General features: G+C 35.1%; 3 protein-coding genes and 3 long non-coding RNA genes across 8 annotated transcripts; 2 read left to right on the plus strand and 4 right to left on the minus strand.

The window, feature by feature from the left end:
* The first annotated feature begins 45,511 nt into the window (after positions 1-45,511).
* On the plus strand, positions 45,512-48,579 carry LOC149556099 (uncharacterized). The gene is made up of 6 exons (XM_089829698.1): positions 45,512-45,764; positions 45,870-46,208; positions 46,402-46,493; positions 46,676-46,846; positions 47,494-48,126; positions 48,220-48,579. Exons 1-6 carry the CDS (start codon positions 45,512-45,514, stop codon positions 48,577-48,579), a joined length of 1,848 nt encoding a protein of 615 aa, XP_089685824.1.
* A 4,685-nt stretch (positions 48,580-53,264) lies between these two features.
* LOC149556100 (outer envelope pore protein 16, chloroplastic-like) lies at positions 53,265-197,171 on the minus strand. Of its 2 annotated transcripts, none has more exons than XM_089830240.1 (7): positions 197,075-197,171; positions 186,661-186,787; positions 185,912-185,963; positions 156,193-156,224; positions 102,983-103,016; positions 102,740-102,807; positions 53,265-53,623 (listed from the first exon to the last, which is right to left on the minus strand). In XM_089830240.1, the coding sequence occupies exons 2-7, from the start codon at positions 186,772-186,774 to the stop codon at positions 53,480-53,482; spliced, it is 444 nt and encodes a 147-aa protein (XP_089686366.1). In that variant the 5' UTR covers positions 186,775-186,787; positions 197,075-197,171; the 3' UTR covers positions 53,265-53,479. The 2 variants fall into 2 exon arrangements, with proteins under 2 accessions (XP_089686366.1, XP_089686367.1); XM_089830241.1 differs by having other exon boundaries at positions 196,911-197,171.
* Positions 115,502-117,928, minus strand: LOC149556101 (uncharacterized). The gene is made up of 5 exons (XM_089830239.1): positions 117,697-117,928; positions 117,429-117,581; positions 116,887-117,287; positions 116,339-116,744; positions 115,502-116,204 (listed from the first exon to the last, which is right to left on the minus strand). Exons 2-5 carry the CDS (start codon positions 117,571-117,573, stop codon positions 115,624-115,626), a joined length of 1,533 nt encoding a protein of 510 aa, XP_089686365.1. The 5' UTR covers positions 117,574-117,581; positions 117,697-117,928; the 3' UTR covers positions 115,502-115,623.
* Positions 197,172-246,815: 49,644 nt separating the features above from the next.
* On the minus strand, positions 246,816-247,397 carry LOC149556102 (uncharacterized). Its single transcript, XR_016365350.1, has 3 exons — positions 247,327-247,397; positions 247,147-247,211; positions 246,816-246,995 (listed from the first exon to the last, which is right to left on the minus strand). It is a non-coding gene; the product is annotated as an uncharacterized LOC149556102 (long non-coding RNA).
* Positions 247,398-247,506: 109 nt separating this feature from the next.
* Positions 247,507-270,568, minus strand: LOC149556103 (uncharacterized). The gene is made up of 5 exons (XR_016365353.1): positions 270,292-270,568; positions 269,265-270,202; positions 268,270-268,360; positions 247,686-247,748; positions 247,507-247,592 (listed from the first exon to the last, which is right to left on the minus strand). It is a non-coding gene; the product is annotated as an uncharacterized LOC149556103 (long non-coding RNA).
* On the plus strand, positions 253,645-259,005 carry LOC149556104 (uncharacterized). Of its 2 annotated transcripts, XR_016365352.1 has the most exons (4): positions 253,661-253,851; positions 254,133-254,483; positions 258,277-258,428; positions 258,518-259,005. It is a non-coding gene; the product is annotated as an uncharacterized LOC149556104 (long non-coding RNA). The 2 variants fall into 2 exon arrangements; XR_016365351.1 differs by lacking the exons at positions 258,277-258,428; positions 258,518-259,005 and having other exon boundaries at positions 253,645-253,851; positions 254,133-256,820.
* Positions 270,569-288,358: the final 17,790 nt, after the last annotated feature.

The following is a 288,358-nucleotide window of genomic DNA, read 5'->3' on the forward strand; positions in this document are numbered from 1 at the left end:
CTCTAAAGTCACCACCTTGTTGCTCACTTTCTGCATCATAGAGAAGCTATCCTCTAGCTTCCTCTCTTGGCCCTGCAATATTTTATCCACATTCTCTATGTTCAGCATCATAGATTGCATCATCTCCTTTATTTCATCTATTCCATTTGATGATGTGGAAGCTTGAGTGACTAGAGCATGGGATTGTGACTTGGAAGTTGTGGGACAAGGAGCCATTTCTGGTTGGTGATTTGGAAGGTCAGAGAAGAAAGGCATAGGAGTCCTTGGAGCTAACTTACCTCCTTGTATTAGGATATTTTCTAACTTTATTGCTATGTAATAAGCATTAGGCAAGGTATCTCCTCCCATAGTTTGGATTGTAGTGGCAATGTCACTATTAAAAGCTCTGATGTAATACAAGAAGGCATTACTAGGGGTAGGCTTTACTGAAGTAAGTATTCTATCTCATGTCTTTTGAAATCTATAGTTGAAATCAATCATACATTCATGGGGGGTTCTTTTTATAGTAGTCAACTATTCTAAAAGTGACAAATGGTCACTTTTGTCCTCAAAGTGTTTGCACAATCCTACTCCTAATCCATCCCAATCTTCTATAGAACCATGAGCCAAACCTCTATACCATTGTAGTGCTTTTCCTTTCAAGGATAAGGCTAGAAGCCTAATTGCAACATCATCTTCTGTAATACCATGGATATTGGAGATATTTTCACCTTCTTGAATGTGTTATAAGGGAGACATAGAAGTTTCACTAGTAAATTCTAGTATACTTTTGAGTGCAGCTATTGATATGTCATGTCTTTGGGCCAATAAAAGAGGACTTCCACCATTAAAGGTGGAAAAAGCATGAGCTCTAGGCTATGCCATATAGACAAGTTATTTATTGATATGTGTTGATGGCAATCTAGGTTGAGATCTAATAGCAAGAGGAGTAGAGATGGATCTTATAGGTGTATTTGTTACTATTGCACTCCTAACTGGTGATAAAGATACTCTAGTCTTCCTTCTTCTAGGATTTGAAAATGAAAGCTCTTGGTACTGAAATTTACCTCTAGAAGATGCCCTTGTTTCATCTTTGGGCATGAATTACTACAACTTTGGTTTGGAACCAGATGTATTTGAAGCTCAGAGTCACCAAGTACTTGAAGAATGAATCCCTTGAAGGCTTGAACATCAAAGCCAGTACTATCTCCTCTGTATTAATCTTGATTTCTTCCTTTTGACACTAGTAGACTCAAAATTTTCTAAATAGAGTCCCACTGGGCATGCCAAAAATTGTTGTCACAAAATTTTGCACCCTTATCAAAAGTTTTTACCCAAGGACAACCTTGTGAAACATGGAAATAATCTCCAAGTTGTGGGACTTGAATTGTGAGGTTGAGTCTCCAGAGAAGGCCAACTTCCTTTACTATCAAGGTGCGCCTAACTACTCTTAGAGAGGAAAAGGGAGAAGGAATGCATAGAAGAAAATCTACCTATTCTAACCTAAGGGGGGTGATGCACCAAAAGTAGAGTGTTCAAACCAATCTCTACCCATACATGCACTATTGAACCATCATGACACAAAAAGATATACACATCTAGACTTGCTTTAATCTAACAATCACATGCAGATCAGAAATACCCAAATGAATGACACAAGGAAAGAGAGGATTCACTTATATACCATTCATAGGCCAAAAGATATACAGTCATGCAAGATTGCAGATATCTACAATACACCAATAAGAGGAAAATAGTTCTCACACTTCACATCAATGGCTGAAGGAGATAAGAATTTCATACAATTCAGAGGCAAAGGGGATTTACAATGAAATTGTAGAGCAATATCAGAGAAAATAGAGAAGAGTCAACCTCAACAAAATTTGCAAAAATTGCCTTTATAGCTTAGGTATAACTAAGATACTCTCTAACTGAAGTTACTCCATAACCACTTCCATTAAGTCTCTTTAGAGATCTGGAGAAAATCTAATCTGGGCACAGATTCAGATACAATGAAATTTGATATTTTGTTGAAACAGGGCCCTGACAGAAATGATGCCATTAAACCATTTTGACCAAGTAGATGGATAAACTGGGGTGGTGGAGTGTTCTCCTGCTATTTACTGGGTTCAACATTCATTCAAGAGTAGTTGGAATTGATCGTGAGGATCAAATCATGCAAGAAAACTCAATGTCCTTTATTTTTGGCTCATCAGTTAGCAAAGTCAAAAAGTCAACTGAATCCTGCAACAAAAATGGGCCACGTAGGCCAATAATTTCATTTCATTTTGTCACCCCGTAAAGTCTCCACGTGGTTGACCACATCTTCTCAATTAACTGATCCACCTTCTCAACTTAATCGTGATGTCGCATAATCGTCAGCCTTAACTATTAATGCCTTAGTCAGGCCCATAAGGACATGTGTCCTTCAAGCGCTTTTTCACATTGTTTAATTACCTTGCATCTTCATAATGAGGGAAAGTGTTGATCGTTGATCTCTATAAGATCAACGATCATGAAAGATCTTCATGATACTGCGCTTACCCTTAATACTTCATGGCCATGAACTATTCAGCATACACCTCAGCACGACTTGGCCCCACCTAGCATCACCTTGCGGCTTATGAAATCAACCTGACCTCACAAAGACACATGACAGCGAGGTGCTTGCCCACATTCCTTAACATCCTTGCATCTTCATAATGTGGGGAAGCGCCCACCGTAGATCTATTTGCATTGGACGGTGGATCTTGCTTTGAGAAGAATGGATGCATAATGTCATTATCAGCTACATGTCATGAAGGGGCGTGCTCACATTACTTAAAACTCATGCACTTTCATATTGCAGGCAAGTGTCAGCCCTTGATCTTTGCTAATCAACAATCACAATGCCTGAACTGTAAAGTATTAATATCATCAAAAGATCAACCAATGAAATTGCAGGAAATTCAAAACATGCACGAGGAACACTGACAACTCTACAACAGGTCTGACTGCTTCAAAAAACCAAGAACTTCTGTGGTGCACTGAGGTTTGAACATCAATAGGGGCTATGTGGCATAAAGGTTTTTGCTCGCATTAGGTAAAGGTAGTGCATTTTGAGAAAGCAAGAAAGCGCCCACCATAGATGACGAAAGATCTGACAGTGAGGGAAATGTGGGCAAGCAAAAACATTAAAGTGCACAATCACTTAGAAATAAGGAAATACATTAAAGTTTTATTTCATTTATTTTCTTATTTCCATGGCATTTTGAATACTTAAATATGGAAAGTGACCGTTGGGTGGGCTCAAGTATTTGAATTCAGTTTTTTGGCAGGAGGAAAATATGGTCAACAGGCCTTATAGTTGGGCATCTATGAAGATGTTTTGATGAATCAATAAAAGTATTTCGGTATGCTTCCTCCTTTGGTTGTTGTTCCTTGTGTTTGGTTTCGTTGTGTTAACTCTTGCAGGGTGGTTTGGATAGCTGGGTGAGCCTTTGGCCCTAGTTATTCACCCTTTGCCTACATCAGTTGGTATCAAAGATTGATGTTCATCCTTGTGGAGATTGGATCATGTAGAACCCTAATTTGGATTTGGTTGTAGGGTGGCAAATCTGTGGATTTGATCTACAACTTGTAGAGGGTTACAATCTTGCAAGAACCTGATTTGTAAAGATGGTTCATGGTAGAGGAAATAATGTGGATAATGTTATATTGAATCAATTGAGACAAATTGTAGCCAGATTAGATGCTATGGAGATAGCCTAGAGGAGAGGAGCACATCTTGATGATGCAAGTGATGATGAACCAGCAGCACCAAACCATAATCTAGAACTTGAAGAAGATCAAGATGAGGAGAGATTGTTGTGAGTGTTATCAAGGGAAAATTCAAAGCCTATTATAGAAGTTGTTCCTTATGATGGAAAATTGGATACCAATGTTGTGTTGGATTGGATCTCAGATATGGAGAAGTTCTTTGAGTATGAAAACACTCCTGATAATAGAAAGGTGAAGATTGCAGTAACTAGGTTGAAAGGTCATGCATCACTATGGTGGGAGCACTTGCAAATTGATAGAAAAAGGAGAGGAAAGGGGAAGATCAAAACTTGGCCAAAGATGGTGAACAAGGTAAAGAAAAAAAATTCCTCCCTACTAAGTACCAAGTTAGCTTGTTGAGAAAGATGCAAAATTTGAAACAAAAAGACATGATTGTGAAAGAATACATTGAGGAATTCTATAGATTGGACATCAGATCTAGACATGTGGATGATTATGTTGAGAAAATTACAAGGTACATAAATAGATTGAGATATGGAATACAAGATGAAATAAGTTTTGTGAAGTTTGAAAATGTGGAAGAAGCATACCAATATGCCTTGAAAGATAAGGACATCTTGACAAAGAAGCATAAACAAAGACAAAGAGGAAGAGTTGGCAAATTCCAGAGAGGCAGAGGTAGATCTTATAGTGAAGGTGGCAGATCTAAAAGTTTTGTGCAGGATAAAGGCAAATCTGAATGGAAGAATGATGACAAAGGCAAGACCAAATGGAAAAGTGGTAATTCTTACCGATGAGGCACTAGTTCTTACTAAGGAAGAGGTAATACTTATTCTTGAGGTGGATTTCATGGTAATTGTTTTAGATGTGGTAAAGAGGGACATAGATCTTTTCAATATAGATCCTTTGAAAGTAGGCAAGGTAATAGAAATGGTTTTATTCAAGGAGATGATGAGGGATCACGAAGTGGACCCAAGGTTGGAGAAAATCTGATGGTGAGTAGAACCTTATGTAATAAGGGAAGTGATGAGGAACCTATTTTAAGGAGAAGTCTTTTCAAGACAAGATGTAAGATGGCTAGAAAATGCTGCAAAGTGATCATTGATAGTGGAAGTTCTACAAATTTGGCATTAGAAGAGCTAGTTATCAAGTTACAGTTGCAAAGGCTAAAACATTCCAAACCTTATCATGTTTCATGGATCAAAGATGAGCCTAAGATATTGGTAAGTGAGCAATGCCTTGTGAAGTTCAAAATTGGACATTATTTTGATGAAGTTTTGTGTGATATTATGCCCATGGATTGTTGTCATATTTTTTTGGGTAGACCTTGGCAATAAGATAGATATGTTGTACATGATGGAAGATTGAATCAATATACTCTTTGGGTAAATGGGAAGAAAGAAACATTGCTACCTTTGATTGAAAGTCCAGATGAGGTTAATTGTACTGCTATAAAAATTTGCATGCTTAATGGGAAACAATTTGAAAAGGAAGTAAAGAAGAATCAAGTTTGTTTTGCTATAGTTTCTAGAGGACCAAGTGTTGGTAGTAATGACCAAGCAGTAGAATCTAATAATGACCGAGTGATAGCAAATAGTAATAGCCGAGTACTAGTAGAAACTACAAAATTGTTGAATGAGTATAAAGATATTATTTCTGATGATATTCCTGATGGTTTACCTCTAGTAAGAAGTATAAGTCATTATATTGATATGATTCCTGGAGCTAGTTTGCCAAACAAAGTGCCATATAGATTAACACCTGTAAAGAAAGAAGAACTTAATAGACAAGTGCATGAGTTGTTGCAGAAAGGTTTGATTAGAAAAAGCTTGAGTACGTGTGTTGTACCTACTATATTAGCACCTAAAAAGAATGGAGAATGGAGAATGTGTACTGATTCCAGGGCCATTAACAATATAATAGTGAAATATAAGTTTTCTATGCCAAGGATGGATGACATAATGGATTGTTTGAGTGGAGAAAAATATTTTACCAAGATTGATTTGAAGAGTGGTTATCATCAGATCAAAATCAGAGAAGGTGATGAATGGAAGATTTCTTTCAAGACAAAAGATAGTATGTATGAATGGTTGGTTATTCCTTTTGGTTTGACTAATGCACCTAGTACTTTCATGAGGTTGATGAATGAAGTTCTAAAAAGATTTTTGGGTAAGTTTGTGATTGTTTATTTGGATGATATTATGATATTCAATAAGACTAAGGAAGAACATCTTGAGCATATTAGACAAGTATTGCAAAGGTTGAAAGAGGGAAAATTGTTGATTAAACTAAAAAAGTGTTATTTTATGCAAGAGCAGATTGTGTATTGGGAATTTTTTATTTCAACCGATGGATTGAAGATGGATCCTAAGAAGGTTAAAGCAATTTTGGAATGGCATACACCTAAGAATGTGGGTGAGGTAAGATCATTTCATGGTTTGGCTAGTTTTTACAAAAATTTTATAAAGAATTTCAATGTTGTTTGTAATGCTATGACTGAGATGATGAGGGGAGATAAAAAGGAATTCAAGTTGACACATGGAGCTTATAAGAGTTTTGAGACTTTGAAACAAAAGGTTGTTGAATTACCTGTATTGGCTTTGCCTAATTTCAAAAAAGTATTTCAAGTTGAATGTAATGCAAGTGGTAATGCAATAGGAGCTGTATTAAGTCAAGAAGGTAAACCTATTGTTTTCTTTAGTGAAAAGTTGAATGATGCTAAAAGGAAGTATTCTATGTATGATCAAGAATTTTATGCTATTATTCAAGCATTGAAGAAGTGGAGACATTATTTGATTCCTTAGGATTTTGTAATCTATATTGATCATAAAGCTTTACAATACTTGTGAAGTCAACATAAATTGAATCAAAGACATATGAAGTGGGTTGAGTACTTGCAAAGTTTTACAATTATTATTAAGCATAAGAGTGGAGTTGTAATAGAGTTGCTGATGCATTGAGTAGAAGACATTCTTTGTTGATTGAAATGAAGATTGAAGTTCTTGGTTTTGATGAATTGATAGAGTTGTATGATGCTGATCCTAATTTTTTTGAGGTGTGGAGAGAGTGTAGAGCACCAAATCTAATAGATCACATAAGTAAGTATGATGATTATTTCATTCAAGAAGGTATGTTGTTCAAAGGCATTTAGTTGTGTATTCCTAAAAGTTCTATGAGGTTGAATCTGATTAAGGAAAAGCATAGTGGTGTATTGGTTGGACATTTTGGAATTGATAAGACAATGAGTTTGCTGAAAAAGAAGTATTATTGGCCACAAATGTATAAGGATGTTTAGAAATTTGTAAAAAGTTGTGGAGTTTGTCAAGTTGCAAAAGGGGTGAGTCAAAATACTGGTATGTATACACCTATTACTGTTCCTGAGAATCCTTGGACTGACATCAGTATGGATTTTGTTCTTGGATTACCTAACATAGTAAAGGGGTATGATTCCATATTTGTTGTAGTGGACAAATTTTCTAAAATGGCTCATTTTATACCATGTAAAAAGACATCAGATGCTAAGCATGTTGCTGAACTTTTCTTTAAAGAGATTGTGAGATTGCATGGATTACCAAGAAGCATTATTTCTAACAGAGATAGTAAGTTTGTTGGTTATTTTTGGAAGACTTTGTGTAAGAAGATGGGTACTGAGCTGAAGTTTAGTTCCACATTCTACCCATAGATAGATAGAAAGATAGAGGTTGTAAATAGAAGCTTGGGTAATTTGCTAAGATGTTCAGTTGGGAATAAGCCAAGTAATTGGGAGATGGTATTGGCACAAGCTAAATTTGCATGTAATAATTATGTGAATAGGAGTATAGGGAAGACACCTTTTGAGATTGTTACTAGAATGCATTCTAGAGGTATATCAGATTTGAGAGATGTTGTTGGTGAAGAAAAGAGAAGCACTGGAGGAGGAGAATTTGTTGATTTTACGGAATCTTTGCATAAGGAAGTGAAGTTGAGGTTGGAAAAAAGTATTCAAAAGTATAAGGAGAATGTTGATCAGTCTAGAAGACACCATGATTTTGAAGTTGGTGATGAGGTGATGGCTCATTTGAAGAAAGGAAGATTCCTAGTTCGAACATATAATAAGTTGAAGATGAAGAAATTTGGACCTTGTAAAGATCTTGAAGAATTTTGACAGTGAAAATGCTTATGAAGTTTAGTTATTTGATGACATGGATATATCTCCTATATTCAATGTTGCTGATTTATACAAGTATCATGAGTCAAATGATGAAGTTGTGTTAGAAGATTATCCTAAGAAATAGATTGAAGAGGTTGAAATGGTATTGGATCAAAAAGTTGGTATGAGCACAAGAGGGAAAGATTACTATGAGTATTTGGTGAAGTGGAAGAACAAACCTATTGAAGATGCTTCATGGTTTTCTCAATTTGAGTTGAATTTAGCTCAGGTTGTGACATCTCGATGATTTAGGAGAATCATTTCTTTCAACCTCGGTTGTCTGATGTAGGAGCATCCTGGGTTGCCTTGTTATCCTGCTCATTTTTGTCCATTCTACTAGTTGCTATCAAGTTCCAGTTGATGTCGATTTTCCAAGTTCTAGTTGTTGTCAAGTTGCTAGTTTCTAGTTGATACCAAGTTGCTAGTTTCTAGTTGATGCCAATTTTCTAGATTCCAGTTAATGCCAAGTTGCCAGTTTCCAGTTGATACTGAGTTGCTAGTTTCTAGTTGATGCCAAGTTGCCAGTTTCCAGTTGATGTTGAGTTGCTAGTTTTCAATCGATGCTAAGTTGCTAGATTCTAGTTGATGTCAAGTTGCAAGTTTCCAGTTCATGCTGATTTTCTAGTTTCCAATAGATGTCGAGTTGCCAGTTTCTAGTTGCTACCAAGTTGCCAGCTTCCAGTTGATGTCAAGTTTCCAATTTTTAGTTGATGCAAAGTTGTCAGTCTCCTTCATGTGTCAAGTTATCCAGTGTATGCTAAGTGTCAGCATTTGGATGTGATTTCTACAAGCTAACTTGTGAGATTTATTTCAATCACGACATTTATGTTAAGATCTTAGACTGTTGTTAGGTTGACCTTCCTCTTATGTAATGTTTTAAAAAAATCAGTAAGCCATTTTGAAAAGTATAAATAGAGTGCTTAGGCTTAGATTAAATGTGGAACTTAGAGAATCAAGTCGAAGATGTGAACTTGAAGTTGATTGTCTAGATTTGAATCTATTTGTATTGGTTGTAACCTAGAAGGCCTTACAATTGAGCATGTATGAAGATGTTTTTATGAATCAATAAAAATATTCCACTCTGCTTCATCCTTTGGTTGTTGTTCCTTGTGTTTTCTTCCATTGTGTTAACTCTTGCAGGGTTGTTTGGATAGTTGGGTGAGCCTTTGGTCCTAGTTATTCACCCTTTGCCTACATCAGCAACCTTAAGTAGATTATCAATGCACTATAATATCACTGTTTTAACTAATTTTTGTACTCATGTTCATATTATAACTCAACCTTTCCTCTGTGTGCTATTGTTACCTTATTTGATCAAATCCTCTTCATCAATTAAACAAATGATAGTACTTAAATCATATAAGAAATTGTCTTATCGACAAGTAGTAGGTTTGACATTAGTGACAAAAAAATGATTGAAACACATGTATCATACTTGTATCAATCTGTTTTCAACATTGAATAGTAGACAATCTAATTGCATAGATAAGAAGAAGGGTTTTGAGTATCTTTCTTAACACTTTCACATCTTCAATTGTCCCTCCAGAGGATTTGATTACACTGACACTAGCTTTGATTCTATCAACATACTTTGGTATGTGTTCATCCTCTCTCATCTTCATCTAATCAAACTTACCTCTCAAGATTTTTTCCTTGGCTCTTCTCACGTTATCATCACCTCCATAGATATCCTTTGGATTTTTACACATCTCATGCGTAGTAGCATATCCTTTGATCTCATCAAATTTGGTATAGTTAAGAGTTGATGCAATGTTAATCATCATGATATTATGATTTTTCTTTTCAGCAATGTCTTCCACGATCAATGTTCTAGTAGGAGCCTTGTACTTAGCATTCAAATATTTTAGACCTAAATCACTTATGGATGCCAAATGTAACTTCATAATTTCTTTTCATGACTTAAAGTTATCCTTGCTCAACCTAGGAATCTCTCTCCTGTAAGACATCCTGATATTTAACTTAGGTCCTTGAAACCTTCTCTGCAAGCACCAAAAACTATGATACCACTTGTTGGAAATATAAGAGGAGAAACTAAGAGGGGATGGGTGAATCAGTTACCACAAAATAAATCTCAGAATCCTTAGATGTCAATTCAAAACATAAACTCTTCTAGAACTGTTGTTACTCGGTTAACACTAATATGATGTAACTCCCCAAGCATTATAATAACAACTGTTACTTAGCAAACACACAACATGCTGATCTTAAGATATTATCTTTTGATTAATCTTAATTGACTTAGTTGCATACACATGAATGAAATAGCATGAACACAAGTGACACCAAGATTTAATGTAGAAACTCAATTTGGGAAAAACCACCAATTGCAACTAGTTACTAATTTTTACTTTTTTGAAGTGAGCCCTAATAGGAGAGAACCATGTTAAAGATTACAAAACACACTATTAGGTGTGACCCTATTAGAGAATTTAATCACCTTCTTAGGAGTTTCCTTGTTAGAGGTCTTTAGACACTTCAATCTAGAAATGCCACCTTGTTAGATGATTTGGCAAATAGTTGTTAAACCAACTTGTTTAAGAGATTTGATACACTGCTACAATGGTTAGAGAGTAAAAATGATATGACCTAATTTCTTATTCAACTATATTACTAATTTCATATCTCAGTTCTAGCTTGAACATTTGATCCTTCCTTATCAAATTAATCTTTTCTACTCAACAAGGATATTATGCTTATCCTTCCAATTCGCTTGCTCTAAGCATCTTCTTATCTTCAACACTCACTTACACTCAATCCTCAACTTGACCTTATACTTATATCATTAACATTGTCAAGTCAACTTGAATACAACTTAGAATAGTTAATATTCATCTCCTCAAGTAGCTAGAACCAACAAACAAATACATTAAAAAATCAATATGTCAAAACAATAAAATTCTTTGTTAACTGACCCTACTTGGTAGACACTAACACTAGAGAGATTTTCCTATGTTAACCGAGTGAACTTAGTTAACACTACATCTTCACAAACTTCCTTTGGTAACCAAGTGAGCTTGGTTAGCATTGGTTCCATCCAACTTTCTTTTTTTATATGAGTGAGCTTAGTTAACACTCAACTTCTACGAACTTGTCTTTGACGCCCAAGTGAACTCGGTAGACACTATCTTTTTAACTTGACAAACACTGGAATGCTTGATAGACATAGAAAACTTTCTACACCACCTAAGTGAGCTCATCATACACTGACTGCTAAAGACATGACATTTTGTGTAACATCAATGACAATATACAATTGATCAACAGGTCCAAGGTATAATATGCCCTTGATCGATAATCCTTATATCTCTTTGATATATGTGATGTTGGAATTCTCTTCATCCTCATTGTATGACCTTAAAGTGATGATCTACAATCTCACCTAAATATCATATCCTCGACATGTAAAGACTTGAGTGTATTTTTCTAATTGTCCATGTGAATTCTCTCAGTCTTTTGATGGATATAACTATATTGTTTAATTTATTGCCAATCCTTTTCTAGATCCTTCTATTAATCTAAGAAGAAGACATGACATTCCCATACTAGGATCCCCCACAAGAAACACCTTCATCAAGTAATCATATGCATCGCCCATATTCAATGGCCTAGTCTTAGACTATATATAAGTGCCATGACATGACAGAGATGTTTGTAACATTCACATTATAATTTATTTGTTGTCAATTGAAATTGGTGCTATTTATCATATGTATTTGAATAGTTTAATAGATTTTCAGTTAGCATTGATACCATGTTAACTTTCAAAGGATCATTGCAAATGTAATTGCATTTCCACTTGGGTATATGTTTTCCAATTTGCAGTAATCTCTTATTTGTACAAGGAATAAATCGAGAAGAGACATGTACTTTCATGAGATTGTCTATTCATTTTAATATAATAAAAATCTTAATTTTATATATATATTAGATCTCATAGGATTATCCTACTAAAGCTACCAAATCATCAACAAAAATAATAAAATAAGAATTAGAAATTCAAATTTTTGAATCCTAACAACTAGTTCCATTTGAGAGGCAAACTTGGTTTAAGAGTCTAAATGCATTTGTAACCAATTAAAATTGATTCGAATTGGTTAGAATAGTTGAAAGACATGAGGAAGTCATGATATGGCAAGAAGGCATTTCATGTATAGATTGTAACAAGACAAAGCAATACAATTTCATCTTTTGCATTGATGTTACAAGTTTAATTGTTTCTATTGAAGTCCTTATTCTTTGCAATGATCTATGAGTAAGTTCCAACATCTCTATCCATTGGAGCATGAATTAATAATCCATTTTATTTTGACTCCTTGTATTTACTAAAAAATTTTGAGGAAGTTTTAATTTCTTTACCAATGTTGGGTTTCCTCAAGGACCAATGATCTTTCCATGAATTTAGTGATCTGATTCTCATGGAATGATCGTGATTTAACATGTACAATATGTAACTATGCAGATTTTTCAGAGAAGTGTTTGAATTTGGTGATCACCACATGTTTTTTTGATAGAAGAAACACCAAATTTGAGGGTATGGTATGGCAGTAGACAATATACCTTTATTGTTAGAAACAATAGTCCACCAAGATCACTAGGGGGGTGAATGTGTTATTCAACAATTAAAACATTTATCTTCTTTAAACAAACTTAACCATTCAACCAAAGTAAATAGTAACCATAATAAGATGCACATAGACAATTAAACTAGATATATGAACTAGGGAAACCCTTGATTAGAGCAAAAACCCCAATGGGAATGATGCCAACAAGATGATATATTGATATATAAGTTCCTTGTTAGAGGATGGACCCTGTTAGGAGCTTGTTACAACATTTAGTACATATGAGTCCCTATTAGGAGACTTTGAACCCCTATTAGGAGTTGTACCAACCTTGTTAAGACTTGTAATACAATGTATACAAGAAGAACCCACTGCCCAAACATGCAGTTTCAACTACAAGAAGAGATCACTGCTCAAACATGTAATTTACTATTATGTTCTTTCCTTTGTTCTATCAACTAAACCAACCACTATCATACCTTTTTGACCAATTCATGAACCTTGGATCCAAATATGAAACCTTGGATCACTCAGCAAAACCTTGGCAATGAAGTTTCCTTCACTTTTGCTCTGCTTTTCTCAACTTCGCATTCTGCTCTTACTATTGCTTATAATCACTTCTCCATATTTTGTCTATATCTCATGATAAAGGAAAATGTCCTTCCTTTATACCAAGTCCATAAAATAATTTCTTGAGTTGGTTGTTAGACCTTCTCAATTAATCATTATAGGACCACATTAAGAACATGTTACACTTAGCGATAAAATTAATCTCCCACCTTGCAACTTGAATATCTTTTCGTACACATAATATCATGACGAGGGAACTTAACCACATCATCAAAAAAATGTCTTCTTCACATCCTCGACCTCAATTATCAGAATAACAACTCTGCTAAGAGATATAAAAAGTTTACCAGAACATGCCTTTATAAACTCTATTTCAAAATAGACATCACCAAAACTTACACAACTTCTTCCAAACTTATCATTTCTTCTTATGACATTAATTGCATATACTAGATACTCAAAAGTATCTTACATAACCTCGGATAGTTAGAATACTCAACTAGTCATCCATACCAACTTGATCTTTTTTTTGTTCTTCTATTAGATACCACAGAAGACCACTATGTTGGCATCAATGACAAACTCAGTCATGAATGTAACATATCATCATAGTAACATTTCTACAATACTCCCCCACAAGAATATCATTAGAATTCATGCTTCCAACAATCTCTCAACATTTATAATACCAACTTTGTATGATGGAATTAGTTAGTATGTGTTAGGAAAAAGGTGAATCAACCACTATTTTGGTTGAGATTGAATTGAGAAGGCCTACATTGATCATACCCTAGTTCTTGAGGGTTTATTAAGGGCAATTTGGGGCTTTTGCATGTGAAAATATTGTAGAGTCAAACTAGTTGCATAAACCTCTAATTGGAGTCATTTTGTAACTTTATTGAAAGAGCCAAGGTCAAAAAATAAGTATTTGATAGGGTTGCTTTAAAAAATTGGGTAATCTAACCCGTAAAACATTCACAACTGGCTAATTGGGTAAGTTGGTCCAAAACAACTAATACTAATAATTTTATATGTTGTCAAGAATCTAAATGGATCATGAAATATGTAATTTATTCTAGGAGTGACTTGGAAATGTTTTGAGAAAAGTGAGAAAAAATCCTCACTAGAGACCTAATTGGCTATTAGGCCTAGTAAGACAACATTTAGGGTTTTCCAATAAGTTGGGCATTTGAAACCTTGGAAGTTGATTTTGTTGGTTGGTTTGGGTAACTAGAGGCCCTTGGAACCCTAGTGTTTCATTTGGAAGGTTGGTTACATGAGTTGGATCACTTGGGTCACTTGTTGCACTAAGGAACATTGTGGGAAAATGGAAGTATTTTGTGCATTTGACAATATTATCAAAGAATATTGGAAAGCCCTAAATTTCTCTACATAAAAAAGGTAAAGCAATAGGATGTGGAATTATACCAAGTGCAAAAATCTGAGGAACACATTAGAACACAAAAGGTATACAAGTACTATCATATTGGAGGTAATGATTAGAATAAAAATGTCACAAATAGTAATTTTGTTTTAAAATAATGCATATTTGACCTTTCTTTTTTATGGAGTTTTTTTCTGCAAAGGTTTTCCACATAAATGTTGTGTCATGTGATGCTTTATGGTTAGTTAACACCTTATGTTGGTTTTTTTTTAACCAATTGATGTTATAAGCTCCTAGATAATGTGGCAGTATTAAGTATATTATGTTATTTGATTTTTAACATCATACAAAATCATAGTAATTTCACATTAAGATTTCCTAATTTCATATTTGTATACAAATTTTAAATTTTCATATTGTAATGGTGAAATCCTGATATTGAAAAAATTGATGTCACAATTTGAAAATAAATCTTTTAATAATTTTTTGACATCAATATAAGAGAAATATACTATCCATTTTCCAATAATTTTATCTATTGTTTTATTCTTAAGAAGATTTCTAATTTTTTAATTTTATTTCAAATCACACTAATGTCCAAACCCAAAAGAGCAAATAATATGCCATATTTGTAGATAAAAAATATTCTTCAAACAAAACCCTCAAAATATTTCCACAAAACTCTCATTAAACAAACTAGCTAGCAAGATGTTATTGGTTAGAATAAACTTGAAGGTCAAAGAAACCATGTAAATCTTATGTACCCTAGATGCACAAACTCAAATGGTTCACTCATTGACTCGCGAAATCTAGGAGACTCAAGAACACTTGTATAATTTTGGTAAAGTTTATCATATTTTCAAACCCTAAAACAAAGGCATTCCCAAAGGTACATATCCCTCAAGGCTCATTTTATAGAAAATTTTTATTTATAAATCTATATTATCATGTTTGAGAAAATCCTAACACCATGAAGGGGCTTTTTGGCTCTTGACTTAACAATGATTTTAACTACCAAGAAGATAAAACAAAATGCATCTAAGGGAGGCCAACTCGTGTGATGGACGCACTCTGATTAGAACCTAGACCAATTATAAGGCTACACTCCTACACTTCAGGCTCTGTGAAACCTAGGTGGGTAGAACTTACATTCATCCATATGACTACTGCAAAAAATATAGATTTGAAACTATACAAAGAATATTAAAACCTCAAATATTCTATACTCATGCAATAAAAAAGGTGTGAAATAGCTAATAACATTGCATATGTAGTCACAAGCTAAGTGAGGATTATCCTTTCAATTCTTCAACATAAAAGGGAAAAGAGATTTGATATTTGAAAAGGTTTTAGCTTGACCCAAATATGAAACAACAAAGTACACAATCTCTTGGCTAAGATCAGTGTCTAATCCATTGGGTATTTCACAAACAACAATATAAATCAAGATTCTTATGATCTGTCCTTCTACTTTATAGATGAGACATCATCTTTCAAAATGAAACTTCTACTTATTAGAATCCTTCTATGAAATTTGCAACCTTGTCAAAACACATCAAGCATTTACTTAATTTTTTGAATCAACAACAAAACATATTATGGAATACAACCCTAACAAGTTGTAACTAAGACACATGATCTCTATTCACACAACACAAAAGATTTGCAAAACTCAAATATAGGAGACAAGAATCAAAATGAAATTATTTCCATTGATGATTTGTATTCATTTCTTTGAAACAAACTACATTCGAGATGCATGAAATAACCCATGAAACACAAAACAGACTAGGGCTATGACTATCACTTCTTTATTTGTTCGTCATATAGAGAGAAAAGTGTTGAAGAATAGGTGGAATCACAACTAGAGGCTTTCTTAATAGACTGAACCAACCCTATACAATGAATAAGAATGAGAAGATATAGAAGAAGTAAAAAAGGGTTTGATCTGATCTGAAAATGGCATTCATCAACTTGATCCTTCATCATCTATTGAAACAAACCTTCTCTCATCTCTCTTCAATTGAAAATTGAATCAAATCTTCATCGTTTGGACAAACAAACTACAAAAATCTTTCCCCCAAATGATGAGAAACTCCTTTTGAAAGAAAACCTGATCTAGTACCAAAATCTCCACTGACAATCTGATCAAAAGGATTAGAAAGAAAAGTAACCTCACTAACAACATCATCTCCAAGTTTGGTGATGACCCATTTTATTATTTGGTCACAAACTAAATCTAAACTGAATTGCGAAGGTTAACAGAATACAGTTTGACAAATGCCCTTACAATAACAAATCTTTTAATAAATTTCATCCATTAATACCTACACTTCATCTTATGGTAAAATTGAAAAGTTTGTTCCTAGAGCTTTGTGTTGATATATGAGAAGTTTATATTTGCATTAAAAAAAATGTCATAGGCATCCACTTGAAGTTGCAGACTAAAATGAGGAACAAACATTTAAAATTTGAAAATATTTTGATGTATTACAAAGTTCAACTTTATAATAAAATCCTTTTCATCAAGATTTTTGCAAGCCTGCATTCAAGTTTCCTTTTGAATTTAATAATCCTCCTTTAATATGATTGGCTAAGTATGCCTTACATGTGGACCACACTAATCTTTATTTCATTAACCTTTGGTATTTAAACATTTCCGCTTTCCTCAATACATGTTCAACTTAGGAGACTATATTTAATCATTTTAATTGAAAGCCTTTACATTTCCTTCCAATTTTGATTTCCAGTCAAATTGGTCAACCACATGATGACAAGTGTCACTCACTGATTTCCCTCACATATCTAGTCATCACCACACCATCCTTCATTGGCATCCACCCAAGCACCTTTACCTTTCCTTCCAATTTTGATTTGTAATCAAACTAGTCAACCACATAATGACAAGTGCCACTCACTAATTTGCCTCACAGATCTAGTCATCACCACATCATCCTTTGTTGGCATCCACCCAAGCACCTTTATCATTCCTTTCAATTTTGATTTCCAGTCAAACTGGTCAACCACACAATGACAAGTGTCACTCACTAATTCACCTCATAGATCTAGTCATCATAGCATCATCCTTCGTTGGCATCCACCCAAGCACTCTCCACGCCAAAGCCATGTGACACTCTCTGATTTATTGGATGATCCACCTACAACTTGGGTGCACATGTACCACTTTTCATGCTCTCACGGTGTCGCATTTTCAAATTCATTAACTAGTGAGCAACTTTCCCAACATTGTGACAATCGTCAATTCCTTGCCACATGGAAAAATCAAATTACATTTGCCTTATGCCTAACTTGCCACATGTTGGCTTGTCACATTTTCACATGCCACATCACTACCCACCACATCATCCATGACGAAGTGACCACTTGCCACATGTCTTTTTTGCCATGTCACTTACCTTGGTAGTCATGCCACATGGAGGGCTTTGATTGGTCTATTCTACTGCCACATCATCCTTTTTGCTATGTCACTCACCTCGAGAGTTGTGCCATGTGGAGGGTTCTAATTGGTCTACTACCACATCATCCTTACCATCATGTCACTCACCTTGGTAGTCATGCCACATGTAGGGAGGGCTCTGATTGGTCTATTCTACTACCACATATCATCCTTTTCGCTATGTCACTCACCTTGGTAGTCATGCCATGTGGAGGGAGGATGATGTGGTAGTAGAATAGTCATGGCATGACTACCCACCACACCATTCATGATGAAGTGACTTGTCACATGTCTTTTTTGCCATGTCACTGACCTTGGTAGTCATGCCACCTAGAAGTCTTTGATTGGTCTATTCTACTGCCACATCATCCTTTTTCGCTATGTCACTCACCTCAGTAGTCATGCCATGTGGAGGGTTCTGATTGGTCTATTCTATTGCCACCTTGTCCTTACCATCATGTCACTCACCTTGGTAGTTGTGGCACATGGAGGGATGGCTCTAATTGGTCTATTCTACTACCACATATCATCCTTTCTACTATGTCACTCACCTCGATAGTCATGCCATGTGGAGGGAGGACTCTAATTAGTCTATTCTACTACTACATCTGTCATATCCCCTTAATTAGCCAAAATGTAATTATAAATTGTTTAAAATCATTTAATATTGGGGTGAATGCACAAAGTTGGGTCACAATTCTGTGGAAGACAAATCCGCCAAATGAGACCTCTTAGAAATGGGTACCCAATTTTTAAAAATGGGCACCCAATTTAGGCTTAGGTACCTGACCCTAAATTTAAAAAATGGGCACTGATTTTTCTAAAAATCAGGTACCCATTTTTTATTTTCAAAAAATGGGTACCTATTTCTCAAAAAATTAAAATAAAATGAATTTTTAAGAAATGGGTACCCATTTTTTACTTTTAAAAATTGGGTACCCATTTTTTAAAAATCGAGTACCCATTTTTTTAAAAGTAAAAAATGGGTACCCATTTCTTAAAAAATCAATTTTTTAAAGTTTTGGGGGGATTTTACATGCCACTTTTATTTTTTCAAAACAAGTACTCGGTTTTTGAATTTCAAATAATGGCTGCCCATTTCTTACAACAATGAGGTGGGATTTTTTTTCTTACCTCAGATCTTGGTTTGGGATAGGCTTGGTGAGACCAAGCCTATGCCTTGGCCTCTCAAGATTTGGCTAAGGTATTGAATTGATAAATTCATACCTTACCATAATTTTTAGAGGGTCTTCCCAATTAAATTTTTTTACGAAACAAAAACCCATTAGAGCTCTCACTGTCCTGATTTCAAAAATATAAATTTTATAATGTTATGATTTTATTTACTATTTTTGTATTAATTTTTAATCAAAGGTGGTACCTAAATGTAAAATAGCAACGTTCACTAAAACTTTAATAACTTTTTTATTTTATAATTTTTCTTAAATTAATTTATATGTCATCAATCTACATTCAATTCTTTTGAAGTTATAAAAAAAAAATTGAAAAAATGAAAGTTTGACTAAATTATGGTGTCCGTACAAAAGAGAATTTAAAATTTACCTTTATAGCTAATAAAAAATTAATAATAAAATAAATATTCAATAAAAAATTAAGAAAAAATCATCAATCTTTGGTGTGTTACGTAACTTCATTTAAAAGGATTTACAAAAATTTATTTATTTGTGTCAAATTATGATGTTCATACACGAGTGTGGTATGGTCCTGAAACAAGCATTTTGAAAAAGTTGTTTTTAAAGATCCATGCCAAAAAAAAAAACTATCATATGGGTACACAAATAAATTACAAATTCAAAAATTAGATTCTAAACACTACAATTTTTATTTCAAATTTTTTTTTAATATTCAATCTCTAAATGCGTCAAATTTTGACATCAATTGACAAGAAATTTCAAAAATGGGAAAAACACTTCCACTTTTTGCCCAAAAGTGAGACCCAACTTCTTGCACTTACCCATTAATACAAAAATGTATTAGTCATTTTTCTCTTATAATTATATTACAAATATTTTTCATTTAATAATTAACCCAAAATATAATTTAACTCTCACAAATAAATTATAAATACTTTTCAATTAAATATAAATCTTATAAATTACATTACAAGTATCCTTATTATATACAAATCCAATAAATATTTAACATACGTAACTAAATAAATAACACATTCAATAAAAAAAATCAATAAAACATAAACCATAGCATAAGACATGTCCCCTCACTCACATCTTTCCTAGCTGGGTAAGCGGTATTTATGAGGGTGAGAAAAGACTATGAAGGACATCATGGTTTGGCATTAAAGTGTGGAACAAAGAATCAACAGTAAACATGTACGGGGATCTCCATCAAGTTCCACATCAAGGTACTAACCGTAAGGCATCAGGTGACATTGGACATCAGCAATTATACACTTTAAGGACGTGAACCGAAAGGATAGGGATGTATCGGGTTTTGTAAGTGAAACTGATACAAATGCAAAAATTAAAACATACTCACAAAGAACGAAACATATAATATGGAAGTCACAATGATTTTGGAAGCAATTAACAGGGGTCAACTTTATAGGAAGATCGACACGAAGAGTGTGTTAAGTGGGTAAGTTGAAATGCAATTAGAAGAGAATATAATTTTAAATATCCTTTGTCTTATATAAAGTTATTATTATTATTATTATTATTATTATTATATATATTTGCATATTCTTGAAAATAAATACAAATTCCTTATATTTCCAAGATAGAACAAATACTAGGAGTCATTCATAAGACTTTAAATTGGAACTAAGAATGATTTAAAGGTCATCCAAAATGGGACATTACAAGTGGTATCAAAGCATCTTTCTTGCCAGCCTGTGGAAAGTAGTTAATGCAAAAACATCAAAGAGATCAAAGAGTGTTAGAAAGGGAAGGAAGGAAACATTCCACCAAGATGAACAACCAAATAAGAAATGAATTGAAAGCTTTCATGGAAAAAAAAAAAAAAAACGAACTACTCAAGCACTCATGGAACAAACGGAAAGAAACGCTCGAACTATAACTGAGCAAAGTGAAACAAATCGATTTCTCCTAGAAGCTATCTATAATATAAACAAAAATGGGAAGGACACAAATTCTCACCAATCTAAAAATGATAATAATTAGTTGCATACACCAGAATCATAAAATAGACCCACAAGACCCCCTTTTCTACCTAGAGAAGAACAAGAAGACGAGGACGAGTTAAATGAAGTAAATAATATAAATGACATTATAAATGAGTACTCTAAAATTGATCTTGATCTTAGAAGGGTAATACTATTTAAAGATTATTGTGATGTTCAAATGAAGTCACTATCTAATAGAAAGAGACAAATACTCCAAGAGAAGGGACTAAGAGAAGAGATAAATAAAGTGAGTCTTCCAAAATTTGATGGATCAGAAAGAACTACAGCACATTCATGGGTACAAATGTTGGAGACATATCTTTCATTAAATATTATTACAGAAAAAGGTGCTATCCAATTTGCAGTCCTTCATTTAAGAGGAGTAGCCCAAGATTGGTGGCAACATGGCCTTAGCAACCAAGGACATAAACAAATTGAGATTTATGATGAATTCACCCAGAAATACATAAAGCGATTTGATCAAATAGACTCATAATGGTACTTCAAAATATTAACCCAACTTAGACAAGAAGGATTAGTGATGGAATTTTCTAGGGAATTTGAAAGGTTATTAGCCATGGTACCTAAAATATCACAAAAGAGACTCACTTATTTATTTATAGATGGGTTGAAGGAATCAATCAAGAGCATAGTGTGAGCACATGAACCAAAAAATTTAGAAGATGCAATCCAAAAGGCATTAAAATTTGATACGCACCCAACAAAGAATAGGTCCAAGAACCATGCACCGAGCACACAATCTAGCATTGTGAAAAAGAAAGAAATCACTCCAAGGAATCCCAGAAAAATGAATTATGTTACCATTGCAAGGAACCATGGGAATGTGGCCATAAATACATAAGAGAGCTCAAAAGCTATCATGATGAAGTCAAAAGAAAAAAATTATGCTTTTACTACAAGGAAAGTTGGGAACTAGGACATTTATGTGGAAAGAGAACCCAAGTTTGAAGAATGGATGCTACACTTGATAAAGGAGAAAAGGAAAAGATGAACAAAAGAACTAAATATAATCAAGAGAGTAAGATGCGAAGGACCAACAAGAACTAGATGAGTTGCAATTTTAGTGGTGATTAAATGAAAAAAAAAAAAAATTAAGCTTTAAAAAAAAGAATAAATATGTATATAAATGTAATAAAAGGGATTATAATAATTAGTGAATCAAATTACCTCCTAAGTAGGCCACCTTGATGGATGTCAAGTGTTGCCATCAAGGTCAAGAGGGCCAATGTTTCACTCTTGAGCTTAGGTAGGATATCTAAGAAGGAAAATAATTGTCATCTAAGAGATCACCTTGATGGATGCTAAAGTGTTGCCATCAAGGCCAAAAGGGTCAAAGTTTCACTCTTGGGCTTAGACTGGGAAAAGAATGTTAAGATGGACATCCAAGTAGACCACCTTGACAGAATGATAGAATATTTCTTTTAGGGCCAGGGGGCCCAAAGTTTCTCTCTTAGACTTAGATTGGTCAAGTTAAGGAAAAATTTGACATCATGTCAACTTAATCCAGTTCAGAATCTGCCAAGTAGACCACCTCATTGGATGATTGATGTCTTCCATTGAGGCCAAGGGAGCCAAAGTTTTTCTCTTGGGCTTGGTAGGATATTGGTTTAAAACTAATTTATCATGACTCATCTTTTCTCCGAAGATATTATATAGATGTGCACGCTAACGATTACTTGTTCTTGCAAGATTCATGATCAATAAAATTTAATAGGGAAGTATATTTTGTAAATCATTCCCTTTACTTCATTTTGAGGTATAAGTTATAAAGAATCAATAAAGAATATATGATGTGTCTGCATTGTGTATGCTTCGTGTCTTCATCTGCCTACATCGTATCTGCTTCGTGTTTTCATTTATTAAAGATGCATATCTCTTAAATCTTCTAGGCCTTTTTTATGCAAATATATTTTGTGTCTATGAAAGAGCTCATGTATGAATGAATTGCTTAAGGACAAGTAATCTTGAGAGGAGATGATTGTCATATCCCCTTAATATCCCCTTAATTAGCCAAATTGTAATTATAAATTGTTTTAAATCATTTAATATTGATACAAAAATGTATTAATCATTTTTCGCTTATAATTATATTACAAATATTTTTCATTTAAAAATTAACCCAAAATATAATTTAACTCTCATAAATAAATTATAAATACTTTTCAATTAAATATAACTCTTATAAATTACATTACAAGTATCCTTATTATATGCAAATATGATATATATTTAACATACATAACTAAATAAATAACACAAACAATAAAACAAATCGATAAAACATAAACCATAGCATAAGATGCATCCCCTCACTCACATTTGTCCTAGCTGAGTCAGTGGTATTTATGAGGGTGAGAAAGGACTATGAAGGACATTATGGTTTGGAATTAAAGAGTGGAACTAAAAATCAACACTGAACATGTACGGGGATCTCCATCGAGTTCCACATCAAGGTATCAACTGCAAAGCATCAGGTGACATTGGACGTCAACAATTATACACTTTAAGGAGGTGAACCGAAAGGAAAGGGATGTATCAGGTTTTGTAAATGAAACTGATACAAATGCAAAAATTAAAACATACTCACAAAGACCAAAACATATAATATGGAAGTCACAATGATTTTGGAAGCAATTAATAGGGGTCAATTTTATAGGAAGACCGACACGAAGATAGTGTTAAGTGGGTAAGTTGAAATATAATTAGAAGAGAATCTAATTTCAAATATCCTTGTCTTATATAAAGTCATTATATATATATATATATATATATATATATATATATATATATATATATATATAACTCAAGAATTTGGATATTCTTGAAAATAAATACAAATTCTATATATTTCCAAGTATAGAACAAATACTTGGAGTCATTCATAAGACTTTAAATTGGAACTAAGAATGATTTAAAGGTCATCCAAAATGGGACATTACAACATCATCCTTACCACCATATCACTCACCTTGGTAGTTGTGCCACATAGAGGGAGGGCTCTGATTGATCTATTCTACTACCACATCATCATTTCTATTATGTCACTCACCTCAAAAGTTGTGCCAAGTCAAGGGTTCTAATTGGTCTATTTTACTACCGCATCATCCTTACATTTTGCATGTCTATTCAAATTTTAGTCCTATCGTAACCCCTTGGTGTCTATTGAGATAAGGTGACTCAACCTTACCATGATTTATTGCTTTATTTGTGCTTTCTTGAAAAGTTGCTAAGTGAAGCTAGATTCTTCCACAAGAAAAGACTTGGAGTAGAAAAATAGAAAGCTTCTATTTTTTGGTGATTTATTCTCTTATACTTTGTTTTATTCAAGGGTTGTGCATAAGGAAGTTTCTAAAATAATTTGTAGATACATTGAATGTAGACTCTTTAGAAACTATTTCCTTTTGTATGAAAACTCTATAAGTACAAAGCATTGTTGTAGAGAGTTGAGAGAGAGATGAGAAGTTATTTACATAGGGTTATGCTGTCAAATTTTTTCTAGAATGGAGCAAGATTTAAATCTCCATGTGAAGGTTGAAAATGTCTTGTAACTTGTTGTTGAATAATATATTAGCTTGATGGTTTGGAGGGTGGGGTTTTTTACCTAGAAAGGTTTCCCCCACGTATATTTGTGTTTACTATTATGTCTCATTCCTCTAGTTTCATAATTGTAGAATAATAATCTATATATCGTAATGTTGCTTAAATTTATTTAGATCGATAAATTGCAATCACTTTCCTTTAAGGTTTTAATTGTGGAAAATCAACTAGATTTGTTTCTTCTTTTATGGCATAGTAGTATGCAATTGTATTTTCTTATTAAAAGTTGTACAAGGAACTATTGTATACAAGATGTGCATACTAATCTTAGATGAATTTTTGGGGTGCTCTCATTTCCCTTCAATTGGTATCAAAGCTCAGTTTTGTGAATTGCATGTTGCTTACATGTGAGGATTCACAGAGTTTCTGGTTCGGGGTATTTCTTCTATTAAAAATTCTTAGCTTGAAGAAGTTTTTTTGAAGAAATTGGCTGATAATTAATCCTTGGATGAGTGGAAGTCTTGTAGTTGATTTAATTTTTCAAGAAATAGCGGACATTTCTTGAAAGATGGTGAAGACAGAAAATAGAGTTGGTCATGTTAAAATGACATTGATCTAGAGCTTTTTGTTGACAACAGAATAATTCTTGATGCATGGGTATTGGAAGATGTCTCTTTTGTTACCTATAATGCATAGAGGTTATGGAGTTGATCATTGGATGATCTGGAAGCTTCTGGATAACCTATCTCTCATATGTATACATGTGCTAGTAGTGGTTGTGGAATTGGTCTACAAGTGGGCCTAGAGTTCCTGTACTATGTTTTCCTCCTAGATGCTTATACATGCATGGCTTGGATTCTTGTTCGTTGGATCTAAGGAGTTTATAGATTTTCCTTACAAAAATTGATGGCGATGTTCATCTATGAAAATCCATTACTTTGGGTTTAATTATTTGGTATTTTTTTCAGACTTTTGAATCTTTTAAATGAGAAGTGGGTGTGGATGTGCATGGTGTTCATAAACACAATGTTTTTGCAAGTTTTGCATGCTGAAATAAAAAAACTTGTGGTTTTCTGTGGATCTACTGAAGAGCAATTTTTTTTTTACTCTTGTTCCTTTAGAGTGGTACAAGATGAGATAGTTGTAGTTCTACATGCATGCATTCTTTTTGCATGGTGAGAGGAAGTGTTATTCTTTCTCAGCATGGAGATGTTGAAACATGATTAGTCACTCAATATTTCTATGGTAATCCTTTGTTGTATTTATGGACTATGGTGCTTGATGTGGACATGATTGGCAAATCATATTTATGTTTGCTCTAGTGTTTGAGTCATGTTATCTACATGATTACTCTCTTTGATCTCATTTGTACATGTCACTAATGTGATAGTGGGTTTGCACATTGCAATGATTGGATCTCCAAGTTATGCAGTCAGGTGGGTAGGCAACCCATTTAATTGCACTAGGATAACTTGGATGTGGACTATCTATATCCACCATATTTGATTCAGTGTTGGTGCAAACTTGTTTGTTGGCCTTGTCTGTGGTCACTTCTGCATTTCTATGGTTGCTTTGGGATGAGAGGATGGATGATATTTGAGTACTTGGATAGTCGTTTATGGAGTCCTATAGCATGGTGAATTTTCTTAGTGTGAAGATCTTGGTTTCACTTTGTGTGATGTTTGGGCCTAGATGATTTTCAGATTTGGAGAATGGTGTGTCATATGCTTAGATAGCTCGGTATCACATTTCAGTGGGAGCTTTGGCAATGGTTATATTTTACCATCATATGGTGATGGATGATCTTCTTTAGTGTTGCAAATGTTGGAGGATGCCTTAGATCATGTTGTTGCAGAAGGCTCTTTCACATTTGTTGGTTCACTAGTTAGAGATGGTATCTTCATGTGATTGGAGATGTTGACATCTTTAGAATTCAAGGGGTCCTAGGTAGAGATGTTGTTTATGCTTTTATTTGATATGTTATCATGATGGCTTTTATGTCATGGTTTTTCTCTTTATTACCAATTTAGAGTTGTGACATGATACCGTTATTTGATATGATCACATAAAGCATGTTATCTCTTTGGACGAGATGGTTTAGATTATGATGTCATGTTTATGTTCCTAATTCCATGGTTGGAGCTTTGACATTGATCTTGGTTTAGTTTCTTGGTATTGAGTACTTTGATCATTTTCTTGATACTTCACGACAGTGCTATGTGCAGTGGAGTTTTTCATGGAGTGATTGATTACAAGTGTTTGTGGATACTTGGAGACTTAGGTGAGGCTAGAGTTCTCTTGAGATGAGATACATGTTGTTGAGATGTATAATCTTGACGAGATTTCAATAGAAATTTTGAGGAGCCTACACCTTTGTTGGATGTGAGTTCAATAGAGACCTATGAGGAGATTGTTCGTGGATAAGTCACAGGGTGACTTGCATATCTTGGAAGAGCATTCTCATTCCCTACTCTTGGTCTACTTGATAGTTTATCACTTGAGAGGTATTGCCCAATGTTACTTTTAGGTGTTTTTTTTTTCTTTCATGTTCATGGATCTTGAGTTGCAGTTAGATGGTTTTGGAGGATTCATTATAAGAGATGGATAACATGATCATCTCCTTGAGGTGTACTTTCATTTATGATGACAATAGAAGATGGTAGTGGGTTGATTTCCTAAAATGGGAATGGAGTTGTTTGATCTTCTTTGAGAGGCTTACATCCATGTAGATTTATGATATCATGTTATGTTTGATCTGTTGAGGTTGAACAGTTTTGGATGTTGTTGTGGCTTTTCTCTTGGGGTTGTGAAGGAGATCATATATACTTGGCACAGTTGACATTTAGAAGTGTTTGTAGAAAGACATTCTATATGCTTATGATTTACAATTTCTTTCTTTGGTCTTGGTTATCTTCTTGGATAATTTGGTTCACATAACATTACTTTTGAGATCTATTGGATCTATGACAATCACTCTTTTGTGGTCATTTGTTATCACTTGTCCTTCATTATTTTTATGATGAGAAGGTGGTTCATTTATCTCTTTTCTTTGTTGGATGAGGAGAACACGAGAGAGTTGTGGAGACTAGATGAGAGAGATGTTTCTTGCTACAAGATTTGCATGTCTTTATGGATGGTCCTTGGTACTACATGGTTACACTTTCTTTGTGTTGTTATCAGTAGACTCAGTATGCTGTTGATTTTTTCAAATTTGACATTACCCATGCAGTGGGAGTTCTTGTATGTGTTTGGTCATCATCAACTAGTTTGTACATAGAGCTTGAGGTTGCAGTTTATGGGTTGGTTATGTCGTTGGCATGAGTTTTTTGGTGTTCGATACCTTTGAGGTATGGATGATTGGATGGGTTAGGATTTGTTGTGGATGTTATTTTCAATCTTGTGGGTTTATCAGTTGGATTGGACTAATCAGTTTGGTTGTTGTTTTGGCTGATGTTTTATCTTATTTTCTAGAGGATGACTTCACAGTTTTGTTGGGCTAAGAAGTTGATGTTTTTGATGCTTCTGTGTAGCTCATGAGCACAATGGAGTGGTGGCAATTTGTGTAGCCTTTGTTATCACATGGATCTTATGCTTGTGTTATTTGGACAGGTGTCTAGTTCGAGCACGAGAGCATATGTTATGATTTATGTTGTTTCATGGATGGTTGTGATGATATGGTTTCATTAGTTTGAATCTTGTAAGCTCTTCATCAAGTGGGAGATTGTTGGGATAAGGTGACTCGGCCTTACCACGATTTATTGCTTTATTTGTGCTTTCTTGAAAAGTTGCTAAATGAAGTTAGATTCTTCCACAAGAAAAGGCTTGGTGTAGAAAAACATAAAGCTTCTATTTTTTGGTGATTTATTCTCTTATGCTTTGTTTTTATGTAAGGGTTGTGCATAAGGAAGTTTCTAAAATAATTTGTAGATGCGTTGAATGTAGATTCTTTAGAAATTGTTTCCTTTTGTATGAAAACTCTATAGGTGCAAAGCATAGTTGTAGAGAATTAAGAGAGAAATAAGAAGTTATTTGCACAGGGTTATACTACCGTATTTTTTCTAGAATGGAGCAAGTTGTAAATCTCCATGTGAAGGTTAAAAATGTATTGTAACTTGTTGAATAATACATATATTTGTGTTCTCTATTCTATCTCATTCTTCTAGTTTCATGATTGTAGAATAATAATCTGTATACATGATGTGCATATTGATCTCAAATGACTTTCTAGGGTGTTCTCATTGCCCTTCAGTGTCACTCACCTTGGTAGTCATGGCACATGGAGGGAGGGCTCTGATTGGTCTATATTCTACTGCCACATCATCCTTTCTGCTATGCCACTCACCTCAGAATCGTGCCATGTCGAGGGTTATGATTGGTCTATTTTACTACCACATCATCCTTACGTTTTGCGTGTCTATTCAAAATTTAGTCATGTCGTATCCAACCTGGCCACCACCTGCGAGCCCATACGAAATTGTATCTTGTGTCATAAAGCAATGTTGGTTTAGACATTTATCATATTAAGGTCTTCACTTAAAAACACTTGTACAATATAGCACCCACTCAAAGTGGGACTAAATGTCCACTAAAACCCGGTATAAACCTTGAGACAACGGCTATTCCGAACATCAATGAATCGATCTCAAACATTCTTGGCAATCATTTTTTTATGATGTCGATAATCAACAGTATCGAATATGATGTTGGCTCCCTCCCCATTTGATTTGCGTCAACAATCTTGTTAATCAATTCACATTTTCTCGCCTACGCTTTCCATGCATCTATTCGCAATTTATTTATGAGAAAAGGTGCTTCGTGGGTTAACCTTTAAGTCTCATCAATTCTTCTGTTACACAAGTATACATCATGCTAGTCGAGCCTCATACCTAACAGACTTCCTTGCAGCTGCTACAAACAATGATTACACTTTGGCGTATCAAATCCTCCCACAATGATGTCAATAACTACACATCAAGGTGAAGAAACCCGTTCATATGGGAAATAAAAAACCTCTGCATAGAACCGAATGCGATATTAGGTTAGAAAAAAGCAATCTCCACACATCATGAGCATTTACATGGAAAATATGGATTCCACATTCACTGGAGGTCACAATTTTAGTTTAAAACTGCAAGATCTGGTTACTATTTTCCTTTAATACACCCTTATACACAGTCAGCACGATATCCCTTAATACGTGATTTGAGGCTCTAAACGCTCATCCCAAGGATGGCCATCAACGTATCTTTGTTGATCATCGCGCATATCCTCCTGTGTCTACTTCCAATCTACCGACAACGGCCTCATCACATTGGGACAGGCTAATCTGATCCATAAAAAATGTACTGAAAACAAAATAAACTCAAACTACCATTTTTTCGGATTTACTAAAAGGTAGTGATTTTTTTTCAAATTTTTTGTTGTTTCCTAACACAAACTATGATCAAATGCTGAAATTTTTTTAAAAATCCATGATGTTTTCAATTTTTTGAAAATTGGTCAACTACAGTTTGTAGGGAGGATAGCCGCGTCCCATAATGTTATCCCAAAGGTTCAGATATTAAAAATTCAAATGTGGTTCCAAGAGTTTGAAAGGTATGAGCTCTCCATGCAAGCAAATCGATACCTCAAAACTCCACAACTTGCAAACACTTCCGCTTATATGGCTACATGAGCATATGGCAATTCGGTGCTAAAACAAATCACTTGTCGTCTAAGACATGTTGCAAACTAGTGGTATATGCAAACAATTGATATTCATTTTGACATATCATCTTAGCGCACTAAAAAAAAATCAAAGTCAAACACCTGACCCCTCAATCTGACCCATCTAAGCTCATTGCATTGATTAGACTTAAAATTGATCATTGATCGACCAATTAAAACTCAATTTTTACCCCCTTTTGCAAACTGTCCATTTTGCGTCAGGGGGCCTCTGATCCGACTTTAAAATTTGACAAAATCAAACAACCAGGCTCTGAAAAAAATGTATTAATGCTCTCTGGGCCACATACTTTCATCTTATAAAATCTTATCTCATGAAAACATTAGGGTCAAAATAGTTGAGTGTCAAAGTTGCTCTTCTAAAATTGATTCTATAAACAATATGTCAGAAATAGAAAAGTGCATTCGGTTTTGACTTTGAAAATGGGTCAAACAATCACCTGGAGAGATGAAACTTAGGGCATTTTCAGGCTTTCACATGTGGAGAGCATAAATTTATGATTTGAGCTAATGAAGAATAACTAGATGTGATTGGCAAGCATGCAAAATTGACTTGTGGGAATTACAAAATTGGGCAACTTGGTAAAATAGAGTTTTTGCAAATGGAATGGACCTAGGAAATTGTGTGAATGGATTAGTAAAAATTTGCAATTTGGCACATTTGGAGCATTTTCAGTGTAGAATTTAGGAGTACAATTGGTTTGGCTTCATCTATCATGGATTGAAAGTTATAACATCTCGAATATGCCTCTTGATCAATCTATACATTTGGTTACTAGTAAAATTTTAGAAAATGCATTTGAAATCATGTTCGAAATCTAGTCAAATGGATTTGTCATGAGCTCAAATTCAGAACATAACATGTCTGTGACTCCTACAATGCAACAGATAAAAAAATCTCCATTTGAGTCAACTGGGTCAAAATTATGATAAGTAAGGGCTTCCTAGATAAATTTGTCGTGTGAAGTCATGACAAAGATAAACACCAAACTTTGAGAAATTCAATACAATATCAAAACATGTTGAAACGACTTGGAAATTGAAGCATAGGTTCTTTGATATGCATAGTAGTCACTTCCAAAGTGGCGAGTCATGATACTTAATCGGGTGCAAGAAATTCAAATAAAAGCTAGGCTTCCAACCACTGTTTGAAACTTAGGCAATCATGCAAATTTGACAAATGCTCCAAAAGACACCTCACCAAATGACCCGGATGCAACTTATCATCATATGACACATGCATATTGTTGGTTCCCAAAATTGCAGATTGGAATACTATGATTCTTGCCAACTCGATGTTGAGATATCTAAACGATTATGGCCAACTTGATGGGATTGATCGATATGATCCAAATTCTCTACACTTTTGGCTCTGCAAGGCCAAGGCGAGTGCACCTGATCTTGAACAAAGTACTTAGGTCCAAGACACTTATAGCAGATTGATTAGAATGCGAATATAATAAAAGATTTCAAAATAGCAAGAATTATCGAAAACTTTAAACTTAGAAATAATGAATTAATAATAATATATGAATAAATGAATGTTTTTAAAAGTAATCATTATAGATGAATGCAACAAATAAATATATTAATTCTTCAAAGGAAAGATATGAAATAATTGCCAGCATATGGATTGTGAATTACGAAAAATATAAAGACCAATGTTGAAGGGCGATAGAGTCAGTATTATAAGTTTAAAACATAAAACTTTATAAAATTTTATGCATATAAATCATAAATAATTTAAAAATCAAAATGTGATAGATCAACTATATGGACACAATTTTAAAATAGTCTAGAATGTATTTTAACTCCTATAGTTCGGAGACAAATCAGACATAGATTTGGAAATAATTAAATATTTCTCAATATCTATGATGTTAAATTTTAAAATGCTATAATTGATCCTGTCCACTTATCTATCATAAAAATATTAAATAAAATTAAAATAATAATTATAAAGGACAAAACTATATAATATTTTAACTCTTCATGCAAATAAAATAATTCTTACTGATCATACCGGAAATAAAATTGCACTGGAGACACTCCTTACGAATGATCCATCCAATATAATTTGACTCAAAAATCACATAAGAATTTGTTCAATAATCTGAATTCACAAGCTTGGTTCAAAAAGAGCCAAGAGCCCAAAATTTTTGCCCCCATTTGAGAGAGCATGTTGGAGATTCATAATGGAATTTCCTATTCTACAAAAGTAGACCTAGCCAAAGGAATATCCTACTATATCACATAACAGAGATACATGTGTTGGCCAATTGAAGAGTATGCTACAACAATCCATGCAGTTACTATATTGTGTCATGTATCTGCTATACTGATTGACACTGCTACTATAGTAATGGAGTATTAATGAATATCAAATATATAAAATTAAGTTCCATAGACCAACATAAAGCAGCTTTCAATAATTGGATATAGTGTTCAATAAGAAAACTAAATACATATCTTCCTATGTTACAAGAATGCCTTTGGACATCACGATTGTGCTCATGTTTAATATGGTTATTCAGTTATGGAGATAACAATAAAGTCAATAATAAGTTATTGCCTGTCCAGAATCATTTTCAGTGAACATACTAGTAATTGGGATGATTGTTCTTGGGGTATAAATGCCCGAGAGTATTTACAAGATTCAAACAGTTTGACAGGTGATATATATAGAATAGGTTAAGTAAAACCAATGGGTAAAAGATGATAAGGGCAATATTGCGTTTGGCATACCAACGATCAATTATACCATGAACAGAGAGCAACTTTGATACATTGAAAAGGTTCCTCACACATTGATCTATAACATCATTTCCAAAGACAAAAAGTGGTCAAAGAATCTGAAACAATATTTAAAATTGCAGATAAATCACTAAATCACTACAAGAAGAGTGTGATGGAAAGATATTGCAACTCTTTATTTGTGCAATAGACACATCATTCATGGTTTGCATTATGAAAGGAATACACCAACAATGATAAGACAGAGATTGTAGATATGAAATAATTTCATCAGATTACATACATAGTTCAAATGCCTGCAGATGAATACAAAGAGTCATGATATATATCGGAGTTTTCAATACCTAATTCTCACGGACTACATGAGAAGGGGATTTTACTATTTGTAAATGACATCTAACTCTGTCATGTATTTTTTGCAGGAGCACCTCATGCGGATCATCTGGAGTTTACAACATTGGTATTCCCAGCAGATGTATTGAGCGTTTGGAAATGCAAATTGGGAGGAAGCGCTTGTATTGATATGGAGGGGAGGATTCTAGCTAATTCACACATGGGGCAAACTATTCAAATCATTCATGCCACGGCCTATAAATATGATTCACAAAGTTATAAAACCACCGGTTATGTAAATCAAAATTATATTAAGTCTTCAATTATTTGTTATGAAAGGGTGTGATGGTTAATATTGCCCCTTAATCCTTTATAAATAGGGGATGTAAGAGACAATTGACAATACATATTTTTCCCATACAAATTTTTACGTACCCAAGATATATATATAAATTCTTATGCAATTTCGGAGTCTAACTATATTGGATGGATCATCCGTAAGGAGTGTCTCCATTGCAATATTATTTCTAGCATGATCAGTAAGAAATATTTATTTTATTTGCATGAAGCTTTAGAGTTAATATATTATATAGTTTCGTCCTTTATAATTATTATTTTAATTTTATAAATAATTTATATGATAGATAAGTGGACAGGATCAATTATAACATTTTAAAATTGAATATCATAGATATTGAGAAATAGTTAATTGTTTATGAATCTATGTCTGGTTTGTCTGCGAACCACAGGAGTTAAAATACATTCCAGACTATTTTAAAATTGCATCCATATATTTGATCTGTCGCATCTTGATTACTAAATTGTTTATAATTTATGTGCATATAATTTTATAAAGTTGTATGTTTTAAACTTATAATACTGACTTTATCGCCCTTCGGCACTGGTCTTTATATTTTTCCATAATTCACAATCCATATGCTGGCAATTATTTCATATCTTTCTTTTGGAGAATTATTATATTCATTTTTTGCATTCATCTGTAATAATTACTTTTTAAAATATTCATATATTCATTTTTTATGATTAATTCATTATTTGCAAGTTTAAATTTTTCAATAACTCTTCCCATTTTGAAAGCTTGCATTATATTCGCATTCTAATCAATCTGCTATAAGTGTCTTGGACTTAAGAGTTTTGTTTAAGATCAACTGCACCCACCTTGGCCTTGCAGAGCTAGAAGTGCAAAGGATTTGGATCATATCGATCAATCCGATTAAGTTGGCCATAACTGATTGGATATCTCAACATCAAGTTGGCAAGACTTGTAGGATTCCAATCTACGATTTTGGGAACCAACACATATATTGAATGAAAGATGAGGAACATCTGAAATACATCATAGGCCTCAGAATGACAGTCGGACTCATATGCCTAAAAAGCATTTATAGGGGTGTTTCTAGGGAAGCTTTCAATTAGGTACTCAAAATCTTGATACAATTTTGAGTTCCAATAGAGCCCAAGCCCTTGCTTATTGTTATTATTAGCTTTGAAAAAGACTATACAACCTTTCAAGCCAAAACTTACTCACTAAACATCAATACAACCATTGATAGAGCTTAAAGTATTTAAATCCTTTGCCTATCATCACTTCTAGCTCTAAGAAAGGCCATAGGACCTTCAAAGTCAAACCTTACCAACCTAAATCTCACTCTATATCATTTGTCTTATAAAACTTTCTAAGTCAAAACTTAACTCACCCAACATTGGTGCAACCATAGATAGAGCTTAGAGTGTAGCACATCAATTTTTCTCCCAAAGATTTGTTCTCTATTTGTGCACATGTCCTTCTCTAGTTCTTGTGGGTCTTTGTGTATTGGAAATGAACAAGAAATTGCAATAACCCTAGATGACTCCCCACACTAGTTCTTGATTTTTTTTATTTGAGTAGTTGTGCATAATCACTCACACCTATAAATTTATTCTACTTGCAATTTACTAGCCAATAATTTTAATTAGTAAAATCATCACATTCATGCCACATTTATACTACACCTTAATTTTTCAGTAAACAACAAGAAGGCTAAAATTCCCAAAGAACTATAACCACAACCAACTAGACATTCTAGAAATTTGCAAAATTTGTTCAAGTTATTGCTTAAGCTCAAATTGTAAATCACAATTATATAGAAAAGAAACCTGTGAAAATTGTATTACCTGGCAATCCCTAGGGCATGTGTGATTCCAAATCTTTGAGTGTTACTTGTCCAATTTACTAGGAAACTCCTATAGTGTGAAACACCCGATCATAGCAACTGATGGGGGTGGATGGATTGGATCTACAATGATAATTAAACACAAAATACACACTATAGGCACTTATAGAATTTATAAAATCATTTCATTATCTAATTATAAAAAACCATTAAATTGTGTCTCTTTTATAGAGGTCTTTGATTATTTTTTGAAACATCTAATTAACTAGCATAAGACCAAATAAACTTTTCTAGAACTATATAAACATAATGACTTCTAGAACTTTACAAATCTAAATATTAATTTTACCTAATCCTATTTGTGAATCCAGCTAGAATTTCTAGAATCCTTTATTATGCTTTTACATTTCATTTGAGGGAGAAATTACACATTCCAACACTGCCCCCTAATTTCAACCTCAAGTGTTGTTACATACATATTCCAATGTGCCATGATTATTATTTTCTTTTGCCTATTTCTCATGTCCATGTCCAAGCCTCCAGTCATTGAAACCTCTGATCATAATGTTTGGGCTTTCAAATTCCCTTTTCTCTTGCCTGTTGTTTTCCTTTTCCTTATCATTATTGACTATTCCAATCCTTTCTTTTGCCTAATGCCAAAATGTCATTTTTGAATAATCTTTATATTTTCTAATGCATTTGTCCAACTATGACGACGGTCCTTAAAAAAAACTTAATTTAATTCTTCAAAATAATAAACTTGAACTTCCTGCAAAATCACTTTATATAGATGTCTTGCTACATAAATATTGAGATTTACTCAAACCATTTTTTATCCTCCTTGAACATTCAATCTTTGAAAGATCTCGATCATTATATACACTTGAACATTTGTACTTAAACAAATTTTTGATCGTACCTATAATCTTCTACCAACTCAACCCGTAGCTCCATCCACAATCCATTTTTATACAACCTACCATAAAATCTTTATTGCACTCTCTATTCCAACATGTCTTATCATAATGATTTTTCAAGCCACAAATATTACAAGGATGTATATCCCAACATGTATCTTTTGTATGCTCTTTCCTATTACAGTGTGAACATTGCACAATTTTTATGCTTTCAATTGATTCTCTTGAACCTTTATTCATCTTTCCACTGCCTGCATCATATCCAAGACCTCATATTTTGGCCTAATTATAGTCTCAATCGGATTCCTTAATCCCTATTCATCCTTTCCTAGACCTTTACCTTTGAAATCCATTCTTTCCATAATCTTCAAATCAATATTGTCATTATAATAGCAAGAAGTTCTGTCAATACAATTTTCATGTTCATCATTACTCATTTTTGAAAGCAACGTCAGCAAAATCACATTTCTCAATCTCATAATCACTCATATCATTTGTGTCACAAGATACATCACATACAAATGGTTTCACATTCAAACATTCTTTCTTTTGTTTCAAAGTAGACAATTCCTTCTTTAACATATTATCTTCCTCTTCTAATTTCTTCACATTATCTTCTAAAACTTTGTTCTTTTTTTCAGCTTCATCAAACAACTTTAACTTTTCTTCTAAGTCTTTATTTTTCTCTCTAAGTTTTCACATTTCCTTCACCTTCCAATTATGTACTTCTTCCACAAATTTTAGCATATCTTTTAGCTCTTCCATTCTCTCTTTATATTCACTAATTTCATTTAAAAGTCTACATTTTTCTTCTGACCTCGCATTTAGATTTTTAGACCACTGATCACATTTTGACATTATGGGCCATTATTGAGGAAGATCGCCACCACTCGACGAAAGTTTATGGTTGTTTTGTTGACTTCCACAAAGCTTTTGATTATGTTCCTCGGGCGGCTCTCTTTCAGCATCTTAGGGACATCAGGATCTGAAATATTCTTATTACAACTATTATGAGGTTATATGAACTCATTGAGGGAAGATTTAGGACTCCATAGGGCTTCTCTGATCCTATCTAGAGCACTATCAGGGTGAAACAGGGTTGTCCTCTCTCCCCCACTCTCGTCAACATCTACATCAACAAGCTTGAGGCTTTTCTCTGTGATTTCTCACTCCCTAGCGATGGTTATTATTTACATCAGTATTGATCTCTATTCTCTTATTTGTTGATGATGTGATTCTCCTAGCATCTTCTCCCGATGGTCTTCAACGACTCCTTGATGGCTTGGCCTCTTTCTATGACTCACGTGAGCTAGTTGTAAATCTGGGCAAGACTTGGGTTATGGTCTTCAATTGTTTGAGGACATCCCATGTCCATTTTTACTTCCAAGGTACCGAGATCGAGATTACATCTTCATATACTTACTTGGGGGTTAAGTTTTTTGGACTTCGATTTAGGATGAGACCAGCCATGCAGCCCAGAGTCAACAAGGGGCTTAGATCCCTTGCTATTCTTGAGCGACAGTGCTTTCGACACCGCTTCTAGGATACCATGACTAAGATGTCTCTTCTTGACTCCCTGGTCAATTCGACTGTCCTCTATGGCTCTACTGCTTGGGGCCCCTCCCTCTTGGAGTCTGACTAGGCCTTTGTTGAGAGAGTCCAAACTATTTTCCTTTGGCGCATTATTAGATGTCACTGGTTCACACCACACAACATCGTTCTGGTTGAGTATGGTGCTCACCCTTTCAAATTGTGGACCATCTCTGATTTAGTTTGGCTCCTTCACCAGCTTCGGAGCTTTGTTGATTCCTCCAACGATCATTACAAATATTCCTACTTGGCTTACTATTCCTCTATGGAGGCTGCAGGTTCAGACTCTGTTCATAGGTCTCATTGTTGGTACACCCAAGTCTCTACTCTCTTGGGCTTGATTGGTATTAGTTTGGATTATCTTCTCCCCTTCCAATTTTCTCTGGATACTCCAGCCCATCTTCTTCCGCCTCAGCGAGAGTTGAATGAGCATGTTAGACTTGACATCTACAAACAGTATGTTATCACAACCTAGAGGAATCCCCCAAGTGGGCTTCGTCCGCGCATGGCCTTCTATGCTAAGCACTTTCTTGATATCTAGGACGGGATCATCTTATGTCCCTAGTACCTCACTCATCATTGGATTCATGCTCTTCCCATCTCCTTGGGATCTTTTAGGGTGGGTTCTCACCGACTACATATTGAGACTGATCACCAGATTGGTAGGGAGGATACAATCTATCGGCTTTGTCACCTCGGGGAGGTTGAGACTGAGTCTTATAGATTCTACTATTTATTCAGAGAGTATCACTCTCTTCCCTCATTCTTCAAATATATTGAACAACACTATCTTGCACTCTATCTTCAAGAGACCATGCATCTTCACGAGCATGCTATACAGCTCCAGCCTTGCTCGACATCGACCCCTACGCAGCTCATCACCTCTTTCTTCAATCCTACAGTTTTTGCTTGAGGGTTGAAGCAGCCTCTCTACACTATCTCAGTTCACACCATATTTGTGAGACCCCGTAGAGATTACACTTGGCAACGTCCCTCTAGTAGACCTCAAAGGTGACCTTCCAAAGTTCCTAATTTCCCTAATGTCCATCTTTCCATTATGGACTACTTCTCACCTATGAGGAGTTCTTAGCTGTTGTTATTCCTTTTTCTTGGTTCTTTTATTTTTTTTGCTTTCACGTTCTTTCTGTGGACACTATTTGGTGCTCCCTCTATTGGCATTTGCCCTTTGTATTGTTTCTAGCCCCTTAGACCCTTGTTGGTCTCTTGTTGGACATTAATAAATTTATCTTATCTTACTTATCTCTAATCATTGCAAACTTTTCTATCTCTAATTTCAATATAAAAAAATTTTAAAATCCATCTCAAGAGTCAAATTTATATTTTCTTTTAACACTCTTTTACCTTGCTTTCCCATTTTAATAAACTCAAATCTATCAAATGAAAATCCAATCCCCTTCTTAAAATACAAATATGAAAACCTTTGTCAACATCAACTATTAACATCAAATTTCATGCTTACCATGATTCATATCGACACTCCTCTATCATAGCGACTGTGATCTCTTTTGATTGACTCAATGCACTCTAAAAACACTTCAATGTCTTCTTCACAACAATCTCTTTGACAAACTATGGGCTCCAAAGCAATGCTTTCTCTTTGTTCCTATTCAAACAATCATTTTATTAAATCAAACTTCTACTAGTTTTTTTTTCACAGCAACATTTATTCTTCTCCAAACTAATTTCTTCACACCAACAATTCAACACTTCTTTGTTTCAATAGATATTATCAAGTCACCATATGAACTTCACAACTTGGCTACACCAAAATATCTCTTGCTCTTTTATCACAATCAACAATTTTGTTCTTCTAGTTGTAATAACAATTTGATGGGGGTAGATGGATTCGATCCACAATGATAATTAAACACATAATACACACTATAGGCACTTATAGAATTTATAAAATCATTTAATTGTCTAATCATAAAAAACATTACTTTGTACCTCTCTTATAGAGGTCTTTGATTGTTTCTGGAAACATCTAATTAATCGACATAAGACCAAATAGGCTTTTCTAGAACTATCTAAACATAACGACTTCTAGAACTTTACAAATCTAAATATTAATTTTACCTAACCCTATTCGTGAATCCAGCTGGAATTTCTAGAATCCTCAATTATGCTTTTACATTTCATTTGAGGGAGAAATTACACATTCCAACAACAACAATCTACCAATCTTTAGGAATCACACATGAATATGTAAGGGCGAACACCTATAAATATGCAACTGCTACCTTCACAATTCATCCTCACTGGTGATGCCAATAGCAGTATCACTTAGGGCTACCTAAACCCTGTTAATGGGAGTGCACTCAATCCAAACTGTGTGGATAAACAACTCTTAGAATTCTAGACGACTAGTATGAAACTAGGGCAACATTCAATCATGTGTATCAACAAAATAATCACCTCAATTAGTATTATTTCAATCACCAAAAAACATAACTTTCCATATTAGTAAATATAGTATTGAAAGCCATTGTTTTATTCCTTAAAATAATAGATGGCCCATGCCAATCAACATATATGATCGATGCATCAGAATCAACCTTCAATCTCAATGTCTCAATGTCAAAGATGCTTCTGAGTCATAAGAAAAAATAGTAGGAAAGTCTCTCAATCGCAATTATGCAATAATCAACTACAGCAGTCAATGAAGCCTCTCCAACCATAGTAAACACAACTATGGATTGCAACCACAATTCTCACAAAATCTATTCTACTTTACTTTAGCAATAGAATCAAGAAATAAACTCAAAAAACTCACAAGAAGCAACAAAAGCAAATAAATATTCAAGGATAATTTTTTCCTTGATGAAATGAGCTCATATGTATAATTCCTTATTGATAAAAGTTTCCAAAAGAATTCAACTTTAGAAACCAAGAAATTTTCCCAAAAGAACTCAACTCTTCAAACTTTCCAACATAACATCACATTAAATATTTAATAACTAGCTTAGGCATATAATAAATGGCCCCTTCCAATGATGACTCAACCCTTAACTTAACTGCAATTACAAAGTTAAATTATAACTTTATTATAAGTGATCTAATGATTTCATAATATTTTGGCCACTAAAAATTTAATAAGTTCCAAAATACACATCATTTAAACAACCATGTCTATGCTAGCATTAAAACAACAATTTTTAAATAAATTTTAATTTAAGATACAAATTTAAAATAATTTTTAATTTAATTTTTAAAAACAATAAAATGTCAATTTGATGTTGGCATAGACATTGGCCATTTAAACATGTTGTGTGAAATAGGAGTTACACCTATTATTTCTCCATGTGACCAAATGCACTTTCCAAATATAGAAAGGGTTCATCTCAATCAACACTCAACTTACCACAAATAGTAAGTACACAAATCTAAGCCCAAATGAAGTCCAATCTAAGCGAAACAAAGACCGACCTGTAACTTAGTGAATTTTGGAGAAAAGAAGACCCTCCCAGGGCAAACTATTATCATAGAAGACCCTCTATCCATAATAATTAGCCTACGAGGATCACAATAATAAGCTAATCTGTGAAACTCTAATACTTGCAAAAATGGGGACAGTACAAAAACCAAAATCATATACATGAGACTTCCCACCTACTTTAACTAGTTTATTAATAGAATTAGAGATGTGTATGAAGAGAAATTTAAATAAGGTACTCCCTAAAGTTAATTAGTTTAAGTAGCCCATCTAACATCTAATGTCTAGAAAGTGATGAAAACACAATGTATTTCAACTTTGGACCTTTGAATTAAACCATTCAAGCTTTATTCATTCACTCATTTCTCACATTTCTCATAGATGACTTCTTTTACCACACATGAGGATACTACTCATTATATAATTATCCTTCACTTGTGATTAGTACTCTACTATATTGCTCCCTATCAAATGACTATCTCTTGAAAATGACTTTATTCCTTGGTTATATAGATAATTTATTAAGCAAGGAAGTAATGTCTTTATTAGACCTTATGACTATTCATTTTCTCAATCAAATTTTTTAAGTTCTAAAGTTTGGGAATTGTTTTGTTTTTAAATTAATTTCTGAACATTTATTCTTTTTTTCCTATTGGTTGTTTCTAATTTAGTTTGAGGTTTATTTATTTTTAAATTAATTTCTAAACATTTATAACTTTTTTCCTATTGGTTCTTTCCCATTGGAGGTTTATTTATCTTTTGAATTCAAAAATTAACCAAAAACAACTTTTAATTTTATCTGGAAGCTTCCCACAGTTCTTATTTTCGCTACAGCCTTCTCAAAGCTTCACAAAGCTCTCTCAACAACAATTTGTAGTCATCCATCACTTGATCAAGTCCATATGCTATTACTCTCAAGTACTCATCCAATCCTAGCCTCAAAAGACATCTGGTTGCATTTTCTGATTTTTTTTAAAAAAATTATTTGCATTATTTAAAGGACGTTAGTTTGTACTATTTCATGTGACATGTCAATTCATTTGTCCAACTTTTGACTCAGCATGTTGTTAATCAAGATAGTCTTTTAGAAAATAAAATACTTTACTTTCTCATATATGAAATTATGTGCAACTATAAAATGGACTATTAGTTGGATATAGTTTTCTATTTGTGAACTTTGAACTATTCTAAATGCATGTAATGTCCCCTTTTTGATAGGAACCAGCTACTTATTTTATTTTAGCCTTTATTTTTTCCAAAGACTAAAACAAAAGAAATAAGGGGGAAAATATCTATTAAATTAATTACTTATAAGATTACTAAACAATGAAATATTAAAAAGTAACTTTATATTTAATTGATTTAATATTAAAGTGACTGACATAATAAAATATCAAGTCACTTAAAAGAATAAAGTGTTGGATTCCTCTAGAAGCCTCTTGGAGTTGCTTGTGAAATCTTTATAAAGAGCCTTTGGGGAGTCATTTTACACATCTTGAGTTGCATATTCATCTATTGTGCTGAGAGCCTTAGTGCTTGCATACTTGCCCGAGGGTTTGAAGACTCTAAGGTGCCAATTTTAGTTATGAGATATCAACCCGAGCTAGGAGTGGAGGAATTGGTATTCAACCAATTTATTTGTGATTAATTGGGAGATAATATTTAGTGATTTTTGTTCAGCCCATGCATCTAAATTTTGACATCAATTGGCAAGGAGAAAGGTTTCAGTTTTCATAGCAAATCTGAAAAAGCAAAGCCGAAAAAGCAGTCTGAAAAAGAAGATCCGAAAAAGTAGTCTGAAAAAGAAAATTTGAAAAAAGCAAAGCCAAAAAGCATGTCATCTCAGCTACTTATTCTAGGTTCTTTTGGTATTTACATTTGGAAATTGTAGATGGATACATTTGACAAATAATATATATCTTTTTGTTACCAAAGTATTCAGTCATTGTAAACATTAAAGTATTGAAGGGAAATCAACTTAATTCAGCTATTCAATTTGTATGCCAAATGTTTATAAAAATGTCTCATTGCATAGTCATTCATAGGATGCATGCCAAGTGTTTGTGAAAATACCTCTTGGCTGGAGTGTGCATTTTACGTCAAAATTTCATGTACTTGCATTTGGAAAATAATAAAAAGAAGTTGCATATCACTTTGATTTCCAATTAGTTATTTTGCAATCATTTGTATTCATCAATATCATTGGCATTCAAAAATTATAGGAAAACAACAAACATCAGCAAACTGAGGCTACAAGGGAAGTGTTTGACTAAATTCCTAAGGTAGAAAAATAGGGATAAAAATTCAAAAATTGTCATGGCACTTTACAGTGGTATCAAAGCTAAAGTTCCTGCCATCCTGTACGGGTTATGAGTGAAGAGTTTCCAAATGTTCCATTCATAAATCCTTTGGATAAATTCTATAATAGGGCAAGAAAGGGCTTAAGTCCTTTAGAACTCATGGAAAAAAGCAGTACCCAACAAATGCTTAATGCTCTTACAAGAGGGCAACAGGAGTTGCGAGATGAAATGGCAAGAGGAAGAGAAGAACTGTCGCTTATCCTTGGACAGCTAATAGATAACAGAAACAATGGAAATTATAGGAATCATAACAAGACTAATGGGCATAATGGACACGATGGGGGTCAAGAAAACAATGACACAGCTCAAAGCAGTGCTAGAACAACACGTAGAGCTACTCCTAGGCTTCTTATGCCTACATTTTTGAGAGAACAGGGTGCTGCAAATCACGACCAACAAGTAAGAGAAGAGGGATATGGTGATTACTTGAGGGAGTACAACTCTTTAGGTGATGATTTCAAGACTGCCATGTCACTAGTAGAATTTTGTGGTCTTAAATTGAGAAATAGACCAAGAAACAATCAATGAGGAGTGCAAAATCAAGACTTGCAGGGTAAGGTGGGAAAACTAACCTTACCATCATTTGATGGAAGTAACAAAGGTACAGCTAGAGCTTGGGTTCAGAAGCTCGACACATATTTGCAACTCAATCCCATGTTGGAAACAGAGGCTATCCAGTATGCCACACTCCATTTGGAAGGTGAAGCACATGAATGGTGGTACCATGGACTTTTCACCTTGGGGCATGCCAACATTACTTCATATTTGGAATTCACCCATAAGCTCATTGACAGGTTTGATCGTAAGGATCCCGAACTCCACTTTAGGGAGTTAGCACAACTCAGGCAGACTAATTCAATGGATGCTTACATCACAGAGTTCTAATGGTTGGCAATTATGGTGATAGATATTTCAGAACAATGGTTGGTTATGCTCTTCATTGAGGGATTGACAAAGCCTCTTCGTGGTTGGGTTAAGGCCTTCAAACCAGATTCTCTCTAGGATGTTGTCATGAAGACTAGAGACATGGAATAGTCTACATCTAGCATTAGGGCTCCTAGCAAGCTTTTCACATCCCATAAGGATAAGGGGAAGAAGCCATTCTAGAAAAAAAGTAATAAGGAGAACTTTGATGAAGCATATAGACAGGAGTGTCGACTTAAGGGGATTTGCTATCATTGCAAGGAGAAATGGTCTAGTGGACACCGTTTCCTAGGGAAAGGCAAGGCTCATTTAACTGAGGTGATATTAGATTATGAGAGTAGTTATGAGGAAGAGGAACCTCAAAGGGAAGACAATAATGGTTCAGATCGGGAAAATCATGATGAGATCATTGTTTCTATCTCCAGTGCTCCTAAGTTCAACTCTTTCAAAGTTCGTGGGGTCCTACAAGGTCATCAAATAGCAGTATTGATTGACAGTGGAGCTACTCATAACTTCATTGATGCATCATTGGTGAACAAGCGATAAATTCCTCTAGAGGATTTTGAGGGATTCGGTGTGATGGTGGTTGATGGGCATAAGATAGCTTGTACTTAGTGAATTCCACAGTTGTCTATTATGATGGACAACCACACAATTACATATGATTTCTATGTGGTTGACTTGGGTGATATCCATGCCATACTTGGGGTCCAATGGTTGCAGTCATTAGGGAAGTACTCACAGAACTTCCAAATCATGGAACTCAAGTTCAAAGATGTTGATGGGTGTAGAGTGGTGCTTAGAGGTATGGCATCTAAAACATCTAAGATTGTTTCGGCTAGACGTATGGAGAGTATTTTCAGGCACGATGACATAGTTTGGGCAGCAAAGTGTGTGATCACTCCTAAGGAATCTACAGATTCATGACAGCCAGTCCACATTGACATCAAAGGGCTATTGGGAAAACATGACAAGGTTTTTGGTGAGATACCCTCAGGGAGGCCACTGGACAGAGGCTTCAAGCATACTATTGAGTTGGAAGAAGGGGTCAAGCCAGCGATTACTACCCCTTATCATCATCCTAAAGAATTTAAGGATGAGATCGAGAAAGCAATCAAGGAATTGCTTGATATGGGACACATTCATCCTAGCTCAAGCGCTTTCGCTTCTTTAGTGGTCCTGGTGAAGAAGAAAGATGGGATCATGAGAATGTGTATAGATTACCAAGCCCTCAATAAGAAAACAATCAAGAATAGGTACCCGATACCCATGATCGATGAGTTATTGGATGAGTTACATGGGGCAGTATATTTTTCAAAGATTGATCTTCGATCAGGTTACCATCAGATTAGAGTGAGGGAACAAGATGCGCACAAGACTACTTTCTGATGCCACTATGGGCACTATGAGTTCTTGGTGATGCCACTTGGATTAACTAACACACCTGCCACATTCCAGTCTTGTATGAATCATATCTTCAACAAACAGTTGCGTAAGTTCCTCTTGGTATTCTTTGATGATTTGCTCAGATACAATAAAACTTGGGAAGAACACTTGCAGCAACTTGATGAGATCCTTACCATCATGGAGGAGCAGTCCTTATACGCTAAGGCTTCGAAATGTGAGTTTGGCCTTAGAGAGATTCTTTATTTGGGACACATGATCAGTGCAGAGGGTGTCCAAGTGCACCAAGAGAAAATATAGGCTATTCTAGATTGGCCCACACCATGGTCACTTACAGAGCTACTGGGCTTCTTTGGACTATGCAATTACTACAGGCATTTTGTTAAGGGGTTCTCACAGTTGGGGGCACCTTTGACATATTTGACCAAGAAGGGTGCATTTTGTTGGACAACAGAGGCACAACGAGCTTTTGATAAGCTCAAGGAGGTGATGAGCAGTTGTCCAATGTTGGCACTTCCTGATTTCACACAACCTTTCATTCTAGAGTGTGATGCTTCAGGGGAAGTATTGGTGCAGTATTGATGCAAAATCGACACTCTATCACCTTTGAGATTCGTAAGTTAAGGGGAGCTGAGAGACTATACTCCATCTATGATAAGGAGATGCTCGCCATTATGCATGCCTTGGCGAAGTTCAAACAGTATCTAGTTGGGGGGAAATTTGTGGTGAGGACATATCATAATAGTCTTAGATACTTCTTAGAGTAGAAGGACTTGAACGAGAGACAACAGAAGTGGGTTAGCAGGATACAGGCATATGATTTCGACATAGAGTATGTTAAGGGGAAGAAGAACATTGGTGTAGATGCCCTCTCCAAGAGGCCTTCAGCTTGCTCACTCTTTGACATTTTGGTAGATTGGAAATCCATCTTACTGGTGGAGTACTCCAAGAATACATTTGCTTGTGAGTTGATGGATGGATTGATTTGGGATGACAGGTACAGGATAGTTGATGATGTGATTTACTACAAGGATAGGATCTACCTAGTACCAGAATCAAAATTGAAGGAGAAAATACTACAATCTTTCCATGATACACCCCTAGTAGGCCATCAGGGCTACTTCAAAACTTATAGATAGATTAGAGAGAGGTTTTCATGGAAAGGCCTCAAGGATGATGTGCTGAAGCATGTGAAGGAGTGCGTGACTTGCCAACAGAATAAGTCCAAGCATACACATCCATCTGGGTTACTTCAGCCTTTGTCCATTCCTGAGCGGAAGTGGGAGAGCATTTCGATGGACTTCATCACAGGCCTACCCAAGGTACAGGGGAGAGATAACATCTTTGTTGTGGTAGACCGGCTCACAAAATATGCACATTTCTTTGCTATTCCGACAGAGTACAGGGCTTCACAGGTGGCTGAGCTATTTTTCAGGGAGATCTTTAGATTGCATGGGCTACTTAAGAACATAGTTAGCGACAGGGATAGCATGTTTATGAGTGCTTTTTGGCAAGAGCTGTTTAGACTGACAGGTACTGAGTTGACACCCAGTACCAGTTATCACCCTCAAACTGATGGGCAAACAAAAATTGTTAATAAGTGGGTTGAGGGGTACTTGCGTAATTATGTGGTAGGACAACAGCGGGCTTGGATCAGGTGGTTGCATTTAGGAGAGTACTGTTATAATACCACACACCATATGTCCATTGGAATGAGTCCTTTCAGAGCCTTGTACAGGTATGATGCACCTTCATTCGTGGAGATGCCTTTTGGTGAGAGTAGGGCACCTAAAGCAAAAGATTGGATTCAAGAAAGCCAAGATATATTGAAGGCACTCAAGGATAATCTGGTAATGGCATAGAATCAACAAAAGACTTATGAAGATAAACACAGGGTTGAGCGCAACTTTGAGATTGGTGATATGGTATATCTACAATTGCAGCCCTATCGACAATCCTCTCTTAAAAAGAGTGGAGCAGAGAAACTAAGACCAAGGTTCTACGGTCCATACGGGGTTACCAAGAGGATTGGGGAGGTAGCATATGAGTTAGAGCTACCTGCGAGTAGCAAAATTCATAATGTATTTCATGTTTCATGCCTCAAGAAGGCATTAGGTCAACAGGTTATCTCTTCCACGGATCTTCCACCACTTGATGAGGAGGGACATTTGGTCTTGGTGCCTGAAGAGATCATTGATGTCAGAGAGAGGAAATTGCGGAATAGAGTGATTAAGGAGTACTTGGTGAGATGGAAGGATCTGCCTGCAGAGGATGCCACATGGGAGAATGAGCAAATTTTATAGCACCAGAGTTTGCAATTGCTTGAGGACAAGCAATTTCAGGAAGGGAGGACTATAATGTCCCCTTTTTGACAGGCACCAGCTACTTATTTTATTTTAGCCTTTATTTTCCCCGGAGGCTAAAAAGGAAGAAATAAGGGGGAAAAGATATATTAAATTAATTACTTATAAGGTTACTGAACAATGAAATATTAAAAAGTAACTTTATATTTAATTGATTTAATATTAAAGTGACTAACATAATAAAATATCAAAAGTCACTTAAAAAAATAAAATGTTGGATTCCTCTAGAAGCTTCTTGGAGTTGCTTGTGAAATCTTAATAAGGAGCCTTTGGGGGGTCATTTTACACATCTTGAATTGCATATTCATCTATTGTGCTAAGAGCCTTAGTGCTTGCATACTTGCTTGAGAGTTTGAAGAGTCTAAGGTGCCAATTTCGGTTGTGAGATATCAACCCTAGCTGGGAGTGGAGGAATTGGTATTCAGCCAATTCATTTGTGATTAATTGGGAGATAATATTCAGTGATTTTTGTTCAGCCTGTGCAGCTAAATTTTGACATCAATTGGCAAGGAGAAAGGTTTTAGTTTTTGCAACGGATCCAAAAAAGCAAAGCCGAAAAAGCGATCCGAAAAAGAATATTTGAAAAAGCAGTCTAAAAAAGAAAAGCAAAAAAAGCAGAGCCGAAAAAGCAATCCGAAAAAGCAAATTCGAAAAAAGAAAAGCCAAAAAGCATGTCATCTCGGCTACTTATTCCAGGTTCTTTTGGTATTTACATTTGGCAATTGTAGATGGATACATTTGACAAATAATTTTTTTTTTTTTGTTACCAAAGTATTCAGTCATTGTAAACATTGAAGTATTGAAAGGAAATCAACTTAATTCAGTTGTTCAATTTGTATGCCAAATGTTTGTAAAAACGCCTCATGGCATAGTTATTCATAGGATGCATGCCAAGTGTTTGTGAAAATACCTCTTGACTGTAGGTGTACATTTTACATCAGAATTTCATGTACTTGCATTTGGAAAATAATAAAAAGAAGTTGCATATCACTTTGATTTCTAATTAGTTATTTTGCAATCATTTGTATTCATCAATATCATTGGCATTCAAAAATCATAGCAAAACAACAAACATCAGCAAACTGAGGCTGCAAGGGAAGTGTTTGACAAAATTCCTATAGCAAAAAAACAGGGATAAAACTTCACAAATTGTCAAGGCACTTTACAATGCAAATCAAATAAGTGCCACATGGTGGGCATAGTACTTGCCTTTAGTTATGTAGTTAATTATAATTTATAAAATAATAGCAATCATAATTTTTATTTGATTATAAGATGTTAGTATTTAGAATGTGTAATTGGCAAGTAATAACAACCAATTTAAGAAAAAAAAATTAAAGATGATTTTATTGTGTGGAGATGTGACATTGGGTATGTGATTGCATATCTATAAAATTAAAATATTTTTAAAATAATAATCTATTATATAATTTATTTATTTTTGAAGACAAAAAATATATATCTTAAGATAAAATAAAATTTAAATATTATAATATCATGATAGAGAGAGAGTAATATAAAATTTAGAAGTTTATATGTTGAAAACTCCTATTATCAACACAGTAAATTCTATAAAGAAAAAGTTTATAATAAGAATAATAAAAAATTGGGAATGATAGTGTATCCCTTAAAAAACGGCCTTATAAGGCATATTCATTTCAACCAATGATACTAGAGATAAGTAACTTCTAAGAATTATTTTTTATCACATCAATGAATGAAAGAAAGATTGATACACCATGTGTCCGTCCGAAACCTTAGCTCTTTTGAAATTGTTTCCTGAGATTGTTTCATGAGATTATCATATCAATGTAACACTTTCAGCAGCTATTTTAGTGATTTGTACAATAGACTCCCAGCCCATAAAATCGTCTCATAAGTAAACCCCATCAATTTTGGGAACTAAAAATTTAAAGATCCTAATGTTTGAGGCCTATTTATTTTTAAAAAATTGCTTTTCAAAATATCAAATTTCTCATTGGGTATTGGCAATTTTCCTGGGAGATTTGCGATTTTAATAATCAAATTAAAAAGGAAAAAAAATGGAGGACAGTTTTAGATATCTACCATTCTCTACAACTCTCTATGTTCTAGCATCTTCAAATGCTCACAGTTCATAAATGGATTTGGCCAGTGCCAGTTATTTGCGTTGCTCGATACATGAACACACTAAAAAGATAGGGTTTTCAGGAACGATGACGTGATCTATTCAGTTGGACGTTCCAGTCTCAGCATTAGTTTGTATTTTTTTAACCTACCGCTCCCTTCAGCATTAGTTTGTATTTTTTCGGTAGGATTGGAGGAAATTTATCTGCTTAACGTTGGTAGGTTAACGTGACGGCCTCAAACGGAGATTAGCAAGTTAGTCATCAAATTATAAACCGCTGTGACAACCAAATAATTTTTCATCTGCTGCAACTTACATAGTTCACCCGGTCGGAATTTCAATTATAAAATTATTATATCTAGAAATACCCCTCCATTAATGTTCATCCTCACATTTAAGAGATGAAACCTTCAAATCCTGCAGAAAGTTGAATCTATCGGCAATTAGTGTTCAAAAAATTGTATAATTTTTTATTATATTGATAATAAGTTATTGATATAAAATGTCAAGTTATAAATTCTTATACATAATCTTATTTAACGTAGTATAAAAAATAAAATTCAGAAAAAAATTAACTCGTCAATTTCAATTTTAGTGTATCGTAAATTTTCAACCCGTCAATCTACCACGTATATGTGCTTGTGAAATTTCAATGATACATGTATGTAACTTCAACTTATTACAAATTACAAATTCGGTAAAATATAAAAATTAATGGAAAATCTAAAATCTATCTTCCTTCCTTCTTGGGCAGCTCGGCCAGAGCTCTTGCTCTTTAAAATTCAGAAACAATTTAACTTGTCAATTTCAATTTTAGTGTATTGTAAATTTTCAACCCTTCAATCTACCAGGTATATGTGCTTGTGAAATTTCAATGATACATGTACGTAACTTTGACTTATTACAAATTACAAATTTGGTAAAATATAAAAATTGATGGAAAATCTAAAATCTCTCTTCCTTCCTTCTTGGGCAGCTCTGGTGGGCAGCTCGACCAGAGCTCTTGTTCTTATTGTAGAATAGGACAAATATCTCACTTGACTCATTACACTCCAGACTTTTTTTTTTTTTTTTACTGTAGGAATCGGGTGCAACACAGCCCCCCTATAAACTGCAGTGCGCCGGGTAAACTTTTTAACGTGACCGGTAGTGCTGGCGCGACACGCCCACCGGTACCACGGGGACGAGGGAGACTAGAACCCATGACCAACCCCCTGCAACAGGAAAGATTTAGCCAACCGAGCTAGGGCCCTCGCCATTACACTCCAGACTTTACCTTTCAAGGTAGTTCTAGATTAAACCACCACTTAATAGCCTTAACCCATTACAAATGCATACCCACTTAATAGCCTTAACCCATGACAATGCATAGTAAGAGATGCCTCTCCAAACTCTTGAGACATTCAATAAACTGGGGTCGACACAGAGAAGATCAGCATGGCCCCCAGTGAAGTTGAATAGCTTTAAATGAGTCCACCAAGGATTTGACACATATAAAGGGAGAAATGGTCTAAATGTTTATTTATTCTTTTGTCAATGCCTTGATCCGCTAGTGGAGTTGAATAGCTCCAAATGAATCTACCAAAGATCAAGTCTTATGCAAGGATCTGACATCGTAAGGGATGAGACCCAAAAGGTTTTAACGCATAGCCTTCTGCTCCTCTATTGGATAAGTAAAAACACTTCATGGTGGCCGTCATTGGGCTGGGTTGCTCACAGACTTTGGGCCTCCACTGAGAGGCGTGCTCACAGGTTTGAACCTCCATTTAAAACTTACCAAAAAAATCCTAAGAAGGTGATTAGAGCTCAAAGTAACATAATATATCCAACAAAAATGTTCATTGAAATGTATATCACTAGATCTATGAGATTTCAACTATCCATGAATGAGTTTTAGTTTCTGGATTTGATTGTGTGTAGTCTTTTGTCATCAACGTTTCCGATCATACTACATGATCCATCATCAGGATGTCAGAGAACATGAAGAACAAAAAATGGATCATGTAGTATGATCGGAAACGTTGATGACAAAAAACTACACACAATCAAATCCAGAAACTAAAACTCGTATATATCACTATTCAAAAATAAATAAAAAATCAAAACATACATATGATAAACCTGGATTACTTTGAATCTTGGAATCATACAATGTACCATATGTTCTCTTTAATCTATAATATATATGATTAGAACTTCAACTATTCTCTACACAAAATAGGAGGACTGCAAACACACCAATCAACACAGTACACTATCTTTGCGTTTTTATAATATTGAGGGGTAGATGATGAAAATCAGAACAGTTAAAATCTGTTGTAGTATGCAAATCTTGGTTTTCCTTACAGATGCATACAAACATGCTATTCTGTGTGGAGAATAGCTGCATCCTATGATTAGAGTATAAATAGTAATACTATCTAAAATTATTCAAGCATGTGATCATAGTAAGAAGTAATCTTGATTTGGCCAAATCTAAATTTAAAGAAACACCATAGAAGATTATAAAACACCAATCTCTGGAAAGGATGAAACTCTACCTCTATTCCTTGAATATAAATTTTACACATCAAGACGAACAAGAAAACTGTCAATTTTCCACTTTGAATAGGTCCAACCCATATGCTCATTGTACATGCTAAAAATAACAATGCTTAATGACACACAACTAATTAGCTCTTATTCAGTTCATGTCATTGTATTTGTGGATTTATAGTATCAAAGACTGCAGATCTATGTGAGATATCTGATGAACTCAGAAGCAGTAGCTATAGCTCCACCCATGATGGCATTTGTTATTATTTTGTCCTTGCTAGAAGTGTTCTCGGCCAGTGTAGCAAGTGCTCCAGTCAAAGCACCTCCGAGTAATGCATTTGTCTGGCGGCATAGAAAAAAAAAATGTCACATTATGTTTTTAGCTATTTAGAAATAGACGATAAAAAAACTTCAGAACTTTAAGCAATGCAACTAAAAAATATTATTGGATCAAACAATCCACATTTCCAGAAATCCATAGTTTGAAAGTTCCCATATGCTGTCAACTACAGTTTGATGTGAGAAAAGAAATTGAGTTTCGGCAGAATGGATACATACATAAACAGAGATTATGATATGCTCAACAAACATCTTACTCCCAAGATCGTTTTGACCTTCCATAGCAATGCTCCAACAATGAACAAGGAAAGCACATTTAAGTTCATCTATTCACTTCTTGTACGTGGGCATTAATAAGCAAGTTGCAGACTCGCAGTAGCCCCAAGCTGTCCTGGCCTTCTAGGATGAGAATGGGTTAACTATGGATAATCAAAATATATAGCGACTAGTTTGAAATATAGTATATAATGAATGCTCAGTGATGGCCCTTTCAATATACTCTTCCCAGAAGGAATGAAATTATCATCTGAATAAGTATTCTCCCCAATAAGAGTTTCAAGTCTTGAGATTTTAACAAATTTGACTGAAAAATGTTTAACATTTATTTTCACATTCTACAAAGCAAAATTAAACGGTTTTCCATCTGCCACATCTCAGTTGGTGAAAATGCTCTTTTCTTTTCAGTTCCCATAATTTGAAGGGCTTAAGCAATTTTTAAAATCTCTTGCAATACATCTTTAATGTATTTGATGCAGAGGAGCATCTTGGGTTGCCTTGCTATCCTACTCATCTTTGTTCATTCTGCCTATTGGTGCCAAGTTCCAATGTTGGCCAAGCATTTCTATGTGTGTCGAGCTATTCAATGTTGGCCAAGCGTTTCTATATTTTCCGATTTGTCTAGTGTTGGCCGAGCTTTCCTTCATGCACTGAGTGAACTTGATGTTTGTTGATGCTTGGTTCCTTCTTTGATTGAGTTTGTCTGTGATTGGTTCCTAGTTTGAGCCGACTTATGGAATTAATTTGGATCATGAATTTAATGTTCGGATGTTGTTTTGGGATGTGTGCAAATCATTTTAAGGTCAACCTTTGTATTATGTAATGATCTAAAATCTTTTGTAAGTCGTTCTGACAAGTATATTAAGGGTGTTTAGGTTTAGGTTAGGGATCAATGGGGGAGCCTAGATGTGAGATCGAAGTTAAGGAGCTGGAAGCTCGAATTGAGGAACTAAGAAAATTTTACATTTGCGATTTCATGATTTTGTATTGGTCATAACCTAGAAGGCCTTACAACTGGACATGTATGCTTATAACTTGATGAATCAATAAAATGATTATTGTTCTTTATCTCCTTGGCGTTTTTCTCTATGTTGCTTGCTTCCATTGCATTACTCAGCAAGGTGATTGAATAGTTAGGTGTGCCTCGGGCCCGAGCTGTTCAGATTCTCCTTGCGTCAGGTGTTATCAGAGCTTGAGGTTTGTCCTTGAGGAGATTGGATCATGTAGAACCCTAAGTTGAATTTGGTTGTAGGGTGGCAGATTTGCAATTTTGACCTATAACTTGCAGAGGGCTACAATCTTGCAGGAACCCGTTTGTAAAGATGGTTCGAGGCAAAGGAAATGTTCACTGCTATTATGGACATGTTGAGACAAATCGCAACCAAATTAGATGTTGTGGAGACAGCCCAAAGGAGAGGAGCGCATCTTGATAATGTGAGTGATGATGAATCAATAGCACCAAATCCTAATCCGGACCCTGAGGAAGATCAGGATGAAGAAAGATTGTTGAGAGTATTGTCTAGGGTACATTCAAAGCCTTCTATGGAAGTTGTTCCTTATAATGAAAAATTGGACACCAATGTTGTGTTGGATTGGATCTCTGATATGGAGAAGTTCTTTGAGTTTGAAAGCACTCTTGATAATAGGAAAGTGAAGATTGTAGTCACTAAGTTGAATTTGGTTGTAGGGTGGCATATCTGCGTTTTGACCTATAACTTGAAGAGGGTTACGATCTTACAGGAACCCATTTGTAAAGATGGTTCGAGGCAGAGGAAATGCTCATTGCTATTATGGACATGTTGAGACAAATCACATCCAAATTAGATGTTGTGGAGACAACCCAGAGGAGAGGAGCACATCTTGATGATGTGAGTGATGATGAAGCAATAGCACCAAATCCTAATCCAGACTCTGAGGAAGATCAGGATGAGGAAAGATTGTTGAGAGTATTGTCTAGGGCACATTCAAAGCCTGCTGTGGAAATTGTTCCTTATGATGAAAAATTGGACACCAACACTATGTTAGATTGGATCTCTGATATGGAGAAGTTCTTTGATTTTGAAGGCACTCTTGATAAAGGGAAGGTGAAGATTGCAGTCACTAGGTTGAAAGGTCATGTCTCACTATGGTGGGAGCATTTGCAAACTGATAGACAGAGAAGAGGAAAGGAGAAGATCAGGACTTGGCTGAAAATGATGAACAAGGTGAAGAAGTTCCTTCCTATTAATCACCAAGTTAGCTTGTTGAGAAAGATGCAAAATTTGAAACAAAAGGACATGATTGTGAAGGAGTATACTAAGGAATCCTATTAGATTGGACAGCAGACCAAGACACGTGGATGATGAGGTTAAGAAAGTTGCGAGGTACCTAAATGGATTGAGATCTGGAATTCAAGATGACTTAAGTTTTGTGAAATTGGAAAGTGTAGAAGAAACATATCAATATGCCTTGAAAGAAAACGAGATCTTGACAAAGAAGCATGAACAAAGACAAAGAGGTAGAGCTGGTAGATTCCAGGGAGGCAAAAGTAGATATTATGGAGATGGTGGCAGATCTGACAATTCTGTGCAGGATGAGGACAAATCTGAGTGGAAAGGTGATGACAAAGGCATGACCAAAAGGTGGTAATTCTTATCGACGAAGAGGTAATTCTTATTCTAAAGGTAGTTTCCACGGTTATTGTTTCAGATGTGGAAAAGAAGGGCATAGATCCTTTGAGTGTAGACACTCTGGTGAGAATGAACAAAGTAACAAAAATGATGTGATTCAAGGAGACCTTGAAGGTTTACCAAGTGGACCCGAGGTAAGAGAAAATCTAATAGTAAGGAGAACTTTCTGTAATAAGGGAATTGATGAGGAACCTATCCTCAGGAAAAGTCTTTTCAAGACAAGATGTAAGATGGCTGAAAAATGTTGCAAAGTGATTATTGACAATGGAAGTTTAGCAAATTTAGCATCAGAGGAGCTGGTTATAAAGTTGCAATTGCAGAGATTGAGACACCCTAAACCCTATCATGTTTCATGGCTCAAGGATGAACATAAGTTGTTGGTGAGCGAATAATGTATTCTGAAGTTCAAGATTGGAAACTATTTTGATGAAGTTTTGTGTAATATTATGCCTCTAGATTGTTTCCATATTCTGTTGGGTAGACCTTGGCAGTATGATAGACATGTTGTGCATGATGGTTGATTAAATCACTATACTCTGGGCGAATGGAGAAAAGAAAATATTGTTACCTTCGATTGAGTCTCATGCTGAGATCTATTGTACTACAATGAGATTATGCATGGTTAATGGAAATCAATTTGAAAAAGAAATGAAAAGGAACCAAATCTATTTTGCTATAATTCCTAGAGGGCCAAGTTGTGGTAGTAATGACCAAGCGACAAATAGAGGCCGAGCACCAGAAGATAGTAGAGGCTGAGTGGCAACAGAATATGACAATATAAGTGTGTGCCAACTGAAATTGAAAGCTTGTTGAATGAGTATAAAGAGATTTTTGCTGAAGATATACCTGATGGTCTACCACCGATAAGAAGTATAAGTCATTGTGATGAGCTGATTCCTGGAGATTGTTTACCGAATAATGCACCATATAGATTGACACCTAATGCGAATGAAGAACTTAACAGACAAGTGCAAGAGTTGTTATAGAAAGGTTTGATCAGAGAAAGCTTTAGTCCATGTGTTGTACCTATTGTATTGGCACCTAAGAAGAATGGAGAATGGAGGATGTGTATTGATTCTAGAGCTATTAACAAGATCACAGTGAAATATAGGTTTCCTATGTCGAGGATGGATGACATAATGGATTGTTTGAGTGGAGCAAAGTATTTACTTAGACAGATTTGAAGAGTGGTTATTATCAGATTAGAATCAAAGAAGGTGATGAAGGGAAGATTGTTTTTAAGAAAAAAAGATGATTTGTATGAATGGTTGGCTATGCCTTTTGGTTTGACTAATGCACCTAGTACTTTCATGAGGTTGATGAATGAAGTTCTCAAGACATTTTTGGATAAGTTTGTGATTGTTTATTTGGATGGTATTCTAATATTCAGTAAGACTAAGGAAGAAGATCTTGAGCATTTTATCTACAAGTATTGCAGAGATCAAAGGAAAAGAAGCTACTGATTAAAATTTGAAGAAGTGTTCCTTTATGCAAGAGGAGATTGTGTATTTGGGATTTGTGATATCCGCTGATGGTTTGAGAATGGATCTTGACAAAGTTAAAGCAATTTCGGAATGGCCTACACCTAAGAAATGTGGGTGAGGTAAGATCATTTTCATGGTTTGGCTAGTTTCTACAAAAAGCTTATAAAGAATTTCAGTTATATTTATAATGCTATGACTGAGACAATGAGAGGAGATAAAAAGAATTTAAGCTGACCAGAGTTTTGAGACTTTGAAACAAAAGGTAGCTGAGTTACCTGTATTGGCTTTATCTAATTTCAATAAGGTATTTCAAGTTGAATGTGATGCAAGCGGCAGTGCAATGGGAGCTATGTAAATTAAAGAAGGTAAACTTGTTGCTTTCTTTATTGATAAGTTGAATGATGCTAAAAAGAAAAATTTTGTGTATGATCAAGAGTTTTATGCTATTGTTTATGCCTCGAAGAAGTGGAGATGTTATTTGATTCCTAAGAGTTTGTTTTGTATACTCATCATAAGGCTTTACAGTATTTGCAAAGTCAACATAAGTTAAATTAAAAACATATGAAGTGGGTTGAGTATTTGCAGAATTTCACGTTTGTCATCAAGCATTAAAGTGGAGTTACCAACCGAGTTGTTGATGGATTGAGTAGAAGACATTCTTTGTTGACCCTGATTTTTCTAAGGCGTGGAGAGAGTGCAGAGCACCAAATCTATCAAGTGGAATAAGTTTGATGAGTATTTTATTCAAGAAGGTATGTTGTTCAAAGGAATTCAGTTGTGTATACCAAGAAGTTCTATGAGAGCTAATTTGATTAAGGAAAAACATTGTGGTGGTTTGGTTGGACATTTTAGAATTGATAAGACACTGAGTTTGCTGAAGGATACGTATTATTGGCCACAGATGTATAAGGATGTTCAGAAGCTTGTAAGGAGTTGTGGAATTTGTCAAATTGCAAAAGGAGTAAGTCAAAATACTGGATTGTATACATCTATTTCTATTCCTACGAAACCTTGGAGCAACATCAGTATGGATTTTGTTCTCAGAATACCTAAGATAGCAAGAGGGTATGACTTCATATTTGTTGTTGCGGATAGATTTTCTAAAATGACACATTTCATACCATGTAAGAAGACATCAAATGTTGTGCATATTGCTGAGATTTTCTTCAAAGAGATTGTTAGATTGCATGGATTACCAAAAAGTATTATTTTTAATAGAGGTAGTAAGTTTGTTGGTTATTTTTGAAGGACTTTGTGGAAGATGGACACTGAGTTAAAGTTTAGTTCTACATTCCATCCACAGACAGATCGACAAACAAAAGTTGTAAATAGAAGCTTGGGTAATTTGTTGAGATGTTTAGTTGCAGATAAGCCGAGTAATTGGGATATTATATTGGCACAAGCTAAGTTTGCATATAATAATTTTGTGATTAAGGGTACAAGAAAAACACCTTTTGAGATTGTTCCTAGAATGCAGCCTAGAGGAGTATCACATTTGAGGGATGTTTCTAGTGAAGAGAAGAGAAGTGTTGAAGGGGAAGAATTCACCGTTTTTATAAAGTCTTTGCATGAGGAAGTGAAACTGATGTTGGAACAAAATAATTAGAAGTATAAGGAGAATGTTGATAACACTAGAAGATGTCATGTTTCTGAAGTTGGTGATGAGGTGATGGTTCATTTGAAGAAAGGCAAATTTTTTGTTGGAACATACAGTAAGCTGAAAATGGAGAAGTTTGGACCTTGTAAGATCTTGAGGAAGTTTGACAGTGGTACTACTTATGAAGTTGAGTTCCCTGATGACATGGATATATCTCCTATATTCAATGCTATTGATTTACGCAAGTATCATGAGTCAAATGATGAAGTCTATTGATTTACGCAAGTATCATGAGTCAAATGATGAAGTTGTTGTTCCAAATAATTATCCTAAGAAGCAGATTGAAGAAGTTGAACAAATATTGGATCCAAGAGTTGGTAAAAGCACAAGAGGAAAAGATTACTATGAATATTTGGTGAAGTGGAAGAATAGGCCAGTTGAAGATGCTACATGGATTTCTCAATCTGAGTTGGATTCAACTTAGGTTGTAACACTTGCACGATTTAGGAGAATCATTTCTTTCAACTCTGGCTGTCTGATGCAGGATCCTAGGTTGCCTTGCTATCCTGCTCATCTTTGTTCATTCTGTCTATTGGTGTCGAGTTCCAATGTTGGTTGAGCGTTTCTATATGTGCCAATCTATCCAGTGTTGGCAGAGCATTTCTATATGTGTCAAGTTGTCTAGTGTTGGCCAAGCATTCCTTCATGCGCCGAGTGAACTTTATGTTTGTTGATGCTCAGTTCTTTCTTTGACTGAGTTTGTCTATGATTGGTTCCTAGTTTGAGCCGACTTATGTAATTAATCTGGATAATGAATTTAATGTTTGGATCTTATCTTGGGATATATGTAGATCGTTTTAAGGTCGGCTCTTCTATTATGTAATGATCTAGAATCTTTCATAATCCGCTTTGGCAAGTATAATAAGAGTGTTCAGGTTTAGGTTAGGGATCATTGGAGGAGCTTGGATGCGAGATCAAAGTTAAGGAGCTGAAAGCCCAAATTAAGGACTTATGAAAATTCTAAGTCTAGGATTTTGTGATTTTGTATTGTCTGTAATCTAGACGGCCTTACAGCTAGGCGGCATGTATGCTAATAACTTGATGAATCAATAAAGTGATTACTGTTCTTTCTCTCCTTGGTGTTGTTCTCTATGTTGTTTGCTTCTGTTGTGTTACTCAGCAAGTTGATTGGATGGTTAGGTGTGCCTCTGGCCCTGGCTGTTCGGATTCTCCTTGCGTCAGTATTACAGTACAACATTGGAAAAGCCTTAGAACTGCAATTGCAGTTGCAATGGGAACTATCTCCCAGCAAGTTTCTAGAGTGAGTTTTTGAGGCTTCTTTACATCATAATCATTTTTCCCGGAAACAATGAGACAGCACACTATGCCAATCAAAACAAGTGGTGCCAGCCGGTTTCATTGTTGAGAAAGATGATTAACCCATAAGAAAGGCATTATCAGACACAAAATGCTATTTTGGATGCAAATTACACCATTTCATGTCATAATCAGGCCGCTGTGAAGCCATTTCATTAAAATGCTACTTTATATTTGGTTCCATTCAAATTATATTATTGTCCAAAGCATACACTTCTTGAAAGTGAAAATTACATACACTCGAACAAATTATCTGCTAACAACTGAAGAAAACAAAATCCATGTAAACAAATGGACGATTGGTGGGGCCAAACAAGGCTTTTCTCTAACTGCAGGGGACAGTGTAATGAACAGAATCTAGAACCACCATGCATGAGGCGGATTACAGCAAGAAGTTACAGAAAATTATAGGCTACTAACTGGCAGCCACATAGCCATCCCAAAATAACCAAATGTGTATGTGGGCATAGAAATCCATTCCCCCATAAAAGCTGTGCTAAAATCAAGCATTGTCATTGAATAGAATTTATGTCTCATGAATGGTTTCTCCCACCCCATGTTGTCCAACCTCTTTGCTAATGCTATGCCAACCAACCTGACCAGGGCCCCATCTTGTTTCAAGGAAAATGCCAAATGCTTGCATGACAAACTCGCTTCAAGATTTCAAAACCAACTCACTTACTAAAGATCTTGTCCAGCTCAGTTCAAAACCATTTATGTTTGAATCATTTGCCGAGGGTTAGAAATGTACTTGACCAAGGTTTTGTAGATACATTATAAGCTCTGAAAAGGGGCAAAAAAATGCAGACATTGCGCACATAGAGTAATATCATATCCAATTGGTGTTGCTCTCGTAGTTTATAAAAATGCAAGACAATGCCCACTAAATTTGCGTGTGTTTTGCGTAGCAGAAGTATATCAAATGGCAGAAACTTGTGTTTATATATGCCAGTGTGGATTCCTTCTAATGACCATGCAAAATGTTAATAGATTTTGTAGGATATTTGCACACATCAAGAAGAGGGTATCATTATTTTCTTGTTATTGTAGACCAATTTAACAAGATGTGCCTGCTCGTGACATGCATGTCAAATTGTTTCAAGGGCTAGATGCATATGGGGATGGACTCAATTCACCTTAAAATTCCCAATTAGGGTAAGGCTAGCACTTGGGAATGGCAACTCCCCAATTCCCAGTTTAACATCATCACCATGCGTTAAAATCAGAACGTAAGAAACAATTACTGATTCATAATCCATACTTAAGCCCTAATTCCTTACTACTCTAGTAATGAATAACCTTATGAAGGATGGTGGAATTAATGTGCTAGGGCATGTGAAACAATCTACAAGCACACTCCCTCAAGAATCTTACCATTCTTCGAACCTTCTCGTCATGTGACTGAATTACTCTGACGCTCCCTACACAAATATAAATATCCTAATCCACCTATCCTCTTAACAATAATTAGTGAGTGAAGAAGGAATAGACTAGGTACGTACTACTATATATATATATAAAACTGGCCTACAATACTGATATCACTCTTATATTCTAAATATTTATATTAGATATATATGCATGTGTAATTCTGTTTGTTTATTAATGTAATATGTATATCTACAATTTATAGTATACTAATTCTAATTTCATTTTTATTAGCAAGCCAATATATACATATGTGTGTGTGTGCTACAAAAGGTATTCTATAGATATACTTAGTTCATAGATATTCACCAGCATTATTGTACATCTCGGTGAATACCAATTATAAATAACAATTCTTTTTCATTCTTTAATAGACGGCTTATTTCTTATAAATATATACACTCGGATCAGCAGACCCAAATCAAAGGATATTTTTGTGATGGCTGGAGGACCAAGAAACAAAGCAAAACTATGAAGCAAAAAAAAAAGAAATATATTAGAGATACCCTTGGTATGAAGAACACTAGGGAGGTGAATCAGTGTTGTCAAGCTGATTCTTAAACCATAAACCACATGCAATAAAATGCAAAATGCAGAAGCATAAAATGACATGATCCACAACACCATAATGCTAAGAATTTTGTCATGGATTATCTTATTAGAGGAAAAACTACGGTGAGAATGGAACCCACAAATAAAAACGTTCTGGAGAAGTATTTAACCCTGTTTAAGGTTTACAAAATGGAATGCACATGCATTTAAAAACACTGACTAGAGCTCACTACTCAATTACAAAAAGACTTACTACCAATATGATGACTACAAAATCACTATGAAAACTGCATTGATGAATAGCATCTATAAATGCCAGAACAAGTCCAATTAGGCACAATAAACTTCATACTATACTTCCTCTTCTTTGCTTTGGACCCCAAATCAACATACATCGCACATCAACACATTATACATCTCGCATACCTACCAAAAAGATCGACCAAATCAATCTTATATATCTGCTACCAAGAATTCATCATCCATTGGTTGGCCTTGGCCTCAAGAACATCTCTCAAAATAATGGAACATGTTGTAACTGTCAGCCAAAGCTGCACGCAAAACATAATGTGGGCCTCAAGTAATTCCCTACACGCAATCCCATGTGTCGGATTTGTTGCAAAGTTAAGTCCACACACCACAACTGAGATGGGGGTGGGAGGGAATCAATTGTGAAGAAATATAATTAAATCCAAACTTATAAAATTGATCACCAACAATTAAAACAATGAAGGACAACAATAAGAAACCATAAACTATAACACATTGATTTTTTGTAATGTCCCTAGTATTACATTATTTTGGGACCATAATGGCTACAAGAAATTCGGTTCATAATTAAATCTATTTGAGTATTTCATATCTTTAATAAGCTATATCTCATTTGACATGATTAACATTTGTAATGAATGTTCATCAAGTTATTGAGTTGTACTTTGACATTCACAATGAATGCCCTCCACCAAGATATACTTGGATCATTCTCCATATTACGACATCCATACAAAATATGCTCCACTAGGTATAACTTGGATCATGCCATGACACTCTTAACTAATGTCCACCAAGTTTTACTTGGATCATAAAAAATATACTTAATATTCTATAAATTTATTATGATATAAAATTATATATTAATTGTTTATTCTAAAAAATTATATGAAAGAAAAACTACTAAATAAGTTTTATAACTAATAAAATAAATTAATGGCAATAGCACTAACCATTTTAATTGAAGTCCTACAATTTTGGGATTGTATCCTTATTGGGTGAATTTTGCATTTATTCACCTCTAATACATTTCCTTATCTTCCTCCTTGATAATAGGATTCATTTCATGTAAGTTAAATATCTATCCAAAGCACTACATGTATTTCACACTTTCCTAATATTATTAGCGTATTAAGAATTAATTAATATTTAATTCTATAATTGTATTTGTTCGTAGCCTCTTAACTCATATTAATATTTTCTATTTCAATCAATCAAATGTAATTGTTTTTTTTTCATTCTACTAATGTTTAAATTGTGAAACTTTTAAGTTCTTATTATAACTACATGCTTAGTTTTCAGGAGTCGAAAATTCAAATCAGCACTTCCTCATTTTGAGGGTTACCTACTAATTTTATCCACCTTTACAGTCAATAAAAGACTTACCAACTATAAACTTTTATTCCAATCTCTTTGAAACATAATGATTTAATAGTGGATCTATTTAACAAGTTGCCTACTAGTAATTCAAGGTTTTTAATTGACATTTTGAATTTAAGGTTGTAAAATATTAAAATTTCAATCCTATGATTTCGTAGGATAATGATGGTGACAAATGCAAATCTTCCAATTTTTTTGACTTGATCGTTTCAATTCAATATTTAAGTAGTATTTTGTATTTTTTAATGTAAAAATTGATAAATTAATTAATTTTTATTAATATTATTTATAAATTATTTTCATTTTTAGTTCATTTATCTTTAAATCTGTAAGTATTAAAGTTGATTCTATAAAGGAAAAATTGTCACTTGCTTTTAATATTTAATTTTTTTCAACAAGACTATTAAATTGACAATAGCAATTTGACCAAGTGAGAATATGATATGTTTGTACTTGATATTGCGAACACATTCTAGAATTAAAATTTATAAATTACACTTCAAAAATTTATAATCAAATTAGTGAAAAAATTATGGATGAAACTGGGTACTTTACTTAATATTTTTTATTTCAAACAATCAAATGCAATTATTTTTGTTTCAATTTTTTTAAACTCTTACATTTTGATCTTTTACTATTCTAGTTAATTAAACTATACAGAAAATACAAGTCTTCTTGGTAAAATACAATTTCTTATTGTGTTTATTATTAATAATAATATGTTCAATATTGTTATTAATATTAAATAAACTTGAAATATTTATATTTATTATTAATCATTAATAAAAATAAGAAAGAACAATTCATCTTGTTAAAAATATATTGTTTCTATTAATTATCAATTCAAACTATTTCATATTATCTCCCTTAAAACATATATTTTAATTATTTTACAAATGATTACTCTTTGGTATCTTTTCCTAACTATAAATATAAACATTAATATTTATTATTCATATTTTATTTTATTTTGATTATTGTTTATTATTAAATATCATAATTAGTGCTTCAAATAGGAAATATGGGTGTCCTTCCGTCTTTTAATGTGAGTAGCTATTATTACATGACTTCAATATTTTGGCCATGTCATAATGGTTCAAATAGCATGTGTTGAGATCATGTTCATTATGAGTTATTCTTTTATTTGTAGATTTGTCCAAATTATAACCTATTCATTTAAAAATATTGAGTATAGGTATGAATGTATCAAGACACAAAGCATATATGTAACACATTGTTAGATTTCTTTTTAATGAATTATTCTTTGGTCTAACTTTTTACCCTTCCGGATGACAAGATTATGCTTTGATACCACTGTAGTATTACATTAGTTCGGGACCATAGTGGCTACAAGAAATTGGTAAGTTCATAATTAATTTATTTGAGTATTTCATATCTTTAATAACCCATCTCATTTGAAATGATTAACATTTGTAATGAATGTTCTTCATCAAGTTATTGGGTTGTACTTTGACATTCACAATGAATGCCCTCCACAAGTTATGCTTGGACCACTCTCCACCAAGTGCACTATGATCATATTACAACATTCATTCAAGAAGATCCTCCACCAAACATAGTTTGGATCATGTTGTGGCATTCTTAAGGAATGTCCTTCCACTAATTCTTGTATAACTTGGATCATGCCATGACACTCTTAACAAATGTCCTCCACCAAGTTTTGCTTGGATCATTAAAAAAATTAATATTCTATAAATTTATTATAATCTAAAATAATATATTACATGTTTACTTAAAAATTAATATGAAAGAAAAACTACTTAATAAGTTCTATAGCTAATAAAATAAATAAATGTCAATACTACATACCTTTTCAGTCCAAGTCCTATAATTTTGTGATTGAATTTTTTAATTCTAATATGTTTCCTTATTTTTCTCCTTGATAATAGGATTCATTTCATTTAAGTTAATCTTTCCAAAAGGCGCATGCCCTTTCCTATTGAGAATTATTTAATATTTAATTCTATTATTGCACCGCCATGGAAATACGTCATTGAGATTTTGTCCCGTATAATTTCTTATTTGTATTAGTAAAATGGCATTAGTTTGTGAAATATAGTTTTTTCTCTTCTTGGTAAAATACAATTTCTTATTTTGTTTATAATATTATTATTAATAATATGTTCAATATTGTTATAATATTAAATAAACTTAGTAATATTTATTTTAATCATTGATAAAGATAAAGAAGAACAATTCATGTTGTAAAAAATATATTGTTTCTATTAACTCACTCTATTTGATATTATCTCCCTTAAAACACATATTTTAATTCTCCTACAAATGATTACTCTTTGATATCTTTCCCTATATTATAGGGGTATAAATAGTAAATATAAACATATAATATTTATTATTCATATTTTATTTCCTTTGATTATTGTTTATTATTAAATATCATAATTAGTGCTTCAAATAGGATATATGACATGAGGAATATTATTAATAATAATATGTTCAATATTGTTATTAATATTAAATAAACTTGTAATATATATTTTAATCATTAATAAAGATAAAGAAGAACAATTCATCTTATAAAAAATATATTGTTTGTATTAGTTATCAACTCAATCTATTGGATATTATCTCCCTTAAAACACATATTTTAATTCTTTTACAAATGATCACTCTTTGATATCTTTCCTTTATTATAGGTATAAATATAAACATATAATAATTATTATTCATATTTTATTTTCTTTTGATTATTGTTTATTATTAAATATCATAATTAGTGCTTCAAATAGGAGATATGACATTTTTGTTCTCGAGGAAAACCCCTGATCAGAGGGGAAAAAACCTAGTGGGGATGGCACTCATGAAATAGTGTACTAATACATAAGTTCCTTGTGAAAAGATGTGACCCTATTAGGAGTCAAATATAGTGCATTTAGTTCAACAATCCCTATTAAAGGATAGATCCTTGGTAGGAGACCTAGAACCCTTGTCAGAAGGTTCTAAACCTATTAAAGGTTGATAAGAACAAAAGGCACTCTACCTGAGCACACTACTCAAAGGATGAAAGGTTAATCCTTCTTTACAAATGGATAACAACTCCAAGAATATGAATTGACCGATCTACAACTTGTACTTGTCAAAATAGTTCCTTTGAGTCCATTAGGAACAATAGACTCCACTCGTACCTTTTCACAAGCATCCAAACAACTTCTCTACTCTACTCAAATAATCCAACATCAAAGCTCGCATCTACTTATCATTCCATACAATGATGAGGAAAACAACTTTCCTTAATACAAATTTGAGCGTCAAGTTTGTGAAAGTCTTCATTCAAAGACAAATCTATATTCTGCCCCTTGATCCAAGATCGTTGCATTGAAGATTTGTTCAAAATATTCTAAAATTTGTAATTGGAAGTGTCATCATTATTTGACCTTTGCATCTCACACATTAATAGAGCCAAATATCTTGCATATATCTGCTATACAACGGATTTGGCATACATAGATAACTTTCTGATATTTGGTCGAGATAGCATCTGTAAGGCAATCTCATTGTATAGATGTGTGTAGACAGGAGGAAACATAGTGGTCGTACGATTCAATATTGTCAAATAGAGGCCAAGTCATAAACTATCATATGGTAGAAAACCAACCAAATGTGGAGGAAGAAAGTGTATCTGTACACCGAGTACAAAGGTGAGAGTAGACTTTACCCAAAATTGCCTTCAGATTGAGATTGACTTTGAGCTTCAACTACCTTCGAAACAAGATCGAGATCACATTTGAGCCATCACAGAAGCATCATAGCCAAATTCCTACCAACATGTGGAATGACTACAATAATGGATTGGGTTGTCATTGAAAAAAATCAAGAACGGTTGGACTGATGGTGGATGGAAGACTAACATATCTCTAAAGAATTACATAGACATGAGGGTGAGGTAATCATCCACCAAAGGTAATAGAACTTGCAACATCAATCTCAATTAGGTGATCAACAGTGAAGTTCTTAGCAATGTGAGCCCTATAAAGAATGAAACTATGCTTGCAAACAATGAAGTTGTGTCTACACTGTTGGGTGGATATTTTGCAACCGTCAATTTTGTTTAAATCCAGTTGCAAAATAGGATGACCAGTCACAACATATGAGACAAAGTCTCTCCTACCTTAAAGGGAAGGCTCCCCCTTCTCGTCGTTCCTTGGATCAACTCAAAGTAAGCAAGAAGTCGAGAGATTTGTAAAAGGTGTTACCAATATTCTTTCCTCTTAGCTTTCAGGAAAGAATCCACTTACCCGTGGAGTGAGTAACGAGCAAAATGAAATCTCTAACTACACTTCTATCTAATAGTTGGAAGTGGTGATACTGATAAACCAACACAAACTCAAAGGATGATTCAAAGCGTACCATTTTGGCTCTAAGTCTTGTTTGTCTAATTTATATGAAAAAACACTACCATTGGGGTGCAAAGACTTCCAGAAGTAGGGGAATTCTAACTTTTTTTCATGAGTTTGAGATGGCAATACATGCTCCAGTCAAAACTTCTAGTCTATATATTACCACAACTGCTCACAGTTAAAGCTTCAACTCCAATCGCTTCTTAACTCACTAGCTCTATTATTGAACACACAATAATAACATGAATCAAAAATAATAGGCACAAATTATAGTCAAAGCTTCTAATTTGCTCTATCACAATTGCTTCCAGTCATAGCTTCGAATCCAATAGCTTTTTTAATTCACTTTTCTCCCAAATTGGTACTACACAATCAAAGTTATGCTTGCACAAGTTTGGCAGAGCTTTCTTGCATACAACAAAAGATGACCTTTACAAATGAGAGGCCACTCTTATATAGGCAAAGGAGCTGAGAGAAAACTGGAGGAAAAAGTGGGAGCAAGTCAACCAACTTCTTCCCAATCTAACTAGGCAAGAGTAATTATTGGATTACATGTCATAAGGATATGCAATCAAATTCATGTAATTACATAATTTCATGAAATTCATTCTCCTTGACTATAAACATAAAAACACTTGAAGAAAAAGAAGGAAGAAGTCGAGAGAGAGTTGAAACAATCCTAGAGATTGTTCTAAAGGGCCTTGTACTTGGTGATGCTTGCGAGATCGAGGATTCCTGTATTCTGCACCATGCATCCTCTTTGATGAATTTCTAGTTGTCATTTGAAAACTTGATGTGATCAATCTTTTTCTCGTTTGAGTTGTTGTGAATTCTCCTTTGTAGATTGACATATTCTAGACTCTCTAACACTTTGAAAACCTTCTCAATGATGTCTGAATGTAAACTTGAAACAACTTTCCATTAACACCTTTAACTCTCTTTTTTTTAAGAAAAATGCTTGGCGCAAACCCACACAAACTCGGGTTCTCGGACATCCATTGAGAAAATGGAGACCAAATGAATTATTGCTTCTTTAGATTCGAAGCACGTCTTCTTTACTACAGTATGTCTTCATTCTTTTAAAAAGTTTGAACATATCTTGAAAAGTGTGTTGTAACATGAAGATGAAAACATCTTCCAATGAGATTGGATCCACAAAAAATTTTGAATTTGAGTTACAATGACGAATCCACAAGGGATGAGTGTTCAAATTATGGATTAGATACTTATTAAACATTTATGATAGATGGAGTATTTGGGCGCAAGGTGGATTGCATGAGGGCAAAGATGGTCTTTTTCTGAGTATGGCCAAGAATGCAAGTTGGGATGCATATGGATGTGTGGAAATGGATACTTAGGTGTTTAGAGAGTGACCTTCTACCAAAGTCGGATTATTAGTGTAGAGCTATGGAAGTTAGTATGTAAAGAACATTAGATAAACATTATAAAATTCACAAAACAAACGACTAAACTCACATATAGATTAGACAAAAGAAAGTGTAAAAAGGGGATGCAAACCGAAAGGAGAGAACTCAAACAAGCCTGCTTGATTGTGTAGATGTGTCCAACGATAGGGATGTATGATTGATCGTGCTTCAAGCCTTCAATAGATGAGAGCCTTCGAAAGGTAAAACATGGTGTGGGGGATGAGTGAGGATTCATGCATGGTAATAGTGTGACTCAATGATATGTTCTCCAAAGGGGCATTATGAGTTTGCATGTAAGTTGGTTCTTAATTCTGAAGGCAGAGGGTTTCATTTATAGGCCAAGGGTGTGAGGATGGAGGGACATGATGTAAGGATAAAGGAAGCATGAGGGAGGGTTAGGATGCAAGGAAAGCAGAGCACATAGATTGTTCTTGTTCAAATCCATAGCCTTGCGACAAGTGTCACATGGGGATTCGATAGGCAAAGAGGGTCAAGATGGGTGGCCAAAGGGAGTTATGAGGGAGGAGTGTGGGAGGAGAATGTAAGAGGCTTTAAAGAGCCTTCAAGTCATGTAAAAGACTTTAAGGCTCTTGGATAGGAATGTAAGAGAGATAAGATAAAACTTTGACTTTGGTTTGGTTTAGGACTTTCTTAACCCTTGGTTAAGATTGTGCACATGCTTAAGGAAGTGATTAGGCTTAGCTTAGGAGTGAATTAGTGCGCAAGTGGCAGGATAGAGGGACACAAGTGAGCTAACGTTTATGAGGTAGGTTAATTAGTTGAATATTGTAGTCAAACCGTTGGGGAACTCATTAAACCAGAGCCAACATAAAAATCAAGACTCCTGAAAGAAGGAATTCAAAAATTTATCCGGATGGATTTTGAAGAAAAGAAAATGTCAATCATCCCAAAACTTACAATTCCTTGTAAAGACTAGAAGGTTCGGTGATTCATGATAGCAATAGTGATAGTATAGTGAGGTGATTTGGGAACACCCTCAAAAAATGGGAAGAAGAGTAACTAAACATAAGGAGAGATATGATGGTAGATTGGAGATTGTTCATCGATAGATAATAAAAAGGCCAAGTACATATGGCGCCTATTGCTAGTTTGCCACCAAAGTACCTATCCAAGGCGCTCGTATTGCAAAGTTTTCACCATTGGATGTCTTTTCTACTATATTTTTTTTTTTTAAATGGTTTGGATATGTTGATTTTTATGGTCTCTTCCTAGGACTAGTAGGATACACCGAGGATCTTAGGTATAGAATTTCATGAGGTGAATGATGTTGGTGGGATCATTCAATGTTTCTTCCTTAAGTGTTGATAACTGATACGCTACTGAGCTAAAACATGTTGTGACAACATATGGACCAAGCCATGTGGGCTCAAACTTGCTCTTGTTTTCTCGGTCTGCTTGGACCTTCATGTTTTCCTTAAGAACCATGTCACCTACTTGAAATTGTCGTGGGTGGATCTTCCTTTTGAAGTTAGACTTTAGGAAATTTTGATAAACCATGAGATGGTTATAGGCCTATTGCCTTTTTTCATCAAGTAAATCTAGCTGAGTGAGTCTAGCTACTCTATAACCCTCATCTGATATTTGCCCTCGCAAAGAAACGTGCAAGGATGGTAATTCAACCTCAATAGGAAGTACTGCTTCGACACCATAGACCAAAGAGTACGGAGTTGTGCCTATGTATGTATGGAATGAAGTGCGATAAGTCCATAGGGTGGGGTTGATTTGCAAATGCCAATCACGGCCAAAATCATTGTCAAATTTCTTGAAGATTTTTAGTAGGGTTTTGTTAGTTGCCTCAGCCTGATCGTTACCTTGTGGGAAGTAAGGGCCAGAACAATGATGGTGGATGTGAAGAGAAGTGCAGAACTCTTCCATATTGAGGTTCTCAAAGTTACCTCCATGGTCTGTGAAAACGGTAGCTGAGATACAAAAACAACAAATACTGTGATATAGGATAAATTTTGATACTTGAACTCCTGTGGTTGTGATAAATGGGATTGCTTCTACCCACTTCGTGAAATAATCAATCACAGTGATTATCCACTTGTGTCCTTCTAACGAGAGGGGTTTTATAACACCAGCAAGGTCAAACCCCAACATGCAAATGACCATGGTGGTGCAATAGGTTGAGGACTTTGAGCCAAGGCTCTGATCAAATTTGCATGTTTTTGATAGGGTAGGCACCTTTTGACAAAGTCACAAGCATCATGTTCTAGAGTGGGCCAATAATATCCAGCTCTAAGTATTTGCTTGGCTAAGTCTATACCCACTCGTGTGAGCACCGCAAAGTCTGACATGTACCTCTTTGAGAGTCATTACAACCTCGTTTTAATCTAAACATCGAGAGAGAGTATTGTGATAACCACAACGATATAAGGTGTTAGCTACAATAGTGTAGTGGGATGCTCCGCGAATGAGGTTTTGGCATTGGGTTCTTGTGAGATGGGAGATATGATACCATTTAGTAGGTAAGTGTGAATTTTGTGGTACCATGGGGATTGGGGACCAACCAAGACGCATACCCATGTTGATTCATTATTCTCATATGTGGGCTCATGTAATTGCTCGACTAAGAATTCATATTGTGTAGCCTCCTGAGGAATCTCCAAAAGTGAACCAATAGTAGCCATGGCATCTCCAACTTTTTGCAATCAAGCGCACTTGTGTGAATTGGATCTGAGTAAGTTGTTGCTTCAACTGATCTACCAATTCTTTGTAAGGCTGAAGCTTATCATCCTTAGTCTGATATTCATCCAGGACTTGCTTGATAATCAGCTATGAATCTCCAAAGACCTGTAGCTTTGTGATGTTCCACTCAACTGCTATTGTGAGTCCTGCTATAAGAGCTTCATACTCTAAGATGTTGTTGGTGCACTGGAATTGAAGTTTAAAAGACTTGGGAATGTAGTCACCTTGAGGAGTGACCAACAATATGTCGGCTCTGGAACCATGAGATGTGTAAGACCCATCAAAGTATAATTTCCAAGATGGTTGTTCCTCTATCAGGCAGAGATGTTCATCTGGGAACTCCATAAGTAGAGGGTTATCAACAACCAAGGGTGCATTGGCCAAGTGATCTGCTATAGCTTGACTAAGAACCATAACCCATTTGGCTACTCATCCTGTGAGTACTGTGCATGATAACATATATTTTAGAGGATCAATCTTGGATATTAATTGCACAGTATGACTCAACATGTAGTGACGAAGCTTCTGAGTGGTAAAGACCACAACTAAGCAAGCCTTTTCCATGGGTGTATAATTAAGCTCAATACCCAACTAGAGTGTGGCTGATGTAGTATATAGCCCTTTATTTTCCTTTATCATCAATTTGTGCGAGAAGCACGTGTAGTGTCGTAGGGGTAGTTGTGATATATAATATGAGTGGTCTTCCTGCAACTGGCGGAACCAAGATAGGTGGATTAGCCAAGTATTGCTTGATCAATACAAAGCTACACTGGCAAACTGGATCACATCTGAAATTTTGATCCTTTTTTAGCATATGTGTAAATGGTTGACACTTGTCAGCTAGTTGTGAGATGAATCTTATGACTGATTGCAGCTTCTCTTGGAGAGAGCGAAGTTGTCTGAGTGTCTTGGGAGGGGCCATATCCATGATAGCCTTGACCTTTTTAGGGTCTATCTCAATACCACGTCTCGATACAATGAACCCTAGGAGCTTTCCAGATGTGACATCGAAGACACATTTCTTGGGGTTGAGCATGAGATGGTACTTAGCCAACCGATCAAACACTTCCTCGAGGTGAGATAAGTGATCAAGGGAATTAAGAGACTTGACTAGAATATCATCCACATAATCCTCGAGTTTTGTGGATGAGGTCACAGAAGATGACCGTAATGGCTCGTTAATAGGTTGCCCCAACAATTTTCAACCCAAATGTCATCATGTTGTAACAGAAGGTTCCCTAAGGGGTGGTAAATGATGTCTCATGCTGATCTATTTCTGCTATTTGAATCTAATTGTACCCTAAAAAACCATCCATGAGTGATAAGAGCTCATGGCCTGCAGTGAGATCAATAATCATGTCTATATTGGGCAATGGGAAATCATCCTTTGGACAAGCCTTGTTGAGGTCTTTGAAGTCTGTGCAAATCCTGATATCACCATACGGCTTTGTGACAAGTACCATGTTGGAGATCCAATTTGAGTAGTCAATTGGGTGAATGATCTTTGTATCTAGCAATTTTTCTAACTCCGCTTTGACCAATAAGGCAACACTGGGATGCATCTTACGGAGTTTTTGCCTGACTGGTTTAGCCTTTGGATCTATTGCTAAGTGATGTACCACTAACTTGGGGTCCAACCCTAACATGTCTTGATATGACCATGTGAACCGACCAATATTTTCTCAAGAGTACCTCAATAAGAATTTTCGCTTGGTCTGGTGGTAGAGATGTAGCAATGTATGTTATTTTTGGTACCTTTGTTAAACTGATATTGACCCGTCTGGTTTCCTCTATTAGGATTGATGATGTTGCTGGCCTATGATTTTGCAGGGGAAGGATGAAATCTCCATCGTCAAGTGCCTCAAAAAGGTTTTACTGTCGGATACATCCTTTATTTTTATTTCATTTTTTTAGTGATTGAATGGTGCTCCAGAAGAGTTTTCACCAAGGAATACTTTTTCTTTTCTTTTTTGCATTTTGTTTTCCTTTCTTCATTCATTTTTGCAACTGGAGATTTCCTCCTCCCCAAAGTAACCTTTTGGATCCAACTTGTAGACATAAGTCGGTGGAGGTTGTTTCTTGTGTGGTGTTTCAGCTCCCATAAATCTGAGGAGTGCATGCTCTATGGAGAATTCGTCAACACAGAAACACTTGGTTGGTTCCAATCAATGAGTTTGGGATGAGCAAGTGGTAAGTCTATGAGGTTAATGGAAAGTTCACAGAGCACAAAAGCTCCCAAGATAAGTTCATGAATGAAAATATTGTCGTAGGCTTTCTTTTCAACTTCCTCAAGATTGTCTTCAACCTCAACGAGATTGTTTTAAATGTTTATGAAGGCGTGGCCGTCCTTTGTGGCGCCCCCAATTGCGGGGATTCCATGACCTAGGCCTTTCTTTTTTTCTTCTTTGTAGGCTTCTACAGGCTGTTTCCTTGAGAACCCCACTACTCGGTAGCAAGGCAATGTGGCTATGGATATTTCTTTTTGAAATAGTCAAGGAGTTCTCCACTTTTTGGAGGTGGATCTTTATATAACCATGTGCTAATATCAAGAGTTGTTTCCTCTCCATCGAGGATCCTGTTAACAACAAATGTGTTGTTCCCAAGTTTTGAGCTGAGGGATTGTCTCTAGCTTTGGCCCCTGATAGATTGGGCACCCTCCAGTATGTGGATCAAGTGGTAAAGCAGCGACAAAAAATGCATCTGAAAGGCTATATTCTCCACAACCTTGGTAATTGATCTTAAATGTGGAAAGAGTGGACACTAAAATGGTGTTCGGATCATGGCAAGTGTCAAAGAAGCTAGCCATGGTGTTGCGGATCTCAATTTCAAGACAATGGTTGGTGTATAAAGCTTCTACCACATTGCAATAAGAAAAGGGTTCAAGATCAGCGTGGATGGTTATCACAGTGCCATTATGTGGAAACTTGACGCACTGATGATATGTGGATAGAACGGCCTGCATGGTGTGAATCCATGGTCGACCGAGGAGAATGTTATAAGAAAGGTTAAGATCAACTACATGACAAATTATTTCTTGAATGGTCAAGGATAGGTAGCTGGATAGTTCCTTCAATGGTTCGTTCTAGATTGTCATATGCTTTGATAGTGATGACCTCATTAAGGATATCCACCTCAATGTATCTTGCTTGTTTGACGAATTTCAAAGTACATAAATTCAAGGCCAATCCATTATCTATCATGACCCTTTTGATAGCAAAGTCAAAAACCATGAAGGCTATGCAAAGTGGAAGTATATGTTCGGGCTCAACAGATGGGATGTCTAAAGTTTTGAAAGATAATGCACATCATGTGGATAGATGGCCTACTAGGTTGCAAAATTCACTGGCGTTGATGTCAATAGGGACGCGTGACTCATGAAGAGCACTGTCAAGGATTTCTTGATAAAGTAGGCTTGTACGTAAGAGATCTAAAATGGTGATTTGAGCTAGCATATTCCCAAGGTGTTCCAAGATGTTATACTGTGGTCCTGATGGGGGTGATCTTGATGGAAGTGGTCTTCATGGGGTAGGTACAAATGGTTTGGCTATGTTGAGTCGAGCTCTTCTAGTGGTGATTGCACACTATTTATCTAGGCCTTTGATATTGATGACATTTATAGAAGGCTCTATCTAAGAGATGCAACCAATCAGATTTCCATAGTCTAAGTAGGCCAAGGTATAGTCCTGTGATTTGTTGCGGTTATCACCTTGTTTGGCCTGATCATTGTTTGGCTTGTTGGTGACATGATTGTTTGAAGGGGCTTTACCTCTATTTTTGTTGCGCGCGGGAAGCCAAGGTTTTTCATATCAACCTACAACATCAATTGCATACCTCACACTGGGGGCACCAGGATTGGAGGCACCAGTTATGCCACCTGTAAACTCTGAATGGGAAGAGATGAAAAATGCTCTCAAAGCACTCAAGGATGGAAAAGAATCCAAAACTTCCAAGTTTGAAAATAATTGTCCATACCCATTCAACAAGACTATAATGATGATGCCTTTCCCTAAACATTTTCAAACCCCAAAATTTGATACATTTAAGGGGAAAGGTGATCCGGCCATGCATGTCAAAGAGTTTTATATGCACTGCCAAGAAGTGGCTTATAATGACATTTTCCTCATGCGGCTTTTTCCAAAAAGTCTAGGAGGCCCCACCCTTGAATGGTTCTATCGCATACCCCAGGGCACAATTAAAACTTTTGCTGATCTTTCGGAAGCCTTTGTAGTCTAGTACACTCACCTAGTTGAAAATGAATTATCCGTAGTTGACTTAGTTCACACCAAACAAAAGGGGGGAGAAAGACTTGAAGATTACTTGCAAAGATGGCAAACTCTCACAACACGGATTTCTTGCACTATCCTAAAGCATCACCTTGTTAAAATGTTCACCAACAATGCCCAAAGTTGCCTTATTGGTCAAAGCGGAGTTAGAAAAACCACTAGATGCCAAGATCATTGGCACAATTGACTACTTAGATTGGATCTCCAACATGGTACCTGTCAAAAAGCCTTCTGGTGATATCAGGATTTGCACGGACTTCAAAGACCTCAACAAGGCTTGTCCAAAGGATGATCTCCCATTGCCAAATATAGACATGATTGTTGATCTCACCACAGACCATGAGCTCTTATCGCTCATGGATGGTTTTTCAGGGAATAATCAGAGTCATATAGCAAAAGCAAATCAGCATAAGACATCATTTACCACCCCTTGGGGAAAATTCTATTACAACATGATGCCATTTGGGTTGAAAAACTAGGGGGCAACCTATCAGCGAGCCATGATGGTCATCTTCCATGACCTCATCCTCAAAATCTTGAGGATTATGTGGATGATATTCTAGTCAAGTCTCCTAATTCCCTTGATCACTTATCTCACCTTGAGGAAGTGTTTGATCGGCTGGCTAAGTATTGTCTCATGCTCAACCCCAAGAAATGTGTCTTCGGTGTCACATCTGGAAAGCTCCTAGGGTTCATTGTATCAAGACTTGGTATTGAGATTGACCCTAAAAAAGTCAAGGCTATCATGGATATGGCCTCTCCCAAGACACTAAGACAGCTTCGCTCTCTCCAAGGGAAGTTGCAACCAGTCAGAAGATTCATCACACAACTAGCTAACAAGTGTCAACCATTTACACATGCTCAAAAAGGATCAAAATTTCAAATGGGATCGAATTTGCCAGTGTAGCTTTGAACTGATCAAGTAATACTTGGGCCAATCCACCTATCCTAGTTCCGCCAGCTGCAGGAAGACCACTCATATTATACATCATAGCTACCCCTATGGCACTAGGTGCACTTCTTGCACAAATTGATGATAAAGGAAAAGAAAGGGCTATATACTACATCAGCCACAGTCAGGTATGAGCTTAATTATACACCCATGGAAAAAGCTTGCTTAATTGTGATCTTTGCCACTCAAAAGCTCTATTAGTACATGCTGAGTCATACTGTGAATTTAATATCCAAGATTGATCCTATTAAATATATGGTATCATGCACAATACTCACAAGACACCTAGCCAAATGGGTTATGCTTCTTAGTGAATTCAACATCTAGTATGTTGACAGAAAAACTATCAAAGGTCAAGTTGTAGCAGATCACTTGGTCGATGCACCCTTGGTTGTTGATCACCCTTAACTTATGGAGTTCCCAAATGAACATCTTTGCCTAATAGAGGAACAACCATCTTGGAAATTATACTTTGATGAGTCTTAAACATCTCATGGTTCCGGAGCCAACATAGGTGACTACATTCCTAAGCCTTTTAAACTTCAATTCCAGTGCACCAACAATATCTCAAAGTACGAAGCTCTTATAGCAGGACTCACAATAGCAGTTGAGTCGAACATCACAGAGCTACAAGTCTTTGTGGATTCACAGCTAATTATCAAGCAAGTCCTGGATAAATAACAGACTAAGGATGATAAGCTTCATCCATACAAAGAATTGGTAGATCAATTGAAGCAACAATTTACTCAGATCCAATTCACACAAGTGCCCAGATTACAAAACAAAAGCTGCAAATGTCGTGGCTACTATTGGTTCACTTTTGGAGATCCCTCGAGAGGTTACACAATATGAATTCTTAGTTGAGTAGCTAGACGAGCCCACATATGAGAATAATGAATCAACACGGGTATGCATCTTGGTTGGTCCCCGATCCCCATGGTACCACAAAATTCACACTTATCAGCTAAATTTTATCATATCTCCCCATCTCACAAGAACCCAATGCCAAAACCTCATTCACGAAGCATCCCGCTACACTATCGTAGCTAACACCCTATATCACTGTGGTTATCACAATACTCTCTCTCGATGTTTAGACTAAAATGAGGCTACAATGGCCCTCAAAGAGATACATACCAGACATTGTGGTGCTCACACGAATGGTATAGTCTTAGCCAAGCAAATACTTGAGTTCGATATTATTGGTCCACTCTAGAACGTGATGCTTGTGACTTTGTCAAAAGGTGCCTACCCTGTCAGCAACATGCAAATTTGATTAGAGCCTGGGCTCAAAATCTTTAACCTATTGCACCACCATGGTTGTTTGCATGTTGGGGGTTTGACCTTGTTAGTGTTATAGAACCCCTCTCTTCAGAAGGACAAAAGTGGATAATCACTGTGACTGATTATTTCATGAAGTGGGTAGAAGCAGTCCGACTTATCACAACCATACGAGTTCAAGTATCAAAATTTATTATGTATCACATTATCTGTCATTTTGGTATCCTAGCTACCATTTTCACAGACCATGGAGGTAACTTTGAGAACCTAAATCTGGAAAAGTTGTGCACTTTCCTTCACGTACACCATTGTTTTCCAGCCCTTACTTCCCACAAGGTAAAGGTCAGGCTGAGGCAACTAACAAAACCTTACTAAAAATCCTCAAGAAAGTTGTCAATGATTCTGGTTGTGATTGGCATTTGCAAATCAACCCTACGCTATGGGCTTACCACACTTCATTCCGTAAATCCACAAGCACAACTCCATACTCTTTGGTATATGGTGTGAAAGTAGTACTTCCTATTGAGGTTGAACTACCATCCTTGGGCATTTCTTTGCGAGGGAAAATATCAAATGAGGATTATAGAGTAGCTAGACTCACTTAGCTAGATTTACTTGATCAAAAAAGGCAACAGGCCTATTACCATCTCATGGTCTATCAAAATCACCTAAAGTACAACTTCAACAGGAAAGTCCACCTGCGACAATTTCAAGTAGGTGACATGGTCCTCAAGCAAAACATGAAGGTCCAAACAGACCAAGAAAACAAGGGCAAGTTTGAGCTCGCATGGCTTGGTCCATATGTTGTCACAACATCTTTTGGCTCAGGGGCATATCAGCTATCAATACTTGAGGGAGAAACACTAAATGATCCCACCAACATCATTCACCTCAAGAAGATCTATGCCGAAGATCCTTGGTGTATCCTACTAGTCCTACAAAAAGACCAAAAAAATCAAAATATCCAAACCAATTTTTATTATTTTAAAAGACAGTAGAAAAGACATCCAATGGTGAAAACTCGGCAATACGAGTGCCTTGGCTAGGTACTTTGGTGGCAAACTACTAATAGGCGCCATGTGTAATTGGCCTTTTTATTATCTATCCACGAACAATCTCCCATCTACCATCATATCTCTCCCTAACTTTAGTTACTCCTCTTCCCATTTTCCCAGGGTGTTCCCAAATCACCTCATTATACTATCACTATCGCTATCATGAATCCCCGAACCTTCTAGTCTTTACAAGGAATTGTCAGTTTTGGACGATTGACATTTTCTTTTCTTCAAAATCCATTTGGATAAATTTTTGAATTACTTCTTTCAGGAGTCTTGATTTATGTCGGCTCTGGTTTAACGAGTTCCCCAACGGTTTGATTACGATATCATCTAAGATACAATTCCTAAATATCAGAAAACAACTAAGAAAACAATCCAAAAACATGTATAAAATCTCAATAAAATCCAAAAACATCCATCTATTCCACATACTTCTTAAAACAACTATGCATCAAGTTTTGTCTCCGCTAGACATTTGAGACAATGTATAGCAAATCAAATCCACTACAAATTTTAATTCCTAAATGCGCACTGCTTACAATCTAAACAACATATGAACATTTGTTTACAAAACAACTCTACACAACGTAATAAACAACAAACACACTACAAACAACAAAACACACTGGAAACAAAGAAAACAAAAGCTCATTGAGCTCCTCCTCATGGAGGTGGAACGTTTTGGTTTCCCATAGAGGGGATTCCCTCATGCGCAACTCTAGATAATGACACCGCTGGAGTCATTGTCCCCCTGTTCTAGATCGTATCCATTGGAATCGGGATACTACCATGCCTCAAGAGAGTGTTTATTTGCTCCATGCACTATTTCTCTGAATATACGACTCCTCTCCAATTTCTAATGGGACCGCTTGATGGTGTAACCCCGTGTAGTATGCCGCCTCTCATGCAACTTTGACAGACTACTCCATCACGTCTTTCATCTCCGCTCGCAGTCTTTCTACCCCTAGAACAGTCGTTATCCTTTGTGCAATGTCACGCTCTCTTTCATATCTATTCGCTAACATCTTCATAGACTCCCTCTCATGTTTCATTGTATTCATTTGATTCTGGTACCAAGTAATGCACGCATTACTTGCATTGAACTATTCTTGTGACCTAGAGGCTAAACTGTTGGTCTACACCATTGACTCCATAATTGCTTCTACTTGTGACCGCAACAACATCAATTCATTTTGAATTATCTCCATAGCAGCTCTCTCAGTTGTCGAAGCTACCTCCATTGTCTCTGCTCGCACTCACTCTACAATTAGCATCATCTCCAAGCGCTCGGCTTCCGTCCGTGCACCGTCTTCTCGAGCTCTTTCAATCAGGCCTTGAAAGAACTATGTGTCTTTCTCTACCAAGTCGGCCCGCTCTTTTTCACCTACAAGCACTTTTTTTAGTTCTCCCATCACCATTGCCACTTCATCCGCCCGTTGTACCACAGTGTTAGACTGCCCCTCTTGGAATGATTGAAATGCAAACAACATGCGGTCCTCCATGTGTTCTTCAGGAAGCTGCGTCATACCCCCCAAGATGCTCTTTCCTTTCATCCATAGTGATGTTATTGACCTCATCATGGATCTATGTTCTGCTTCTGGTAGAGTCTTTTCTACAAGTGGATGATCATGTGCATCTACTCCCTCTGACAACACTCTTGCGCTTGGAGATTCTGTCTCTTCTACATGTTCCTTCAGTTCTGTTCTTAGCATCACACCCTCTACTAGTAGTTGCAGCACGGTAGGATTTTTTCTTCCTCATCTCTCTGATTCTGTGATGGATCGCCTTGGATAGCATCTATCGCATCTCGCTCACGCTGTCGCACACTTCGGTACGGAGACATTTCCCTCATTTGATCTTGGCTTCACTTTTCTCCCCAATTTTGTCTCCTTGGTCATTCTCCTTCCGCTTGGTTTGGCTATCCTCTTCAGTCCATCCACCCATTCCTCCTATCGACTTTGGATTTTTCTGTGTCTTCTCTTGCGATTCTGCCATTGATACTTCACACAGCTCAAATATTCTTTCCTTAAATTTCGCTTGCATTTGATACACACTCCAATGCATTGAGAGATCAATTGTTTTCACTCACGTTCTGATGGAAACCAAAAAGAACTCCATAACTTCCACTACACGCTAATAACATCTTTGGAGAGAAGTTACACTACACTTTTCCTTCCCCCATCAATATGTTGTCATTACAGTCCATTCAACAACCACCTCTGTCTTGTGAACAAATCGCATACAATGCCTTTCGACAGTTATTCCACAACATAGTTCCTTACAACCGACACTTCCTAAGCGCAATCATGCTTACCATCCCGATAATGCAAACTTTTTGCATCTAAGCAAGCACATCACATCCCCTGTATCATATCTTTGCGACTTCTCCCTTGTACCATGTCCACTTGTACTTATAGTAACACTGCATCACACCTTGTTTCGTGCTATCTTCTCATCCTGAGCTTTTCACATGCTATCTCCTTATCCTGAGCTTTTCATCCGTTATCTCCTCATCCTAAGCCTTTTTTCCACTATACTATATCATATCACTTCTGCTATCTTATGGTACTACGAGTATGAATAGTAAGACCTTTTGTAAATATTGTGTTATGTCTATTGTACATCCCCCAGAGTCGATCCCTCGCCTAGTATCATTGTATATCTCTCACCTCCCAACGTCAGTTTGTGATTGATCAAAATCTATAGTTCTCTTAGCTATGCATCTCAACAAGTCCTCATGTGAAATCCTTTGTCATCAAAGCGTTTTCCTACAATTTCAGTTTGCCTCATCACATCACCCCTCTAGATACCACCGATAGATCCTTGTCGTATACAGCTTTCCTCTCGTCTGATCTTGGCTAGTGTGTCTACCATCCTATCGATCTCTTTGGAAAAAGGTTATTTTATGCTAATTTACTCCTCCTTTCGATATTGGATTTCAATTTTGGTTCTTGATTATCTTTTCCAAGCAATTTGGTTGCTCCCTCCTCAAGGTCACCACGATCTTTTATATCATGGCATGTTGCGAATGGGGCAATCTGAAAGCAAGCTATTGATCAGGGCTTTTGTCTTTTATTTTCTGCTTGTGAGTCAGTTGGATATGACCCTTGCATATTACAAACATGTGATCACCTGTGGTTACATGGTGCACTTGAGAAATATCATTTGTTTGTGGGTTACCTAGTATCGTTTTCACTCTACTTCCTTCAAAATTCAAGTGTGATGCGGCAGCAATCCTTGCATGTATATAAGATTGGTGCAAAGGCTTTGATGTTCTTTGTAACCTTGGCATATACCCAATATTCCTATATCAAAATAAGTGCTCAACTACATGGTGGTGCTCCCCTTTGGAACACCCCACCCCCCACTCAATCTTCAATGGATTCCTTCACCCCTCCATTCCACAAAATCAACAACCATTTTCCAAACATCCTATCCAAACATACCATCAAATCAGTTCTACAGCCATGATCCAACCGCTCTATCTATCCCAACAATATCCACAGTTCCCCACCTCCTTTCCCTCTCCCGCTTCACTCCCCCCCATCCCCCACTCGAGTTCCTATCCAAGAGCCTTAATGGATTTTACATGACTTTTTAAGGCTCTTTAGAGCCTCTTACATTCTCCTTCCACACTCCTCCCTCATAACTCTGTTTGGCCACTCATCTTGACCCTCTTCCCCTATCCAATCCCCTTGTGACACTTGTCACAAGGCTATAGATTTGAACAAGCCCAATCCATGTGCTCTCCTTTCCTTGCATCCTAGCCCTCCCTCATCCTTCCTTTATCCTTACAGCTTGTGCCTCCATCTTTACACCCTTGGCCTATAAATGAAACCCTCTCCTTCACAATTAAGAACCAACTTACATGCAAACTCATAATGCCCATTTCGAGAAAAGATCATTGAATCACACTATTATCATGCAGGAATCCTCACTCATTCCCCACACCATGTTTTACCTTTCGAAGGCTTGAAGCACAATGGAGCATACATCCCTATCGTTGGACACATCTACACAATCAAGGAGGTTTGTTTGAGTACTCTCCTTTCGTTTGCATCCCCGTTTTAATTTCTTTTTCTCTAATCTATATGTGAGTTTAGTCGTTTTCTTTGTGAATGTTATAATCTTTATTTAATGTTCTTTGCATGCTAACTTCCATAGCTCTACATTTTTACACTTAGGATATAATTATATGTAATCATGACTTGATGTAAACATGTAATTAGGTTTGGAGGATGGAATCACATGTGAACGTGGCTAGAGAATGAGATTACATGTAAATGAATGAATGTATTTGTGTATATTGGAAAAATGATGTAAAGTGCTTTAGCAAGCATTAGTGGAATATGATATGATGCAATTGCATGAAAAGACGAAAAGTGGAATGGTGAAGAACGCTCTTGCATTCTTGGGGAAAGGACTTTTAGCTTTTTGGAAGAACATAATCAAGCAAGCAAACAACAAAACCAAAATAAGCACAAAACATTTAAACATACCTTTGGTTTTTTACTCAAACACGACAAATACCAAGTTACTTTCCCATGCAAAATCAAAATTAGAATTTGGGGAAATTTCATGCAATTAAAAATTAAAGTTTTTATCTTATTTAAGGAAGATTTGCAAAATACATGGCATATCTTTGGACAAATGTACAAGGATGAACCAAAATATGCAATGATATAGCAAAGGATTGAAAACTTCAACTTACTTGGCGATCAAAGAGCCAAATGTGGAAAACTAATAGGTTTGAAAGAATGTTTCTCCTCCATATCTGAATCTTCAAACTCCTTAACCTTTTCAAAACTTGCAAATCATATGCTCAAATACTTGGGAATTTTTGCATGTAGAAGACAAAATGCAAGTTAGAAAACGCATTTAATACAAGAATGTTTTGATGTAATGCATGTAGACGGACATTTTTTCCCAAAAATGTCCCTCCAAATGCACAAGTATGGGTCATTTTTTATGCCCTTGGTAAAAAAAAAAATCTTCTCCATTTGCAAACATATGGGCTGTAAGTACAAATTTCTAGGTGTTTTCAACAAAAATGTGCCCTAGAAATGCAATTACATGAAACATTTTTATTGGAAATGATGAAAAACGTGTGGTCTCTTCATGCATATACATGCATTCAAATGCCAAATCGTAACCTCCAAATGCAAATGCATGGGCTGGAAATGCAATTTTATGGGCATTTTTAACAAAAATGTGGCTCCAAAATGCATATATATATATATATATATATATATATATACTTGTGAATGCAAAAACATCTTCACCAAATCATATAACATGGATCCAAATGCAAATATGTGGCTCCAAAAAAGCAAAGATGTGGAGAAAAATCCAATTTTTTGGACATTTTTAGCAAAAACGTGGCCAAAAAATGAAGTGTTTTTGGCTTAGGAAAGCAAAAATGAGTTCTTGCATTTGCATGTGTTGGAATGCAAAATCAAGGTCGATGGATGTATTTACATATTTTAAATATTTTCATATGATGGCTGGAAGTGCAAATCACCCTCTCAAAGAGCCATTACATGTTTTAAAAATATACATTTGGAAGTTGAGATGGCAAAACACATTCACCATGCCCAAACGCATGTCTTAAATTGCATGTATTTGGCCAACAATGCAAATCACACTCTCCATGTGCTATTGCATATCTTAAAAACTTGTATATGATAGGGTAAAAGTACAAAGTTATGTCACCTTTCAAGCTGACTTATCAGAATGACTGAATTTGAGTATTTCTATGGAAATAAATTTTGTTCAAATAAATGATCTTAGAGAAATTCATTCTATCTAAGTTATATGGTCTCACACTTTTTTAATTGGAAATGTTTATTAAATGCATATTTTATACTAGTTTGTATCCAATTACCAAAGAAATAAAATTATTTCAGAAAACTAACATTACAATAACTCTTACACTTTAAAATGTATTATTTTAATAACATATAAACACCATTTTATAAAACTCAAAGTTAAGAATATTCTCATATAGAGTTTATAGTGTTTTACTTAGATATAGTATATTATAATTTAAAAATACTACAAGTACGTATTTTAACACTCGAGAAAATGTTGATTTTGAGAAAGGAAAAATAGTAAATCTTGTCAAAAAAATTTAAAAATAATATTCTTGAGGAGAGAGTCCTCTTCCAAAATGTATAATTTTTCTTTTGGTTAAAATAGATTTATTTTGAAAAATATGGTGCGAGATGAAAACTTCCAATTTTAGGTGAGTTGAGATTTGAATTGTTATAAAAAAGAAAATATAAGTCAAAAGCCATTTTTTTTTTTTGATTGATCTAGCTATATATAATATATGTCATCTATAACATAATTTGAGACCAAAGGGAAAAAGGTTTATTAGCTCCTATCGTAGGTAAGAAATTATAGCATTCAATGCACTTTTACCTTTTAATTTGTTTGTCCAACTAGAACACTTTATTATTCAATTACTTTTTGAGCTATAAAGTTTTCATATTTATTGTATTTTAAATAATTCAACATAATATATTTATTGACAATTTGAGTAGTCGTTTTGTGCTAAGTAGTCGTTTTGTGCTATAGTAGGGAGTGCAACTTTTTCTTTTATTTGTTTGTCCAATCAAAACAATTTATTATTCAATTAATTTTTGCAACTATAAAATTTTCATATATTATATTTGAAAGAACTAATAATTCATAAAAATATATTTACCTTTATTTGTTTATCCAATCAAAACAATTTATTATTCAATTTTTTTTGCAACTATAAAGTTTTCATCTATATTATATTTGAAATAATTCATAAAAATATATTTATTTACAAATTGACTTGTTTTGTAAGGCTTTTAATTATTTATACACAAAATGCAACATATTATTTTCGAGACTTTATACATTTTATTATTGCATAAAACTCATTTTTTTTTTCTATCAGCAAGAACTAGACGCTTTGCATCCTTGTTTCTATATAGTTTTGTGGTGGGAACTAGATCCCTCATTTTCAACATTTTTCAGCAACTAAAAAATCATCAAATTAAGAACATATATCAATTCTTATTCTAAATAATCATTAAAAATAATAACACTAAACTTTGTCCATTTCTACACATTTCATTAATTTACTTCATTTTCAAATTCTAAATAATAATACCAGTTTTATATCATTGAAGTTGAATAGTTACACTTTTGTTAGTCTTCCCCTTTATAAAAGGGTGATGCAAGTTTGTGCTTTTACCCGATAAAGAATGCAAATCACACTCTAAATACATGCATTTGGGCATGGAGAATGCAAATCGCACTCTCCTTGTGCTATTGCATATTTTAAAAACTTGTAATATGATAAAGAATTCAAATCACACTCTCAATCCTCTATTACATATTTTTAAAATATGTACCATATAATATATACTGGGCATGTTTAGCCTTGGAAGGCAAAACAACAAACTTGGGATGCAATTACATGTTTTAAAAAGTCAAAATTGCACTCTCCCATGGGCATTACAAATTTCCTATAACATGTAGTTTGTCATTTCCATGTAAGTTGCACTCATAGATGGTCATAACATGTTTTAAAAGCTTAGCTTTTATTTGCGTAAGTTCATAAAAGTGTCTTTATAGTGCAAATCGTACTCTAGGAAGGCATTTACATGTAAACATGTAAAAGATATGTAAGTTGAGTTTGCACAACTTAAAAGACTAATTAAGCACATGTTTAATTGATTTTTGACTTAATTGGATCTAAAATAGTATTTACACTATATAGTTCAATACATTATGGGCAAATATTATTCAAAAAACAATATTTAACTTGGATGTTTTGAAATAAACATAAAGAAACTCAAAAATAAATCAAACTATATAGGTAATAAAGTCACTTAAGTGAAAAATTAAAAAACAACTCAACATGAAAATATAACATAAAGCGCTCTATAGTCACTTAAGTGATAAACTCATGTTATATTTTTCAAAAAGCGAATGTCAACATTAAAATATAACATAATATTTTAAATATTCAATTGCATCTAGCAAGTCTAGCATTTGGGCACTTAAATGATCATATCTTTTGACTGCCAAGTTCGATTAAGCCCTAAGATATACCGAATCGGAGGGAAAACTAAAAGCAAGGGTTTGAACAAAACCAAATGATCAAAAGAAAAAAAACACAATAAAAAATGCGAGAATGCAAATCAAGCACAGGCTTAATAAAATGAAAAACAAAAAGGACTTAACAAAAGCCTTCAATAAAAGAATTCATTATACCAATTGGGGTCAATTGATTGATTAATTGGTGCCAATTAAATAATGAACTATCTCAGAGAAATGTGAAACTAAGATGATTTTTTTTTACATTGTTACCTATATTTTGTGGTGACAAAATGCAAGACAATATACACTACAACCATAGAAGGATTTGAACAAAAAAGAGTCAAAATTTGTCCTTACAAATATAATGCATCCAAATTTCCAAAAAGGTAAAGAAAATCCTTTCACAAATTTCGTCAAACTAGCACCCAACAATCAAGTTGATGGAAATGTGGGTTCTATCAATGACCCTCCACATCAGCAGGCTATGCTAGTGGTTAACAAGCGTCATGGAGATGCTAACAATAATCTCTTGCAAGAGAACTACAATTGGTTGAATATCCTTTGGTTGTAATGAAGAGTGCATGATTGCAATCTCACCATGTGAATGGCTACCTTGTGGAAACAACAAAATCTACCGGGTTGTGAGATAACACAAGATTAATGAGTGTGATCGCATGAAAGCTTGGGATCTAAGCATCAATATTTGTGAAGATTGGCTTCTATGAGATCCTAGTGGCTCTCCCCATAGCAATGTTTATATCAAAATGACACAATGGAATATTGATGGTGATTTACTCACACCTCTCCTACATCGAAGTGGGAACAAGTGACCATGATGTTGCATGGAGATTTCAATGCACATGACTACCAACGTCCACACATGGTTTGGGATCCTAGAGCTTCAAATACACAAATGGTTTGATGGCAAATTGCTTGAAGGAAAGCAATATTTGGGTGGCGAGGATTTCTGATGTCCCCAATTTCCATAAGCGACTTAGTCAAATTGTATTGTCTTAAATTAGAAGCACTTCAATTTACTGATGGTTTAGCATGTATTTAATGCGAGATCATCATCTCCTTGCATTTCTCCTCCTTTCTTATGCTTTCTTCCCCTTTCTTCTCCTTTCTCCTAGGTGGAATTAGGGTATGACCTAATTGGTCCTCTTTAAAGCTACTATTTTCATGGCATAAATCTCGAGTTAGGATCTAACCAACTAGGTCCCCCTTTCTTTCATCCAATTACTCAAAATCCAATATCCACATTGTAACGACTATATCTTGAGTTCCGCACCTAATTTTTAGAATCTGGGACCTTTTTTGGGACCGCGAAGGAATCCCATGGGTTCTAGTCCCTGATTAGCACAAACGCAGCGCACCCCTGCTTGGGCCCTATTTTGGGTTTGTTTCACGAGTCATGTGTTTAGATTGTTTTATGGTGTTAACTTTTAGGTGGGTCAGCCTGTAGGAGACTCAATAACAAGCCCTTTATAAACCCCTCTATTTGCTCCATTTTGCATCAATCAATACATCCACAATCTACAAGTTATCAAACATTCCCTCACACTCAAGCATTCAAGTTATCAAGCATTCATGTCTTCAAGCATCCTTTAAGAAAATTCTTCCATTGAAGATCAAGGATTCAAGAATTCAAGCCATTAAAGGAGTTTATCTTCAAGATCTCTATTAATCCATTCAAGGTCCTGTGTTGCATCTTTTACATCCATTCCTCTGCATTCTTGATCCAAGTCAATTGCTAAAAGAGAGAGCATTACATTCAATTGAGAGATCCTAATATTGTAAGGTGAATTTGTACATCTACTTTACGTTTTTTGCAATTCAACTACAACAATTCAAGGTTAATTCCTAAACTAGGGTTTGACCAAGGCAAACCCCATCAACAAACACAAACCCTTTTTATTGTAGTTTTCAGATCTTATATTGGCGAACAGATTGCAGATTTGGATACCCTTTCTATCATTCTGGAAATTGAGAAATCAAACTCAAGGTCAAATACAGTTGATCAGGGTCGTACTGCACCCCCGCTCTAGGACATAGTCACTGTTATGAGAAAATCGACCTTGCCAGATTGTCAAACGATTTATGGGTTTTGTAGATTTTGATAGTTTAGGTCTAGATTTGCCACTGCTCGTCAATTTGGAACAACACAAGCAGTGTAAAATCAGATCCAAAAGGTGAGTCTTTTATCCTCTTTGTGATTTCAGCATATCTACTTATTACATTTACATATATTGTCCTAGCTCTCATTATAACTACGGTTTTCAAGAACTTTTGCATTTTTTCCTTTATTCTACTCACTAAGATCTAGCTTACATTAGTGCTCCTTTCTCACTAGGCTAGCACTAACTTTCTAGATCTAATGTTTTAGAATTGGGGGATTAAATGGATCAATTTCTTTGACTCCCTCTTTGTTAGAATTGGGAGATTGAAAGGATCAATTTCCTCGACTCGCTCTTTGAGTTGCACGAAGTGTGGTTATGTGATGAACTTAAGTTTACTTTCCTTGATTCAAATTTCCCCTTAACACAAATTAATTAACTAAGCGGTTCAAAAAATTTAAGTAATATTATAAGGACCTTAAATTAATTATTAAATTAAGGGGCCCACTTGATAAAGTATTGTTGGCATGTGCATATTGTCACTTTCTAGATGCTTGGAGGCCTTTATAAAGTTATAGTTGGGCATTGCCAATCGTCATGGAATGTATCTAACTCTTTCGTATTTTCGGAAGCTGGAGGTTGAAGGTTATCTGTACACATTTTTGGAGGTGGAAAATCCTCCCTATTTTGTGATTGCAATTTTGGTGGTTCACAACCATTGTAGTCTATCATTTGAAATACCATTCCAATATTTCACATTGTGCATCAAGTTTGTGAAAGTCTTCATTTGAAGACAAATTTGTATCTGAGATTGTTGTATTGAAGATCTATTTGAAGTAATCTAAAGTTTATAATTTTAAGTGCTATCATTATATTATCTTTGCATCTCTCACGTATTAGTAGAGTAGAATATCTTGCATTTATCTTCAATATGACTAATCTAGCGCACATCTATAACTTTCTAATATTTGGTCGAGATGGCATCCATAAGACAATTTCACTACATAGAAGTGTGTGCATGTGAAAAGTGAGCAAAGTGATCGTACAAACACCAATCCATAAATTTTCATACAATAGAAGACTTACCAAACACAAAGGAAGAAAGTATGTATGTACGCCAAGTATGAGGTGAGAGTAGACTTCACCCAAAATCACCTTTGGGCTTAGGTAGCCCTTGAGCCGAGATCACCTTCAAGCCAAGATTGAGATCACCTTCAGTCCAGGATCGTCTTCAAGTCAAGATGGCCTTTAGGCTAAGATCGCCTTTGAGTCTAGATCACCTTTGTGCTAAGATTGGCTCTAGGCTGAGATTCCCTTTGGGTTGAGATTGGCTTCGAGACATTGCATACAATTTGATTTTGCACAAATGAATGAGGGTGTCTCCCTAGAATAGAGTTTTACGAACTATTAGAAGTCAAGAAAGTTATTGTATTTACTCAATTAGAGGTTTTAGTAGCTAATAATGAAAATAGTATGGTACAAGAAAAACATGGTGGTAGGTACATAAGATAGCCTTTAACATACAAGAGATCAAGAATATCCTCAATCATTATAGAGAAATACAATTGGCTAACAAATCAATCCATAGCATAATTTGACTTGGTTGAATTGCTTTCCTAATTTGATTCAAGATTGGAAGGATAAAATCATGAATCTCTTCACTCGACTCCTTAAGGTTTGCAATCATTTTGTCAATGCTAATTAATTATATGCACCTCTTTGTTATTTCAAATTAATGAGTGGTGTCTACCTACAACAGAGTTTTACGATCTATTGGAACTCAAGAAAGTTATTGTATTTTCTTAATTAAACGTTTTAGTAGCTAATAATGAAAATAGTATGGTGCAAGAAAAAATGGTGGTAGGTTCATAAGATAGCCTTCAGCAATGCAAGAGATTGAGATTATCCTCAATCATTGGAGAGAAAATACAGTTGGCTAACAAATCAATACAAAGCATGATTTGACTTACTTGAATTGCTTTCCTAATTTGATTCAAGAGTGGAAGGATAAAATCATGAATCTCCTCACTTGCCTCCTTAAGGTTTGCAATCATTTTGTTAATGCTAATTAATTCTACACACCTCTTTGTTATTTCCCATGAATGCAATATCCCCTCTTAGAGAAAACTTAGTAGAAAACTAGTAATATTAAACTAAAATAAAAATAAATAACAAACAATAACTAGTAAATAATGATTAATAATAAAATAATAAGCAATAATGATAAGATTAAAATAATAATACATAAATAGATAATAAATTAATAATAAAATATATATTAGAATATAATTACGAGCAACTAAATGAAATTGTAATATTATAGCATTATCTATTAAGCATATAAATTGACCTCAAAAGCAACCTATCACACTCAAATGAATATTGACAAAGGTAAGGAAGATTAATATTATAGTAGAGACATCAATTATATAAACAAAGACCAAAACTAGAAATCTAAATGATCATCAGAAAAGATACATCAATCATAAACCGAAACCCAAAATATCACACAAGAAAACAAAACTCAGGTGGACTCCTATCGGGGTAAGGGATGAAGCATACAATAGTAATTTAGGAAGTATGACACAAGATGAATAATATTAAGAATGTTGGGGTGCTTGAGTGTGAGCTATAGAATATAAACACAAATAAACATAAGCCATGGTTAGTAAGGGAATCGATGAAACAGAAAACTCATTGCACATGCTTGGTACCAGTCATATGATATGTTTATCATTTCAGACAGTTGTAAGGAGATTGAAGAATATGTGTAAACAAATTTAAAAAAATAGCATAATAATGTGGTTGGTTATCTACAACTATAGTGGTTTGTATGCTTTAAGCATGACAACCAAGATAAGGTGAGTTATTAAGAATTATGGAGAATACCTAGACTTCAAACATAGTCCAAATATAGAAAAGCGTCCATCAAATATAATCGCTACCCAAGAGAAGTTAAAATTAATTAGATTAGTAAAGTAAAACAATGTTGTTCAGTGATTCTCACGGCAGGCAATGATTGATCAAGAGATAACAAACGGCCATCAATTACAAAGGGTTGTGATTTATACATATTGGAATCGATCCCATTCTCAAAGGGCATCAATTTAGAACCTTTTTAAAAAAAAATATTCATTGGTTGCATAGGCAAGAGACAAAAACAGAGACAACTCCTTGTTGCGGGTATCAATCCGCCAAAGCAGCCATAGCAGTGTCTTCAACATAGCATAAGCATGTCAGCATATTAGACACAACAATCAGTGCTATACGACATAAGTGGGACCAATCATATGAAAATAAATATTTCGTGAGAAATAGCAAATTCAATCACTATAAGTGACTATAAAATCAGTCATAGCATATCCCCTGTTGCTAAATATCAAAATGATCTAATTGAAGTTAGTTGTATCAAATAGTAATAATATTGGTAGGAACAATCATCATGTAAGTGATCTAATAAACATATCTACTATCTCTATCAGTATCTTGTAAATTTCACATATAGTATCAAATCTCATAATTCATTATAAGATTAAAGAAGCCAATGGTAGTTGTTCCAAATTCTGGAGCCTTAGGAAGGGGACATTTTAATGAAAGTGCTTTTCAAATAAACGGTTATGTTTCATGGGCTGCATCAAATGTCTTGGGAAATGCTCTCATGACTTATTTGCACAAACAATTGTGTATCATCAGCCCCCACCATTTCTTAAAATGGCCCTCGAACTGTTGTCCCCGAAATGCATCCCCAACCATCTCCCCCCTCCCCCATCATCCCTAAAATGTTGTGGAACATAGGTGTTTTTTCATAGTTGTATTTTAGGTCATGCATTAGTTAGGTTTGATTCTATTGCCAATAGATAAGACATTAACCCAACTTTCCAACAGATTTTGAAGTTCTCTTATGGCCCAAATATGTTCCACGGTCCCCAAAAAGAGCCACTATTAATTGAAGTTGTCAAACTCACCATGACTCATTGAGTCTTGGCGAGTATTTAAATGAGTCAAGGTTGTTGAGTCTAATTAACACTGCCTCGGACTCGTACAAGTCAAGCATATGAATCCCCATGACTATAATGCCCCCATTTTTGGAAAGCCCCTGCTATTAATTGAGTCAATTCATTATAGCGACCCTTGTGAGCTAACAGGGTGTTTTGGGGGTCTCAATTGTAGACTTGCTATTTTTAGTAAGTCAAATTCAACTAGTAGCCATATTTGGCAGTGCAGATGGTGGCACTGGCAGTTGGTCGTCGCTTGCACTGGATGGGGATATATATTACATGGGTTCATATTTATTAATATTTATTAAAGTCTCATTATTATAATAGTTATTTATTATAATAATGTTATAAAATGATGTGTTGGTGAAGCTTCTTAAGCGAAGTTGCATTTGGGAAACTTTGTACCTATGGGAGTTATAAATATGAGCCTATTTGTTGAGAAAGGCATCTAATTCTCTTATATGCTTTTGTTGTCTTGGTGACATTTATGAGGTTCTGATTTTTGTGCCCTTGCTGAAGTATAAGGGTTTGTAGCTGATAGGCATATTGAATCATTGTTGAGGTATAGTAATTTAATTGTATTTGAAATATTGCTTGATACTCCTATGTTTTTCTCTAGCTGGGAGTTATCTATGTAGTTGAGAATTCTGGAATTGTAAATGCTCTTGTATCTGATGTTGGGGGATATTGTTGCTATCACCCCTATAGGCATTAAGACCATGCTTGCATTTGGGCATCCATTCTCTAAGGATTTACCTATGTCTATTCTGGAGAATTAAGTCTGAGATTGACAGGGAATGTCGTTAATTCCTATAGCAACAAACCGGATTTCACTTGCTCACTTGCAGCCAACATTTGAAGGCTATCGTCCATCATTTATGACCTGCGATTCGTTCTTGAGAGATCGTGTTAACTTACAAGCCTGCGTCAAGCAAAATAAAGGCCAGCAATCCTTATTTAGTGGCCTGTGAATACTTACTTGAGGTTTGTGATACACAACAGAGCCTACAAGTAATAATCAAGACCTGCAGTTACAAATTAAAGCCCTACATTTGATTAGGGAGGTTTGTTGGAGCCCACAACTTCAATATCTAAGCCTGCGAGTTAATTCTAGGGGTCAGCAAATGGGTTGTGATCGGTTGTGTGGACATTTTGCAACCGACAATTTTGGGTAAAATCCAATTGCAAAATACGAAAACCACAGACAGCGTGTGAGACACAGTCTCTCCTACCTTAAAGGGAAGGCTCCCCCTTCTCAACATTCCTTGGATCAACTCAAAGTAAGCAAGAAATTGAGAGATTTTGTAAGGAGTATTACCAATATTCTTTCCTCTTAACTTTCAAGAAAGAATCCACTTACTCGTGGAGCAAGTATGGGCAGGGTTAAATCTCTAACTACACTTCTATAAACAAGTTGAAAACGGTGATATTGATAAACCAACAATAACTCAAAGGCTGGCTGAAAATGTATTGATTTGGCTCTAAGTCCAGTTGTAATTCTTTATGAATAAGCTTTACTAATAGGGCATAAAGACTTCCAAAAGTAAAGATATCCTAACTATTTTGTGAATCAAGAAAGAGATATAAGCTAAAGACAAAGCTTCTAGTCTATATATCTATACAATTGCTCCTAGTCAAAGCTCCAGCTCCAATTGCTTCTTAACTCGTTTTATACTCAATTATCAAGAACACAAGATTACATGAATCAAAGATAACATATACAAATCACAGACAAAGCTTCTAATTCACACAAGTAACAATCTCACTCAATCAAAGTTAACTCTCAATTGCTGCTTTGTATTTACTTTTCTATCAAAATAGTACTATACAAACAAAATTTTGCTAACACAATTTCTCCAGAGCTCTTTTGTATATAATAAAAGATGATTTTACAATGAGGGGGGCACTCCTTTATATGGGAAAAGAAGTTGAGAAAAAGATGCAGGAAAAAGTGGGAGCAACTCAACCAACTTTGACCCGGTCTAACTAACAAGAGAAATTATTGGATTACATGTGATTACACATGTAAGTCGTATTACATATAATTACACATTTTCATGTAATAAATCCTCTTCAATTACACACATGAAAGAAGAAGAAGAAAGACAAGAGGAAATGAAACAATCCTAAGTATTGTTTTGAAGGGCCTTGTCCTTGGCAATGCAATCCTGGATGATCACATATCAGGAGTTCTTGGTCTTTATATCACTACATTCACCTTGATAACCATGGTGTTGTGTCTTTTGATAGCCTCTGACTCTCTTTAATGAATTGTCCATTGCTATTTGAAAACTTGATGTGATCAAATTTTTCTTGTTCGAGTGGTCGTGAATTCTCCTTTGTAGATTGACACATACTAGAATCTCTGACACTTTGAAAACCTTCTCGATGGTGTTTGGATGTAAACTCGGAACAACTTTCCAACAAGCATCTGCAAATTTATTTATTTTAGAAACAAAGTGCTTGGTGCATTTCCACACAAACTCAGGTTCTTGGACAACCATTGGGAAAATAAAGATCAAATAAATTACCGCTTCTTTGATTTGAAACATGCCTTCTTTACAGGATGTCTTCATTTTTTATAGAAATTCTAGCATATCTTGACTTGCTGCAACATGAAAGGTTCAATGTCATTAAATCCATCATTGGAAGATATGGATTTCGACTCCATGAGAATATTGGCAAAATGGATCTCTGAGGAACAATATATTCAGAATATTGATTAGATTCTCATGGAACATTATGCAATGAATTGGATGTGATATGGAAAGTACATGTGAAGGGCTAAAATAGGACTTAGGAAGATGGATGGCATGTAAATGTATATGGGAAAAGGTTGAGATTACATGTAATCGCGGATGGAGGGTGAGATTACATGTAATTGCATGTAGAACTGTAATTACATATGAAAGGAATTGGTGCAATGTGCCTTGTGATGATGAGAAAATGAGGCATAGTGAGCTCTTATAGATAAATCTGAGGAAAGGTGAATTTCAAGTACATGGAAATGTGTGCACATGACATTTTCAGACTCTTTAAAAGTAACTTTCACTCAAAAATGGGTTCTCAAGATGCAATCACATATAAAGGAATTTTCATGTAATCATGACATGCGATTGGGTGCAAAGAGTGAGATGCGTGAAAGTGGGAATGGAGAATGAGATTACATGTATGTATGGATGATGGATGGAAATACATGTAATCACATGTGAAAAATGAAATGCAATGTGCTATGAAATGGAAAGATGGAAATGGAAAGAATTGATGCTCTTGCATGAAATGGAAGGTAAAATGAAGTGAAACATGATCAGAAACATGATCAAGTTCTTGGGAAAGAACTTGCAACTTCTTCAAAATGAAGAAAAACCGAAATACAAACAAGCAAAACACAAAAACAAACTCCAAAGAAAAATATACCTTCGGCAAAAGACTCAAACATGTCAACAAACAAGCCACTTCAACATGCAAATTCAAATTTGGAATTTGGGAAAAAACCAAAAACATGAAAATGAACCATTTCATCATTTTTAAAGGAAAAATACACTTTCCATGAGATAAAAATCAATAGTGTAAAGCATCAAGCTAAAATATGTACAAAATCAGCAAGATAAGCACAAATTAATTAGTAACAAGGAAAATGTCCACTTACATGATGATTGTGTGCCAAAAATGAAGGAGAAAGGAGTTCCAATGTTGAAAAATTCCCAAACAAACTTGGATCTTCTCAAACGTTGCAAGGAGTAATTCGAATGAGTACTCAAAGAGGCGTTTTGCATGCACAATGCCAAAAATGTGCCCTAAAATCCCTCAAGCTTCCAATGTTTTTTGAAAAATGCAAGTTAATGAGACATTTTTGGGTAAAAACGTGGATTACCAAGTGCATTGCATAACTCTTTTTTCACTCTAGAATGCAAAAATGTGATCCTTAATGTCTTGGATACATCATAAAATGCCAAAATGACTTTGATTGGGCCCAAACGAGTTTGCAAAACCTTCAAATTTGGACTTTTTCATCAAAACGTGAACCAAAAATGAATTAAAACAAATTGTTTTTGACATGTATAAAGATGCCAAATGCATGGAAAATCATTCAAAAGCAAAAACGCCTCTTGAGGGAAAGATTTCAAGTCATTCCATGGAGAAATCTAGGAGAAATCACTAAAAATGGGTTCTTGGAGGCCAATGCCATGAAATTCTTCAAAAAGGGGTTTTAAAAGGACAAATGCATGTGTTTGAATGCAAAACACACCTTTTGAAGGTGTTTGCACATATTAAAACATGCAACAAAGGCCAAAATGCACTTTTTAGAGGTGTTTGCATATTTTAAACATGTAATAGCCTTTCCTTAGACAAAATGCACTTTTTAAGTGCGAATGCATGTTTTAAAAATATGCATTTTTCTTGAAAAGGGGTTTGAGAAGTGCATTTGCATCTCTTTGATGCAAAACACACCTTTTTGGTGTATATACATGTTTTAGTTACTTGCACATGCAACCCAAGACAAAAATGCACCTTTTTGGTGCATATGCATATAATATATGTAACTCAACTTTTTGATGTCATTGCACATCTAAGTTGAGTTTACATGTATTTGCATCAAAACCGCTCCTTTGGATGCTATTGCATATACGTATTTTCATTTACATGTTGCAAACAACTTAAATAATCAAATTAAGCACATGTCAATTTAATTTTGATGAAATATTACTTAAGTGGGACATAAATTATATTTAAATTATCATATTAACAATATAATATGTAAAGATCATTGAATAAGTAATATTTACTAAAGCATTTGATTTAAATATCAAAAATTAAATTGAATAATATAGTTAATATAGTCACTTAAGTAAAAAATCAAAAGATAAACTCAACTTAAAAATATAACATAAAGTGCACTAAAGTTAATTTAAATGAAAAAAATTGATGAAATATTACTTAAATGGGACATAAATTATATTTACATTATCATATTAACAATATATTATGTAAACATCATTTAATAAGTAATATTTACTAGAGCATTTGATTTAAATATCAAAAATTAAATTGAATTATATAGTTAATATAGTCACTTAAGTAAAAAATCAAAAGACAAACTCAACTTTAAAATATAACATAAAGTGCACTATAGTTACTTTAAATGGAAAAAATTGATGGAATCTTACTTAAGTGGGACATAAATTATATATACATTATCATATTAGCAATATAATATGTAAACATCATTTAATAAGTAATATTTACTAGAGCATTTGATTTAAATATCAAAAATTAAATTGAATTATATAGTTAATATAATCACTTAGGTAAAAAATTAAAAAAAAACTCAACTTAAAAATATAACATAAAGTGCACTATAGTTACTTTAAGTGAAAATTTAAATGATAAAAGTAACTTAAAAACATAACGTAAAGTGAATTTAAATTATATTTTTCAAAAAAGTGGATGTCAAATTAAAAATATAACATGATATTTCCAATTCGTGCAGTTGCATCAAAAAGGTCCACTTTGGGGCACTAAATTGGTCATATATTTTGATTGCCAACTCGGATTAAGCCCTAAGATAGATCAAATTGAAAGGGGAAACCGAAAACAATGACTTGAGCAAAATCAAAGGACTGAAAACCAAGAAACACACTCGAAAATGAAAGAAAGGATAATGAAGGCCTCAAAAATCAAGCATGGGCTCGACAGACAAAAAAAGAAAAAGACTTGACAAAAGCCTTCAGTAAAAGAATTTGTTACATGAATTGGAGTTGATTGATCGATCAACATTAAACAATTGAATAACAAACTCATCTTAGAGAAATGCGAAGCTAACATGTTACTTGTATACAATTTGAATTCAAAAATAAACTCTTACTAGCATTGCTTAATTTGCCATCAAATTAAAATTGCAGAAATAGGAATTGTACTTTCCTTTTGGAAAATGTTTGGTATTACTTTTCATATATGTTCGTTCAAAAAACATATGTATTGAAACAAAACCCGATTTGCCAAAAAAAGACAAGAATTGATACATATGAACTATAAAAGCATGAATGCCAAGTGTTTATTTCTTCCTTGTAGCCCTAAAAGGCATCTCATTTCATTGTATTGAGAAGAAGAGAGAGCTGTGAGATAGGAAGAAAAATAAGAGTCCGTAGGTTTCCAACCAGCAGGGAGGAAGAGCTAAAATCCTTCCATAAATCACATTGGGGCAGCACTATAATTGCATTTAGACTCATTATGATATCAACAGTGGCACGCCTATCACTTTTCCTTAAATCAAATTTGTAGCCTTCAATTAGGTATTAGGTTTTACTTGTGATGTTATTAAATTCAACTGCACTCCTTAATGAATTGTAAAATTGTGTTGTCCTAGTTTTGGACAAATATTCCTCCAGATTGTTTGTTTTTGCATCATGTGGAGCAAACAGTGAAAAGGATGAAGGTTTGAGGTTCCTAAACAAAAGAGTTATCCAGCATAAAATGGAAGACATGAATCCGAAACAAATTTCTCAAATTGCAAATAACGGTATAAACTCTGCAGCTTTGACAATTGACAGTCCAGCATCACGTGTGAAGGAGAAACATAAATAGTAGATATTTACGTTTAATACATACCTCAAAGATTGTTTTGATATCTTGCATATTTGTAGAGTCTCCGAGTTAAGGTTTGATAGGCCTCAAAGAGCTTTTCCTTATAGCTTCAAGAATAGTTTAACTGTACACACTTCTATTTTGTGGTCTTGAAAGTCCTGACAAATTAAAATGCTAACAAGCTTAAATGCACCTTCCAAATAAGAGATTGTGTGCCATTGCCTTTCATCATGGATATCTTGGCTGACAACAGTTTGCAGGGATCTAGAATATCACATACCATAGCATCAACTCAAGAGTAATTTGCATCCAAAATGGAGGCTCAAGCCACTAATCCTGTGGTTGGAAAATGGATTCTCCATGCCCTTTCTTTGTCCAGAACAATGATGAGTTGGAGGAGAGCTCAGAGGAGGACGAGGTGCAAACAGGAGTTGATGGTGAGCAGTTAGAGCTCTTCTGTGTTCCTCTGATCAATGTTCTTTGGTCTTTCTTCCAAACCTTTTGCAGATGTGACTATCCTTCTGTTAATCTTTCACCCTCTATAGAAATAATCTCAGTGTCATTCTCAAGAATTGAAACACAGAGACATTTTACTTTGTTAACCTCCTTTTGCTTTGTAAGATGGCATTTAGGACTGTTAAAAGGGACTTTGTTCAACTTGGTGTTATGATTGTCACAAAAGATGGTTCCATTTCTGCTCTTAGGCAGTTTTGAGATATTCATTTTTTTATAGTTTTCTTAGACTGTCTTTTAGCCTAATTATTTAATTGTTTTTCTTTTACAGGTGAAGGCTCCTACAAAACTGCAAATAATTATTAAAAAAGCAAAAATAATGGATGTCCACATAACTGTCTGTCCATGGTGCTTTGTATACACATGTCAGCAACCATATAGATTTATTGCAATCGAAAAACAGGACTTCCAATAGCCATCATCTAGCTAAGACGTCTGATAAAGCCTATGTAATAGATGTGTTGACTTCCCTATTTTTCCCTAAAGATTTGTTTCTAGTTTTAAAAAATACTGTTAGTATATGGTAGACTATTATGGGTACCCTCCCCCAGCTATTTCAAATGGAAAAGGGAAAAAAGAAAGATTTAAAATTATGTACATCATTGATAGAAGCAGAATTTCACTAACTGTAAACAGTTCTCACATATGCAATATATTTGTCACAAAATATGTAGGTTATGAAATCGACAAGTAGATGTGTACCCAATCACGCTGTCCACGAGCTCTCTCCATCCCATACTCCATCCCTATATAAACCCCACCTAAAGCTCCTGCAAAACAAATAATTGAGAAAAGCAATCCTCCATCTTTAGAATCAACCAAGGTTAAGCATTCATATGTTTTCATCTACTCTCAAGTTTTAAACCAAGAAATTCTGCAGATAGAGATTTCTATCCTCAAATTTACTTATCATTAAAAAAATCAAAATCCTTTCCAAATCCATACCCCACTGCAATCCTTCCTTCGCCATTTTTTTAGCCTACATATCATACAGTAGAATAATGTGTTAAAGATATCAATTGCACAACTCAATCTCCATGTCAGTGCTGCGAAGATCCAAAATAGTTAAAGCAATAGACTTCAAGACCAGATGCATAGAGTTGTTATTTATCTTGTCAACAGATATATAGGAAACAAAACCTGAAGTTCTAAGTTTCTAACATTGAAATAAACATGCACAAAAAAAGCAACAAACATCAATGCAACAATATTGGAAGTTGATAGACAGCAAGACATGTTATGTACTACAGATTTGCCGCCATCAAATTGAATTGTTCATTGTGTGCATTCATTGACAATGGTTTAGCCATTGCCATTAAAATTTTAAAAAAATTAAAAGGTTTACCTATACTCTAACAAAAAATTAACTTAGCAGATCACACCTCCTTATAGAAAAAGTAATCCATAGCATTATGACTGGAAAGCAGCATGTCACTCATTCAATCAGTTGATCTATCTTGCCTGAAACATAAGTTTAATCTCTCACTTCTACTCATTATCTAAAGGGCTGTGATATATCGTAGATTATTATTCTTTATTGTATATTGTTTCTATATAGATGGATATTGTTAAAGATCGGGATGCATGCACATATGTGATGAACCTTGACTAAAATCCATATTACAAGGGATAATTCCCAAGTTATAGAGAGGAATCAATACAATCTAGTAAATGGAATGGGACACAACATGAGTCAGAGATAATATTAACATTCAGCATTAAATCATTTAGCTATTAACAATGTAATCAATAAACATTTTCAGATTTAATATTTGAAAATGATTATTAAATGTTTCCATCATGTATTAATTTGTTTAAGTTACAAAAGGCAAAATATTTAATTATCTAATATTGGCAGTATAATAAAGACGTAAGCCAACAAAAGGAATGTGATTAGCATGGTCTGTTTAGTAAATACTAAAATCATATGGAAGGGGTCGATCTTTAGAGAGGAGACATGCATTTTAAGATCCCCTAAGGACATGACCCTTCAAGGGAGAAGCTATGTGAGGAGACTGGCATTGACCAAAGGAGGGGAAATCAATAAAAATAAACATATATCTTCATTAGCAGCATTCGATTTCACAGTCAGAAAAAGGAAATACCATTCTGCAGTCCATTAACATACAACAGGGAAAAGGAGGAACTAACAATTAACAGATTGATAGCAGGGATTAAGATGGCCAGGAATAGATTGATCGAACCAGAGATACAGAGAAAATTTCTCCTAAGAAGAGATTTCTTTATTTTAAAGACAAAGAACTGATGGAAATTAGTCCCCTCCATGCTTACAGATTAAACGCATGTTACATCAGATCAAGAAAAACATAGTTCTTGGCAACTAAGTGATGGTAGTGAAATAATTGTTTACATTGCTGTAAATTAAGAATAAGATTAAAGCCATTCTTGGTGAAAGAGGATCAAAAGATTAATCTCCCTGAGGATTAAATGGGAATTAGCAGTGGACACACACACACGTGCATGCTTAATCATCAAGGAACAAGACAATACTTAACATTGGAAGTGGGGACATTACAACATAACTGTTAGGAATAATAATGCACCACACATAACTGAGAGAGTGGGCAGGGGACGGGGGGCACTGTTGTGACCACATCAAAACATTAAACCATCATCACATATCAGATCTGAAAACTTAAATGCAATGCAAAGCAAATAACACCATAACACATAATACCAGAATTTTTTGTGTGGAAACCCCACAGTGGAGGTGAAACCCACTAGATGATGTACCAGCACACATAAAACCTTGTCAAAAGTACAATGGAGAATGTACATACATTCAGGCACTCGCCTAAAGCTCACTTATTTGTAACAAGGGCAACAACCCTAATTGAACAACAATCCAAATACGACAAGGGCAACAACCCAATAAGTCGATCACTGAATGACAATTCACTGTGGACAACAATCCACTAAGATGAACCAATTGAAAACATCAACCATGCCAAAACAGTTCCTTTGAAGGACAATATTACATTCCACTCATGCCTCTTCTCAATAACTCTAATCCCTCTCTGATCTAAATTCACATAATTATCTTTGCATCATATCATTCTCTCCATTAGTACATAACATCTGCGCATCCAAATTCACAAATTAATTCACTCTCTTATAGAAGCCTCAAAAACTTATTAGGTCAGCTCAATATGAGACCTAATAACAAACTAAATTACTCAATCAATGCAATTTCATAAGTGTCGACTAGAATACATATAGATTACATTACAATATCAAATAACACGCTATCATCCAATAGATAATAATAATAAGCCAAACAACACATATACAGACTGAGTCAACCAAGAAATAAATTCTCTTTCATTGTTTAAAGAACAAATTGACTTATGAGTCACCAATCCCCAAGAAAATCTGCAGATAGACATGAACTGATGTCTTCATGAAGTATCTTGAGTTGTAGACCGAAACTATGGTCTACCGAAACTCACAAAACAAAATACCAAACCACTGTCCAAAACAGTTTTCAGTCAATACTGTCAGCAACCAATCTTCTGCAAATCTGTCATAGCTTCTCCGAATCAACTCACAAACACATGCGAAGGCAAACACAGCATGTAGACTCATCAAATGTTTGCAAGCTTAGGTTCACCAAACTGTGTCTTCACTGAGACTCTCTATGCACTGATCATCAATAGGAAAACTGTGTAATAGATAGATGTGTTGCCATCAATGACAAAACATTAATGTCAAACATAACCAGTCACAATTTTAAATAGGAATCTCAACAATCCAATATCACAAGAATAACATCAAAACACAACCACCACCTGAGCTAGGTTAGTATCTTTACACAAACTTCAGAAAATTTCTAGTAAAAATTGTTTAAAATGATGGGAGATAATCACCAAACACGATCAAGAAATAGTTGTCCCAAAGTTCACTAATTTGAACTCCTCCAATCAATTTGTCTTCTCCTTCTATACCAACAAATTAGACAATTGCAATGAAATGTTGAATTTTCTATGTTTTGAATGCAAGATTCATATTCCCCAAGAGCTATCTTAATTCTCAACAATGGATTCACTTGTCCAATGACTAACCCCTTAACTAAGGCTTTACTAAAGATTGATGGCCCATGAGATACTTCAACTAAATATTTTGTAACAAATTCTCCAAAAAAATCTTGATTGTGTCTTAACCCAATAGAAAACTCAGCCAAGTCTTTATCATGTCAATGGGCCAAAAGAAAAGAAGGGCTTATCAATACTAATGGCCAATGAAAAACCTTAAGCGAGCCTTATGTTGGCTAAAAAAATTGTAAGTCACTATGACCACAACGTACACAATTGTGACTTTAGGCAACATCTCGTGAGATTTCTTTCTACTCAGCAATAGGGGAGGCTCCCTTCTTATCGTAGGTGGCTTCAACAAGACCTTAACTCAAATTACTAAAAGGGTGGTTCTCTTAATCAATTTCTATGTTTTTAGGAATGATTTGCATACCCCTGATGATTCATTTGAGGAAACTATGAGTTGTTGTGGGTCTGATATTCCTTGTCAGATGTTAGGTGATGACTCTGAGGGGTTTTTGGATGGGTCCCAAGATTGATGTTTACAGGGACTCCTTATTGAAGGGGAAGCTGAGACTTGTGAGGAGTTCAATACTGCGAGGGCTTCCACTTCTTTGGATGAGGAGTTGGAAGAGTTACCGAGTAGCTGTACCTTGATTACTAATGTGTGCGAGGACGAGAGCACACATGATGTTAGCAATCATGGGACGAGTAGTTTAGATTCAGTCTCCTATCACAGTGTAGTTAGTGAGGCAGAGAACTTGCATAAAAGTCAAGGGTTACAGAGGCATCATGTGAATAGTCAGCTAAAGGTGAGTGACACTGACATCTCTTCAACTCTTGAGCATTACTGTGTTTTTTGTTAGATGTTATCCGCATCTAATTGGGGTGCTCTTCCGTCAGATGAGCATGGTGATAGTAGTATATCTCTAGCAGAGATTCATGACCTTCGAAGCTATCAAGATCTTGAAGCATAATTATTCACAATTAGTTGCAAACAAGGATTACCATTTGGAGCGGGGTAGCACCTGTTATGAGACATTGTTAGGGAAAGAGGAGTGGTTGAGCTCACCCATGAGCTCGAGATGACTGTAGACTCTCTTCAGTTTACTCAATTGGCTCTCTAGGAATCGCAGTCACAATTGGATAAGGTGATCGTGGACTTGGAACATATTTGGTCCACACTAGCCACTGATCCAGTTTAGCTTCACATAGTAATGGTTGGTGGTGAGTTTACTTCCAAAGGTAGCGAGGAATGATGTGGTGATGAGGCAATTACATCCATCTGAGATATGAGTGCAATAGTCACAGAGGAGACGAGGGTGTCGGTGGAAGATTGTGAAGTGATTCCTATTGTGCTAAGTTCTTCATTGGTTAGCATGGCAATGGTGGATTCTGTAGAGGGTTGTGCGGCAGTTCCAAACACTACTCCCTCTCCTTCACAAGATATCACTTAACGTGGAGATGCACTCTCATAAAGATTTGTTTCCTTCTGCAAGAGAAAATCTCTTGTTTCATCTCATACAATTGATAGCATTGGATAGTAGGCAGTGCCACCATTTCAAAGGAATCAGTTGTGGCTCACAAGGGAGCAGGTTGACGCTTCATCATATAATTTCTACTGCACTGAGTCGTTCATAGAGTATTTACTTGAATGTTTGGATTTATGGAAGGATTCGTACAGAGTGTCTAAGAGTACTCTTATTTGAGACTCTCGTGGAATACAGGGATTGGTGGGAAAGATTGTAGAGACCTTGGCTACAATGCTTCCCCACAAGGATTTTGTGGTTGGTTTTGTTGAGAGAGTTTTCTAGGATCCTAGCCACCCAGTAGTTTGGAGCCAGAGATTGGAGTCATCTCGGATTTCTGATTTGGTAGTGATGAGCCACTAACAAAGATTGGGGCATTTTACTGGTATTACAAAAAGAGAAGTGCTCATTATATTTTCTTTTCACCCACAAGTAGAGGATTTGGTTTCACATTGATGTAGGTTCACTCCAATTTCATATCATCCATTCTAGGATGGGTTAGCACCATTTTTGCAGATGGGATTAGCATCTGCGAGTTAGATCACTTGCAATATCCATATACTCAGGATAGTTTGGCAGAGGTTCGAGTTGGTGGTAGTGTTTCAAATACCTATGGTTGTTACCATCTCCATAGTGCAATTAGGTGTGAGTTTCAGTTTGATGGGGACTCAAGTGTTGATATAGTTGGTGTTTTAGTCAATTGAGCTCCGATGAGTTATTTTCTCCACCAGCCCCTGCAGTTGGTTTTCCGATGATTCTATTATTGATGTCAAATATTTGGGTGTTGGTGCTACAAGCATCAATTGTGCACAACAAGGATATCACACAGTTTCACCCATGGGATCTAGGAAGACTGTGATGTTTGTTTTGCTCAAGGATTGCTTGGGGACAAGCAATCTTAGGGAGTGAGGACTGTAGTGTCCCCATCTTTAGCAGGTTCCTACAATTGGCTTGGTTAGTTCATCATCGCGGCCCTTGCGAACTAACAATGGGATTTGAGGGTCTTAGTTGTGGAGTTATTTGGCTTTCTAGTGGCCTATAGTGAGTTCTTGCTCTGTTTTGAGGGATTTACTATTTTTAGTAAGTCAACAATTGGTTCTGATGATCTCAGTTTACTTAAAGGAGTTGAGTGATGCTCTTAGCTTTTATTTTTGGCTTATGGTCTGGGCTCCAAGAATGTTGGACGAAACATCTATTTTTAGTAAGTCACCCCGTCAGGTTCATTCATCGTTTTTCTTCATCAAGATTACTCCTGTGTTGTCAAATTTTGGATCTAATGCTTCTTCAGCCATTTTTTTGCAAGATGGGTGGATTATTATTATTATTATTCAACTAAATAGGCTAAGGTTGCTATTTTTGTTGGTATTGTATGTTGGTCGCCTTAGTGTCATAGGTCGTTGGAACAAGGTTGAAAAGTTCTAAATCTTAGGCACATAAAACAATAACCTCACATGTCAAAATATAATGATATGGTTGAAAAGGTTGTTTTTGTGAACCACAAGGAAATCAATAAATTATATTATGTGCCCAAGTATAAAGCAAAAAGGCTTTTAAGTGAAAGGTGTGTAGTTGAAACTAAGTTGCACAGTGGAGATTATAAATACGACTCCCATTATGAGAATTGGTCATCCAATTGTCTATTGCTTTTGTTCCGGTCTTTGTGAGGGTTTTTTGAGTTTGGTGATTTCAATTCCCTTGCTTATTTCGGTCTTTGTGGATTAAATTCTGAGAATCATGAAGTCTAAAATTACTGAATGTCTTTCCTTTCTATTATTCTTGTTGCTTGGATGACCAATTGGTGTTGGGATATTGAGGCAATTCTTGAGAGCAATTGGGAGGTTATTTGTACTCTGATCTTCAGCACCTTATCTATTGGTTGGGCATAATATATATTCTGCTATCTCAATGTCAATCACCGATACTAGTGTTGTAAGTGGGGAGTGGAGTTCCAACTGAATTGACAGGAATTTCTTGTTAGCAGGCCATATTACAGAATTTTAGTGTTTCTTTGGGGTTCGAGTTAAATGCATACAGGTTGTCACCACTGTATAAGGCAGCGGTTTGCCTTCCACAGAGCTGCAATCACCATGGGAAAGCCTGCATTCAGAATTTAGGGGCTTATGATTTGTTTTTAGGAGTCCACATGCATGTTTGGGAGTTGTGGGCATGTCAGCCTTCAAGTCTAGATTATGTATTCCATCTACAAGTTCTTCATTCTCATTTTAAAACAATGTGTTGGCATTTATTTTGGAATTCTGAAATGCAAACTAATTATGGTTGTTGATATCTCTTGTGCAAAGCAATTAAGAAGAGGAGAAGTCATTCATTGTTGTTAATTCTGGTATTTAAATATCAGTCAAGTGGTGCTTACGAATTGTAGCTAAATTGTCCAAAAAACCAGTGCAAATGGTTATTCAGATGGCATAGGAATTCAGCTAATGTTAGTTAAATTTGTTGCTGGAATTCTTTGAATTCTGATATGATACCTAGTTAGATGTTTTGATATTGTAAGTTCCAAACCTCGAAAATTAAGAAACGCGAGACAATTCAAGTGAGAACAGTATCATCACTTAGCTTTAGTTGGAAGAGCCAGTTGGGCTCATTACATTGTGTGTTCAAAAGAAGAACAATACATGATGAAGTCCATGGTGTAATCTAGACAGACTAACGCAGGCTGTCGGTGAGAATATAAGGGGTAGTCCTCGGTGTAATCTGGACAGACTAACATGGGAACATGAGCTATTGCTTCTTTGATTTTCATGAAAGCAATGTTTCCTTTTGCACACCAAAGGAAACCGTATAACCTTTCATCATATTTGAGATATGATGCATCTTCTCAACAAATTTTGGGACAAACCTTCACAAGAAATTCACCTTTCCAAAGAAAGAGTGAATGGAAGTTTTACGAGTTGGCAGTGAAAGACTTTGAATAGAATTGACCCTCTTAGGATCAATCTATATTCCCTCTTTAGACACAATGTGTCTAAGCAACTTTCCTTTTGTAACCCCAAATATTGACTTCTTAGGATTAAGAGAAATTATGTGTTGACAACACCTCTCCAACACTTGACGCAAATGATATACAAGATCTTGCCTTTGTTTGGAGAAAACAATGAGATTGTCAAGGTAAACCACAACAATTCATCCTTGATATCTCAAAAATCCATGTCCATTGCTCGTTGGAAAGTGGTGCCTGCATTAACCAATCCAAAGGGCAATCCATTGTAAGAAAAGGCACCCCATGGAGTGGTAAATGCAGTATTAATAGATCATCTTCTTGGACCTCCATTTGATTGCAGCCAAAGAAGCCATTGAGCATAGATAACATCTGAGATCAGTCACAGTCTGTAAAACATGATTAATGATTGGCAAAGAGTAATTATCTTTCAATGATGCTTGGTTTAGATTTTGAAAATCCACACAAATGCAGATTTCACCATTCTTTTTCTGCACTGCAACGATGCTAGCTACGTAGGTAGAATGATGAATTGGAAAGATTATTTTAGCTTCTAACATCTTCTGAATTTTAGATAGAATGGTGCCTGAGATATTTGGATTGTATTGCCACTTCTTTTGCCTAAAAGGAGTTGAGTGAACTCGAAGGGAATATCATGTTGCAAAACATTGGGACAGAAAGCCTTTAGGTCATCATATTAATACACCAGGACATCCATGTTGCAAAAAGCGGCAGACTTGAGGGGAATATCATGTTGCAAAACATTGAGACCGAAAGCCTTTAGGTCATCATATGAATACACCAGGACATCCTTGTATTCATGCAAGAAATCAATGAACTGATCTTCTTTTGGTTACTATATTTGTCAATATTCACAAATCTTGGGTCAAGATCTGATCCCAAGTTAACCTTCTCAAATTCAATAGAACAAATTGATCCAGCTTCTTGTTGATTTTTGACATAATGGTCATGTTTGTCAAACAACCACTCTAAAGAAACCAAACCATGACAAATCTTATTTCATTTGAGCTATGATATCTCCCCGTCTTAGTATCCTTTTCTAAGATGACCTCTCTAGGAGGCAAACTGCTACCTTCAAAGTACAACTCATCGAATTTTTCTCTTATTTATAAGAAATTGATAAGCTGATGATCATCATTGAAAATTTGCTTGGACATTATACCAGTTGGATAGTATATTTGTCTTGCATAAAGCTATCATGCTCAGGACCAGAGGCCATTGACTCAGCTCTCCTATCTACTACTTGTATATTTGCTTCTCCTGAATTTGGTCCACTAGGATAGGGACCAAGTCCTCTTGAACAATATCACACAAGGAGTACAAAATCAAACAGATTATACGAGGCAGCTATGATAGTTGGAGGGAGCACACTTCCAATTTGTGTTATATCTCATCAAAAATAGTCTTGATCTCTTTGGGCAAGTCCAAGTTTGTTAATATCAAGAAACTTAGCCATCACCATACCTTCTTCCAACTTATGTATTGGTACTATCCCTCCTACCCTCGTTGTGCTCCCATAAAAATCATATCTACTTATCGCCTCATCCAAGATGGCACTATTTACAAACATCAGCTTTATACACCTCTATGCAATCCAGAACATCATATCATACTCCGGTAGAACATCATATAAATTGGATAGGAAAACCAATATCACCTACAAATGATATGAACTCCTTGGAGCTGCAGGCATTAATACACCTTCTCCCACAATGCATCCGATAGCCTATTCAATCTCATGTAGCATCTCTTCAAGACCACTTGGATTGGTGTCTCTGGCATGCAGTTGAAATGAGAAACTCCCATGTCAAGGTAGGAATCCAGATTCATAGATTCAACCACCTGTCAGCCGATTGGATGGTCCTGGCGGTGTTGCTGTAGCCAACGGAATGATTGTTGTTGGTGTTTTGTATTTTGTAGCCGACGGGTAAATAGTTTGTAGCGGATATAATGTTTGTGGCCGACGGACTCCTCCGGGAAGGTTCGGCGGATAGTATTTATATCCCGTCTAGGATCATTGTAAAGAATCAATCATCTTCTATCATCTACTATTACTAATATTGTGAAGCATAATGAATGTTCTGGCATATGCGAATATAATTCTGTTGTTCGTGTTCGTGTTCCATTGTCTGTATGTGTTGATTTCTTTACCAGTACGGTAAAGATTTGGCACCGTAGCCTTATGAAACTAGAAGGTGGGAGAAATGAAGATTAATGCCAAATCAACTTAACAAGGATCGGAATAAGGGCAAGAGAAAAGATGGAATCCGCATTGCGCAAGAGAATTTAATTGTGGCACAGCAAGCTGAACGCCGAAGGAGATTCCAGAAGATAGCCGACGAAAATCGGAGTGCGGAGGAATTGTTGGAGGAGACTCGGCAGCGGGTGGAATTGGTGGAAGAAGCACGAGAGGAGTTCTTGAATTTGTGTTCGCCGAGGGAAGAAAATTCAGACGGAAGAGCATCAACTCGCACGGCTCGCAGTGTCGAGAGAGCACGAGCGTGGAGTGACCTCTTCGTCCGGGATAGACTTCCGCGAGAAACAACTTCAGAAGATCCTTCTTCTTCACCAAGGTTCGCAACTGTCGACACCTCCGGTGTGGGAGTGCAGACCTCCGGTGTGGGAGTGCAGACCTCCGGTGTGGGAAAGCAGTCGGCCTGTGTGGGAGAGCAGTCCGCCGGTGTGGGAGTGCAGACCTCCGGTGTGGGAGTTCAGACCTCCGGTGTGGGAGTAAACAGCGCCAGTGTTGTAGGACCCAGTAACGCCTCTCTACAAAATTCAGTTGTGATGGCGGGACCCAAAGAAAAGCTACCGAAGTTTGAGGGCGATGGTACAGCCGACCCCATCCGACATTGTAAGACATGTGAGACGATCTGGCAGGCAAATGGAATCACAGATGCCAACGAATGGATCAGGCAATTTCCGGCAACCCTACGGGGTGTGGCAATTGATTGGTTTTCGGATACGGATCCACAAAAGCTAAATAGCTGGGATAACATTAAAAAGGAGTTCCTGGCGGAATTTAAACTCTTGCGGGATGATAATGAAATCGTAGCAGAGATTTTCAATACCAAACAGGGGAAGCACGAAACTGTTCGTGTCTACGCCAGGAGATTAAAAGACTTAATAAACAAAATGGAAAGCAAGTTGGCAGATGGATTGCAAAAGAGATGGTTCGTGGACGGTCTACACTCGAAGTTGCAGAGGAAAATGAAAATTGTGCCACCGTCGTCATATGCGGACGCGTATAACAGAGCACTGGACCTTGAAAGTGAGCAGAAAACAAAAAAGAAGAAAACTAGCTCCTCTGATTCTGATGACGACGAGCCTGCCGGAGATGATAGCAGCGACGACGAAGGTAGTAGCAAGAAGGTTCGTGCCCTACAGAAGGATATGGTTCGCATGATGAAGGAGTTTAAAAACATACAGAAGTAGCCAAAAGGCAGTGAACTGTGGTGCATGGAGTGTAAGACCGACGGTCATACTAAAGGATCGTGTCCGAAGAACCAATTTTGTGACATTTGTCAGATGATGGGCCATTCGACAAAAGAGTGCCCCTTTAACATGAAGACAAGAGGATCTCCGCAGGTGTTTCTTACATAGGAGGCTTCCCCGTCGGGCAGTAGCGGAAATACGAATAGTGCAGGTGCCACATCCGGAGGATACAGGAATAATAGCAGAGGGAAAAATAACAATACAAATAATAACAATAATAATGGGAGCCGAAGTCGAACTCAGTATGATGCAAACGGACGGCCGATTGTTCAATGCCGAGCATGTAATTTGTGGGGTCATTTTGCGCGGGATTGTACAGCGGCAAACACACCGACATTATTATGTAGATGGTGCGGACCCGGCGATCACGAAGATTCCAAGTGTCCAAAGTTTGGAGTAAACTTGATCACTGTCGGCACGGATGTAGACGAGGTTCTAGCAATTACACGGAGGCAAGCGGAGGAAAAGAGAAAATTGGGAGAAGCGCAGGCGGAAATTGCAAAGGCATCGTCAGTAGAGACATCTCAGTTGAAGGACATCAGCGGCACCTTGGCAAGGAACTTTCCAGAACAAAACATTGTACGACAGATCTTACAAACGGAGATACCGGTCAAGATAAGTGACCTTCTCACAATGCCCCAGTTACGAACGGCCATTCTGAATCATACACCATTTTTGAAAGCAACGGAGGACACAGGAAGGGACAGTAGGGAAGTAACGACAACAAACCCAATGCTCCTGGCACTCGCATCCGGACGGCATCCGACAGTCGTCGAGATGGGGATTTTGAGAAACGTTCTGACAGACACAATTGTCGACGGAGGGTCCGGCATGAATGTGTTGTCGGAGGATACTTGGAAGAAGTTGGGAAAGCCGACATTGTGGCCACCTGCATTTCAGTTGCTCACGGCAGACCAACATGAAATCAAACCGTTGGGAATCTTGAAAGCGCAACTGGTAACTATTGGAACACAACCATTTTTATTGGATTTCGTAGTCATTCCATTGAAAAGAAAAGGATATGATGCTATTCTGGGATGAACTTGGTTGGTGCAAGCAAAAGTAAAACCAAAGAAACGTGAATCGGAATCGGATCGGAATCGGCAAGGCCGAATCGAATCGTGAATCGGCAATGAATCAGCGATGAATCGGCAAATTTGAAAAAACCCTTTAAATTTAAAGATTTTAACAATTTAAAACTTATTTCATGCACCCTTTATTGAATATAACTTAAGCACACTATAACATCATCAAATAGAAGTTAAAACTTAACATACATAAACATGGAACATAAAATCCATCACATACGTAACTATGTTATCTAAAATGTAAATTGTAGGCTAGCTGAAGTAAATAGAAATCAAATGATCATAATGATTTAAATCATAGAATGTATGTAAGAGGATCCATAAGACATCAAATCATAAATTTATGTAAGAATCTAAGATGAAGATCCATGAAAGTTTGAAACATATGTCTATCAATGATTCAGTATCAATATCTGTAAACAAAATATAAAAACAAGGCTCCAGCTCAAGCCTCAGGCTCATAGTCATCATCATCCTCAACATCATCCTCAAGCTCGGCTACAGCCTCAGCCTCAGCCTCTGAGTATCTAGTCTGCCTAGTAGCAAGGCGTCTAATGTAGGTCCTAGAGGACTGTCGAGCCATATCTCCCGCATATAAGATGGGCTCACGAATGTCGCTAGGGCCTGTGTCTGTGCGTGCACGTGTGCGTCTACCAATGCCTGAAGAACGTGCTCTAGCTGCCTCAACCTCTATATCCACCTGGTCAATCCATGCACGGTCTTCCTCAGTGAAGACTGGATCTACAACCTCTGTGAGCCACTCTGATTCTGGGTCAATCTCCTCCAGAATGATCGGAGAGGAGTCAGTGCCCAAAATTTGTTTGATCCTAAGACGGAGGTTGTAATGAACGAAGACAAGATCATTCAACCTCTGCACTGTCAACCTGTTTCTCCTCTTCGAGTGGATGTGCGCGAACATGGACCAACTGCGCTCACATCCAGAAGTGCTGCTTGGCTGACTCAGAATACGAATGGCAATTTTTTGAAGTTTTGGGGTTGTGGCCCCAAACATTTGCCACCATCTATCTGAAATAAGGGAAAATAAAAATATTTAGTCTTATTTACAAATTACAAATTACAAGTTAACTCTAAAATTACATAATCAACTTTAAGTTTAGAATCTAGATTCATGAACATTGAATATATTATTTATTTTTTACCTGGCTGTATTGTTTCCCGAGCATCTATGGCTACCCTGCTAGAGAAAAGTGGCCCTTCTTTATTATTGAACTTATCAAGCTCAATAATTGCAGCACTGCTATCCTCATCAGTACTCAACCTCTGGATCACTGTATATAATCCGGTGAGAACCTCCTCATCCGCCTTGAAGTCAGGACGGAAACGAAATGCCGAATTCAAAAAGTAAGCTGCTGCATGGATGGGTCTGTGGAGCTGATTCTGCCATCTCCTATCAATGATGTCCCAAATAGGGGCATACTTCTCCTGCACTCCTGCATACTGAGCTCTAATGGCCTCCTTGGCCCTATCCATGCCCTCATATATGTAGCCCATAGAGAGCTTCTCCCCATCAGCAGTTCGTAGGAGAGATACAAGAGGCTCAGTGGCCTACATATAAAGTAAAACAAAAATTTGAGTCAAAACTTAAACATAGAATAATTCAATAATATAACTTAAGGTAAAACTAAATCACTAAACAATTAATATAGTAAACTGTAAAATATTAAATGTTAAATTGCAATAAAATTACCTTAAGGATTTCTCTAGCAGGTTTCCAAAAACCATCATCATCAAATATGCAATCCACCACATCTATCCCTGCAGTGGTCGTAGCATAGGAAGATGAAATCCACTCCCGCCCAACAAACATGCTCCTCAAATCATCCCTTGATGTCAACAAGGACTGCAAGGTGATGAAATTCGAGGCAAACCTCGTGATCCCTGGACGAGCTAACTCTTTGTCTCCTATGTACTTCCTCATTGTGCTAAGGACAAATGAATGATTATAAATAAACTTGCATATGTTTTTTGCCCTTTCCACACATGACTTGACCCACTCAAGTTTGTCAATTTCCTCCAACATGAGGTCAAGGCAGTGTGCTGCGCAAGGGGACCAAAATATGGTGGGGTGCCTCTCCATCAAAAGTTTGCCTACAACAATTTTAAGATAATTAGAAATTCAAATTTCAAACATGTTAGAACTTAGGAAACTTAGAAATTCTAAGTTAGAATTAGAAAAAGTTCAAAATTCAAATAAATTTATTTTCAAAACTTAAAAAGTTAAAAGTTTACCTGCAGCAACATAACTTGCTACATTATCCGTCACCACTTGCACCACATGTTGTTCCCCCACCTCTGCTATAACTTCCTCAATAACCTCACATAAGTATGTGGCGTTTTTTACATGAGCAGAAGCATCAATGGATTTGAGGAACATGGTATATCCTACAAGTAACAAAACAACGAATTATAATTACTATTAGCAATCAACAAATCAAAATTTGAAATAGTCAATCACGATTCAAAATTATGTATGTAGGAAAGTAGAATGATCAATCACCTCCACAGGATAAAGAAAATTGAGGAGTGTTCTTCTCCTCCTATCTGTCCAACCATCAGTCATGATGGTGCAACCCTTTTCGATCCACTCCTTTCAGTTGTCCTCAAGCTCATGCCTCATATCCTCAACCATTTCCTCCAGGAGGTATCCACTCAACTCAGCCTCAGTTGGGGCTTTAAACCCCGGACCACAAATGGTAACTGCATCTATCATGTTCTGCCAATAAGGAGTCCTGTCACAAATAGATAATGATATTGATTAGAAATTTAGATGTCAAAAACTAAAATCATAAAACAAGTAGATATAATTAAAGTTTTACTTTTACTTTTAACTTTAACTTTGAAGATAACAAAGAAAAAAGAATCAATTACCTGACTGCAATAAATGGAATGTTGCAAAGTACCAGAATTTGCAAATCTCTTTTCTGGCAGCATCATGAATCTCCTTGTTCAAACCCATGCCCTCAAGCGTGGGTTGGGAGCCAGGAGTAGTGTGGGGCACAAAGTAACTATCCATTCTGCTTTTCCGCACTCTAGGCCACAATAGGTTGGTGTTGGACTCTGTCTCAGTATGAGACCGACTACCACTAACACTCACATGAGCACTAGCACTAGGATGAAAAGGAGGCCTAGAAGAATGCTCTCCAACACAACCTACGGATGCGGAAGCTGATTCAGATGCACTTGCAGATGTAGATGCGGTTGCGGATGTGGGAGCACGGGAGCCAATACCTCTTAACCCTTCAAGTTGCATTTTCTTAGTCAACTTGTCTTGTTCATTTTTTTCTAATGCCACTAAACAAGAGCGTTTTGCCTCAGCGGTTTGTTGAGTGCAAACTGTGACATCATGGCCAGGTATGCCAGCAATGTGGTATTTCAATCTATAGATACCTCCCGAATTTATTTTTTCTTTGCAAAATATACATTTTGTTTGATATTTGGTTCTCCCAGGAAACTCTTCGTTATATTTCCAGCATTCATCTTTTTTACCCATTGTGGAAATTGGAAAATGAAAGCAAAGGGCTGCTGCAATAAAAAAATTCATGTAAAAAATCAAAGTTTGCAACTAATAAACAAAAACTACAAAACAACAAACCCTAGTTTGCAATTTAGTAAAAATAAAAAACATTCAAGATTTGCAAATGAACACTAAAAAAATTTAACAAAAAATGCATACTACACTAACATGCAAAAAAAAAACCAACACTTACCTCTTGCAAATGAGTTGAGGAGTGTTGATATTGACTCCTTAATGCTCCCAATGCAATTTATGGCCTCCCCAAATGGACTTCTGATCTCTTTGGTGCTCTTCCTTCTTGCCGGTTGGAAACCTATGGATTCTCTTTTCTCTTCTTCTCTCTCACTCTTCCTCTCTTCTACTCATACTAAGCATATAGAAGGCTCTTTAGGGTTATAACAAAGAGGAAAGTCAACTTAGAAAGCAAATAAAACATGTGTTTTTTTAAAAAAATTGAACTTTCTATCCTTGCTGCCGCGGCCGATTTCTGGAGATTCACGATGGCGATTTTGGTGATTTTTGCCATGAATCGCCGATTTTGGCGATTCAGGCGATTCACAAGAAAAAATCGCCGCCAGCGATTTCCGATTCCAAAAAAATCGGGAGCCATGAGTCTTATCGCGATTTCGGCGATTTCGGCGATTTTTGGAACTATGAGTTAAACATGATTGGAAAAGAAATACCCTATCAATGGAGGGCGGAGGCAAAAGATTCACAATTGACTTGCACACACAAATGGTCGGCGAGGAGGCAACATCGTCAGATTCAGAAAGTGACGACAAAAGTGATGATGAAGGAAAGAAGAGAATGGAACCAGACGAAGGAGGAGTATTGAGACTTGACAGAGAATCGAACGATGACGACTTGGACTCGGTGAATGACCTTTACCACTGGCAAATAGAAGACTACGAACTCTCTCCGAGTTGTAATATGATAAGGGTCGACAAAGGTGAAAAAGGAGGAAAATGAGTGTCCGGAGGAATACAGAGAAGCAGATGACACAAAGGAGGTTACGACTAAAAAAGGGAAGGACATACAGCACAGACCTAGAAAAAAGAAAGATCCCACCATTCGGTACACGGTGAACGGACCGCACAGGAGGAAAAGAACACATCACACCATAAAATTACTTGAAGGGTACCAACAACAAGGAAAGAAGTTAGATGCGCGACGACCGCAGGCACAGTGGGCGACGGAGGTAACACAGAACAGACATAAGGCGTGGCATGACAAACTCAGTAGGTTTCAGCCGGGGCAATTGGTACTCAAGTACGATGGTCGGGATGAAATGAAATAGGAAAGGTTTAAGGCAAGATGGGTTGGACCAGATCAGACCAGGGAGGTCAGCGACAATTGAGTGATAAAATTGGAGATATTGGATGAGCAAGAGGTGCCTCCGGTAGTCAACGGATTTAAATTGCAAATATATGGTGCCAGAAAGACTCCGTCGCTGTCACAAAATGGCCAGCTGACTCCGTCGTCATTGCAGAATGGCGACGCCTGGAGGCGAAATTGAGGTGCTCTCTATTTTATTTTATTTTTGTCAAAAAAAAATGATAAAAAGGAAGAAAAAAAAAAAAACCTGTCCGGGAGGTGCTCCGCGGGCACTTGTCTGGAGGTCGACGAGAGGTGTCCCGCGGGCACCTGTCCGGAGGACCGCAGGAGGTGTCCCGCGAGCACCTGTCCGGAGGTGCTCCGCGAACACCTGTCCGGAGGTCAGCGGGAGGTGTCCCGCAGGCACCTGTCCGAAGGTCCACGGGAGGTGTTCCGCAGGCACTTACTTGAAGGTGCTCCGCAGGCACCTGTCCAAAGGTCCGTGGGAGGTGTCCCGCGAGCACCTGTCCGGAGGTGCTCCGCGGGCACCTCTCTGGAGGTCCTCTTCCCGCTGGGTATTCACGCGCCTTGCGAAGATCTCTTTCCAGTCTACGGAGGGGTGAATGTTCATGGTTTCAATTGCTGTAAGCTTCCGTGGGAGAAAATGAAATATTAAGCCAGAGGTATTGTCAGGGTTTCGCACAGAACATGGCCGCGAAAAACAAAAGCGATGGAAGGAGGAACTTGTAGAGAGTCGGAACAACAATAGACAAATAGAAGCAGGAGGGGTTGCTTAAAAAAATTTTAAAAAAAAACGACAACAGAATCAAACTGTTCGAAATGAGTAGCAGATGATGCCAAAGGGAAAGGGAAGCATCAATGGTTGCCAGAAAGAGTGTAGAATCGGCAGAAAATGACAAAGATGGTGTGCTCCTTGCATTTCTGTATGGGTTGCGAAGTGCTAATTTGGTCTTGGCAAGGAGCGCACCTGGGGCAGCGCCCCAGGACCCCGCGGGGGCGCTGCCCCTCGACCCCACCGGGGGCGTTGCCCCCTAGACCCCCAATCGTTGCGAATATCAATCGTGGGAGTCTGACCAGTTGAGAAGAGTTGAAGTTGCTGCAGGCATGGACTTTCTGTGTACCAGAGGCACTGAGAGTAGGTGTTGGCCGGGAGGCTGTCTTAGTGGATGCGTAGAGAGCTCGGGAGGAGCTAATCATCTAGTTGGAGGTAGTGCAGCGACACTTGGCTCAAGGTACCAAGGAATTGAAAACAAAGAAAGCAGCACAGGTGGCTATCAAAGTCAGTTTGAGGAGACAGTACTGTGTTAGCAGAGGCTACAGATGTAACGGGATGAATGTGGAAGTGATGTGACAGAAGCAGATTTTTTGTTGTAGTCACTCTGTTAATGTATTTTGTTTGTTAATTTGTTTCAAATATTTTGTAATTGTCGTCGGAAGATGACTTTTCTTTTTGGGGGGGATGGTGTCAGCCGATTGGATGGTCCCGGCGGTGTTGCTGTAGCCGACGGAATGACTGTCGTCGGTGTTTTGCATTTTGTAGCCGACGGGTAAATAGTTTGTAGCGGATAGTATTTATATCCCGTCTGGGATCATTGTAAAGAATCAATCATCTTCTATCATCTACTATTACTAATATTGTGAAGCATAATGAATGTTCTAGCATATGCGAATATAATTCTACTGTTCGTGTTCGTATTCCATTGTCTGTATGTGTTAATTTCTTTACCAATACAACGGCGCCAAATCTTTACCGTACTGGTAAAGAAATCAACACATACAGACAATGGAACACGAACACGAACAGCAGAATTATATTAGCATATGTCAGAACATTCATTATGCTTCACAATATTAGTAATAGTAGATGATAATAGATGATTGATTCTTTACAATGATCCCAGACGAGATATAAATACTATCCGCCGAACCTTCCCAGAGGAGTCTGTCAGCCACAAACATTATATCCGCTACAAACTATTTACCCATCGGCTACAAAATACAAAACACCGACGACAATCATTCCGTCGGCTACAGCAACACTGTCGGGACCATCCAGTCCGCTGACACCATCTATAATCCATACCTCATACCTTGCATTCATCATCACTATTTCTTGTCGAAAAAAATATATGTACTTCTTTCAAAAACAATAAATTCTTAATTGGACCAAAAATGTTTAATTCTTCATCTAATTAAAGTCAAAATATATGTTTGTTCAATAAACTTCACTGTAAGTTCTACTTTTTACATACGATGGAAACAGATCCATTAATATCATTAAGCAATAAAACTGAGACTAAAGCTCATAATTTCAAAATGATAAATCTAAATATTGGGTGCAAAAAATTTGTGTTAACACCAAAATTTATCATATCTTACAGTTTTTCAACTAAAAGGGAAAAATAAAACATTTTACACTGATTTCTGCACAACCTGTGTATAATAGTCCTATCGATGGGCCAGTATTCTCCCCCAACCTTTCCCATAACAGCATTAGTTGTGCTCATAAATGATCTGCCTATGTTCAATTAAGAAAAGGAGTCTGCGTTTTACCTCAACTCTCACCAACCCGTACACCTATCTCTTCTTAGTTTTCATAAAGCTCAGCTTAGCTCAATGCATTCGTACTGTGCAGCTATCTCAGCCTATTTAAACCATGGCTTTGCTTCTGATTTCAAATCTTTCCCCCCCTCTGGTTCTTTTTTTAATTCTTTTGCAGGGAAAGTTTTTTTTTTAAGTACCCTTGACCACTTGTGCAGTACACATCTATGCATGGTCCTTTGATGTTGATTCATTGAATGTAGTTCATAACGTCTTTTCTCAATGTCGTTATGCCAGTTGAGACACCCTGGCTGCTATGATTACTCTCTGTATTACATGTTTTGTAGTTGAGCCACCCTGGCTGCTGAAAATATTTGGAATCCGTTAAAACACTAGGCATGTTGTTCCACCCTTTCCATAAGCTTGTGTTATTTTAGTTCAGTCAAAGCTAGGCTGAATTATCCCTATGCCACGTGATGCTTTCTTCACTTCAGCTATTAAAGCTGGTAGCCATGCGTACTTTTAATGTTCCAATTAAAGTCTCTGACAAGCACTGCATGTGACATACATTTTTTTTTGCCACCCTTTATACTTTCTCATCGAGACTACATTTATCCAGCGATGGCGCATTTTCTTTTAGTGTTTGTATTTTTTCTTAACAATGTTTTGACATTTATTTATTTTTCTTTGGTGTCAACATCCAATGTAGCAGAATTGGGTATATTGTTAGATAGTCATTACAGCGAGATATGGGAGGATTGGAGGAGAAAGTGACGTGTACCAACTTTCACCTTTCTTGGAGACCAAGGAGACCACTCACTTCGAATATGGCATGATGCCCACTAATGCAATTTTTTAGTTAATTAAATATCAGAAAAAAAATTACATAAAAATGTGACTTCATTTGATGTTCCTACAACTAATTCACGTACATCACATTGTCCATCAAGACGCTTCTTTTCTAGTTGGCTGGCTCCACCCGTGGTTGACGGTCAGATCTTGTTAATATGTGTTTTTTTGTTTTCTTCTTCTTTTTTCCATACTTCCTGTGAGCTGAATTGAGCATCCTTTGATTTGTAGGATTGTATTATCCTCACCTTATTTTATGCAAAATATGATATGTTTGAAACCTGTGGTGTTTCTCTTGATAGGGAATTGTGTAATGTCCCCATTTTTGCCACCATCCAAGTTTGAGGGATTAGCCTATTATTGTGATCCTTGTAGGCTAATTATTGTGGATAGAGGGTCTTCTGAGGCAGAGGCATGGATATGAGAGTGTTTTTGTCTTCTTCACAATTCGGTATGTCCCAATTTGGTCTTTGTTTGACTCAGATTTGACTTCGTTTGGGCTTAGTTTCATGAACCTACTATTTATGTCAAGTTGGGTGATGATTGAGAGGGACCCTTTCTATTTTTTGGAAAGTGCATTGGTCACATGGGAAAATAATAGGAGTCACTCCTATTTCAGACGACATATTTAAAGGATAAGCATTTTCGGAGTTATTATTACTTTACTAGCAAAATTATTATTAAATCATGAAATGGCTTATTATAAAGCTCTAATTTAACTTTATATATCACTTAAGTTGAGGGGTGAGTCATAATTGGAAAGGGCCATTTATTAATTATAAGCCCAAGTCAAGTATTAAATATAAAAGTGCAAGGAGTTGTTATATTTAAAAGTTGAAGCCTTTTAAATGAAATGCGTCTTTATGAAGCCATGTGCTAGAAAAGATTATTTAATAAAAGAATTTAATGAAAGCTTATAATTAATGGTGTGTTGGTGAAGCCAATTGCATTATAAAAGGTGGCTTCATGAAGCAAATAGATCATCCAGTTATCTATTTCTTTTGTTATTTCTTGTTGAGGGTTTTGACTGAGTTTGGTGTATTCAATTCTTTGCTGAAGTATAATGGATTTGGACTGATATTTTGCTGTCTTCTTGTACTGTTGCTACTGTGGCTGAGAAGAGGGTTTGTTTGTGTCTTCCAATTATGTGATTACTGCGGTTAGGAAGACCTTGCTACTGCTGAAGCTATTATTTGTTTACATCAGAAATCTGAAGTTTATCATTACTGGTTTGGGACATCAAGCATCTGTGTTTTCAGCATGTGATTTATCTTGGCATTTAGAGCTGAGTGATCTGTATTACAATCGCCAGATCTTGCATTTAAGTGATTGGGTGTCGCAGATTTGGGCGTTACATAAATCAGGTTTTTGGACTTCAATTATATCTACACTTTGGTGTTCAATCTTCCTGCATTGTGGCATCACTTTTCACTACAGATGGGCGTGGGTTTGGACTGGAATTCATTTCAGACTTAGCAGTGTTTCCTACAAAAGACCCCGTGTTCACTGTTTGGCATGGGAAACTCAGTTGTAGAGTTGGCATTTAATGTTGTACTGCTGCAAGTTGCCATCTACAGCCATTTCCAGGTTCATTTATTTGATTAGGTGTTTGCATCATTGTTATTTTCATTTTGGCATTGTGAACATTGCAAATCTCAAATAATAAATTAAGTTGGCTGTAGGTGTAATGTCTTAGATGAACTGCTCTAATCAGTTAGTTAGATTTGCATGCCAAGTATTTCTGAAAAAGTCTATCAGCTATAGATGCACAGTGTGCATATAGAAATCGTATGTATGCATTTGAACAGGTTAAAAAGGATTGCATTGTAACTTAATTCTTTGCCTAGTCTTCTTGGTAAAAGTTTGCAAGCATTCTAACATGATTTAAGACCATTCCAATGAAGCTTATACAATCTGAAAATAAAATACAGCGAGAAAGAGTTTGCAAGCAAAGTGTTTGACGAAATGTCAACCATCTAAAAGGTGGAGTAATTTGATGTTGTTGAAGTTAGAACTGGTTGGGGTTTTTACATTTTGAGAAGTCTTGTATGCTTCTAGTCTATTGGCTTATACAGTTGTACATTAATGTGGTTCTATTTTATTTTTGAGCCATTCTATTCTTTTTTATTTTTTTGGAAGTAGTTAATATATTTTTCATTTTGAGTATATTTTTAGAAATATTATAAGTTAAGATGAGATTTAATTAAGAATAACTAGTTTATTAATGTAACTTAAATATTAGTAATTTGAATTCCTCAATATATTTATTAATTTTTTTAAAAATTAAAGGAACTATTTCTTTGATTAAATTATTTGGCTTATGTTTTTATACAAGATAATTTGACTTTTTTTCTAATTAGTTAGTGGTCATTCTTTTACCAAATTATATCCAATATATGTGTTTTCAAATTAGTTGACTTCCGAAAATAAGTTCAATATGAAGTGTCTTAATGTCATTTTATGTGAATTCCTTTAAGTGAATATTTGGATGGTCTCTAGTTTTCAAGAAGTCAACTCCCGGGCAACTAATATAGTAGATTACATTGGTCATTGGTCCATGCAATGTTGTTATAACTTATTTTATAAGCATCAAGGTCTGTGGCATATACTTTACTCGAAACCTGACATTGCTCCTTATAAATTATAATTGTTCATAATTACGAGTCATCACTTGTTAATTGCCTTGGTACTGACTATGTTTTGCACCTTTTTGTGTGCACTATTTTTGATACCATCAATATGATCCAAGACCATTTCTATATGCACCACATTGCACTTGTTATGGAGTCTTTTTATGCATCTTTATTGCATTTTTTTTGGTAAGTTGTATAGGCAACCCTGTTTCCAAGGCTAACTATTGAGGACCCATCAGTTTTATCTGATTCATAGTTACCTTTTTTTTGGACCCATGGAGAATGCCTCTATGCAAAAATCATGGTATGCACTTATCTCGGTTGATTTTATTCAACCTGCTCAACTTTTCCTCTCAATGAGGATATTATTACCAAAGTTTGTGAGATCCCTTTTGTATTTCAAGGCAATAGTGTTTATTCACTGATAATTTGTAGAACATAGTGTTGTCCTGCATTTTGTCACCACAAAATTTTGGTAACAACACGAAACTTTTTCAAGCTAGTTTCGCGTTTCTCTAAGCTTGAATTTGATTTTCAATTGCTTAATGTTGATCGATCGATTTATTTTAATTCACATATCAAATTATTTTACTAAAGGCCTTCGTCAAGTCTTTTCTGTTTTGTTTTTTGTCAAGCCTTTACTTGATTTTTGAAGCCTTCACAGTCCGTTCTTTGCTTTTGAGTTTGCGTTTGTTGGTTTTTAGTCCTTTGATTTTGCTCATGTCATGACTTCCATTTTTCCCTTCGATTCGGTCTAACCTAGATGTCAATTGGAGTTGTCAGTCAAGAGTTATGTCCGTTTTAGTGCCTCAAAAGTGTACATTTTAGGTGCAACAGCACGAATTAAAAATATGATGTTATATTTTCAATTTGACTTTCATTTTTTGAAAAATATAACATTACACTCACTTTTTGTTATGTTTTTAAGTTACTTTTACTTTAAATTTATAACTTAAAGTGACTATAGTGCACTTTATGTTATAATTTTAAGTTGAGTTACTTTTTAATATTTCACTTAAAGTAACTATATAACTATATAGTTTCATTTTTATTTTTGGTTTTAAAAATCAAATACTTGTTTAAATGTTACTTTAAAATGATGTTTATGTATTGCATTTCATAATATGATAAATAATATTGTTTTTGACTCATTTTGTAACATTTTTATAATTTTAAGTGAATTAAATGACTTAAAGGATTCATAAGTGGACATTTTATATGCAATCACATGTAAAAATTATCAAAAGTGGACTTTTTTACATGCTATTGCATATCAAGTTTACTTTGGTGGACATTTTTTATGTCATTACATCAAAAGTTCACCATAAGTGGACCTTTTTGATGCCATGACATGAAAAGTAGAGTTTTCATGCTTATGCATCTAAAAATTGAGATGCATTTTAAAGCATGCATTCTCCTCCAAAAGGTCTGATTTTCACTTAGAAACACATTTTAAAATATGCATTGCACCTAAAAAAGTCTTATTTTCACTTGATGCATATTTTAAAACATGTATTGCACCTAAAAAGGTCTGATTTGGAAGGAAAACACATTTTAAAGTATGCTATGCATCCCAAAAAGTCCAATTTTGAAAGGAAAGCATGCATTTGGCCTCCAAGAACCTGATTTTGCTCATAACTTGAGATTTACTTGGTGTATTTGCATGAAATCTTCTCCATTCAAGACGTTTTTCCATGGCAATGATTTTTTTTGCATCAAGAATGGATTTAGCATGCTGAAAATTGTTTTTGGAGATCAATCCTAGGGCACGTTTTTGAAGAAAAACTCCAAATTCTTTCATTTTTGCTCATAACTTGAGTTTTACTCAATGGATTTGCATGGGATTTGTTCCATTTGAAACATCTTTGCATGGCAATGAGTTTCCTTGGCTCTAAAATGGATTCATTTGCCTCAAAAATGTTTTTAAAACTTTCAAGATGAATAACGTTTTTGCTTAAAATGTCTCAAAAATTGGAGTTCTAATCCACTTTTATGCATTTTGAAGCCACTTTTTTGCATTTTGATCCATGTATATGCATTTGGGGAAGTTGTTTATGCATTCCCAAGTCAAAAATGACTCAAAAACATGCATTTTTTGGCCACGTTTTTGCAAAAATGGCATAGATTTTTGCATTAAAATGTCATATTTTTGTTCAAAAAACTCAAAAAAATGCATTTCCAGCCCATACCTTTGATCAAAAGGGATTGTTTTTGAGTTTTATATGCATGATATTGTCTTTGGAGACCATTTATTTGGCACTTTTTTGTCGTATTTGACCCTTCATTTCTCATTAATTTGTGTTAAATGCAAGTGCGGAAAAAGTCAAAAAGTTGTTTGAAAATCCAAATTTAAGGAAGAATTGGTCTTAAGTCTATAAAACTTGTTATTTTGGCTCTTTAACCTCCAAGTAAGTGGACATCTTCAAACTTCCTCATCAATTCATGCTTATCTCGCTATTTCCATGCATATTATTGCTTGATGATTGCCATTTGTCCATATATATGCCATGAAAAGTGCATTTTGCCTTTAAAAATGATGAAAACTCTCATTTTCACACTTTTGGTTTTTCCCCAAGTCCCAAATTCGAATTTGAGTGTCGAAGTGCATTGCATCTTGACATGTTTGAGTTGTTTTCAAAGGTACGTTGTTTCTTTTGTGTTTTGTGCTTGCTTGCCGGTTTTCTCCACTTGGAGAAATTACAAGTTCTTTCCCAAGAACTTGTTTTTGCTTCATTACATGCGAAAGCATCGTCATCTTTCACATTCCATTTCCATTTTTTCATGTCACAACACTTCACATCTCTCACTCAACAAAGTGCAATTACATGTTTTTCATCTCATTCACTATTCGCACATGCACGTAATCTCATTTTCCCCTTCCATTTTCATTCTTGCCTCTCCATATGCATTCACGCCACCATGAGCAAATACATGTTTTTCCACTTCCCATGTCATTACATACTTTGCATCTCTTCCATTTGCACTTACATGTAAAAGCTCATCCACCATCCACATTCGCATGTCATCTCACTTTTCATTCCTCATTACATGTTGCACTTACATGTAATCATTTTTCGTGCAATGACATCTTGAAAGCCCAAGTCACATTTTGGAAATCAGCAATTTCCATTTGCATGCATTCCCATGCACCAAACACTTTACTTCAAAAAAAAAAAAAGTAAAGGTGTTGATGGAAAGTTATTCCGAGTTTAAATCCTGACATTGTCAAGAAGGTTTTCAAAGTGTCAGAGAATCCAGAATGTGCCAATCTACAAAGGAGAATTCACGACAACTTGAGCGAGAAAAGCTAGATCACATCAAGTTTCCACATGACAACAGACAATTCATCAAAGTCAGAAGTTATCAAAAGACGTAACACCATGGTTATCAAGGTGAATGCAACAGTACAAAGTACGGGAACTCCCAATCATGTTATCATCTGACACTGCATCATCAAGTACAAGGCCCTTTAGAACAATCCATAGAATTGTTTCCTTCTCTTCCATCTTCTTTGTTCTTCTTTCATGTTAGTAGTTGTTTAGAACGCATTACATGAAAAAGTGTAATTACATGTAATGCAAGTTGCATGTACATGTGTATGTAAAAGATGTTATGCGAGTTGCACGTGCAGTTGCATGTAACCCTATATTTTCTCCTGTAGTTAGACTAGGTCAAAGTTGGTTGAGTTGCTCCCACTTTTTCCTCCACCTTTTTCTCAACTTCTTTGCTTATATAAAGGAGTGCCCCCTCAATGTAAAATCATCATTATCTTTATGCAAGAGAGCTCTGGAGAAATTGTGCCAGCAGAACTTTGTTTGTGTAAGCACTATTTTGAGAGAAAGTGAATACAAAGGAGCATTTGAGACTTAACTTTGATTAAGTGAGATTGTTATTTGTGTGAATTGTAAGCTTTGTCTATAATTCATCCAAGTTATCTTTGATTCATATTATCTTGCATTATTGGTAATTGTATCTCGTGAATTGAATAGAAAAGAGTTAAGAAGCAATTGAAGCTAGAGCTTTGACCAGGAGCAATTGTGAAAGTGAATAGCTAGAAGCTTTGTCTATAGCTTATATTTTCTTCTTAATTCGCAAAATAGTTCAATATTCTTACTTTTAGGAGTATTAATGCCCTAATTGTAAAGCTTTTTCATATAAAAGTACAACCAGACTTAGAGCCAAACTGGTACATTTTCAGCTAGCCTTTGAGTTAGTAAAGGTTTATCGGTATCACTGTTTCCAGCTCTTGATAGAAGTGTAATTAGAGATTCACCCTGCCCATTACTCGCTTCATGAGTAAGTGGATTCTTTCTTGAAAGTTAAGAAGAAAGGATATTGGTAACACCTTTTTTACAAAACTTCTCAACTTCTTGCTTACCTTGAGTTGATCCAAGGAACGGTGAGAAGGGGGAGCCTTCCCTTTAAGGTAGAAGAGACTCTGTCTCACACGTTGTAGCTGGTCATCCTATTTTGCGACTAGATTTTTACCGAAAACTGTCGGTTGCAAAATATCCACCCAACACATAGTACTCGGTAGCATATGTCACTAAACTTCAGATGCCAACTAAGATCTCTTTCTCTATTTGAAATATCTTCTTCATGATTCCTTGATCATGTTCCATCTCAATGTCATGTTCACCATCAATAGAGCTTTTCCTAATATCTATACCTTGCTTGCTCATTGCTCTCTTTCAAATTATTTGGGACAATGAGTTATCATACACAATTGCCTTCAGTTTCCTATGCTCTATTGATTTGCACAAAGTTGCAGTTTTGTGCTTTTATAGCATTTTTTATGCCCATGTTAGCATTTTATGATTTATATCTATTTTATTGGATTTTGTGTAAGTTGCATAAGGAGAAAAATTTTCAAGGTTAACTATGAAGGACCCCTCAGTTATGCCTGACTCATTAGGAAGGACCCATCCTCTATAAATGACTTATCGTTACCGTCTATAGCCTATGGAGTATCCCTCCATCCTATAATAGTGTGCACTTAATTTATATGGAGTTTCCCTCCACTTTGATATATTTTGTTCCTCATAAAGAGGACATTGTTTATGGAGTTTCCCTCCATTTTGTTCTTCATAAAGAGGATGTTATTCATGGAGTTTCCCTCCTTGCTCAGTTGTTTGGACCCATTTTGAAGGCAATATGTTGTTAATACTCATAATCTAGACCATAGTCAAGATCTTGAGTTGATTTGGTGCTTGAATCACATGTTCTTTTGATTTATCTTTGTCTCTCTCATGTGTCTTTAATTTATATACTAATGTAATATGCTCTACATATTTTAGTGCCTAGATCGTAAGTCATGCAGGTTGTGGAGGGACGCCTTAGGTTGTGGAGGGATGGCCCAATTAACTTGCAATGGGTTGACTCATTAGTGGATTGTCTATATCCATGTGATTGATGCAATGTTGATGCAATAATGATGCAATTGGCATTAGTTGGCCTTGTCTATGGTCATTTGTGTATTAGTATATTACCTTCATGGGAGCATTCAGAAACACTTTAATATCTAACATTTTTTTTTTTGTTTTTTTTTAAGTATATGATTTATCTTGATATCAAGTTAGCTCCATTGCTTTGTAGTGACAAGTTACATTTATCTTTATCACTCTACCTCATTTTACTCTATGAGACTTTCTTATAACATTAACATTTCAAAAGATTTGCTAACTTGAATATGAGATGCAATTCTCTTTGTGGATAGTTGCCTTCTTTTTCAAGTGATCCATCAAGGCACATACAACACTTCATTCTTCTTTTTCAACTCCTATGAACCATGAATCCACTTGCAGATGGAGATATACTTCTTCTTGATCGCTCAACAAACCTATCCACTTCTCTTGACTCATCAAATATGGATGTACAGAAGACCTCTTGCACGCTTCAAATTTCAATTTCTTCCTTATGTTGAAGATCAAGTTGCCATTGTTTGTAAATTGGGTTTAATACCCTTGATGTAATCTCCCCAAATAAAGATTAAAGGGGGTGTTAGAATTACTAATCTTTCCTTGGTTGTATTTATTTATTAATTGGATAAACCAAGATATCCCTTAGTACTTTTTGTCCACAAGTACAAGTGTGAGGACATGTCACTTATTTGTCCTCTTGCCAATGTGTGAGGACATGTCATTTTTAAAATTCCTTTATTAAGGGAAATAGTTTATTCCTCCTAAAGAGTACTATGATGCTTAGTACACACGCACTTACAAATCTGGCATTCATTCACTTGGCAATTACTAAATAACTCATCTTCTCATCTCTTATTCCTCCTAAAGAGGATTATGATACTTGGTACACACGCACTTACGAATCCAGCATTCATTCACTTGGCAATTACTAAATAACTCATCTTCTCATCTCTAAATAAGAGATGCTCCTCTCTCATTCTCCACTACTACACACTCACTATGTAGTTCTTGTACTAGGGCTATGGCTCCATTTCTCTCTCTCTCTCTCTCTCTTCATCTTCATTCTTTAGGCAGTTGCCTCATTCGTAGAATTCACATGGGGTTTTTCTTGTTTTTTCCACTTCAAAAATCTCGTCTCCTTGTGTTGATCCTTGGTTTCATTTGCAATACTTTTGGGCTTCGTGGTAACTTCATATCTTAGCTCTCTTGGATTCTTTCCTTTGTCTTCTCATTTCAATATTTCTTACAATTCTCCTCCCACATACAGAAATTACGGCCAAGTAACATTCCATAGGAAGTAGGAACATCAACTACCAAGAGAGCCATCTTGACCTTCTTTTCTAGGAAGGATGCAAATGCAAATTGAGCATCCTTGATTTTCCCTTAGAGTGGAACCTGCATATTCTCCATGGAATAACGATTTCCAAAGGTCTTTGCCAAAATTAATCTCAATGCATCTGCTACTTTAGTCAGCATGACGTAACCAAATACTCCATAATCAATAACACGATTACTCAATTTGAAACCATTGATAATCAAGGAAATATAGAAAGGGGCAGCCAACTGATTTTTTATTGGTTGATATTCTTTGACGAGTTCACTAAGACGTTCTAGCTGATTTGGATATGCTTGTAGGTATTCAACCTCAGACATCTGGATTTTGGTCTTCTTAGCATGATCTATGATATCAAAAGCTTAAAAAGGACTAGCTACAGAAGTTTTAGTTTGAAACTTAGGATTAGACTTATTGAGTTTTGGTATGCTAGAAGAGCCAAGAAAGTTAGATGAACTTACTTGATTATTCACTCGGTCCTTAGGAAGAGTAGGTAGTAAAGTTCCTTGTTTAGCAAGTGTGATGGGCATTTGTAAGTCTACCTTAGTTTTAGTTGTTTCTTCCTTTTGTTTAGAAAGTTGAGTTTGAGAAAGTGTCATGATTGCATAGGCATGCCCAAAGCTTTCTTTAGGATCCTAGTCTTCATAGTAGACATACCCAATGTTAGAGTCACCAACTACTTCATCATTTTCATTGTATAGAGAAACATTTTCTTCCTCCTACTATTCATTTGGTAAAGCACTAGATTGATCGTTCTTGAAGTATCTCGTTGCCTGATTGCCAGGTGGGGCTTCAAGTGCAAGCATCTCCGGAGGCGGAGGAAGATGTGCTTGTTGCTCGCATAATTATGAGCGGCAGTAGGATATGTTCTTCTTTAAGTATCCTTGTATGGGGCATTCAAGGAAGTCTGAGAGTTGTTTTTTCAAGGCAAGGACTTCATTTGCCAAAATTTGTACCATATGATTTGTACTCCCTAAGGTAGATACATCATTAGAATTCCCCTTTCAGCAATCATTTCATTGCTTTCCAGCCATGATATATAATCCTCAATCTTTGTTGCCAAAGTTTGAGCATTTGCAAGATTTTTCAGAGCAGCCCTCCTCAACAAGAAGCTTAGTATTGATGAAAAACCAATTGAGATTCTCAGGAGTCGGTTGAGAAGAGGTCAGAATCCAATTTCCTAGTTTGTTGAACTTAGCAATGAACTCCCCAGTGCCTTATTGCGCATCTTTCTTCATTTAATTGAGCCAAACGAGCAAAGCATGCTCATCTTCAACAAGTTTCAAACGAGCCTCAAATAGGTTTTGCAAAGAATTCCAATCCGTGATTGGAATAGGAGCTTATTTGTAGAACCAATCAACTACAATGACTTGTGAAATCTCTATGAAGAGCCTTACAAAAACATCTTGATATTCTATTCCGAAAACATTGAATGCAATATAGAATGCTTTAATATGTTCATTAGGGTGTTGTTTTCCATCTCCATGAAACTTGGGAAGGTTCTTCAAGAACCTTGTAGTTATGCATACAAAGGTTGAGCAAGATTCAAAGGGCCAAAAGTTGCACCTCATTGACCTATGGGAGCTGAAACAAAACCATATTTGAGGATGCTGAAGCTGAACTTCAAGGCTTCAAAGAAGGCTTTAATGGGGACAAGAAGAAAACTGAATCTTAACTTGGAACAAGACTCTTCTTCTTGGATGGTGAAAAGCTACTAATTCTCTTAAGAGGAGCTTTTATGGCATGCAAATAACAAGCTACCCATTCTAACCAGCTTAATTGAGGAACTTTAGAATTTTTTCCTTTATGTCGCCTTGAGTAGTAATAAAAACCCTCCAATGTGAACAACTTGTAAATAAATGGAAAAAAAAAACTTCAAAAAAAGTGTAAAGTGTAAGGCTTCTGAATACGTACGATACCCCTAGTAGAGTTGCCCAAAATTGTTGGCTAAACAAATTGAAGTGACTAAGACCATAGCTTACAAAATTGTGACTTTAGACAACCGTGAAATGAAATAAATCTCTCCTCTCAGCAATAGGGGAGGCTCCCTTCTTACCATAGGTGGTTACAACAAAGGCCTAACAGAAATTAAAAAATTGATGGTTCTCTGAATCAACTTCTTTTTCAAGAGACCGAAGGAAGTTTCAGCACATCGAATGTAGGAAATCTTTCGACGTGACAACATTGCTTGAGTTGCACACTGTTTTGTTTCAGCAAAACCCATAAAAGGACAATGGACACCTCTCGAGGATGACGATCTTCAAAATATTTTGAGTACTCATGATGAAGTTTTTATGGACATTCCTCCAGACATACCTCCCCATGATGGGTTTGAACATACTATTGATGTGGAAGAAGGCTCCAAGCCAGTCAAACATACCCTACCGCCATCCCAAGAAATTCAAAGACGATATCGAGAAGACAATTCAGGAATTGCTTGAGAAAGGATGGATCTGTCCCAGTTCTAGCCCTTTTGCATCATCAATGGTATTGGTTAAAAAGGACGGGGCGATGCGCATGTGTGTAGACTACCGAGCGTTGAACAAAAAGAAGATAAAAATAAGATATCCTATTCCAAAGATCGATGAGTTGTTGGATTAATCACATGGCGCGATTTATTTTTTGAAAATAGATCTTCATTCCAGATACCATCCGATCTGCACAAGGGAAGAAGACATGGAGAAGACGGCCTTTCGTTGTCACTACGGGCATTATGAGTTCTTGGTCATGCTGTTTGGATTAACAAATGCACCCACTACATTCCACTCATGCATGAATCGCATCATCAACAAACAATTTTGTAAGTACTTACTGGTATTCTTTGATGGTATCCTTATTTATCGCAAGACATAGGAAGAGCACCTGAAGCATCTGGATGAAGTCCTAAGGATCATGTAGGATCAGTCTTTGTTCGCCAAGCAATCCAATTGTGAATTCGATATGACAGAAATATTGTACCTGGGGCATGTTGTCAGTAAATATGGGGTATTGGTTCATCAAGAGAAGATTCAAGCTATCCTTGATTGCCCCCCCCCAAAAAAAAAATCACTTTGAGTTGCTAGATTTTTTTGGACTACGCAGTTATTATCGAAGGTTTGTAAAAGGATTCTCTCAGCTCAGCGCACCATTAATAGATATGACAAAAAAGGGTTCCTTCCAGTGAAATGAAAAGACGCAACGCACTTTTGATAAGTTGAAGGAAGTAATGAGCACTTGTCCAGTACTCTCCTTAACTAACTTCACTTGACCATTCTTTTTGAAGTGTGATGCATTCGGAGAAGGCATTGGTGCGGTACTGATGCAAGAGCAACACCCCATAGCCTACAAGAGTCAAAAACTTGCACAAGCAGAGTGTCTATATTCCATTTATGACAGAAACGTTGCCCATCGTTCATGCACTAACCAAGTTCCACCAGTATCTGGTGGGTGTAAATTTTGTCGTATGTACTGATCATAATAGCTTGAGCTATTTTCTGGAGCAACGAGACTTAAACGAAAGGCAACAAAAATTGGCAAGCAAGGTTGAGGCTTTTAATTTTGACATTGAATATGTGAAGGGAAAGAACAATGTGGTTTTAGATGCTTTGTCTAGGAAACCCGCTATCTGCTTACTGACTGGAGAGCAAATTTGTTGGTGGAATATTCCAAAAACACATTTGCCTATGAGCTAATAGATGGCAACACTCAGGATGATCAGTACAGAGTGGTGAACGACATCATTTACTATAAGGATTGGATATACTTAGTGCCTGAATCCAAACTGAAGCAGAAAATCTTGAAGGAGGTACACGACTCACCCTTGGTTGGACACCCAGGTTTCCTCAAAACTTACAGACAACTCAGGAAGAGGTTTTCATGGAAAGGCCTTAAAGAAGACATATTGCAGTATGTAAGAGAGTGTACAGTATGCCAACAAAACAAATCCGAACATACTCTACCCATCGAGTTACTGCAACCTCTACTTATACCAAAACAGAAGTGGGAAATTATCTTGATGGACTTCATTACTGGACTCCCTAAAGTGAACGGGAAGGACTGTATTTTCGTAGTTGTTGACAGACTTACGAAGTATGCACATCTCTTCGCCATTCCCTCTGACTTTCAGGTCGCACATGTAGTTGAACTATTTTTCAGAGAAGTCTTTCGCTTACATGGGTTACCTCGAAACATTGTTAGTGATCAAGATGGGCAATTTATCAATATCTTCTAGACAGAACTATTTCAGTTGGCAAGAACATAATTGTTGCCAAGTACTAGTTACCACCCTCAGACAGACAGACAGACAAAGATTATGAACAAGTGATTAGAAGGCTACCTTCAAAATTATGATTCTACACAATAATAGGCGTAGATCAAATGGATGCACCTTGGGGAATATTGTTACAATACCAACTACCACATGTCCATCGGGATGACACCCTTCAAAGCATTATACGAGTATGAACCCCTTTCAATCATCGATACTGTACTGAGTGATAGCCACACACCACGGGCAAGGGAATGGCTGCAGAAGGGGCAGGACATCCTGAGATGCTTGAAGGAAAACTTACAAAAGGCGTTGAATCAACAAAAGATGTACGCTAACAGACACAAAATCAAGAGAAGTTTCGAGGTAGGAGATTTGGTTTAACTTAGGCTTCAGCCATATAGGCAATCCTCATTGAAGGTAACAGGGAAAGAAAAACTGTAACCATGATTTTATGGCCCTTATCATGTAGTTCTCCGCATCGATGAAGTTGCCTATGAGCTGGAACTTCTAGAGGAGAGCCGCATTCCTAACGTTTTTCATGTCTCCTACCTTAAGAAAGCTATGGGAAGTAAGTTGTGGGACAGAACATCAACGTAGCTGCAGACCTTCCACCGCTCAATGAAGAAGGGAAGGTCATTTTGGAATCGGCCGAGATCATTCAAGTTCATGAGAAAACCCTGCGAAACTGCATAGTGAAGGAATATTTGGTACACTGGAGACACTTGTCGTTGGATGACGCAATGTGGGAAGGCGAGCACATTCTATAGCATCTAACATTGCATTTGCTTGAGGACAAGCAAAATTTGGGACGGAGGGACTGTAATGTTCTCATCATAAAGTAAATTATTAATTAAACTTTTGTCGGATTCTCTATTGTTCACCATTTCGGAAGTTAAAGATCTTCCCTACTTGGCTCTCCGATTTCGGTGGGATTCAACCCTCACCCTATTTTATCTGTGTACTTCTTGGCTCGGATCTAGCAAATCGGAGCATCGCTTGTATGTGGAATATTATTATTATTAGGTAAAAGTGTGAATCTTTTTGGTCTTTGATTCTCTACAAGTTATTTGGGTTTTAATATATTGTGTTTCCTTTCAAAAAAGCATTGCCGAACTTTCTGTATTTTCCCTTTGTTGTAATCATCTTTACTTCACCATTCATCCTCCTACCTCTGTCACCGTACGGACATACGTCCTCAGAAAGTCATTTCCCCCCCTCCATACACCTCTTTCGACTTCCATCTGTCCTATGGCTACCCTACGAACATAATACTACCATACAACCTTCTTGGCCCTCACACCATTTTCCACCCCTCCATCTATCATACGGCCAAAGCTGCTCACCGTACGACACATCTGTTGTCTAATACGATACCATACGACATGTACCATATAGCCTCCACATTTGTCCATAAATTGGCATCTGGCATCCGTGCACCATTTCAACCTAACCGTATTGCCCTCTAGAATACCATACGTGCTTCATCTAATTAACATTTTTTCCAAAAAAGATTGTTTGAAAGTAGTTGCAAGGAACGGATTATTACAACAAATGCAACACAAGAATACATAGATCAACTTCAAGTATCACAACACTAAGTTTGAGAACACATGCTTCTTCATTCAACTCAGAAATTTTTTATATCCAAAGACATAAATTTTCCAAGTATAGCTTGGTTGCATAAATCAAAAGATCATTATTTACAATAAGATCCTTCCTGTATATAGGAAAAGAATAGACAAATGTGGCGAAGAAAGGGGAGACCCTTAAACACCTTGACTTATTCATTAACAAACTCCTAACTAACTTTGACTTAATCAAAGTTGCATGCCTAAAGCAATTCCTGTGGTATATGTTTCATGTATTTACAAATGCAGTTGTTCTACATGTGATCTGCCATAAACTACTTCCTACTCCTAAAACGTCTAAGAAAGAATTTCCTAACGCATTTAAAAGAGATCTTTACAATTCTTCGAATTTATTCAACGACTTGTACAACTACTACATTTGGTTCTTTTGTCCTTCGTACAACTGCCAACTTACAAATAGCATTTGCATTCTCTGAAGTAACACTGCCACATTCTTTTCTTATGTTTTGTAGATCATGAAATGAAAATCTATAGCCTATGAGAGTAATCACTATTTTGCATTTTCTCTGTTGACTTTTCAAAGAGAGGCTCAACTACCTCTACGTCAGCACCCACTAATCCTTAACACCACTTTAGCCTTCTTGGTCTTAGGAACCTTAGCCTTTGCAACCATGTTGGAATCATAATCCTATAGTGGAAGTTCTTCCCTCTTCCTCTTAGGAGTAATCATAGCAAGCCAAGGTGGAAGTGTGAAAGAAGAGGATCTTGTAGCAATAGTAGTAACCAAAGCGGGTACTGGATTGGTTTGGACAACTCTGGTTACAATAGTTGGAGCCTCAAAAATGACTACCACTAGAGTTAGGCTACTATGCATGACCTCTATCATGAAATGCTCAAATTGTATGAAGTATCCATTAATGTCATGGATGGAACCGCAGCATTTAGGGATTGACATGGTGTAAGCATCAAACACATTTTCAAAGTTGTGATATTGCTCCATTGTCAAAGCTACAAGAGCAACTGAGGAGATAGGCATAGTCCGTATGATCAGAGTCAAATCTACCTAAAATGGTGTCATCTCAGGAGGACAAGTATCCATGGCAGCATGCAAAGGTGAATCCAACGATTCCTTTGAGTTTGGCATAGAATCAGGAAGAGTACTAGAAACCAAAACTTGCGGACGATTTTGGAGGTCTCCTTGGAGAGCATTTTATTGGTCGTAGAGAAAGTTCATCATCACTAAGGTCAATGTTAATCTTTTGAGGTTTTGCAGATTTCACCTCAAGCACACGTCCCTATGCATGGTCATCCTTGATGGTAAGCTTTGGAATGGTTGTTGTTGAAGACTCCATGTCACCCTTTTTTTTGCCTCTCATTTGACCCTTAGACCAATCAAACTAGAAGGATCAAATATTTTCCAAGCTTAACCTTTATGATTTTCAGCGCCCATTTCTTCCACCAGATATGTGTTTCCGAGAATGGGCTGAAAACAATCCTATATGGAAACACTCTCCTTGGAGGAATAGGATGGAGCTGAAATAGGTAGCCTTTCAAGACGATGCTCATTATATTTTGGATCTAGTATTTGATCATCATCTCCAACCCCCACAGGGCCATGGCTCCATTGTCCTTTTAAATGATCATTAAAGTGACTTTATTAAATAACTTTATTTTAACTTATTTAATATCATTAATTATGCTCTTTTTGATAATTCCTAAGTCAACCATTAATTGTCACTGCAAATGGAGTTTTGAATGGTCATCAAGTGCCCTGCTAAATTTAGCAACCCTTGTAACTGACATACTACAAATAGTAAGCCCTAAGAAACACTCCAAATGAAGGTAGTAGGAAACTGCAACTGATGACACTACATTGTACCATGAGTGCTTCTAGTAGCCACTAACAAATATGGTAACTACTATATAACTTACTATAAATTGTGTATCCTCAAACTGAACCAAACAAAAAATTTGATGCACCTAGACCTGGCCAGTAACCACTCTGCACTCTGGAGATGTCCCAAAATAATAGGTAAGAGTGAACCAATGTGCCCTCCATCCAAGTGACTAAATCACGAGGGTCACCACAATCACTCGAATAGCTAAAAAGGGGGACATTACAATTATCTTCATGTTATCATATATGTCCTTCAAGTTGTCTATCCTAGTTCTTTGCACATGCTTGTCTCCACCATAGACTAATTTAAGCTTTTCCCAAACTTCATAAGAAGTATCAAGTCCAAAAATATTAATATACTCTGTATCAGATAGAGTACTTACAATAGCTTCCAATGCTTGCGTGTTCTCCTCTTGCTCTTTCAAGTCATCTACACTAAGAGTTCCGATAGGTATTGTTCATTTGGTCTCAACGTGACTCCAGAATTGAGGCCCCATTCCTTTGAGATTGATCTTCCTCTGGTCAGTCCAGATTGTGTAGTTATCCCTTGTGAACTTAGGACCTTCCTTCTTCATCACTGGATCATTTCCTCATGTTGTAAACTTACCACAAAGAGGACTAGTGCTCTAATACCAATTATGAGTGTTATAAGGTCCAAGATTGCTAAAAGGGGGGATGAAACATATTTGCCAAACTCAAACTTTTATCAACTAAATAACCCAAATCAAATATATTCATCAACCATTCATCCACATACATTAACTTATAACTTGTGAAGCAACAAATAACAAAACAAATGAAACGATCCACAAACGAAATGCAAGAGCACCAAGATTTTTATTGTGGAAACCTATGGTCAGAGGAAAAACTACAGTGGGAATTAGCACCCACAAGGATTTGCACTCTTTTGAAGTACGCCCAGTTAAATCCTAGCCTTATTAGGAGCTTATAATAATGCCCGATTAAAAGAAGACCCCATTAGGAGTCCACTCAGCCAAGGGATTTACCTCTAGCCCTAATAGGAGCTTTAGCCTGTTAGGAGTAACCTTGTAAAAGGATTTAAAACTCAAATTAATCAGCCGCCCGATTAAGGGATTTAACTTCAGAACACTTAGAATCTTGCAAACCTTGTTAAGAGTGACCCAGTTAAGGAATTTAGCTTGGAGAGCTCGTTATGATTCAACAAGTGAAATGATCTAAGAGTAGTACTTCTCCTTTGCTTGTACAAATCTAGTTAAGCACAACTTCTATTGTTTCTTGAAGACAATCAACAAACTGCTCGATTACACCCAACATTCACAATCTACAACTTCAGACCTTCATCAAACTGATTATAAATACATTTTTCACCGACTAGGGAGGTCATTTTTCACTGACTAGGGAGGTCACTAGCTTAAACAAAACATAGTATGGTTTCTAACCAAAATGTATTACCAAAACCCTAATCAAGCATTGTCTAATATTTTGTTAGCCTCAAAATGCAATCTCACATCAATCTGATGAACACACAAACCTTTTCACTTTTTCCAACATGCTTCCATGACTCCAAGAACTCCGATCACCACAATTATTGCGAGGTCATCTCATCATTACACATCATTGCGAGGTCTTCTCATCATTACACATCATTCTACTACGACACCTTGATTACAAAAAGATTCACCTATACCAACCAACTCGTTGCCGATTAGGATCTAACATCAATTGTTCTAAATACTCTATCAGTTCTTCATAGGACGATCTTAAATCCATTGTGCCTGTTTCTTCTAGTACACCAATCATCATGTAATTGCATCAACAATCAAATAGCTTAGTCTAGACAATGTACATAAGGAAGAAGTTGGCTATGTGAAGCTCATCGTGTGAAGAGAGACTCCAATATTAGTTCACTAGCTTTGGCAATAGTAGATGCACAATGCTAGAAGGTTGTGATGAAATCTAGTGTGATTGAGAATGCCTGCGAATAGACATAGGTTTCTCAATTTAATTTTAAATAAATCACATGCTTTGTATTTGGTCATTTCAAATATTTATTGGGAAATATAAATAAAGTTGCTTAGTAAATAGATGCATTGTGATATGCCTACTTCAAAGCTTTGTTAGTTGTAATTCCATATATGGTCTAAAACTCATTAAAATACGAATGAAGCAAACCGTACACAATTAGAAATCAGGAACTTATTGATGAAAGGGAAAAGGGAAAAATTGAGTTTTAGAGTGAGGACCTGCAAGGGTTCTTACAATATGGTGTAGAAAATGCACTCTCATGTTCGGTAACTAAATTAAGTTATTTATATTTTCTTTTTCTTTTTGCAACAAATACAATCTGGCTTTTTTCTAATGTGTCAAATCTCAACCAAAAGAATAAGTTACCAAATTCATTCCTAGAAGGTTGAATTCAATATTCGGTTTGCTGAAAAGTAAGATTTGATTTGAATTCGCTCAAAATTCTGTCAGTCAAGTGAATTTGTAAAATATCCCAAACCAGATATTTATTCGATTTCCTTTTCAACAGTGTATGGACTAAACATTGTAGATGTATTACGAACACAATGGAAACTAGTAGAAATTCCAACAGATATTTATCCAGCTTCTTCTTGAATATAATATTCAAAACTCACACATAGGCTAATGTAATATGATACAATAATAAAACCAGAAGATTCTCCACAAGATAATAACACGTTCTTTCCAAAATAACATTCAAGATTCAAGCATATAACAATGCGTCACAAACTAGTAATATAGAAATCAACAAACTCTTATAACTCCTTAAAATATGTTATCGCATTATACAATAGCAATACAATAACCAGCACTAATAAATACAATCTTAAATACAGTTTGACAGTCAGATTGGAATACTAGAATAAGAACCTGTAAGCATATGTGAAACACCTAAATTGATGTCTCCCCGGACAATGAGTTTGTGTCTGTTGTCTACCGCACGAGGGCTATGTCCTCATACTAGCTGAAAGCTGAAGCTTTCTGAATAACTCTCACAAGAGAGAAAACTAAAACTGAATCATAAATTAAGCACATCAAATGGAAGAGTCTTCTCTCCTTTTATTCTCACAGCTGTGACTCTTCGACTTCTCTCCTAACTTTTCGTCTTATCTCTCCTTGTCCTCTTTAGCCCACTTTGAATATTAAATTGATCTTTTATAATAAAAGTCCATGCTTTCATACTCAATTTTAATATCATATATAACATGCCTTTAATATTACTAATGTCCGAAAAGGGGACATTACAAATCTCCCCTCCTTGAAATTGCTTGCCCTCAAGCAATCAGTACCAGGATCCTATATGAATTTGCAAGTAGCTTTTTGGGACATTACAAATCTCCCCTCTTTGCAATTGCTTGTCCTCAAGCAATCAGTACCAGGATCCCATACAAATCTGCAAGTAGCTCTGTAGCCTAACCTGAATACAAGTCTTGCCATACTACGAAGCAAGGTGTCGATCTGCAATCCAACCATCAACCAGAACCTTGGATCCCATGTTAATCCAAGTAATGTCATTGCACCCGAGGGTTGTAAAACTCTGAATGTCATCATGTCCAAACTCAAACTGAGTAGAACTGCGTCCCAACTCTCAACAAGCCATAGATACATACAGCCAACACCTGGATCCCAAACACTGATGGCATAACCAGCTGATATGATGAAATAAAAATGTATCTAGAAGCTATGTATAACCTAGTACGCAGTGACGACCCATCCTGAATAGATGATGTAGGAACCGAGCTGCCCAAAAGCTGAAATCAACACCAAGAGCGCATAAAAGATAATACTATCATAATCACTTTGAAGAATCCCTAAATACATAGTGGTCATGAGAAAGAATGAAGCTGAAAAAGCATTCCCTATGATCAACACATAACTCTCCTCAATCCTCCACCAGGACCTATTTAACTGCTGAAATACGAAATCCATCCAACCTATATATAAGTTAGAATTCGGAACCATGTAAAGGTTGTACAAAAGAGGGGCAGTAGTAGTCACTTCACCACACCAATCCTATGACCAAGGTTCGCTGTTAAAAACTGTAGCTTGATCTGAATATCTGAAGTCAAGGTCATCCTCTTCCTAGAAATCAAGAGGAACTCTCTCCTCTACCTCAAAAAGTGGGTTATCGGAAATCCAAACAGCATTTACCTCAAACAAAGGGTTGTCTATAAGTTGAATGTGATCTGAAGTTTTGGAACTTGGTCGCTTGGGGCAACTACCGAAATCATACTTCTATCGAATGCTATCAAGTTCATCAATTACCTCCAGGAAAAATTCCTTCTTCTCTTTATCTTCATGTTCCCTAAAATGATTTGTGCTCTGAATCTGATTTTCCGCTTCCTGAAGAGAAAACTGGGTATTAACCCATGCCTCACGAACATACTTAAGCTCCTTCTTGAGATCCTTAATCTCATTCCTTTCTTTATTCAATTGGTCGATATAGGATCCAACAACCTTAAGAGTATAATCCCTATCAAAAAGAAAACATAATTAATTTGATTTCATTGATTCAAGGGTTGTTTTGACCACCTGCAGATCAGCAACAGGCCAATCTCCTTTCTCTTCCCTTAGTGCCTTCCTGAAGAGATCCTCAACCATCTTGTGAGTGTTGTCATAATGTACCAAAGATGCCACAACTCTATCTTCATTAACCTTCAACTGATTCTTTAAGGTATGTGTTACATCCCAATTTTTGACCTAATTTTAAATATAGCCGTTGAGGTTCACATGAAGTCAGTTGACAATTAAATTCGTTATAATCCTGCGAAATGGTAAGATGGTTAGTCATTATAATTTCATGCGAAGATAACATGCTAGTTGATTATTTATCACGAATTCATGGACTTGAAAAGGTGGTTAGCCGTTATGATTATTTATGATCAAATAACTAGTTATGGTAATCTGATTTAACTGCAGATAATTTCCTTGTAGGAAGCACATCGAAGGGGTAGAAGCATTGTCAAAAAAGAATTGGATATAGGAGCATCACCATTACTAGGCAAATGGGTGTGAATCATGAATCACCATGGTTGAAAATTTAATGACTTGAATATCAGGATATAATCGATAAAATTGCACGAGCTATTAAATAATTAATTTAAAACATAAAATAATTTAATTAAAATATAATATGTACCTATTGATTGATCTTTCTCAATATTATTTTAATTTATACCTATGTACGTACACATAGAGATAAATCTAAAGTGACACCATAATATTATCTTCTTTATAATATAATGATGCCACCTCACAAATAAATCTATGTGTACATAGATAAATATAAAAAATAATAATTTCGATTTTAAACCTTAAAATTTTCTTCCAACCTTTATTCTTTCCTTTTTCCTTATTTGAAACTGATTGAACACTTGACATTTTTATTTGGCAAAAATTCTTAAGTTACGAAAGCCAAGGTGTCATGTTTTCTTTCTTTTTAATAGAAGTCGTGGGTGAGAGGCGGATATCTTTTTCCAAGCACCCGACTACCTTTCTCAAGATCAACTTCCTTTATCAATTCCAACTCCTCCATTAATTTCGTCTTTCTTTTGCTCGTAGTTTTTGGCTTCACTAGTCGAATCTCTACAAACTTCATTCAAAATCTCTGCAATTTTTAGCAGCGTCTTTCTTGTTACAAGTCGGCTACATATTGTTCTTTGCTAGAGTTGATGGTTTCATATGCACACTATGATTACACCTGGTAATCAATTTGAAGAAGCGCCGAAATCCCTACTGTTACCAGTCTATACCATGGCAATAATCCTTCCCACAATTTCATGCCCATTCAAACATGCTGCCAAAAATCGTGAGAGTTATTTTGGTAGGAGTTGTGACTTGATCTTCGCAAGTAAGGTGTGGTGAAGTAGCTGAGGGTTCAGCAAGACAATATCATCAATTTGTCCAAGTTATGTGAAACACCCGAAAACAATATTTACAATTTGAATTCCTTGTATAGAAGGTACAAAAACATCGAATTTCATAGCAGCAAGTTTCAACATTTATCATGATGATATCTTGTTTAATATCTTGTTCGATTTTTCAAATTGAACTTTTTTTAATTTAGCTTTGTTCATGGCAAGTGATAGCCAAGTAACCATAGTATGGATCCATAAATCATTATGCCAATGGATATTAGAATTAAACAATAAATTCTGCAATATTTAAGAATATAAACTCTCAAATCATAGAATGTGAAATGCTGGAAGTATATAATCATCATGAAATCAATAAGATTCGGTTGCTCTAAAAATTCTGGCACCTGGGACTCACCCGGCTGTATAGCCAAGGAAAAGGGTGAAGAGGTGAGAGACAGAAATTTGCAATAACATGAAACAGAATCAGATGTGACACAACAATGTTTATCATTTTCAAAAGGAATCATATAGTAGCTCATGCATGATCATGTTTATTGTATTTTTCCTGCTGTCAAGACAAGTGGTGTGATTAAATACCAGAATGCTCAATGATGACAAGGTGTTCCATGTCTAATTCCAAGTAGGGAGGGTCTTTCTTATTAAAAGATTGTGTGGGGATTAGTTATGGTCCGAGGTTGGGTGGTTAAGCCCCTGACAATGTTTCCCCTCTTTACAAGATGTCGGATGTGTATCAAATAAAGAGAAGTTATGCATTCAAACAATTGTCGAAAACAGGTATATTTACTTTTATGATGTATATTCAAGTAGAGGTGAGATTAATTGAGTTGTAACATCATTACAGTTATTTCTTTAAAGCAACTCTTCTCGCCAATATAATTGGCAACCAGTTAGATAGGTTGATTTTCTAACTGAACGTGAAATATATTTAGTTGCAAGAGATAGATTTTTCTGATAGAATTGATATTTCAATCTTTCATTTATAAAAGTAATGATTATGAGCGTAACTTCTAATCTTATGTTATTTCCACAGTTAAGCAATCAAAAGAAAAAGAATGATATAGTGGTATTTGATGCCCTAAACGATCTAATGGTGTTTGATGCCCTAAATGATATAGTGGTATCTAAAGCCGTAAATGATATAGTGGTATCTAATGCCCTAAATGATCCAATGGTAATCTATGCCCTAATTGATACAGTGGTATGTGATGCCCTAAATAATATAGTAGTATTTGATGGTAATCATCATTTGATTTGATAAAGTGGCATTTAATGGCAATTGTCATTTGATTTTGATATAGTGGTATTTAATGGTAATCGTCATTTGATTTTGATATAATGATTTTTGATGGTAATCGTCAATTTATCCTAAGTGATATTTGTGGACTAATCTGGCTGATTGCAGAAGCATCCCTACAACAATTTCTCGGTTCAAATTCCATGGCATGTAGATTTTAATTTTCCATAGTATATTCATTGATGGTGTTTTCAATTCTTAGTTATGAAATTTTGTTATAACTGTTTTTAACCGTTAATCTCATTCATGTGAATGAAACTGATATAATTGTCTTCCTATGAAAATAAAGTAGTATCTGTATTTCTTTGATATGTTAGTTGTTAGTTAACACTCGAAAAATGTGGATGTTACATATGGTATCAACGCCAGGTTCAACACTCAAACCTTGGGCCCAACACTATTTTTGAAAAACTAAGAATGTAATGTTAAAAAAGATTTAATTTACATAACTGGATATTACAATCAAACTGGAAAAATCACACCGGAAAATCAACCAGAATCGTCGGGGAAGGGCTGAGATGAAATGGATAGATAGATAAACTACAATATCATAAAGATGAAACAGAACTAAAGAAAATGATATGATTGGCAAGTCGAGCGGTGGTAATCCGGTTGTTCACTCGCCCATTTAAATCATTGGCCAAGGTAGATTAAAGGCATGTTTGCCTAAAATGGATCACTAAGAGGTCGGTGGTGCTAGCTGACAGAAAGATAGGTTGGTGGAGGTGTATACTCAACCTTGACTGTTACTGAGCAGGACACTCTAACACCAGGATGCTCGGGTGGCAGGACCAAAATGGTACATGTGCCTTCTCCCAGGAGGGAGGGCCATTCTCAATAGAGAATGAGAAGATTAAAATGGGTCTAAATGCCAAGGCTTGCGCAATACAAACCAGCTCCTATAACTTTGATAAGATGTTATCTAAAACCTTGATGATGGCTAAATATTTCTTTTCAGTTGAATGTCCCGACATTTACTTTACGCAATTATATTCCTGTTCTTATGAAATGGTAGTAATATTTTGTTATCTATTTTGAACTTGAACTGAAAGACAAACAATATTGTAAACCATGATTTTGAATGATAATCGATGTTGATTAACAAGGTCATTTTGTGCTCCAATATGGAATGAACACACTTGCATAATTGAAACTATCAATGCTTATATATAAATGTAACTTTTGTTTGGCTTAAAACAATTGACTAACAAGATGGGCATGAAAGCCTAGGTCACACAAATGGAAAAGATAAACTTCCAAATATTTACAGGTGAATGATGAGCTACTCGACAAGAATCTTATGAGAATTTGTTTCAGATGCTTATGATCTTGAATAGATGAATGATGATCTTGCATAGTATTTCATGTTTTTACCCTTTGACACACTGCTATAGTATATGGAATCGAACTAATGATATGGCGAGTGTCTACATGAGTATGACAGGAATATGAAATAAAATATCCTACAACAAGATCAATTCAAGTGATGCTAAGGTAACCACAAGTACAAAAAAGTGAACTCAGGTGAGTGTGTGATTAATTTTATAATATCATACAAGCATCTTTCTGGAAGTATTGAAGTAAAAATAGACCTTGATTTTTTATCATGATTTTGATTTTGATTTTGATCCAATTTTGAAAAGAAATGATATCATGATACTATATATGCATCTTGTATTTGGAATATTCTTTAAGTGTCTAAATTTGCAGAGATCATCAAGGACGATGAAACACAAAAGGGAATGGTACATTACATTCAAATTTTAAAATACTCCTTTATAATGTTTGTTACAATTTCAAGTTCATCGAGGACAATGAAACACAAGGGCAATGGTATGTTACATCCCAATTTTCGACCTAACTTTAAATAAAGCCGTTGAGGTTCACATGAAGTCAGTTGACAGTTAAATTCAGTATAATCCTGCGAAATGGTAAGATGGTTAGTCATTATAATTTTATGCGAAGATAACATGCTCGTTGATTATTTATCACAAATTCATGGAATTGAAAAGGTGGTTAGCCATCATGATTATTTATGATTGAATAACTTGTCATAGTAATTTGATTTAACTGCGGAGAATTTCCTTGTAGGAAGCACGTCGAAAGGGTGGAAGCATTTTCAGAAAAGGATTAGATATAGGAGCATCACCATTACTGGGCAAATGGGTATGAATCGTAAATCACCATGGTTGAGGATTTAATGATTTGAACATCAGGATACAATCGATGAAAATGCAGGAGCTATTAAATAAATAATTTAATTAAAATATAATACGTACCTTAAAGGCTTGATTGATCTTTCTCAATATTATTTTAATTTATACCTATGTACATACACATAGAGATAAATATAAAGTGACACCATAATATTATCTTCTTTATAATATAATGATATTACACCCGAAAAATGTGACCCGAAAAATGTGGATGTTACAGTATGCATTTCATGATTGTCATTTTGAAGTGGTTCATTGTTTTGCAATGTCATCTCAATATGTTCCTCTAATTTTATGTCATAGGCATCAGAAATATATAGTTCATCATACAAAGATTCCATCCTGCTAATACCTCGTGTGCAACCGACCTTGCCAACTTGCTTGTCAAAGTTAACCTCTAAATCCCCAACATATAAACCAGCACCTTGTGTAACATCTTCTACGTGATCCCGGGAAGGCTGTAAATCAATAGTAGTTGACAGCTCTTCTTTTTCAAGACCCTCTATTAGATGATTCTGGTCTACTGGAGATTCTTCGTATACATTTTTGCACTGGTCTTTTGCAAGGAGATCCAGAGCTAATTCAAAATACTTCCTTTTTTCCATTTCGGTCTTATTTTGGAGTTTTGGATGGAAATCCATGAAATTACTGTAAGTTAATTCTTTATGGATCTTTGGAGGGAGTTTTTTGTAATCCATGAAACAACTGTAAGCTAATTCTTTATGAATCTTTGGAGGGAGTTTTTCTGTAATCCATGTACATATCAAGTACCTATGTTTTGTAATACCATTTATGATTTTCGATTTGCTGAACACTTGACATGATGGGTGAAGCATCTTCATTCTTTTCCCAAATATTCTCCAATTTTAAGGAAGCTGCTTTCTTTTCTAGTTTTTCTTTAGGGTGTCGCATTTTCTCTATATTGCATGTCTTGCACTGAATTAAAGAAGAATTTGTTAGCTTTGAAAACCAACTCTCCTTCACAAGTAAAGATGACATGGATTTATTATCATTTACAGCATCAGGTTCTAGTGGATTCTGAATTTCCTCCATACTTAAAGTAGTGAGCCACCGAACTATACTTGCTACTTGAGAGTTGTAAAATGACCTCCCCGATTTTCCAAATTTAATGTACCATTGGTTTGAGCGCCCGCAGTCATATTGTAGTCCTGCATACATTTTCTTGTGACCTGTTGAAGGACAGTCTCCTTCCCTTAAAACAGGTTCAACTTCCATTTGAAATTTTGTAATACATGCAGGTGAATTGAAATTGCACAACAATGCAATTTGAATGGCAATATGATGTTTGTCACTAGTAAACATCCAGAGGTTTATCCCTACCTTTCTAAGAGTCTCAATTGTATCTGGAACATCATCCTGTAGACGATCTTCAATAGTGTACAACACCAAGTAGTACAAGATCACGCTCTACCTGTTAGCAAACCTCAGCTACCTTCCACTCTCTGTCAACCAGAGCACTGTTTTCTTCCTTGTAAATAATCGACCAATCCTTGTATTCATCTTCCTTCAACTCACGCCAAGCCAAACATAGTGTCCTTAAGCCCATATATGAGTAATGCTCCACTGCTTCCATTAGAGGTCTAGCTTGCTGCTCACTTGAAATCCAAGGAAAGATTGCTTCATCTACAACTTTAGATAAAATCATTATTTTTCTACTCACGCAATCTCTAACAATCATTGGCATGTGCTTTCTATCAGAAGTGAACCCCAATATATTCAAAATCTCATATTCCAATATAAAACCATTAAAATTGATATCAAGCAAATCTCCTATTCTCTTAAGGACTATATGTAGATGAGACGCCACATTCACTAGGAGCTCCTCATCTTGTGAATGTCATTCATAACTCACAGTACCATTAGCACTTCTATGAGGCACAACTATTTTGCAAATTGCCATAACTGTCAGAAATTTCACAACATCAAACACCTTGTTTACCACAACTTGAGCTAAGTTATCACCACTTTCATTTCCATAGCAAATGCCATTGATGCAGCATCTCCTAAACACCATCATATTTTCAGTAAGGGTCCCTATTTTATCGGTCAAGACTCAAAATGTATTCCACATGTGACACAATACTATTTTCACCCATAATTCGTAGCTGATCCCACCGACCATGCCCAATAAAAGCCTACTCACATTCTTCTGCTTCCAAAAGTTGTGACACCATTGCTACAAGTGTACTAGAAGAGGCATTCAACATGCTTTCAAGCAATTCAATTCTCACATTCCTTGAATTTGGAGACATGTTGGGTGTAGCAAGACTGATTGGGCTTCCATTTTTCCAATGTTGAGGCGAATGACCCTTTTGTATTATTTCATCTTCCTGCTTTAGTTTGGAGAGTTCTTTTGCGATTGCAACTCTCCTTTCAGTTTGTTTTTGACACTCTCTACAAACCTCATGAACATGAACTATAACTTCCAGCTCATGTTCTAAGAATCTTTGCATGTCTCTAGCATTACTCTAAATAATAGAAGCATTTCCATTTGCATGGCCCAAATTTTCACAGGGAGACATTTTGCAGCCTTCCAACAACTCTTTCAACCTTTTGGTAGCCATTGAAGCTTCTTCACTTTTCTGCTGGAGAACCAACTTTTGTCGTTGATTCAAAGCTTGAAGTTTGTGTATCTCATATTCATTTCTTCTCCATTCCTTGCGAAGCTGTCAGCGTCTTCGATAACGTCTACACCCTAATTAAGTCTCGAATCACTTCCATGTCTTAATGCATGCTCGACATGTTGCATCATTCCCTGTATTATTCTCTTGCCGACTCTAGAATCACTCAGACATTATAATGAGTAAACATAGGCATATGCTCATGCCATGTTCTTGACTACCACCAGATATTTGCCACTTGTTGATGCCAATGAAAGAATCCTTTTTAACAATTACGTTAACCAAACCGATTCTATTCACTGGGACACTTTTACAACTAGGTCTGTCAGTTATGCTCCTTCCGGAATCAATCCCCAGCATTGCCAAACATCACTCAAGTTCACGATTCTTCCCGTTTGTTAATCTGCATTCTGTCAAGACACCATTGCATATCGTTCACATGCAACACTTGAATATCTTTAGCACCCCAGACGCCCTTCCAACTACAATCTCAACCAAAATCAATAATGTATAATGCGCCTAAAATGCCCATGGTCATGATTGACGATGATTTCTAAACATCTTCCACTTCGCCAACCATGAGAAATGAGGAGTCACACGGAAATGACATGAACCGACCCATCTTTCTATCAATTATATTTGATGCATGACTCTCATCTAGAGCTTCTTGAAAAAAGAACGATATTCTTGATGCAAGTGATTGCCTTCAAGGAAACTATATGCCGAGTGAAGGCAAGGTTCTCAGCAAAACCAAATATTTACCTCCCTACCGATATCAATTTCCAAACTTCATTGTTTTCTTCTTTTACCAATTCCTCTATAAGAAATCGCTGCTTGTGTGTCGGTTTCGTTGGAATGATCACTAGAAAATGTGCATATCAACTTCCAGACTTGCCAAAATTCTGTAGCTTAATGCTTTTTTCTCTTCAAAACAACCTATTGATCATGCTGTAATGACTCGATAGTCACTCTCACCCGACTCGGTGATTCTCATTTAGTATATTTACTACCTACACAAGACGTCATCCACTATCATAAATGTGTGTCTTCAGTTACTGCGTGTCTTCCAGTTCTAGTTAACACTACCCAGAATGTGACTGTAGTCACACATGGTCATATTGTTCGCATGGAAACCAATATGAATTTCTTTTTCCATCCCCAAGCACAATAGTAGTAAGCATTAATCCTTCATCATGGCTTCATAATCAACTCACAGCTACACTGCTCAGTTATCACCCAAAATTTTAGCTTAGTCTTGAACTGATTATTTTTTACACTACTCATAGAAGATCTCATTTAAACTTCCCAATGAAATTTTCAAGGATATAAAAGTACCCAGAAAAAGGGAAAACTTCCAAAATATTTGTTTCTTCAATTTGAACAAATAGCCAAAGACTACTCAGATCTTGTACTAGCTCTAATGGACTACAATTTTTATTTCTCAAATACAAATACCCAGTTTCTTCCTCCAATGTGTTCCACAGGCTAGCAGAAAAACCAGCTCTAATACTACTGAAATATCCCAAACCGGATATTTATTCGATTTCCTTTTCAACAGTATATGGACTGAACATTGCAGATGTATTACGAATACAATGGAAACTAGTAAAAATTCTAACAGATATTTATCTAGCGTCTTCTTGAATATAATATTCAAAACTCACACATAGGCTAATGTAATACGATACAATAATAAAACCAGAAAATTTGAGCATATAACAATGCGTTACAAACTAGTAATATAGAAACCAGAAAACTCTTATAACTCCTTAAAATATGTTATTGGATTATAAAACAGCAATACAATAACCAGCACTAATAAATCCAATCTTAAATACAGTTTAATAGTCAGATTGGAATACTAGAATAAGAACCTGTAAGTGTATATGAAACACCTGAATTGATGTCTCCCCAGACAATGGGTTTGCGTCCACTGTCTACTGGTACGAGGGGCTAAACCCTCATACTAGCTGAAAGATGAAGCTTTCTAAATAACTCTCACAAGAGAGAAAACTGAAACTGAATCATAAATCAAGCACATCAAATGGAGGAGTCTCTTCTCCTTTTATTCTCAAAGTTGTGACTCTTCAACTTCCCTCTTGGCTTTTTGTCTTATCTCTCCTTGTCCTCTTTAGCCCACTTTGAATATCAAATTGACCTTCTATAATAAGAGTCCATGCTTTCATACTCAATTTTAATATCATATATAACACGCCTTTAATATTACTAATGTCCCAAAAAGGGGACATTACAATTTGCTCAAAATTCAAATCAATTTGAATTTTGGACAAATTTGGAAGACTCTTAATTTGGATGGCAGAACCCAGAATGAAGTTGGGGAAAATTTGACTAAAAAATTCATTTTCATTGAATTTTTCATAAAGTTTTTTTTGCCAACTTAGGTCTATTTGAGCCTCCAACCCTAAAAGTGACCACTTAAAAGAGCAATTAGGTTGTTTTATATGTTATTTGTGCATATGTGAATGAAAAGAAAAACTCCTTGCCTCCATTTGTGTATGAACTTATTTTCTGCTACATATATATATTCTTGTATGGACGACCCCACAACGAATCGGAACCCAACCTATAAAATATTGGAAGAATTTCAAACCCTGATCTCGAACCAGAATCCCAACTGGCAAGTTAGCCAAAAGGTGCAAAGACTCCACAAAAGCTTTAAACAACAATGGCAAACTATTTACTACAAGAGCCACTGTGTCATTTCCATCTACTATTTGTAGTTGATTATGTTTTCCAGTACTCTTATTTAAAAACTGAAGTATAATACTGATCAAAAGGCCAAATTGTGGCCAATATGCCTATTGCTTGGAGTCCAGACAAATTGAAATGTTAAAAGCAGTGAAGCTAGAAGTCAACACCAACTTAGCTATTAGGTCAAGAAAACCATGTACCAAACCATTACTTAGATAATAGCCATAGCTCATTCTCTGGATAAATTGAAAGAGCAAAAACAACAAGGAAAAAGTAAACAGTGAATCAACTGTTGGGTCAAACAAATTATGGACACAGCCATTATTTAGATCATGGACATGTGCCTATTGCTTAGACAGATTAAAATAGTGAAAGCAATGAGACAAAAAGTCAACAGCAAGTCAATTGTTCAGCCAAAATTTGTATGGACAGCCATTATTTAGATCAAATTTTAGTTCTGTAACATGTGCTGAAACGGGTGAATATGGTTTTACTAGCACAAGAAATAATATCTTCTAAAACAAATCTTCACATACAACTGGCAAATGTTCATAGGAGCAGACCAAGACATAAATTTTCATCAAATAGGCATAACCTTAATTTATAAGCATCATGATTATTTTTACAACTAATTTAGTTTCTAAGCATCTTATTTGCTAAATATTTAGGTACACTAGAATATCATGAACCAAACAATATAGGATTTAATAAAAACAATTCATTGCTACATCAAAAATAATGAAAACTGCATACTAACTTTATCAAAAAGATAATCACTAGCATTTTAAATAATGGAAGAAATTACACGACTTAAGCATGAAGACATAATGCGACTTTTTTCACTGCAGCTAATAAAGTTCCATATATCAAAGTAGACTACTCACTGCATGCTTAAGGGTGTGCTTTGTTATACTTCCTGCAAGGTAAAAAATATATAAACTTGTCATTTCATGAGTGCCTGCAATTTTCTCAGTATGAATGAGAATAAATTATTTCAAAAATAAATAACAACCATCTAAGGACATACTGTACTATAATTACAAAAACCAAATTGGTTATCATAAATACTAAATGATAATTTAGTCTCCAAAAATATAATGTTAAAATTTTCCATATAACATACCTTGGGTCCATCACAAGAACCTTTTATAGAAACACATCTTGTTATTTGTAGTTTTTCAGATTATCATTAATACTGTTGTTGGCATATCATTATATAATTCTTTAATAGGAGCTATTTGTACTTTTAACTAACATGCTTTCTTCTCAAGTATTGTGTTAATATTTTTTTGGCTATAATTGGGTCTGATGGTTGTGCCATACCCAAGAGCTGGTTGGCCTCGCAAGAAGTTGTCAAGGTGAAGAGCAAATGTAACATGCAGCATTGTATTGTAAACTAAATTGTATACAGTAAGACACTACTTTATCTTACAAGACATAGACACGACAAAAGGTTTTTCAACAATAAAAGTGTGATCCATATTAAGAGGAACAATCTGAATACTAGTGCCTTATGGTAAGGAATTGAAATCATCGAGCCCAACAAAGGCTCTTGATGCAGATCATGTGGTTAGGGAGTGGATCAAGAAATTAAAGGGTGATAGCTTGGAGGAACAAGAAAAAAATATATGACAGTTAGTGAAATTGAAAAATTCATGATGAGCTACAAATATAAGTGAAAAACACTGTTTAAGTCAAGACGGAAGAAATGGGAGGAAGAACCAATCTTGGACAAAAAAAGTGGCTGAGGCATAACTAGAAAACCCTGCAACAATGACAAGCAATGGTTGGGTGAAAACTGAAAGACAAGCCGAAGTTTTAGCAAAAGCCAAGCAAAAATCATCAATATAAGCAAGAACCAGCATCAAAACCAAAGAGCAGTTGAGTCTGAATGGGAAAACCTTACACCAAAAAAAGCAATGTCTATCAAGAGAAACCTTAAACCAAACAAAAAAGTGATGTCTAGCAAGAGGTCGATAGACAGATACCACTTCTAGCTGAAGTATGTATGGACCTTTTCAACCACTTTGGGTTGGAAGGTATTGCAGAGAAGTCAACCAAAGAATCCCTTAAGCCTATTGTTCAGACATAAGTTCTTATCTCAAAGTAGGTACTAATGACTTCCTTAAGGGAGAAAAGAGAGAGAGAGAGAACAAGAGCACTGAGAAAGCTAACGAGACAAACAAAGTGATAAACAAAAAGGAGGCATCTGACAACAGGAAGAGAAACTACTAATCAATGCAATTGAAGGAAGGTCTGAGGATCTAGACTTAACCTACAATGCTTAAAGAGCAAAGAAATGTCCACAGTAGATATTCATCACAGGAAAAAATAAAACAAAACGAGTTGTAAACAGCAAGGCCTATAGCCATGGTCAAAATACTAATAAATCTAAATTCTCTGAAATCTAAGTTTTCAAAGTTTAATAAAGATTTTTATAAAGACATGATGGTACTAAAAAAATATATCAACTTGTAAGTTACATATGGGCAGATATAGGAACACTGGTTCTCGTCATTTCCTGCCATACTCGTAGCAGTTTCCATAGAATGGTAGACTGACGAACCAATCAACACGAAGACCTTCTAAAATAAATTGCATAATGCATTTAAAAAGGAATTCAAGCTCTGTAAAGATAATGATTCTTTGTTTAGATTTATAGCAGTCGGCAAGTAAAGAGAAAATTGTATGAGACTATACATAACACTTATATGATTTCTAGGAAAACTTGAGAAGGAACCAACCAACATGAAAAAGTGGAAGTTCATCAAGAAACTTGCACCCTCATTTTGGAGGAAGATGAAAGTGGTTTTTCCTTAATTGTAAAGGATGCTTACAACTGAGCAATAATATTGTGACCATGAATGAAATGGAGCAACAGTGATGACTCAGTATCCAATGCAAACCATGAATGGAGGAGAATGCTTGCTCTAAAAAAAGATGCTCAAAATATTGAGAAAGGTAAAGCAAATATAAAGAAAAAGTAGTGATGTCTAGTGTAGCGGTTGCAAGACACAAAGCCACATTAAGACTAATGCCTAAACAAAATGATTTATGGTATATGCCAAGTTACATGCATTCAATCATGGATACCTATACAAAATAAATAGCAAGATGGTGCAAGTACTCCATACCACAGAAGTAGCATTTAGGTAAAATAAGTAAAAACATCACAAATAATCACGATTAATTTTGAACAAAGGATCTTCTATGATTATTTGAAGCTAAAGTGATTTGTTGGGAAATTGTTGACTGTGACTTAAATGCATAGTCAACAATTATTTAGGTTAAAATGAGCCAAAACTTGTATTAAATTCGACACAGAAAACCTTGATAGTCATTACCCTAAAAAACTCACAAAAGCCCTTATTGCCCCATTTTGAGGGTATGACTACAAACAGCGAACACACAGACTACAAACACAATTGTCTCAACGAGTCAGGTAATGTATTGTAATCCTTCAACACAAGTCAAAGGTTCATACAAATCAACGCACAGCTGTTTTAGGTCAAATATAAACACAGGAAACAGTATGCTTGAATGTTTTGGAAAAATATTAGTTATGTTTGACCATTTAAGAATACCAATGGTAGGATACAAAAAACTAATGTTATGCTTGTGAGTAAAGGAATAAAATCTACAGATAGAAATATTATACCAATAGTAACATTTGGAGGACCTTAATGTTGCTCAGTTTTTAGAGTTTTTGGTTAGTTTTGATTCCTTATATATGTGTAACCTAGCAGCTAGCTGTAATTTTCCCATTTTTGGCAAGCTCCTGCAGTTGATTGAGTCAGTTCATCATAGGGACCCTCGAGCTGACAATGAGATTTGAGGGTCTCAATTAAGGACTCACTATTTTTAGTAAGTCCAATTTGGACAGTTGTCATATTTGGCAATGCAATTGATGGCGCTGGCAGTTGGTCATCACCTGCATTGGATGGAGCTATTAATTGGTTGGGTTCATATTTATAAATTAATTATTAAAGTTTACATTATTATGTGGCACTTTATTATTATTCTATGTTATAAAGTGATGTTGTGTTGGTGAAGCTTCTTAAGTGGAGTTGTGTTTGAAAAACTAAGTGCCATTTGAGGATTATAAATATGAGCCCATTGTGAAGGAAAACACATATCCGATTGTCTATTTTCTTTTGTTACTTGTGAAGAGTTTCCTGAGGTTGATTTTCATGCCCTTGATTAAGTATAAACGTGTAAAGCTGAGAGGTGTAGCAATTTAATGTGGATATTGGTTGAATCTCCTTACTGTATTTGTCTGTGGCTGGGAGATATCTTTCTGGCTGAGAATTCTGGGAGCTTGTATTTGTTGGTGTTCTTCTACAATTTGTTGCTAAGATATAACAAATTGTTTGGGCCTATTTCATCTGTATTCCTGCAATTGAGAGGGTTGTTTTGCATAAGAATTCATTTTCTGAAGGTTGTTTGGTGAAGAACTGTATGAATGATATCTGGGTGAGAGATTGATTGGCTTGTGGTGTCTTGGTAAGGCTGAAAATATCAGTAACACTAGCGACTGGTTCTGTTTCTATATCTGCAATCCATAATTCAGGCCTGCGTTCGTCAATATAAGACCTGCAATTGAATATTCATGGCCTGCAATCCAAATTTGAAACCCTGCATCTAAGAATTCAGGGCCATGTTGGGCTGCAAAGAGCCTGCAATCACTCTTACAGGGTTGGCAATCATCTCTTTATGACTGCGACTAAGCCTAGACAGGCTGCAAACAGAATTTGAGAGCCTGAAATTAAATCCCAGTGGCCTGCAAATATAAATCTGAGGCCTGCATTTGTTTCTTGAGGCCTGTGTTCATTGGTTGAAGCTAGGGTACATGATAAAGAGGGATTATTTGGGCCAGCTTTGCAATTCAGGGGATCACACATTACCCATAGATGTTGGAGATCACATGCTGCAAATCAATTTGAAGCTGGTTCTTAACAGGTTCTTGTTTTTTGTAATTTCCTGTGGAACATTTTTTGGTTTTATTAAAAAATATAGTTGCAACAAGTATTTTCATTTCAGAATTGATTATTGGAAGTTTATTTGCAATTTAGCTCTGCTATTTCCTTACAACTCATATCCAAAATTTAAAACTGGTAAGAAGCATACAGATATTTCATTACCTCTACTGGTCAAGGATAACTGTCATGGACTTTAATTACAGTAATATCAGGGGTTGCTGGTAAAATGTTTAACGGAATGACAACAATTGATTAATGAGGAAAATCAGTGTTTTTTTTGAGCCATAACCGGTTGAGGGTTATTACACTAGCTCATTCATAATAACTCTCATATTCCTTAGCAACTAGTAACACAAGTTGCTTGGACCACTTCCTTACAAATATTTCTTAGTAACTTACCCCACAGATAGCTTAAAGGGAAAAGAAAAATATATAAAATTATTTTAACAAAAAAGATGTATCTCCAGGCTTATATGGCATTAGATGAAATGAATATAAGGACCTAAGGTCACAAGTTGAAAATATGAAGTGTGACATTATATTTCAATAAATAAAATTATATAAAATTATTTTAACAAAAAAGATGTATCTCCGGGCTTATATGGCATTAGATGAAATGAATACAAGGACCTAAGGTCACAAATTGAAAATATTAAGTGTGACATTATATTTCAATAAATATAAATTATCAAAAACCTGGCAGCGTTCATGTCCTTTGAAAGAAAAACTACTTCCAATTGAAAAATACGATAAGACGTGTTTTAGGAGGGACTATTATTCCTGTGTGTAAAGAGAACAACAATTATTTCAGGCAAGGACAAGCTTAAGAACATCTAATATTTATCTTGGAAACTTCAGTAGTACAAAAGAAGCAACTATCATGAATCTGCTGTAAATTAAAATAATTATCTTCCTGTCAGACTTCCTATTTTACACGTGCTCAAATTCTAGTCCTATTTTTATGAAGTATGTTACAAATAATTGCTACTGTATGTTACGAATACTGTATTACATAATTACTTCTGTTACCTGCATGGAAGAATTCCTATTATACAGTTTATACTGTCATAATACTTGTATGTTACAAACAATAACATATGAAGTTATGAATCCAAAAACTTCAGATTTCACTTTTTTCTGTTTTTACAAAATCAGTTTTTGAGTGCAGCACTAGGGTCTCACATATGCATACATAAAATTGAAGAAAAAAATGTTGAAAATACAAATGTTGAGATACAAATTTTTAGATTACAAATTAAATGTATGCTTCCCATGTTCTAATCAGTTGAGTTTTAGGTCATTAATTTAATCTTAAACAAAGTGAGTCAATATAGTTGGTGCCCAATCTAACCTGCTATAAAACACCAGAAACAGTAGGAAATAGTATAATTTAGGTTACAGTGAGATAAGTGGTTTCATCAAATCCTAGGTTCAACTCTCAATAACTTCTGCACAAGGTCCTATTGATACACGTTCAGCAAGGTTCTATTGATACAAGTTCAACACTCTGTAGTGTATGCAATGCATGTCTAGGACCCAAGCCTCATTCAAGTCCCAATGGAAATGAATTTAAATTTCAAAATCATGTAGTTTATTGTGTGACTGATTTCTTCCTGCCTAGAAAGGACCCCTAGTCTTTCTATTGGCCTTCTCTCTGCTTCTCTTCTTTTCTTCTTCTTGCTTTCTGTCTTGTTGTTTACTTTAGTTTCCAGACACTGTTTGGTGTTCCTGGTGTTTTCAGGTTCATTGATGTAATATTTCAGTCCCATAGACCTTTTGGTGGTCTTTTGTTGGACATTAATATCATTATCTTATCTTATCTACTTTTTTTACACTCTTTTCTTTAATCCAAAATTTTCCCCTTGCCTACTAACATATTGTCGATTTTTTCAAAAAATTGCTTTTAGTTTGCTATTTTTTCCCAAGAAGATTTTTGCTGCTATGCTCCATATGGGTGCAGCAATCGATATTATGTATAACACTAAAAAAACAAATCAAAGAAATTAAAATACAAACAGTGCCAAAATTACAATGAAAGAGGTTGCATTCATTAGCTCATAAGCTTAGTCAATCATCTAATGTCAACAAAGTAACTAGTGGGGACATTCAGCAAGATATCGTTTCACCATTAGCCTATTAGGGCAAGTTAGCATTGACTTGTCCTTACTGATCCATCCTGCCAGCCATCCATTCCTGTCCCTTAGCTTCCCAATTATATCCGTTAGCTGCCTAACTATTAGTCTATTATATCTACCCAACAAGGATATAGATAGGGCATTCTACTTCACCGTAGATCAACTAAGAAGAGATGTCTTGCCTTGCTAATTTTTAGATTCATTCCCTAATTCATCCCACACTTTATTATGGCTAGAGATAGCTGTGAGATTTCTCCTACAATTCCAACCAAACAAAGGAAACGTCTACATAGTATACTATTGTGAGGTTTTCACACCATGTCTCCAGTGCAAATGGGGATCCCCTCTTTTTCTCTTTACCAAGAGAAGTTTTTCTCTAAGTTTCTTTTAGGTGGTCTTAGGTGTTCTCAGTTGGTAGCAACTTTCAAGTCTCCAAGTCCAAGAGTGAGATTGAGCAATTTCATCTTGTTGAGAAGTCAAACTTGTCTAAGATGTAAGCAAAAGTTTAGGAACGCTACGTAAGGAGACGAAGTTGAAACCAAGTGATTTGTGAGGAAATGAATTAGAATTATTAGAAATCCTTTCTCCGTCTTCACTTTAACCTTAAAATGCCAGTATAGGTTGTGCGAGGTTGAATCTTGAAATTTGACTTAGTCTGGAATTTTTTGAAAACCCCCAAAAATCTAGAATCTTTATTACAACTCCTATGAAGTTGAAACCTATCTCAACAACTTGATAGTATTTATGATGCGAAAGCATCTTGGGTACTTTGGCAATCTTACATCAACCAAAAAGATTTCTTTTAATTGTTCCTATCTATTGTTCGTAGAATGGCGACTGTTCGTGTGCTTTATTTCCATGCAGTTGGCTACTTAATGTGGACCTATCAGGATCTTGTTCCTATGCTCATGGAATCTAATTCTATCATATGCAAGACTTATCCTTCTCTTCGTTCGAGCTGTGCTTGTTTCATGGCAACTTAAGTAACATGCGGGGTTGGCTTCGGCAAGGTTACATGAGGTATCAAGGCTTTCCAAAACCTCAAGGATCTCTTCCTTGGATCACATATGGACCTATCTTTGTCCCCATGGATGTTAGTTTGCCAGATTTTGAGGTCACTAATTTCTCCTTTGGGGCAGCATCTATATTTTTTAATAAATTACTTGACAAACCAACTTGTGATCTTGTTGGCTATGTAATTTGAGATCTAGGATTACAAAAGTAGAATGAAGTTAGATAGAAGATAATATAGATTTGGCTCTGTAAGGCTGAGCTTCTAAGCTCGCTGATTGTAATTTGAATATTATGGCTGCAAACAAGTAAGCCTTATGCCTGGTATATTATCAGAAGATTGTCTCATCATAACTGCATTGAACTAAATATAATTTATTGTGGTTTCTCCTATATGCTATTGGCTTCCATGTGTAACTCTACCTAGGGTAGCTTGGGAGTGATTTTGGACCATCCTGCCTTGCATCAAGTGGTATCAAAGAGAAGGTTTATTTTCTTGCAAAGTTTTGGGATCTTAGAGAACCCTGGTTGGATTGGTTGTAGAATGGTAGATCTAGTTTCTGACCTATAACTCGCAGAGGATTACAATTCTTGCAAGAACTATTGTCAAAATGGTTTGAGGTAGAGGAAATGCAAATAATGCTATTATGGACATGTTCAGACATTGCAGCTAAACTTGAAGTTGTTGACACAACCCAGAGAAGAGGAGGACATTTTGAGGATGTTAGTGATGAAGATGCAACATCAACACCTAATCCTAAACCTGAAGAACAAGATGAGGAAAGACTTTTTAAAGCTTTGGCTAGAGAAAATTCAAGATCTACTTTAAAACTTTCTACTTGTTATGGGAAGCTTGTTAATGATGCTTTCTTGGATTGGATCTCTGAGATTGAAAAGTATTTTGATTATGAAAGTACCCCTGAGGATAGAAAAGTGAGGATAGCAACTACTAAGTTGAAAGGACGTGCTCCTCTTTGGTGGGAACATTTGCAAACTGGTAGACAAAGAAGAGGAAAAGAAAGATCAAGCCTTGGATGAAAATGGTTGGTAAGTTGAAAAAGAAATTCCTTCCTGATGATTGTCAAGTTAATTTGTTAATAAAAAAGCAAAATTTAAGGCAAAAGGGCATGGTTGTGAAAGACTATACTAAGGAATTCTATAAGTTGGATATTCGAGTGGGACATGTTGATGATGAGGTTGAAAAAGTTACTAGTTATCTGAATGGTGTGAGAACTTCTATACAAAATGAGATCAACTTTGTGAAAATGGAAAGTGTTGAGTAAGCATATTTGTATGCCTTGAAAGCTGAAGAAAAAGTGGCAAAGAAAGAAGAGCATAGACACAAAGCAAGAGGTGGAAGGTTTCAGCAGAAGAAGATCTTATGTAGAAAGTAGTAGATCTGGTAATGTATCTATTGACAAAGGAAAATCAGAACAGAATGAAGACAATGCTAGCAAAGGAAGAGGTAACTACACTAGAGGTGATTATTCTAGCTACTCTAGGAATAACACTATTAGCAAGAGACAAGATAGATCTTGGGGTAAAGGTACTTGTTTTAAGTGTGGAGAAGGCCACAAAGCCTTTCAATGTAACTTTTTTGGTAAGATGGCAGGAAGTAGTAGCAGAAATGCTTTAGTTCAAGAAGAAACTTTTGGCAAACCTAATTAACCTAAAAAAGGGAGAGAATCTAATGGTTAGAAGAACATTGTGGAATGAGCAAATGAATGAAGAACCTGTTTTGAGGAAAAGTCTTTTTGAAACCAAATGCAAGATTGAACGAGAATGTTGCAAAGTGATCATTGACAGTTGTAGTTATGATAATTTGGCATCTAAGGAATTGGTTTCTAAGTTAAAGTTGCAGAGAGAGACATCCTTATCCTTATCACATTGCCTGGATCAAGGATGGGCATAAGTTGATGGTAAGTGAACAATGCCTTGTGAAATTCAAGATTGGAAATTACTTTGATGAAGTTTTCTATGTTGTTATACATATGGATTGTTGTCATATTCTTTTGGGAAAAACCTTGGCAATATGATAGACAAGCTTTACATGATGGTAGACTGAATCAGTGTACTGTTTGGACTAATGGGAAGAAACAAGTATGTTGCCTTTGATTGAGAAACCTGAAGAGAATCATTGTACTGCAGTTAGAGTTTACTTGGTTGAAGGAAATCAATTTGTGAAAGGCATGAAGAAACATAATGTTTGTTTTGCTTTGATGCCTAGGAAGACTGTGAAACAAGATGAACTTGAGCATGCATTTGTGGTTAGACCTTTGTTGATTGAGTTTCAAAATGTTATTTCAGATAATGTACTACATGGATTACCCCCTATAACAAGTATCAGTCATTGTATGGATTTGATACCTAGAGCTAGTTTGCCTAATAAAGCACCACATAGACTAACACCTACAAAGAATGAAAATTTGAATAGACAAGTGCAAGAATTACTTGAGAAAGGTTTGATCAAAGAAAGTTTAAGTCCTTATGCAGTACTTGTTGTACTGGCACCTAATAAGAATGGAGAATGGAGAATGTGCACTGATTTTATAACTATAAACAAAATAACAGTGAAGTATTGGTTTCCTTTGCCTAGGACAAATGACATTATGGATCACTTGAGTAGAGAAAAGTATTTTACAAAGATTGATTTGAAAAGTGGATATGATCAGATTAGGATCAGAGAAGGGGATGAATGGGAGATCGCTTTTAAGACTAATGAAGGTTTGTATGAGTGGTTGGTTATGAATTTTGATTTAACTAATGCACCTGGTACTTTTATGAGATTGTTGAACGACATTTTGAAGAAATTCTTGGGTAAATTTCTGATTTTATATCTTGATGACATACTAATCTATATTAAGACTAAAGAGGAACACCTAATACACATCAGACAAGTGTTGCAAAGACTGAAAGAGGATAAGTTGTCGATAAACTTGACGAAGTGGTCTATGAAGGAGGAGATTGTATACCTTGGTTTTGTGACTTTTGTTGATGGTTTGAAGACTAATCCTAAAAAGGTAAATGCTACTCTTGAGTGGCCTACACCTAAGAGTGCTGGAGAAGTTAGATTATTTCATGCCTTCGAAAGTTTCTATAGGAAGTTTATCAGAAATTTCAATTTAGTATTTAATGTTATGACAGAGACAATGAGAGATGTTAAAAAGCATTTTAGATGGACACATTGAGCAAATACAAGCTTTGAAACATTGAAAGAAAAGGTCGCAGAATTACCTATGCTTGCTTTACCTGATTTTAATAAAGTTTTTCAAGTTGACTATAATGTTAGTGGGAGTGCAATTGGAGTTGTTTTGAGTCAAGAATGTAAGCCTATAGCTTTCTATAGTGAAAAGTTGAATGATGCTAAGAAGAAATACTCAATCTATGATCAAGAATTCTATGCAATTATTCAAGCTTTGAAGAAATGGAGATATTACTTAATGCCTAGAGAATTCCTATCGTACACTAATCATAAAGCTCAAAAGTATTTGGAAAGTCAAAATAAGGTGAATCAGAGACATATGAAGTGGGTTGATTATATGCAGAGCTTTTCTTTTGTGTTGAAACATATAAGTAACTAGTCAAACAAGGTAGCAAATGTATTGAGTACAAGAAGTTTGTCCACTAATATGTTAGTTGAAGTGCTTGGATTTGAATATTTGAAGAAATTATATGAAATTAACCATAATTTTGAAGAACCTTGGAAGGCTTGTTAGAATCATTTAACTAATGAAAAAGATAAGTGGACTGATTATTTCATTCGGGAAGATTTGTTTAAAGCAATTCAAGAGGATCTATGCGAGATAATATCATTAAGGAGAAACATAGTGGTGGACTTGCAGGACATTTTGGGATTGATAAGACAATGAAGTTGACTTCATAAAGATAATTTTGGCCACAGATATATAAGGATGTTCAAAAGATGGCGAAAAGATGCAGAATTTGTCAAGTAGCTAAGGGAACTAGTTTGAATATTAGATTGTATACAAATCTGCCTATTCGTAGTAGGAATTGGGAAGATATCAGTATGGACTTTGTTCTTGGATTACCCACAGTTTAAACAGCTAATATTTTGATCTTTGTAGTGATTGACAGATTTTCTAAGACGTCATATTTCATACCTTGTAAGAAGACATCAAATGCAATACATTGTAAAGATTTATTTTTCACAGAGATTGTGAGACTACATGGATTGCTTAAGACAATTGATTCAAACGGGGATACTAAGTTTACTAGTTATTTCTAGAGAAAAGTTTGGAACAAGTTGAATACTGAGGTTAAGTTTAGTTCTACATTTCATCCACAGAATGATGGACAAATTGAAATTGCAAACAGAAATTTGGGTAACCTGTTGAGATGCCTGATTGGAGATGAACCTTCTAATTGAGACTTGGTTTTGGCACAAGCAAAATTTGCATATAGCAATTCAGTGAACAAAAGTACTAAGAAGACACCTTTTGAGATTGTGAATGGCATGAGTCCTAGAGGAACTACAGAGTTGAGGAATATAGATACCAAAGTAAGGACTAGCGTTGAAGCAGAAGAATTTGTGGATTTCATGAAGAATTTGCATGAAGAAGCAAGACTAATCTAGATAATAGGGATAAAGGATATAAAGAGAGAGGACATAAGAAGAGAAGACGTGAATCTTTCGAGGTTGGAGATGAAGTAATGGTACACATGGGAAAAACAGATTTCCTATTGTGATATATGGTAAACTAATGATGAAGAGATTTGAGCCTTGTAAGATCTTGAAGAAACATGACAGTGGAAATAACTTTGAAGTTGAATTGCCTAAGGATATGGATGTTTCACCTATTTTCAATATTTCAGATATCTTTTGAGTATTATGAATGTGGTGGAGGGACAATAGATAAACCTAATTACCCTAAGAAGAAGACAAAAGGAACTGAAAAAATTTTGGATACCAGAATTAGCAAAAGCACCAGTGGAAAGGATTATAAAGAGTATCTTGTTCAATGACCGAATAAACTAATTGAAGACAATTCTTGGATATCTCAAGTTGAGTTGGCTCTTTATGATACTTCTCAAATCATTAGGACCTCCTAATGAGGACATCAGCCCTTATTTACCCCAAGTGTCTGATGTAGGAGCATCTTGGGTACTTTATCAATCTTGCATCAACCAAAAAGATTTCCTTTTATTGTTCCTGTCTATTGTTCGTAGATGGCCTTGGTTGTTTGTGTTCTTTCTTTCCACGCAATTAGCTACTTAATGTAGACCTATCATGGATCCTATATTCCCAGAATCTAATTCTACCATATGCAGGAATTATCCTTCTCTTCGTTTGAGGCATGCTTGTTTCCTAGTAGCTCGAGTAACGTGTGGGTTTGGCTTTAGCCAGGTTACATGAGGTATCAAGGTTTTCCACGGCCTTGGGGATTTCTTCTTGGATCACATATGGACCTATATTTGTGCCCGCAAACATTAGTTTGCTAAATTTTGAGGTTGTTGATTTCTCCTTTGGGATAAGACCTATATTTTGTAATAAATTGCTTGACAGGCCGACTTGAGGCCTTGCTAGCTATATAATTTGAGATCTAGAATTAGGAAAGTGGAATGAAGTTAGAGAGAAGGAAGATAATACACATTTGGCTCTGTAAGCCCAAGATTCTAAGCTCGCTGATTGTAATTTGAATATATATGGCTGCAACTAGGTAGGACTTATTATCAAAAGATTGTCTCATCATATCTGTATTGAATTCAATTTAATTTCTTGTGGTTTCTCCTATATGTTGTTGGCTTCCATGTGTAACTCTAGCAATGGTAGCTTGGGAATGGTTTTGGACCCTCCAGCCTTGCATCAATTTATATAAATAAAACTTATAAGAAAGGTAACTTATACCTAAATATTATATTATATAAATCCTCTCACCCTCTGAGCTGAAAAAATCACTGAGTGCTAAAATGGGAAGTTAACTTGCAAATTCAAAATCCTAGCACTAGGTCAGAATCTAACCCTGTCCTAGGAATCCAATCCTCTCACCCCCTAAACTTCCGCCCCTTTTACAAGATAGTTGCAAGTTCAATTCCCGAGAAAAGTGAAGGAAAATTGCAAAATTCTATTTTTTGGAGGTGAATTTGTCAAAACAAAGAAATCCTCAAGAGGAGGTAAACTTCACCTAACTCTTCGGATTCTTAATCCTGGAAGTGATTTGATTTCTGTCCATGCATGGATTGTCTAAACGTGAACAAGAGTATCTCCCAAACTTGTACAATGATGAGAAGACTAGGGATGATGGAGTTTTTCAGAGGTTTTAAGATGAAGTGTTGAATTATGATGAAAGAGTGGAATTCCTCAAGGATGGCTGATTCGGCCATGCCTTGAGGGATCTTAAATTCCTCTCAACACTAAAAAATCCACCCTCAAAATGAGTGAAAAAAAGTAAAACCTAGGCACTTGAGCTTGAGAAAAACACAATTTTTCAATAATCTGATCCAAACAATGAAAGAGTATGACTGATTGAGCTAAGTTTTTATTAAGACAGAGATTGAAGCAGAATGTGGAATTCATGCTCCTCCAAGCATGCTGATTTCTTCCTTATATTTGGAACTTGAAACATGATTCATCTTTGTGATATAAATAATTGGAAAATAATTGGATGACTGAATGAGTTGGAGTGATTAAGCAAGTTTGAGAGGACATTTTATGTTGCCGGAGAATGAGTTAGTGTGAGGAAAAGTCCTCAAAGTCTGGCAGATTCTCCCATGACTTGAGGATTCCAGAATCCTCCCACCCTCATTCATTTCCACCTTGACGAGAACTTCAAAATTGCCCCATTTGTGTCACAAGGAGAACAAGGACTTGAAGTGACATATAAAATCAGTTCTAAGACTAATGAAGTGCATGAATATTCAAAGGTTGGGATCATGAAAATCCTCTTCCACCTTCCAAAGAACATTTATCATCTTACACCTCTAATTTCCACCTTACACAAATAACGGTGAAACATAAACAAAGATTGCATTCCAAACACAAAATGAATGTCAAAATAACTTGGGAACCAAGTCTTATGAAGAGGGTGAGTGATTTGTGAGTTTGAATTTAATAGAGAAATGAGTTATGAAGATGAAAATGCAGCATGAGGGGAATCCTGGTGCAAGAGCACCCATGAGACAAAGGTCCTAAGGAGTATTTGGCCTTAAGATTTTGAATGCAATAACGTCTATTAGACCATTCATGTGTCGAATGTAATCAAATTGTCATGTTGTAAGGCTAATAAGCCAATTTTATATTGTAAAAGCAATTAGGGTCCTATCGTTCAACTATGATTACAGCAGGCTGATTAATGTAAAAGGATCAATTTAATCCAATTTGATATGTATTAGGGTCATTTAGAATGTTTATGGTCATATTGTCAAGATAGATGAAAAGTTGTCAATATGTAAAATGTTGACAATATGAAAAGTTGATAAAAAATGGAAGGTGACCAGTCATGGTGGGTAGCTAATAGGCTCGAGAACTTGTAAAGGTTTCGAAATATGATGCATTGGTCATGATTTATAGAGATGAGAAGTTGGAGGAGTTTGAAGATGAATTGAGTAGAAAGAAACTTGAATTTGTAAGTTTTATTCTAAGTTTTTTGTGTTATTTTTCCCAAATTCTTCCTGTTGTTTGTATTGTTACGTACTACAAACACGTATAAAAATATACAAACCTGCAACTTATATTTACAGAAAAGACTTAGCTTTAATTTGGTTTTGGTTTTCTCTGATTTCGTTATGATTTGCAAAATTTATGGTCATTTTGGTGAAGACGGGACTAAATCTGGTTTTTGTGTTAGCAGTTTTGGCAAAAGTGTAATACCTTTTATTCCACTCATTGGATTGGGTTGTAACTTTGGGAAACGTATTTAACTCATTCATCTTCATTCTCATAAAAGGAATTTGTTATATCTATTCATTTGTAAAAGTTATGAGTGATTCTTTAAAGAATTTTGATTCTGTCCTAGATGTTAAGTTGGTAAGAAGGTGCCAAAATGTGTAAAACTTCTATTTGATTTTGTGAATACTTAAGCCACTTGCATCAGATTGGTATCAAAGCAGGAAGATCTTGAGTGTGTGAATAGAGTGCCGAAGGAGGTTGTAATAACCCCAATCAGCTGCTCCAGATTTTAGATTTTATCTTCACTTATTTTCCAATAGTTATTCCCATCTGTATATTCCTCTTTGTATTTTCTCTTTTATTTTATATATGTTACTTGAATGGTGACCAACAGTCATGACCCTTGGCTGATAACTAATTGGTTCATTATAATTAGGTTATAATAATACATAATTAATTTATATTTTATAATATATGTTTCATATAAATATTCATACATTATATAATATTTGAATATATGAGACTTATATTATTTATTTTTATATTTTCATATTTTGATTATTATTTATGATTAATACATCAGTGTTATTATTATTATATATTACTATTGTATGATATATTTTTATTAATATATCAAGATATAACTATAGTTAAAATTATTATTCACTCAATATAGTTATATCATTTATTAATTTAATAATTACTTGTTATTAAATCTTATTAAAGTGGGGCTATCAAAGTCCTCCCCTCTAGAATTTGCTTGTCCTCAAGCAACTGATTTGATCTTAAGTAATTCATAACTCAGATTCATTCTCGTTCTTGCATATGTGTCAAACACTTGCAAGATCACACATGTTAGTATTTGGTGGCCTTTGCAAGGACATATGAATGAAGACACAAAGCATACACAAGTTAGACACATTAGTGCATGAAGACACAATGCATACATGATGTAGACAAACAAATACATGAAGACACAATGCAAACACAACATAGACAAATGAATGCATGAAGACACAAAAGAAGATAGGAAGCAAATGCATTAATACATAAAGACACGATGTAGACACAAAGTACACATGTTAAAACTTTGTTAGATTCCTCTTTTACAGCTGGAAATAAGAAAAGGTTAGGGAAATATTTTACCAACTTTGATCGTGATTGTTATGCTCGTTTCCCCTGTCTAGAAATCAAAAGTTCTTGAAGATGCATATTTGACAACTTTCCTTTAACTAGTACTATAATAGAGTTTCTAAATCATAGTGGGTGGTAGATTTACTTCTTCTGGAATTTGGACATGCTCCGCTTGGGGCTTGCTCAGATCTTTATCCATATTGGGAATCTCTTGTCCCAACACAACCGATTTACTCCTCCCACTGTGCACACGCCCTACTCACTAGGTACATGTTTGATTCTATTGTGGATGGTAGATTTATTGCTATCAAGTTTGGACACACTCAACTTGGGGTTCCCTCAAATCTTTATCTAGACTGGGGCTCTAATATCATTTGTAATGACCCCAATCAAATGCTCCAGATTTTATAGATTTTTTCTTCAATTATTTTCCAATAGTTATTCCCATTTGTATTCCTTGCCTTTTCTGTTTCATTTGCATTTGCGATGAGTCCCATATCTCCAGCTCCAATTGTTTTTCCGTTACCACCGTGTCTTTATCCAACCAACTCACGCTTAATCCCTTCGATTTCATTATTAATCCATTGGATCCTAGTATGTCTTATGTATTCCATTGTGATTGTACCTTTATACAATGTATTTTGCACAGGTGGTGTATAATCACATGAAGCTTTACTTCCTTAGTGGTTAAATTCCGCGTTGGATGGTACTTTATTACCATTCATTCTCCATGTTTCCATCCCAGTCTTGCAGTGCTCATCTCCAAATCAACATTCTTTTTGCCCATCATTATCTTATTTGATTTTTCCTATTGCATGGTTTGATGCAATTTCTACTGATGATTAACAATACATATCTCAACTTCATGTTCCTCCTTAATACTAATGTTGTTGATATTTTTAGCTTTCACATTGTAATATTCTTGAACAACAATGTCTTTTCTTAACACCATATCACTATATGGTATGCTGAATATTTTGAATTGCTGCTCAATTTTCTAAGGTCAGATTCCTTCATGCTGTATGTTGTAACAATTGAAGTAGAAAAGAAGATGTCTAAACTGATTGAAATCAGATGTCTTTTGAATGTTGCTTAATGAAGTGGTCGTGTCTAGCCCTTAATCTGTGATTTGTTGAATAATAATGAAATAAAATATCAACATTGAAAGTAAGAATCATGCTATCCATGTACTGTTATTTAGGCTTCCCACTATAGTGTCCATTTGACAATTTCTCAAATCTTGGAAGAATTCTTACGATTTGAATTAATGGTGTATGGAATGATATTTATGTAGTACTAGTCTTCTTATCAGAACATTCATTCTAATATAATTCTCAAGTGACTTATACTCAAATGCTTATAGATGTACAATTGCCACATATGATAATTTACTTATTTATTTATTTACCCTTCCTATATTGTATAACCATTGTTGTCCTCCACCTTGATCTGCTTGCAACTGGTATTAATCAAATATGCAGAACCAAAAAGTGGATCCAAAGATGGATACAATCAATAAGTCCGTAGAACAGAATACTTCCTTAATTCATGATGTCTAGTATTTCTGTCGTTAGAAGGTGTAAGTAATTTGTAACACCAATTTATGTATTTTTTTGGCTTGGTGTTGTATATGTGGTCGCAGCTTTAATCTCTGAGTCAACTGCCAGTAAATGATATGTCATCGGAGTATTTATCTACTCCTCCAATGGTCTTTATCGAATTATGTAGACTAGGCCACTTAGTTTCTCATGAGACAAATTCTTCACATCAAACTGCTCTTGGTTTCCTTTGTATTCACATTGTGCTCCTGATATTGTCATCTACTTACTATCCACACTCAAAATTGATATATTTGAAATGTCGATAAGAATGATGATTGTATTATATTCCTTGGCTTTATTATCCCGAACGGTTTGACCTTGATCCTATGCTGAGTATGTGTAGAATGAATAGTCACTTGGATGGTGTTGGAAATTCGGTCCTGTTGACTCTGGTATAGTTCTGCATTATAACATATTTTGATCTCCAATATTATTTTCTCCCCTAGATTGATGCCACCTTCTTTCCTCTTCTCCTGTTCGTGGCTGACTTGGATTCTCTCCATTATTGTTGTCTTTGTTATCATGCTATTATTCCCGTTGCTCTATGAACCGTCTGATGATTCATATCTAAATACTCCCTCTCGTCTACATTCAAACTAGGTGCATGTGTAGGGATTTTGAATGTTGATTGATCCCTTCCAGAGATAACGTGTTCGCTTCTTTTTTTTCCTTCTCTTATTGTATACCCTACAGGATGGCAAGATCATGCTCTAACACCATTTGTTATCACCCCAATCAGCTGCTGCAGATTTTAGATTTTCTCGTCTCTTATTTTCCAATAGTTATTCTCGAATGGTGACCAATAGTTATGACCCTTGGATGATAATTAATTGGTTCATTATAGTTAGGTTATAATAATACATAATTAATTTATATTTTATAATATATGTTTCATATGAATATTCATACATAATATAATATTTGAATATATTAGACTTTTATTATTTATTTTTATATTTTCATATTTTGATTATTATTTATGATTAGTACATTGGTGTTATTATTATGATATAGTACTATTGCATGATATATTTTTATTAATATATCAAGATATAACTATAGTTAAAATTATTATTCACTCATAATATAGTTATATCATTTACTCTTTTATATTATGTTAATAATTACTTGTTATTAAATTTTATTAAAGTGGGAATATCACAGAGGCAATCCACACCAAGAAGTTTGTAGTTGTGCAGGTTGAAGAGATTACATGGTGAGTGTATGCCAAAAGACTAGGGAGAGCAAAGTGGAGACAAAAAGGACTAGTGAGGCAAAAAAGGATGGAAATGTCCTATGAAGAGGAAGTGTTATGGGATGCATCGGTTGCATGGAAGGCTTATAAGGGTTCACAAAAGAAAAGGAAACAAGGAGAGGAAAGGAAGAGGGGAAGAAAGAAGAAATAGAAGAGAAGGAAGGAAAAAAAGGGAAAAGAAGAAGAGAACATGTAATGGAGTTGATTAAAAAAGAATTGGAAAGAATCATGTGACTACATAGAAATCGTCAATCGATCATGGTATCTTCAAATTAGAACAAAGATCAAATGGCCTATAAGGAAGATTATCAAAAGAAAGAAACAAGAAGAAAAGGTAATGAATGCATCTATTCTCCAAGTTGAACAAGAAGATGAACAAGCTGAAATACTGATTGAAGAACCAATTCAAGAACATGATGTTAAAACTTATAATGAGATTTATGATTAAGAGATAGATGTGATGGTTGGTGATGAAACCATGAGCAAGGATGACACTAAGAGTGTCATGGAAGGGCAGATTTATGTCCCATTAGTACACTAATGATGGTTTTTGTATCATGATTCCTAACATGTTATATGCAGGTTTGCAGGTAATGAGTATCCCAAAGATGCCTATGAGGAGATAAATCTTGGACCCAAGACATGGAATACCACTTGAGTGGTAGAAGATACAAAAAGAAGGAAAAGGATGAAGATGCAATTTTGTTTGCAATAATCAAATAACTAATGCCAAAGAATTGAAGACAAGAAAGAGGTAGTACAATCGGAAGGACTTGGATTCTTTTGTTCTCAGGAATATGGTGTAGGAAGCACCCATGGGACAAAGTCACAAAGGTACTAAGGAGTATTTGGCCTTTAGTTTTTTAGTGCAATAAGGTCCATTAGACCATTTATTTGTCAAATGGTATCAAATTAAGTCATCTTGTAAGGCTAATAAGCCATTTTTATATTGTAAAGGCAATTAGGGTCCTATTATTCAAATGTGATTAAAGTAGGCTGATTGATGTAAAAGGATTAATTTAATCCTATTTGATATGAATTAGGGTCATTTATCATGTTTAAGATCATATAGTAAAGATAGATGAAAAGTCGTCAATATGTAATAAAATGATGACAATATGAAAAGTTGATGAAAAAGGAAACGTGAACAGTCATGGGGGGTAGGTAATAGGTTAGAGAACTTGTAAAGGCTTCAAAATATGATGTATTGGTCATGATTTACAGAGATGGGAAGTTGAAGGAGTTTGGATATGAATTGAATACAAAGAAGCTTGATTTTGTAAGTTTTATTCTAGGTTCTCTGTGTTATTTTTCCAAAAATTCGCCTGTTGTTTGTATTGGTACAAACACATATAAAAAGATACAGACCTGCAACTTATATTTTTGTTAAGGACTTTTAGTTAGCTTTAATTTAGTTTTTGTTTGGTCTAATTTCATCCGAATTTGCACAAGTTATGGTTGTTTTGGTGAAGCCAGGTCTAAATCTGATTTTTGTGTTAGCAGTTTTGGCAAAAGTGTAATAACTTTTATTCCACTCACTAGATTGGGCTGCAACTTTGGGAAAACATGTTTAACTCATTCATATTCATTCTCATAAACGGAATTTGTTATATCTATTCATTTGCAAAAGTGACGAGTGATTCTTTAAAGAATTTTGATTCTATTCTAGATGTTAATTGAGTAAGAAGTTGCCAAACTATGCAAAATTTCTATTTGATTGTGTGAATACTTAAGCCACTTGCATCAGATTAATATCAGAGGAGGAAGATCTTGAGTGTGTGAATAGAACGCCAAAGAAGGCAATCCACACTAGGAAGTTTGTGGTTGTGCAGGGTGAAGAGATAACCTGGTGAGTGTATGCCAAAAGACTAGGGAGAGCAAAGTGGAGATACCTAGGTGAGGCAAAAAAGGATGGAGATGTCCTATGAAGAGAAAGTGTTATGGGATGCATTGGTTGAATAGAAGGCCTATAAGGGTTCACAAAAGAAGAAAAAACAAGTAGAGGCAAGGAAGAGAAAGAGGAAGAAAGAAGAAAAAGAAGAGAAGAAAGGGAAAAAAGGATGAAAAAGAAGAGAAGCAACATGTAATGGAGTTAGAGGGGACTCAAAAAAATTTGGAAAGAATCATAGATGACTACATAGAATGGGTCAGTCAATCATGGTATCTAAAAATTAGAACAAAGATCAAATGGCCTGTATATCAGAGTTATATCTCTCTATTATTGTTTCTCTCTATTCCATAGATTTAATTCTATTTCTAATGGTCACTCTTCTATGTTTCCATATTTTCTCTAGTTCAATATGGAAATTTTCTATTTCTCTCTCTTTGTTTGTTAAACAAACATGCTTGTATATATAGCTCATTTATGATCTCTGTTTAATAACACGTTCACTATATTACCATAATAAGGTACCAGAGTTTTTTTTTTTGAACAATAATAATTTCATTACAGAAATTTTCGGAGTTATTTTTCAAAATAGGTTATAAAAACTTAAATTTCTTCATGAAATTATAGACTCAAGATTTTCAACATCCTTTGCCTATGTGTGTTTGAAAATTTGTTTACAGAGATATTTTCTAAAATCCGTCAACAGTTTTTGTATTTTTTTTTCTCTGGTCGGATTTTCTCCTACAACTCGTGAGTCATTTTCCTTCCCCATGCCCACACAACCATCTTCCTCTAAAAAACTATTGGCTTCTTGGGTTTTTTGGGCCTGCACTTAATATTTTTTCGTGAGCTTGTTTTTTCTACAAATATTCGACCTTTCATGGTTGGCTTTGGTTCTTGCCCTTTCAACTATGGTTTCTACCCTTCAAATCAAGCTGAAATTTTATTTTGATTGGAGTTTCAAACTTGGTTTTTCCAAACCTCATCTAGGTCGGTCTCCATTTTTTTTAGGTGCTTCCTTTTCTGTGCCTTGATTTTCGCACCAGCGGATTGAAAATCTAATTTCAAGTTCATTTTGGGTTTTTTGAGTTCTCTTTGGGGCGTCCTTTCATTTTTTTCCAGGTATTTTGTCAATCTGACTCGAAGTTCATGCCTTTTCAAATATTCACTTTTTTTTGCATCAAAACGTATCATGGCATCTCTCGCCAATCTTCTCTTGGAAAGCAGCCAGGGAACTACAACACTTGGAAGTAGAGAATGATAACAATCTTTGAGTGCCATCGTCTTGAAGCACTTGTTCTAGGTAGTGACACGTGTCCTACCACAGTTAATGCTACCACAGACTAATATTGTTGAACATATAGAGCAGATTCCCATCCAAATTTTTTGTTTTGAAGTTAGTTGACCATTAAGGGAGGGTATTAGAGTTAAATCTCTCTATTGTTGTTTCTCTATCTTTCATAAATTTACTTCTATTTCTAATGGTCACTCTTCTTCTATGTTTCCATATTCTCTCTGTTCAATATGGAAACTTTCTCTTTCTCTCTTCTGGTTGTTTCTATTTCCCTCCCATTGTTCGTTATAGAAACATTCTTGTGTATACTTTTATATATAGATCATTTATGATCTTTGTTTAATAACACATTCATTATTTTACCATAATACTATAAGTAAGATTATCAAAAGAAGGAAACAACAAGCAAAAGTGAAGCATGAATTTATTGTCCAAGGTAACAAGAAGATGGACAAGCTGAATTTATGATTGAAGAACCAATTCAAAAACATGATGTTACAACTCATAATGAGATTTATGATTAAGAGATGGATGTGATGGTTGTTGATGAAACCATGAGCAAGGATGACACAGAGTGTCATGGAAGGGCAAATTTACGTCCATGATTAGTACACTAATGATGGTTTTGTGCTTATGATTCCTAACATGTTATATGCGAGTGTGCAGGTAGATGAGTATCCTATGCCTGTGAGAAGATGGTCATGCATCTTGAAGATTTAAAATCTTGGAATCAAGACATAGAATACTACTAGAGTGGTAGAAGGTACAACAAGAAGGAAAAGAATGAAGATGTGATTGTGTTTGCAATAATCAAATATCTAATACCAAATAATTACAAGACAAGAAAGAGGAAGGACAATCCAAGGGGCTTGGATTCTTGTACCTAGGAGTAAGGTGTAAAAACTCTATGTATGCTCTGATAGAAATTTCAGTGCCAATTGAACAATGTTGCTAGGTTTCTTGTTTTTATTAGAATTAATTTTTTAGAATACATAAAAAGTGCAGGAGGAATGCTAACAACACAACTTCAGCATTATTCATAATTTTATGTAGAAAGGAAATTCAAAGAATATATATCGAATTCCACCAATTAATTGAGTAAGGAACCTGATTTCCTTATAGCTTAATTTGATGTGCTTGTCGGCTGAAAGGAAAGACCAGAATATGAGTCCCACGGCAGCTCCTCAACACAAGTCTCCAAGGATATCCACAAATGCAGGCCGAAAACACTGTCAAACCCTCTGTAGTTATTACAGAATGCCCCCATAGCACATTGTGGCTGGAAGAGGAAAGACGTCCAACTACTCACAAATCGCAAGCTATTAATTCCAAGTGCCGCCTGGTACAATTCCGCCTAGCACAAATAAACTTCAGCAATTCACAGCCTTGGCATCAAACTGATGGGAATCTCAAACACCAACCTCAGCAGTCACCAAATTCCTCAAAACTTCATCAAATTATTGCCAGTATGCAGCATAATACAATCGATTTCCTTCAAAAGATCAATCTCCGTAACCACAGTGATTACAATAAGGAGACTTGGCAAATTGCTTATAACAGCACAATTTGCAATAAAATTACCAGAACAATCTCCCAGATACAGGAAACATAGATAGGAGATTTAGATAGTGAAATCACCATACATCAGTAGTGACTTCAAACATCAGAAACTTCAAAGACCCTTATACATCAGCAAGGCCATACAGTTAAGAACCCAAGAAAAAGCCACAAAGGCAGAAAATCAAATATATAATCAAACGGATGCTTTACTCATCAAATGGGCTCATATTTATATTCTCCAAATGGCACAAAGTTTTCCAAATGAACTTGACTTAAGAAGCTTCCCACACACAACATTAAAACATATAAAGTGTCATTATAAACTAATTTAATAATTGCTTTTGGCTCCGAAAATGACCTTTTCCACCATAACTTCAAATTCTGACATGTAAGGCCATTGTTTCTTGTTTCCATGATTTAAAACTTTTCGTCCCGGTTCCAACGAGCTATGATACTGAGTTGACCAACCAACAACACTATCAAAAATAGCAACCTCAGTGTATTTATATGAATAATAATAATAATTCACCCGTCTTGCGAAAACAACTAAAGAGGTATCAGAATCAAAATCTGACAACACCAAAGTGATCCAATGATGAAAGATGATGAATGAACCTGACAGGGTGACTTACTATAAATAGACGGGGAGCTCAAATTGGAAGCCCAAAATAGAAACTGAGAACATCCTCCAACTCCTCCGACTCAATTGAGCTCATCGGAACCAACAAATTGACTTACTATAAATAGTAAGTCCCTCAAACAGAGCCAAAACACACCCTAGGCTGTTGGAAAGCCTATAACCACACAACTGAGACCCTCAAATCCCACTGTCAGCTCACGAGGGTCACGATGGTGAACTGACCTGGTCAACTGCAAGAACCTGCTAAAAATGGGGACATTACATATTGTGCAGCAGTACAATGAGACAAAGGTCCTAAGGAGTATTTAGCCTTTATTTTTTGAGTGCAACAAGGTGTATTAGACCATTTATGTGTCAAATGTAATCAAATTAAGTCATGTTGTAAGGCTAATATGTCAATTTTATATTGTAAAGGCAATTAAGGTCCTATTATTTAACCATGATTAAAGTAGGCTAATTGATGTAAAAGGATTAATTTACTCTTATTTGATATGTATCAGGGTCATTTATCATGTTTTAAGGTCATATTGTCAAGATAGATGAAAAGTTGTCAATATGTAATAAAATGTTGTCATAAAATGTTGACAATATGAAAAGTTGATGAAAAGGGAAGGTGAATAGCCATGGGGGTAGCTAATAGGTTAGAGAATTTGTATAGGCTTCAAAATATGATGTATTGGTCGTGATTTACAGAGATGAGAAGTTGGAGGAGTTTGGAGATGAATCGAATAGAAAGAAACTTGATTTTGTCAGTTTTATTCTAAGTTTTCTGTGATATTTTTCAAGAAATCCATCTGTTGTTTGTATTGCTACGAACACATGTTAAAAGATATAGAACTGAAACTTATATTTTCAGCACGTATTTTGAGTTAGCTTTAATTTGGTTTCGGTTTGGTCTAATCTCATTGTGATTTACATAAGTTATGGTGGATTTGGTGAAGACAGGACTAAATCTGGTTTTTGTGCAAGCAGTTTTGGCAAAAGTGTAATAATTTTTTTTCAACTTATTGGATTGGGCTACAACTTTGGGAAAATGTGTTTAATTCATTCATCTTCATTCTCATCAAAGGAATTCGTTATATCTATTCGTTTGTAAAAGTTATGAGTTATTCTTCAAATAATTTTGATTCTGTCCTAGATGTTGATTTGGTGAGAAGTTGCCAAAATGTGTAAAAGTTCTATTTGATTTTGTGAATCCTTAAGCCACTTGCATCAAACCATCAAAGCAAGGTGGATTCCATAATCCTGAAAATCCATCTTGAGCTGTTTAGTGTTGCACCTTATTTTCAAGACAAGGTAGTGAAATTAGAAGGTGACGGGAATTTGTAGGACAACACAAAGACATGAACCTAGACCAAGGAGGATGGTGGATTCTGCCATGCCTCCACCATCCCCCAAGGACAAAATACTTTGACAAATGAAATTTCCACCACAAGAAGGAGCTCAACCAAACAACATATTGGGCAGCAATTTTATTAAGGAGATTAAACTTTTTTTTAAATCAATATCTTTCCTTAATAAGGCCAGCCTAGAAGGCTGAAAACAAATTGATTAAAATGATTTCATTGGCTAATTGAAGCCAAGTCGGCCCATATGTGGAGGTGTTCTTCAAAATTGAATTGCCTATAGAAAGGAGAAAGCTAATTCATTTTCACATTGTCAAGTGCATATCTACCTCTGCTACATGCAGCAAACTACTCCTTAATTAGCAGTGATTTTCCCTAAGGCAGTGATCTACTTCATAAGTTTGACAGCGAAACTCATTAAAGTGGATAAGTGATTCATAAGGGGGGGGTGGATTGACATGGGGAGAAGCAGATCAACAGAAGGGAAGAATAAAAATCTCTTTGAAAGGCAATAATCTTGGATTATTAAGGCAGATTTCTTTCAAAATATGAGAATAAAAGGTGGTGAGAAAGACTAGAATCTAGGTATCTTTTGTTGTAAAATCCACGTATTTATCCAGATTTTCACATAATATTATTTCAAATATTTGCAAGAGGATATAGGAGTTTGTTTCAAAACTAAAGAGAATCCATGGTCATAGACCTTTCATTTTGATTTGATGCAATTTTATCTTGTAAACGCATTCATATTTCTTTCATCTTTTCATGAACTTAATGCATTTTTCTCTTGTTTTGCAAGGAAAATGGAGTAAGGAGAGGCTTGGAAAGCAAGAAGATGACAGCAAGGTCAAGTGAGAAGGATATTCAATTCATATTATCAAAGTGCAATTTCAAAGATCGAGATCAAGATGGAGTTCAAAAAGCAAAAGAAGAAGATTTTCATCAACTTGAATTTCCTCCAGAAATCCAAGTTTACTCCAAAGGATCCAATTACATGGAAAATTCATCATTTCAAGAAGAATCCAAAGAAACGCCAAGTTTACAAGTTCAAGTCATGAAAATGAGAAAATTTCCAAGAAAGAAGAGAAAAAGACTTGAAAGATTAAGCAATTTGGGAATATACCATAACAATTGAAAGCTTGGAAATGTTGAGTATCAAGAGATATTTTCCCATCATCAAATATTGATCAAGTATACAAGATAAGGATGTTGAGGTGGCACCTAGTTGACTTCTAGCAGTCAGAAAATTCCAGTCGCACATGTTTCAATCAAATTATGTGGATGCCAAGTGTACAATTTTTCATTGACTATCAAAAGCTTTGTGGTGCCTTCATGTAATTGGTTGATAGGGTGGCAACCCTAATTAGGGCTTGTGGGAATAAATCTTGACCCTTGATCTTGGCCCTTCATTGTAATTGGATGACTATAAAAGGACAAGGCCTTCTCTTTTGTAAAGTGTTAGGAGGATAGGCAAGAGATTAGATTAGATTAGAGTAGGAGGAGAGTTGATGAAATTATATCCATAATGTTATCAAAGTGATTGATGATTCATTTTTGACCTTCATGGTAGATTACTTAATGTTACTTTGAAGTGTTGCATAGTTTCTTCAAATCCTCTCTTAAAAAAAAAATTCAGTTTCAAGTTGTTGAGATAGAATAGAATTTGTTTAAGTAGTTTAGTTGAATGAAAGAAATTGTGGCTGTGTACTTGCTCGACTCGTATAAAACTAGGCCACTAGCCTCTTGTTGATTGTAAGTGTGTCTTGTGTGATGAGCTAGTGATTGTACTTAATTTCAATTGATATCCAATCTTTAGTTTGCATCCATTAATGGGATTGAAGAGGAGATATTGATTTGAAAACTATTTGAGTATTCCTTAGAAGCTTGCACTAGATGGGTGTAGTAGCTGATAAGTTTGCATCTATAAAGCCCAAGATCATCCATACTTCCTTATTTTCATAGTTAGAAGTAGATGTAGAAGAACTTAAATTTAAGTTCAATTTGAGAGTTCAAGAGTTGGATAGTCAAAATTATAGTTTCATTGCACATTGTAAAGCCTGATCTATATAAGTAAATTGATACCCATTGATTAAACATTATAGGTCCCCTAAGTGATTCCGACAAATCACATTGTTTCACTAGGCGAGTATCCACAAATTGAAGGAATATTGAAGTCATTTCATGATCTTACTTTGCAAGCTTAGCATGAGAAGTGACCTTATTCAAAAGGTGATTGAGTGTTTGGTGTTTCATCTCAAAATACCTAAGTATTCAATTTTGCAAAATTGGTATGGGGTAGTAGCATAAAACTCACATCAACAAGTATGGCATCAAGATGATAAATTGATATCAAATTTTCAAATTCTGAAATTCATAATATTTTTTAGATAGCATATGCATGATATATGGCATCCTAAACTTAAAAGTTAAACCTGTTTTTAGGCAGCACAAAATATATGCAAGGGCTTTGTATGTTCTTTCTCTAAAACTACCTAAACACACACACACACACACACCACCCGACTCAATCCCCCGCGCCCCCCCCCCCCCCCCCCCCCAACAACCCAAAAAAAAAACAAGGAAAAAAAGATCATGTTAGCGTATCATACTTGTACAAATACTTGATCAGCAACTTAGGGTGCTTGCAATGGCTAAAATCCAATTGAGCAAAAGTATGATCAAATTAGTGTATCTAGTAAATGGTCAGGAAGACAAGGTGAAATAGCTTCACTCTTATCGAGAGTTTCCAACATTGGGTTTCTTAAGAGAAAATTCATGTGTCAACCTCTCTTTTATCTGGGATTGGCCTATTTGTTTCCCTAGTTCTCTTCTCTACAAGTACTTGCTAATTTAAGTTCTTAAGTCAACATAAAGTCACATTTTCAGCTAATTAAAAGTATAGTACATGTTCATAATCTATAACAAAATTAGTTTTCATCTCAAGCATAGCGCATGTCTCATACTCACCACATACTTGATCTGCAACTTAGGATGCTAGCAATGACTACAATCCATTAGAATACTCAAATGGTCAAATGGTCTTATTGAAAGTTTCCAACATTGGGTTTCATGTGCAATTGAGCTTTGTTTCCCCATTTTTCTTCTCTGCAAGTACTTCACTGATTTAAGTACTTAAGTCAGAAAAAAAGAGGCATGATTAGCTAATTACAAGCACATTAAAAAAGTTACTTTTCATCTCAAACAAAATAAAGTTTTTTTTTGCTGTTGGTCTTGTGGAGCAAGAAGGGGTGAAACCTGATAAATAGGCATTGTAGGCATTTATACGAGCATGTGTTCAAGTGAAGAACTGGTGTATGGTGTAGATGGTAGCCATTGGGCCATGGCAAGCATCAATTTGCTGCCTAATGCATGTTATTAGGAATTGCATGTAACAATGGATCGTCATATAAGGAAATGTACATTCCTTTGTAAATATCCACATCAATAACAGATCAGGTTTCTAACCAACAAGACTTAAAAGATGGATAAAGACTTGGAAATATCATTATGCTCGATCATTTTTTTATTTAAAAGCCTACTTATCACAGTTCTAACTTTGCCTGCTTCATAGAACTTGACATGAAAAAATATAATTTTTTTAATTAATCTTAAAATAATTCAATTGTTTATGCTGAAGCTAAATCATTACAAAACTGACATTCCAAGATGCTTCTGTTCCATGAGAGGAATTCATACTGTTCCTTTACTGGTAGGTTGGGACTTCCTTTCAAATAAACGATATACGATGAAAGACAAAGCATTAACCAGAAAATTTAAAAATATTTATTCAAAACCCACAGAAGCCATATAAGAAGAAAATATTTTGTCAAGGAGTTGAGGCGATCTTCCTTGTAGCAAGAGGAAATAATTCCACAAACAAACCAAAAATATCAAAGAGAAATAATATGTTTCACCTTTGCGCAAAGCATCATAAGTCTCCTCTGCAATCACACGGGAAGCACCCACCTGCCAATCCATGGGCAGCCACATTATAGTTTGTCCAAGTGTACATGATTACAATAGAGTGGAAAGTACTCTAGAAGAATTAGAAAATAATCCACTATAATTGTAGTAGACCTCTCGACCTCTCTATAGCAGGATATGCAAAATGTTGTGCCTTGCAATTTGTGATTCATACATAATTCCAAGTTCCCACAGTACTATTATGTTCACTGATACAAAAGGACTATAAATTTATATCGCTATATCTTCATCTTGGACAATTCTAATAATATGTATTAAAAAATTAACATTCACCATCAATGTTTCTCCAGACATTGGTTACCAAAACAATCTGTGGCAATATGCTCATCTTGGATAATGCTACAAAACATAAAAAATCATTCTGATGATATGTGCAAAGAATCTATCAATGTCTACTTTTAATATTACTCTAGAATTAGGCTACCAAAAACATCTAAATCTAGAGAGAGTATTTCTTCAATCAATATTTCTTTGAAACATATGATTCATATTAGTATCCACTTAAATATCCTGGCAAATATGTAATTAATTAGATGAATCTAACATTATTACGTGCATATCCATTGGTGTAAGACTTTTAGGAATAACATTAACCATCCCAATGGCATGTGAATTTTCGAAAAAATTAATATCTGAAAAATATCCTTGCTATCTTGTAGACCAAGTAAGAAAGTAATACAGTTCCAATTGTCATAAATCCATCCACTGTTCGATTCAGCAAGGGATGGCCCATATCCACAAATACTCCCAAAGTAGGTGACTTCACATTAGCAGAAACTGTTCCATACGGCATCTTGTAGTATTTTCTGCAAACAGTGAGATTCAAAAACTCCCAACATCAACATTCATGAATACTAAATGTCAAGATGAATTCCTAAAGAGACTCAATAAAGTTTCCACACCAAATACAACAAAAAGAATAGAGTGAACACAAGGAATCTCAAAGCCAAATCTCAAGTATAAAACCTTAAAAAACCTAAAATTTAAAGGTTGAAACTAAACACAACCACTCCAAATTCATTTATATAATATTTGTGATTTCCATAAAGAGAATATTTTATCCCAATGAAAGATGAAAAGATAATTGTTTTAAGTTTTAACACTTCTGTCCAATTTAGAGCATTTATAACTTGACAATGAAACAGATCTTCTCCAAACATGTTTTCCTTGAATTACTGGGAGAAAAAGAAGGAATAAGTTACTTATTTTTTACCAAGTTATAAGAATAATATGATATCAAAAAATTGTCATAAAAACTAGGTCACAAAATTATCACAGTTTACATAGAAAACAGTAAAACAGGCACATACCAATCATGAATGCCATTATTCTGACCAGGTTCATGCCACAATAAGGACTCCTCTAAGCTGAAGTAGTTGCAATAATGTGGGCCCAACTTGATGAGGTTGGGTAGAAGTAATGAGTGCATACTGATGAAGCATATACATCTCTGGAACGGCTACTACACCAAATGCAATTCTATGTTTGATAGTGGATACCCCATGCATTAATAAGCCATGTTGTGTGCAAATGCTTTACCCAAAATAATAATCAAAAATGAAAAATTATGATGTTGTTGGAAAGTGAAATCAAATGTTGATAAGAATACAAATTTGCATTAAATATATCAAAAACTAGCTCAACCCAAACTGTTAATAGTTCTCAAGGAAGGGAAGGAAAACTGAGCAGAATCAATTGAACCCCTTGCCAGGAAGTTCCCAAGCTTGACAGGAATTGTGAAATTTCATAATGAGTCTAGCATACACAATTGACTTACCATTGTTTTGGGACAGACTTTTGCCACATACCAAGTAAACTCAGAAATTTCAGCTTGCCAAAACCATTTCTATGGACCAAAATAGCTTTCAAAATTCAATCTAAAGAGAAGACTAGAGCAAAAACACATGCAAATAGTTTCCCGTTTGGGATTTCCAAAACACACTTTAACTATTCAGATTGTAATCTTGCTTCATCTAATAGCTATTTTGCAATAAGCAGTAGCTGCATTAATAAAATTGTTGGACAAGCTAACATTCATTCTCAGGAACAATCTGTGGCTGGTGATCTATTCCACAACTAAGCCACTTACCCTTACATGATGCAGCTTCAAGATCATTCGAGAAGTCAATTTCAATTCTAGGACACTCCTCCAAGGTACATTCATGTTAAAGATGGATTACAACAGCATATTCATAATTTTGATCAATCTAGAACAATGTTATACAAGGACACATCCCCTTGAACCCCGGCATTCACAAGACAAGGATGTCCCCAAGACGGGGATGGGGAGGAGGCATCCCCCCACCACTGCACAGCCAATACTCCTGGATAGCATGGCATCCCCAGAACTGACATGTGGATGCCCAAGCATCCCTCCACCGTCTCAAGCATGTATGTGTGTCACCATTGACAGACGGCCATAAAAGTGAGCTAAAAAAATGCAAGTTTATTAATTTTATTCAAGCATGCCAATTTTGGGAGAAAATGCTTCAAAAATGAAAAATCCTAAGGCCGTGACGCAAGAGGGAAAATGTGCTTGGCACAAAAAGCTCTACCCCTCAACCCCACTTTGTATTGTGATAGGGAGTGCCCCTATGCGCTACCCTAAGACCACACCAGGGGCATTGCCCATTTTTCCCTACTACGGGTTGCTGCCCCAAAATCCCCACTTTTGAATTCAAAGACAAAAGAAGAAATTGATGGGGAAATCATGTCAAATCAAGTTGATATTTTCATACCCACTTTACTAAGTTTTAGTGATGAGGAGTTTTCCTTGATGAATGATTAGAGGCCTCCCCTCACTACATTTTGACATTTTGTACTTGTCTAGGGATCATGTTACTAATCGTAATCATCTTTACGATATTTATTTATTTTTTGATGAATAGTTACCTTTTCTATTAGTAAAATATACTTAGTTTACAATTCACAAAAAAGGGGCCGGGGGATATAAGATCACCCCGCGAAAGAGTTCAATCGGCCGAAGCCAGACTAAAAACACGGTCACAGCCGGAATCAGAAGCTATTCATCAAAAAAAAAATATAAGGCATCCTCAAGTTGCCAAAGCAATGCCAGCCGAGGGTGGTGGATCATCTTTATCTTGAAAACCCTAATCATCTTTAGGATTAGGGGACGGGCTAGGAACAATCCAGCCATCATCACCAGCAGCAGCAACAGTGAGAGCCTTCGCATCTTTAACCTCTAGCCGTGAAGGAGAAATCGCCAAGTCTAGGCGAGCCCACTTCCCTGAGTGAGCACAATGGGAACCAGGAGGAGGAGCCGGGGACCAACCAGTACCACCATGAGGTGGGGAAGCTGAGCGGCCTCCATCCGCCATCACCACCACTAGGAGAGTAGTGGCGGGAAGCCTGGGAGCGCAGGGTGTGTGAGTGGCGGCCAGAGGAGTGGCGCCGAGGACGGCGGCCGCGAGGCGTCGAGGTCTCCGCTAAGGCATCTAGAGGAACTTTGGCGACAGTACAAGGAGCATTGCCCCAGTGATTGAGCAGCTCCTGCAGGTGAGCAACTTCGAGTGCAACTTTATTAGCTTGCACCTAAATCTGCATAATTACATTATTACAAATGCCAAGAGAAAGACTCAGATCTGAATGGCTTGAAAAATTCATGAATCCAGTGCCAATAATTCTGAGCATACTTGCAAAACCAAAAAATATGCAAGAAAGACTCTGGTTGTCCACAAAAGGGGCATCTAGGGTTAGGAACCCCAATGTGTTTGAGCCAAGGCCCCAGGGGAAGACCTTGGAAGGCCAGGCACCAAGCAAAATGCGCAATCTTGGGTTCAATTATAGCATTCCATATGGTGTCAAAGCGTTTTCTCCATTGAGAAAGGGAAGATTGCAAATGCCATTTGTGGCTTAGCGTATCCAACATGGGAAGATGAGGCGAAAGCCATTTGTAGCCCAAACTTGGCTTGTAATTAGAAAAATGAGTGGCAGGAAACCACCTCCAATCAAGCCACCAAGGGCGAACAGACTGAATCCCCACTTTATGAACTACGTGAATAGGGATGGAAGAAAGCAGAAGGTCAAAAGTCTGCCGATCTGAATAGACAAGGCAGTACTGTACTTGTATAGCTTCTCAGAACCTGAAACTCATGGTGACCCATGAAAAGAGGTCCTTTGGAGTTCTGATACCACGTTTGAAAAAATGCAAAGCACTGGCCCCTTGAGCCTTGGCAAGGGGAGTACCCTGAATGGCAAACAGGGGAGACCACCATATGTTATGCTGATTCAAGGAGAGGCCATTGCGGAATTCATCTCCAGCCCATCGAAGCCAAGGCTTAACAGCCTCCTAGGCTTTCCAGATGCTCTTGATGACGAAGGAGCCCTGAATGACCACGGGCTCATGCATAATGAGAAGGGTTTGGAAACCAATCCCCTTCCAACCAAGCCTGTTGACAGGGAAGCCGGAAGAAATGCAGTGCCAAACCAGAATCTTCCAAGCTTCATCTCCTGAGAGAGCCCTAATAATCCATTTTGCACAAAGAGCAAGGCCTTGTCTCCGAGTGGAAAGCAAGCCAAGACCACCGGACTCTTTTGGGAGACAACAGAAATCCCAAGCCATTCTGTGAAAGCCATGGTGATCAAAACCAGAGGCCCAGAGAAAATCCTTGGGCAATCTTTCCAGCTTCATGTAAGAAGCTTTGTCTCCGAGTGGAAAGCAAGCCAAGACCACTAGACTCTTTTGGGAGACAACAGAAATCCCAAGCCACTCTGTGAAAGCCATGGTGATCAAAACCAGAGGCCCAGACAAAATCCTTGAGCAATCTTTCCAGCTTCATGTAAGAAGCTTTGGATGGAGCCCAGCAAGAGGAGTAATACACATGAGTGGCCGCAAGAATCTTAGAGCAGATCTAGAATTTTTCCGCGAGGGAGAGCGGCTTTGTGATCCAATAGTTGAGCATTTTGCTAATCTTAGCCAGCACAGCATTCCAAAGTTCCACAAGCAACGCTTGGAATGTAAAAGGAATGCCAAGAAAGCGAAAGATTTATTCGTGAGCAACCCATTTCCACTCAAACTGGCTAAGCCAAAGTGGAGCTGGCAAAAAGGACTGGCGGAAGCAGAGCATTTTATGCCATTGAATGGCAGAACCAAAAGCTTGACAAAAGGTGTCCAGGCAACTTAAAGCATTATTGATGTTTTCTTCATCCTCTAAAAGAGTGAGAAAAGAATCATCAGCAAAGTGTCCATTGACTAATTGGGAGGAAGATTCAAGCAAGGAAATGCCACAAACCAATCCTGAGGACACAGAATGCGCAAGTAAATATCCAAAACCTTCCGCAACAAGGACATAAAGCGCAGGAACTAGCGGACAACCTTGTCTGATGGAACGAAAAAGTCCAAAAGCCTCCGATTGCGAATTGTTGATGGTAATGCAAGCATTAGCATCCCCAAAGAGCATCTTCACAGACTAAAGGAAGTTGGGGCCAAAACCCAGAGCCTAGAGCATAGCCAAGATGAAGGGCCATTCAATGCGATCATAGGCTTTAGCAAAATCTATCTTTAAGAAGATGGCCTTCTAATTGGACTTGTGAGCCCATTCCATTCCCTCCCAGATAGCAATGATGTTGTCAAGAATATATCTGAACTTGATGAATCCAGTTTGCTCTGGTCGCACAATTAAGGGCAACATGTGCCTGATTTTGAGAGAGAGTACCTTGGCAATGATCTTGTATGACACATTCAAAAGGGTAATGGTTCTCCAATTACATATATCCTCTGGATCACCAACTTTAGGTATGAATTCGATATTTCCTTTGTTTATAATGGCTCCTAAGCTTTTAGAGTGATAGGCTTCAAGATAAACTGTGCAGATCAAGACCTATATGCTCCCAGAGGTGTTTGTAAAATTCACAAGGGAACCCATCACACCCAGGGGACTTGTCATCTGCCATGGAGTAGACCGCCTCTTAAAGATCTTGGGGAGAAAGAAGTTGCTCACAGAAAGCACGTTGCACAACTGCTAGACGATTTGGAGTAACAGAAATACACTTTCTGAGAGCTTCCTCCTGAGCAACCGAATTTCCCTGCGAAGCAAACACGTTCTCATAGTGATGAACAAATGCTTGCAAAATGGCGAGGAGACTAGACAGAACAGCAATTTCCTTGTTTGATTTTTTTAATCCCAACATTGGTATGACGAGCACGAAGAGCCTGAAAAAACTCCTTTGAGGCTTTGTTTGATTTGGGCTCCCCGCGCAACATAATTATCAGCAATTTGTTTGTCATGGCAAAGCTTGTCAAGCTGAATTTGCAAGTCCACATTAAAGGGATTGAGGGTGAGGGCCTCAGAGGCTTTTTTGAGGGCAAGCGTGCTAGCTTCACATGACCGTTTACGGAACATAGCCAATTGTTGCCCATAAATGCACAAGAACCGAGCAGTTATGGTAATGGCACCATTCCACCATTGAATCAAACCCCTTTGAGAATGCGGACGTGGCTCCAAGTTCCAAACACATAGGATGTGCGAAATGGTGGAAACATGCATCAGCACAGACGTGTTGAGGAAGAACTAAGACTTGGCCACCTTTGGTACAGCTATTTGCCAAGAAATGACAAAATAAATGGGGTAGTGGTCAGATAACGTCACATCTGGCAAGGGAATGACAAGCAAATCTCGATCCTCAGAAAAAGAGAAAAAAGATTGTGCAGTGATCATAGCACGATCAAGGCGTTTTAATATGCGGTCAGAGCTAGCTCGAAAGTTGGACCAAGTGTGCCAAACCCCACTATCCTAGCGTCGGTTAGTATTGGGATCAAAAAGCCCCAATTTATTGCGCATGTAATACCAGGCTTGTCTTTCCCCAGCTGTCCAACGAAAAGGTAGAATATCGTCTTTGCCAGAGGCCACTTCAACCATATTAAAGTCCCCACACATAACCCAAGTAGCTGGAGGCAAGTTGTTAGCCAGCCAAGTCCACATCTGGGATCTTTTCACAACATCATTGGAAGCATAAACATTAATGACTCCAAAGAATGATTGTTAATGGAAAGCAAAAGCCAAATAATTCTATGCGTGGGGTCAGAACCGTGCGAAATAACAGCAGAATGAAGGCGAGGCAACATGAGAGTAACTACACCACCTCGGCCAACTTCGTGCTTGGAAGAAAACATCACGCCATCCTGCCAAATTACGCAGCATGCCAAAGCAAGCATGAAACCAGAAATTTTAACTTCTTGAAAATAAAGAAAATCTAAATTACCAAGTCTATCACGGACATCCCAAACATAGTACTTTCTGGGGAGGTCTGTGAGACCTCGAAAATTTCATGATAGGAAGTTCATGAGAACTCTTCCATATCATCTTCGTCTTCAAGAGAGGAGTAGCTATTCTGCAAGAAGGTAGAAAATAAAATAAGATATATTTCATTTGTCATTTTGGCAATTTTATTTAGAATTCTAATTTTTTATTAGTAATTTGATATTGAATGTTCAAGTATTTAGTAATTGGCATTTGCAATTTTTCTATTTTACTTTTTATATTGTTATTCATCTTTTCATGACTTGCATTTCAAATAGTGTAACATGGACACCAAAGGACGTTGGAATGGGTTTTCGGGACAAGAGAAAAGAAGGGCTTCAATTTGGGAATGAGAGGGTGACGACGGTGGGGTGTCGTGGAGGGCGGGTGTTGTAATATACTATAAATATAGTACTTGAAATGTTAGTTATGAAATTATGCGATAGTATAAGAATTAATAATACCAAATACTTTAACATGGAAAAATTGCATCATAGTAACATAGCCAATACAAAATACAATAGACTATACATGAACATTGAACATTTGAATTTTTCATTTTGAACAATTAATATCAAACTACCAAATACTATTGAAAATTCCGATTATTAGCAAATAAAAGTTTTTTTTAATATAACTTCAAAATATCATAAAGATGATTACAATGAGTAACACGATATCAAAACAAGTACAAAATTGTGTCAAAATGCAGCGAAGGGAGGCCTCTAATCATCAACCAAGAAGAACTCCTCATTACTAGAACTATTGGACTCATCGTAGTCAAGCTCTGCCAAAGAAACACCAGCAAGCACTAGATGCATAGCTTTTGCAATCTCATTCTCGTTGATCTATGATGACCCTAATAAAAATATTAAAAATTTCAAACTTTTATTTTCATATTGGCTTTGTACAACAATGAGAGACACCCAGGTGTCCCATGGACATCTCGAGGTATTCTAAACATCCTCGTGTCTCAACAGCGCGATAGTGGCATGAGGGGAGTGGTGGGGGGGACTTGGGAACACCATGTCTTCATTTTGGACATCCTTAATCTAGTTGTGTGGGGTTTGGGGGGAAGTCACTATTTTACATTGCTTTCAAGTACAATATGTACAGTATATGGTATATATAACATTACCACCTTGTCATCCCGAAATTGAGACCCTTTATCCCTTGTCTTGGAAACTTCTCTCCCCTCCCCTTGTTCCCTAGACCTTGTGTAACACTGGTCTAGAAATCAAACATAGAATCTACTCAACTGTAAGTTCCTCTATGATTGAGATAATTATCCCATTATAATGGGATTCAAATTATCCCTAATGTGCATTTATAGAGAAATAGGAACATATTATATATGTATTTTGCATACCAAGACCAATTGAAATATAGAAACAACAGAGAATTTGAAATTGGACCTACTATCATTGATATAATTGGACCCAATCTTCATAAATGTTCGCTTACCAATAGGTATATGCATTTCTAAACAAATGGGAAGGACACATGTGTACGTTATACAACAAAAGTAGTTGAAATATAGAAACACTTCATCATAGAATGTCCACCGTAAAAAATATGAGTCAAGTATAAGACCTTAAGAGTTTTGATGTTTTGACATCTTTAAGAGGCATGAATAAATAATCTAGGGAAATTTATGATCCATAGTGGGGATATACGATCTATTTTTAACAATCTAGAAGTCCCAAGAAGCAAACTAACAATTGGTACAAGAATCCTTCTTGGAGAATGGGAACCTCTCGGCGCGATGGTGGCATGACGATAGTAGTGGGGGGGTTTGGGAACACCATATCTTCATCTTGGACATCCTCGATCTAGTTGTGTGGGGGGTTTGAGGGGACGTGTCCCCATGTTACATTGATTTCAAGTACATTATGTATAGTATATAGTATATATAACTTTGCCACCCTATCATCCCTAAATTGAGACCCTTCATCCCTTGTCACGGAAACTTGTCTCCCCTCCCCTTGTTCCCTAGACCTTGTGTAACACTGGTCTAGAATTCAAATATAGAATCTACTCAGTTCTGTAAGATTCTCTATGATTGGGATAATTGTCCTTTTATAATGGTATTCAGATTATCTCTCACTATGTACATTTATAGAGAAATAGAAACATAGTATATATGTATTTTGCATAACAGGATCAACTAAAATATAGAAACAACAGAGAATTTGACATTGGACCTACTAACGTTGATATAATTGTCCAATCTTGATAAATTTTAGCTTGCCACTAGGTATGTGCATTTCTAAACAAATGGGAAGGACATGGGTACTTTATACAACAAAAGTAGTTGAAATATAGAAACACCTCATCGTAGAATGTCCACCTCAAAAAATATTTGAGTCAAGTATAAGACCTTAAGAGTAGATCCGACGTTTGACATTTTTAAGAGGCATGAATAAATAATCTAGGGAAATTTTTGATCCATGGTGGGGTTCCAAGTTCTATTTTTAACAATCTAGAGGTCCCAAGAAGCAAAATAATAATTGGTACAGGAATCCTTCCTGGAGAATAGGAATCTTTACTTTTTAGAACAGTAGAAATGAGCGGGTGGAAAAGCTGGAGAGTTAGATATTGACCTACCATCTTAGACTTTTTTTTATCTCCTAAGAATCATTTGTAATTTTTCAATTTTTGTCATTTTTTCATTTTTGTTAATTTATATTTATTTTAACTCTTAAATTGAATGAGCTAAATATAAAATTCATGAGACCACTACCTTTCATAAATTTCAGAGCTTAATCTTTAAGCTTATATTGCACTATTAAATTCATGGACACAACCACTCTAAAATAATCCACCTACTAAATATTTTAAGCAGCCCCCACCATCAACCCTAGAATACGTGCAGCCCCTCTGGATACTTAAGACAGCTATAGCATCTGTAGCCCCCTGAACCACTTAAACTTATGAACATAATTTAAAATGGTATTGCATTTTAAGTATACTTTCTGAGACGTATACTTCGTCATAAGGGTAGGAAAAATCTGTTGAGAACTATATCCAAAAAGAAATAGACTACAACCCACTTAAACTAAAATTTAAAAGAAATTAACTAGTCCTTAAAGAGTAACAAGAATGCTTACATCACAGAGATTCGGATATCTATTTGACTCATAAAAGTGGCAAAGTTTGAATGGCTTCCAAAAGCAACTCATGGGAACAGAAACCATTGAGAACCCTGCTATAAGTGGATACGTCAAGGATTCCATCATAGCTGTAAACCCATATAACTTCACTATAGTTAAAACACAGTTGTGTTTAATAATTAAAGATGGGTAAAATTTCCTAGGATCCTTTTGTGATTGTAGCTAGGTCGACACAGAGCTTTCTAAAACGCATACATGCAAGCATGGATTAACTGAATGAAAGGCTGCAAGCAAATGAGCAGCAAGAAATCAATGCAAAAGTTCAAAAACCTCATAAATGCAAGTGGGTAGTACTGTTAAGTATGAATTTTAGTATAGCATCAGAGATTCCATCATGGGTATAACCATAAACACAAACTACTCTAGTCTTGTTAAAATGCAGTAATGTACTTCAGAACAACCCAAATAACTTATGATTCCCAATCATATTTCGTAAATGGTAGCTAAATGGATTGAAAACAAGAAAAATTACGTAAGCATAGTCTTAATCATCTTACCTAAACGGCTACAATCAAATGAGCAGCAGAATGTCAATGCCAAGGGATCAAAAAACTTAAAAAACAACAGGTCCCTAATTAATGCAAGAGTAGTTTCAAACGTAGCTGTATGCAGCAAGTATATATACGAACATAATATTTAAAAAAAAGGTCAATCCCCTTACCTGAAAGACTGAAATCGAATGGGCAGCGAGTACAACAATAAGAAAAAGATTAGAAACTTCACGAAAAAGCAAGCGACGATCAGTGCCAATGAACTAGAAAACTAGTATCACTTCGAGGAGACATGATAAAGCACTGAAAATCGTATCTGCCAGCACAACGATCCGTTGATGGGAATGTAAGGGGACGCGTGTGGGGAGAAGGTTGGGACATGTGTCATAAATATCTATATAGAAATTAGATTTTCTCAGTTATAAATATCTAACCTATATACAAATTATATATGGAAGTGCGCTTAGTAATTAAAGAACCTTGGAAAGCTCGATTGAACGCTTTGGGCAAACAAGTGCCACTAGTGGTCAGGCCTCCAATTTGATGGTTGTAGTGGTTGTTTTTGTACTTCTGAATTGTGTATAGGCTGCAAAATTGTAGGTTGAATGAATTGATATTCTAAATTTTCAGAGAACCCTCAATATGACAACTAATAAGTTTATTACTAAATCATCCAAAACAATTTAGTATTTTTTTAAATACATAAATGTGATTTATTAGCATGCATGATAAATATATATTATTTTATATTTATATGTTTCTATTTTTTCCTTTATATTTAGATATGTTGTTATTTTGATGATTGCATATTTATATTAATTTAGAAACTTGTTGAAATAAAATATAATAGATTTTAAAATTTTATTTACAATAATTTACAATGTTAGATATGTATTTTTATAGTATTTTTTGTTAATTTTATTAATTTAAATTTTTCTTAAAGTAACATATATGATTTTAGAAACATGCTTCTTTTATTTCAAATTTTTGTGTATATTATTAATTTATAATTACTAGTTATTTATTTTTAAAAATGTGTATGTTATTAATTAATATTTATTGTTTTCTAATTTATAAAATATTTAAATATAATATGATATTTAAATTAGTAGTGGCACATTGACACCGTTAGAATGTATTGTAATAGAAACAGTCATTAAATATTATAATAATGAATATATATATATATATATATAGAAAATTAAAGCTAAAAAGATAGATATATAATTATATAATATTTTAGTATTATAATATGTATTAGAAAATAATATAATATAAATTATGTTAAACATTATTTTTTACCGTGCAATATATAGAGTAAAATATTAAAAGAAATGTAATATATAGCTTGCTAATATTAATCATTAATAAATAAATAAATTTTAAATGGTAATATTTAAAATTTTAAATAATAATGTTAAATTTTAAATTAAGGGTGCTTGTATTTCGATTTTACTATTATGATTTTTTAAAATATGAATATAGAATTAAAATTTTAAAAAGAGACTATGAAATATACATTTTTAAAAAAATTATGTTGTGTTTTAAAGAAGAAATATTGACATTAAAACAATAAATTACTTGTTGATGGTTATAGGAAAAATAATAGAAGATATGGTCTTCAGTTTATTAATAGTAGTTTGTGAATGTAATAATTATGTATATATCTATATTTATCAATATATTGTGAAAATCTTGTCGTTAAAAATGCAATATGGTGGGAGCTTCAAGAAAAGGGGTCCTACCAAATGAATTAAAAATATTGCATATAATTGGTTGATATGTTCAAAATTAATGCACTCATCAGACATAGTGAATGCAATAGTAGTAAGTACATTGCCTAACGCCAAGGAAAAAGAAGCAGCTAATTTGATAATTAGTAAATGAATGATAGATTTTAAAGCGTAACGCTAGTACATGCCATTTAATTAATAGTACAAAAAATTATAAACTAATATTTATTTTAAATGATAATTATAATTTTATTTAGAATAGTAAATTACATTATAGAAATGAGAACATACAATAATAGGTGTGCATTATGCACAATCAAGTATGTGTGTTCTACTTGTTTGAATAACACAGTAAAAATAATAAATTAATTTGTTTCTACCTCAATTTAACTAGATTGATTTAAAAAATGACATAACTTTGACTTGTACTTAATGAACAATAATATTTCAGAATGCAAAAGGACGTTTTTACAATAAATTAATAGAAATTTGTTTAAAGTAAAGTAAGTGAATAATTTAAAATACTCATTAAATCAACATGTATAAATTAAAGTAATAAATCTAATTTGAAATGAATATTCTTAATATTTAATATAATATATAATCAATATTCTATATCCTTAATAGAAAAAAATTCCACCAAGAAAATTAACAAAAGAGAAAATCTCAAATAATGTGGACTCAAGATACAAATTTAAAATCAATAAAACTTCTAATTTATATGGGAAAAAAAATCTTTTCTTTCATGGTAATGCCTTTTGATAAAATTGAAACTAGTTTAGATTTAGAAATATTTTTGACACTTATTATATACTATATAATACAATCAATTTAAAAGAAAATTTTCTAATACAAATATGACTTCATTAACGCACCTATAAGACAAAAACATTTCAACTAATAAAATTTAAGATAAATAAGTTTTTTATAAACAATTTTTTTTCCCTAACTATAGTTTATTTTACATGAATAATAATACACTATTGTGATTGGTGGAGTCTTATTAACTAATTGACAATAGCCAATACAATAGTATTTGCCTTAAGTCAAGTACTAAAAAATACACATTTGAATAGAGATAAATTATTATAAATTTTACTATAGAAGTACAACTCATTACACTTTTTGTACAAATTGGCATTGATATATTTACAATGATGCAATGGCGAGCTTGGAATAAGAAAATATTTTGTATAAACATCCCTCAATCTAACAACACCAAGAAATATATAAGGCACAAAATTTAACCAATAATTTAGCTGGAGTAGTACTGGGATGGGTGACCTCCCGGGAAGTCCCGGTGCTTCACCCCTGTGAGCATCACCTAGATCCAATGAGTGCTACGTGTTCCATTTATTCTCATGAGAGATGGATTCATGTTGAATCACTACTCATGAAATATGGGTCATCGAGTTTGACTCAAAATCACACAGTTAAATCCTGATATTCACATCACAATTTGACTAGCTGTGGAAATCATGTCCTACTTATCAATTTAGCTAATGCTTTACTTCCTTGTTACTCCCTGCCTTTTAAAAGGTAGAGACTATTGTTCTTGTATGAATTAAAACCATTAATCCTCCTTTCATACTTTTCCGATCATAAGCAAAAAGGAATATATTGTATGGTTCATAGTAGTTAGATATCTCTAATTTTTAAGTTTATTCGAATTTTCTGATTTTCCTATTCATTCTCTTTATTTTCCCAGTGGTTTTATTAGTATTCTTTTTGTTAAATAACAAATAAAAAAGAAAAGTGAGTACATTTTTTTAATCAAAATAGTTGTAAAGTTTTTGTAGTGTCATGTGCGAGGAGGAGCCTTCAGCACATTTTCGAAGGTATTGGAGAGGAAAGCTGGCAAATGGCACGCTTAAATATTTAGTATCCTTGTTATCATTATTGTTATTAAATGTCGCATTAAAACTGTTGGTTTGGGTGGATGCAGTGTTAAAAGCAAGGATGCACGGGACTGGATTTTGTTTGTCTTTGCGGTTTGTTGAGGAGATCGTGCAGATTTCTAAATGTTGTAGGCTTTCTTGTGGTCTTCTCTGAGGCATTTGCATTTGTCTAGAGATCTCTTAAAGGTAGGAATCAACACTTCCAGTTATAGTCAATTTTTTTGAGATTTATTTTTATTTTTCAGTTTTCGAAATATTTGACACGAGACAAAGTTTTTGAGTATGTCTAGGGTTCGAATCTGGACAATGATAAGAAGCGTGGTAGTTTCATTTGATTTATTTTTGCAAGAGCTAGAGTACAAGTACTTTTGGGATTATCCTCATTGCGATCCTTTTTTTTTGGTATCAGGTATTGAAATTTTTTTTTGTTTGAAATGTAGTTGTAAATGAGAAGGTTAGGTAAAATCTCATGTGTAAAGATGTCAAATTTTTCATTTTTTCATTTTTTCTTGAGAAACTCTTTTCAGTACCGAAGACTTTGGGTTGAATTGCTCAAAAATTCTTCAAATACCGCAGTTTTTCATTAGGGATTTGTTAGTCCCTGACTTTTAAAAGGTAGGGAACTATTGATTTTTTTTACTGCCCATCTATTAATTTTTAGTGATCAATTATTCTATTTCCAAAGTTATATGCTTCTATATTTTTAAATCTATTTATGAAAACAAAAATCCCTTTTTTCAATTGGCTAATGACTATTTTTCTAGGGAGAAAATTCATTTTTTTCCAACAAAAATACAAATATTTTCTAACAACGTTATCATGCATTAATGAATGCATTAATTACAACTTTATATTTTCTTTTTTTTTTTTCTTTTTTTTTCTTTTTTTAATGCGCCTGGTAAACTTTTTAACGTGACCGGTAGCGCTGGCGCGACACGCCCACCGGTACCACCAACACTTTGACCTGGAGCTATGAACCAGTGAGGCCACAAACGGGGGACCTCATCCCCATGAGATTTGAACCTGGATGGCAAGGATAACAATGCAACAACTTAACCATCACAACATGCCACTATTGGCAAAAGGGTTTGTGGTAAACCTAGTGTGACTCGAACTGGAGTTGATGCGTAGCACCGGGATCATTAGCCTAACACTATGCCTCATGACTCGCCTTCACACCAACTCGGCTACTCACTCACCCTTCAAAAGGGTTTTTGGTAAACCTAGTGTGACTCGAACCGGAGTTGATGTGTAGCATCGGGATCATTAGCCTAACACTACGCCTCACGACTCGCCTTCACACCAACTCGGCTACTCACTCACCCTTAAAAGGGTTTGTGGTAAACCTAGTGTGACTCGAATCGGAGTTGATGCGTAGCACCGAGATCATTAGCCTAACACTACGCCTCACGACTCGCCTTCACACCAACTCGGCTACTCACTCACCCTTTAAAGGGTTTGTGGTAAACCTAGTGTGACTCGAACCGGAGTTGATGCATAGCACCGGGATCATTAGCCTAACACTACACCTCACGACTCGCCTTCACACCAAATCGGCTACTCACTCACCCTTAAAAAAGGGTTTGTGCTAAACCTAGTGTGACTCGAACCGGAGTTGATGCGTAGCACCGGGATCATTAGCCTAACACTACGCCTCACGACTCGCCTTCACACCAACTCGGCTACTCACTCACCCTTAAAAGGGTTTGTGGTAAACCTAGTGTGACTTGAACCGGAGTTGATGCGTAGCACCGGGATCATTAGCCTAACACTACGCCTCACGACTCGCCTTCACATCAACTCGGCTACTCACTCACCCTTAAAAGGGTTTGTGGTAAACCTAGTGTGACTCGAACCGGAGTTGATGCGTAGCACCGAGATCATTAGCCTAACACTACGCCTCATGACTCGCCTTCACACCAACTCGGCTACTCACTCACCCTTTTAAAGGGTTTGTGGTAAACCTCATGTGACTCGAACTGGAGTTGATGCGTAGCACCAGGATCATTAGCCTAACACTACGCCTCACGAATCGCCTTCACACCAACTCGGCTACTCACTCACCCTTAAAAGGGTTTGTGGTAAACCTAGTGTGACTCGAACCGGAGTTGATGCGTAGCACCAGGATCATTAGCCTAACACTACGCCTCACGACTCGCCTTCACACCAACTCGGCTACTCACTCATCCTTTAAAGGGTTTGTGGTAAACCTAGTGTGACTCGAACCAGAGTTGATGCGTAGCACTAAGATCATTAGCCTAACACTACACCTCACAACTCGCCTTCACACCAACTCGGCTACTCACTCACCCTTTTTAAAGGGTTTGTGGTAAACTCGAACCGGAGTTGATGCGTAGCACCGGGATCATTAGCCTAACACTACGCCTCACGACTCGCCTTCACACCAACTCGGCTACTCACTCACCCTTAAAAGGGTTTGTGGTAAACCTAGTGTGACTCGAACCAGAGTTGATGCGTAGCATCGGGATCATTAGCCTAACACTACACCTCACGACTCGCCTTCACACCAACTCGGCTACTCACTCACCCTTAAAGGGTTTGTGGTAAACCTAGTGTGACTCGAACCGGAGTTGATGCGTAGCACCGGGATCATTACCCTAACACTACGCCTCACGACTCGCCTTCACACCAACTCGGCTACTCACTCACCCTGAAAGGGTTTGTGGTAAACCTAGTGTGACTCGAACCGGAGTTGATGCGTAGCACCGGGATCATTAGCCTAACACTACGCCTCACGACTTGCCTTCACACCAACTCGGCTACTCACTCACCCTTAAAAGGGTTTGTGGTAAACCTAGTGTGACTCGAACTGGAGTTGATGCGTAGCACCGGGATCATTAGCCTAACACTACGCCTCACGACTCGCCTTCACACCAACTCGGCTACTCACTCAAGTTCATTGGATTTTCAAAAAAAAATGCTTTTTATCTTCCCCCTCACATACTTTGAACAAAAATAATGTCTAATCAATATTAATTATCACAATTCATTTCTCTTATCGAGTTCAAATATAGAGTTAAGTATTTCTTATTTCTTATTTTATATATATTTATTAGTTTTACATTGATGTTTATTTTTGCCAATTGTAAAATGTTATTTCTTTTAAGTTTACACTATGTTTTACTAGCTACTATTTTACAATCTTGCTCTAATTTTTTTTATATCATTTTACAAATTGTTAAATTAAACTTACTAGATATATAAACAAATATTAGACATATTTTTCACAAACTAAGATAAATAAAAATAATTCTTATACAAGTAAAAGTAATTCTTCAAACTTCTTATAAAGAATCTATGACACAAAATAAAATATTTTTAATACAAATATATCAACTTAAATTTGATATATCTTTAGAGGTATTTTTAGGTATTTGTAATAATTATTCTTGATTTTAATTAATAAATCATCAGTCATAATTTTATAAAATTAATATCTCACATAATTATTTGTGTCTTTTAACACATGTCAACATGCAAACACCATTGTCTGCTTAGATTGTGGATATTTCTTTTGCCTTTTGACTTACCAAGTCTACAAAACCTCCCAAATACTTACATTATATCTTAAGGCAAGGACTCAAGCTCGCTTAGAGCTCTTGTTTTCAATAATTTTCAAAAGAAGTTTTAAATTGGCTTTTATATGTCCGGAAAGTTTTTTGATCTGTAAATTGTAATCATTTTTTTTGCTGTTCGACTGAACAATCCAATCGGATTGGTATTTTCTAAGAGGGGAACGAAACTACTTCTCTGTTGCCCATTCCTTTTATAGCTTTGTTCTCTTCCATGTCGATCCTTATTCTCCACTTTTTATCTATCTGTTTACACTTCCATCATTCAGTATTGGGTTCACAAATTCACGAAGCAACCTGCAACCTACGACCTCTATTTTATGTCAACAGAACTTAAATTTCAAAGACTTTATTTTGTATTCTGAAAGTCTTAAACCCTTAGAAAACCCTCAGGTTGTATTAAGACACAAAATAGTATGATAGTGATATTTCAACATGGAGAGGATATTCGTCCCTTCTCACTGCACAAAACAAATCATTGTAGGAGAAGTGTAGTAGCGATTCACTACTTTAGCTGACAAATTCACCTCGTTATTACAGTTTGTAAAAGCCTCCACTATTTACTCACACTTCATGCCTTGCCACCATATTTTGAAACCTACCCTGAATGAGGAAGATAGGGTTTTCTTCCTAAAAGTTGTTCAGAAATATCTACCATGCTTTACCTTACCCTTTTTCAAACCAAGTCAATTTTATTTTACTGCCACAATTTTGGAAACCTTATATATGTGAAGAGAATGAGGAAATTGTGTCCACATATCATTCAATAAGCTACAATTTAAACTAATTATGAGATCATATCAGTGCAAAATACCAAAAAAATTAGTCCTAAGAAATAGAATAAAGCTAAAATAATTTTTTTTAAATATATACTATAACTAAACAATAAAATTATTAAAATAATTATATTTTATAATTTTAAAATTTATAAAATATATTTCTACAATATAAATCTTTAAAAAAAGCCCTTTTTAATGTATTTTATTGCATGTCATTCTAAAATAATGATAACAATTAATCAAAATTCTAGTTTTGATCAATTTTAAATATTAGGATTATAATAATAAAATTGATGCATGGGTATTTTCATAGATAAAATATTACATTTTATTTACACTATTGTCAATTATTTCTATTTGCATTACAACCTTCTCTTTCTTTGTTTCTTTCCACCTAGCTATGCATGTTATTTAAATGTAAAAATAATTATTTCAAAAGGGAAGAAGTTATATTTTGTATAATTAAATTTTAATATTTTAATAGTATTGAACAATGTTCTCTTAAAGTTATTTTGTTTGAAATTACAATTATAATTTATCTCTATCATAGATTACAATTAAGCTTATGAATGCATTACACGTATGATTAGATATAAATTACAAATAGGGTTTGATATAATATCTCATTTATATTGGGCCTTTAGTTTCCATAAATACTTTTGAAATTAAAATTGGCTTATGACTACATTACAAGTATGATTAGATATAAATTACAAATAGGGTTTGATATAATATCTCATTTATATTGGGCCTTTAGTTTCAATAAATACTTTTGAAATTAAAATTGGATTCATGTACAATTAAAATTATAGGTAATTTCACAATAAAGTGTATGAACAATTACCTCTAGTGATGCTTGAATCCTAGCAATGATGGGATTGGTAAAGCTTTGTATTTCTTCCATTGGCCTTAAAAGTAGAGTACCATCTATGCAGTCATTGGCTCCTATCAGGCTATCTCACTAAAAATGTAGAGAGCTTTTGAAAAATGATCTTGATGTCCTGCTCGATAAAAAGGATTAAACAAATATCAGTTTGATAATAACTTTTTAAGAAGAATAAATAAAATTAATACATAAAAAAAATATTGAAATCAAATCAAAAAAACTAATTAAAGTAATATAATACTAGAATCTTGTCTGCAAGAGATTGTTTTCATGTGTCTGAACCAATTTATTTGACAACTTATAGATATAGGTGGTGCACTGATAACACCTCTCCAATGTAAGAAAAAAGATTCTAATGCAGTGCAACCTACTACTACAAAATTTACTCCAGACAACCTTGAGGAGAATGGCATCCTTCCCACCTTAAGAAAAGGTGGGACAAAAGACAGACCCAATGAAGCAGCTATAAATTCACAAAAAAGTATAGATTTAATTGTCAATATCACTTTGAATAAATATAAATATTAGAAATAAAGATGAACGTCAATATAAATAATAAAACTTATACTATCAATTCTACTCACCTAGTTTGAGTTGTCGAGACTCCCTAATAACAATGGTACCCTATTTACTAATTAAAATAACATCTTTTAGTACTTCTGCAGATTGTGGCTATTTTCTCATCAGCCATACTCATTTACTGTTGTCGAGGTTTACTTCCTTCAGCTAGGGCTTGTCCAAATAGCTTACGAATTCAAATAGTGTGACATTTTTTGAGCTTCAAATTTGTTGTGCTATTTTTTTAAACAAGGTTTGTCCCATTGGCTTACAAAGGTAGTGACAGGGTTATGTCATTTAAGATGATAAAGATGCACACAAGATAACATAGAGGTCCTTTTTTGATGTCTAAGATATCCAAATTGTTCTAACACATGCAAGATCTATAACATATTATATAGCCTTTTATTCCATCCATCAATTGTGTCATTCTCACTTAGCTTGCTTAACCTTATGGAGTTACCAAATAGTTTGTGGAACATAATGAATTTGTTTACTAGCAATTTGCTAAAATAAATTGTTTTTTCAATCATTTTTTCATCCTTATGATCTATTTTTCTTAATTCCTTTTTTTAAATTTATTATTGTGCTTATCTCCCTATTCTTTCTTTAGTGTAAAATTTTCGATGAACTTGTGAATCAGATATGGTTGACAAGTGGGTTTCTAGAAACTAGATAGGTGAATTTCTAGCTAGTGATTGTTTAATTGAGGTTTTGGGTAGATTTTTTGAGACTTTTTATTAATCTCTACTAGATACCGTCCAGCCAACAATATTTTTCCACATTCACTATTTTGTTTTTCATGATTTGATCAGTTTTTAAATAGATCTTATAGCTATGCATTATATACATTCTTTTATAAATTAATATGTTTTATAAAAGAGCTTTGCATGTTTATTAATCTGGAGTGAAGAGTTCTAAGTCTATATATGACATATAGTTGTTTAGTTTCTCTACAGACTAATTTGAATTCTTATCAATGGCAAAATAAATCTATGGCCATTACACATGACCATAATCAAAAAATTTCTTAAGGGTCCTTAAAAGATCTCATAACATTACTTATTCAGGATATTTTCAGAAAGAGTTAGATTGGAAAATATAAAATAATTTCTTTACAAACCTAATAAAAAACATCTAATGATATTTGATAAAGCCTTTGGATATCATAGTTATGAGGACTGCAACTTGGGTAACCTCCATGTTTGCAATTCTAGTTGGACCCAAAATAGATCCCAAAATTCTTATCATTATGTTCATTCATAGAAAGAAATAACTCTAAACAAAGACACAGACTAAGTTCACTTCATAAGAGGGTTAGAAGTTTTTATTACAAAGGGCCAGATTCAAATTGTGAAGGACATGAAATCAAGTTAAGCCGCATATAATTACACCATTGGGGGAGTGTGCCAACTAAAATGTTTGGTGGAATCATGGGTGAAATTGATAAATAAGTAAAGGTGAAAGATTAATATATAGGAAATTTTAATAATTTATTAATGCAAGAAAAACAAATTAATTAGACAAAAGAAAAATGGACAGAAAATAGCATTATCGCCACTCGAATTTGTTAACTAGCTGTAAAAGAGTTGTCATCTTTAAAAAACCCAACTTTTGCATTGCAAGCGATGTTTAGTGTCTTTTCCATCCACTATCCTAATTTTTAGATGATGTCTTCTTGTATTCCCTTCTTCATAAATATGTCAGAACATAATTTCCTTCAATTTATCTATCATGCTTAGGACGGTCCCATCGTTTGAATTATTGATCCAATTTGTGATCTTCCATTCTCTTGCCGCATTCAAAAATAAGTTTGATATCCCCTTCAATAAATACTTCATTTATGTCCTATTTTAGACTTCCACTAAGCCCTTTCCTTAGACCTTCTAGTTCATCTCTATTGTCCATTATACTAACTAATGGCTTTGCTCTCTATACCAGCGAATCTTTGCTCCGTCAGCAAATGATGCATCATATATTAGATTTTTCTCCTTCCTCCTCCCTCTACATTTAATCATAGTTACATCATAAAGCTGAGCTTGGGTAGCTGGTCCATCATAGAATTTAAAAATTAGAAATTTAATATGGTCTTCTTATAGGAAAATCCTTAGAAAGATATAGAGTTTGGTCAAAATATTTGCGAACAATCATGCTAGCCATAAGTTCTACATAAGACAATGCCATAACTAAGTTGAAGATGAATTAACATCGATAGACTACAATTCACCTCCTTTCCGTACATTCTCTTCAATATGGATAGAAATAGGAAGGAGTTTTAATCCAATCCTAATATTTGATTTGTCTAGTGAAGACTAATCTTCCAGAAATCATTTCATAGACTAATGATTATATATGGATCTAAGACTTAAATTTCCTTTCTAAAATGATTTTTCTCAATTGTAAAAATAATTTATGCACTAGAAATCTAATTGATCTATTATTTATATAATATAATATTATTAACTTTAATAGTCTATTCTAGTCACTTAATACTATATTTATTAACTAGAACTAGCACGAAATTGCTATTTTTCCTAGAATAGCCACTACTTTATCCTCAATTTGAATGTTTATCCCAAGATAAATATGAACATGGTAGAATATCAAGAGAATTAAAAAAGCCTTTGATGTTTTTGTCTTCATTCCTTACCATCGAGTGGGTTCCTATAGGTTGAATCTAAATACTGCAATTTGTATGCTTCTAACTCCATACTTTGCCTCTCTAAGTCAAGGTTAGACGATGTGTGCTACACTATGTCTGCCAAATAAGAGTCCAATTTCTTGGTCAAGTAGTTTCACCATAAAGCCATTCTTTAACCTCTTCCATATGGATTCGGTATGCATACCATTTTTTCACATACTTCCTTTCCATACAATATCTAGAACCATAGCCAATTTCCTTTCTTTGTGTTATATGACTAGGCACATAGCTATTTTTCCCCTTCATGTAGTTGAATTATCAAACTTGAATTTGTCTTGCCTTACTAGTCAATGAGAAAAATTGTAACCAATAAATATACACATAAGATAATCTTCTATAGCCTTCTATATTTTTGTACCTTCTCATTTGCTGGACTAAAAAAAACTTGAACACACAATTACTACCCTCAATGTTAGAGGTAAAGTCTTCTCTTCCCAGGGTTCAAATCTGGTTACAACATCTCAACAGTAGTATCTATAATTTGTAAACACCCATTCAATGTTTTCCTTCCTACTACATTTCAATTCTTGGTCAAAAATAAATGTTTCTACAAATTTCAGAATAGGCCCTCCTCATTCTACTCTCTTAGAAGTTGCAGTTACACATGTCAATAGTCATCTTTTCCATTCTAAGGTTGTATAAATGTTTGATTCCTTCTAAAATCTTCTCCCGTTGTTTGCCCATGGGCTGATAAAAATCCTAGATTGTAAAAAGCCTTTGCAACTAGTTGTGTGTGCATGGCCCTCATTTTTATCTCAAGTTTACAAAATATGTCAACTTGAACATGTCCAATATAAATATACTTGAACTTAAAAGAAGCCACAAATTTGATCATAAGATAGACTCGCATAAAACCTATTTCGAAAGTAGTCACTAAAGATGTAAAGATCATAATTTCCTTTCCTTACATCAAAATATGAATACTATTTTAATATTATTCTATGAATGATGATATATCAAGACATAGAGAGATTAATAACTTCAATAGCGTAAACTGGTTTTATCCCTTCATTGTTTACCATATGCTCCCTTGTATTCTAGCTACTAAGATTTAGATATATGTTAGTGTGGGTAACAGATTTAGGGTGTCAATGTTTCGTGCCAATATCAATTATAGTCTCTATTCCAGTTAATGAGGGTCAATCTATAGCCATTTTTGCAAAAACTAAAATTAAGATTACGTTGTTTAAAAGTAACTAAAATTGTGGCTCATTCCATCCTCCCATATAAGAATAATCCATATATAAGATAAATATCATACATCTTATAGAATTCACTCAACTTAGCTTTTGTAAATGCATGAATTTCAAATAATTTTATCTTCTTGAGTTTGCCTTCTTCATGCATGAGTGAGGATCACCATATCTTGGCTTGAATGGATCAGAATCTTTCTCATAGCATGACTTTGTATGAATATTTCTGATGCAAAACTAAGCATGTTGTCTTTCCAATGTTAGAGTTGACAACATGTTTTCCCCACTATGTTGCAAGCAGTTGGCATAGCAAGATTGTTGTATCCCGTACTTATCTTGATCCCACAATTGCTTCATCTTTCCTTCATTCATCAAATGGCAAACACAATTTTAGCTAGATCAACTACATTAGGTTAGGCATTAGGAAATCCAATAATACCAGACAAATACAAATCAAGTACCATATCCAAAGATAGATCAATTAACGATGCTCTTGATGCTATGCATTGCTTTCAAATCAGTTCATTTAACTTCAATGTTGATGATTGTTTATTTGATACAATACAAGTGTTGCTTCATTCTCAATATACATGTACTAAACTTTGTAATGGATTTGTCGATCATTTCTTGCACTCGCTCCACCATGAATCTGATGTAGCTTCAACCTCTTTCTTGCATGAGCTCCACTCTTCACTTGTTTATGATTTGCATAAAGTAACTAACTGATGCAGGAGCATCCTAGGTTGCCTTGTTATCCTACTCATTTTGTTCACCTAGTAGTTCCTTCATGTGCTTAGCAGTCCTTCATGTGCCTAGCAATTCCTTCATGTGCCGAGTGTTTCTTCATGTACCGAGTTACTCAGTGTATGCCGAGTGTTTCTTCATGTGCCGAGTTACCCAGTGTATGTTGAGTGTTTCTTCATGTGCCAAGTTACTCAGTGCATGCCAAGTGTTTCTTCATGTGCCGAGTTACCTAGTGTAAGCTGAGTGTCAGTATTTGGACATGATTTTGTGAGCCGACTTGCGGGATCTATTTCATTCATGACACTTATGTTAAAATATTTTCTTGGGATGAGTCCAAACCGTTGTTGGGTCAGCCTTCCTCTTATGTAATGATTCTAGAATGATCTATAAGCCGTTTTGGCAAGTATAAATAGAATGTTCAAGCTTAGAATTAGGCAAGTTTTGGAGAAGTTTCAGGGAGAGCAGATTAGAGAGCAGAAATGAAAGTGTGAATTTGCAGTTGGATCTTTGAATGTGAATGTATTTGTAATTGGTTGTAACCCAGAAGGCCTCATAGCTGGGCATGTATGAAGATATCTTGATGAATCAATAAAAGTAATTCACTCTTCTTCCTCCTTTGGTTGTTGTTCTTTGTGTTCATTTTCGTTGTGTTAACTCTTACAAGGTGGTTTGGATAGCTGGGCGAGCCTTTGGCCCTAGTTATTCATTCTCTTGTCTGTGTCACCGACAAGGCCACATACTTGCAAAGAATGTGCCTTTCGGCAATTGAAACCAACTCGCTAGGTGAATCAGGCCTTTGGGGTGACACATTTTATATCCATTGGTTGTCTCTTTGGCTGGACATACCCATATGCATTTGGTCATTGACATGCAAAAAACCCTACCTCCATTTCAAAAAAGATGCACCTCATCCTACAATATCAATTATTTTCCATGATATCAATTTGTTGGTCGGGCACTATGAACCTATCTTCTCAAGATTGAGTACATACAACACAATACCAACTATGAAACAACAAATGTCACTTTTATCATCCCCCATACCAACTATTCTAGACATAACTAAAGAAGAGTTAGCTTGCATTGGTCTAAAACAATGTGCTGAATTTACTTCTCCATATGTTGAAAGCATGTTTGCAGCTATAGCCTTCTTGGTTGACAATTGGTTTGATGCAATTGCCTTGTGATTGTTCATGGCCCAGTCATTGGCCAATGCATTGATAGTAAAGAACAAATGTGCATTGCGTTGTTTTCATATGGACAACTAGTCTCCCATGTTGGATAATGAATTCCTCTTGCAAGCACACACACTAGTTGCGAAGGTTGGACTAGAATATGCCAAGAGCAACTTGGAAGGTTGTGCAACGTGTTTGCTATGGATTTCATACATATTCAATATTGTGATCAACATATGGCAACCAAATCCATTGTCTAAGGTCTACATCTACTACAATTGTATTCAACCAAGAACATCCATTGACTTGATCGGTTTGAAGAATATCATAGGTCATTGCCATTATGAACCACTCCAACCAAAGGACCAACTTTTGAATCAAACCAAAACAACTGAACATACTCTCTCGCAAGATAAAGAAATTGCAACAAAAACAAGGAAAAAGAAACCGTCCCATGTAAACATCTTAGGTGCTCCAGCTACTATGCCTATACCTAGAAACAATGTAAAGATTCATTGTTCACTTAAACATTTGAAAGTGACAATCTGTAATACATAGCAACCATCAACAAACGTGAGCAACAATCAATCAAGTGACCCTAACAAGATCATGAAACAAGAAGGGACAACTACAATTGTTAGGGCAAAATATGTGTTCCGCAGGCCACACACAAGACATCAAGCTATAAGCTATCCACATCAAACTGCACTAAACAAAACACAAGAGAAATCAATTCGACAATATCTACATGAAATCAATGATACCCCAACTAAAGCATGTACAATTTGCGAAATGTTGTGCTTCAACAAACACATCCACAAAGTCACTGGTGCATTTGTCAATATTTTCTCTATGCTCTCTCTTCAACCAGCCACAAAGATAATTGCAACAAGCAATCTCGTTTGCACATGTTGTGTAGATGCCATTGTAAATGGCAATATCCTTGATCATGTTTCTCCATGGAACATAAGCCAAAATAAATGAAACCATGTAATAAAAACCTTGACTAGCCTAGAAGAAAGGCTTGTCTCCTTGCATATTGCTTTTGCACAGATAAGGCAACTGGGATACAAAAGAGCACAATATGACTTGAATGGTACAATAATCAATGTTCCTATTGATTTCAATAAAGTGCAACATGCATTGCCTAGAGACATTGATGAGACAAATACTATCGCAGTTAGACTAAAACACAAGTTACATTATGAAAATGCATATGCACAAGGAAATGTGAGACTTGCTCATGTCATGAATGCTTTAACAATCTTGTCAAAAAAACCATTGTATAAAAAGGAAAAAAATCTCTATCAATAGAGACTAGCAACTTCTATTTGCAAATAAGAAGATGCAACAACAACAACGACATAGATGGCAAAATAGATGCCCATGATACTATACCTGAAGATGAAGACAAACCTGAACCTGGATCACTTATACATTGGTTTAATGAATCAAATTCAATCAATGATCTTGGTTCAACTATTGTTGAAATCGCACTAGTAGAAGGCTTCAAACCTCTTGGCATTTTCCAAGATACCTACTCAGAAGAAATGAACTTCCTAACATTATTTTTTGGATTTCCATGAGTAGAAGAAATCACCAAAAAATTCACCTACCAAAAAAATTCTAAGTGGGAGCTTATGCATAAAGAAAATGACTTTTCAACACATATAAAAAACTTTTTTTTTAAGGCTATCAAAATAATAATCCAACAGATATCATCAGTAGCATGGGTTTGTATAAGGAAGGGTAAATTAAAAGGTAACAAACTATATGCAAGGGATGTGTGGAACCCTACAAACTTAGAAACATTTTGAGATCTCCAATAGGTTTTAGATCGCTCAAAAGTATTCGTACATCTCCTGACTACTTATACAATACAAGGAAAAATATTTTTGCGATGATCTAACAACTTGGTCCTCCAACCTTTTTCATTACATCAACAAGTGTTGAACACTTTTGGCAGCCACTATGCAATGCATTGCAGTTTTTCCTTACACCCAATAATGAAGCCAAAATGAGTCTTTAGAGGATAAAGACTTGGACTTCGAAATAAGGGAAAACCTAGTTATTTGCAGTCACTATTTCAATCACAAGGTCAATGCATTTCGAAAAATGATGCTAAAAAATGATACCTTATTTGGAAAAGTGTCTGATTATTTTTCTATCATCGATTTCAGAATTGAGGCAATGAACATGTCCACTTCATGTTATGGATCAAAGATGCACCTGTCTTTGGACACTGCAAAAACAATAACATAGAGGACTTCATTGACAAGTACATTTCATGTGACTCTACACTATTAGATCCAAATTTTTTCAGGCAAACTCACCACCACACAAAAACATGCAAAAATTATGGAGCATCTAGCTGTAGATTTAGCTTTCCATTTTCTCTAATGAGATAAACAACAATATTGGAGCTGTTGTTGAACACTGATCCTACAATTAAAGATAGAGCAAAACTTTTCTTCAAACAATTATAAACCACACATTACACAAAGCAAGTTACATTTGACAATTTCCTCAATGAATTCCAACTTGAAGAAGCTGATTACATTGCCATCTTGAAAGCATCATTGTCTCGAAACACTATCTTCCTAAAAAGGCAACCAATTGATATATGGATAAATTTATTTTCCAAAAAAGTCCCTACATTATGGTATGCAAATACAGACACACAATTTATCCTGGATGCATATGTTGCATCATCATATTGTAGCTCATACATGACAAAACAAGATAAAACATTGTCATGAGCATTCAACCAAATATGAAAACAATGCACCTATGCATACAATGAGAAGGCACACTTCATACACAAACTAGGAAATGCATTGCTCAATTACCAACAAATGTCTAGCCATCAAGCAGTTCATATTGCATTGTCTTTACCATTACAAAGAAGCTCGAGAAGTATTGTCTTTATCAACACCTCCCCACCAGAAACCAAGATTTTTATGCCTAAAAGTCCCAAGCTATTAGCAAAAGAGAAATACGACTCCAAAAATATCATGTATGCATCTGCAATAGAGAAGTATATACAATGACCAAAACTCCTTGAGCAAATTTTGCTTGTAGAATATATAGCTTTTTACCCAAACAACCCATTGAAGCCTAACAAAAGAACAAGACCATGCATCATACGTTATGTAAGATATAATCCACATACTGATCATGAAAATTCTTGTAGAGAAAAACTCATGATTTATGTCCCTTTTAGAAATAGTGAAAACTCACTATTGACCAGGCACAAATCATGGAGTTCAACATTTCAAACACACAAAGTAAAAATCACTAGGAACTCAAAAATGTTCACTTCACCAATAGACAACAAATGGGGTGACATTGATGAAGTTGCAACAGAAGCTAGTGACAACAATCACCTAACAGAAGACTTTGACATTGACCATGCACAAAAAAAAGACCAAACTGAAATCGAGAAATATGAAATTATGTCTGACATGAAACATATAAAAGCCTCACAAAACATGCATGCTAGTGGATGCTCACTATTCTCAAAAATTTCCCACCCATTTGTTCTTCCCAATGAAGAATACTTTAGCTTACGAAGGCAGCTAAATGAAGAGAAACAATCAATAGTGAAAGATGTTCTCATGAAAAAGAGACTAGCATTTGATAAACCACAATACTTGTTCTTGACAAGAGGTGCTGGCATTGGAAAAATGTTTATAGAAAAAGTCCTCTTTCAAGCAATGATTCAGATCTATGATAAGCAACTAGACAGTGACCCATACAAGCCCAAAGGCATTATTGTTGCTTCCATAGGGAAAGTTGCATTCAATGCAAGCAGCATAACTACACATTCTATTTTTCAGTTGCCATGTAACTCTTCAAAGATGTTGCCATTGGACTCAAACACTCTTGACAACTTAAGCAAGAAATTGGATCAACTACAGGTCTTGCTCATTGATGAGGTGTCATTAATTGGTTCACAGATGCTATATTATATTGATAGAAGACTTCGCCAAATCAAACCAACAAAACCATTTGGCAATGTTAACATCATATTTTGTGGTGACTTTTATCAAGTGCAACTCGTATGCAATAATTGGATATTTGAACAACCAACAATAAATAGTGAAAAATTTCCATACACTTTTTGGTTGTACAATGTCTTATGCTTTGAATTAAACACCATTGTGAGACAAATAAACAAACACTTCATATCTATTCTTAATCGTGCAAGAACTAGTCAACAAAATGATGAAGACCTCAACTACTTGAATATAACATGTTATAAGATAGCTCCTAACGACCCTAAATTCCCATACTTGTTCCATAGAAACTCCATTGTTTCCTAAACCTAATAGATGAATGTTGGACTTCTTGCCTGGTACACTTTATGTATTTGAAGCTCTTGATGAAATAGAGGCACACATTGACATTTTCCATTGCCAAGTTCAAAAATCATCATTGCCTATTATAATCTATCTAAAGCCAAGCATTCTAGTTGAGCTAATAAGTACTAACCTTGACAAACAAGATGGACTAGTCAATGGTGTTGATGGAGTCTTCCAACTACATACAACAAATCATGAAGACATTCTATGGATTCAATTCAATGACACTACAATTGGCATATCAAGACATAGGAAAATGAAAAACTTATACACCAGTTCTATCTCACCTTCTTGGACCCCAATAATGAAAATAGCCAAGAAAACAAAATTTTCTACTAAATTTATCACACGAAAACAATTCCCTCTTCAACTAGCATCTGCAAGAACTATCCATAGAGCACAAGGCATGACAATGGATGGACTTGCTTTTGATCTCTGTAAAGTATATGTTGTAATAAAATGGACAAAGGTCCCTAGATACATATGTTGTAATAAAATGTGTCGAAAGGGGCCATAAGTCATCTTATGAACCATTTTGACCCATATAAATGATTTTAATATGTCCCTAGGGGTCCTAGAACCCCTAGCGATATATGTTGTCATGGAACGTCTCGAAAGGGGTAATAGGCCATCCTATGGCCCTTTTTGACCCATATAAACGATTCTAATATGTCTCTAGGAGTCCTATGACTCCTAGAGACATATGTCATCATCGAATGTGTTGAAAGGGGTCATAGCTCATCCAATGGCCCCTTTTGATGCATATAAATGATTCTAATATGTTCTTACGGGTCCTAGGGCCCCTAGAGACATATGTTGTAATAAAATGTGTTAAAAGGGCCTACGACCCATTTCAACCCATATAAATAATTCTAATATGTCCCTAGGGGTCCTAGGGCCCCTAGAGACATGTCGTCATGGAATGTGTTGAAAGGGGCCATAGGTCATCCTATGATCCCTTTTGACCCATAAAAATGATTCTAATATGTCCCTAAGGGTCCTAGGACCCTTAGAGACATATGTTGTAATAAAATGTATTGAAAGGGGTAATAGGTCATCCTATGACCCCTTTCAAATCATATAAATAATTATAATATGTCCAGGACCCCTGGAGACATATATCATCAAGGAATGTGTCGAAAGGGGTCATAGATCATCCTAAGGCCCCTTTTGACCCATATAAATTATTCTAATATGTCGCTAGGGGTCCTAGGATCCCTAGCGACATATGTCATCATAGAGTGTGTCAAAAGGGGTCACAGGTCATCCTATGGCCCCTTTCGACTCAACAAATGATTCTAATTATTCCCTAGAGGTCTTAGGGCCCCTAGAAAAATATGTTGCAATAAAATGTGTCAAAAGGGGTCATAGGTCATGCTATGACCCATTTTAACCCATATAAATGATTGTAATATGTTCTTAGGGGTCCTAGGACCTCTAGTGACATGTGTCGTCATGGAATGTGTCGAAAGGGGTCATAGGTCATCCTATGGCCCCTTTTGACCCATATAAACAATTGTAATATGTCCCTAGGGGTCCTAGAACTCCTAGAGACATATGTCATCATGGAATGTGTTGAAAGGGGTCATAGGTCATCCTATGGCCCCTTTTGATCCATATAAATGATTCTGGTATGTCCCTAGCGGTCCTAGGGCCCGTAGAGACATATGTTGTAATAAAATATGTTGATATGGGTCATAGGTCATCCTATGACCCCTTTCGACTCATATAAATGATTTGAATATGTCCCTAGGGGTCCTAGGACCCTTAGAGACATATGTCATCATGGAATGTGTCGAAAGGGGTCATACGTCATCTTATGGCCACTTTCAACCCATATAAATGATTATAATATGTCCCTAGGGCTCCTAGGATCCCTAGAGACATATGTCATCATGGAATGTCTCGAAAGGGGTCATAGGTCATCCTATGACCCCTTTCAACCCATATAAATAATTCTAATATGTCCCTAGGGGTCCTATGGCCCCTAGAGACACATGTTGTAATAAAATGTGTCGAAAGGGGTAATAGGTCATCCTATGACCCCTTTCAACCCATATAAATGATTCTAAGATGTCCCTAGGGGTCCTAGGACCCCTAGAGACAAATGTCATCATGGAATGTGTCGAAAGGGTTCATAGGTCATCCTATGGCCTCTTTCAATCCATGTAAACAATTATAATATGTTTTTAGGGGTCCTAGGACCCCTAAAAACATGTCATCATGGAATGTGTCAAAAGGGGTCATAGGTCATCTTGTGGCCCCTTTCGACCCATGTAAGCAATTATAATAAACATATGTCATCATGGAATGTGTCAAAAGGGGTCATAGGTCATCCTATGGCCCCTTTCAACTCATATAAACAATTATAATATGTCCCTAGGGGTCCTAGGACCCCTAGAGACATGTCATCATGGAATGTGTCGAAAGGGGTCATAGGTCATCCTATGGCCCCTTTCAACTCATATAAATTATTATAATATGTCCTTAGGGGTCCTAAGACCCATAAAGACATATGTCATCATGGAATGTGTCAAAAGGGGTCATAGGTCATCTTATGACCCTTTTTGACCCATATAAATAATTCTAAGATGTCCCTAGGGGTCCTAGGGACCCTAGAGACATATGTTGTAATACAATGTGTCAAAAGGGATCATAAGCCATCCTATGGCCCCTTTCAACTCATATATATGATTCTAATTTTTCCCTAGGGGTCCTAGGACCCCTATAGACATATGCCATCATGGAATGTGTCGAAAGGGGTCATAGGTCATCCTATAGCCCTTTTCGACCCATATAAACAATTTTAATATGTCCCTAGGGTCCTAGGACACCTAGCAACATATGTCATCATGGAATGTGTCAAAAGAGGTCATAGGTCATCCTATGGCCCCTTTTGACCCATATAAATAGTTTTAATATGTCCCTAGGTGTCCTAGGGCCTGTAGATATATATGTTGTAATAAAATGTGTCAAAAGGGATCATAGGTTATCCTATGACCCCTTTCAACCCATATAAACAATTCTAATATGTCACTAGGGGTCCTATGATCCCTAGAGACATATGTCATCAAGGAATGTGTCCAAAGAGGCTATAGGTCATCCTATGGCCCCTTTCGACCCATATAAACGATTGCAATATGTCCCTAGGAGTCCTAGGACCCCTAGAGACATATGTCATCATGGAATGTGTCGAAAGGGGTCATAGGCCATCCTATGGCCCCTTTTGACCCATATAAATGATTCTAATATGTCCCTAGGGGTCCTAGGGTCACTAGAGACATATGTTGTAATAAAATATGTCGAAAGGGGTCATAGGTCATCCTATGATCCCTTTTGACCCAAATAAATGATTCTAATATGTCCCTAGGGGTCCTAGGACCCCTAACAACATATGTCATCATGGAATGACCCCTTTCGACCCATATAAATAATTATTATATGTTCTTATAGTAACAAATACAAGTAATATAGTAAAAATATAATAATATAGTAAAAATAATAATAATATAGCATAATAATCATATATATATATATATATATATATATATATTATAATAATAATAATAATAATAATAATAACATAATATATTATTATATATTAATAACATAGGTCATAATAATAATAATATATATTATAGATTATAATTTATAGATGATAATAATAATATATATTAATAACATATATATAATATATTACATTATTATATTTAATAATAATGTAGTAAAAATAATAATATAATATAATAATATATATTATATTTATAGATAATAATAATAATAATAACATAATATATTATTATATATTAATAGTTACGTTATTATATTAAATAATAATAATAATATAATATGATTTAATTTCTTATATATATATATATATATATATATATATATATATATATATATATATATTAGTCATAACTCATTAGTCATAACTCATAAATTGGTTTTTCCCTCCAATATTTTTGTGTTGACCAATATCGGATATCCAAAATTGAAATTGAGTATCTGATCTAAAATCGAATACCTAATATTTACTGGCATTATTTTTCAAAAATATTCCCTATCACTGCAAACCTGACAACATCGCTTTTTGTGGGCCTTTTTCATGGGTTTTAGGAAAAGTCACATTTTGGGGCCCAAACAATCGAAAAAAGTTTGATAATATATCCCTAGGTGTCTAATATTGTCATATGAATGGGGAGTAGCAGTTGTTGAAAGGCTAAACACAAAAGGAAGGTATCGAATGAAGACATTGTGACATATAGGGAAAGGGACAAAATCAAATACCGAAGGAAAAGACAAGGTATGTTAAATGTCAATCAAGTTGATGATGAATTAGTCAAAGGTGAAATCATAAAGTCAAATAATGAATATGTGCAATTGGGGAATAAAAATGTACCAGTTGAAAATGATAATTTCGGAATTAAAAATTTAGAGAATGAAAATTTTGAGGAAATGCTACCAGGTCATAATGTAAATTGCATAATTGACCATGCTAAACATAACAATGCACAGGAACCTAATGCATAGGAACCTTACATATCTCCTAATTATGATTGACATGAAGGTTATAGAACACCAAAATGGATAATTGAAATTGATGAAATGATTATTACTAATTTGGAAGAGAAAAAATTAGAAAGAACCATTCGGTTATGGGCTTCAAGACTATATAAGATGTTTTTCGGCAACAAGATAGTGCTGGAGCAATGTTAGATTTTTATGCACTTATTTAAAATGCAAAAGATGAGACCTATGCTTTTCAAATTGAAGATTTGTGTCACTAAAAATTTGGAAAGAAATGCCATTATTGTGAAGAACCTATTTAGTGCTCTTAATAGAATTGAGAAAAATAGCAGGGAGAAGGATAACAGAGTTGCTCGAAGGGTTATTACAACCTTTTTGGTAAGTTATCATTTGAGAAATGGTAGATATATGAGACAAACTTGTATTGATTTGAACCTAAATTGTACTATTTTGAGAAGAGCACTCAGTCGACAAGAGAGAATTGATGATCCTCTTCAAAATGAAACATGGTTATTTGGTGGGAGACTTCCACATTTTGATAAGAAGCTATCCAATGATGTGAAGGAAGAAATTACACAATTTTGGCACTCTAGCTCATAAGTATCACCCAATGCTAACGATGTGTTAACATTGAGAATTGGCATCAGAGACTGCATGCCACATCCTAAACACTATTTGGAGGTAAGTCAAACTATGTTGTTCAAACAATTTAGAGAGACTCATCCAAGTCTTCATATATCACAAAGGGATTTTGAATATTTGAATCCATTTTATTGTGTGCCACTTAAAATTCAAAATACATGTTACAAATATCATGTCGAGTTTTCTATGCACTATGAACTATTATGCTCCATCCGTTCTACTTTGCATAGTAAAGAAATGTTGGAGAATTTTGGTGCTATTAGGCTTCCAAAATTATCAAGAGACTTGCTAGATCAATTTTTATGTCGTAGAGTTGATGGTTGTTTCTTTTATAGAAATGCTTGCTTAAATGAGAAGTGTTCAGAATGTGGTGGCTTATCCAAGTTTGACACATGTTTCCATGAGGGGTGCGAACAAGATCTTGGAAAGACAATAGTAAAAAAAAGGTATATGAAATAGTGAAATACACATTGAAGAGTGGGGGTGAGGGCTCTAGACATGAATTTATTGGAAAAGAAATCAGTGTGGCTAGTTTTATTTCAAATTTCAAGACAAATCTTTTCTACAAGTATGTAAGACATAGTCACAGGTCTTAGTGGTTGGATCAACAATTTAGAATGTGTAAGGAGACTTTTCCCATTGGCACTATTATATCAATTGTTGATTTTGCTGAGAACTACACAATGCAACCTCAAAATGAGACACAATCTCAGTATTACAACTTCATTCAAATTGTTATTTTCATCCACATAACATATAGACATGCCCCTGATAGTGCAGAAGATAATCGAAAGATTATTAGAGAGTATCATTTTTATATGAGTGATGATAGATCTCACTCTCACGAGTTTGTGGAACATTGTTTTGAGAATTGTTTTCTTTTCTTATAGGAGCATGCAATTGTTATGGATAGACATATAATTTGGTCAGATAACTGTACAGATTAATTCAAGAATGCTCACATGTTTTATTCGTTGTGTAGGATGCACGTAGAGAGGGGGTGCCTCATATTTAGAATTTTTTGAGTCTGACCATGGGAAAGGGGAACATGATGGAGTAGGGACATGTGTGAAGAGAGCTCTAGTTAAGGAGCAATTGAAGATTTTAGTAGCAGAGCTTCTTGATGCTCGTAGTATTGTTGATTGGTGTAGTTTAACATTGTCATAGGGGGGGGCTCTTGATTTAGTGGTACACAAGTTCTTTTGGTTGGTTGAGGAAGGGTCCATAGGTGATAGATCAGATTGTGCTATAGTGAGACTCATAAAAAATGCATTTATTCCGGAGCTCCGATTCTAGTACATGGACCATTTGAACACATAAACTAGCTTGCTTTTGTCCGAGTTGTTCTCAGTGTGATTGGGATCACTATGAGTTGAGTGAGTGGGTGGACACATGGGATCCACATTATCTTACTCCATTATCTATCATACCCTCTATTAGAAATGATGACATGGAAAGTTCACTTGAGCATAACTATCTATCAGATCTTCTTCAGCCAGGACATGTCTTTGCATTGGTTGCACCATAGGGGAATGATGAGAAATTTGATTATTGGTTAGCACATTGTGTAAGAGGTAAACAAAAGCTTGCACAATTGATTACAAATGATGATGGATTCACATATCTTACTAGTTTAGTGGTTGTCATTGGAAGATGTCTGTGAACATACATGCTTAGAGGGAATGGAATTCCTGCATTCGAAGACTATTAGAAGCAAAAAATAATTCTCATATATTCGCATCTTATTATAGCAACAAAAGTAAAGTTGTTGAAGCATCAAGGAAGACCAAAAGTAAAAGAACTTTTTATTATTACTAATTTTGATCATGAAGCCCTATTGGAGACCCTAAAATAGAGAGAGGACCCTACTAGAACATTCGACTAGGTATATTTACTTCTTATGTTATTTTCTTCATAATGATTTAGCGAATCGATGATTATCTTGTTTAATATAATAAGTTACTAATATTTTTTATGATATTGGAATGTAGGTACATCATGAAGACTGGGGGGGGGGGGGGGGTATTGGTTAGAATTCCTAAGATTTATGATGTATTATGATGTAAAATGTGAAGTTTTTTTGTATATGGTTTTTGTAATAATGAAAAAGATAGGTTAAATTAGTTAAACATTCTAATTTGTATTTTGGTACATTCTTTGTAAGAAATTATAAGAGGAAGATATTGAACAAGTTCTTGCAAATCGTATTTGCATGTGATACAAGGCTATAAGGACAATTTTAAGAGCATTTAAAAAAGAAGTGAGTTTATGATGCTAATATTATGTAAGCCTTTTACTACAAGTCTTATCAATGCATTTCATTTTTTTATGGTGTGAGGTTTCCATCTCTAGGTTATTATAAACAAAGACTTGTGGTGCAAGAAAAGCGATGGGTGGAAGAAATAGTTGATTTGGATAATGTTTTTCTATATCTTGGGAATGCTAGGGTGGTTCTGTTACACTTTATTAAAGTTGGTTGTTATAGTTCAAGTCAAATTTTGGGTTCTATATATTATATAGGCCCTAATTGTGTGACAACAATCATATAAACTTATTGAAACACTTGTGTGCTTTGCTACATTTATCTAATCTATTTGTATAAAGTCAAAGCATTATTGTCCACATATATCCATTGTATATTTTACTCACTAGCTTATATATACCTCTATATATATTACACCGAGAGTAATCATTCTCAAGGCACCTATTTTCATTTAATCCCAAGGTTATTTTAATCACAGTTGGGATTATGAAAATGAAAATAGGTGCCTCAAGAACGATTACTCTTGGCGTAATATAAATAGAGGTATATATAAGCTAGTGGCAATCGCGGCGCAACAGGAAAAGTATTTTTTAAATTTGTTCTATTTTTTTAAGGTTCGTGCTAAATTATTTATTTCTTTTTAAATAAAATTGTATAAACTTACTATAAAAATGTAATAGTGTAAACTTACTATACAATTATTCTTGAATATTTTATTTTTTAATTCTATATATGGTGTTTATTTGTATCACTTTAATTTAGTTTTATTTTAAGCATATTGTTATGTAAAATGTTATATTGAAGAGTAGAGTTATAGTTAGGGTTAGGGTTAGTGTTAGGGTTGGGGCTATTGTTAGGGTTTGAGTTATGGATAGGGTTAGAGTTACAGTTAGGAATAGAGTTACAATTAGAGTCAGGATTAGCATTAGGGTTAGGGCTAGGGTTATTTTTAGGATTACGAATCTTGTAAGGGTTATAGTTAGGGTTAGGTTTAGAATTAGAGTTAGAGTTAATGTTAGGATTAGGGTTAGAATTAGGGTTACAAATATAGTTAGGGTTAGAATTAGAGTTAGGGTTAGGGTTAAGGTAAGGGCAAGGGTAAGAATAAGGGTTTAGGTTAAAAATATAGTTAGGGTTAGGATTAGAATTAGAGTTAGGGTTTGAGTTAGAGGTAGAGTTAGAATTGGAGCTCAAATAAGGGCTAGAGTTAGAGTTGGAATTAGGGTTATAATTAGGGTTAAAATTAGGATTAGGGTTAGGGTTAAAATTAGATTTACGATTAGAGTTAGAGAAAGGGGTAGAGAAAGGGTTAGTTTTAGGGTGATGGTTAAGGTTAGGTTTATATTTAGAGTTAGGGTTGTATATAGAGTTACATCAGGGTTAAGGTTAGGGTTAGGGTTAGGGCTATGGTTTACGTCTAGATTAAAGTAAGGGTTAAGGTTAGAGTTAGAGTTTTGAGTCAGGGTTAAGGTTAGAGTTAGGGTTAGGTTATGGTTTTAGTGAAGGTTAAACTAAGGATTAGGGTTAGGACTAGAGTCTAATTATGGTAGAGTTAGATTTACAGTTAGGGTTATATTTAGGGTTAGAGTTAGGGGTAGGATTATGGTTTAAAAAAAAGTAATTTTCTTTTTGGCATATTGTAATGTAAAATGTTATAGTCAAACATAGATATATGGTTAGGGACAAAGTTACCATTATAGTTAATGTTAACCGTAGGGATAGAATAAGGGTTAGGGTTAGCATTTAGGGTTAGGGCTGGAGTTAGGGTTAGGGTTTGAGTTATGGTTAAGGTTAGGGTTAGAGTTACGATTATGGTTATTGTTAGAGTTATGGTTAAGGTTTAGGTTAGAGTTATGTTTATGGTTAAGGTTAGGGTTAGAGTTATGGTTATGGTTAAGGTTCGGATTAGAGTTATGTTTATGGTTAAGGTTAGGGTTAGAGTTATGGTCATAGTTAAGATTAGGGTTAGAGTTATGGTTATGGTTACGGTTAGTGTTATAGTAAGGCTAGGGTTAGGGTTTGAGTCAGGGTTAAGGTTAGAGTCAAGGTTAGGGTTTGAGTCAAGATTAAAGTAGGGTTAGGGTTAGGGTTAGAGTCCAATTATGATAGAGTTAGATTTAGTGTTAGAGTTAAGGGTTAGAGTTATGCTCATGGTTAAGGTTAGGGTTAGAGTTATGGTTATGATTAGGGTTAGGGTTAGGGTTATTATAGGACTTGAGTTAGGGTTATTGTAGGGATAGGGTTAGGGTTTGAGTCAAGGTTAAGGTTAGATTTAGGATTAGGGTTAGGGTTTTAGTTAGGATTAAAGTTAGGGTTAGGATTAGGGTTAGAGTCTAGTTATGTTAGAGTTAGATTTAGGGTTAGAGTTAGGGATAGAGTTATGTTTATGGTTAAGTTTAGGGTTAGAGTTATGCTCATGGTTAAGGTTAGGGTTAGACTTATGGTTATGGTTAGGGTTAGGGTTATAGTAGGGCTAGGGTTAGGGTTAGGGTTAGGGTTAGGGCTTAAGTAAGGGTTAAGGTTCTAGAGTTATAGTTAGGGAAAAGTTTTGAGCCAAGATTAAAGTTAGGGTTAGGGTTATGGTTAGAGTCCAATTATAGTAGAGTTAGATTTAGGGTTAGAGTTAGGGACAAATTAATTTTTATGGTTAAGGTTAGTGTTAAGGTTAGGGTTAGGGTTAGAGTTAGAGTTAGAGTTAAGGTTAGGGTTAAGGTTATAATTAAGGTTAGGGTTAGTGTTAAGGTTAGGGTTAAGGTTAGAGTTAGAGTTAGGGTTAGCATTAGGATGAAAATTAGGGTAAGAGATAGGGTTTGAATTAGAGTTAAGGTTAGATTTACAATTAGAGCTAGAGTTAGGGTCAAGGTTAGAGTTAAAGTTAGGGTTAGAGTTAGAGTTAGGGTTAGGGTTAGGGTTAGGTTTAAAATTAGAGTTAGAGTTGGGATTAGGGTTAGGGTTAGAAATATAGTTAGGATTAGAGATAGAGTTAGGGTAAGGGTAAGGGTAAGAATTAGGGTTAGAAATATAGTTAGGGTTAGTGTTAGGGTTAGAATAAGAGTTAGGGTTAGGGTTAGAGATAGAGTTAGAATTAGAGTTAGAATAAGGGTTGGAGTTAGAGTTAGAGTTAAAGTTAGGGTTATATTTAGGTTAGAATTAAGGTTAGGATTAGAATTAGTGTTAGAGTTAGGGTTATGGTTAGTGTTAAGGTTATGGTTACAGTTAGCATTAGGGTTAGGGTTAGGGTTATGGTTATGGTTATGGTTAGGATTAGCATTAGGTTTAGGGTTACAATTAGAGTAAGAGTTAAAATTAGAGGTAGTGTTAGTGTTAGTGTAGTATAAGAGTTAGAGTTAGAATTAGAGTTAGAGTTAGGGTTCAAGTTAGAGTTAGAGTTAAAGTTAGAGATAGAGTTGTGATCAAGGTTAGATTAGGATTAGGGTTAAAGTTACTTGATTAGATTTAGGGTTAGGGTAAGAGTTAGGGCTAGGATTAGGATTAGAATTAGGGTTAGTGTTCGAGTTAGAGTTATATATAGTGTTAGGGTTAGGATTAGGGGTAGATTTATAGTCAAAGTTAGGGTTAGGGTTAATATTGGGGTTAGGGTTACAAAAAGATACAGAGTTAGAGTTAGGGTTAGAATTAGAGGTAGGGTTAGAATTAGGGATAAAGTTAGAGTTGGAGTTAGGGTTAGAGTTAGAGTTAGAATTAGATTTAGGGTAAGAATCAGGGTTAGAATTAGGGTTAGGTTTAGAATTAGCATTAGAGTTAGAGATAGGGTTAGAATTAGGGTTCGGGTTAGGGTTAGGGTAAGAATTAGAGTTAGAGTTATAGTTAGGGTTAGAGTTAGGAACATAGTTATAGTTAGGTTAGGGTTAGAGCTAGAATTGGGATTAGGGTTAGAATTAGGGTTAGAATTAGGGTTAGAGTTAGGGTTATATAGGTTTGGATTAGGATTAGGGGTAGAATTAGAGTTAGAATTAGAGTTAGAGTTAGAATTAGGGTTAGGGTTAGAATTAGGGTTACAAATATAATTAGGGTTACAGATTGAGTTAGAGCTAGAGTTAGGGTAAGGGTAACAATTAGGGTTAGGGCTAGAATTAGGCTTAAAAATAAAGTTAGGGCTAGAATTATGGTTAGGGTTAGGGTTAGATTTAGAGGTAGGATTTGAGCTAGAGTTAGAGTTAGAATTAGAATTAGAATTAGAACAAGAGTTGGAGTAAGAGGTAGGGTTAGAATTAGGGCTAGGATTATGGTTAGCATAAGGGTTATGGTTAGAGTTAGGGTTAGCATTAGGGTTAGGGTTATAATTAGTGTTAGTTTTAGTGTTAGTGTTAGTGTTAGTGTTAGTGTTAGGGTTAGAATTGGGGCTAGAATTGAGGCTAGGGTTAGGGTTAGAATTAGAGTTAGAGTTAGGGATCAAGTTAGAGTTAAAGTTGGAGATAGAGTTGGGGTTAGGGTCAGATTTAGGGTTAGGGCTAGAGTTAGGGTTAGATTTAGGTTTAGAGTTAGAGTTAGGGTTAGAATTAGGATTGGGTTTATGATTAGAATTAGGGTTAGGATTAGAGTTAGAGTTACATATAGTGTTAAGGTTAAGATTAGCATTATATATAGTGTTAGGATTAGGATTATGGGTAGGATTAGGGTTAGAGTTAGTGTTAGAGTTAGGGTTAGTAGTAGGGTTACAATTAGAGTTAGAGTTATAATTATAGTGAGGGTTAGAGTTAGAGTTAGAGTTAGGGGTAGGGGTAGGGTTAGGGTTAGAGATAGAGTTGGAGTTAGAGTTAGGGTTAGAGTTAGAATATGGGTTAAAATTAGGGTTAGATTTAGGGTTAGAATTAGCATTAGAGTTAGAATTAGAGTTAGGATTAGAGTTATAGTAAGGCTTAGGGTTAGGGCTAGAATTAGGGTTAGGGTTAGAATGAGCATTAGATTTAGGATTATAAAGGGTTAAGGTTAGGGTTAGGGGGAGAATTAAAGTTAGAGATAGAGTTAGAGTTAGGGTTAGGGTTAGGGTTAGGGTTAAAATTAGAATTATCTAGTTAGAGTTAGAGTTAGAGTTAGGGTTTGTGTTATTATTGCGATTAAGATAATTTTTGGGTTACTAATCATATTATAGCTGATGTTAGTGCTATTATTACACTTTACCTTGGTGTTAGGATAACTGATGGGTTAAATTTTAATGTGGGTTAGTTCCATTATAGTGCCCATGATTAGTGCTATTGTGATACAAGTTATTAACCTTTTTAATAATGTAATCCCTCCCCCCTCTCTCTCCCCTCTCTCTCTCTAACTACACCCATTAATATCTCCCCCCACTATCTAAATATACCCTCTCTCTCTGTAGTCTCTGTAAAATGTATATGAGCAATGTTAGTATGCTAATAGAAACCAAATTTAAATAAAGCTTCTACAAACTAAACAAAATTCATAAACTTCAAGATAGACTAAGATGAGCTCTCAATTGAGAATATGAACCATTAATGGACTCTCTCAATAAGAAGCTCTCTTGTTGAGTGGCTTTGTCTAAATAGATAGGATGTATGCTCAAGCTTATGCTTCAAAAAGGGCTTCAAATGGAGTTGGAATTTGGGTGTGAGTGTATGGTTTTGATGTAAAATGGCTTCTTAAAATGGCATTATGACTTTACTTCATGGATTGTGTTGTTTTGTAAAGGGGAAGGATCAAATTTATAGGCAAGAGGCTTGAGGGATTGAGGGCTAAGATGCAAGGATGGAAAAAAGTTCATGGAGGGCTCAGATTGCATGAGAGGAGAGCACATGGATTGTGCTTCCTTACAACCAATCAGGGAGTGACACATGTCACAGGGTGAGAGGATGGAGGAAAGGGGAAGGATGAGTCAACAAAGGAGGCTCAAGGGATAAAATCTTCATAAAGACCCTCATAATGGCTTGTAAGAGCAATGAAAGGGCTTTAGAAGAGTCATTTATGGCCTAGTGGGATTCATAAAGTTTTATGGTTGGGATATTTTGAGGGAGATGAGAGGAATTTCGACTTGGGCTTGATTAGGAAGGTTCTAAGCTTTCTTAGGCTTGTGCAAATGATTAGAGGATGGATTAGGATGGTTTAGGATTAGCTTAGGGATAGGCAAGTGGATGGCATTTAATGAGGGTGGGGGAAGGAGGAGATATTTGTTAACTTTGGCTTGGGTTAGTAAGTTTTAACCCATGTTTAGGGAATGTGACAAGGTTAGGAGGGGATTAGGATTAGGTTTAAAGACATCTTCTAGAAGAGTCTAGACTTTGGATGAGGATAAAGACTTTCTAGAATAGTCTAGAACTTCCTAGGATGAGGATGAAGACTTTCTAGAAGAGTCTAGAACTTCTTAGGATGATGATAACTTAGATTTTTAGGAAATAAATAAAGTTTTATTTATTTCAAGGGTTTGGGTTGAGGAGATATTTATTAAAACTTTTTTAATAAACATGAGGATTAATATTTAATCTTAATTAAATATTTTGAGTTGGGATTAGGGGTAGGAAATGATGGGATTAGCCTTTAATCAAAATTAAAGAAGGATTAGAAGATTTTGGAAGAGGTTAGTGGTCTTAAGGAAATTGGCCAAGTTTTGGGCAAAAAATAAATTTTTTATTTGTTTTGGGTTTTTTGGTCAATTTATTAATTAAATAATTAATAAATAAGGAAATAATGTTTAAATAAGATTTAAACATTTTTGGGAGGGATTCCTTAATTAAATATTTTTAATTAAGATAAAGGGATTTAATGGCATAAAAATAAATTAATTAATTAATTAAATAATTAATTAATAAATGATGATGTCATCAAATTTTTTCAAAAAATAAAAATACTTTATTTTCTAAAGGTTTTTAGGTGTCTACATTTTGCCCCATCTTTGATGTGATGTCGCAAGTGGCATGGCATCAAAGATAAGAAAATAAGATGCCCAAGGCTAGAGCAGAAGAGGAGAGAATGGACTGCAAGATGCCCCCTCAAGAAGGCGGCGGGGAGAGAAAGCGAGGCTCGACGACTTCTTGAAAAGTACAAGAATTCGAGATGAGCAAGAAGACTCAGATTGGCTTAAGAGAAGAGGTTTAGTTAGCTCAAACTCTCACTACGGGAGAATGATAAAGGGAGAATTAGAGGCACAAGAGGAAGCAAGCTTAAGATCTCAGGGATTGCAGAGGATTAAGGAGCGAAGTGCTATAAAAGGAATCTAGGATGGGGAGATGTATGAGGGGATTAAAAAGTTGATGCAACAAGATTTCAAAGAGTCAGATTGGCGGAAGATGGGTTTTGGAGATCCCTAGGACTAGGATTGTGGATCTCGAAAGATGAGGCTTGGTGAATTGATTTGGATTGGTGGATCCCTAAGACTAGGATTGTGGATCCCTAAAGCTAAAGGTGAGGAGTGATTCAAAGAGATATTGATGCATAAGCTGGGGTAGGAGAGACGGATGCTAGATATGGATGGGGGATAATGGAGATGAAGGGAAACCATTAAAGCTTTTTTGAGCAGGGGGATACTTCAAAGAGAAGTACCACCATGTAGTTGAGCACTAGATTTGCTATAGGACTGTTGGTTAATTGCCAAGGTTACCAAGAACATCAAGGCCTTTTCACCAACTGTCCAGAGGACTAACGGACTAACTCAAAATAAACATGCAAGAATTGCCCCAGCATCACACATGAATCTCAAAAGAATCAGAGTGGAACCAACACTGGGTAACCCACAAGCAGAAAATAAAAACAAACAAAAGACTTGATCAAGACCTTACACCCAGATTGCCCCATTCGTAGTATACCATGATATGGAAGATCGTGGCAACTTTGAGGAGGGAACAAAAAGATTGTTTGGAAAAGATACTTCAAGACCCAAAAGGGAAGATTCCAAATCAAAAGAAAGTGAAAATCCAAAAGAGAAACATTTGCCAACGAGATGGGTAGGACGAGGTATTAACGGACCGAGATCAGACATGAGGAAAGCTATATCGTACAAGGATCTATCGGAGAGCACCTAAGCTGGTGGATCTGGATGAGTGATGCATCTGGCAAGCTGAACTAAGAAGGATAACACTTTGGTGATAGGAGATCTAGCTAAAGGATGCATTGGAATAGCTAACCAAGGGTTGTGCGATGTGTGCAAGAGGCTGATCAAGGAGGAATTGACACAAAATCTGGATAGATACAATGGTACTAAGCTAAAGAGGATGTACAAGCTGACGGACCAAGATATGTTACAAATGTACAAGGTTGTTCATGTTTGGGTTTTGTGAGATGGAAATGTTTGTGAAGGGTGGGATGTCTGCAATAGTTGATAAGTGGATAGGTAGATGGTTTGCGAAAAGCTTAAGTGAAAATGAGATTCTTTGTGTGCATGTGATAGGATACAAACTAGGATACAAGCTTTGGACAAGATTTGGATATACAAGCTATGGTACAACATTTACAAGGTATAATATAGGCTCCATTAGATTTTGGATATTTGGTTGGAACACCAAAGGAACAAGCATGTGTGTTATGGGATGGTGGGTGGATGGATGAGGGATAGGATAGTGATAGATAATGGATTAGTCTTAGTACACAAGGTGCCTGAATTACCAGGTTTTCACCAAGGTACCTATCCAAGGTGCTTGAATTGCCAAGTTTTCACCGTTGGACACTTATTTCTCTTTACTATTTTTTTTTTTTTTGTATTTTTCAAAAGCTGGGTATACTAAGGATCTTCAAGCATAGAACTTCTTGAGATGAATGATGTTAGTAGGATCATTCAAGAGTTCTCCTTCTGGTGTAGATAGTTGATAGGCTTTGGAGCCAAAGGATGCAGTGGCAACATAAGGACCAAGCCATGTAGGTTCAAACTTTCCTTTCTTTTCTCGATTTGCTTGGACTTTCATGTTTTCTTTGAGGACCATGTCGCCCGACTAAAAGTGTCGTGGAAGCACCTTTTTTTTGAAATTCCTTTTGAGACGAGTTTGATAGATTGTGAGATGATCATAGGCTTGTTGTCACTTCTTGTCTAAGAGATCTAGCTGGGTGAGCCGAGCTACTCTGTATTCTTCATCTGATATTTGCCCTTGCATAGATATGCACAAGGAGGGAAGTTCAACCTTGATGGGTAGTACTACTTCAACACCATAGACTAGGGAGTATAGAGTTGTGCCTGTGGATGTACGGAAGGAGGTTCGATAGGCCCATAGGGCTGGATTTATTTGTAGGTGCCAATCGCGGTCGGAATCATTGACAACTTTCTTTAGGATTTTGAAGAGGGTTTTGTTAGTTGCCTCTACCTGGCCATTACCTTGTGGGAAATATGGGCTAAAAAAGCGATGATGGATGCAGAGGGAAGTGCATAATTCTTCCATGTTGAAATTTTCAAAGTTACCTCCATGGTCGGTGAAGATGGTGGATGGGATGTCGAAGCGGCAAACAATGTGGTATAAGATGAACTTGGAGACCTGAACTCCTGTAGCTGAGACGAGAGGGACTGCTTCCACCCACTTAGTGAAATAGTTTGTAGCTGTTATTATCCATTTATGTCCATCAGATGAGAGGGGTGTGATAGTTCCAACTAGATCAAGGCCCCAACAAGTGAAAGGCCAAGGTGGTGCAATAGGCTGTAGATCCTGTGCTGGAGCGTGCACAAGATTTGCATGCTGTTGACATGGGAGTCACTTTTTGACAAAGTCACAAGAGTCTTCTTCAATCGTAGGCCAATAGTAGCCTGCTTTAAGGATTTGTCATGCTAGGACAATACCACTCATGAGGGCACCGCAAAGTTCAGAGTGTACTTCTTTTAACACCATCACGGCCTCATTTTGGTCTAAACATCGAGAGAGAGTATCGTGATAACCCCGACGATATAGGGTATTGGCTATGATAACATAGCGGGATGATTTTTGGATGAGATTTTGGCATTGGGTACGTGTGAGGTGAGGGGATATGATACCATCGTTAAGGTAAGCATGAATCTCATGGTACCAAGGGGATTGGGGACCAAACAAGATACAAACACGATTTGAATCCTGATTCGCATAGGCGGGTGTGAGGAGCTGCTTGACTAAAAACTCATACTGTGTAGCTACTTGGGGAATTTCCAAGAGTGAGCCGATAGTAGCCATAGCATCTACTACTTTGTTCTGTATTCGAGGCACTTGTGTAAACTGAAGCCTTGTAAAATGCTGGGTTAGCTAATCAACTAGCTCTTTGTAGGGTAATAGCTTTTCATCTTTGGTTTGATATTCATTTAGGGCTTGCTTGATGATGAGCTGAGAATCACCAAAGATTTGTAACTCAGCAATGTTCCATTCTGCAGCTATCTTTAATCCTGCTATGAGGGCCTCATATTCAGCTATATTATTGGTGCTAGGGAATTGTAGCTTGAAGGCTTTTGGAATGTAATCTCCTTGAGGTGTGACCAACAATATTCCTACCCCTGATCCATGAGATGTGTATGAGGCATCAAAATAAAGTTTCCATGGGGGCTGTTCTTCAATTAGACAGATATGCTCATCTGGAAATTCTGTGATCAACAGATAAGCATCTATTAGAGGTGCATCAGCTAGGTGATCTGCTATAGCTTTCCCTTTGATTGCCTTTCTGTCCACATACTGGATGTCAAATTCGCTAAGGAGCATAACCCATTTGGCCAAACGGCCTGTAAGTGTTGTTCTGGAGAGCATATACTTGAGAGGGTCGATCTTGGAGACTAGTTGGATGGTATGACTTAGCATGTAGTGGCGAAGCTTTTGAGTTGAGAAAACAACTGCCAAACAAGCTTTTTCCATAGGAGTATAATTGAGTTCATAACCAACTAGGGTTCTACTGATGTAGTAGATGGCTCTTTCTCTGCCGTAGTCATCGAGCTGTACTAGAAGTGCCCCTAGAGCAGTAGGCGTTGTTGATATGTACAAAATCAGGGGATGACCAGGAACTGGTGGAACCAAGATAGGGGGATTGGTGAGATACTGCTTGAGCTGATCGAAGCTGCGCTGACATAAAGGATCCCACTTGAAGTTCTCATCCTTCTTTAGTAAATGTGAAAATGGTGTACACTTATTTGCAAGCTGGGAGATGAAGCGCCAGACGGATTGAAGCTTTCCCTAAAGAGAGCGAAGCTGTCGCAGTGTCTGGGGAGGAGGCATGTCTAAGATAGCCTTGACCTTCTTGGGGTCGATCTCTATACCTTTTTTGGACACAATAAAGCCTGGAAGCTTTCCAAATGTGACCCGAAAGACACACTTCTTGGACTCAGCATGAGATGATATTTGGCTAACCTATCAAAGACTTTCTCCAGGTCAGCAAGATGATCCATGAAGGTATGAGATTTGACCAAGATATCATCGACATAATCCTCCAAAATGCTATGGATGAGATCATGAAAAATGGTTGTCATAGCTCTTTGATAGGTAGCCCCAACATTCTTTAGGCCAAAAGGCATCATGTTGTAGCAAAAGGTTCCCCAAGGGGTAGTGAATGTTGTCTTATGCTGATCCTCTTCTACAATCTTGATTTGATTATACCCAGAAAATCCATCCATGAGGGACAAAATTTCATGTCCAGCTGTAAGGTCTACAATCATATCTATGTTGGGCAAGGGAAAATCATCTTTTGGACAAGCTTTGTTAAGATCTCTGAAATCAGTGCAGATTCTGATGTCACTAGAAGGCTTAGCGATGGGGACCATGTTGGAGATCCACTCTGAATAGTCGATAGGTTATATAACCTTAGCATATAACATTCTTTCTAACTTAGCTTTGACCAGTAATGCCACCTTGGGGTGCATTTTTCTAAGCTTTTGTCTGACAGGCTTGATCTGTGGATCGACTGCAAGATGATGAACTACAAGCTTTGGATCAAGCCCTGGAATGTCCTGATATGACCATGCAAATCGGCCAATGTTCTCTCTTAAGACCTCAAAGAGGAGATCAGCTTGGTCTTGTGATAGGGATGCAACAATGTGAACAAGTCTGGGGATCTCTAAAGAACCGATGTTGACTTCTCTAGTGTCCTCAATTAGAATAGAAGACACCTCTGGTCGATTATCTTGAGGAGGCAATGCTAAATCCTCATGAATTGCTTGTGACTCTAAATTTTCTTGTTAAGGGGTTCTCTTCATTGCCTTAGCTAGTCCTGGTTTCACCTTAGTCCCAGTTTTGGGTGTATCGGAACTAGGTTGGGGATTTTCTCCAAAATACCCCTTGGGATCTAGCTTATAGATATCGGTAGAATCTGGCTTTTTTTTCTTGTGAGGTGTTTCAGCTTCCATGAATCTTAGAAGCGCTTCCTCTAATGTGAACTCATCAATGTGTATGACGCTTGGTTGGTCCCAATCTATGAGTTGTGGATGGGCGAGTGGTAGGTCAATGAGGTGGATGGATAGTTCTTGGAGAATAGAGTCTCTGAGGGAGATTTGGTCTGGGATATCATCGTAGGCTCTCTTTTCAACTTCCTCAAGAATGTCTTCGATTTCGACAAGGTCGCGGTGAATGTTTGAAAAAGTGTGACCGTTCTCATTGGTGCCCCCAGTTGTGGGTATGCCAAAGCCAAGACCTGACTTCGATTCCCACTTGTGTGTGTCGATGGGGCACTGCATGCCTCTTTCTTCTGGTCCTAGACCACCACCTTGATAGTTCCATTTGTCAGCGATGAGCTTATGTTCTTGGGGATACTTTTGGCTAAAGTGATCAAGGCGTGCTTGATTTCTTTGAGGTGCATCCTTATGTAACCAATTGTTGATATCCGAAGTGAGCTCCTCATGAAGAGGGATTTTTGAGGATACAAAGGTTGTTGGGCCAAGCTGTTTGTATTGAGGAGGTGAAATCTCCTTAGCTTTGTGATATGTTGATCGTCCATGGGCATGTGGATCAAGTGGGAGTGCCTCGACAGCAAATGCATCTGAAAGACTATACTCTCCACAGCCTTTGTTATTGATCTTCACGGTCGACAGGGTGGAGGCGAGGATGGTTTCTGGGTCATTATAAGTGTGAGATGAGCTGGTGATGGATGTGCCGATATCAATTCCAGGGCAATGGTTTATATATGAAGCTTCAATCGCATTGCAGTAAGCAAAGGGTTCTGGATCGACATGGATGGTTACCTCAGTGCCTTGATGTGGAAATTTGACGCACTGATGGTAAGTGGATGGGACAACTTTCATGGCATGAATCCATCGGCGACCGAGGAGGATGTTAAATGGTAGGTTTAGATCAATACCATGGCAGATTGTTTCTTGGATGACTGGCCCAACCTTGATTGGCAGCAAAATAGTTCCTTCTGTGGTTCTTTCCAAGTTGTCATAAGCTTTGATGGTGATAACCTCACTGATGATATCTGCCTCAGTATACCCAGCTTGTTTTATGAATTTAAGGGTGCAAATATTCAAGGCTGATCCATTATCTATCATTACTCTTTTCATGGCAAAATTGGATACCATGATGGCTATGCGAAGTGGAAGGGTGTGATCTGGCTCGACCACAGGTATGTCGGTGGGTTTGAATGATAGGGCACATGAGGAGGATAGGTGTCCAACAAGATTATGAAAATCAGTAGCGTTAATATCTAAAGGGAAATGGGATTCTATAAGAGCACTGTCAAGGATGTTCTTGTACACAGGATTGGTGCGAAGAAGGTCTAAAATGGAGATTTGGGCTGGCATGTTCCCAAGGTGTTCCAAGATATTGTACTGGCTTTTTGATGGAGCTGGTGAAATTGGTGGGCCTGTGATGTTAAATCGCACTCTTTGAGTGGTGACTGCACACTCATTGTTTGGTCCTTGGATATTGATAACATTGATAGAAGGCTCTTTCTCGGATATACAACCTATGAGGCTACCATAGTCTATATAGGATGAAGTGTGGTCATTGTTCTTCCCATGTTGTTGGTTTGGCTACAGTTGTTGGTGTTGTTGTTGTTGGCTTGGATAGATAGGTGCTTTTCTAGGATTTTGGTTGTTGTGAGGAGGAAAAGAATTTTGATATATTTGTAAGCCTGCATTGGGAGAGGTTTGGGCACCAACAGTGATTTCTTTGCGATCAATGAGGTCCTACACATAATCTTTCAGTTTCATGCATCTGAGGGTAGTGTGACCTTTTACCCTATGAAATTTGCAGTACTCATTGTCTTTGTACCATGCAGCTTTGGATTGGCTTGGGTTGATTTGCTGGGTAGGAGGAAATTTGATGAGGTTTTCCTTGACTAATTTCTCAAAAATGACATCCAAAGGTTCACCAAGGGGTGTATAATTTCTAGGTGCAGGTTGGAATCTAGGCTTTTGTCCTGCAGCTACATTGATGGCATTAGCTTGATTGCTAGACCCTTGAGAGTTGGTTCTTGGATTGTGGTTTTGATAGCTTTGGTTATTCTGCTATTGGTAGTTGATAGCTTGTTGATTGTTTGATTGATATGGTGGGTTAGATTGATTTTGGGAAGGACCAAAAATATTCACATGTCTAGTGTCAGTGACGCCATCTGTTGTAATGTGCTTGTTTTTTGTTCCAATACCTAGACTTGTCATTGGAATGTGATTGATTTTGGTTGGCTTCCTTGTAAATCTTGACCACACCATCTTTAATGAGTCCTTGCTCAAGGATCATCTTTCTCTTTGATATCTTTGTAGGTCTGCAAACAGTTCATGGTCATGTGGTGAGCCAAGCTCGGATGGGCATTATCAATAAACATTTTCACCAAATGGCGCTCTGGCAAGGTGCAAGATATGTGGGTGGTAAGGGTTTGCCATCTTTGCAGATATTCGGGAAGGCTTTCTCCACCTTTTTGCTTAGTGTGGACAAGATCAACTAAAGATAAATAAGGAAATAATGTTTAAATAAGATTTAAAATTTTTTGGGAGGGATTCCTTAATTAAATATTTTTAATTAAGATAAAGGGATTTAATGGCATAAAAATTAATTAATTAATTAAATAATTAATTAATCAATAAATGATGATGTCGTTAGGAATTTAAAAAAAAATAAAAATACTTTATTTTCTAAAAGTTTTTAGGTGTCTACAGTCTCTAGTAATGCCCCTCTAACTTGTCTCTCTAATCTCTAGATACAACCACTTATCTCTCCAACCCTACTTTCTAGATACTCCTCCTAATCTCTCTCTCTCTCCCTTTATGCTCTCTAGATACACCCCTAATCTCTCTCTCTCTCTCTCTCTCTCTCTCTCTCTCTCTCTCTCTCTCTTGCCTGCTCTCTAGATACACCTCATAATCTCTTTCTCTCTCTCTCTCTCTCTCTCTCCATAAAACATGCCTCTATAAGAAACATAATATGAGCTCCTTCTTGTCTACAGATATGCTCTCTCTCTCTCTCTCTCTCTCTCTCTCTCTCTCTCTCTGGGTGTGTGTATATACATATTATCACTTATAAAAAAATATAATATTATTTCTAGATACTTGTACATATAGGGTTAGGCTAAGGTATATAATTCACTAAATGATTAGTACAATCATATATAGAGTAAGAGTTAAAGTTAGGATCCAAGGTTTACAATTTCATTTATATGACACTCAGTGTTATGGTTAGGGTTAATAAGTGGTTAAATGTTACACTAAAATAAGGAACAGGGTTAAGGGAAGTATGAGATATAGGTGTAGTGTTGGAGTATTTGGAGTACAACTATGGTCAAATTTGGGATATATGTTATACAAATGACTTGAATAGTGGAAAAATTAATTCGTGAAAGGGAAGTTATAAGTCCCAACACAACAATTCAGATGATGTCAAAAGTGTGAAATAATATATAAGAGTCAATTTTAGAAAAAATATTTCTCCATGATGATGTGAGAACATTATATATTGTTGAATTTTTAATAATGCTAATGCAATTTTTATTGCAATGATTAAGAATTGTAATCAATAAATCTCCCTATCATTAAGGAATCTATTTAGACTTATGATTTTCTTTCTTAATTAATATATTTAGTAGCCACATCCATTGAAGAAATTTTTTGTACAATAATAAATTTATTTTGTCTTGTTCTCTTCTCCATGAAAGTTACATTGAACAATGGGGAAATAAAATTGCCAATACAACTAATTAGAAGTAAAAATTTGAAACCGGAGACAAGAATGAACTATATACAAAAAATATATCTGTGATGGTGTAAATACATATCACATTCTTCAATGATTAGGATTCTTTTGTGACCTTTATTTGAACAATGATTGTGAAATACTCCTTTCATCATTGAGGGAAACCCATCCACTTTTGTAGATGTGTCACATAGAAATTTTTATGCATCTTCCATATGCATTTCTTCCATTTCCTCAACATAGTTAATTGGAAATATTGCTTCTCTACAACTTTAATTATAGTTGTGTGCGCCTCTTTAATTATTTGTAGGCATTTGTCAAACTCAATCTTGAAGAAATCATCTGAGATCATTGAAGTAGTTAGGCTCTAGTATCCAATAATGTTTGATTCTCTATTTAAGGTATCCATAACTCAAATAGTAACCTGCAAACTTATAAACAAAAATCAACATATGGAAATAATCATAATGAAAAAGTATTAATAGTTAACATAAATTATTTCAAATGAATAATGTTCAAAATAACATAAATAAAAATCAAAACTATTTCAAATGAAATAGTTAGATTGTAATGTTTGAAATATGGTGGCATTGTCTTCCACTTTTCAAACATTACAAACATAAATATTAATAAAAATCTATATATAGTATGAAAAATATTTAAATAAAACACATATATAATTTAATTAAATAATGACAATATAAACTAAATATATGATTCGTTTATTTTAAATTAATCACTAACTTTAATAAAATACAAATTTTATTGATAAGGTGACCTTCTTGTCCACATCAATGATTAAATTTAATTATGAAACATTAAAAATATAAATATTTTGAAACATGCAAATATAAAACTATTATGAAACATACAAATCTAAAACATGGAAACCAAAAGTATTTTGAAATATGCAAATCTAAAACTAATGTAAAACATGGAAATGTAAAACTAAATTGAAACATGCACATTAAAAATCTGCAAAAGAAATGTATTATCAAGTATCTAAATCAAATAGTTTTTGAATCCTAAATCTAAATCAAACATACAAGGCTAAACTATATGAAACTTTAATCTACTCCTGTTCAAAAACTCTAATTGCTCCAATAATCTCCATCTCTTCATCCTTGCAAAAACACAAAATGAAAATGAAATGAGGAGCCTTTGTTTTATAATTTATGAGAGAACCCTCAGATCCCCCAATAGATGTCTTTTGACATTCCATGAATTTGTTTCAAATTCCCACACTCACAAAAAAAAAAAAAGCATGAATGTGCATGCAAAAATATATTTAACAAAAAGAAAATGTTTTATATTTAAAATTTTAATTAAGTTATTTCAGCCCTATTTTCTTGGGTTCTATTTTTTTGGCCTTATTTTTTCAAGTCCTATTATTTTGGTATCCATTTGGCTTAATATTATTTTGGCTAGCTATTATTTCGAGAATTTTATTTTATTTTATAATTTAATAATGATAAAATATATACTAAATATATGATTTATCTACTTTAAATAAATCATTAACTTTAATAAAATATAAATTGTATTGATATGGTGGCATTCTCATCTAGATTAATGATAAAATTATGCTTTGAAACATGAAAATATAAATACTTAAAAACATGCAAATGTAAAACTATTGTGAAGCATTCAAATCTAAAACAGGCAAACCAAAACTATTTTGAAATATAAAAATATAAAACTAATATGAAACATGCAAATATAAAACTAATTTGAAACATGCACTTTAAAATATGTAAATGAAAAGTATTATAAAATATACAAATCAAATAGATTTTGAATACAAATCTAAATCTAAATCAAACATGCAAGACTAAATTATTAAATGCAAGCCTAAATAGTTATGAATAGAATTCTAAATTTAAATGAAATTAATTAAAATTGAAATCTAAATCAAAGTAGAATATTATAACTAATTTTGAATTTCAGTTTACATCTACATCTAAATCTAAATGAAAATGTAAATAAAAAATAGAAATCTCACCTGCAAAAATGTTACTCTAAAACTTCAATCTACTCCTATTCAAAAACTCCAATCTAATCCTCCAATAACCTCCACCTCTTCCTTCCTGCAAAAACATAAAATGAAAATGAAATGAGGAGCCTTGGTTTTATAACTTTTGAGAGGCTCCTCATATCCGCCAATAGATGTCTCTTCACATTCCACGAATTTGTTTCAAATTCCCCTACTCCCCACAAAAAAAGCATGAATGTGCATGTAAAATTATATTGAACAAAAAAAAAATCATATTGAAATTATTTCGCCCCTATTTTTTTGGGCCTTATTTTTTGGTCCCTATTTTTTCGGGCCCTACTTTTTCGGGCACTATTATTTCGGGCTTATTATTTTGGCCAGCTATTATTTCGGAAATTCTTTTTTAATATTTAATTTGGAAGTTTGTAACCGCTCCCAATTCTATTTTATTGACGAAGAATCTTTTTTGGCATATTCTCGTGCTGGATATTTGTGCTGTGATTGTATAGAATGCCTCTTGGTGTAATTATTTTATTATAATAATGTGATCTTGTATATTGTCAAAGTTAAACCCTTGTCTTTTTTTCTCTTTACCTATCTATGACAAATTCTTGCATCCATGTGTTCTTCAGGGTTTCATGAATTTATATTGATCAAATTCTACAACAGCAAAAAACAAAGTAAGTCTACAAGTCACCCAAATTCCAAATTTACAAATCTAAGAAAAAAATTGCACTGCGACTCAAAGTCCCTAAGGAATAGGTCAACCTGGGTCATCCTATTTTGGAATAGTTGGACCTAGGTTAACCTATTCTAGACTCAGTCAACCTAGGACCTATTCTAGACTTAGTCAACCTACGTTAACATATCCCAAAAAGAGAAGACAATGAATTATGATAGTAACATTGAAAAATTAATCCTTATTGGTTATTATGACTCTAGTAAAGCCTATTGGTTGTATGATCGTAATGGGGGTGAATTAAAATCTCTAAAGATATGTCAAATTAAAATAAGTGTTTCACCTTTCAACCTTTTTCCATGTTGGTTTATTAGAAGAGAGACATGGTAGTGACACATCATCATACTTACCCAAAAATGTTGAGCTAGAATTCAAAATTCCTATTGAATCTATGTACAAGAAAGGAAAGATATTAACGAGCCAAATTTAGGTTTAATGTACACTCTACAATTGACAAGTATTATCCAAAGGTAACACTTGTAGTAAGCTTGAAAAATAACCTACTCTACCCTAACCAGTAACAAGACAAATGCTAAATAAATTCATTCACTAGTTGGCTAAAATAGTTGACTTTATTCTTAAAAGTGCCATGATTAACATACTTAAAGGCAAATATCAAAATATGGATAAATGAATAATATTGAATCATTTGATGCAACATCTATTAAGGAATGAAAATGGTGTGACTTAATTCACATTGTTGATTGAAAGTATCAACGTTTGGGATTGAATCAACATGTTGCATTTGATCGTCTCCATAATCATCTTCATGTTCAAGTGCTAGTTTGAATGGTGACTCCTTCCTTGACTTGAGCTAGGAAAAATACTTGATTGCAAAACCTCTTGAAAGCAAAAACTTTAAGCTTGATTTGTTGGCTTTTATAGTGTTTCTCCTTTTTGTTGGTTCATCATGGTTACCATGCATTATTACAACCATGCCAACTCTTCCTCCATGGTCAAGGAGTCCCCTCCTTTTGTTAAGGTAGCTAAAAGTTCATAACAACTATCAACTTGCTAAATGCTCTTGAGAAATGGATCCATCTTGCATTCATGCTTAGAATCATTAGGAAAAATGCATATACTCTGAATTTTCAGTAGCAAGGTTCTCACAAAAAACTTTTACAGTACTATAAAAATAATCTTCTAAGCTTTGGTTAGCTACCATCTCATTGATATATTTTATCTTGGCTTTGAATCATCAGCACCATTAGCTTTGGATGGGTGGGTGAACCCTAGTGAGACCCTTATTCCGGCCACAGAGACCCTCCATCATCTACGGACAACCCGTACCAAGTAGTCCCCAAGGTGCTCTAAGTGCATTTTGAGGTTGATCTTCTAAGGGTTGTAACTCGGAGCTCATGAGGGCTATCGATGAAAAGTTGAATTCTACAAGATGGTGATGCTGAGGCCTAAAATAACTTATCTCATTTTTGAGAGATCAAATTCCATTTGGATTTAGCACAGTGATTTTGCTTGATGCCAAAACTCCCAATGTGCCTTAGTTCATAGGTGCACCACAACATAACTTTGAAATCGTTGATCTTGGCATCAAATCATCAGCAACATTAGCTCCAAATGGGCGGGTGAACCCTAGTGACACCCTTGTTCTAGCCATAGAGACCATCCATCATCCGCAGGCAGCCCATACCGAGTAGTCTCTAAGGTGCTTTAAGTGCATTTCAAGGTCGATCTTCTAAGGGTCGTAACTTAGACCTTGTGAGGGCTATCGATGAAACCTCAAATTCTACAAGATAGTGATGCCAAGGCCTAAAATAACCTATCTCATTTTTGAGAGATCACATTCTATTTGGATTCAACACAACAATCTCGCTCGATGCCAAAACTCCTAGTGTGCCTCAGTTCATAGGTGCACTAGAGCGTAACTTTGAAACCGTTGATCTTGGCATCGAATAATCAATGCCATTAGCTTCATATGGGTGGATGAACCCTAGTGACACCCTTGTTTCAGCGACAGAGACCATCCATCATGTGCGGGTAGCTCATACCGAGTAGTCTCCAAGGTGCTTTAAGTGCATTTTGAGGTCGATCTTCTGAGGGTCATAACTCAGAGCTCATGAGGGCTATCGATGAAATCTTGAATTCTATAGGATGGTGATACTAAGGCCTAAAATAACCTATCTCATATTTGAGAGATCACATTCCATTTGGATTTAGCACAACAATCTCGCTCGATACCAAAACTCGCAGTGTGCCTCAGTTCATAGGTGCACCACATCATAACTTTGAAATTGTTGATCTTGGCATCGAATTGTCAATGCCATTAGCTCTAGATGGGCGGGTGAACCTTAGTGAAACCCTTTTTCTAACCATGGAGACCCTCCATCATCCGTGAGTAGCCCGTAACGAGTAGTCTCCAAGGTGCTCTAAGTGCATTTCAAGGTCGATCTTCCGAGGGTTGTAACTTGGAGCTCATGAGGGCTATCTATGAAACATCAAATTCTATAGGACGGTGATGCTGAAGCCTAAAATAAACTATCTCATTTTTGAGAGATCACATTTTGTTTGGATTTAGCACAACGATCTCGCTCGATGCCAAAACTTGCAGTGTGCCTCAGTTCATAGGTGCACCACAGTGTAACTTTGACACCGTTGATCTTGGCATCAAATTTTCAATGCCATTAGCTTCGGATGGGCGGGTGAACCCGAGTGAAACCATTATTTGGACCACGGAGACCCTCCATCATCCATGGGTAGCCCATACTGAGTAGTCTCCAAGGTGCTCTAAGTGCATTTCAAGGTTGATCATCTGAGGGTCATAACTCGGAGCTCATAAGGGCTATTGATAAAACATCAAATTTTATAGGATGGTGATGCCAAGGCCTAAAATAACCTATCTCATTTTTGAGAGATCACATTTCATTTGGATTCAACACAACAATCTCGCTTGATGCCAAAACTTGTAGTGTGCCTCAGTTCATAGGTGCACCACAACATAACTTTGAAATCGTTGATCTTGACATCGAATCGTCAGTGTTATTAGCTTTGGATGGGTAGGTGAACCCCAGTGACACCCTTGTTCTAGCTATGGAGAGCCTCTATCACCTGCGGGCAACCTGTACCGAGTAGTCTCCAAGGTGCTCTAAGTGCATTTCGAGGTCGATCTTCTGAGGGTCATAACTCAGAGCTCGTGAGGGCTATCGATGAAATGTCAAATTCTATAGGACGGTGATGCCAAGGCATAAAATAGCCTCTCATTTTTGAGAGATTATATTCCATTTGGATTCAGCACAACAATCTCACTCGATGCCAAAACTTATAGTGTTCCTCAGTTCATAGGTGCACCACAACGTAACTTTGAAACCACTGATCTTGGCATCAAATTATCAGCGCCACTAGCTTTGGATGGGTGGGTGAGCCCTAGTGACACCCTTGTTCTAGCCATGGAGACTGTCCATCGTCTACGACCACCCCGTACTGAGGAGTCTCCAAGGTGCTCTAAGTGCATTTCAAGGTTGATCTTCCAAGGGTCGTAACTTGGAGCTCGTGAAGGCTATCAATAACCCCTTACCAAGTTTGGTGAACTTTTCTAATTAGGAATTTAAAGTTAAATCAAAATTGTTCAAAATTGCAATTTTGCAACTTTTTCTTGCAAAGTGAAAATGAGTGCAAAGAGTCAATTAGGGGTTTGAGCACAACCATACAAGGTTGGAAACACATATATAAGGTGTGAAATTATACCATGCATTAATGAAGCTAGTTTTGTTAAGTGGATTAGTATGGGTTATGTGAACCTTGTGTACGAGGTTAACAATTGTCTTTATGTCATGATAGCACTTCAAATTAAACATTGCATCCAAATTTGATAATAAAAGTTGTTAAAATGTTATTCACAAATTATTGCATTTGAATTAAATATAACAAACATGATCAAAATTAGTGATATTCCATAAACATGAACGATACACATGATCCATGATAAATTAAACAATACTAGATACTAAATTAATATGTATATCATTTTGCACATAAATGACAAAATATATATCAAAATACATGTATTCATAGACAAATTACACAAATATATATCAAAGATCGTGTATCCATTGACAAAGTACACAAATATATATCAAAATACATAGATCCATGTACAAAATGTGGTTGATCATGCTATTGGAATGTGTATAATATCAATTTTTTTGTAAACAATGGGGCATATGCCATCTCAAAATGTCTTATGATGCATCCTATGACAACTATACTATACTAGGGTGCTGGTGGATCATCAAAATGCAGCCTCTTTGATGCACTAGGTGGATCGGATGCCTCCTACATAAACAAAAAAGGAAAACCCAAAGCTAGATTACTAAATTTATATGATTCTTTGTATCTAACATTGAATTAATCAAATGCATAATGATCTTTTTTTAATGAAGATTTATACTATTAAAATTTCATAATAAATACGTCTCTCATTGACCTCTTGCATCGGTCAGGAGTCCTCTCGTATGCCCTAGGCAATGCTCGTACCTTGCTGATTATGGGCTGTGTATGTTCAAATATGTTTGTCAGATGAATCTACAACTTAAACTATAACATTATAATTCATAGCATTCTAAATTTATAACATATTTAATCATGAATTCAAACTATGACTTACTAGTGTAGGCTCCTCCTCAGGATATAGTAGTTGCATCATCAAATCTATATAACTCTCCTGTCGAACCTCATGTACAGTAGGAGTCTCCTATGAGATACAAAATAGTAGTTTTTAATATCATGGAAATTAGTTTTGAATTTATTTATGAAGATAAGGAAAATATAAAAAAAGATACTTATACATATAATGGGGCTTTTGGTGCAAATGGAAATGCCTGAGTGTCTACGATGCGAAACTTGTATGGGCTCATCGCTAGTAGGCACACCCTGTATACAATAAAGAATATAATTAAATTTCATTACCACAAAAATTTTACAAGAATGCATAAATATTTAATCAAATTGAAAGCACCTAATTACCTTTCCTTTATCAATAGGTGTTGGCTCATCCCCCGCACTTTGTCCCCCCAAGACAGAGGGTACCTGCAAGATAAAAGAAAGATTAACAACCATATATGCTACAATATCAAATAGAAAAAACAATGAGAACACAACATAATGTAGCGTAGATGTCTCAAGGCCAAATGAAATGGACGAGAGCATGGCATCATCAATCTATCTGAGCTCCTCCTCGGTCATCAACTAAACATGAATGAAGATCACATACATGTATAAGTCAATATGGCTTAAAAATTAAAATTAATCTATTATAAAAATTAACTTTAAATCACATATGTCATAACAAAAAAATGTATACATGTACCAACACCGAAGGAGTCCATGCTTCTGCATTCCCCTCCTCTCTCACATCAGGGTCTGTATCCTTTGTACGTGTTTCTAGTGTATCCTCGTCCAATACAAAATGATACTCAGGAAGATCACCTATGGGACCTAGGAAAATATTCTTGCACATAATGCAAGCGTGAGGCACACAAATGTGTGATGAGCTAGCCAATGATGAATTGGCACCAACATCATCAACATGGGGAGGTAGGACTGACCTAACCTGAGATATCAATAGGCTACTCAGTCTATGAATGGCTCTGATGGTCTGAGAGCTAGCCTCTTCCATAATATTAGGATGTTGCACTCGAGGAGGGGGGCAGATATCAGCAGGAGGGACAAAATTGCCATCTTTCTTCTACTAGGAAGAGGGTCTATCCTAAGGAGCTCCTACTCCTACACCCATGTTGGACTTCATGCTCTAATGGTTCACTTTGAGTTTCAACACAAATTCTGCATATAATTTTCTAAGGAAATAAAATGGCACCTCTAAATTGCTATGTGGAGGGATATCAAAAACCATCCACCAACGATCCCAAAAGTTTGCACGTATGGCGTCATTTGTGCACCATTTAATCGATAGTTTGGGTTTTTTTTTTGTCAACTGGTATACCCTTTTTTGGGTTTACAAAAAGGCTAGCCAAATCCTCTTTCGTTATATTGAGGGCCGCAACCTCATCATAGTCTAAGCCATCATCAAACATCTCATGCATTTCGTCACGCCAACGAAGAGCAACATTTTGTTGGTTGGTAAGGGTTTCAATGTTATCCACTACGGTGTTTAATGTGGATAACATAGGAGCTAATGCAGGTACATTATTATATGTTCTTTGCAAACCCCTCAATTCAGTGAGATTTTCATTTATCAAATCCTCGATTCAAGGAGGGTTTTTAAGGGGTAGAGGATCATTTGGTGGACGGTTTTGCGGGGGCACTAGATCATTTGGTGGAGGGTTATGAGGAATATTATTCCTTGCCTCATTGTCATCATTTTGATGAGCCATTCCTATTAATTTGCATAACATAATATATATATAAAAAAACCTTAAAATTAACGATTTCTATCAAGAAAACCCTAAATTCAACTAAAACTAACAAATTCATGATAAAATCTATTAAATTTATATTAAAATTGATAAGAAAAACAAAAAAAAACCTAATATCGTATATCCGATCTTGAATCCGATATCCGAGTGCTGAACACAATAAAACCCTGTGAGAATAAGCCCACGGGTTGTGTGTTTTTTTTATAACTACTGATAGATATTGGGCAATATTGGATATTTGATATAATATCAAATATCTGATATCTACCACGTCATCCTACAGTTTGAAACACCCCACAGGTCAAGCAGTATATTATATTATATTACTATATATTATATTTTATATTATAATACTATATATTAGGTAATGCATTATATTATATTATACTATTATAATATAATAATAATATTATTATAGTATAGTATAATTATAATTATAATATTATATTATAGTATAAGAATAATAATTATATTATAATAGTATAATATATTATATAATAGTATAATATAATAATATTATATTATAGTATAATATATTATACTATTATATTATATGATATTATATAATATATTATACTATACTATACTATACTATTATAATATAATATAATATAATATAATATTATACTATACTATTATATTTTACTCATATTAATATTTGTGAATGATTTTCAAAATATAAAAATATTAATCTTCATAAATAATATAATATATATTTATTATTTTATAATTATATAATGTAATAACTAATTTATTATTTCATATATATTTCATATTATATATTTTTAAGTGTTATCAGGTATCCGATATTATAATATAGGATATCCGATAATATCGAGTATCTGATATCAAATCGAATATCTGATAAGGGTCGGGCCTTACTTTTTAGGTTTGATACTTGGATAGGTGAAAAAAAGTCAGAGTAGATTTTGAAGCACTTTTAGACATTTTCAAACTCTATTTCTTTTCACATCACCACTTTTTGGTACACCATGATCCTGCACATACCCTATTCCTCCCAAAATTTTGCATTTTAAATGGCAGCTTCTTCTTGATAGACTTCCTGTTATGAATCAAATTGGTGTTGCTGACTCTTGCAGTATTTTTAGGACTCCTGATAACATAAGGCATATCTTCTTTACTTGTCATTTTGCTAGGATTATTTGTAAGCTTTTTGGAATCTCTATTTCTGATCATGTCTCTATTTTGGATATTATTCTTGGAAACGTATCTGGTCTTAAGAAGGATGTTAATTTCTTTTGGAATATTCTCTTTTCTCACATTCTATGGTTTATTTGGAAATGTAGAAATGAGGAGAAATTCCAAGATATTGGTAGATCCCTTACTTTGTTTCATTTGAAACTCATACATTTTAAGATTATTTCATAGGTCTGTTGTATTATGAGACTTGAGGAAAACAAACTGAAAAGATTTCAGCATGATGGGCATGCCACGATGTTCATCTACGAGATGAAGAATGGGCTAGAATGGACCAGTATTGTTGATAATCAAGTTTCTTTTGAAGAGACTCTTAAACGACTGCTTAAAGAAAAGAAGGATAATAGAGGACCCTTTTCTGATAGATTGGAGTTCTTTTCTCATATGCTTGAGCAAAAGAAAGTTACTTGGATGGAAGGAGAGTTTGGTTGGACCTACTAGATTGATGACCATGATGAAATCTTGGAATAATTTCTCTGATTTTTTTTTTTGTAATCTCGATAATTGTTACATATTGTGCTAGTTCTTTGCTTATGGTTTCCTACTGAACTTGGTGGTTGAGGTTCACCTCCCCTTTTGACATTGTATTTATCTTTTTTGATCAATCGATTATTTATTTATTTTTATTTTTTTTAATAAAATATGATAATAAAATATAATCAATTCAATATGTAAATATACTACTTAGTAATTTAGTAAATTGTGAATTATTAGTAAATAGATAAGCATATATTTACTGGAGATTATATAATTTCAAAATAAAAATAAACTAAAATAAAAAATAAACTAATAAGAGAAGAAATGAAATAAATAGCCCAATAGAAAGTAATATATAAGAACTAAATATATAGCTACAAAAATATTATATGTGTGTTGCACTTATATATACATACACATATAAGCATACACTATATATAAAGTGGGAATGCATATATATTATAGTATATTTACTACACATGTAAAATATATATACTATAATCTATATATATAAATATAAATAAAGTGGAAAAGTTAAAAATCAAAAGAAACAAAGAAAATCAAAGAAAGAATATAAAAGACAAAATAAATAAAAGAGTACGAATTGGAAAGGATAAATAATAATAATTCTGATATTACATTCATATGTACATTGATAATAAGACTTAATAAATCACAATTGAAAAGAAGGCTACATTATTGAAAAAGATAATAATACAAAAAAAATGTAAAAAATAAACAATTTCAAGGTTCAAATCTATCAAGGTTCAAATCTAACGGGGATGAGGTCCCCTTATTTTTTTAATGAAAAAAATCAACATATCCAATAAACCAAAGAGTAAACGCTTATAATAAGTCTTAAGTTTAAAATATACAATAGTAGAAGTACAACATAATATAAATAAAACTAGTTGCATACTTTTGTGCTTGATAATAAAATTATTTAAAAAAATATAATCTTATCTGAGTAAATTAGATCATTAATAATTTTCAATTTAAATAACATAATGTTTACTAAAATATTTAAATAGATTAATAAATATTATTTATTTAAATTTAATTTATTAAATATGAAAAAGATCATTAAAAAAATCCCATATAAATTATATTATGAAAAATTAACAAGAGAAATACAAAAAATAATATGAAAAATGTCTCTAACAAATATTCTATTGACTAAATAAATTATAGAAACTTAAAAAAATATTTAAAGAAAAACTAAACTAATATAAAAAATAAATTAAAATAATTTAAAAACTAGAACCTAAATTAATTTAAAAAATCAAAAGTTAAATAAATAGAGATTGCAACATGATTAACATGGAGATCACAAGTAATTATTTTTTAAATAAATAGGAAAAGAAAAATAATAGTTATAAATGGGGATTTAAAATATAATCTTATGTGAATAAATCAGTATAGATATCTTAAATAAATCTATCTAAAGAAATGTGATAGATATCCATTATAAAAATGATTAAAATTTAATATACTACATCTAAAAATATTTTTTATTTCTATTTTTTTTGCATTCTTTTAATTTTTTTATATTTCTATTTTTTTTTGCACATTCTTAAGTTCTTTTTAAATTTATTTATTTTTAAAAATGACTATTTATCTCTTAAGTTTATAATTTTAGCAAATATTTATTAAATAATTATTTAAAAATATACCATATTTATAATAAATATTAAGATTTTGACATGTAGATGATTGTCAAATTTAACCTAGAAAGTAAATGTTAACATTAACACACTCACACCTTCCGACTCCACCCATCCTGAGAATGCCTATCGGCATTAATTAGATTATTAATAGTTTTCAATTTAAAAATATAAAATAATATTTATTAAAATATTTTAAATAAATTAATAAATACTATTTATTTAAATTCAATTTATCAAATATGAAAAAAAAATCATTTAAAAAACCCCATCAAAATATCTATTATAAAAAAATAATATAAAAAAACAAGTCTAACAAATATTTTATTGACTAAAAAATTTATAGAAACTAAAAAACAGTATTAAAAAAAAAATTAAATAATTTAAAAACTAAAATCTAAATCAATTTTAAAATACGAAAGTTAAATAAATACAGATCACAACATGAGCTAATGTGAGATCACAACTAATTATTTTTTTAAATAAATAGAAAAACAAAAACAATAGTTAAAAGTGGACATAACAACTAGTAAATATCAATTTAGCAGGAGTTAAAAGTGGAGTGAGATTTAAAAAAAAACAGAAATTTTCACTCAAATTGACAACTTTTCTCAAAAATTTAATTTCTTCCCACAAAGAGCCTATAGACTAAATAAAATAAATTCATACTACCTTTTTTCTTTTAATATTGTATATTAAATTGAACTTAAGAAATAATTCTAAAAAGAGGAATAAAAGGCTAACAAAATCTTAAAGCATAAAACAAGATAATAGAATGATGACACAAGCTATGGAAAAGCAAAAGATAAAAGATAAAAAAGAAAGAAAGAAAAGAGATTGGAGAAAATAATGTATGAATAGATAGTTTATATATTAATTCCATCTTTGTAACCAAATGATATCTAAACAAAGAGTTAAAAAGTATCAACTCTTAAGTTCACCAAAATATAGAATAGTAAAAGCAGAAAGAAATATCTTTTATTCACTGATAAAAATGGTGTAAATATTTTCACTGTCTAATTAAGACAGAGATTGATCATAATTCTTTCATTGTTGTACTACCATTCATGGTACTGTATTTTCACAAAAGCTTGGCAAGTGCTGGTATTCTTCAAGCTTTAGATCATATTAGAGATGTATGGAAACCATGTAATCTTTTGCTTTCTCCTTTTACTTCTCTTTCATGGTGTCAATAAACATTGTACTTTGTACTAACAGTTGGATATTTATAATTTGTTGTAGGTCATTTTAGACATTTGAATCATTAAGAATTTCATCTCTTAATGCAATTTCTGCTCTTAATTACCAGATCTATTGTGGCTTCCAGTGTACTCGGGATGCAACATATTCAGTATTCTTCCCTATAAACAGACCTTTACTATTTAAAAACATGTGTTGGTAATAGTCTAAATATCATAATATCCTATTTGTGGCTGAAAACTCTTCCTTTACAACACTAAAATTTAAAAGTTTATAAAATTTTGGCCAAAATATTATGCAATGCTTTTAACTACATTGGATCTCCTCTTTCCTATCACTTTGTTTTACCATCCTGTTAGGTACAGACTCAGAAATTATCTTCTTAAAATCATTGTCTCTTTGTCTAGTGTAACCGAGGATGAGAGCTTAAAAGTCATAATTTTATTTGAAGGTGCTAACTTGTACTTATTTTATTGTAGTGCTTGCAGCTACAGTGATTTCTTTTTCTTGTATCTGGACTTTCTCCAATTCAAATCACATAAGAGCTTGGCTTGATACAAAAGGCTGGAGTTGAGAGGAAAAATCTGAAATTATAAGAGAAAAGCATGAAGTTATTGCAGCAGATGACAAACAATGTTCTGATATTCGGACTGATGTGCGTAGAGAAGGGGGTCATGCCGTTGGCTACTGTAACAACTTCATTGTGTTTCAGTGTGATGAATCCAATGTAAAGTGGTCTAGGTGGAGGTGCTTTCATGATACTAAGATCTTTAAATGGGGAGAATCAAGCCTTTGACATGAGGGAAACTACACCTCAAGCTTCTTCCCAGGTATAAATTTATAATGACATGTTTGCAGAAGTTTATCTGATGTCAAGTTCTGATATTATAAAAGAAATCAGAATTTTTTTTTTCTGAAATGCAACTGTTGATTTTGATGATGATAGGATTTCATAGGAAAACAATGTAGAACCTCAAAAGAAAAAATCCATATTATATAGCTGCATGAAGTGAGTTTTCATCAAGTATATTGAACATTATAATAAATAAAACTCTAAGTAAATATATCCAGTTATCAGAGTGATTAACATACCCTTAGGAACTAGCTATTAAATTTTAATCACCTAGATACTCACACAGTCTGAGTATATGATTTGATATTCATTAGAATTTGCTATGTATTAGTCTATGCTCCAAGCCAATATGAAGCTTGTGTAATTTGTGAACCATGTCCTGATAGGATTTATATTAGCCTTTCTTATCTGAATATCCTCTCATCATGTGCACCTTCCAAGCCATTATGCTGCACCATGTTATGGACTTCTAAGAGTCCAATGTGAAACTATGTAATAGAAGCCTAAAGGTCTTACAAACTGGAAATCTTCATTTTCCCCAAATTGCACCTTTGCTACTATAGTGCTTTAGTACTCCCACTCCCGTTAAAGAATTTCTATATTTTTAAAGATCTTTCTCTCATTTGATGAGAAATGCTAAAATATATATCATGTTAAAAAATGTTAGTGAAAAATGAACTTGTAATAGCACTTGTGGAGTTTTATGTATTTTCCAAGTTACTATTCCAATGAATATATATATATATATGATATAAAGAGACATGCCTCTTGAAGAGACATGTCTCTTTAATATATTAACTTACATTAGTTATAGTAATAATACAATAATTAATATATATATATATATATATAATTTATCCGACAGAATTATAACATTGACAAAAAATAAACCATGATTAGAAAAAGGGAAACACCAAACTGGGTTTTAAATTCTAAATTGGAAAAAATCTTAAAACTCATGGACCTCTTTGTAGATATTCAGATTCTCCATATTTTCCGGGAAGGTAATAAAGTGGTAGATAAGTTAGCAAATTTAGGTGTTGGCGGTGAAAATATCCTAATCTATAATCATAATTAACTTAAGCATAAATTGAAGAGTCTAAGTATTAACCGAAATTAGATAATGTAACTTTCATTCATAATAACTTATTAGATCTGACAGATAATTTAGCCAATAAGGGGTTTATCAGCCACTTGGCTGCCCTTAGGTATATAGGACGTTTTGGATTAACAATATATGTTTGACGGTTTGTTTTGTTTTTTCTGTATTTTAGTGATTACGGTTTAGTTTGTTCCTCAATTCTTTTAATGTCTTTAAACTTAGAATGTTGATATCCTCCATTCCAACGTTGGCTTGTTAATCTTTATTTTGTGACTCGGCCTGTCTCTGGATTTTGTTGGGTCTCTCGGCTTTTTCCCGTGTTTTATGTGGCTTTCCTGTGCTTAGGCTTGGAGTCGCTGGATTTTTCTTTTCTGGTCTTTGGAAGTTTTGTTTATCTCTGCAGGTTTGCATGTGTTGAATGGGTGTTTTAGTAATTATCTCTAATCTATACTTCATGGTTGCAGGTCGTGTCTATATTAGCATGTGTGCCAATTTCTTTGCATATTTGTCCTGTTCCTTTTAATTATGGTTAGATAGGTAAATGTGGTTTATTGCCCCCTTTTTTGCGATTGGCACATATGCCTCTTTTAGTGATAAGAATTTTAATTTCTTAATGCTCTCGGTTCAAAGTCTGAGGGTCCTTTCAGTCAGGAGTAATATAATTTACATAAGATAGACTAATTTTAAAATAAGTCACTTTTAACTTCCGGTGCTTAAATTGTTAAAGATTGGATTATACTCTTAGTATTTCATAAGCTATGTTGGTCTTGTATCCTTTTTTAGTACTGTGCATTATATATTAATAGTTTTAGTAGTTGATTGGGTGACTTAATCAAGACACATTCTGGTGGAAGTCTGTGATGCTTTTCTGATTTAGAATTATTCTGATTCTAATTCTTATGGTTTTAGTCTTATGTTACTAACCTCGCTGGAAGCAAAAGATTTGTTTTGGTTCTGTTTGGCAACCTGGTGTTGTATAGGGCAGAGATTTTTCAATGGAACAAAGTGGAGGCTAGGATTTTCTCTCCCCTTTCTTCACTTCGATTGGCCTCAATATTGTATTTGTGCTACTTGTGGAAATGCATAATGTAATCCATGTAAAACATTAACATATTGATGAGCCCAAGCTCACAGAGATTTTCTAAGTTGTAAGCAATAAACTACGAAATGCCCCTTTAAATTCTATATAATAAAGGGTTATGTTCTGGGCAAGACTGGAAGTTTTCTTTCCCCGTTCTTTCCTACCAGTGCTCGTTTGAATAGAGGACTTGTAATTTCTTTTATTTATTTAATAATATAATGAAAGGCTTCAGCCGTTTAAAAAAAATATGAATGTTAAGCTTGCCAATTTTGTAATTTTAAATTGTGAAGATCTCTGTGTGTTAAATTAAAAAGATGGAATCTTACCTTACAAATTTACCATCTAATAGTTCATTTCCCAAATATGATGATATCTGAAGCTAGAGTTAATAAAATGTAGAAGTGCATAACGTCAAGATCTTGCAAGTTACAAAGCAGTTATATGAGTATACCTATTACATTGTTTATCAGTCCACCTACAAAAGATGGGGTGCGTCTCCTTCCCATATACTGTAAGTCATATAAATTTCCTTACTAACATGATAGTGGCACACAGTTTCTAGATTAGATATTGATGCTTAACAATATTGCATTAAAAAGCAACAAGTGTTGACACAGTTTTGCCCTCGAATGTTTAAATAACCAAATGTGCATTTTCTTTTGCAACTAAGCTCCATGAATCTGGTGTAGTATCTAATGTAGGTTGAATGAATTGGCTGCCAAAAATCATTGTCCACTTTGTCTGGTTACAACTTCGATCTTGTGTATAGCCCAGTTGAAAACAAGTTTCAAATTATACTCATATATCTTGTTGTTAGAAGTCTTTTGCCAGCAACAAATTATTATGCTTGAGTTGTAATTTGGCTATTTGAGCTATTTTGGATGCCTATTGTCATCTACACTTCTTGTCTCCATTTTCCAGAATGTCTTGTGGTGACAAAAAAAATTTGATGTCAATACGGCATGAGTTAAATTTATTTGTTTTAGAAGCTTATTTTAATTTTCATTGTTTCTTGTTGTTAACTAAGTTGAAAAAGATATTTGGTCATATTCCAAGGAAGCAGGTTTCGACCATGCATTGAAGAATTTAGCTGGCATTTGCAGCTACTATGGTTTATATATGCGGATGAGTTGGGGAAGAGGATATGACAGCTGAAGTGTAGTGCCTTGCATTTTTGTTGTGGCATTAATTATTGTGTTTGGTTAAGTCAAATGGATTTTTTTAATATATCAGAATTCAATTTCCAAGTACATGGATTAAGTTTTCTGATTTGTTATTTTGAATTCGAGATGAATATATTGAGTTGTAAACTATAATATTATCAATGTAGAATTTACAGGTTATTGGTGGGTTAGCCCTGTTGTCTGGATTTTAGTATCGATATGTGACAACTCCAGACAATGCTAAGTTACAATGAAAATCTTGTCAGGCATGTGATTTTTGCTACCTCGAATGAGAACAAAAAGCCTGGAGTAGTATTAGAACAGATGTGGGGACTTTTTTATCCTGATAAAACCAAGGTCTACAGTAAAGACATTAGTGGTACTGGGTTTCTTAGTGGTACTGCATTTCCTTCGCTCACTGCAGGGGCAACATAACATCTGTTGATGGTGCTAGTTAGTGCATTGCTTCAGCTAAAGCCAATGAATCTGACTTGTAGAAGGCCCTGGATTGGGATTGTGACTCTAGTAACTTGGACTATTTTCTAATCCAACCAGAACAACCTTGTTATCAACCAGGTAACCTTTCTTCCCGTACCTCCTATGCTTCCAACAGTTATTACCAGAAGAATGGATATTCATCTGTGGCTTGCAATTTTGTGGAACAGGTAATATAACCACCAAAGATCCAAGTGAGTTGTGTGTTTTACTCATTTTTGGTAGGTTTCTTATATGACAGTTAAATATAGGCAGTCTCCAAGGTGGGATTCTTCTACTGTAATCTCAAACTATTATCTAACAGAGTTCTTGTGTTTGAACTTTAATGTCTTTGCAGGGCTGTGAATCTTGTTTGTGTGTATCATCAGGGTAAAGACTTGATCCATTACTCTGCTATTTTGTAGGCTCAAAACAAGTTGTTCTTTTTGCCTTTTCCTTAAGCTTGAGAATGGGTCTAAGTGACTAATCTTTTTTCACACACTTGTATATTATTGCAGAACTCAAAAAAGCTAATGCATGATAAGTATGCCTGTTATAGAGAATGGCTAGATTACCAGAGCCTTCACTTTCCTCTGATTAGCGAAGGACATCTTATTTTTCTCTTTGTCCTAATTAGGTCGCCTTATTTAGGTGAAGACTAGTCCATTCTCAACTTTATAAGTAGAATGAAGTGTCTTTGAATGGTAGTCCATCCAATGTAACTTAGGAAGTGCCAAGGACATCCAAATCTTGAAAAACCATCTTAGTATCTTTTTTTATCAAGGTTTATGCACTGTAGAATTTTGGAGTCTGTAACCATTGTCTCATCAAGTTTAATACAAGATAATTAGATTTTCAAGTAGTCACTATATGCAGATAGGAGTTTGTGAAATCAACATGAGACACATGTAAAAGTTCCCTCCCTTTACCTTTAGGGAGATGGATTTAGTCTTGCAGAAAATGACAATCAGATGCCATCAGTATTTATATTCCAATTGGCTCCAAATTTATGCAATACCTTGATGATTTTTGGATCAGAAGCACTGAACTCCACCAATTGGAAAATATTTAGGTTCCAATTTTCACACACAATAGCTCTGGTTGTTTGTTAGCATGAGTGCCTTAATAATGGCCTTGTGATCACTTTGTATTGTTGACATATAGTCCTTATTATCAGAAGTGATTACTCTAATTACAGGTTTACTTCTTGTGATTGGTGCAGTTATGATAGATCCATTTGCTTCTACCGAGTCCTTAATCTATATGTTATGAATAATTTAGAAGTTGAGCCCTGCACCTTTTTCCTGTTCCTGAACATCTTATTCGTAATTTGTATGGATAGATGATAATATTTGATTGATTTTGCTTTAATTATGCAGAAGTAGCACATACAACACAACCAAAGCTTCGTCCTCGTCTTCTATGAACTCAAACTTTGCTTCATCATGGTTAATTAGAGAAGTAATAATGCTTCTTTAGTTCACATTCTAGCAATAGAAAATTTGTTGTAAATGATCTTCAACCCAAAAATTATTGCTTAATGCATGCATTTTTCTCCTGTGTTCATGCACTAAGTTTAGGTTCCCCCAGCCTTCAACAATGTAATTTTTATTTGTAAAGTTGGTGTTCAAGAAGATCAACAGTATGAACAGACTGATTCAAGAGTAGCTTTCTATGAAGGCAAGGGATTGGATGCCATATTCAGGCTCTTAAATGCACTGTTTATTCATTTCATAAGTGCAGAACATTCAAGATTGTTAATATGAGGATACATACATTTTTCTTACAACTACTATGAATTCATACTGTCTCACCCATCACAAAAGTTGTGTGAGCATAATTAGTAATGGATAGCTTTCAATGTCCTTCTCTTTAATCTCATTTTTATGCTTTTAATAAATGCTAAAATGACTTTTTTGTACATATAGTATTGGTGTCATCTAAGTAGATATGCCTGTGGTTGATAATTAAATGAGACTCTATTGGGATAAATAGTTTCTTAATAAGGGATTAGTTACCTCATGAGGAGAGTGTATCCTTATTGAGTTAATTATCATTGTTTGAGTGATTTCAATATTGTATCCGCTGGGTTAAGAAGCATAGTTGCTTCGGAGAGTAGTAACTCAACTTTATAACATCCATGAGAGGTTCACTAGAAGTGCCTATCTGCTGCAGGAGCAACTACAGGAATAATATTTCTGTATTGTTTATGGGGGGTACTTTGATGTTTTAGGGCATATTTTAATATTTTGTTATCACTTAGTAAATGATTGATGTTTTAGGGCATATTTTGATGTTTTGTTATCACTTAGTAAAGGATTGAACAAAACCTTTACGGGTCTAGTGGTTGCCAAAAACAGTTTTTAATTGTTTGTCATTGTTTATATACTCTCCAAAATCGATTGCTGGAGAGAGGGATTTGATTTTCTTTTCTGTGGAAAGAAGGCCAAGATATTGTGAAAGTTATTTGTACTCTGCCCTGAATAGATGAAATAAATAAAATTGTGGTGGTTTCTTGTTACTTAGTTTATATTTTGTTCACACTGCAAATTGATTAGAGATGCATATCATAGTTATTGGTTTCTGAATAAAATAGAAGTGGCATTGTTTTTTGTGTAGAAGTTATTGCTGCAGGAAGCCAGATTCACACAAGAATCTTTGGGAGTTAATTTGGGCAAAAATGTCTCTTGCTTGCATGAACACCATGTGAAGTGGCCTAAGTGTGGTGTAGAGCAAGTAGGAGGAATGTACAGTACTTTCTCCATAGTCATTTGCAGGAACAGGCTACAATTTGAAGAAACATGTGTTTGGTAAGGCAACATCCCTATGTGCTTGCCGTGAATGAATAGATGTAACCTACAAGGTGCTGTTCGTATTTGATGTTTTTCCTATAGTCTTTTCCAGTTTCTTCTTTCCATCCCATTGTGAAGCTATTATAGGCTTTATTCTTGTTATCTCATCATATTGGTATTAGAGCAAGACAAGGTCTTGTTGGGAAGTGTATGTCTGCAGAAGAATCACTGGCTGAAGATGAGGCTCACACCATGCCTCCAAAAAGTATGACTCCAGATGCCATCAAAAAGATGATGGAGGAACTTCTAGAAGAGAAGTTGAAGGAGTTCAAGAAGGGGTCTAGTGACAAGGATAAGGAGAATGAGATGGAAGAAGATGCCAGTGGGGATGAAGAAGGAGAACAGCACCAGGATCCACCAATAGAATTGCCTGCAAATCAAAAGGCATTCGTTGATGCTTTAAAGTCAATAAGAAGAGATGTTGCTGACAAGCTACCTGCATATGGAGGTAGTCTCAATAGTGAGGAAGTGATTGAATGGATTGAAGCAATCACCAATCACTTCGAGTTGAATAAGTTCCAAAGAATGATAGGGTAAGGATTGCAAAAGGAAAACTGAGAGGATCTGCTCTCTCGTGGTGGAATTATATTCAAGGAGAAAGGATACAAAATAATAAAAGTCTGATTTCTTCATGGGAAGTAATGAAGGCAAAAATCAAGGCACAATTTTTGCCTGCAGATCATGAGGTGCAGTTGTTCCAAAAGGTGCAAAGCTTGAAGCAGCAAGAGATGGACATGAATACCTATATGGAGGAGTTCCATAGGTTAACTCTTAGGGCAAAGAAACAAGAGGAGGAACTAGAAAGAGTGGCCATGTATTTAAATGGTCTGAGAATGAGCATACAGGAGGAGATCAACCTCTTGGCCCCAGATACATTGGGGAAGTGTTTTCAACTTGCTCTTAAAGTTGAAGAGAAGCTTAAGAGGAAGGGTGATCAGTAACAAGGAGGGAGAAGTGGAAGGAATGACCGAGGTAGAGGAAACTTCAACAATAGAGGACAAGGCCAGAGGTCCCAAGGCGAGTCTAACCCTAAGGAGCAAGTGGGTGACTCAAGTAGCAGAGGAGGCTACGATGGAAGGGAGTCTAATGGAGGAAGGTCAGGTAGATCAGGCAGAGGATCTAGGTTCTTAGGAATGAAGTGCTACAGTTGTGGTTAGATAGGGCACCCAAACTATAAGTGTCCACAAAGGGCATCTACTTCTCAAAATGGTGAAAGGACAGTTACTTATGTGCAAGAAGATAATGTGAGTATGAACTCACCAGAAGTTCAGTTGATGACAAAGACTAAAAGAGAAAGTCTCAAGATAAGGAAGACACTTCTTAAGGAACCGGTGAAAGAAGATACCACTCAAAGGAGGGCTCTTTTTCGAGTTCAATGCAAGGTGAAAGGAAAGTTGTGCAAAGTGATAATTGATTCAGGTTCCACAGATAACATCATCTCACTTGAGGCTGTAAACAAATTGAAGTTGGAGAGACTTCCACATTCTTGTCCATACAAGGTCAGTTGGTTGAACAAAGGGCAACAGGAAGTTGTGAATGAGCAAGCTTGGGTGGAGTTTAGTAGAGGGGGATATAAGGATAAAATATTGTGTGATATCTTACCCATGGATGCTTGCCAACTCTTGCTGGAAAGACCTTGGCAATTCGATAGGAAGGCGCGCCATGATGGTGAGAAGAATTCTTATAGCTTCCAAAAGGATGGAGTAACATACAAATTGAATTCTGAAGGAGAAGAGAAAGGGGTTGGTCAAGTTGGACCAAGTGTGTTGATGGTAGGTGAGAAAGAGTTCATTAATACTCTTGAAGAAGATGGAATAGGATTTTGCATTGGTGTTGAAGCCTAAGGAAGATAGGAAGAAGAAACGTAGAACAACAGGCCCGAAAGAAGTTGAAGAGTTGTTGAACTAGTATAAGGACATCATTGCTGAGGTAATGTCTGAGTCTCTGCCATCGATAAGAGACATAAGTCACCAGATTGATCTTACTCCTGGAGCAGTGCTACCCAACAAGGCAGCATATAAGATGACACCGTAGCAGAATGAAGAGATTGCTAGACAAATACAAGAGTTGCTTGACAAGGGGTTGATAGGGAAAAGTCTTAGCCCATGTGTCGTACCCTCGGTTCTTGCTCCAAAGAAGGATGGTAAGTGGCAGTTGTGTACCGATTCTAGGGCCATTGATAGGATAACTATAAGATATAGATTTCCTATTCCTAGAATAGAAGATTTGTTGGATTGTTTGGGGGGAGCTTCATATTTTTCTAAAATAGATCTCAAAAGCGAGTATCATCAAATAAAGATACAAGAGGGGGATGAATGGAAGACGGCCTTTAAAACTAATGAAGGGTTGTACGAATGGCTGGTTATGCCATTTGGTTTATCTAATGCTTCTAGAACATTTATGCGACCAATGAATGAAGTTTTGCAGGACTTCATTGGGAAGTTTGTTGTTGTCTACCTTGATGACATTTTGGTGTATAGAAGGAATAAGGAAGACCATTTGTAGCATTTGAAGATGGTTTTTCAAAGGCTACAAGAACAAAAGTTGAAGATAAACTTGGAGAAGTGTGACTATTTGAAACAAGAGTTGGTGTATCTTGGATTTGTGATATCCAAGGGAGATCCGAAAATGGATCCATCTAAAGTGGAGGCCATCATTAATTGGCCAACACCAAGGGTTGTTGGAGAGGTTCGAAGTTTCCATGGTTTGGCCACATTCTACAGGAAGTTCATAAGGAACTTCAGCAACATTTGTGCACCAATTTTAGACACCATCAAAGGAGGAGGTAAAACGAAGTTTGAATGGAATAATGCAGCAAATAAGAGTTTTGAGGAACTCAAACAAAAGGTAGCCAAGTATCCTATTCTTGTTTTACCAGATTTTAATAAAAATTTTACAATAAAATGTGATGCTACTGGCTTTGCAATAGGGGTTGTTCTTAGTCAAGAAGGCAGACCCATTGCATTTTTTAGTGAGAAGCTGAATGAGGCAAAGAAGAAATATTCTTCTTATGATTTGGAATTGTATGCCATGGTCCAGGCATTAAAAATTTTGGAGGCACTATTTGTTACCTAAGGAGTTTATTGTGTATACTGACAACCATGCTCTTAGTTTCTTGAATGGATAGGAAAAACTCAACCATAGGCACATGAAATGGGTTGAGAGTTTGTAGGCTTATACCTTCACAATCAAGCATAAGAAGGGACAAGCCAATAAGGTGGCTGATGCACTTAGTAGGAGAGTGCTAACAGTGCAAGAAGCACAACTCCAAAGCATGGGTGTAGATGCATTGAAGGGAATGTATGTGGAAGATGGAGATTTCAGCAAAGCATATGAGGTTTGCACTAAGTTGGAAGATAGTTTTTATTCTAATTTTTCTGAATTCATTGTGCAAGATGGACTGTTGTTTAAAGGAAGCCAACTATGTATTCCCAAATGTTCTATGCGGGAGAATGTCATTAAAGAAAAACATTGTGGAGGTCTTAGTGGTCATTTTGGACTCAACAAGACATTGGAATTGGTACAAAGATTTTATTATTGGCCTAAGATGCAAACAGACATTAAGAAGTTTGTGGAAGGTTGTCTTGTATGTTAAAGGGCAAAGGGAGTGTCAACAAATGCTAGACTTTATCAGCCTTTACCCATACTGAACAGACCTTGGGAGTGTTTGAGTATGGATTTTGTGATGAGATTACCAAGGACAAAGACCGGTTATGACAACATATTTGTGGTTGTTGATAGATTCACTAAAATGGCTCACTCTATTCCATGTAAAACCACTAATGATGCTAGTTATATTGCAGGACTGTTCTTTAAAGAAATAATTCATATTCATGGTTTGCCATTGAGCATTGTATCTAATAGGGACAGCAAGTTTGTGGGTCACTTTTGGAAGACCCTATGGAAGGAGTTGGGCACAAATTTATCTTTTAGTTCAGCCTATCATCCTCAAATGGATGGGTAAACTAAGGTGGTTAATAGATCCTTGGGAAACCTTTTGAGATGTTTGACACGGGAACATGGAGGTAGTTGGGATGCCATCATACCTCAGGCAGAGTTTGCATAAAATGAAATGGTGAATTGTAGCACAGGCATGAGTCCTTTTGAAGTTGTTTATGGGAGACATCCAAGGGGAGTTTTGGAACTCAGGAATGTGGACAGTTTGGAGAAAAGGAGTGGAAATGCAGAAGAGTTTGCTCAAGCAATGGTGGAAGTGCATGAGCACGTGAGGAAAACTCTGCAACAAAATAACCTGAAGGTAAATGCTAAGGCAGACTTGAAGAGAAGGAATGTGCAGTTCCAAGTTGGGAATCTGGTTATGGTACACCTGAACAAAGATCGGTTACCTCGGGGAAGCCATACTAAGTTGATGATGAAGAAGATTGGACCGTGTGAAATCCTAGAAAAGTATGGAGAAAATGCTTACAAAGTGGTATTGGCTCCAGATGTAGCTATTTCACCTATATTTAATGTCTCAGATCTCACATTGTATAAAGGGTCTAATGATGATATTGGTACCGTCGAACCCACACATGAACAAATGACTGGATTCGAGAGTTGCCTTCCAAAGAGAAGCCGCAAATGGAGTGCATCATCAATAGTAGAGAGGCCATGACGACAAGACACAAAGTGCATGTAGAGCACTTGGTCAAGCGGAAGGGCCTTCTAGATTTTGAAGCCACTTGGTTACTAGAAACAAAAATTCTGAGGCAAGGTGGGGATCCACAATAGTTGGTCTCCAAGAGGACTTGAGAGAAAATTTACCCCCGGGAGTATGCTGCAGGAGCAACTACAGGAATAATATTTCCGTATTGTTTATGGGGGGTACTTTGATGTTTTAGGGCATATATTAATATTTTGTTATCACTTAGTAAATGATTGATGTTTTAGGGCATATTTCGATGTTTTGTTATCACTTAGTAAAGGATTGAACAAAACCTTTAAGGGTCTGGTGGTTGCCAAAAACAATTTTTAACTGTTTGTCATTGTTTATATATTCTCTCCAAAATCGATTGCTGGAGAGAGGGATTTGATTTTCTTTTTTGTGGAAAGAAGGCCGAGATATTGTGAAAGTTATTTGTACTCTACCCTGAATAGATGAAATAAATAAAATTGTGGTGGTTTCTTGTTAGTTTATATTTTGTTCACACTGCAAATTGATTACAGATGCATATCATAGTTATTGGTTTTTGAATAAAATAGTAGTGGCATTGTTTTTTGTGTAGAAGTTATTGCTGCAGGAAGCCAGATTCACACAAGAATCTTTGGGAGTTAATTTGGGCAGAAATGCCTCTTGCTTGCATGAACACCATGTGAAGTGGCCTAAGTGTGGTGGAGAGCGGGTAGGAGGAATGTACAGTACTTTCTCCATGGTCATTTGTAGGAACGGGCTACAATTTGAAGAAACATGTGTTTGGTAAGGCAGCATCCCTATGTGCTTGCTGTGAATGAATAGATGTAACCTATAAGGTGCTGTTCGCGTTTGATGTTTTTCCTGTAGTCTTCTCCAGTTTCTTCTTTCCATCCCATTGTGAAGCTATTATAGGTTTTATTCTTGTTATCTCCTCATCACTACCTTCTTTAACTTGTTGAGCTTGGAGTGACAATCCTTTGGCAATTTAGTGTTATTCAGTGATGTTGCTGTGGTTTTCATTGCAAGAGAAAAACTCCCACATTCCTTCACAATGTTATGGGCAGTATCCTCCAGGTGTTGTGGTGTTCTATTTCCTTCACATCCAAGAAATATATAAGCAAGGAAAAACATCCTATTCTCTTTATGTGTCAAATGTTCCATCTCATAAATTTTAGCATGGAGATTACAACAACCTCTCTACTTCTTGTGCTAAGTTGCTACCCAAAATTTTGCACTGGCTACCATCTCTCATTGGTTTGGCCTTTTTCTAAATCATTGAAACAATTTAAGGATCATAGCTTGTCCAATCCATGCTGAGCTTGGAGTGCCAATCCTTTGGCAGTTTAGTATTATTTAGAAATGTTGATGCGGATTTCATTGCAAGAGAAAAACTCCCACAGTCCTCCATAATGTTATGGGTGGTCTCCTCCACGTGTTGTGGCACTTTATTTCCTTCACATCCATGAAATTCATAAGCATGGAACAACATCCTACTCTCTTTTTTCTAAATCATTGAAATAATTTAAGGATCGTATCTTGTCCAATTCATGGTGTTATTTGCCATTTCAAACACAAACTACAACATGTGTGTTGACATGGGTTTTTTGGGAGCTATAGCAGTGGAATAATTTGCAAGTTTCTTTTATGATTTTATTTTAATGTTGCTAGTACACAGGTAGCATGCCACTTCCAACATCCCACAATTGGCATATCTAGCAATCATGGTGTTCCAACTAAATTTATCTCGCTCGAGAAATTTGTCAAACACATCGTGCGCATCCTCAATTGTTCCTAATAACAAACAAATATGAACCAAAATATTTTCTTTCAAAATTGGTAGCTTATATATAAATTCAATCCTATCGGAGTATACATGCTTGCCTGCTGTTGCATCATTTGTATCAATACAGACCTGCAATAAACTATCATACGCTGAAAAGTCCATTCATTTTCTTTCAGTGCTGCCATTGAACTTACATGTGATTCTTTCTGTGCAGAAAAATACCTTAGAGTATGTCAGCATGTTATATAAAAATCATATACATATATTCATGAAGATCTATGCACCAAGGAATAGATGCTCAATAGTAATCCAAAATGGGTAGGTTGTAGAACATACGTATATATTGAGTATAGTGAACAAGCAATGGGTTATCTTAAACATATATGTAAATATACTCATTAAACATAAAACCCAAGTTAGATGCATGGTATCTACAATATTTGTACATCTATTTATATAGAAAATATGGATGGAATCGAAAGCATTTGGTCTCCACAAATAGTGAGCTCTAGAAGATAAGCACAAATATCTATGAAGTATAATGCCAAAGAAAGGAATGAGCTCTAGGAAACTATATGAACTACAAATATGTTTGAACCATACTCCAAAAAAAACTATATTTATTGAAGAAATTACAATTCATAAAGAGAATTGTAATGGAGAAATGGGTTTTACCTAACTCCATCAAAGCGGAAGGTCCCTTGTCTTTTTGATGGGGACAAAGTCCATTACTTTTTGATGGAATTCCATTGAGTACTCCACAGATCTACACAGAAGAGAGACATAATTAAGAACCATCCATTGCGGAGGCTCCTCCTCTTCTTTTCATCTTTCTTTTCTACTCCATTTTATTTTTCTTTCATCATTGTACAAATTCGAACTAATGGAAGGTTAACCCGATTTTGGCAAGTTTATTAAATCCAGAGATTTGAAGATTTTGAAACAAACATGAATGAAGTGGGCAAATTATAATTTATCGGTTGTGAATGAGATAGATAGATGAAATTTTAACGTACATGAGGATTTGAGTGAAAACACATCAGCTTGCTAACTTCTATGTATACAGAAATGGTAGATTAGAGAACATTTTGAGCTTGTTTTCATCTTTGCCAAGTTGCACATTGCTATGGATACACACAGTGTATTCATGTGGTTGAAGTAACAAAGAGCTACCATGTGGGCATGTCAAATTGTTATGGGTTTTTTTAACAATGCAAGCAATAATTGTTTGATCAAAGCCATTGGAATTTGTCACGGTTATTTATATTATTGCGAAGGGTATTTCTATCTGCTTGATCTTTTTTGGGACACTTAGCGAGGGGTCTCGTGGGGTGCTAGAACTCTATTTTGAAGTTCAAGAGGTTCTATAAGAATTTTTTAATATGATTATATAGATTTTTTCTTATAAAATAGGAGTCCCATTTTGTAGGTTGCTAAGTTTAAGCAACTCCAAATACTAGCTTAGGAAAAATCTCTTTCATTATTCTAAGATTTGCACCCCCACCAGCTTAGGAATAATATCTACCAGAAGTCAAAGATCTGCACATTTTATTCTCACCAAAGCAAAAAAAATTCCTGCCAAAAGCATAAAATTTAGAAAAATATTCCTTAAATTTAGGAGCTAAAAGTTCTAAGATGAAACAAATCGTAAAATTCATAGAACTGCTTACTTTAAAGTATTCCCGGGGACATCTCCTCAATATCAAATTCTTTGCAAGGACTATTTCAAACATGTAGCATACCTCTTCCAATATACGTTATTTGGCATATCCAGCAATAATAGTGTTCCAACTAAATTTATCTCATTCAAGAATGTTGTCAAACACATCGTGTGCATCCTCAGTTTTTCTTGATAACAAAATGATTTCCTTTGAAAATTGGTAGATTATATCAAAGATTCGATCATATAACAGTACACCTGCTTGCCTACTGCTGCATTTTTTGTATCAATACACGCCTGCAACTACTGCATGGCTTCTTTCCCACATCCATCACATGCAAATCCTATCATGAGAGACATCCAAGAATATCAAATTCATTATAGGAACTATTTCATACATGCAACACGCCTCTTCCAACATCCCACATTTAGCATATCTAGCAATCATGGTGTTCCAACTCAATTTATCTCATTCTGGAATTTTGTCAAACACATCGTGTGCATCCTCATTTTTCCTTTGATAGCGGACAAATATGAACAAGATGATTCTATTTCAAAATTGATGGTTTATATCCAGCTTCAGAGTATACTGACTTTCCTGCTATTGTATTTCTTGTATCGATACAGGCCTGCAATAAAACTATCATAAGCTAAAAACCTGTATAATTTTTTTCTGTGTTGCCATTGACTGTACATGTCTAATCGGTATCATGTCTTCCTTTTGCATTTAACAGAAAAAATTCATGTCTTCTTTAGCACATCTATAGGATGAAAATCACATTATGAGAGACCACCAAGAATATCAAAACCTTTTCGGGAACAGTTTCAAACATGTAGCACGCCTCTTCCAACATCCAACATTTGGCATATCCAACAATCATGGTGTTCTAACTAAATTTAAGTCGTTCAAGAATTCTGTCAATCACATCATGTGCATCCTCTATTTTCCTGATAACAGACAAATATGAAATATGAACAAGACAATTTCCTTTCAAAACTGATGGATTATGCTTAGTGTCGATCATATCGAAGTATACCTGCTTGCCTGCTATTGCATGTTTTTGTATCAACAAAAGGCTACAACAAACTATCATAGGAAAAAAAAATCCGTAAAATTTATTTCTGCACTTCCATTTTGTTACATTTGGTTTCAAAATACTACATGTTTTCTACTGAATGTATTTTTATAGGAGAAGAGCAAGTGCCAAAACTAACTATTATGAGCATTGTGGTAATTCCATTGCTTAAATATTGTTAAGAGATAAAATACTCGGTAGTATTGAGTTGGAGTGGTGTGTAATTGTTGTGAGAGAAGAGTAACATAATTCCACTCCATAGAGATGTCTCATATCTTGTGTATAAATCACTCCCCTTGACCTTGTTCTGGGAAGGCATTCTGAGAGCAGTAAAAAATGCAGAGATATTAAGGCAGACAAGAAAACTATATTTATAAACAAATATTAAGCCTTATGTGGAGGGATTCGATGTCGAACTCTATTAGTGATAAGGCAGAGATCAGCGTGTGGTTAGATTTTCTGATGGAATCGTAAGGTGAAGTTATTGAAATAAGAGATCGGAATCTTCTGATCTCTTCAATGTCGAACTCTATTAGTGATAAGGCAGAGACCAGCGTGTGGTTAGATTTTCTGATGGAATCGAAAGGTGAAGTAATTGAAATAAGAGATTGGAATTTTCACCTTTTGATTCCATCACTAAATAAGAGATTTGATCTCTTATTTCAATTACTTCACCTTTTGATTCCATCAGAAAATCTAACCACACGCTGGTCTTTGCCTTATCACTAATAGAGTTTGGCATCAAATCCCTCCACATGAGACTTAATATTTGTTTATAAATATATTTGTCTTCTTTGCCTTAATATCTCTGCATTTTTTACTACTCTCAGGATGCCTTCTCGGAATGAGGTAAGCCTATCTAAGCCAAGCTTGCCAATGATTATGGATACAATGCCCATTGAATTTGTTTTTAGAAGTCATTTAAACCCAGTAGAGAGTGCCATTAGATCCTTTGAGATATGCTAAGCCATCTACAAAAATGAGCTACATAAATTTATGGAAAACCTTACAATTCAAGATTTACAGAATGTAGATGCATGTATAAAATATTTGAAACTTGATTTGATACTTGCTCCTTGTGAATCCTTGGTCTTGAACTTCAATAGATTGTTAATTCAACTATGATTATGGGCAAGCTTTGTATTACTTGGCACACAATTACTTTCGTGCTTGAGAAAGCTTTGAATTTGGCGCAAGGGTGTTATTTTATCATTATTATTTTTGTCTATTGTTAATTCAACTATGATTATGGGCAAGCTTTGTATTACTTGGCACACAATTACTTTCGTGCTTGAGAAAGCTTTGAATTTGGCGCAAGGGTGTTATTTTATCATTATTATTTTTGAATGGAGGTCATCTACAAACAACTACTAAATTTGCCTGGGTCATGATCCCAATCTCATTCCTTATGATGTCTTTGGGCTTTGCACTCAACAAGATTTGATCCCTGGTGGGCTCTTTGTGAGCCATTCAACTTCACCAGTAGACCAAGGGCCCATTGACATTATTTTATTATTAATTTAATATGAGTTCAAAAGTTGAACAATATCCATTTGAAACAAGAGACACAGAGCATCAAAGTTCCTGCCATATGTATCATGATTATAGTATTGTAGAGTGTGGCAATAAAGGGCTGAGATGGAGGAATAAACTTTTTAATTTGAAGGAATGCAAAATGTATTAGAACAACATTCTTTATATCCTTTGATCTTTTAGAGGTTGAATGATCTTTAAACCGTATTGAAATTAATTGTAATTGTATATAGAACTTAAGAACTAAAGATAGTGGAGAAACATAGACAATTACATTTTGCATTAATGTTTGTAGTTGAATGTGAGTTGATAAGTTGTAGCTCTTACCAAGTGCAAAATTACTTCTTTGTGTCATTAGAATTTTAACATCAATGCCTTTACAAAAAAAATTACAACACGCTCTAAAATTGGTTAAGAGGACTAGATAATAAATGATACTGTATGGCATGCTCAAACTAATACAAGGATTACTTTTCATATTGTAATGAATTTGGTGTTGGGAATGCTTTTGTAGAATAACTAAACAACAAAAATATTAATTTTTTTAATTATAAAACAAGAAAAAATGGGTCATACTTTCGGTCTACTTTGAAATTTATCACAATCAATTGTGGTTTCTTAAAATAAGCTGCTATACTCTATAAATATATGAAGAGAAGAAATTTAGAGCATTATAAATGTCTAATGACATGATTTAATTTTAAAAAATGGGTAAATCTAAACTCTGTCGTAGAAAACTCAAAACTGTATAAGAATTTTAGAACAAAATAGAATTCTTTAACTTCAAGAGTTTTGAGACTGGGAAACGTCTTCATAAGCCCTCAATAAATGTTGTTCAATTTCACTAAAAAAAATATTGCATACATTACAAGGCAACACATTTTTTGCATTATTGCTTTTTCCATAAGAAGTCTTGAGATAATAAATAAAATTTCTAGAATATTAGTTTGAATGCAATTATAAAGTTGTCATAAATGTCTTGTAATGTGTTGTGAACAAATGGATCATTTAGATCTTGTGCAAGGTTAAACAATACCAACCAAAACCCTAACAAAAGCATAAGCATGTTATAACTAAATTCTACATATAGAAAAGATATCCACAATTTAAATTGCTTATTCTTTTTGTCTTAGAGGCTATAGTACAATAAATTCTATTTTATTTTTAGCATGTTTGCAATGTAAGAAATTAGAAACCAATTGTTCATCCTAAAAGAAAGAATTATATGATTAAAAAACTAGAGAAATTGAAAATTACAGAACAAAAATATTTTTTTTTACAAATATTTAACATCAAATAATTATTTATTATTAAACAAATTACAATTAATTGTCATCTTTATACACTATTTTTATTTATTAAGAAAATAAATTTAATCGACAACTTGACACCCAAAAATGATATAAGATATTTTAAATTTTAAATACATAAACAATAAACATAATTGTACGTACAATAACTACCATTTTAAAAATTCATTGTTACATTATTTAGTTTTTAATTACTTTTAATTCTTTTAAAAGATAATGCTTTAAAGACAAAATAAATTAAAATTTATGAGTTAGTACATTCTATTATTATTAATTTGACTAATGGTGGAGTAAAGTGTGGTGTGACATATCTTTTATAATAATTATATTAATTGCACAATTAATACAAAAAGTTAAAATTTTAAATTTTCATTGATTATTAGTTTTAAAAATTAAATTTCTCCATTACTATTTAGTAGGACCCAAGAAGATTTCAATTAAATACTATTCTTGTTTTTCAAAAAATGACATAAAAATGTTCAAACTTCATAAAGAATTTAAATTGTGAAATTCTTGAAATGATAAAGTAAATGTAGTCTCACATCATCTTTTATCATATTTGTTATCATATTAATTGCACAATTAATGCTAAAAGTTAGAGCTTTAAATTTTTCCTAATTTTTTGGTTTCAAAAATTAATTTTCTCCCTTACTATTATTAGTGAGAGCCGATAAGATTTCAGTTAAATTACATTTTTCCATTTCAAAAAATAATAAAAATGTTCAAACTTTATAAAAAACTTAAAACCTAAAAAAATACTTGAATCTTATTGATTAAACTAATATATTTTATAGTTTTTAATTGCATCTAATAGATGCAATAGTATTCTCTAATAAATTTCTTTAAAGAACTATAAGATAACCTATTGAAGATCATCCCTTTATCCTTCCCTAAATTCTTCATCAAAATGAGTGCTTTCCCATTTACTTACCTAATAAATGAAAACTAAAGGTCATGATTTGAAATAATTTTTTTTTTAAAACTATAAATCATAAGAGTAAATCTTTTTTAGTTGTTGCTTTATGTTTTGTTCTTATGATGGATCACATAGTATGATTTCAAATGTTGATTTAAATTTAAAAAATAAAATAAAATAAATTAACACAATTGATTTTAGAAAAATTCGTATAGATTGTAGAAATTTACTCACTATTAAGAATAAACCTCTTTAATGGTTCCCTCTCCATTTTTCTCCAATGGAACTCTAACTAACACCTTCCATGGAAGGACATAAGCAAAAGAGAAGTGAAGGTAACATGAAAAGAGAAGATTTTTAGGCTTATCTCATTGAGTAATGTTTATTTCATTAAAATTAGTAACTTTTAATTGAAAATAGCTAATAATTGCATCTTAGTGGATAGTTGGTAAACTAAACTGGTATAGAAGGTCAACTCATGCAATTGCATGGTTGAAAACATATTGTGGATTCACACATGGATGACATGAAACTTTTGATTCTTTTATATTTTCTACTTGACAATTTAGGTATACCCGAATCATATGTTATATAAATTGTATTGACATATATTTGGTAATAAATTTTATATTTTTATAATTATGTAAAACATAAAACTATTATATTATAAATAATATAGTATAACATGTAAGCAAGAGCCTACAACACAATGGTAAATTGTGAGCCTGTTATTGAAGAGGTCTTCGGTTCGAATCTACTCATGCTTAATCAAATAATATTTAATAATAATACATAATAATTAAGCTTGGCTTCGGCCTCTTACCGATAAAAAAATAATAGTATAACATGTGCTCTCTAAGAATTAAGTATATGCATTAGTATCTCTAATATGTAGCATTAACATATAAAACATATTTATTATTATAGATCATACTCTACACAATATATGATAGACTTTTAATATATACTATTGTATTATTATGAAGTTTTTTGTGATAGTGGTTAAGTTGTTTATGTTAATATTATTATAATACTATAATATATAAGATTATATATAATCATATATTATTTGACTACATGTGATAAAAATTTCACCAATCATTCATTTAGTCATTTGGTTCGGTGAGTAATTATTAGTGACCAATTATTTAGTCATTTATTTAATCACTTATCTTTGTCTAACCTTGTGATTTTACTAAATGACCAAATCAATCATTTATTTAGTCACTTAAAAATTGCAAAATATTACTAGAATTTGATTACTTTTTGTTATCTGACTAAAAAAAATAGTTTTGTGACTAAACATTTTAGTCACGTAGTCATTTATTTGCCAAAATTCTACTAGTGTGTGCATCTTGCTCCATTGGTCTATCTTCAGCTTCTTCTTCTAATTCTTCATAATCACTTACTTGCATCATTTTCCTTCTCTTGCCTCGTCCACTTCTGGTCTTCTTAACCCTTTTCTTGGTGGATGGTGTTGGTTCTTGCTTAACTTTCACCAGTATTTTTGACTTTGTATGTGCAATAGGTGCTTCCACCTCTGGCTTCCTCCTTGGCTGATCACTTTTTGTCCTCACTAGTTGTACTTATGCAACTACTACATATGGTGCAATAGGGGCCCACACACATGGTTGTGCTATTGTTACACCTTTTGAAGGTCCTATAACACAATAGGAGTTACTTATATCACTTTAGACTACCCACTAGCTTTCATCTCAAGTGTTATCCCTTTCACCTCATTGAATTCATCTCTAGTCATACTTGATTCCTTAAGGATGGAATTAATGAATTTCTCCACTTTCTTCTTACTCTCTTTGCTATGTAGTTCAGAATGAACTATTCTCATTTTTTCTTCATAGGTTCCCCATCTAGGGCACTCTATGTCCTTCTTTGATTGGAGTATGATTTGCACATACCCTTCTATGAGCTCAGTGCTCATCTCATGTACCATGGGTTCAATGAACTTAACCCTTGGTACAATAGCTTCCATACTTGAGTGTTATATATTTCCACCATGAAGCATATTTCATCCTTATACTTCTTAACCATGGATGGAGGTATTCTATACCTATATTTCATTTTAGACTAGAAACTCTTCATCATTCTATTAATGTCATCATCTCTGACATTTTCCAGCTTAGATCTATAGTATTGAGTCACCAATTTCATTGTGCACTCATTGCTATCCCAATTTTTAACTCTTGGGAACTTCCTTCTAGCATAGAAAAACAAATGAGTTAGTAAGGACTCAAATCTAAAGACTGTGCTCTTTGTCTTCTTCACTTTTGCAATGTTGTCTAACAACTACAATCTGATAATCTCATGTCGATATACTTTTCTTCCCTAAAATTATATTATGTAAGTGGCATGTAAAAATCTAGCTGGTACTGAGTTAACCCTTGAGCCATGGTTAAACTTGTGCCTTAATATCTTACTTAACAATTTCACTGCTTTGTCTTAAATTGTATCTACCCTCATGTTCCTTCCATCAAATCTTGTGTTGAGGTTTGTCTCAATCATTTTCATTACATTCTTCTTGTTTACAAGATTGGATCCCTTATTTCTAAAACCTATGACCTTGTGAATTAGGTCATTTTCAATTTCTATTTGTACATCACCTAACCAGAACATATCATCATGTACCCTACTCAGAATGATTCGAGCCCATTCATGGTTGTCAAACTCCATATAAAATGGATACTTCACTAGATTCAAGCCATCTAGGTGTGCATACTTAGACTTCAAGGATAGGTCATTATTACACATAGTCCCCAAGTCCTTGTGTATATCTTCATCACCAATGCTCTCAATCTTACAATGTATATAACTTATGACATCTTCGACATGAAGCACATTCTCTAGAATTTACAAAAATGTGCCCAATTGGTCATCCATAATCGAAATAAATGGGTGTTTCTTGAATACATCATAAAAAGTCTGACTAGCCATTGCAATTCAACTATATGCACTGAAAAACTTAGTTTTAGCTCCCTAAAACTCCTTAAAATTGCATTTTTAGGGCTTTCGCAACTTTGCACTTCAAGAACTTCTTTTCACATCATAAAAAGTTTGACTAGCCATTGCAATTCAACTATATGCATTGAAAGACTTAGTTTTAGCTTCGTAAAATTCCTTAAAATTGCATTTTTAGGGCTTTTGAAACTTTGCACTTCAAGAACTTCTTTTCACACTTTACTTCGTTATCAAATCGCTCTTCAATTTTCTCAAGACACTTTATATTAAAAATGGTAGACATAATCTTGTTTATCATCCTTAAATCATTTCAAATTGCACTGCGCATTAAATGTGTATCTGCCACAAATTCAAATACTATCTTTGTTCACCAATAATTTTTTTTTTTGAATTCTTTCTTACTACAATCATATCTAAACTTGTGCACTTGACCATAGGCTCTTTTTTGTGTCATCTGCCTTCTATTAATTGCGCAATTTCCAACTCACTCTCTAACATCAATTTTGACCAATTGATGCACTATTTCTTCTGAAACTACTTAATTCAGGTAGTATGAGTCACAAACAATATGTGAATTCAATGTCTCATTAGGTGCATCGAAATATTGTTCTTGCAAAATTTTATAAGAGCTTTTTGGATCCTTATCCTTCACACATGCTTCTTTGAATTCATCAACATGTTCCTTGTTTGCTTCCTTGTGACTATTATTACTTCCATTATCACTCCTATCATTTATGTTGTTGTTTCTTCTATAGTTGGGATTCCTAATGAAGTTTCTTCTATCCATTCTGCAATATCTCACTATGTGTGTAAAATTATTACATGACTGACATACAGGTGCATTTCTTCTCTGATTTGTTCCATTTTGACTTTTAGGTGCTCTGCAATTCCTTGTAATGTGTCCAAGATTGTTACACTTGTAACACACAAACTAGTTCTTTTCTTCATTAGATTTCTCTCCATCATTAAATCTACTCTGTGATCTCCCTCTTTCATTACTTGTAGGATTAGCATTCCTAAACATTCTACTATTTGCATTATTACCATCAAACTTAGGTTTCTTACAATCTACTGCTTGATGTCCATGACCATGACAATTATAACAATATAAATTAGTGATAGGTTTAAAAGACTTACCTATGAGTGATAGGTTTAAAAGACTTACCTATGCAATCTCTTTTCATATGTCTAACTTCATTGCATATGAATCATCTACCTCTAAAATCATGTCTTACTTCCTTGGGTGGTTCATCTTTCTTAGGTTTATCAACTTGCTCTTTTTTCTTAGGTTCATCACGTTTCACTAATAAATCAATTAATTCAACTTCCTTTGATATTTTAGTAGATGTGCTCGATTCTACCTTTCTCAGATCAAATTGTTTAGGGGATTCAATAACTAGATCTAGTTCTCTTTTGATTTCAACTTTCTTGTCTGATTTATCTCCAATAAGATATCCAAGTCCTTTCTTGTCATGGGAAGGTCTATGGTGAAATAATCATTCATCTATTTTCTCACCACTAGAATAAAGTTTCTCTAACTGTTGCTTAGTTTGTGTCAATTCTCCTTTCACAATGATATTGTACTTTTCTAATTTGACATGCTCAATCTTGATAGTATCCAGTTTAGATGTAACTTGACTTAATTGGGATCTAAGGTTTGCATTCATACTTTTTAGTTTAGGTTCATTCTTGTTACCATTTTTCCTAAGACTCAACTTAAGTTCAACAATTTTGAGTTCATGTTTCAAAATATCATTTTCTTTCTGGAGATTTCCTATCTCATCATCATCACTAGTTTGCAAAAATTATTCCTTACCAGATTTCAATCATCAATCTTGTCTTTCAGTTTTCCAATGAAGAATTTTGCATCTTCATATCTATCTTTCAAGTTATCTCTCTCTTCTATAAGGAGGTCAATTCGTTCAAAAGCTTGTTCAAGGTTTTTCTTCAACTGTTCCATATCTATAGGGTTCTTATTCAAGATGTTAAACTTCTTTAGAGTAACTATGCTCTAATACCAATTGTTAGGAATAGATAATATAGAGAGGGGGGTGGGAGGGGGTGAATCAATATTCTATGAACTTTTTTCGGGTGGACCCACAATAATGGGTTACACTTTTTTGCCTAAACTAACACTGAACTATGAATTTTCAAGAAAACTTTCACATTCAGATGTGAATTGCCATTTAACGGTTAGGAATTTGAAGATGAAGTAAACTAGAGTCCTTTAGGATTTTCTATGTAGATTCTAAATATTTTTTTAAATATTTTTTTTTAATTTATTTGATTGAATTAATTTTTCTCCCGAGAAAATTGCTATGTTATCAAAAACCTGATTTTTAAAAAGTGACATTGTTTTTGACACACATAACTTTTTTTCTACAATAGATATCAATATAATTCTTTCGAATTTAATTTTTTAACATCCATACCAAAACTGCAAAGGTGATTTGATGTCTTTATCATTAGTATTTCATATTTTATCAGAGTTTAAAGTTGACTTAACACTAATTTGGACATACATGGCTTTTGACACATGTAACTTATTATATATTTATCCAATTTCAATTTTTTTTTTTTTGATTGAAAGAGGACTCAAATACAAAGACCATAGTTATTTTTTAGAATTTTTATTCTCTTATTTACTATTTTTCCATGAGCGTTCAATATATAGGTTTATTTTTTATAATGAACCTCTATTCAATTAACGTAAAAAAATGTATACTAAAAAAATTCAAAATTTATCAAATCCATATTCATTAGAAAGCTCATTCTAAGTACTCGAGTCATGGAAAATGACATGTCTTTAGTGCTCCATCTAAACCTAGAAATTGAGCCTAGAAGCCATGAAAACAACTAAGAATGTTATAGGCTTTGTAAAAGCCATCTACTTTAGTTTTTTAATACTTTCGATAGAAACTATTTGTAGTTAGTTTCTATCGAAACTAATAAGGCTGAGTTTTCTTGTAAAAAATAGTTTCGATAGAAACTAAAAAATAGTTTCTATAGAAACTATTTAGGATAAATTTTTTTTGCATAGTTAGTTTCGATCGAAACTGCCATCAAAAGTAGTTTTGATAGAAACTTTTATAGTTTCTATCGAAACTAGATGATTACATTCTATCGAAAGTTTTTCGGCAAAAAATCTGAGTTTCGCAATTTTGGAAGAATTTCTTCCTCCAAAAAAGTGTAACCCACTATTGTGGGTTTACCCTTTCCATAACTGAATATTGTTAATTACTACTTTATAACTTGCATATGAAAGTAAACCAACAATGCTGAATAGTAAATATAACCATAAACATAGAGAACTCATAACACTATTATTTGTTAACTAGGGAAACCCTGGCCAAGGGAAAACCCTAGTGGTGATGATACCCACAAGATGATTCACTAAACAAAAGGATCTTGATAAGTAGGAGATGATTTCCACAGCTAGTCAAATTGTGATGTGAATATCAGGATTTAACTGTGTGATTTTTGAGTCAAACTCGATGACCCATGTTTCATGAGTAGTGATTCAACATGAATCCATCTCTCATGAGAATAAATGGAACACTTAGCACTCATTGGATCTAGGTGATGCTCACAGGGGTGAAGCACCGGGACTTCCCGGGAGGTCACCCATCCCAGTACTACTCCAGCCTGAGCGCGCTTAACTACGGAGTTTCCTCCACAGTTAAACCCAAAGCTTGCAAATGGGGTTGCAAGCTTTGGGTTTAACTGTGGAGGAAACTCCGTAGTTAAGCGCGCTCAGGCTGGAGTAGTACTGGGATGGGTGACCTCCCGGGAAGTCCCGGTGCTTCACCCCTGTGAGCATCACCTAGATCCAATGAGTGCTAAGTGTTCCATTTATTCTCATGAGAGATGGATTCATGTTGAATCACTACTCATGAAACATGGGTCATCGAGTTTGACTCAAAAATCACACAGTTAAATCCTGATATTCACATCACAAAAGGATCTTGTTAAGGATATTGACCTTGTTAGGAGTCTATGAAGTAAAAATAGTGTCTCTAGTTCTTGTTAGAAGCCTCGACCCTATTAGGAGTTGCTTCAACTCTGTTAGGAGTTGGTAGAACAGATACAATGTATGCAAGAAGATCCCACTGCCCTAACATGCAATTATATAATTTAGTTCTTCAGAAGAATAGGTATACATACAATACTTTCTATCTATTGTAATTCACACTTGCTCTGATCATACATTAGATATAGTTCATATATCATCTCATTGACTTCACATTAATCACAAATATCGCTTGGATCATACATATATAACGCATTTATCTTCACAAGTTAAGATCTTTCCTTATACATTGTACATTCATAATTCACTACTTAGTCAGCCTTCATGCTTGACATAATATCAAATCAATTATGGATTAATATCCACGTAGTCATCTCATCATGACAGTATTTTTTTTGTTACAAAAATAATTTCTCAAGTTGTACAATCCAATTCTTTGCTATGCTCTATTATGCTTTGTTAAATACATGTATTGGTATTTCAACTATAACTCACGTCATATTGTTTCTACACACCTCTACACTAGTACACATCATCATGACAGAGTCATAGAGATTTTTCTAACTATGAATAAGATAACTCTCAATGAGTCATCCATACACATCACATCTTTCTCTATGCTGTTACAAATTGTCTAATACTTGGACAATTTTCTATCTCTAAATGCATAAATGAAATGTTGAATACATGTCTCCATAAATCACAACTCTCAATACATCTATCTAATCATATTGTCATATTGCCAATAGTAATAATTGCACAACCTAGTGTGGAGACACCTAGTGCCCCCTATGTAGCAATGGCACAAGTGCAACCAATCAGAAGTCAACGTGATCAACCTTGGAGGCAATCAAAGGTTGAACCATCAGTTGCATAGAGGAAGTTTGAAAGATTGGTAAAGATAAAGAAAGAACCTACACCATCTACAAAGAAAAGGATCAAGCAAACTTCTTGTGGACCTAGAAAAAGGAGAAAGACCTTACAAGTTAGTGATTCAAAGGAATCAAAGGATGAAACTGAGGAAAAACCAATTGAGAAAGCAATACAAGAGGGAGGAACACTAGCAAGAAGGTAGGCATGGAAACCAAAGGTAGAAAACCTAAATATGTAGATTATAAATAATGATAATTTTGTATAGTTGAATAAATGCTATAGCTTGTATTATAATTGGATAGAAGGAAACTACACAATTCCATAGTAAGAAACATGATCTTGAGGAACAAAAAGTTTGACAACATTCATAGCAAGATCCCAGAAGACCTATATAATAGGTTATTAAACTTGAAGAAAAGAGTGATAGAAGAAGACAAAAAGTTAAGAGAAAACATGATAAATAGTCTATGTGAAATTATGACAAAGGGTGCTCCCCTTAATATCATAAACACATAACATAAACAAAGAAACAATAATAATTATGAGAACAAAATATGGGCTTCTTATTATCATCGCAAATATGGAATTACAGAATTCAAAATTACAATATGCTAACCCACATGGGCATCTTTATTACAATAATATGCAAGACAAAGCTACGAACTATCACCCAGAGCTGTTCTAGACAATATTTCAACATATATTAAATAGGAAAATTTATACCACTTAGGAAGGTTCTAGACATTCAAACTTAATTTGTAGGGCCGAAAGATCCTAACAATACATATAATATCGGCCAAATACATTTTTGGCATTTATTTTGAACATTTTGGTTGGTCCAACTAATTTGGAAGGCCATAACTCTCAAACCGTTGCTCCAATTGACTATTATAACCACTTTTTAGAAGCCCCAACTCCTGATCTATAGGCTCGAATCCACACAAGTGCCTAACCATCAAGTTTTTAGACCTCATCCAAGCACTCTAAGACCTCCAATGGTGAGTGTGGAGTTTATTTACCAAAATTAAAAACCAAAAATGTGCAATAAATCCATGAACACATGATATGGCACTAAGATTCAAATGGTAGGCTAATATATCTAAGATAAATATCCACCTCTGAAATTAGGACATTTCAAGCTCATATGAAAAACTTACTAAAAATAGTAAGTTCCCAAAAATAGTAACCCCCTAGTCTACTAGTCCTTATTAAAATAGAAAAGGCTGAAAATAAAAATATTTTTGGGTGATCCAAGATTGCTCAAGTACACATGGGGTCATTTGAGAAGTGACTTTGTCACATCTCAAGTGTGTTCGATCAGAGAGGATCTAGTGAAGTAGAACAAAGATCTATAACAAAAAAGTTCATTTGAATCTCATTCAGGTCACTTCATTGCTACTTTTTCATCATTGTAGTAGTGATTCCTAAATCTCCTAACAAAGTTGGTTTAACAACCATTTTTGTAAATCCTCTAACAAGGTGGATAGTTCTACTAAATTATTCTTAAGTCCTCTAGCAAAGCCACTCCTAGGAGGGTGATTAAATCCTCTAACAAGGTCACACTTAATAGTGTGTTTTGTAACCTTTAATAGAGTTGGCTCCTAACAGGGCTCACTTCAGAAGAGTGAAAATCAATAGCTAGTTACTTGTTGGTTTTTTCCATATTAGGTTTCCACATTAAATATGGTGTCTCTTGTGTTGATGTTATTTTTTTTATGCATGCATGTTAAATCTTTGTGAATGCTTAAAGATCAGTAATAAGTTAACATACATCTACCAAGTTACATCATTTTTTTGTGTGGCTACCAAGTGATAGCAATAACTAAGTTTATAAGACATCTAAGGGATTTGTGGATTTCTTTTAGTGGTAACTGATTCACCCCCTCACCCCCCCTTCAATTACTCCATCTATATTTCCAACAATTGGTATTAGAGCTTTTGGTGCTTATAGGAAGGATTTCAAGGATCTAAGCTAAAGATCAGGATGTCTTACAAGAGGAAAATTCCAAGGCTTAATAGGGATAACTTTTCAGCATGGCAAGGTCTCATGAGACTCCATCTAGCTTCCATTGGAGATACAAGATTGAAATATCTTGATGAAACATATGTAACTCCTTCTGGTACACTATCTATCAATGAAATTGCTGAGAAGAAGAATCATAACACCATGATGATAGACATTACATCTGCCCTAAACTATGAAGAATTTGATGATGTCAAGGACTATAAAACTACCTTTGAAATGTGGAACAAATTGAAAGATATCTATGGAGGTGATGACAATGTGAGAAGAGCCAAAGTAGAAAGTCTAAGAGGATGATTTGATCAGATGAGGATGAAAACATTGCCAAATATGTTGAAAGAGTCAAAGTAGTCGTCAGTGCAATCAAGGCTTCTGGAGGAGACATTGAGAGGAAACAGTTGTAAGTAAAGTTCTTAGAACATTACTTCCCATTTATGCAATTAATGTTTCTACAATTCAAGAAAGAAAATGTGAAGAAAATCATAAGATAAATTTAGAAGCCATAGTAGGAAGATTGACTGCATTTGAGCTAGATAACTATGACAACTATGTTCTAGCTTCTAAGAACATTGAATTAGCATTTGAGGCCAAGATTTCACTTAAAGAAAAGGGCAAGAAGATAAAGGATTCTCAGTTAGAAAGTGAAGAAGAATCGGAACAGAGTTCTGACAGTGATCTTGAGGTGGTTGAAGCTCTACTAGCAAGAAAATATTCTAGAGGCAAAGGAAAATACAAAGGTAAGGTTCCTCTAATCTATTTTTTATGTGAGGAAATTAGACATATTGTTGCTAGGTGCCCAAACAAGAAAAAAAGGATGAGAAGAAAGGTCACAAGTGCAATGAAAAGAAAGATTTCAAATAATTCAAGGACAAAGGTAAGAAAACATGTTTCATGGCTAAGGATTCTAATGATTCTGATGATGGTGAAGATGAAATTGTTTACATTGCTATGAAAGATGAATCTGATAATGATGAGGAAGATAAAATGACACTTATCTCTCATGTGAGAAAAAATGATACATGGATCATAGATAGTGGTTGCTCTCATCATATGATTGGTTACAAAACAAAGTTTGAATATTTTGAAGACTATGATGGTGGTAGTGTGAGATTTGGTAATAATGAACTTTGTTGCATAAAAGGAAGAGGAAGAATCTCACTAACCAAAGAGCTTGTATGTGATAATGCCTATTGGGTTGAAGGACTAAAACACAATCTGTTGAGTGTGGCACAATTAATCAATAATGGATTCAAAGTGGAATTCATGCATGGAAAAGCAAGACTGTTGGATGACAAAGGAAAGCTGATTGGATTAGGCATACAAACAAAAGGTAACTTGTTCTATCTTGAACTTGGTGAATGTTCATGCTTTATTGCTCAAGTTGAAGAAAGTTGGTTATGGCATAGAAGGTTATATCATGTGAACTTTGATAATCTAGTAAAAATAAGCAAATTCAGGAAAGTTAGAGGCATTCCTAGTATAAAGAAGCCTGATGTTGGTCTATGCAAGAATTGTCAGATTGGTAAGATGGCAAAGACTAGCTTTAAAAGTAAGAACTATAAGTCTGAAGAAGTTTTAGATATTGTGCATACTAATTTGTGTGGACCTATTGGAATTGAAAGCTATACTAGAGAAAAGTTCTTCATTCTTTTTGTTGATGATTACTCTAGAATGATGACTGCCATGTATCTGAGAGAGGAATTAGAAGCATTTGAGAAGTTTAAATGGTATTTGGCCAGAGTAGAGAAGGAAATAGGGAAAATACTAAAATTCTTGAGGTTAGATAGAGGTGGTGAATTCATCTCCCATGAGTTCAATAATTTTTGCATTGAAAGGGGAATCAAAAGAAAAGTATTAGCCCCTGGAACTCTCCAGCAAAATGGAATAGCTGAAAGAAGGAACATATCTATGATGGACTATGCAAGAACTTTAATGATTGAAAAGAACATTTCTATCAAATACTAGAAGGAAGCTATTAGCACTACACTTCATACCTTGAACCAAGTACAACTAAAGAAGGACTCATTCAAAACCCCCTATGAGTTATGGTATGGCTATAAACTTAATGTAAGTTACCTAAAAGTATTTGGAAGTAAATGTTATATTATGAAAGAATCTAGAAAAGGTAAATTTGATGTGAAGGGTGATGAAGGAATATTTTTGGGATATTCTTGCAAGAGTAAGGCATATAGATGTTTGAATTTGTCTACTCACAAAGTCATAGAAAGTGCACATGTGAAATTTGATGAGTTTGTAGAAAGGACTAATGAAGAAAGCAAAAAGGAACCAGAAAATTACAGAAGATTTGTCACTAATAATTTGGCATCGATTTGCGATGGCCATGTGTCGCAATTGCGACAACAATGTGTCGCCACTATGACAGACATAGCCGTCGTAGTTATTTAGTCGCAATTTATGACGTCTACCCCTTGCTATTGCATTTGCGACACTTATCCGTCGCTTTGCAGCCACCTTGTGCCAAACCAAAATTTGTGTTTTCTGTCGCAATTACGACACCTATCCGTCACTATGCAGCCACCTTATTATGAAATCAAAATCCCTGTTTTCTGTCGCAATTGCAACGGGGTTTCCATCACATCTACAACAACCCCATCGCAATTTTTGGGGTTACCGTCGCCAATTGCGACGGGGTTGTTGTAGATGCGACGACAACCCCATCGCAATTTTTGTCACAATTGCGATGGTGAAAGAAGTAAAACAAAAAAAAATCGTGCACCATTAAGCTTCCCCAAATATGACACCATTAAAGACCTGCAAATCATTGTTCTCAATTATTATATGTCTCATATTCGTTAATGTATGTTACCCAAAGCCTGAACCAGTTTTAGGCCTTTCATATGGATTCTATAAAAGCTCTTGTCCAAAAGCAGAAGAGATCATTAGAGAAGAAATGCGTAGCTTCTTGGAGGACAATATTACCTCAGTTGGAGGATTTCTTCACATTCCTTACCATGATTGCTTTGTTCAAGTTAATAAAAAATGGGTCGAAGCGAGAGCAAACAAACTAGGTCTTCCATTAATTACCTTTTGAATTGAATTATCACCAACAGATCATCGTCAGGAATGAACTAAACTGATAGTTGGAAATTTGAATGCTAAGAATATTAATTTATATCTAATTAAATTTAAATAACACTCTAACTTTGTGTAACCATTTACTCAGAACTAAATCCTTGGCTGCTAATATGGCCTGTGGCAAGTGCTTCTCTCTAGGAAAAATTAAATGACCATCATAGTTCCTAGTTTGTTACATACCTCACAAACATTTCCTAGATTAAACATGTCACAGTATTCCTTTGTTTTACTCGGTTTGTGAGTAGCATCAATAGTTTGACAGATACTACAAAAGCACACTGATAAAAGATATTATTAATATATTACATGGAAGCACATACAAAGTGATAAATGATTGTTTTTCTTAGCAAAAAAACATAGAACCTATTGTTGCATTCAATCACAAAGCTATGAGCATTTGATCACGATGCTTCAAATGTAGCTGATTATGACTTGCTTCTTAATTATTTTTCTCTCTACCATCGGCTTTCACAACGAGATGTTTATATCTTGAAATTAAAAAAAACTAAAACAAAGACTTCAACGAAGCATTCAGTCACGAAACTATGAGCATTTGCTCATGATGCTTCAAATGAAGCCCTTTATGACTTATTTCTTAATTAATTTCATCTCTATCATCAGCTTTTACAAGGAGATGTATGCATCCTATATTTATAATAAAAAAATACAAATAGACACTTCAAAATGTCAAATATTATTGTATTAGTCCAAACAAAATAAAAGATATTCTGCCACGCCTTATAAATATCCTAAATAATCTTTTGTCATTTTCCCTGTCTCAATAGTTCCTACACAGGTAGCTTCTAGCTTCTCTAAAAATTCAAGTAGTCTTGGATTTTCATCTAGTTTTGCCCTGACGTAAAAGCAGTAAAAGAAATTAAACACAGAGAAGATACTAGAAGTGAATCTAGATCATTCTTAGGATGAATGCTTATCAGATCTAAAAGAAGTTAGTGGATACACTATCATGTAGATGTTGGTCAAAGCCACAAAGCTATTGCCCAACCTAACCACTTTTATTGTACAGGAGTACAGTAAAACCTGTGTCAAAATGACTAGAGATTTTGATGTTACATTGAGTTATTGGAACTAGGTACAAAAGAAAACATTTAGAAAGTCTAGGCAGTGACATATTTGGAATTCACAACATCTAATTCCTTAGTAAAAAATATATCAGTGTCATATTCTTCATACCTAGCTTCAGTAGTTGTTGCATCTTTATAAGTTTTTGTGTCTCACAATTTGTATGTGTGTAATTATATATATATATCAAA

The sequence above is a fragment of the Cupressus sempervirens genome, chromosome 5, assembly GCF_028749045.1.
Source record: "Cupressus sempervirens isolate cs-2001-9-10 chromosome 5, ASM2874904v1, whole genome shotgun sequence".
Classification (NCBI taxonomy): domain Eukaryota; kingdom Viridiplantae; phylum Streptophyta; class Pinopsida; order Cupressales; family Cupressaceae; genus Cupressus; species Cupressus sempervirens.

Excerpts from the sequence above, each read along its gene's own strand:
- LOC149556099 (XM_089829698.1), top strand. The coding sequence starts at position 45,512 with ATGGACAACCACACAATTACATATGATTTCTATGTGGTTGACTTGGGT. Across the intron at positions 46,494-46,675 it reads ATACGCTAAGGCTTCGAAAT|TTGGGGGCACCTTTGACATA; the intron begins GTGAGTTTGGCC and ends GGGTTCTCACAG. Across the intron at positions 48,127-48,219 it reads AGGCACTCAAGGATAATCTG|CCCTATCGACAATCCTCTCT; the intron begins GTAATGGCATAG and ends CTACAATTGCAG.
- LOC149556101 (XM_089830239.1), bottom strand. The coding sequence starts at position 117,573 with ATGTTCCTCAAATCCATTGATGCTTCTGCTCATGTAAAAAACGCCACA. Across the intron at positions 117,288-117,428 it reads AGCAAGTTATGTTGCTGCAG|GCAAACTTTTGATGGAGAGG; the intron begins GTAAACTTTTAA and ends AAATTGTTGTAG. Across the intron at positions 116,745-116,886 it reads CTGCTAGAGAAATCCTTAAG|GCCACTGAGCCTCTTGTATC; the intron begins GTAATTTTATTG and ends CTTTATATGTAG.
- LOC149556100 (XM_089830240.1), bottom strand. The coding sequence starts at position 186,774 with ATGCCGTATGGAACAGTTTCTGCTAATGTGAAGTCACCTACTTTGGGA. Across the intron at positions 185,964-186,660 it reads GATTTATGACAATTGGAACT|GTGGGTGCTTCCCGTGTGAT; the intron begins GTATTACTTTCT and ends ATGGATTGGCAG. Across the intron at positions 156,225-185,911 it reads TTATGATGCTTTGCGCAAAG|GAAGTATAACAAAGCACACC; the intron begins GTGAAACATATT and ends TTTACCTTGCAG.